Here is a 228,553-nt window from a genome sequence, read left to right on the forward strand (position 1 = left end):
TGAGAAATGAGAATTTCTCATGCAAAGAAGAATGAATTCATCATGATAATGAAATCAAGTATCCATCTAATGATATGTAATTCTTGGATCTGTTGAACGAAATTCGATTCGTTAGATGGCGCCAACTGTTTAACTTGCTCTTGATTCAATACAATGAGCTTACTCTATGAACATTTTGATTGTTATGAAACAGCATTGGATTTGCTTGGCATTTACTTAACCCATTGTTCACTATTTATACTCTACCAATCTGGTTGAGTTGATTTTCATTGTTACAATATTATCTTCAATACATATTTGAACGTTAATCTTAAGGCTTTACTTTCGATTTTACCATTGGTTTGAATCAACTAAATCTCGAACAATTGTTCGGATTGATTGCGTGCACTATTTTTTGCTTTCCAAAATGAGAAAAAATTTTTATTATAAGAAAAATTAATCTTGAACAGCTTCAGCTCAGAGGCATTATCTGATAGAAAACAATCTTTAAGTTAAAAGCAAAGACTTTAAGGGCTAGAAACGGCAGATGGGCAAAACTCTAATCTCCTGAATGCATGGATAATCAAGTGAAATATATTCTAGTGTCGATGATATCCTTGAATTAGAGCAACATATCGAAACTCACGGTACAGCCTTCATTGGGTCAAACGTGATCAAGTACTTTGAAGTGGCGAGAAAAGTGTTTCAAAAGAAAGTTTCATTGTTTGCACCAAGTTGTTGAGTTGTTCATAGATGACATGATAATGTGACTGACAAAGTGATTGTAAGAGTGAAAAAAGTTTACACTTGCAACAAATGAACACAAGTTGAGCTGAGCATGCGATTGAAAGGAGTAAAAGTTGAGACTGAATATCAATGAAACTCTCAGTTGCAAGTAAATGTAGCCAATGTTAACAGTGAGTTGAATAGTAGACTTGATTCAAGAGGTGTTCACATTGAACCATGTAAACATGTGAAATTGTTTAAAGACGGTAAAGACTGAGCATCAAGAATAGAGTAAACTTGCGTTAAAATGATTGTTAAATAGCGCATTAGATTAAACTAGAACAGAAAACACGAAAAAAAACCAAAAGAAAGGAAAATTTTGTAAATTTTGTTCCTTTCGACAATTATGAAATTGAACAATTTAACCCTTTTACTGGTCAATCTAACCTGTCAACTGTTAACCTCTCCATTGATCATCATCTTGTCCACTTGTGCAGTTCACATTAAACACTTTTCCTTTCCCTCAACCTTCGACCTAACCCGTGATTCAACCCTAACCCTGGACTGTGATTACGCTTACAATGAAAATGATTTACTTTTGGTTGTTCGCTGGTTCCATCAAAGTCTAACTGATCGACCCGATCCCATCTACCAATGGATACCCGAGCGTCAAGTTCGCCATGTGGCAGCCGACTATAAAAGTTCATTCGATTACGAGCACGTTTCCGATGCTTCGGATCCCTTTACAATGTATCGTTCGGTAGTTTTACATCAACCAGTGCCAACCATGTCTGGTAAATACAAATGTTTAATATCTTCTCTGGCCAATTCAGATTCTCGCGAGGGAAACGTCTTCATCTATGGTGAGTAATGTTCAACTTATGGAAAGTCAACAATAAACTTTGAGTGAAAAGTTTCAAATGTTTCAATGCTATTCAATTAGCAGAACTTTGTTTTTGATGGAAATGTTGATAACTGCAACTCTCGACCATTGGGTTTACCATTCATTTCATTTTGACGATAAACAGTCTTGACACCTCCCCAAGGTGTTTATAACCTATTGTATTCTTGTTAGCCCATTAACATTATCAACATTATCACAGCAAGTCCAGTTATTTGCTATGAAACTCGGAAACAAACAACACAACCCAAACAACAACAACTGAAAAGAAGAAAAAAAAGTCTGATTCTCTGTAACTGACATCGATATTCCTGTGAGATTCGTTGGTCTTATTGTCTTGATAATGGAGTATTGAGTAAAAGAGGAGAGCAAAAAAATATAAACCAGAGAAAAGAAGAAATAATAGAAGAGGAAAAAGGCTTGGAGTGAGGATGCAGGGAAGTAACAATATGAACAAGAAAAAAACGAAAAAAAAGAACGATGATGATGATGAGAACGATGAGAAACAGAAATTGTTTAGACAGTGAATCAATCAATTATATTGATGGGCCATTCTATTGGACTGTGAAAAAGCAAAGCAAAAAATGATCAATCCAATTATCTCAATCAAATGATAATTATTGTTGAAATTATTGTTAAATAGCGTGTACGAAATTTATATTAGACGAGAAGGATTCGAAAAAATAAGGTAAAGTTGAGGAATAATGGATGCAAAATGCTCATCCAAGGGATGATAATGATGATGATCAAGGAAAACAAAATTATCTTTGCTATTGATGATCACTTTTGTTTATCATGTAAATATGATGATAACTTGAGTAAATTATTATTATTAGTTTTAAAGCTGTTGAAGTAATTTCAACGAAAAGAGAATGTAAATTTGGTGAAATTTTCAAGGTTGATAAATGTTAACCATAAAGTTTTTCCTCGTTAAAGATAATCGTCTTTTTACATGAAAAACTTTACGCTTTGGTGAAGTTGAGTTCAACCGAGTTGCAAGAGACTCTTAGGTTTACTTTGATCAAGTCAGGAGCTTGGTTGCAAGAGATGAATGATATCGAGTTTAAAGTTGCTGGTCAATCTTATTGTGCTTTTAAGTTGATATAAGTTCAATGATTATAAAATTGTGTTCGTTTGTTCATCAAACAGTGTCACTCGACGTCTATTGAAGAATCAAATTAACATTTGATTCGAAGCACAATCAGCCAATTTTCAATGATAATTGATTCTTGTAAAAAAGTGTTCTAAGGTCGAATTTCATTTTTCTCACTTTTATTATGATTGTTCGTGAAAGATATATTGATACTCTATTTGCTGAGAAAAACTATAAATTGTAAGTTTTTCCTCCATTCGATACCTTCATTTTGGAGAAAAGAAACAAAATTGACCGAAAATCGAAGCTATCTGATTGCACAACTTAATCTTAATAAAACACTCAGCCTTCATATACTTCGATAATGACCAGAAGCAAGCAAACTGGTGAACGAAACTTCAACTCAACAAGTATTATTAATAGCAAAACATTAGTTGATGTCATTCGAAGGAAACGAATGCTTCCAAATCTATTCATTAGAATAAATATCTTTGGTCAAGTTACACTCAAACGAAATGCAATACACAGAATATCAGAAAATTTTACGATTAATTACTTTCGATGAAATCAGATATAATTACATATTTTCTGTTACATATTCCTTCAACTATCAAAACTGTTTGATGAGACTTCAACTTGTAACTCGAGTCAATTTCCTAACCCTTCAGAAGATCAAGAATAACTATTTACAATGTCAACAGCAAACTACCTTTCAACTGCAGATGAGCCAATAAAATATCATTTGTTGAATTTGAATAGCAATTCTGAAACAATAGCGAATAAAGAATCCAAACGAAATGTAAAGTTGAACCGATTGATACGCTTGACAGGCAACTTTTTTGCCTCGAGATTATTAATTATAATATTTATGGAAAATGAATGAAAACATTTCTCCATCGAGTCTATTTTTTGTCCATTTTTGTCATCATTTAATCATCATGATGACCACAATTCGTTATCATTCCATTTCGTTGCTTCTTTATCTTTTCTTCTACTCAACTTATTCTCTGCCAACCTATTAATATAAATGACAATATAAAGTATCCAACATCGTTTTTAACGTATTACTACAAATATCTCATTTCCTTGGTTTCATCATCATCATGACCATCTTGGATCGTCAGACTATCAAAACAATCATTTACCTTGTTCAACCTCAATATTTTTCATCTTCTCCTCATCAATCAGAATCATTTTCCCAACCTTTTTCTTCTTCTCCTTCATTTGATAACAATTTTCACTCCTCAATCGATTCCTTTAAATTTCACTCAATCATAAACACTTTACTCATAAACATTTTACTCTTGATCTTTGATCACCTTTCACTGGTCAAGTTTAAAGGACTAAACAAGTTACTTGGATCAAAGCATCATTTCTGGTCAATTAAACTGTTCGTCATTCATTATTTATCAAGAGAAAGAAAAAGAACGGGAAAAACTTCATTTCCTGATACTTTTCTTTTCGCCAACCCTTATCCCATGAAATGGATGAGAATGTGGTTAAAGATTGTCTCATCAGAATCACAACCTTTACCTAAAATCGTAAATTGGAATCATTCGATTATTGCTTTTCTTGTTGATCTTTACCATATAAAAACAAACAAACAGAAGAGAGGAAAACCTGAAAACCCAAATGGATCATACAAATGTGTAAACATTGAGATATGTTCAAATGTAGATGTCACGAAGCTTCTTAATGATCATTTAATCGGTTACTTCAACCATAATTGCAAGACAAATGGTAACCCAAATTAAATGGATTGGCCTTTCTCAATAGCCTTTTGACCATGAAAAACATGATAATAATGGACAATGTTACAAGAATATAATAGTCGAGTTAATGGAATGAAGCAAAAATTGCACAGAAAACGGAACTCGACAAACCCAAAGCAAAATAATCAAATAAAGATTATCTTTTTTTCATCATTACTTTCATCATATGAACACGAAAGTTTTTCAAAATGTAATCAAAGTTTGCATCAAAATCAACTTAATTTGCTGCCATTTGTTGACAATCAAATGGACCAAAGAAAAGTTCTGTTGATAAACTTTTTATCCTTTCACTTTCATCATAAAAGCGTTTCACTTTTTTCTCTTCCAGTTTCACAGTTTAAGCTTTACTTTCTTCAACAACTGTAAACCCAAATGTTAAAGTATTAGATGGGATTAACTTGAGCTAAAACTTGAAAATTGTGTTTAAAAGCTTCGATTGTTTTTGACCAATTTCAGAATCTAATGTAAACATTATCCTTGGAACTTTTTTCTTGTTCTCTTCATTCCAATAATCATAATCTAACATTTTCTCGTTTACTTTCGTTTCACCAAAAGTGATAAAGATGACAACCATTGATGATGATGACGATGATTACCAATGGATTTTAGTTCTTAGTTTTCCTCTTTTCGCTCATCGTTCTCTTCGCATAAAACAGAGAACAGAATAAGAGGAAAAGAAGACGAAACAAGTAAAAAGGATTAACTTGATGGGCTTACCATTTCTCATCATCTTTTCATCTTCTTTCCATTTCTCATCATTTTTTAGCTTTACCAATATTTACCAACTTTTGGTTGAAAAAGCTTTTGTTTACTTTGTCTTTATTTGTACAATTATTGCAAGTTCAAACAAACCATTTTAATTGCTTACTTGAACCATCATTTGGTGGACAAATTCATTCAACATCTAATTTTATCGATTTGGGAGAAAATTTTACGGGCCAAAAAAATGGAAACTTTTACCTTCGATTATGGAATTGAGAGGGAAAATGAAAAAGTGCATTTTCTGTGCTAATAATGCAGTCATTTATCATAAAAAAACTCGACTCTTGAAAGGCTTTTGTAGTCGAGTAAATTCATCTTGACAAATGAATCAATCATGAGCAATACCTTTTACAGATTTACTTTGATGACTTGTTAATATTGTCAACAACAATAAAAGTGGTGAAAACAAACAAATTGAAGACAATTTGTTTCATTGGTAAAAAAGAGTTGAGGCAATTGAGAGTAAAATTTATTCACTATTTTTACTTTTGTTTTATTTTTCGTTAAAAAATTATCAGATGGAAAATGGTTGAAAGCTGGGAGTTTAAATTATTCACTCCCAGGGTTAGTTGACTGGATAACAAGTGATATTGTTTCAGAATTGGTTGTTATTGTTCAACATAATGAATAGCTTGTCAAGTGAAAGGAAAAATAACTGTAATAATGGGCTGTAATGATCGAGAATTTGGAATGGATGGAAAATTCCAAATCTCAGGTATTCTCTTTGCGTGCGGCGCTTTTGTTCATATCATTGGACAATTGATTAATTGTTGCATTTTGCATTATACAGTTGAGAGTAAATTGAAATCAATCAGTTTGGAAAAGTAATAAGAAAATGTTTGATCGAACAGGGAAAAAGGTTAAAAAAATAATGCATTACAATTGAGTTTCCAAATCACGATTAAATGTTCACTTTTTTTGTTCGCTATCAGTTTCGTTTTTTTGCCTTCTGTTCGACCTCAAGAGACTTTCGATAAACTTATTGATCGCAAGGCGAAATGTTGAATCAGATTGAATTTCTTCTTCTTCTTCTTTCCTCTTTTCTACATTTTCTTACCTTCGTCCATTCAAATGTTTCATGAGTTGAACATTTTATTTCCTTGTTTTTTCTGCTTATTCAAACATTTTACTTACCATGTTACATGGTTAAACAGAATGTTGAATGTTTTTTCAAAGGGAACCAACTTTTCCATTCTTGTTCGCTGTTCACCTTTTTATCATTTTTGTCAATTCGATTCGCCGGAAGACTATTCATTTGTGAATCGGAAGTTGCAATAGACTTTAGTTTCAATGTTGAAGTTTCTGCCATTTTCAGTGTAAATGTTGGGTGAAAGAATGGATAAGCATGAGGAAAGAGTTGCAAGAGGAGGAGGAGGAGGAGGAGGTGGAGAGGAAACAATGGATGAAGAGACTCGATGAAAGAGGAAAAAGGAAATCACTTGGTATTAGTTGATGAAAATGTTGAACAAATGAGATTATTGGCTATCTTAAATTTCAATTGGCTTAATCTTTCAATGCAGTTCAACTTTTTTTGTCTTTCCTTTCATTTTGTTTAATGTTACATGGACAACCTTTTACCGTTCATGTTTAACTCATACTTTAGCCTCTTTTTACGGTTACCTTTTATCCTTAATATTTTCATTTTGTTTCCAGATAATGCAATTGAAAGAAGAGCAAACTTTGTTAGACAATAATATACGGAAACTTAAAACTTTAAATTAACTTTTTTTTCTTCTCTTCCTTTTGCTTTTTGCTTCTCCTTTCAGCTTTTGTGGCTTGGTAAACGGTAAAGTTTTTTGTTTCACCTTTTCCTGTGTTTATGTCAACAAATGTTGAAAGCAAAATGCAATTAAAGTTGAGTCAGCTTAGAATGAGAAAATTACAAAAAACAATTGAAAAAAATGTTTACAAATGAAATTCTATCCAGGAACAAGCATCTTGAGTTTGATTAAATTCAAATGCCAGAATGTGATGAGCACAGAAAAGAGAAAACGAAATCTGTCCAGTTTCGAACAGTGAGATGCTTCGAATTCAAGAAATCATCGAAATTAGTCACTTTTTTGGTAAAATTTTTCACAGATTTCATCAAAATTGAAATTTCGATTTTTGGAAAGTTTTTGGATAAGCAAAGAAGAGAAGAACGAAAAAATTTGCTCGGTTTCGAACTATTAAAATAGATCTGAATCCTTGATAAGTCGAAATCAGTCGAGTTCTTGAGCAGTAAAAATTGTTCACTTTAATCAAAATTAAATATTCGATTTTTTGGAAAGTTTTGTTTCGTTCGACTTACTATAATATTTCCAACAAAAATGCTATTTTCTTTTCGCTATTCAGAACTTTTTCAAAAGAAATTGTGAAATTCTTATGGTGTTAAGTTAATTTGAATACTGGAAATGTTACATTTGATGCAAGAATCGATTTCTTCGTTACATGAAAATGCAATCTTTGGATTAATATGATCTATAAGTGTCACTAAACAGTGCATTTACTTCATCCTTTTGCCACTCGAGTTGAAGGTTTACTATCAATTTGGAAGCATCGAGTAAATATTGAACTAGTCACTGATAGAGTTAAATGTTGAGACAAAAGGTAAAGACAATCAACATTGGATGAATTTCTGTCCACTTGAACATTACCAAATTGGTAAGGTCAACAAGAGATGAAGAGAGGCTAAAAATGGTCACAATTGTCGAGTTTACTTGAGCAAAAAAAGAGAAAATCCAATTATTCTTAATTTCATTTTTAACTTTTCATTGGGAAACTGCTTACAGCGTTTAAACTTTTCATGAGAAATCCAATTATTGAATGTTCAATTTGTTGCTCGATTGAAGAGACGAGAAAAAAAGGAAATTTTCTCAGGTAAATAAAGCAAATTGACAGTAAAAGGAAAAAAAGCAATTGAATAGTCGACTTTTGTCTCGATCAGTTCAATCATTGAATAATGAAAACTCTCATCATTTTCAATAACTTGCTTCTTTAGCTGCCAACAAAAGTTGCCGATTTAATTTTCAAAAGTAAACTCGAAAAAAGGAGAAAAAAACTTCAAAATTGAATCGAGTAACTCAATCATCATCAACGTTTATCCATTGAAATTGTAACAACCTAAAGATGTGAGAAAAGTGCACTTTTCAAGTTATTAATGCTCAAGTTGTTGAAGTTCAACTGTTGAGAACATTTGGTGAAACTGTTCTTTCAATAAATTCAGTTGTCATGAAAAAATTTTGCCCAATATCATTGAAGCCCTAAGGGTAAACAGCGTATGCCTTGAATTTGAAAGGTTGAGTGAGAAGCAAAGTTGAAACTTTCAAGACCATTAGTTGGCAACTTTCAAAGTTGAACAAAAAGATTAAACATGAAGATGATTAGAGTGATGAATTTGAAGAAAGTTTTTTTCAACAAAAAACTGAGCAATTGGCTCGTTTCACCATGACAAAGTGAACATTGTTAACCTTTATCATGTTCAAGAGTTCATCTCATAAGGTGCAAAAAATGAAGCGAAACATTTTTCATTTCAAAGCATTTTCCAAGGTGGACAAGCTCAAGATGAGTAAAGAGAAAGTCAAGCATTTTCATGGAGCAAATTCAATGGTTGAATCAACCTGAGCCAATCTACATTCACTTTGAGCTACTCTTGAACATAAATTACTTTTGCTTTACTTTTGTTCATCTTGTTATAATCCAATTTCAAATGAGCAACTTTTTTCTTCTCGTCCATTTCGCTTGCTTTTTTTCATCCATCTTGTTTCAGATTTTAGTCTTTCTTGCTTTCTTTCTTTCTTCATCTCTGACTTTTCAGATTCTATCCATTTGGAATTTTGGGCAATTTCCAAACAGAGTAAACCATTGATTGTATTAACAAGCAAAGAAACAAAAACAAGCGAATCACAAAAAAGGTTAAACTCAGGGAAGCATAAAATTGAGAATGATATCCAATAGGTTGGACTGAATCTTTCAATTCCCAGTCTGTATTTGACTTAAATGCGAACTCACAAAATTGACTTTGAAACATTCAATCTCGATGTTTTTTTTGCTCATTTCTTTTTTTACTTTCGACTTTTTCGTTCCAATCTTTCATTTGATTATTCTTCTGCAAACATTTGAACAATCCTTGATTTGTCCGTGAAATTGGTTTATAAAAGAATGACTTTCAAAAGAACGAGAAAGTCTTTCAAAGTTTTAGTCGAAAAGCACAAATTTCCGCTTCATTCTTGACTTTGATCGAAAATTTCGAAGAAACGTTTATATTCGGAGCTTACAATTTTTCCGCTTTTGGGATTAGAATATGAAAATATGTTGTTCAGAACAGCTCTTATCCAAGAAATCTGGATTTCTAGTTTCACGAAATCTCGATCAGTTTGAGAACTCTATTAATTTCATCCTTCGTATGAACTGAACTTCTAGCGCAAGAGTGTTCTTCAAAATTTGCAAAACTGAAAATTCTAAAGCGAATGACCTTTCATTATTCCGACTCACGGAATTCACTCTTCTTGATAACTGAATCGATACGATTGATTCGAACTGGCAAACCTGTAATCTTCCAAAAATGCTCTTTTCTCAAGTCGACCTATTATCTTCTCAAAAGTCGAGACAAAGTTACGAAAAGTTTGTACAGTAATTTGGTAGAGTTTCAAGTTGTCGTCGAATTTCAAGTTGAATGAAAAAATAGAATTTTTTTCGGTAAATGATGAAATCGTTGACATTCTCTCTTGGTGTTACAAGACTTTTCAATTAACTCTTTTTTAACTAACCTTTGAAAATCTATCATGACGAGCCAATAAAAAAGTATTTGTCTTTTCTATTATTTTTGTCCTTCTCAACTTGCCAAGTCAAACATGACCTGAAATCCAAAGTGTTTCCCATTGCTTACAACACTTAACTTGCACATGAATCAAGATTGGCAAAAATACTCTTCATGAATAACTTGACAGAAACGGCGAGAAAAAGCATGTCGATAATGATAAAAGGGAAAAAGAGGAAAATGATAAAGATGTAAATGAATAGTTAATGATAACAGAAATGACCAGATAAGACTAAACTGTTTGCATCATTTAACTTTACATTATTGGTCAACATCAATCAATGCAACATTTTTCCCTTTTCCTTCATTATTACCAACGTCACAACTTTATCAGTTAACAACCTTGCCTGTCAACCTTTCAACAACTTCAGGTATACAATGAAAGGTGTCCACCCAAATAATACCTTTGAATCACAATTTTCGCTTCTCATCATTATCAACATTTACTCTAACGAAAACATCTTCATCTTTCATTTCAAGCAAAAGCAACTTTTTCTCTTCTCCTTTTTCCGGATTTATTGTTGGCTGACCCATAAAAACATTTATTGATGATATTAATGAATACACATTAATTTACCTTTTCTCTTTTCTTATCTTTTCCTTTTCATAACCATCAATTGGTTCAATTGTTTCCAACCGACAACCTTGATCGTTCCCAGCATCACCCAAATCATTTATATTCACTTCTCGAGTTGATCCTGACACCGGTAATCTATTACTTAAATGTATTACTCGTCAAGTTTATCCTTTACCTCAAGTTAATTTATACAAATATGTGACTTCAAGTGCCGTTAATACTTTTATATCTAAAAAAGCAACATCAACCAATTCAACAATCAAGCAAACCAGTGAATCAAGTTACTCTTCAACAATACCTTTGATAAATGTAAATAAAAGCATCAGTTTACCTTCACCTTATTACGACGTTTCCATCGAGTATACACTAAATGAACAAGAACTTTTGGCAACAGTCTTTAATCGAATTCCAACAATTTTCGAGTGTCGAGTAACAATCAACAATACAGACTATTCGTCAACCAAACGAATCACCTTGTATTCAAGTAAGTGACAAAATCTTTTCGACTTTACCTTTGCCTTTACCTTCAAACCCTCAACTCTTGTAAGTCAATGAGTGCTGGAAAAGCAATTAATGAAGAAAAATGATAAAAGAAAATCTCATTTCGAACAGGTTCAATAATGTGACTTTAATCATGTGCATGTGAATATTATACAGAGCCACACCCTGTAATTTATATCAATAAAAAATGATGGGCTAAGTTTTGCACTCTTTTCGTGGCTTCATCTTGATTTGATTCTTGCCATTAAACTGCAACTCAATACAATGGCGAAAACTTTATCACTACAAATTTATCAAATTATCTCATCTTTTCACCTTTTCTTGTCGACAAATTAATTTCAATTGCAACTGTCAAAAGACAGTTTACAGTTTAAAAACCTTTTTTTGCTTCTTTTTTATATTCGACTATCGATAATTGCTTCAGGTTAACAATCATTAAATTGTATTAATTTTCATTTAATGTCGTCTTTGGCTTTGTTTTCTTTGCATTTATATTCAAGTCTACAATCTTATTGTAAATCAACAGCCATTTATCTTTATTCACTTTATCGGGAAATGTTATTTTTCTTCATTTTTCTCCTTCTCACTTAATTATCTCATGAACAAATATTTTCTTTGAAAATTCCTAACTTTCCAAACAACTTTTATTGTCATCTTGTCCAACGAAAACTCGAGGCAAACTTGGAACCGACAAGAGGAGAATTTTCAAAAAGATGAAATAATTCCAAGTCAAACTTTTCACATTACAAAAGTTTTTAAAGTTTTTTTTCCATGAATTCAATGAACAAGTTGAAAATTCGAAATTTCACAAATTCGAAGCTCCGGAATTCCATATTTCACAGAAACTAATTTGACAAATTCCATTATCAAGTCAGTTGCAAGATTTGCAACAATTCATTTCAAATTAGACTTTTCTCTCAATTGCATTTTCTTATCAGTTTTTTATTCTTTATTCATGCAAATATTCATTTCATTTTCACTGAATAACCATAATTATTCAATAATATTCAAATTTTGTGTGAGAAAAGCTCATAAAGTGAAAACTATCATCAAATCATGGACCAAGTAAACACTGAATAAATGTAAAAGTTTCACAAACTCGGAGTAATTGAATCTTTTTTGTAATGAAATAACATTCATTGAAATGTTAATTTCCAACATTTTTTAAAAGAATCCATTTTTTCTCATTGCAAATTGTTCTAATTCCGTTATTCACATGAATTTGCAATCTTTTATCGATTAATTTGGAAATTGCATTTCCCCTGAAATTTCGTTCATCACTTGATTTTATTATCATTACTTTGGCCACAAATGCATAACAATATTGATTGATTAGTTGCAATTCCGTCATGTGAATGCAAAATAGATTAAAGTCTGTATCAGTTTTCCATGAATAACAATCTTTTTTTTGTTCTTCTCTTTGAGAAAATATTCATCTGTTTTCATCAACAATTTTCCCAATCTAAATGCTTTTCAATTCTTTTCAACTTTTCCTGCTTTCATGATAGAATCTTGTTTTACTCCATTTCTTTTTATCATTATTCATACAATTGCAATCATGTTCATTTCAATAACAATAATCAACTTTTCTCACAATTGCAATCATGCTATAATTACATTTTGCCATTTCGTTTTTTTCGCCAAAACTCCAAATTCCAACCTCTTTTTTGTTTCAACTTTCTGCTTTTCATGATTTCCATTCTCAGATGTTCATTTAATTATGTATTCAAAGTCAAGACTTGCAATGATATGACAAAAGTCAGGTTCAATTTAATTGCAAGTTTAGACATTTTTATTAAAGTGAAAAGTTTTAATGTCAATTGGTTGGCAATTGAATTTCAGGTGAACTCAATATCTCATTATAAACTCAACAATTCTGCACATTTAATCATTCTCGTGAGATTTTACCGTTTTCTCAACATTTTTTGACTTTTAATGACATTCGATTCATGGGAATAGCGATTGGAAAATTTTTATATCCAAACTTAATTTGACATTCGAGTTTAAGAGCTGCTGGGAAGGAAAGGCTGGATAAAGAAAAATTCATTGAAATGAGGAAAATGAAACATTAACAAAGAAGTGGAGTTTGAACATGTTAAACTTGAAAAGATTGGTAACAAAATTTCATTAGAAAAGGAGTAAATTCTGTTAGGATTATCAGGAAAAGGGAAGAATCAAAAGGAACAAAAAACTGCATCATTTGGTGTAAATAAGCTGATTAACTGTGAACGGATTATTCTTCATTTAATTGTTTTCTCTGTTGTTACAAATTTCAAAGTAACTTACACCAGATGATTGAGAAGCAAAAGTTATTCAAAAACATTTATCAAAACAAACTATTGGAGAGCAAATACTATGTACAGGGCATTTCAGCTAATTTTACCGTTGTAAATTGGCTATATCTTTGCTCCTGAGTGAACTTGAGGTGTGATATTTTGTTCATGGAAATTTGGCCGATACTCAATTGTCATATTTCAAGGTCAAGGTGATTCAAGGTCATTGCGTTATTTGACCTCTAATTGATATTTGGAGGTCATTTTCTAAGAGTGCAAAAATTTTCAGATTGGTTGATGCTAGTGACATGTTAATAACACATTCTGGTCAAAAGATATGGTTGTTTACACATTGCTGTGTCGATCAATTGGTTTTAAGAAAAATGCATTTATCTTTTCAACGGTTTAAGATACCAACTCGTAGTAAGCATCAACCAATCTGAAAATTTTTGCACTCTTAGAAAATGACCTCCAAATATCAATTAGAGGTCAAATAACGCAATGACCTTGAATCACCTTGACCTTGAAATATGACAATTGAGTATCGGCCAAATTTCCATGAACAAAATATCACACCTCAAGTTCACTCAGGAGCAAAGATATAGCCAATTTACAACGGTAAAATTAGCTGAAATGCCCTGTATAACATTAGCCAAAAAGGACAGAAAACTTCGACCAACTAAACCAAATTCAAGTCTGAATCCTGAGAAAACAATAGTTCGACTCTTCATGAACACAAAATTCGAAGTTTAATGTATCGTTAGAAGTTGTTTTTATAAGCAAAATGACCCAAAACAAAACAAAGTGAAAATCGAAGTAAAATGAAGTTGAATGGAAAATGAATAAAAATAAATTGTCCGACATTCAGTTGAACTCATTTCTTCGCCCTCGCAAAGTCGCCATCGAATTTGCATTTTTGTCTTTTTAAATTGTTATCGAAAGGATAATGCTGAGTGAAGGAGAAAAGGTGAAAACGAAATTATCTTTCAATTGAAAATGTCTTGTTAAATGTTGCAAGAAAATGGATAATGAGAAGTCTCTTGATAACTGTGCTAGTTTATAATATACATTGATAGATATAGAGATATTTTCCTTGCTTGGTAAACCAATTACAACTCTTTTACTGGTCTTACATTTTATTGATTTTTACTTTTGCCTTTTTACACAACCAAAGCCCAAACACACAAAAATGATTCACCTGAGATTCATTATCCTTTCTCTCTTCATGACACTTTATTTTCACCATCACTTTTGCCTGAGATAATTTCTGTTCATTTGACAGGACAGACCAGAAACAGGCGAGAAAAAGGAATTCTCTTGATTCCTTTCGATTCTCCTGTCACTGATCAATTCAAACATTCATTATTAAACCCAAATCATTCCAATTCACTAATGACAATCATGTACTTGTTGCCCAGTTTTAAATCTCCTTTTATTGCTTTTCCAACTTGATTAACAGACTTGCTGATAACAGAGTTTTGGAAAAGTTCAATATTCTCATTTCCAATTGAAATCATTTTACAACTTTTTTTTCCACCAAACTTGAATGCTTTGTTTGTCCATAAAATTGAGTTTTTTTTATTGAACAATATTCCGGGATTATTATAAATTAATTGAAACTGTCATTATCATCACTTATTTCATCCATTAAATATCGCTGGTAATTATTTTATCATTTACTTTGATAGTAAATTTCATTATAAATAATCATTTTATTGATATCAATTGTCATTATTTTTTGTCTAATTAATAAAGTTGCAATAAAAAAGAAGGAAAACTGTTGGTTAATATGAAAAGGAAAGAATCTGATAATTACATGACAATAGTGAAAGTTGTAAGAAAATGATTTTCTTTTCCAGGCTCATGACAATTGGAAATGAATTTTTTGTATTCCTCGTTTCGTTCAACTTGACAATTTAATAGCTAATTGATAAATGTTTCTTTAACATTTCAGAAAATCATTTGTTAATATTTCACTTTCAACTTTCAACATGTCATTAATAATTTTTCTTCCTTAATTGTAAATCGATGCAGTTTTGCCGAGTTCTGCAATCATTATCATTTTCTATCAGATATAATCATGGAATTGTTAGTTCATGATGAAGAAATGATCAAGATTCACAAAATGAAAAAGCGTTTTGATTTCGAAGCAATAATCTGGCTGAAACGATGCCATTGACGATTAGTGAAAAACATCAATGCATCAGTTTTGTCTTTAGGCTATAAGAAGCAATTTAAAGTCGCAATGACTTTGACTCGGAAATGTGTATAAATCTAGATTTTCGGGAAAATTTTATTTCGAAGTTTCAATTACAATCAAAAAAGTAAAAGTTTATTTTTGTGGCTGATTTTTCTGTTGAATGATCGCAAAAATTTTATAGATCAAGTATTTGTTTCTTTCATTACTTTTCTTGTGAAAGTTAAGCAACTTTGCTAACGAAGAGACAAATTTTTGATTAATTTTCCCCTAACAAGATTACCTTTCATGTTTCATTGTAACCTTTAACCTTGCATAAAGTAAATTTAAAACAAAGTTGATTAAGTAAAAGATTAAATGGCTCATTATTTGGTGCGCAAAAGACCTTATTAAATTATCTTTTACCAAGTGTAACAATCAACTGTTGATTAGATAATTAACAAAAGCTTTCCTTTTCTTCTTCTTTTCTCATTCAATTCTATTTTTGCTGTTTCCGTTTTCAGTAAAGTTTTACAAGATTAATCGAGTAATAATTTACTTTTCATTGTTGATCTCACTTGCCGAGTGTCGCTTTTGTTCACTGATTACCATCCAGAATATCATGAGAAGGAAAAAAGAGCAACGAAATTTCTCTTTTCTCTAAATTCAATTACAATTAGTAGAAAATTTTCTCTCCTTTTTGGCACAAACTTATTAGAGATTCATTTGAAAGGTGTTTGCCTACTTGTATTATTTATCATTCCCTATGAGATATAAATGAATAAAGGTAAACCTCATTAACTTGAACAACAAAGAAAGTGTTTTGAAATACTTTAAATTGACTTTTGCCTTCACTTGCAAAGTAATTCATTTGCACCATTTTTGTGTATTGTTCATGTTATTATCAGTGTGATTAAAGTCGCAAGTGCAAGTTGATTAACTTCAACTGCAAGTTAATCAGTAGCATTGAATATAAACAATCCAACTTTCACTTCCATACAAAACTTGATCATCATTTGAAGAGCCTCAAGTTCGAACTCTCAAGATCATATTTGAAACTCTTTTTATAATTGTTCGTTAGTTGACCTTTTTCACCAATTTAAGTGAATTTTCACATTTTCCATCAATTCAACTCGAATACACTCTTAAATTACTCAAAGGTTTATATATCTCAATTGATTTATTCAATATTAATCATTCTTTTTATTAAGATTTGCAAATACTGCTCTTATAAATCATTTGATGAAGTCGCTCTTTTTTGCACCAATGCAAAGATTATGATGAAGTCAGAATTTCGATCGTTGCAAATCTAGTCAGATCGATGCAATCAATTTTGATGAAACAATAAAACACGAATGTTTGCAGGACTTAGTAATAGATTTTGTAAGTATTGGCCTTGTAAAGTTGTCTACTTTTTTAGAAGATCAAGATTTTTTCAGATACATTTAAATTTAAATACAAGGTTATGTGCCGTCAATATGTTTCATCAAGATAAACTAATTGATTTCATATTCACAGTTTATGAATAACGAAATCACCTGGAGTGTTGTAGTAAGATTGTTAATGAAATATCCCAATCTCAAACATCTTGCGTTGTGGAAATTGAGAATGAAAGAAAACAATGCTCAGACCCAGCCTTTGGTTTAATTCACCCAATTTAGTGGTACTTGATGTGCGTGGTTACGATGGAGTCACTCAAAGTCATGCTGATTATGTTGATGATTGTTGTAAAAGATATGGCCGATCCATCAAATCTTACTTCGATGCGAATTGCCATGGAATGGAATCAGATTGGCCTCAGTTGTCCGCTAAAAATAAGATTCGGTCGAAGCTTTAGTTTTATAAAACATTGTTTTCGAAAATATTTCAATTTTTCTTGATTCCTGTTGATCATTAAAACCACATACTTAATATATTTTTAGTTAATATTATCTATTTTTCAATTTAAAGATATTTCTCTGTAATAAAAGAAACTACTGATCATCTTAAGAAGCATTTGATAATTTTTTCGCGTATAGAGGTACTGAACTGTGTATAACTTTAAAACCAGAACCTTTTTCTTTCGAAGAATTTTAACTCATAGCCATTGTCATCTTTGATCATCATTTTTTAGTAATTTGCAATTTCAAGGTCAAGTTCATTCGTGGTCATTTCGTTACTTGACCTCTAACTGATATTTAGAGGTCATCTCCCGAGATCGCGAAATTTTTAAGCTTGATTTATGTTTGCTACAAGATAGTATTCTGAATTGTTGGAAAGATAAAAGAATTTGTTTTAAAACCAATTGATCAACATACCAATGTGTAACCACATACTTTGGGTCAGTATAATTTATGAGGATGTCACTAGCATAAAAAAATATTAAAATTTTCGTGTTCTCGGTGCATGACTTCCAAATATTAGTTAGAGGTCAAAGAACGAAATGAACTTGACCTTGAAATATGACAATTGAGTGTCGTTGAATTTCCATGGACAAAATAAGGTCACTCCAGTGCAGAAAATAGCCGTTTTACAACGAGAAAATTAGCTCAAAGGCCCTGTAAGTATTGAAATATATGCAATTTTTTGTAATCTAATCTTAAACTTGTCTTGTAAAAGATAAGTAAAACTCATTTTCATCACTAATCAAATTCGATGCTCAAATTCTGTTCCAAGTTATTCCAAGTTTTATTGATAATTGACAAAAAATTTTCAGACGAGAAATAAAAATTTTCCATTGATAGTGAAATTCAATTTCATGATGAAAATAATTGAAACTTTTACTTCCAAAGTGAATAAAGATTATCTCTCGTAATTGAGTTAATTTCTTGTCGAGGTTTAGATTAAAGCTGATTCATCAAATTCTGTAGAATCTTCTGTTCTCTACTCAGTTTATCGTCAATTTTATGGATTAATAGTTGAGTTCATAGAAATTTTGCATGATGAATTCTGGCATTTTTTGTTGCAACAAAATTAATTATCAGAATCGACAGAATCTTTTCATTGGAACATTTTCAAATTTGTTCAACTGAGTTAATATTTAAATATTTGCAATTCGTTAAACAATAGTTCAACTTTAATTAGAATAAATTTGAAAGCTTCAAAAGAGTTTATTTGTTCACAGGTTAACTTTATGTTTTCATGAGCAGCACATGATGCTATTCATGTTTCACTCTGTTCCTCAACTTGAAACGCTTTTTTTGTCAATTTTTGTGATGAACCTTTAGTCGATTCCCAATTAACTGGTAAAGTAAATTAACTCGTTTTTTCTACGTTAGTCAACAGTTGATGAGCAGCTGAACAAACAATGGGAATCGAGTGAATGAGGAAAAAAATTGGATAAACAAAAGGTTAGGAGAAGAGCTGAATAATTATTCAAAACCATTGATAATCAGAATTGATGAAATTCTGTGTAAACCTGAATGTTAATGCAACAAAATCTCCTTTTTTTGTCAACTTTTGTTCGCTTTCCTTTCGAGTCAATATATTATAATAATGGACTTGATGATGACATAAGCACTTTAATATAATTAGTTGATCTGTTTTGTGCTTTATCTGGTTGCTCATTTGTAATGCTGTTAGATCATATTATTCAGTCAAATGTGAGTCTTTAATTATTGATCTGATGCCATTGTTGCCATTGGAAAGGCTAAAAGGATTTATTCATTTGATTGAATAAACAAGAAAACATTTCACTTCTCAAGTCAACCATTGGAAATTGGCTCAAACAATGTTTACGAAAGAAGTGAAAATCGGAGAAGAAAAGTTTCGAGACTTTTCAATGTTCTTTTATCGGTCAGTCGATGAGTAAAAAAGCGTCTTCTTATTGAACGAAATTTTCATTTAAATCGTTTCTTTTTCATTGCGATTTCACCAAAATTGTTGTTTGACTTTGAGCTTTTAATATCGATATTGAAAAAGATCGACTTTTTGGGCAAACTTTAATTTCGAGTTTGTTCAGAGTAAATAGTGAATCTCTTACGGGCATGATTCAGTTGAAATTATCCATTCAAATTGTTCATCTATTTGATGGATTCTATTGATGATTACCATGAATTAGTGTATCATTACTCGTTGGCTTTTGTGTCACTTTGATTCACCGTCTAACTTGAGGCGAAACTTGAAAGAGAAAAGTTTATTGTTTTCAATTTTCTCGATTCTTTGAATTGTATTGAGAGAAGAAAATTGATCTTACCTGATCAAATTCCTTGAGGATGTTTATTTTCCCCTTCATTTTTTTCGCCCAAACATCATCCATTCATCTTATAAAATTTAATCATTTTTATTCATCAATCGATTTGGAACTTGTGAAAGCTAATTAAATGAATAGCAAGTTTTGATTGATAACAAAATGAAGACAAATGTTGAGAGTGAAACCCGAAAAGATAAAAATTTGCAACTCAGAGATTCGCTTTCATTGAAATGGTCAAAATCCCAGCAGAAATTTGAAAAGATTAAGAAATGAAAAATGAAAAGTTGAATTGAAAAGTTATGCACAAGTTTACCTGTGAAAAATGTGATACAAAAAGTGAATGCGTAATATCCAAATAAGAAAAACATTTTGCATGGAAAAGGGCGAAGAGAAGAAAAGTTTTTTTTCAACATTTCTCATCACTGATAACATCGTTTATCATCATGTTGTCAAGAGTTTCTCATTTTTATCCTGCAAATGATTTCTTTTTACTTTTCCTTCTTCTAAATGAAACATTCAACCATCATTTCAATGTGTTGCTGTAAATGTGTTCAATGTGTAAATGTTGTAACAAGGTAAAGAGTAAAGTGAACAAAAAGGTAATAACTAATAATGTTTGCATGATGATGATGATGATGATCATGAAAAGTGTAAATCAGTAAACTTGAGAGCAACTTTGAGTTCTAAAATGATTTTGAAACAAATGAACTATCAAATTGACTCGATATTGAAATTTCTTATCATGAATATTGAATATCTTATGAATATCGAGCAAGTTGAAGCTTTTGCCATTTCCTGTTATTGAATTCATCAGATGGAATAAAATTTTTTCTCGAAAAATTCTTTTCTTTCAAAATCGCTTTGGAAAATGATTTTTGTTGCGATCAACTTTTCTTTTCGGTTTCAAGGTTTGACATTGTGATAACCTTTACCATGTTTAGGTGAAATAAAAGTGTTTATCGAGAGTTTTGTAAATGAACAAAAAAGACTAATTCTGATCTCTTTTCTTTCTTTCTTGAGGTTGACATTTCCATCCATCATCATCATTATACTCTTGTCTGAGGGAAGAAGAGAAGAAATTGGTGAAAGAGAAAATTGTTTTACTCTTTTTTTTCGCTGCTATAAGATTCTTCTTCTTCTTGCTCTTCATACTAATCTAATTACTTGAATTCATTGACATTACGGGTTACATCAACTATCCTTTTCATTCTCATCATTTCCACTCATCTTGGTTCGCATATTCAGGGCAACATCTTTCCATGCAAAGTGCAAACTTTCATGTTCATCAAAAGAAAGTCTCAATCTACAGTTTATTAGATGCAATTCAACTCCTTTCTATCTGTTACAGGCTACTGTTCAGTTACACTTAGTCTTCATTCACAGACAATCTCTTGATGTGTCTCAATTATTTTGTGCTTGAAAGGAAAAATGGAGGGAAAACGAAAACTCAAGTTAACTTGGACGGATAAGATGATTGAGTTAAATTATTTGACTCCATTAAATGAAAATGTAAATAGAAAAATTGAATTCTAAATTAGAACAACTTTTGTTCTGAACATCAAAGACAACAGCCATGAAATCTTTATTGTTTTATAATAAACATTCAACTTTGACCGATGAGAAAAATTAAGCTCAAATGAACTTCAAGTTCAAGGTTGGTAGTAAAGCAACTGTTGAAAAGCAGAACAATTCATTCAGAACAATTTTTCGTTCATTCAGGGAATTCATCTTATTCTATCAATTTATGATGAAATATTTGGAAATTTGAGATTGAAATTGTCAATAGAAAATATGAATTTTCGAAATTTTAGAATTGATAAAATCTTTTTTATGAATTTAGGTTCGAAAGATTGAGGTTTGATTTTTGTGCTCGAGCTTGAATTTGAAGAGGAAAAGTTGCAGAACATTTATGCTTCAATATTTACTTTAGTTTGGGAAGCGATTGAGACTTGATGATGCTCGATTGCTCTTGATGCAACTAAACTTGTCTACCAACTGATTGCTTTGAATGTTTCAGGTTGAGGAAACTCAAAGTGAAACAAAGTGAAATCTCACCTTAAACTTGACAATAATAGATTGCAAATGGACAAAAAAGTGACTTGATTTGGGTACATTTACATGATTTGTGCATTACTTCAATGTTAATTAACTTTACCCTTAAACATAATCAATTGACAGTTTACACTGTTGCAATTTGTTTTGACCATTCAGCATTAAAACAGAGTAAAACAGTCGAGAGGGAAAAACGAAGTAAAGCAAAGCTAGTAAAGTTATAAAATTAATTTATCCACATTCATGAATTAATCAAATGTAGAGGCAAAGAGTGAGTTAAAGCACGAAAACAAATCAACTGTTAATTTGATCAAACTCAATGAGCAATTTTTACTCATTTAGTAGCACATGTAACCCAAGTCAATTCAATCACAAAAGTGACCAAAACTTTACCTCATAAGGCAACAATCGAACAAGAAACGAAAGTTTTTGATCTCAGAATTTTCAATCGATTACAGGAAAATTGTTTTCAAGTCGAACCTTTGAATCTTGAAATCCAAAATATGAGCAAAATTCAAGCCGGAAGAAAATCGAAAAAATGAAATTTTTCTTTGAGTAACAGTTTCAACTGATCAATACCTAAACCAGGCAATCTTGAACACGTACAAAAAGGTGGTAAAAGCCGAGTCTTGAATCAACATGGAAATGATATTTTGAATGGAATGAAGTTGCAAATGTTTCTAGTTTGTTTCAACTTTGGATGGAAACCATTATTCTGATTTATTTATTCAACCTTGTCTAATGATGGTTCAACTGTTTAGCCTCATTTTATTGATCATCAAAGGTAAAGGTGGAACTTGGAAGGTCGACAAATTTGAGTTTTCATTTTTGTCTCATTTTAAGGTTAACCCAAGCGTTAAATGAGTTTACATTTTACTTGCAATATCGCAATGGAAACAAACAGAAAGAGAGAGAGACAAAAAAGTAAAGGTAAAAATGGTAAAAGGTAAAGAGTTGATAAAGTGAATGAAAGGTTTTCAATAAAAAATGAAGGAAGGAAAAGATAAATGTAGATATTGAAGTGAATTAATAGCAAAATTAAAGCGAAAGGAAACTCAGAGAAAGATATTCATCAGACTGGGAATGTGAAAATGAAATGATAAAAAATATGATAATGATGTTAGTGAATGATGGTTTAATCTGGCTTGGTGGTATCATGGTTGAACCCAGTAAATTGAAGGTAATGAGGCGATGGTCCATGAAGAGAGAAAATTCATCATGAAATTGAGTGATGATGGAACTCTCATTTTGGGTCAAACTGTTGACTAATCCCAATAATTGTTTCCAAACTCATTCAATTTTCGATTCTCAATGAAATCGAAATTCGAATACTTTTTATCCAATTTTCAATTTTCTTTTCTTTTTAGAACTTTTATTCAGTTCTTTTAGTCGCGAACAAATGATTATGTTCTGAGCATTTACCTGATGAATTGTAATTAATGATGAAAAGAAAATCTTTGATGAAAAGTTTTTTATCCTTCAACTTGAATGAAATCTTTTTTGATGGGAAACTTGCATTAAATGTAAATGAATATGAAGTTTTGAGTATTAACTGTTTCTATTTTGGTTGAGTTTTGTAGAGAGAAGTAAAAGTAGATTGATTGAAATTGAATCATGAACATGAAACATTTTCTTTGAATGTTGATGCTTTTTTTCTCCTTCTTTTCTTGTTATCAACTGAAATGTAAAAAAGTAAGCTTCAGATGAAAGGGAAACTTTGAGGTTGAACATTATTAAAGACCAAAGGTATTACTATTTCTGGCCAATTTTGAGTAACCAAACATGATTGAGTAATGAAGGAAAATGAGAGATTCTTGGAATGGATTGAAACAAGGAAATGTTTACCTTCCGTACTTTCATTTGCCAAATCAAAAATTCAAAGTTGCAATTGCAATCTACAGCAACTGAGATATGAAAATATTTTTATTATGCAAAGTTTCAAGGTTATCTAAATCCATTCATGAGGATTGAGTTCATTTTTTCGAGTAACTTTTTCTCTTCCGAAGATTGTTAACCAAAATTTGCAATTTCCAAGGTTCCAACTTATACTGAAAATTCATGAAATTTGCAAAATTCAAGTTCGAATTGAAACATCAAAAATCGATGAAACCAATATCGAGGAAATGGAATTTTTCTAGATGAGAATTCGCTCATTTTTCATTGGAATTTCCATTGAATTCATTTTGAACTTTTTAAGTCTTGTAAATATCTTCAGTAGGATTTTATCTGCAAGTAGGAATCGTACAATTTCTGTTCATATTTTGCATGGAAAAATCAAAGATCGAAGCTTTTTTGTCTTTTTAGCATTCTTTAGCAAATTCAGCCTTTTTCATGTGGAAGTTCAGTTGAAGGACAGAAGTTGATTCGAGTTGCATAATGATTGGTAATTAATCAAATTTTCTGAGCAACTTCAAACAAATTTTTTTCCAATCAACTTGATTGTCATAACGCTATCATTATCATCATTATCCAACAATGGGTTAAAAGACTCTTCATTTCCTAGTCAATAACGAAATGAGAATTTGCTTTATCTTGATAACATTGGCATGGACTGTTGGCTTTTGAGTCACTTTTTGTTTCCATATTTTGTCCTGTAATTCATTCACATTTCAACAGTTCATCGATCCGTGTCAATATGTTTAACACTGATTCTGTTGCTCATTTAACCAGCCCACATCAATGACTTCCCAACTATTTAATAATAATGGCGATATTATTTTAATATTAATTACAGTAATTACATTTATTGACCAAGACATTCAAGTGTGATTATGAACAATGCTGCGAGAATAATGTCAATTTTATTGCAATAAAATGTGAAAAGTTGAAAGGTGAAGAAAAGCAATAAGAAAATCAATTGTTAGCAAACGATGTCAACATTTTTTGGTGAGCAAATAAATGCTAAACAAGGTTTATTATTCAAAATGAAAATTGTTAATGATTATTACTGAAAGAAAAGCAGATTGCAAAAAGAAAAGTGTCAAAATATTTAATATTTATGTAATAGCAACACAGCAAAGTAGTTATGAGATGAAAAATTTAATATCAAAAGAAAAGGCGAAAAAATGAAAAATTGAAAAGTAATTTTTATTCTCTTCATTGAATCATGTTATCACTTTTTTTGTTATCATTATTAATATCATCATTATTGTTATTATCACCGAGAGCAATAGCAACTCCAAGCTGTTACACAAACTTAATATTACATGTTTATATATTGATTCTGGGAGTTAGTCTGGAATGAGCTCGGAGTGAGAAAAAATACTTTAAATAATAACAATAAATATAATGTAACAGTCTTGAATTGAGAGTAATTTAAGCATCAATATTTAGTCGAATAACATGGAAAAAATATTGTCATTCTTTATCAATTTGTTTACCTGGAGTAAAATAATATTCACTTATCATGAGAACAGGCAGTGATAACAGGGAGTGAGAACTGGGAGTAAGAGCTGGGAGTAAGAGCTGGGAGTGAGAACAGGGAATGAGAACAGGAATGATGACATGGAGTGAGAACTAAGAACTGGGAGTGATGACTGGGAGTAAGAACAGGGAATGATATTAGGGAGTGAGAACTGGGAGTGAGAACTGGGAGTGAGAATTGATATAAGAACTGAAGGTAAGAACAGGAGTGAGAACAGGGAATGATAGCAGGGAATGATGACTGGGAATGATAATGATATAATGGGATTGGCGATTCAGTTTATCTTGGATTTTGTTTGTTACTGTGTTTATTAAATCTCTCAGTCAGCTTATTGTTATCAGTTTCAATAACTGATGAGAAACTCATGTTAGTAGGTGTCAACAAGAACTTGAGGCAATACAAGAATAAAGAGAAAATAGGAGAAAAAAATGCTCATGATAATGCTCATGGATTCTATTGTCATGGTAATTTTGTTTAATATCATAAAGGCTTCTGAAGATAATAATCAACATGATGATGATGATGGAGATGAAAAGGTTCGAGAATTATTTTTATATCAAGCAGAAGGTTTGGAGGAGGAAAAAAAAGAGAAAAATGAGAGCGAATAAAAGAGATAAAACTATCAATTGAAGAAATGATGATGACGATGATAAGAAGGAAAAAACTATTTTTATCATGTAAATATCATGAAATGAGTTTCGTCTAAAGATGTTTAAATTTCTTCATTTGTGAATACAGTTACGCCCAGAGTTTTGCCATCAACGATTGATAAGTGAATTTCACGTTTTTTTTGCAAAACTTTATTTTCTCTCATTTTACCAATATTTATTTTGTTTTCACTTTTGATTTTCAACATTTTAACAAATTCCATTTTCCATTAAACGATTGAATTGGGCATAAATTTGGTTGATTAAACTTTGGTGTAAACATTGGAAGCATCTTTTGAAAATTCATTATTTTCATCATTAACTTAATCCATTTTACGCTCAAACTCATTTGCAATTATTGTTAACCTTTGGTTCAACTTTTGCCAAGAAAATTGTTCAAGAAACTAATGAAAAATAACTTCTTTGTATCTTCAATTGAATGGGAAATCAATGGGAAACAAATTGTACATCAACTTGAATGAAAAGTTCATCTTGATTTGTTAACTTTTTCATGTTCATCTTTTAAAGCTGCAAAGGATTCATGAAAGTTTTACTTGAATATAAAGTTTAAAAAACTTAATGAGTTTTACTTTATCACAATCGCATTGAAACTCGAGATTGTATTACAACTTTGTTCAACTTCATTTTTTAGCAGCAACTTTGAATACTCTTAGGTATTGTTGCAACATCGAGTTAAATCTTGAAAAAAATGTTACTTTGTTTTTGTTTTGTGAATAAAAATTTGGAAATTTTGTTCAGCAAAACAATTTGTTTGGGCTGAATCATTTCGAGTTTCATTTTTCTTTTGCTTTTCAAGTCAATTTAGACACTTGATTATCTGAACACTTTTTTCTTCGCCTCTTTTCAATCAAATCCAATTATCCAAGTTTACTTGAGGTTCAACGAAAAGTTTAGTTTCATTCAAACTTGTTTTCACCTCAAGGCTAAATTTGATAGTAAAATTTCCAACTCTTAATGGTTTATCATTTTTTCATAAGTTATTGAATTTGCAATGAAATAACTAAACATTTCACCTTTTTACTGCTCGAGACTTGTGATAAATGGTTACTGGTTGTGGTTATTGATGGAGGTTGAATTATTTTATTGATTGCTGGTCCGTAAGTTGCTCAGGTAGTTAAGCTAAACAAGTTTATTGGTCACAGGATTTAATTTAAGAGTGACAATTTAGAATCAATAAAGCTCAATAAAGAAAGAAATTTGATGGTTAATGGCCATCATTGGATGAAGCCTTTATTTAGTAGTTGATTGAGAGATTTATACGAAATTGAAAATTCTCTAGATTCCCATTTCACTATAACACGTATTTATGCAAGCTCCTTGTGTTGAGATTTAAAAGAGTTGAAGATTTGTCAGGTGCCAACAATTTGAGTCAAACAATGGATTCGAGTCAGCAACTTTTTTGGATAAGCTCGTGTTGACCTTTATCATTTAGAGGAATTGATAAAGTCGTAACAAGTTATCCGTTAACTTGTGGAAGGATCATTAACGTATCAAAATCTTTTTATGAGAAACTGTAACCTTCGAAACATATACTGATATTACTCTAGTAAGGAAAACGATTATGATGTATTGAATCGAATCAAAATTAAGAATGAAAGCTAATGAATATTGTATTAAATAATAATATATTAAACATTAAGCATTTGCATTCATTCATTCTTCATAATCCAATGCATCAAAGAGTGAATATCCAACGATATTTCACGTTTCAATTGAACATACAATATTTATGTTCATTTGTCCGAAACTGTGGTTCCTATCGTACTGAACGGGATTTCTTTTGCAACGACAGGTCATGAGTAAGGTAAAACTAACCTTTCTTATAAGTCTCTTCAAGTCTATTTTGAAGGCTTAGCACTTTTGTTGCTATGGATACTGTGTTGATGGCGCGAGGCTCGAACGATTTTCAATGCAGAAGTAACAAAATGTGAAAGATTGATGACTTAATGAAAGTTGTTTTTGTTTATAAAAATTCAAATTGGTTGCTAATTCACTTGAAGCTGTCTGTCAAAATTGTTTGATTGATGAGGCAACAATTAGTCAACGAAAATTGAGTCTTTTCAATTGATTTTGTTGGTTCAATAAAAAAGCAACTCTTTTTATTTAACATTTTTTCTCGTATCACTCCCTGTCTATTCAACTCTTTGTATCCTTGGCTTTGCCATAACCTAGTCTATTGATTTAAAGGTGGCAAAGTTGTCAATTTGGTTAACAAGATTGTCAATCATTTTGGCGACTTGATATAATGAACGCTCTAAACAATTTGAGAGGAGCAAAAAAAGCAGGTTATCCAAGTTGATTAATGGTTTGGTACATTTTCAATGGAAATAACTCTTTTTGAAACAGTCTATCATTGTAAGGAAAAAGTAAAGAGTCGACAAAAAAGCAAAATGTCCAAAATTATTTGTCTTCTGATTTTTAGAGACTAAAGTTTTTCTTGCGTAAATAAATGCGCTTATGATGAATACCAAATTTTTGCCTGTACCAACCTTTACTTGCCAAGATAACCATGAAAACTCTATTTGATCCGATAAAATGGAAGATAGAATTAGAGATTTTTTTTTCTTTATAACTTAGTCACCTGGAAATGAGGCATTATCAACATTAGTATGCTCATTCCGTTTCTGGTCTCAAATGCTTGAAATCTCAGATCGATTCCATGATGAGTCAACCTCAAGTTCAAGATCCAAATGCAAAAATAAAATGCTGAAAATGATAGCCTTTTCCGGAAATTGTTGCTCTTAATCGATTCGAAAAATGAGAAAATTCAAAAGCCATGAAAAATGAAAGATAAAGTAAAATGTGTAATTTGAGAAAATGAAATGTTTTCATGTTCATTTCCTCATTTTACGCCATGTTGGTCAATCATTATTCAATAGCATTTTGAAACCTTTTCTTGCTTTTGCTTCTTGAACAGTAAAGGAATTGTCAGGTAACAAAAGTATTTTTCATGTGAATAATAAAATTGTCACTTTTTTGGCCAATAAATCTTTCCAATGAAATTGTCTTCTCAAGTGTGCAAAGACAATCGAAACAAAATTGTCTTCTGATTGATGATATCAAAGGTAACTTTTCATTCCCAGTTTATCCAGAAAATTACATCTTTTTTTACCTTTTTTTCTGCGACTGGAAAGTTTTCCCTTTTAATGGTTGCTTAAAGTTGATTCATTTGTATTCAATTGAAAGTCAATTGTTAATTCAACTGTTTTGTTTTGTTTTAAAATTTAACGCAAATGTTTTCAATCCCAATTCAATGTTTTGTTTTTACTGTTTCAGTCAATTGTAATCAGAATGCAGAGTTGCTTCTCATTATCAGTCTGGTTGTTCATTATTGATTAAACTTGACTGCTTTTGTTCTTGAATTTATTTTCACTCTTTCTTAATCACAATAACCCAAAGGCTTGAAACTAAAATAATTGAATTAAGTGTAATGCAATTTCATGGAAATACAGATGAAGGAAAAAATATCACTTTCTATTCGTATAATGATTGAAATTTCATGCAAAACACAATTTTCTTTGTCTTCAACCAAACAAAATGTGAATTTTTTCTTCATCTTCAGTTCATTCACACTGTGCTTAAGGCTATTTTCATTGCCAAGAAAACATTTTGTTTACTTTTGTATCTTTTCCAGCAATAAATGCTTAAGAATGTTGAAATTGAAAATTCTGTGCTAAACACTAGCAATTCAAATGATGCTATTTATTGCAATGAATAATGTTTATATTGAGATGAATATCTTAACGGCTTAAACTGAACTGGAAATTTGGGCAAAATAATCTGCTCAATTTTCGTTCGATGCAAAAACGCCAAAAGGTTTCAGTGAGTTCAGTGGATAAATGAAACTTTTATTAGTTATTTTGGAGTGAATCGAAATTCAGAGATAACGATTTCCCGCTCGAATTTTTTCGAAAAAATCTAGTTTAAATGCTGAAAAAATGTGTCACTAATATCTTGATATTTTGATTTTTACTTCACATAATATTTACTGAAAGAATGTTGAAAAGTTTATTCTGAATGTCTCTGACTTTCGATAACAAATGACTTTTGACGGTAACAAAAAAACTTCTGCAAATTTGCGTTCCATTAAAAGTTGAGTAAAGGAAAAAATCATTTCCATGTTGTCATAAATAAAAGGACTGTTAAACTCATGAATCCCATGATAAACTGACTTCTCATTGAACTAGAGTTTTCAACATGCATTTATGAGCATAAATCTAGTCTAAGGTTTTTGCTGCTGATTCAATCAGAGACTAAAATTGTTTGTTCTTGCAATTTTATAAGCTTCATGATAGTTTTTCTCCCTGTAAGAATGATTATTATTTATTTTCATGAAAAATAAGTGAGTAAAAAAATGAACTTCTTGAGTAAACAATTGAACTAATCACTTGAGAAAATGTAACGAAAATTGTAAATCAAATAATGGTTCAAATGTGAATGGAATAAAAATGCGCTATTAATTTACCTTTTCCCATTTACTTGTCAATTTGTTTTCCTCATTCAGAATGATTCAAGTTTAATCTCAAAAGTTCATTAACTCGACAGAAAAGCAAATGATTATTAATGAAACTAAACAAAAACTGAAGACTTTTCTCATCCAATGTAAACCATGAAAGCAAAAGATCGTAAATTGTGTTTCTATTTTTCGATTTTTTCGATTTCGAACTTTTCGTCTTCAATTGTTTCAAGTTGCAATTTTTTTAAATGCAAATTTCAAGTTCGTTTCTATTCGTTATTTCAAATTTGAAACTCAGACTTGAAACTTTAAATTGCTCGACTTTGCGTGATCAAGAGTCTCGAGAATCTCAATTGTGAATGTTTTTAAATTTGAAAAATAATTGTTGGTTAAAAGAAATGCTTTTCCATGTTGAGCTAATTTCATTAATATCGAGCTCATTAATCACCTTTCCATCTGGAGCTAATTAAGAAATCAAAATGTTCTCAAGGTTTCCATTTTTTTCTCTCAACTTTATTCTTATCTCATTTTTTATTTCAACCCTTTGAACAACTAGCAACAGCTCATGATAACCTTCAATTAAACATGATGCAAAACTGTGTTTTTGCCTCTTCCTTGTACCTTCAACATTTTCCTCTCTACTTCATCATTTTTTCTTGCTCATTAAGTTCAATTACTTTATGCAAATGGCAAAAATGGTAAGCCCTTTGATTCTCAGCCTTTTTTCACCATGCAAGAACCCGAACAAAAAGGCAAAAAATTTCAATATAATTGACATTTGTTTTGCTTTTTTCCCTTTTTTACACTCATTTTCATCTAGCAAGCAATTGAATGAAAAATTTTGGCTCGTTTCAAGTTAATTATGAAACATTAATTAAAGCTCAAAGTATCAAATTTAATTTACTTGTAAAGGTAGAAACCAACGAAAATGTTTCATTTTTTCGTTGCCAAATTGAAGGCACTTTTGAAGGATAAGTTCAACAATAATCTTAAATGATTGAACATGATTATCAGAATGCATTTGGTGAAACTATCAGTTAACCATTTTTTGTCTTTCATTCAAACATTGCATTTAAATGTGAATATTGATATTTATTTAGTTTCATCAAATGCAACATTTTATCATTATTATCCGACTGCTATTATAATCTGAATAACTAGTTATTTTTGTCCTTTGAGAAGAAGAAGGTTCAAAGGAATACAATTTTAATGGGAGAACTGGAAAAAAGAGAAAAATTGAAATTCTAAAAGTTATTTTATTCCATTGAATTGAACAATAACATTCAACTTTATCTTCTTTTGCAGTTGGTAACAAAAAAAGGATAAATGCTGATGAAATGGATTACTGAATTTATCATGATAACATCATGACAACAATCTTTAAACCTTGAAAGCCTTTTTTCAACATTTCGCTTTTACTTTAGTAAAATTATCCATTTCTGTTGTCTATTTTGTGCTCATTATTGATAATCTCAATCATTATCATGGCAATTCAAGATGAAACATGAGCATCTTTTCAGCTGACAAGTTTGCTTCATTATGATGAGAAAATGTTTTTGAATCGCTTTTACGGTTCTACAAGTTTGCTCTAGTGATTCGAGTTGTTCTGTTATTGAACAATTTCAATTAGAAAAACGTTAATTTCATCTAATTAGGTGTAATTGGGTGATTAAATTTAAAGTTTAAAACGTTTTGTTTTGAAAGGGCAAAAATGAAAGTCTATTGTTTTTAATGAGAGAATCAAATGATTTGATTATCAACACTTTAGTAACATTTGTTACTCTACATAAAATATTAATGATCTCATTAAACTTATTACCTTCATCATGGTTTCCAACTCTAATGAAAGGTGCTTCACGTGTCACAATTGTTCAACAGTTGAGTTCACAAATTTGCCACGTTTAATGAGTCGAAATCTTTCATCGAAAAAAATGTTGCAATAATCGTTTATACTTTTCTGTGCGATTTCAGACCAAAACAGCTAGAAAACTTTAGGTTTTGGCTTTCAATTTGTCTAACAAGTCTCTCATTAGGCAAACGGTCTAGTTCGTTTCGAGCAAACATGGAAAATGCAGGGAAAAGTCGACGAACTTTGAGTTTTTATCTGAATCGAAATCAATGAAAATGATTTGACGAAAACTGAAAAAATGTTTTAACGAAACCCAAAGTTTATTTTTAGAAGCATTTCGCTCTTCGATTCACTTTTATTTTCCATCATTAAGTCTATTCGAATTTCGAACTTTTAGAACTTTTCCATTTTTTCCGTTTTCCAAAACCTTTAGATTTCAACTCGAACATAAATCACAATCGTTGAAAAAAGTATAAACATTTGACAAAATCCAGAATTCGATTTGTCACAGAATTTCAATGTTTATTCATCGAAGTTAAAAATAGTTTCGCTTTTAAAACAACAGCATTTTCCATCATGAAGTCTACTTGACTCGAATTTCGACTTTAACCGTTCTCTTTTTATGCCATTTTCCGCAATCCTTGAGTTTGCAACTTGTTATTCCAAGTTTTCATTTCTCATTCATTCACTTTTACTTCTTGACATTTACATTGATTCACAATGAATTTACAGTTTAATGGAGGAAAAAGTTATTCACAGAAATTTCAATTTCTTCAGTTGATTCAAACTTGTTATCAGTTGAAAACATTCTTGGTTTATTCAATGGAGTCAATGTTTGGTAAATGCACAGACAGTCGAAAAGGGAAAAAAGGTAAAATTAATTTAATTCCTAAAATTATTATTCGTAAAGATGAACAGGGAGGCAAAAAAGTGAACCAAAAGAAGAAAAAAAATATTCCAATATTATTGATTTTCTATTAATATCATCATCAGAAAAACCCTTTTTTATCTATTCCTTGCTCTCACCAAATATCATTACTTAATGCCAAACATTTCAAATTATTTTATTCAACTTGTTCAGATGTTCATCAAACTCGAATCACCAAATGAACCCATCTGGATTCATTAATAAAAAAATATCATCGATAATTTTACCTCCCAAGTAACCAACATTTCATCTTTAACCATGTAATTATCTGTTCAGTTTGTTAACTAACAATAGCCGATGGAATAAATTCAGCATTTAATATTTTCTTTCATAACTTTATCATGTTAAATTGAAAATTGCACGCAAGTTTCAATGAAACAAACCATGAAAAACACCTTTTTCAGATGGAATGGAAAAAAGAGATTTGCAAATTCGTTTTTTTCGAATTTCAGTTATCACCAAAGATAATGCTTCTATAAATTTTGATTGTTTCAAAATCTCATGAGAAGGATCAAAATCTTTACCTTTTTATCATGAGCAACGAAAAGTTTTAACCTTTTTTTTACCAAGCAAATTGGATGAAACATTTTAATTTTCATCATGAAAGTTGTCAACCATTTTCGATATTCATTGAGACAACTTCTTTGCTTTTTTCATCAATTTGTTCAACATGAATAATAGTGAAAGACTAAATGTTCAACAAAATGTAAAATGTTCGAAGAAAAAAAATTATCAAGTAAAGTCTATTGTAAAAGCATATTGACTGGGAGTTAAAATGAACATTTCTATTGATTAAATTCGCATTTAATGCTGAAATCTTTTCCAATTTAAATGAACTTTTTCATTATCATGATTCTTTTGGAAATATTGAAGTTACATTTCATTTGCTTCTGTCGCTCTACCAAACATGAAAAGAAAATAACATTTCGAATCACTAACAAGAATCATTATTTGATGGATAAAGACCAAATTGTGATTGCAGATTAGTTTGGATAAATCTCGGAATTCTCCTAAAACTCGAAAAAAATTTGCATTTGGATTTTGAACAGTTGAAATCAATTTGACTTTCGTTTGCAACAGTTTCTGTGGTTTTTGATTTCTATAGTCGAAGTCAACTTCAGCTTCGAATCTGGAAAAGTAAATGATGAATTTATGAATACAATTGACCATTTGTAACACTTTTTGTGCTCGAAAAGTGAATGTTTAGATCATTTTGTGCACTTGTTTAGTCATTATTTTGAATTTAAACACAGAATGTTTCTATTCTTTGTTTTTATCCGTTTTATCAGACAATTTTCAACTTGACATGCTGTACTTGATTGCATACTTTTGCAACTTTAAACCCTTCCAATTGACGATAAATGCTCAATTACTCTACAATGTTTCCAAAGCTAAACTCTTTTGCATATTTCTTCTTCTTCTTCTTCTTCTTCTTCTTCCTCATCTTGCTCTTTTCTTTACCAGTTTTTCCCCTTTCCTCATCATCCAAACTTATCCATTTCTGACAATAGTCATTCCCAGAAGTAAACTTTATTCACAAATAAATCGTTATACATGATAACGAATAAGGTTTGAAACAAGTGAACCAGAAAAGGTTATAAGTATTAGAAGCGAGAATGAATCAGGAGAAGAAGAAGAACAAAAAAAATGGAAAAACAATAAGAAACCAAGCTGATCATATAAATTAGTGTAAGTGCAAATTATCATGGCAAAAGTGAGGCCAAGTTCTGAGATTGAATTGAAACTCAATTTAGTTTCACTTTACCAACCATTGAGAGACTATTTCCCATTGAGCATTAACATGAAACTTCAAGGCAAAAAAATGTGAAAACAATGAAACTCTGTTTCCAATCATTTTTATTAGACATTCACATGCACACTGTAACCATTTAGTTACTCATCAGAATCTGAAGTTTTGTGGAGAAAAAAATGAAACAAAGGTTTTTCTCTATTCATTTCGACAATTTTCGATGACAGCTCAATGAGTAAAATTTTTTTCTTCCTTTCACTTTTCGTTGAATCAATAATCAATTGATATGAAATCATTTTAAAATCAATTTCAACTCAACCAGAATATAATCAATATTATACCTGATATTTGTGCATGTTTCATGGTTCAGTTCAGTGCAAGAATACAAGGTTTCAATTTTTTCTCTTTCATGTTGTTCCATGAAAAATTTCAATGTTTTGCTTTACCTTTTTTCTTGCTCAGTTCCACTTTTCCTGCTCTTCTGTTTACTTGGAAAGTCCTTTTTTTGTCTCGTATCAAAATGTAATAAAAGGTAAAGCAAGAGGCAAAAGAGCTTAGTAAACACTAATATACACTTAAAATACAGTAATCATATGGTTCACTTGTTTGGATCACATAAACTCAGCCACAGAATCATGGATACAAAGACAATCAAAACTGGTTCAAGTTTAGAGTCTAAACAGAGATGATAACATGAAATGCACTTTAATATCATTTTAATGTCGTCAAAATTTTCACGACTAAAAATCAGCTTCAAATGTCTCTCAGGATAAATTGAACATTGAATTTGATTTACTTGTGATTTCCTTTTAAACTTTGTTTCTTTCACTTTTTGGTAAAATAATTTTTTTCTCCTCTCTTCTTAAGGTGAATTTCAATGAGTTGACAATCTCAATGAATATGTGAAAATGATATTGTTTTGATATCTTTTCACCAGTTTACTCATTTTTTGACTTTTCCTTCATCTTTTGAAAAGCTTTCAACAGTCACACACTAACATTGAATATTATTGAATAATGTTTTGGCAGATTGGGAAAAAACATGAGGTTACGATCAGAAAAAAATACTAGTCTGGTTTCAGTCCATTTAAAAGAAACTCGTTGTTCATTTTCGATGGAAATTTCGCATGTTCTAAAGCGTCACTTGCAGATCGAAAGTAATTTAATGTAAAGTTGAAACTGATTTCTTCCCTCAACCGTGAAAATTGTTTTTTCATTTTGACTACTAATTTTTATTCTAATCATTCAATTCAACTTGTGTCGTGTCATAATCTGACTTTTGAATAAAGAATTTCAAGAGAAAAGTTCGAACTCGAATTGAAACCTTTTAAGAAACTTTATTCAAGTGTAAATGAAAAGGTTCAATTCAACTATTAGGAAATCGCAAAAATCTTTGGTTTCTTTCATGTTAATGATTTCATTTCTGTTTTATGAGCGATTCAATGTTAATCATTTTTTGCTCTTTAGATTTAGATTTCTTACTTTTCTTATTTTTTCGATTTTCACTGATTAGTTAAAGAATCTTGAAATTACTTCTACTTCTGTCTTGAGCACAACCAAGTTAATCTGAGAAAAGATCGTTCGCTCAAAGAATGAGCAAAATTTTGACTCGAACCCAAGTACTTCACTCCATGGCAGCATTTTCATTTCACTGCAATCCTGATTAGTCGAACTAAACATTTTTACTTTTGAATTTTTCTCAAAATTTTCTTTTCGTTCCAAGCTTTCTTTAAATTCAACCGAAGTTGGTTTTGATAGGAAACGATTTTTCAACGATTAATTTGATTGTTTCAATCAACATTTAAACTCTTATTAGTTGCACTTTGATCTTACTGTGAGCTTCAGAGTTGATGGATTGAAATGATGAATGCCAAGCATTAAAGTTGCAACAGTTAAGCTTGCATTTTATTCTTGCCATAATTTTGTGGCCTCTTATTTCATATTTTACAACTGATAACCCAAGTTTACACCAAATTATCTTACCCATGAACTGAATATATCTAGTTAATCAATCATTTTTTTTCTTCTTTTTACTTCTTTTTTTTTGCTCCTTACTTCCTCTCAGATTTTCTTCTCCTGTTTCAACATGTTTATTTTTTCTCCCTTTAACCTTCAACACTTTTTTTTCTCTGTTCATGATTTACCAGATAAAATTCATGATAAAACTAGAAGTAGAAAGTAAACCTTTCTTATATTTCATTTTCATAAACATGTTCAAATCCTTTGATATATTGAAATATTTAAAGAAGCTCAATGAGGAAATTTGAGAAGATTAAATTGTTAGGTTAAACCCATCATTATCCTCATGCAATATAAGCAAATATCAATCTTTGTTTTAACCCAAAACTTATCAATTTCATCTTTTCTTGTCTTCCAACAGATAGATCAACATCTGAATATCCATCAGCCAAATATTCAAAGATAATTATATGGTGTTTAACCATCTTTGGAGCCATCATGCCAACCAGAATGGAGTTCAATTGTTACTACATTTGCTGTTGAATGTCCAATTGTTGAAACTCGTTTTTTACTGTTGACCAAATTGAGATGACAACCATTGGAATCGACTGAAGAAAGAAAAGTTTCCAATTTCGTTGCTTTACACTTTCGTTTGTCCTGTTTCATGTCAAATTTTTCACCCAAAATTGTATTCTAGTTTGAAGGGAATGAAGAAACTTGTTTTAAAACTCATTTCTATCAACTGTAAATGTCTATTGAAGAGCAATTCATTTTATAACAAATTGAAATATTGAATAAATGTTTAAATATATTGTTAATTGTTGGTTTCCTACTTTAGAAGTCAAATAAAGAGCAAGAAAAGGTGAAGAAAATTTTCCTCTTTTCTCCTTTTTCTTACCATTTCAAATGTCAAGTTGAATAAAATTAAAATGAACCAACTCAAGCCTGACAATTTAACTGTAATAAGATGTTTATTTGATAAGGTTTCGAGTGATTCAAGCGAATCATAAGTCAATGTTCAACTGAACGTGTAAAGGTGATTCTCATCACTTTCAACGATTTCTTTCCATAACTTTTTCTTTCCATTCATTTTCATTCCAACATTTTTTTCATTATTTGCTGCTTTCTGGCTCCATGTTAACCTTTACCAAAACAAACTGAAAAACTGTTTAAAGTTAGTCACTGAAACCTGGATGAAATGTAAAGAGCAAAATGATTGTCAAAGTCACGTAAATATTGCAGTTTCTTGTTGTTTTTAATGAAACATCAGTTGACTGGGAGTGAATGGTAAAGTTGTATAAACATAATCTTAGGTTTGGACTGGAAAGGGAAGACAATGTTGTCTGTAAATGAAAGCACAAATAAAATTACATTTTATCATTTCACTGATTTTGCTTTTTGCCTTCTAATCAATTTCAACAGATGAACACTGAAAAACAAAAGGCGCTCGAACAAAAAAGGTTAACGTGATTCCTTTCAATTTGTTCAACTTTTACTTTTATCATCAATTTTTTTCCCTCTCTTTTCTGGTCTTCTCAAGCTTTATCCGTTTACCTTTATTGTTTAGTTTCATTATCATTTTCATGCTGCAAACTGATTCTTTTTCAGCCTTTTTTTCATTTCCATGTAAAACCATTTGTTTGACTAACAATGAAATTAAATGAAATGAAAACGGTCGATGGAATCGCTTTTTCTTCCTCGTTTCTTCTCTTGTTTCATCTTTTTTTGATTGTTTCATTTTTATAATATTTTGAATCCATCAAATGTTCATTATTTGCAAGTTTAGCAAAACTATTCAACAAGTATTACAATGAAACTAAATTTTATTGTCTTTTTTCTTGTTTCTATTAATTGGCCGAAGAAGGAAAAAGGATTGCTCTTGTTTCTGGAGGAAAATCAGGTTCAATCTTTTTCCAGAACATTTTTATTCCTCTTATTTATTCTTGAAGAATCTGAATTTTAACATTCATCATTTCTCATTTCCAGATAGTGTGCGAACAAGTGAAAGCGGAAAATCTAGAAAAGCTCGATGAAGGATAAAAACCAAAGCCGACCAAAATCTGCCAAATCAAAAATGAAATACTTTTCTGTTAAATAATCGAACAGCAGAAACGCCCAAAGTGACCTCCTTGGAGCAAGTCACATTGGATTCTTTTTTTCTACTCGAAACCTGAAAAACTAAATGATGGATCGAAAAAGGGAATGAATTTTCGGAATCAATGCGAAGTTTTAAGCCTGGGAAGGAAAATGTCTGAAAGTATAATATTTCGAAAACAAATTTTACTTTTTTTGTTCACTTGATGCTGGACACAGTATAACATCATCTTAACGTTGATTGAACCAATAAACTTGGTTTAATGTTTATTGATTAGTAAACTGCTGTAAATCTCATGTAATATATTATACTTACTTGGTAAGACAATTTAAGACACATTTGCGACTTCAATTAAATCTTGTTTTTAAGATAATCCAATTTAATGTTAACAATTTTTCACTTGAATAAACAAGAAAATCCAAATTAATGGATGATAAATCTTCTGATAAATAAAATCAATTTGAATAAGCTTTACTAGTCGATCAACCTGGAGATGAATCGAGTTATACAACATGAAATATCATGAAATGAATCATGCATTTTCTCACAAATAAGAGACCAAAACAAATCAAACATTAAAATTCATTAAAGAACTATTTTACCTAAAATATCGCATAAAAATAGTCAAATGCTAACCAAAGACTAACACTAAAGGAGGATTCCCTGCAATCAAAGAATCAAAGGGACTTCTTCATAATAATCCATATAATAAGTAAAGAGCAATAAATATTGAAGCAAAAAATGATGAGAAACTAGTTTCGTTAAAGGTTATATAAAATCGAGTTCAATCCAAATTTAGATCTGATTTGCTTTGTTTTATAAGATTATCGATACAAATTGATGTCCACTGTGAATTCAAGCAAATCTGAACTAATCTTAGACTCCGAGTCAATCAGAAAAACATAACTTCTGGTCTTAAAATAGTCTCTTGTTTTTGAGTCTTTCCCTTGAAAAACATTATCATTGAACTATTCACTGAATATTGAGCTCGCTATTGAGATATTGAAGTAAAACTAAGGAAAAGTTAAGCAAATTATTTTGCAACAAGAATGTAAATTAAACTTGCAACTATTAAGTTTAATAAATTTAACAACATTAAGTGAAAATATTAATAAATTGTCTGCCAACATTGTAAAATTAAAGTTAACTTCATTGATGTGCCATTCAAAGGCAATATTGAGCCAATTATTTTTAATTATTATCGGATGAAAATTTTTACTGTAAGTCAATTAACCCAACTCATTAAGCAAACAATTTATAATCTTATATCATGTAAGGTGTTAATGTCATCAGATTTCTTGTGTAAAGGTGAAAACATGAGTAAAGAGTAAAGAAGAAGGAAAAAAGTGAAAATTTTCTTGAAGATAAACTGTTATTACAATAAAACTTGGAAAAGTGAATCGATTTTGTGAATATTGCAAGTTAAAGGGTGAAACATTTTCATCTTTTTCCAACATTTAATGGGCAATTTATTTGCTCGATAATTTACTGTTTATGAACCTTTTTGCGTTTGAATGCTCAAACAAACCCTATCAGATGATACATGATGTATGCATGATTCATTTGGTAAACCAAGTTGGTGGAAATTGAATCAAAATGAAAAGTCAGGTAAAGCACATTAGCCTGAAGCATTCACTGATATCCAATTATTCACTTGTCATGATGAGCAAGGAAAAGGTTCAAGTTGTCATTGGAATGATTGGTTTCTCTGCTCTTTCCTATTAGGCCTTGGATGCAACTTTAGACGGAAGAGTAGCTTGGGTCAGTGTATCAGAATTTTACTCATTTTTTTGCTCGATGATAAACACTGGTAATCTATCAACTGTGCTTTAACAGACCAAGAGTTACAATTGAAGATGAACAATCCTTAATCAACTTGAAATTACAAATGCTACCTCAAGCCTATCTTTTTGTACTTTATTTACCCTTTTCACTCTTATTTTTGCTCCTTTTTTCTTCTTCTTTTCACTTTTTCTTCATCCATTAATACGCTGGTTTCATCCATTCAACTTTTTCTTCTCCTCCTGTTAACTTACTGTTGAAATGTTCATCTTTATCCTCTTTTTTTTCTTCGTGGAAAGGGTGAGAAGAGGTGAAAAAAAGTTGTTGATTATAACTCTCAAGTGGCTTTACTTTGGATTTGAAGAGCTCTGAATTTGTAGAAAAACTAACTTCAACTAATCTTACCTCTTTTACTCATCTTCTTCTTACATGGTGATTCCATATAAACATTAAAAAAAGTTCAAGTGATAGGTGAATACACATAGATTGGGCATTCTTTTTCATACTCATCATCATCAGTCTCAAGCTAGAATTGATGAGTGAAATGGTGGGAATGTTGGTAAAAGAAAAAGATAAAAATTCTATTTGAAGGGTCGTAAATGGTCTGAGGAAAGGATTTTATTGGCACAAAATAGTGGTTAACAGAGTTAGTAAGGAACTTTGAGTGTCTAAGTTTCACTGCCCATAAGCAGTGAGCATTGATGAAATTACTTCCACGTCGGATTCAGTCCATCTTAGGTTTCCAGTGATGACGAGATCTGGTACTGCTAAGAATAAGTTTATCCGCTTTGGATAAGTTACTCTGGGTAAATCTTATGTGACGAATAGACTAACATTACCATAATAAACTCCGAGTCACACAGTCTGTCACTACTGAACAATAATGTAACAATCATAACTTGAAGCCGTAGAGATATTACTACACTTGGTTTCTGGCTGTTGCTAAAAAGACACAATTATCACAATTATAATGCTTTTTCACAAATTGACACAAATGGGCAAAAATTAATTTCTAGCACACATAGACTCTGTAAGTTTGTAGAGACATAAAAACTGAGTCTACCTGTGCAAATTACAGATTTCTCTGATCAATAGTTTTCGAAGAAATCGAGGTAAAAGTTTCCGATGTATCAACAGTTCTCTTTATTCTGGCCATTGGCCTGAAAAGTTTGACCCTTGATATTTCGAGAATGGCAGCATTTACAATCATCATTCTTCGACTAATTATTAGATTGAACTATGAGCTGTAACATAGCGTGAATAAACACCTATGAAAATCTGAGCGCATTCATTTAATAGACAATACTCTTCTAGCACACAAGATTTGTTTTTGAATAACTATAATACTCTAGGATAGCAAATTTGTTTTTTATAGAACTAAAGGAATTTGTTTCATTAAATTTTGTATCAGCGATTTTTCCGCAAGCCGCTGAGCAACTTCGTCCTCATTTACAGATAAAGAAATTTTGGTTAAACGCATTTCTCGAGCTTGCTTTATCCTTACAAGACCAAGAGACTCGAGAATCTGACATATACAGAGAAAGTCAGAATTGCTTATCAAAGTTGAAGTTATTTTACATTTATCACAGGTCTTTACGTATAATCTGTACGAAATACGAAACGAAGCACACGAGACCATTTGATCAAATTATTTTCCATCTTCACCTTTGTTGCTATTTTGTTTAGTTCTCTGTGCTTATCTATAGCCACTTTTAAAAGATTGGGAAGCTATCGTAATAAATTTTAATTCAAAAACCTCTAGCCACTTTAGGCACACTAGGCATAAGCATAACCCAAAAAATTTGTTAATTCAGGTTTTCAACATTTTATTAAACTTATTTCTCCAAAAAGCCAATTTATTCATTAAACCTTTCAAGTTCCGAGCATCGGCCAAAAATTTACTAAGATTATTTCTTTGCAATTTATGCAGTGGTTCAGAAATGTCGAAAACCTCGACGTTTGGGAACAAGCTAGCCAAATCAGTTTCTTTCAGTTCATTATTTTTGTAAAAATAGATTGTATCCAATGAAAGCTTAGGTTTAATACCAAAAAAGTTGTTGAAGTCTGAAGAAGGGAGAAAAAGAAAATTGTCACTACAGTTTGAAATATTTAAATAAAACTCACCAAAATAGTATAAATATTTGACATGGACCAGTCGATGATAGTACATGAGATGCTTCCATCTCAAATTAACTGAAACAAAACGACTGAAAAATTCATAGCTACCAGTTTGCTGCTGGGAAAAAAACAATATCTAGGTGTCGCCAGCTCTTAGCAGCTGGGTAGCTGTGGCTGCGAATGTTACAACATTATTCATTGTTTTTTGTCAAAATTTTCTTTGTTAACAGTTCAATTGTTGTTGGCAATTATGCAACCAACTAGTCAAAGTATTAGTCTGCTCCCAATTACCAAATTCAGCCACTTATGGACGATTGAAAATTTCAGTTATATTCCTAGTGATATAAAATTATTGTCATCTCATTTTTCGCCACCCAATTCCAGGGACAAGTGGGTGATGAAATTTGTTAACAAAAAATTGGAAAACTATGGAGGGGAATATATTGGTATTAATTTATTTTTAGAGTAAGTATTTTCTGATGTCTTTTTTGATTCTCTCTAATAACGGCTCTTCTTTTATTTATTTTACAGGTCATGTGGCGCTGAAACAAAAAAACAAGCCAGTTCTGAGATATCGGTGCTAGATGCCGAAGGTGATAGAAAATATATTCGCTTTCCACAAAGGGCAATGATATTTAAAGCTGGAAATGAAGGCTATAGGCATCATCTTCTGGCTCCTAGACAAGTACTCATGGATCCTGCTAACACATGCTCGGAGCAGAAGATTCACTTCGCATATTATGCCAAATTAGCGTGTTTGGAGAAGTGACTTCCTCCTTGGTTCCCAATGAGCATATTGAGCTCATATATCCTGAAGAAACTTTGGCTCGCCACGCGATCGCCAGTGATCTAACTAATTTTTTGACCAGCGGAGCTGAGAAAACAGACGTAATTTTGGAAGGAAAAGATAAAATCCAAGTCAAAGCCCATAAAATTATCTTGTCAATACGGATTCAATATTTATCTTTATAAATCTGACAACGTAAGTAATACAATGCTATAACTTATTTTGTAGGATCTCAAATAAATTCATTATTTCAGTATATTATAGTCCATAATAAAATCTGATATTTGGTGAAAGAGTGATGCTTGTAAGTGCTGCCATTCTCGCAATATCGAGGGTCAAACTTTTCAGGCCAATGGCCAAAATTAAGAGAACTGTTGATACATCGGAAAAATTATTTAATCTACGATGTGCACAATCAATTTTGATACACTAATAACAAGTTCCATTCCTCTAATTCTTACGGTCACAAAATGCGACAGGTTTAACTAAAAATCGAACTGATCTATTTTGAAAGAAATCGAAAATATTATTTTTCAAAATTTGTACATTTTCTGGTTGATTATCAAAAGGTACATAAGTAAAATGAATTTTAGCAAAGAATCTGATCACACAACTGTACAAATGGCGATCGGAGTTTCGACTTTGAGTTCGATTTTCTCAATAACTGTGGATTATAGGAATTATTTAATAGTACCAATAAACTTTTTTTTTATGTCCCTACAAACCTGCCGAGTCTCAACTCTTTACTCAAATGTTCGAGCCTTTGGCAGCAGTCTTTGCATTAAATTGGAAAGTTTAACCAGAAAATTGGTTTATTTACCAAGAAATGGGTTTATATGAGTTTTGCTTGTTGAATAAGTTGTTGCTCGCCCATTTACAACCCAAAAATCAAGACCCGAATGCAATAATGGCAATTTAATGAATCGAACTAAATTATTAATTACTAAAGAATCAAATTGGTGGATGAATGATGATTGTAAGTGAGTCCATTCTCGAAATATCGAGGTTAAAAGTTTTAAACAAAATGGCCAAAATTAAGAGAACTGTTTTCAAATTGGGAAAAATATTCGATCCATAATGTTAACCAACAATTTTTATGAACCAATAATAAGTTTCAGTTCTCTAACTCTTACAGTCACAGAATAAGGCCAGTTCAACCTAAAATCGAACTGATCTGTTTTAAAGGAAACAGAAAATTTTATTTCTAAAAATAAGTTCATTCTCTGGTTGACCATCAAAAGTGACATAAGGTAAATGAGTTTCATGAAAAAATCTGTTCAGACAACTGTAGAAAACGCGATCGAAGTTTCAACTTTGAACTCGATTTCCTCAAAAACTATTGATCAGAGAAGTTTATAAATCGCAGTAATGGACTCAATTCTTATGTTTATACAAAACAACAAAGTCTAAATCTGAACTAAACTAATTTTTACCCGTTTTCGCCCATTTCTTTTTCAGTACTTGTGTCAATTTGTGCATAAATGTTACAATTGTGTCTGTTTAACTGCATAACATGCATAATGGAAACAAAACTTATAATGAACGCATTTATTCGCCACTCTTAAGCTAAAGCAAGATTATATTCGGTATTTATCCTTACCATGCTATAGCCCATAATGCAGTCTAATGTTTGCTGAAAGAATGGTGATCGTAATTTGTGCCATTCTCGCAATATTCAGGCTTAAAGTTTTAAGTCCAATGGCCAAAATCAAGAAAACTGTTGAGAAATTAGAGAAAGTATTCAATCAAGGATGTGCACAATCAATTTTAATGGACTAATAATAAGTTTCAGTTCTCTAACACGAACGGTCACAAAAAACGATCGGTTTAACTAAAAATCGAACTGATCTGTTTTAAAGAAAACACGATATGTTATTTCTCAAAATGAATTTATTTTCTGGCTGCCTATTAAAAATTATATGAGCAAAATGGATTTTATTAAAAAATCTGGTCGCACAGTTGCACAAAATGGTATCGAAGTTTCATCTTTGACGGCAATTTCCTCGAAAACTAACAATGAGAGAAACTTTGTAATCACACGAATGGACACAATTCTCAAGTCCTTTCAAACCAACAAAGTCTAAATTTGAAAGAAATCATTTTTTACCCAATTTTTGCCCATTTGTGTCAATTCGTGAATAAATGCTATAATTGTGTCTTTTTTTAGTAACAACCTTAGTTTCTTTATTATTGGAATGCATTAGGTTGTGATTTTATCAGAATTGGCTTCTGAAGTTTGGAATCGAAATAAAAATAAATTTAAATTGTGATAAAAGATGGTCGCATAGCGATCACAGTAATAGCATTTAGTTATTTTACACTAATTTGAGCTTTTTATATTTCAATTTACAATAAAAAGTTGTTTCTTTCAAAACTTGGAGCTATCCACAAATCCTTGATTAACATAACCAGCGTCAGGTCGTTCAGCTGCAACGGTAAGATCAACAATTCCTTTGGACAGATTACGATCAAGTTTATTCTGTTTCTCTTTTGAACGACGTTGAGCAATATTGATCCACAGGAAAACTCCAAAAGGATACAAAAGTAATGCAGCCACTGCATGATAAGTTGTTCCTGGTAAACTTTCCATGGTCAAGTTAAAAATCGAAGTACAAAAAATGCTTGAAACCATTGGACTAGCTGCTTGTATGCATGATAGTATCGTAAATACTTGAGCAATCTCGTGGAAAGAAATGATCTGAGTAAGAGTTGATCGAGCTGAAGGAATGGACATGCCTCCAAGACCATAAACAATGTAACCCATAATATAAGATTCCTTGTTAACCATGCCTTTGAAAAGGTTGGACAAAAAGTGGGACAAAGTGGCAATGGCCGCTAAAGTCGAATCTTGATAATTAAGAAAGCTCTTGAAAAAAGCAGCTCCTAATATGGCTCCAAAGGCTTGAATCAAAAGCAGAGCTGCATTGATGTTTGAGTAATGACGATAATCCCAGTGAAAAACCTTTTCAGTAAACTGAAATCCAAAGTTGGATTCAGAGAGTAAACTGATAAACAGTATAAATATGGCAAAGCAAATGTTGAGAACCTTGGCTCGATCACCATTTTCCCGTTTCCGAAGGCACGTTTTGAAGGTATTGATAACATTTTGTAAATTGATAATGGACTTGAATGATTTAGCAATCGGTTTGATTGATGCAATGGAAACTCTTTGTCTGCCTTTTTCCTTGCTACCAATTTGCTGTTTAAGATGGTTGTTATTGTTGATGGCGTCTTCAGATATTATTGCTATTGATAATGAACTCTTGTTTTTATTGATTGTTGTATCGCTTGAACGGTTTGAAGTCGATTTATAAGAAACTTGGTTTGCTGGAATCAGATTGGAAACCAGTTTGCTTGATTGAGATTCAATTTTGTTATTTGCTGTTGATCCAGTGATCTCTTTGACGCTTTTAACTGTGACAACATTATGCTCGTCTTGATCGTCTTCGGCGCAATCGTTTAGCAACATGTAAACCCAAATTGTCGCTAAAATCATTATTATTGCATTTGTCAGGAAAACGCCAACATAATTCCGGTTACCAGCGATGAACCAACTATCCATGGCCAAAATTTTGGCTCCAAGAGCTGTTGCAGCAGGTTGAGCTATCATTGATAACATTGGATAGGAAAAAAAACAATCAATGTAAGCAATTAGTTGAAGAGTAAAATTGTGCAATTCAAGGTAAGATTTTCTTGAATAAGTTTCAGAATCTAATCTGAAAGTTGTTATTGTTTAAAATATTTAAGTGACAACAATTGAGTCGATTTGCTTTCATCATTTAATAATCTTCACAATTGTGCATCCGAGCATTTCTTTATTGATATAAATCACGTTTACTCTAGCAAGGTTTTTGTCTAAATGAGCTTCTATCAAAAATAACGACCATTATAAATAATGATTTCAACGTTTCCATCATTTTGATTGACAGTCAAGATTCATGATCTAATCATTGCAACAATGTAAACCCTCACCAAATCTAGTAATTAATTGTTTCAGCTGTTGTTATCTCATTTCTTGCCATTGTGGCTTCTCTTTGTCTGAGCTAAAGGTTTGGACTGAAGAAATCGTTTGTGAGACTTACCCGTGAGAAGAAATAATTCAACCACAGCAAATCGAATTGATCTGAAATTTTGAGGTGTTTTACGAGCGATATAAGTAAATGCACAAGTTAAAACCAAAGGTATACTGCCTCCAATACCCATTACCAGGAATGACCAATAAGTAAGACACAGCTCTGAAATGACACATTAGTTTATTAAGCTATATTAAGACATATTTGTTTATATATTTAGCTAACTTCTTACCTGAATCGAAGTGAATACATTGTATCATCAAAGTGATGGATTGAAGAGCGATTGAGACACAAGGAACCATCAGAAGGTATCTTATGTGTGCTGGATAAGAGTCGATCCAAAAACCAGAGAAGAGAGAGATTGCTATACCGGGAATCGTTGATAAAATGGTTTGCCAGTTTTTGATTTTAGTGGTTCTTTCCAGGACATCGTTTTTGGTAACTTCAGTTATCTCAGTAGTTTGGTCGAGATTTTGGCACAAATCGGGATCAATGTGTAACTCGTTGATACAAATTTTATCCTCAATCAGTTGAGTTGTAGGAACTTGACCAATGTAATAACCCAGCATAAACAGAAACAAGTAAATGTCAATACGGAGTACCTTTATTAGATGGCCATTTTTGCTGATAAAAGATGATTTAACCATGGCGTTTACTGTACAAGACTTTGGTCACAATTAAATTTTAACAAATTAATAAATATACAAAATAAAACGGAAAAACAAGGCGACATTAACTGGTTAAAAAAGTGTAAACAAAGAAAAAGAGGGATAAAGGGAACCCAAATTAACCCAGTGTTAACATTGATAAGGGTCAAACTGTAGCTACCAACATCGATCACTTAACCACCAAAAATGACTTTTTATTAAATTGTTGCCATGTTTTCGTTTAACTAACTTGTTATCATGATCAGGGTTAATTGTCTATCGTTTATCTCATCTTTTTCAATTGTTTTCCTTTCTTCAAGAGTTTGAGGGAGAACCTAATGTAAAGAGAGGGAAAAGGAAGAGCGTGAGAGAGACTCATAGGAATGGGAATCTGGTTAGAGGTAATGGATCGACTGGTGAAGATAAATTGAAGACAAAATGCCAAAACGAATTAACGAATTAATTCAGTTAATTAGTCAATTAATCGCTACTAATTGGCTCTTTTTTGTGATTTTTGTCCTCAGTCTTGTTTTTTGTGACCAAATGCACGGACAAGCTGTCAAGGTTTCAAATTGATAAGAAGTAATGCTTTTACCAAACAAGTGCTCTTGTGATCCTAGCTGTTAATGCGGTTTAGTACAAGTCTTGCCCATTAGCAATTATCAACTGTGGCTGCGTCAGTCTCAAATGGGCTTATTTAATGTTGCCCAACGATAATGTAAAAATATCGAGAAAATAATTTTGATCAAAAAGATTTTTTTAATGCATTCAAATTTCCATATGTCAATGTCCATGTTGAAGTATCATTTATTTTTATTGAAAAGGTATACAAGCTGATGTATCAGTTTTGTCAGGGAATCTCAACAGTCTGCACTCATTTAAGTACAATGTCAATGAGGATATAAATACATCTTGAATGTGAAAATTAATTTCTGAGTGACTTAGTGACTTGGTTAATGAATGTTGTCAAATTGCAATCGGAAATAATTTGCTTCAACTTATCAATAATGGGAAAGTTAAATTTCCATCACTCGTTGCCTTTCACTTGAAGCGCACTCTTCAACCATAGACTAACGTTTTGTTTATGTAACACTTTTAACCTTCTAGAGTTGGTAGAATCTATGAGTCTGTAGCTCATCGAGAAGAAAAAACGAACTGAGATTGATAACAGTTCGAGTATTTAATTAATTTGATGTAAATATAACGAAAACAGTAACTGAATAACAACAGTTCGTTAAAATAGCTTATTCCTACTATTTGTCGAGCAGTAGTTCTTGATTAATAGACAAAACCTGCTGTGAAATTAAACGAATGTAAAATTTAATGTTAATTATTTTAGTTTGCAATTAAAAACGTATAAAATATCATCAGTTAATCTTCACTTGAGTAGTCGGCTATTCAAAGGATCGATTATCACTCGAATTGAAAATGATCGGTTGTCTGAGCATTCGTGTTACAGCTTTAAAAACTCTTTAATGTGAACGACTGGTGCAACTTGCAATCTAATTTTTCTTATGGAAAGGTGCTAATGTTTATGTTTCACAATCACATCTAATATTAATTGTTGAGACAGTTGAGAATAATAGCTGAATTGGATCTGGTAATTTCTCCTTGGAAACATGTTATACTAGTTATCATCTGGGGATGACTATGGAGACGATTATGATGATTATCATGCTGATGATCCACTCTTAACAACGATAGCTAACCAAAGTAGTTGGCATTGGTTTAGTCTGTTTACTTATTCAATGGAATTTATTTAACTGGTTATCTTTAATTTTATTCAGTTTATTTCTCTCTTTTATTTTGAGTTTTCTTCAATCAAGTTTGCTACATTGGTAAACAATTTCAAGGTTGGTAATTTTGAATATTATGAAGTAATTTTCTCATCACCAAACTATTCAATAATCATTTCTTTTTCTTGTCTATCATTTATTTACAGAATCGGTTGGTTGTCAGTTGGTTAACAAAGATGGCCATTTCAAAAGAAACGAAATTGAAACGTTTTCAATTCAATATATTTACATCACTATTCCTTGGTTATGGAAGTTATGGCCTGAACCGAAAAAGTGTTTCACTGGCGATGCCATCAATGATGGGCCAGGGACTGGGAACAAATGAAGCTGGTTAGTTGTGGCAAAGTAATTTACTTATGGTTGATGTATCAAAGAATATGAAACCTTTTGGAGTTAGTCAAAAATGTTATTATTAGAAATACCCAACTACATCACATCAACATCATGTGAACAGCTGAGCCAACAAAAGAAATCAAAACATAAAAGTACAACTCTTTTGTTGATTTCTTCAACCTGTATCATCTTTATTCCTTATTCTTCCCTCTATCAAAAGGTTTAATTGCTAGCAGTCAAAATTTGGCTTATGCAATTAGTAAATTTGCCGGAGGAATTTTATCTGATCGTATCAGTGCTCGTCTTCTTTTCTCTTTCGGATTAATTGCCAGTGGATTGATTACGATAGCCTTCTCATTCAGTGATTCAGTTTCTGTTTTCACCGGTCTTTGGTTTTTGAATGGATTGGCCCAAGGAGCTGGTTGGCCTGCTTGTGCCAAGTTACTTCGTGAGGTAAGTTGTTTTCAATCTTTACCTAGTTACTATCATCGATTCAAATCTGTAATAAGTTTCTATTCTTTTGAGAGCTACCAACTGAACTTTTCCAAAATGATATAATTGATCATTAGCTCTTATCTCTCCTATTTGTCTCTTATCCCTTAAAATCTTTCTAATCTAATCATCCATTCTTTAATTCCAGTGGTATGATCCAGTTTCATTTGGAACGTGGTGGAGTTTACTATCAGCGAGCATTAACATCTCAGGAGGAATTTCACCATTCGTGGCAGCTTTCTTGACTACAACTTATGGTTGGAGAACAAGCATTTTCTTCTCAGGAGCAGTTTCTGTCTTCTTTGGTGTAGTCGCGCTACTTTTCTTGATAAATTCACCAACTGAGATCGGACTGAAGGGTTTTGGCCAATCTCAAAAGCAAGACAAAAAAGGTATATTAGCCTTATTATTTTGTCCAAGACTAGTTGAAGTAAGTTAGACTGCACCTGGAAACTAATCAATCTTTTAACAAATCTTGTCTCTATTTTCGTTGAGTATTTCTTTATACACCTAACAAATGTAAGATGCAAAGTCTATGCGCACGTGAAAGTCGAGAGAAACAACCAAGAATATATAATCACAATATTTAATCATTGCTTTTATAGCGCAATTATCCGAAGTCTTGTTGGAGTTCTTCTGACACACTCTGCCAACATGTTTTATTATTAATAGCCAACTTCAAGTTTTACAGCATTAGATACTGAAAATTGAAAAAGTTTTTCTGCAGATTCAACAAAAGTCTGAAAATCGAAATTACTTTATGTCTTTATCCCTTTACTAACTAACTTTTACTAATGTAAATATTTAATCACAGGCAAATCACAGGGCAAAGAAACTATTAATGACCTTATAAAATCACCGATGCTATGGATTGTAGCAATTGCTTATATGAGTGTGTCTTGTTCCAAGACAAGTTCAACTGATTGGGGACAAGTTTATTTAATGGAAGAGCGAAAACAGTCTCAATATGTTGGTGAGTTCATCATTTTATTGAAATCCGGCATAATATGAAATCCTTATGATCTTTAGACGAATATACTTTATATTAACTATAGCGAGTGGATTCACTAGTAGCATTGAAAGTGGAGGCTTTGTTGGCTCGATTTTTGCTGGCTGGTTAACTGACGTTTACCTCAAATTAAGAAAAGAAAAAAACACCGTTAAAGGGCGAATGCCTGTGGCCATTTTAATGATGATTGGTCTTGCTGTTTGTTTTCATCTTTTATACTTCCAAATAACTCCAGATACAACGAAATTTACAATTGCTTCCATCGGATTCGTTCTCGGAGCTTGTCTTTATGGGCCGATCGCTTTATTCGGCATATTAGCCACCGAATCCGCTCCATTACATCTTTCCGGAACTGCTCATGCTATTGTTGCTCTTTCAGCAAATGGTAAATTAATTTATCCTTTTCCGTTAAATTGAATTTATGATCTTAATTTTATGTTTCAACAATTTTCTACTTTACAGTTGGTGCCATAATCTCGGGATTACCATTCAGTTATGTTGCTGCCTTCTATTCATGGGGATCAATCTTCTTTTTACTTGAAATTGTCACCATTTTCACCGTGTTCATCATGTGTTTCTATGTCAAATTTATTCCAAGCGATAAACGGAAAGCAGAATGATCAAGAAATAACTATAATTTTACACGAATTAGTTTTCTTCATAAATATTATTACTCTATACTTTTATATGTAAATTTTACTATTGTTTAGAGATTTAATCTATTAATATTTGTAGTAAGAATAAATGTTTTGGCATTTATGGAAATATAGATGAATTTAATTATTTACAAATTCCATTAAATTTTGTTAATTTTCATAAGATTGTTTGATGGTCAGTGGATATTGTGAGAGGTCATTTTAGATATTGATGTTGAGTTATGATTCATCTCCACTACTTTGTTGGCTTTGTGGACTTTGTTGACTCTGCTGGCTCCGTTGGCTTTGCTGACTTTGTTGGCTTTGTTGACTCTGTTGACTGTCTTCGTCATCTTGACTATTGTCAGATCGAGCTGGACTTCTTTCAACCTCAGAATCAGAGGCTTCTTCTTTTTTGACAGGCATTGGTGACCCTTCAGACTCGGATGAATCGTCATCTTTTTGTTGCTCAGGTTCTTCTTCTTCAGCATCATTTTGATCATCTCTTTCCTCTTGATCTTGCTCTTGTTCACTATCTTTATCAGCTTCACGTTCAGCTTCACTTTTTTCACTATCACTTTGGTTATCACTTTGGGCATCACTCTGATTTTCGCTATGATTGTCGCTTCTTTCGTTATCACTTTTTTCGTTGTCGCTTCTTTCATTTTCACTTTCCTCTTTGTCTTCTTTTTCATTTTCTTCATCTTCTTCGTCATCCTTCTCTTCTTTTTCTTGTTGATCATTTTCTTCAGAGTCTGAAGCAACGAATTTTTTAAGAGCAAACTTTTTAGCTTTTCCCTTCTTTTCTTTCTTTGGACTTTCATCTGACTTAGCATCTGAATCCTCCTCTTCAGAATCAATAACTTTCGATTTGCGTTGTTTCTTTTTGCTTACTTTGACTTTTTTAGCTTTCTTTTTAGCAATTAATGAATCTGAGTCTGATCCTGACGCTGATCCTGATCCTGAACCTGATGGTGATTCTTCAGAAGAAATTTTAGGACTAGCTTCAGCGTCAGATTCTTGGGCGATAACTAAAGGTTGCTCTCGTTGTTCATCATCAGAGCTTGAGTCAGAATCTGAGACGAATTCTCGAGAAACAACTCGTCCTTTTGATTTTGCTGCGATTTCTACCGCTTTTGGTTGTTTTTTGGAAGATTCAGATGACTTTTTCTTTGAAGATCGTTTATCCTTATGTTTTCGACGTCGTTTCCTTTCTTCTTTTCGGTCAGCTGTTCCAGCATCAGATTCATCACCTGATCCTTTTTCAACCTTAGGTCGCCTCTTTTTCTTGATACGTTTCTTTTCTCCTTCATCACCAGAACCAACTTTAGCCTTCTTACGAGGGCGAACATTTTCATCTCCAGATCCGTCTCCATCTGTAACAAAATCGTCATCAGCACCAGCCTTTCTTGATTTACCTTTTTTAGAGGGTTTTTCGTCTGGTAGATCTTGGAATTGTAATTTGTTTTTGGTTTGCTCAACAAACTGTTGTCTCTTTTGAATCAGTTCCTTTTCTTGTTTTATCTTTTCTTCTTCTGCCCGTTTCTGTTCATCCTCCATCTTTTGACGAAGAGCTTCTCGTTCCAATTCTTGTTTTCTTCTGATTTCTTTTTCTTCTTCGTCCAATCTTCGAGCTCTTGCAACATGGTATTGTGCTTGACTCAATAAATCTTGACAGTGTTTAGCTTCCATCGAAGCAGCATTTAAGTCAAACTTCATCTTATCACCACTAACTGACAGGTATTGGAAATATTTATGAGCTAAACCAAGTTCATGGACAGCTTTAAGAACAACTTGAACATTGCTTTTACTATCTTCAAGAACATGAGTGGCCAGCTTTTGAAGCACTAGGGCAAGATTGTACAGAATTACAGTGTCTTGAGGTGCAACTCGACGGCATTTTAAGAGTACATTTTTACATTCTCGCAATTTACCACATTTAAAATAAGCTCGAGCCAAATACTGAAGAATTTCTGTGTTATCATGTCGATAGAATTTTTTCAAACAATTTTCGTACATTTGAATTGCAGCAACATATTGTTTCTGTTCAACATATATGTGAGCAATATTTACCCACACATCGGGAAATTCAGCTGTTGCTTCTCGCACTTGAGCGAAAACATCTCGAGATTCAGAAATGTATCCTTTGTGGGCAAGAACAGCACCGATTCCGTTAGCTGCATAAATATTGTTGTTGTCCATATGGAGGATTTGTTTATAATGTGATAATGCTCTTTGTTGATGTCTTTTAACTTTCTCTTTATCCTTGTTTGGTTGATGAAGAGTTTGAAGCCAAACATTGGCTAGAGCTAAATGTGAATAAGTGTCTTGAGCTGTTGACTCTTTCTTTAAAATACGCTCGAATTTTTTCTGTCCAGGACCCCACTCTTGTTTAGCAAAATGAAGAATACCGATATGTGACCAAGCTTCAGGGTTATCTTGGTCAACCTGAAGAGCTTCTTTGAACCAATCAGAAGCATCGTAAATCTGGCCACGATCTCTTGCCATACATCCTAAACGAAGGTAACAATCGATATAGTTTGGATGTTCACGCAAAATATCTTTGTAAATTTTTTCTGCTTTATCATAGAAATGCATTGCCTCATACAATCTGGCCAAGTTATAGTTAATCGTGACAGAGATGCAACCATAATAATGTTCATCGTTAGATTCTTCTTGTTTACATCGTTCTAATGCAGCTTCATAATTTTTCATTGCATCTTCCAAATGACCCAAACGAAAATGTAAAGCGGCAATATTATTGTAAATTTCTGATGGTATGTCAACTTGCACTTTTTCTTTGAGAATTTTAATTGCAGTTCCATAAGCTGATAAGGCTCCCTGTAGATCAGACTGTTCCAAAATTTGTGCCAATTCTATCCAGGCTTCAACATCATCGGGACATTGATCAGTGACCTTTTTTAAATAAGTTTTTGCCTGGTCTCGTTTATTTTGATTATTTGATTGGGCATATAGAGAACCTAGAATTTTCATAGTTTCATAGTTATCAGGATGAGCTTTTAAAACTTTTTCAAAACACTGAGAAGCGTTTTCAGTATCTTTACGATGAATGTACATTTGGCCTAAACCAAATTGAGGTAAAACAAACTGGGGAGAGGCGAATTGTGTTGCTTGATAGTAATATTGGAAAGCTTGATCATAATCTCCTTGGATATGGAATGCTCTTGCAAGTTGATAACAGCTTTCAGCTCTCATAGCCTCATTTTCAGTGTTGTGAAAAGCATGAAGGGCAAGATGCTGAACTTTGCTATAGTCTTTTTTGAAGAAAAAATGATTGGCAAGATGATTAAGAACCATGGGGTCAGTAGGATCAATTGTATAAGCTTTGGAAAGCATCTGTACTCCTTTCCTAATAGATTCTGGTGTTTTATCGTTCAATTCTAGCAAAGCAAGTCCTACTAGAGCACCAACACATTGTGGATCCAGTTGCAAGGCTCTTTCAAATGAAAGGCGAGCCTTTTCAGGTTTGCCAAGCTTGTAAAAACAGTGACCAAGTCCTAGCCGAACGTCAGCTGGGCAATTAGGATTACTACGTAAGGCTCTTTTGTACTGAGCTAAGGCTCCGGCATAATTTTTCTTGTTAAATGCAATGCATGCTTTACCTAGCAAAGCTGCCATATTGTTCTGAGCTTGTCCCATAACAAAGTTAAACTGTGCATCAGCTTGATCCATTTTGTCACCTTCGAGAAAACACAGGTATGTTTTACCAAGCAGATGGTTTTGATCATACATAATTATCTTGTCACCGATAGTGAAAAGATGATGAGCCTTGTTGAAAAAATCCTTCTTTTTATCTCGATTCTTTTCTCGGTTTCCAAGCTTGATGTAGTAAGCAGCTAAAGTATCTAAAGCACGCATCATATCCTTTTCATATTCGGGATAATCAAGACAATGCTCTCTTGGTAGATTGGTATTCTTTTGCTCCAAGAATACCAAGATTCTTTCAACACAGACATCCAAAATATGCACGAAATCTTCATGTTTACCTTGCTTGTAGTATTCAACCTGATTAGAAAAAGAGATGACATAAACATGATTAGCGTTTGAAAAAGTGTAAAAATTTTTTTATAACAGTATCAGAGATTATAGATTTAAGATTAGACCACGAAACTTACCGCCAAAGAGATCCAAACATTGAGAATAGGTTGTTCTTGTCGTAAAATTTCAAGCACTTCTGAGCCTTCAGGTAAATTTTCAATGTTTAACTCAATAACTTCATCAATACTATCCCGTAAAGGGATTTCAATTTTATCAGGCATTATGACTGAAATAAATCAATATAAATCTTAAAAGTTGTCATTAACAAAATTGATAACACAAGCTATCAAACAACATGGAAACGGCTTCTAGGAGAAACTAAAACCGAATAACAGCAAGATGCCGATAGGGCGCCAAATTCAAATCTCTTAATACTTAACAGTTAAATCTAATTATGAAGATGAATTAAGATGATTGCGATTAAATCAAATTGGAACAACAACATAATTTTAATAAATTCAAAAAACCAATGAGCTTTATTTTTCCATTGAACATGAGATTATTATAATTTACAATTTCGTAAACATTAAAATTTTTCCAATTGAAAAAATTATCCCAAATCATTATGAAAACAATAAACATTTAATCTGTTCAAGTTCATGATTTTAATTGATCTAGTTCAATGTGGTGAAATTAATTGAAACAGTAAACATATTAAACACGATTGACGTCATTACAACGTGATCATTTTTTAAATGAGCATAAAAATTTGCTGCAATTAAATATGAGTTATCAATACAACATATGTAACTTATATTTAGCTGTTGAATATGTTTACATTAAATAACAAGACCAAGCAATTTAATGGTTATATTTTAAAACATGGATTTACTGATTTCAATTCATAATATTTCGTTATTCGGGATGTAATAATGCAATAGGGTCAGCCAATCATTACTTGATGAATTAGCTTAATCTTAGTTGATCATTGACAATTAAGGTTCATTGTGACCATTGGAGATTGTTTGGTTACAGCTGGACGATCATTTGTTCAACGGAATCCATGTAACATGTTACTGGCTGGGAAGGCGGTTGATTTTAATGGGTTGGTTGGTTCAAGACTAATATTAGATGGTATTAGTTATCAATTAATGAATTTTGTTGTTTAAGTGATAAAATGATACAGTTTTCAATGTGGTTACTGCTTTAACCGTTAGATGGAAGTTGGTTGATTTAACATATGAGCTAAACTCATCGAGCTCCTTGTGTATTTTGCTCAAACATATTCTTGATTTAATAGTTGTTATTGTCTGTTTTGATAAATATTTTTGTCTTAATGTTAATACTGTATTTTTTTTCAACAACCTGTGAGTGTAAATCATCATAGTTGTGTCTCAGTTTTGCCTTCGTCTTCGATCTCTTCCTTCTTTTTCTTAAATTATTTTTTTTCTGGTGGTGCAATGGATGAAAAACAAAAACTGGAACAAGAAAATCGTCGGCTCCAGATTGAAAATGAATCACTCAAATTTAGGATTAAGCATTTAACCGAGGAGAACAAAAAACTGAAGGAAGCCTATGTAACCATCCAAGCTAAAGCTGAACAGGAGGAAGAATTTATTAGTAATACGTTGTTGAAACAAATTGAAGCTCTTAAAAAGGAGAAAGAGATCATTGCTCTCAAATATGAGCAAGAAGAAGAATGTCTAACCAATGATTTAAGCCGAAAGCTGAACCAACTGTTGGCTGAGAAGAAGGAATTTGAAAAGACACATCAACACGAAAATGGTGTTCTAATTGCAAAATTGATGGGAAAAATAGAGAAATTGGAAAGTGAAACTAACCAGAAACAACAAAGCTTAGAGCAATTAAGGAGAGAAAAGGTTGAACTTGAGAATACGTTGGAACAAGAGCAGGAAGCTTTAGTCAATAAATTGTGGAAAAGGATGGATAAATTAGAGGAGGAGAAGAAAAATTTACAAATGAAATTGGAAGTAAAATGAGAATCTCTTTTTTCACAATATCTATTTTGTAAAACTCTTTCTCTTTTTTTGATTTTTTTCCTCAACTACCCTTTTCCGAACCCTTTCACACTCTATCTTTCGCTATCTTTGCTCTTTCCTCTCTTTCTATCTTTCGTTCCTCTCACACCACAGACTTATGAATTCTTGTACTGATTCAACACATGGCTGATGAAAATTTCAATCTAACTTAATATCGTGTCGCGCAATCAGCAGCTATTTACTCTTCAACAACCATTACCAACAAATTTTCTCAGTGTTCATGTGAATGTACTGTTATTTGTCGATTGAGACAAACAAAAAACAAAAACGCTGTATTCATTATGGAAAAAAGTTTTCTTTTCTCTTTTTTTGCAAAAAGACTGAATCGTTAAAATTTACATTAATCTTCACTCTGTTCTTCATCACTATGTTTACTACTATTACTGCTATCTTTATTCTCATCTGTTGATTCATTCGTCGTAGTTGGAGCTTCAGTAATTTGTTTCTTCCATTTCTTGGCTAGCTCCAGTAGTCTCATATGAGGTTTAACACTATCATCGTCTGGGAAAATATAATCCACATATTCCTCCCAACCGCCATCTGATCCATCGTCATTTGTGATCTTTCGTCTCTTTTTAACCTTCTTTGGCATCAATGATTCGACTTGTTGTTTAGTTCTTTCATCACCGTGTTCTCCTTCGAATTCTTGCCATGCTTCGAGAAGCATAAGACGAGCTTCTTTTTCCTCGTTATCGGTTAACGCTTTATTGGCTCTTTCAAAGACGGTTCTTGCTTGAGCAATGTTACTGTCACTTATTGTCTCATCACTTGAAGCTAAAAGCTCGAATTTTGCAAAACTGATCCAAACTTTGACGTGTTTAGTTCTTTCCAATAATCTTTCATATAAATTTCGAGCATTTTCAAATTCTTCTTGGTCAACTTCGAAATCAATGTAAGACTTCCAAATTACTTCTGGCATATCCAATCTATCTTGAGAAATAGCAATCTCGTAGATTTTCCGAGCTCTTTCGTATTCACCGAGTGCAGTTTCCAGTTCAGCAAATCTTAACCATGAGGAACAGTTCTCTGGACAGAATTCGAGTAATTTTTGGTATAATGTTCGACAACGATCAAATTCTCTTAGTTGTAATTCTATTTCAATATATTCGCGGAAAAGTTTATCTTTTGGACATAGACCAATAGATGTCCCCAATATTTTACGAGCTGCTTGAAGATTTTTGCGCCTTATTTCAAACTTAGCAGCCATAACCCAAAATTTGGCAAAGGTAAAAGATTTATGAGGTATTAGACGTAAACAAAATTGATAAACTTCATGAGCTCGTTCCAAATCTTCAGCTGTTAACTCTTCAAAGATAGCATAATAAATCCACAGATAAATGTACCGTCGCCAGAAACGTTTCTCTCGTTTAAGTGGAATGTTGGCCACAGCTCTTTCATATATCCTTCTAATGGCTTCAATATCTCCTTCTCCTTCAACAAGTCGGATATAATCAAACCAAGTATCATAGTTGTGTGAATTTTCTTGCAAGTCTTGTTCATATTTAAATTTGCGTTTATTCATTATAACATCTTCTATTCCTTCTCGGTCACCATATTTTTTCTCGTAGATAGTATATTGTTTGAATAGTTCTTGAGATTCTTCTCGAGGAAGCTTTTCTAAGGCAAATCTGTAGATAGCTTTGACTCTTTCGTGTTCCTTTTGGCGTTCTTCAAACTTAGCAAAAGCTAGAAGCAAAGTTTCATCCATGTTTTCATCACCAAAATATTCCACTGCTTTTTCATAAATTTCACGAGCATTGCTGACAAAACCGTTACGCTCCTCGAACTTTGCAAACCTGATCCAGTTCTTTATCTCGGGATGAACTGTTATGAATCGTGTGTAAATAGTTCGAGCTAAATCTAATTCTTTGTACCTAACTTCAAAATTAATGTAAGTTAACCAGGCTTGTTCTTCCGGTTTCCAAGCCATCCATCTTTCAAAAACTAGTCGGCAACCTGGAACGTTGCCCAACATTTCTTCCATGTAAGTATATTTGTACCAAAATTGGTTACATCTAGGCAATAATCGTACAGCTCGGTCAAAAACATTTCTTGCATGGTTCACTTGGCGATTTTTCATTTCCATTTCAGCATAACGAAGCCACAAGGTAATGCATCGTGGATCCACATCCAAGGCTCTCTCGTAAACAGAGCGAGCTCGCTGGATCTCTTGTTGACTGTGTTCCCATTCAGCATACTTAATCCAATTAGCTATGGAAAGTCGATTCTTTCTTATATTATCTTCGAATGCTTTCCTTTTTCGCAATTGATACTCAGCTAATTCTTCAGGATCAGATATCTTTTGTTTTGGTGGCTAAAGATAGAAGATAAATGTAAAATTTTAATTCAATATAAACAGGACTCTTTCATGAAGCTTTAATTTAAGGTTCAAAGTAACCAATCAAAAGTCAAGCTGAAAATTAAATTATTACGATTCAATAGTTTAATAAACTTACCGGTGGTAATATCTCCAAGTCTCTTTCCTTGGCTTCTCTAATCAACTGTTCAGCAGTGATTTGTATTTCAGCGGGTGTCTTATCCTTCACTTTGGTCTTGGCAGCTTTGCCCTTCAATGTAGAAGCCATTTTGATATATTAACAGTAAAATAAATATATAATAAAATGAGTCTGATGAAAAATTTATCCAAAATAGTAACAACAAATGCTAGTAACAAATAAAAAAGACAGCAGTGATTCAAAATAACCACTAAAATAGAGAAATGTTGTTTTGTTGTTTATTCTAGTACCAATCATTAACGAAAGATGACGCTTTAATCAACGTATGAAAAAATGTATTTTTGGATGGAAATTTGAAATGAAACTTAATTTTTAATTGAAATCTGAAGAAAGGTTAAAGTAATTAAGCCCAACAAAATAAATTTACTTTTAATTACTCTTAATCATCCCATGTTGTTTCTCATTTTTCTGAGAGAAACATAATTTATCCTCATAAAACGATTTTCTGTACTAAAAAGTGAATTGACAAGAAGATGTTTTTTTTCATTTCAAACTTGAAACTTCAAAGTCAATAAGAAAATATGAAAATTAAATTTTCAATAAAATATTAACGCATTAACTGAATTTAATCATTATTCCAATAAACAGAGAAATAATAAAATCAAATAAAAAAGGTAGAAGCAAAAGAGCCCACAACTCAGTGCATTTGTTATGAATGTTGTAAAAGTGAAAACAGTGAATCAACATTTGAAACACAGCTCAAGGGTTAACCAATGATAATCGTCAAAAACATATAAAGACTTAATAATAATAATCAACCAAGTTAATCATACATAAATGGTTACATTGAATGGTAAAAAAACATAAAGACCAGGTTGATGATTTGAATTTGTACAATTACAAACAGTTTGCCGTTTAAGGCAGCAATTCACCCTCATGTCTTTTAAACAGCAAAGATATTAAACTGTCAACTATTTATATTTAACTGTGAGCCATATTAATCTGTATAAAGTGATTATTTACTTCGAAACCAATAGAGTTCAATATCCAAGGTGATTCCAAATGAGCGCGTTCCAAGGCATAAAAAAATGTAAAAAGAGGCCAGAATTGGATATTATAATGATGGTTTATTCTGATGGTGAAGATGATTAAAATCCTTGTAAATAGTATTGAGACCACAATTTGAAGTGCAATACGGCAAAGCGAGGAGAAGACAGATTTCCCCAAATTATCCTTAAGATATTTTTGGTTTCTCTAGCCAATGATTTATCATGTAATTTCATCAAATCCATAATCATTTCTATGCTTGATTCAACATCACCATTTGTCGATAATCAAAAGAAAACCTTGATAGAAGAAAAAGAAAAAAAGAAATAAGAAAATGAAGATAATTCAGAGTTGGGAGTTTTGCGTCTTCTTCACTTTGGTTTACTTGTATTTAGCAAGGTGATTATGGTTGAAGTAAATATTGTAAGCTGTTTTTTAACAGCTTTACCATCCAAAAACAGATTATGGAACAATTATCAACATTTATATGATGATTGAACAAGTTATCAATGATCCAAACGAAACTCCGGTTGCCAATGTTTTTTGATTGACTTTAGACTGAAATCTGATTAAAGTATAACAGCAAATATTTTTCCAGTAAGCTTTTCCCATCCAGTTGAGACCAAAAGTTATTTAAAAACTCAATTATTTTCATTGTCTCTTCCTCAGGGCATATAGCTTTCAATAATACTGCAATATAATATTTAATCAACACATTTATTACTGCATGTATTAATAATAAAGATATTAAAGTGTTCAAGACTGTTTTTTTGTCACATTTACCGATGATAACGTTTTTTATGCTTTACCAACCATTTATATTAAATGCATGCAACTAGAACATAATCAATCTTTGATTATGTTTACATTTCCCATTAACCATGAGAAATGGAAACTTAAATTCATTATTTAATATAAAATAGCCGATAATCAGATGACAATCAAACAGTCGAATGAAAAACAAAAACAAAAACAATGTAATCAATACATCGATGGTAATCACAATCCAATTTCTTGGCTTGTAACTTGTTTTTTCTCAACACTTGATCTTGGATCAAACCTTGATTATTGAATCAACTAACCTCATGTAATATAATAAATCGTTGACATTAAACTGTATCATGGAAAGCAAGTGAATAATGGAATGTCCGAAACTTGGAATAGCCACAGCAGTCAATAGTGATTGTAATGTCCTTAACCTGTTTAAATAAATTAAAATATTGAAAGGTTAGTAATACTTCAACAATTGTCTCATTTGATAATACAATACAAAATAGTGATTGACATTGCCTTGGTTTCGCGAAATCAATCAATCAATGCATATTCATGTAAATGATATTAATCTCAATTGGTTAATCTTTGTTGATTGATTCACAGCTTTTAAATTAATTCAACTTTAAATCTTGTGATAGCAAGAAATTTAATTAAATATTAAACTGCTTCATTTGCAACATCAAGTTTGATATAAATATTTCACTAGTTTAAGAGTAAAGACGGATTATCAAATACCAATCAAGCTAATTTACAAGTTTAATGGTACAATATTAGTTTTTTTTCAATTTTAACTCAGTAATCGTCTTGCGATAATCGGTGTAATGATTAACATAATTAGAATGATGATGTTAATCATGACTTTGATGGTGATGATTATCGTTTAAAGACAAAAAACAACAAAACAAGTCAATCTAGAGTTAAACGTTTACAAGGTTAATCTGTTTCATTTGATAGTTAAATCAAGTCAAAATTGGAATCAAGTTAACCAAGAAATATAATTAACCTGTCAATTCAATTATAAATCAATTGTTGGCTCAAGATCGTTTTCTTGTTTCACTAAACACTTACAATTTGAATATTTTCTCGCCTTGATTGGCCATTAAATTTTCTCTAAATAACTGAATCCTGGTCAATATTGACTTGTGTTTAATGCTATCCAATAAACACTATCTTTTAGGGACAAAACTGACCATTTATTGTTTTCTGAATAATGATATTCTCGATAACTATTTTTGAAATTGAGAATAAAAATGATTTGATTTGATATGGAAATGTTCAGACCTTTTGTGAATCCATCCATTTGTTAGGTTAAATGATAAATGTTTGAGATTGCTTGCTTTACAGTTTGTACCTGACATGATAATGAGTAGTTAATTTATATTAATATGGTGAAACTATTAATAGTAAATAAAAAGAAAAGGTAAATAAAAATAAAAAAAGGTTATAAATACCTGACTTTACCCTTAATGGGTTAGATTTATATTTATTCATACTTACATGAATGCAAGTATTGAACACGCCTTGCAAGGAAATTTATTAGAATTGAGAATGATGATGAGAATGATTAAATTGATTATTAGGATGCTGATGGTGATCATCGTGATAATCAACTTGATTAAGATGAACAATTTAAAAAGTAATAGCAGAGGTAAAGAAAAGGTTCATTCATTGACATTGAAATGCAACAGCAATAAGACATTAGATCAATGATCAGTAAACGATGTTTATCAATCTGATAATTGATGATCAGGTTTTGTGTTGATCATGTAAAAATTAAAGATATCTGAATGATTGAATCAAGCCATCCTTGGTCATTTCCATTCTGGTTAGTCTTTTTTCGTGTGAGATCAATTTAACGATTGTTTCAACTGGATAAAAATTTGACAATAAATTAACTGCAATAATTGGAAATAGCAATTTAAAATGCAATTTTGTGGTGAAAGTTTAAAATCATCGGATCGGGTAAACATGTTCATCAACCATTTCATTAATCAATCCAACGTTACTTTTGCTTTCTTATTTATTGTTTCCAAGACATCAAAATTATTACGCTATAATTCAGATTGTTAATTGTTATCATTTTGATGGAAAACAAATTGTAAGGCGAAGAGGTTAACCAACGTCACCAGGATTTTTGTAATTAGATTTTTGTCTTTGTTTATTTTCTTTCTGATTTTAAATCTGCTTCTTTTTGGGAAAACCATCATCATCGTCATCATCAGTTTACAATTTTGACAGGACAACACACAAAACTCTTCATCACATGATGATAAATCTTTGGATGCTTTCGTGTTTCCCTTTCTTCCCTTCAACTTGCAATGTGAACCGGAAACTTGATACTTTCATTTATCTTTCCATCTGAATGAATAAATCAAACTTAAAGTTCATCGAGACTATTTCACATTGAGCTAGAAAAAAAGAGAAAGAATTCATGTTAAATTTTTTCTTGGAATTGAAATTAATGTGAAATTTTAACTGCCAAAAAAGACAATCAAAATTTCATAATATAATATAATCGCAGCAAAAAAGTAACATTTACTTGCACTATTGTTGTGGCTACTTGTGTAGTTAGATTTATGGTGGCACTGGGAAAATCCTAGTTCCCAACTCAGCTCTTCTCATTCGCCTTTGTTTCAATTGAATTACTTGATTAACTTCAAATTGATAGCAAAAAGGTGGAAGTACTGAGGGAAAATCTGTGCATTTTAGACGTAAAACGTGGGCGGGAGTTGAACAGTTGCGGGAACCGATTGAATTCAGCCTTGAATTATCCAGAGTCCAACAATGGAACCAGAATCCTGGAGATTGTCCCTTTTCCAAACCTTCATTGTCAAGTTTGCCAATTGGTTTGAAAATTTGTAAGATGCTTTATACATTCAGGGCCTGAAATAGCAAGAAAAAAATTATCAAGCAATTATTAAATTCTTTGAGAAAGTTTTAAAATTGTAAGATTGATGCTTTACACACAAGTTTAGAATTTAAATTCTTGAATTCTGTATTTGCATGCAAAAAATGCATACTTATCCAACGTAAAATGCACATGAATTGGAAAGCCATGTGAAAAGCCAAAATATAAGCGTAAAAGCGGAAAAATTGTGAACGTTCTGATTAGATTTGGTTTACTCCACTTTGATCTGGTCTAGTTTAGAGATTCATCAAGAAATTTATCAAGTTTCCGCCTTATTTTGCCAAATTTAACAGGCATAAGTTGACTGACAAGTTGACTTAATGATGATGATAATTATGCAGCAGAAGAAGCAAATATTCAGTGACTATTTACTTGTAATGCTGGCATAATGCTTTATTGTGCTGGATGCCATCAATGTCCTTCCATCTTCATCGCCATTATGGTTTCTTGATTGTTGAACACTTGTTTGAACACCTGTTTCGCAAATAGTATGGTTAAACATAATTTGGAGTTTGAAATTATATTGTTGTAATATCAAAATTGGAGCCAAAAATGTAAGTCTGATGATGTTTACTGTTGGCGATGAACATAACGAGATGTGACCATCATGTGGTAAGTATCAAGAAAGATGTTTGACTGGATCTAATGGCGCCAACCAAGTTATTTACATTAAATATTGATGTGCAACTCTTTTTTTCTCTGCAATTTGAAAGCAATAGATGGAAAGATGGAGATGGGTTTTTCAAGGTGATGAGAATAATGAAGAAAAGGAAAGGTGACGTAAATAGATTAAAAGAAGATGAAGAAAAAAGTTAGTCTTAAACAATTTTTGTTACTTTACTCAAAATGAAAAAAGGTAGTACGATGATTGCTCGTGTAATTGGGAAAAGTGAAAAAAAAGTTTGTTAATGATACTTACTTGAGGTAAGAATTTTGATGATATTTATCAGGAGAAGAGAAAGATGAGAACAGGAACACATGATGCTGCTGATGATTGAAATTATAATTCGTTCAACTCTTCATCTATCCTTGATAAAGTCTCATTAGCTTTTATCCGATTAAAGGTTATAACCCAGGACATAATATTGACCATTATGATTAGGTTCAGACTGTTGATTATTGGAGAGGTAAACACCATTAGAGAGTGAAACATAGAGAGATATCAAGATTAATGAAAAACGGATGGTAATATAACAATTATAAAGAATTGAAAGCTTCACTGATTTACATAATTCAACAGGATTATACCATTAAGCTTTTAAGTTAGCAACTCCAAGGGGTCAATCATTGATTAAAAAAGGGAAAATTATCAGTATTTGTTTAATTATTCAATTTTTTCGTAAGATGGCGATGAGAACAATGGGTTTAAAACAAAGATAAGTTAGTCTTTGGTTTAAAATTTAATACTTTTTATCATGTTTTAGTTTTAATCAAATTCAATTCAGCCAAATTCAACAATTTTTTGATTTCATGTTTAAGTGACGTTTAAATTCCTCTGTGCCCGATAGGTCATTAAATAGTTGTATTTTTCATTTATTCATGTATAAAAACAATCGAGTAAATCTGCTTCTCTACCTCTAAGGAACGGAATGACAAGGGAAAACTTTACCAGAATCAAGCCAAACAATAAGGTAACAAATTGACACTTTGGACGGTTTCTTTTTCTAGAGAAAGTGGTCAATCAAACCGACCCACCGGTTTCAATCAATACTCTTACATTCGATTTTGATTGTTCTAAATTCGTTAAATTCAAAGGTATTTTTCAAAGACAGTAAACTTGAGTGTATCTATTGGATCTACTTCAGGATTCATTAGTTTGGATATTGGTATCTTTAATCTTGTTATCGATTGTAAAATAGTCAATTAGCTTTTGAAAGACCAACCATTATTAATGTTCACTATTTAACTACAAGTTGAATATTATTATTTTTATTTCCAGCTTAATGTATGATATTTAATTTCATTTAATTTCAGACAATTTCATGCCATTGAATTGTGATTTATTGTAATACATTAGTCCAACCTTTAAGTCAAATCATCTTTAATTTTACAAGGAGATATTATTTGTTGACCATCATCTTTGGCTCTTCTTCACCGTTACTGATATCATTGGCTATAAATTTGTTTACCCATATGCTAATGATAAATTCATCATTCTCACCAGGAAACTAATTATACCTTTCATCAAAATCACCGGCAACTGACCAGTTTCTGTTAAGTGAATAGATGGTAAACAAAATCATCAGCCATTATCAAAATGATTAATGGAATCGAGTGATTATACAGAATCATCTTCATTTTTTGCCGTTTACCACAGACTCAGAGAAAAAAAAATTGCAGTAATAACAGCAATTAGAACTCAATGTTTTTCTCTTTATCTGTTTATTTCTTTACCATTTTCAAGTTGGTTTTAATTATAGTGATATGACATTAATTTCAATGTTTGTAGATTTGAAATGTTCATCAAATTGTTTACCAATTGTGTGTGTATATAAAAACGAGGCGAATCTTCAGTTCATTTGTCTATTCTCTATTTCAATGGGATTTATCTAATTACTGAAATTATTCTGACAACATGAAAATGTAATTAGAAAAAATTTGTTAACCTTACAATGTGGCAATATTTACAGATTAATTACAGTAATAGAGTAATAAGGCAACATTGAAATGAAGAGGCCAACATTGCCTACAATTTTCAAACGTTGAAATTGAAGGTTAATAAACGTTAGAAGGTGAATGTTAATTATTGTAAAAATTAAACCTAAATGAGATGATAACAGGTTGAATACCTGCATATTTAGACACAAGCTTACAATCAAATCTGGTAACAAATTGTAATTGATTAACCTGACCAATCCACCAAACATAAGCGTCGGAAAGATGCGAAACAATTGACTAATACAGCAAAAAATTTACTGCACATTAAAGTTAAATGACGGGAAAACTGGCAAAATTTAACATGATAAGTGCACTTAAAAATCCATTATCATTTGAAATTTTAATTACATAACAACTGAGGGATTTTTTGACTGGGTTTTTCACCTAAGCATTAAATTTAATTCATTAGGAATGATTGAACACGTGAAAATTGAGTAAATCTTTTTGTTTTCATTAATTAATTGGCTAATAAACAGAGAGACATCAACAGGTATTGTTAACCAGAAATTTTCAAATCAATAAGACTGATGAAGATACCAGAAGATTCTGGTTAAAAGGAATCAAGAATCAACCTTTAAAGTTGTTTCTCCACCTACACTGTATTTTTGAATACAGATAGTCAATCAAATATAAAAAATGAAGGTTGATTAATGATTTAGTACACTTGAGTAATACAATTTTGATTATCATTACATTGGCGGTATTTATATTTGAAAACATTCAAAGAATGAGGATGAAAATGTTTACCAGAGATTCTTTGCTTCTTTAACCCAAAGTGAAACTAAATCATTTCAAGGATTTCTATTAATAAATATGTATATTATTGTTATTGCCTAGAAGGGATTCTTACTCAATAAGGATTGTTAATTGTCCTGCGATAATTTAATGTGACATGATGATATGACTATCAAATTAAGTATGAATACATGAATGATTAACTGATGCGTTAAGAGAAAGGCTGAACAATATTTTTGTTTCATATTATCGATCAAAATGATGATTAAACTGGATTTTCTTAGTTTTTTTTTCTTTGCTCATTCCTCTGGACTTATCTTTCACCATTATCATCATCATAATCAGTTAATCAATCAGATCTTTTTAAAGTCAGATGATCGAAAGTAAGCTCACAGATTATTTTCGATATTAATGGGGGAATCAGTGAAAAAGGCAAGAATCAAGAAATGAGGATAATTTAGTTAATCTAGTGACACTTTTGGGTTTCGCTTACCTTCTGTGGCTGGCTTCAATCAATCAACATCAATCATGGCGATCACTAAATTCAATTAACATGTAGCTTGATAGCTTAAAATAACCAGCAAATCAAAATGTTTAGACCATTTGGATTAGGTAAACAATGAGACAAAGTGTAACCTTTTGTTACCTTGTTTCAGTTAAAATCAATGATAGTTTAACCTATGACTGGCAAAGAAACGGAAAATTGTGAGAAAAGAAAAATTGAATTTCTTTGTTTTTAACTTTTCATTAATTAATGTTCAGTTATGTTTCAACCTCTGACTGGTAAAAACCAAAAAGTCTGTTGAAACCTTTTGTAATGTTAACCGTTTGAATTGATAATCTTTTGTTTTACTTAAGTAACCTTTATATCACAAACTTTAGTGATCATAATGGATAAGTCCATTGAAAATAAAGAAAAATTTTTTGCCTCTTTGGATTTGTATCCAAAAAATATAAAAAAATACAAAAAAACACTTCATGATGCCGATGAGAAAGACAATTGCTTGGTGATTTTGGAAAGGTTACCATTGATTATACCAATGTCTCGTGCAGATTCAATAGACGAGGATAAGTCTTATGAGGAACATGAGTTGAATGTTCAGATCGAGTTTGAAGAAAATGAGTTTGAAAATGGTGGCCAAAATGATGACCGAAATGACCAGGATAAGTCCAGAAATTATAAAGACAAAGTCATTTATTTCATCAAAGATTTAACCACTGGACTAAACGTCTCAAAAAATGAAGAAAAGGCCATTTATAAAAAATATATGACAGGATCTGGCCACAACTATAGTTGTGTTTTACACTCAAATTGTGTTTGCAAAAATAAACTGAAAATCGATTCTGTAGAAAATCATCTTTCCCCAAATTTTTTTAAAATCAATTGTCCCATTACTAATTGTAATTCATCCTTTGGTGTTGTTACCAATTTTAAAAATCATCTTAGAAAAGTTCATGACAATTGTTGAGACTTATCCATAAGAAAAAATGATAAAATCATTTACTTCATTATTGTTTGAATAAATAAAAAAATTCATAGTTTCTTCGACTGTTGACCACTTTATTTGGATACCTTCGGATTAGCCTCATTTGTGATTAAAACTGTGAACTTCAAAAGTAAGAATGTTTTCAACATTTACATCAATCTTAATGAATATCTCGAGATCCAACTTGTGATCAGTAGAAATTAAAGTTTATCAGTTTTTCATATCTCAAAAAGTCTAATCCCACTCTGATCTACCAGATCCTTTTCATCATTTGATTGAATTTCTTAAAATGTGCCAATCTTTGGAAAGTGGAGAATATATTTTTCCAGTTGTCTTTGTTTTATTGATAGATTCAGTCTTCCATTTGATTTCTGTTTTTAATTGTTACTATTTAAAGTTTATTTTACCTGTTTGACTGCAAACAGCTTTTGTCTTTTTACCTGAAATCTCCCGAATTTAACTGGTAACCCGTGAAAACCATAATGTCTACCGGATTTTTATATTGTTGATGGCTATTGTCTCTTTGTTTCATGTGAATCTTTTTCGCTTGATCAGACACAGGAATAGATCCAAATCTCACAGATCTTTGAGCTGTTGACTTTTTTCTGGTAAGTCTTTTATTCAACCTATGACCAGAAAAAATAGTCAAGTATTTAACCCGTTTCATGGTCTTATCATTAAGCCTTAATCCTTAGTCTTATAAAGTCATTATCCTTAAGCACTTCTTGTCGATGCAATTGTTTGGACTTCCATTACTCATTAATCCTTAACCATTAAAATCACTTAAAACACAATTTATAAGGTTAATCACATTGGTTCATTGTATCAATCACTGATTTATTGGGTTAAACTGTGTACTCGTGTATATTTAATCGCAAACTGTTGAACCTTTTACAGTATATATTATAACATTTGTTGATTATCTGATGATAGGTTTATTAATAACTCATTTCTCAGTATTTTTATTATTAGACAGAATTATCAATCAAAATTTGCTTTCCTCTCTTATTCAATTTTCAAGTTCAATGTTCATAGCAGATTGATTTAAATCAGCAATCAATCTTAATTTAGAAGACCAGAATCCAATCTAATAAAAATAATCGTCTAATTCATTGTAAATTCACCGTCAATTACCAATTAGAAAGATAATTGTTAACTAAAGCCAGTTAACTGTAATGTCAATTTCATTGATTATTGTTAACACAAGTTCAAAGGATTGAAACCATGAAAGATTTCAAATGAATTCAGTTGAAGTAAAATTAATCAAACACTAATAAAAAGCAAACCAATAAAATGAAGAGTTTTATCAAAGCATGAAACCAAAAATGAAATTGAAAAATGACTTTCATTTGCGATATTCATTATCATGTCATGATGATAACAGAGTTACAAAGTTGAGCTTTTAATTTTCATGGCAAAAAAAAGAGACAAATTAAAATTAATTTCCAGAAGTAATATAAGAAGCAATTAGGAAGTAAAAACAAATCTCAAAGGTAAAAGGATAAAATTTTGTTCCAATTTAAATGTTATGTTATGTTTTACCATTCAATTAATCAAGTGAAAAAAGAAAGTTATTAATTCTCTGATATAACGATTACCCGAATAAATTGTAATCAAAATTATCATCAACATGTTATGTAATAATACAAATGAAAACAGATTGGTAAACAATTTACCGGTTAATTTTGACCAATACCTGCAAGATTGACGTTTTAAAGTGTATTTGCAAATGTAAAAAACCCAAAAGTATTACAAGCCCAATTAGTGTAAATTATTACCATGTTGACTCGTTTTATACCTTTTTTTGTTGTTGCTGTTGATTCGTAATGCGAAAAAGTGTTTATAGTAAATATTATTTTGGTATAGAAAGAGTTAATATCACAATAATTAATCTAAAAAAGGGTTTACGTAGTTTTTTACTCACCAAGATTGAAGACAACAAGAAGCAAGGTAAAAGCATGAACATCATTATGACGCATAACCAGCCCATTGAAAAATAACATGGATTTTTGAGTTACAAAACATTGTGGGTGAAAAGCTGGTTCAGGGTTATGTTTACATCGGCAAACAGATTTAGGAATGATAAAGCTCAAAGTTATTCACAATTATTACCATCAAAAAGCGTCAATCAACAGAAAAAAACAGGAAAATCTAAACAATAATTCACTCAGAATTGGTCTTCTTGATCAATTTAATTTCTTGTCTCTTCAATGTCTATTCATCATGTTAAATATCTTTCTTTTTTCGTTTTATTTAATCGAGAAATCGAAAGCTCTGAGAAAAGCGAGAAATAAAAAAAAGGTTCATACAAAAACTTACATTTTAGCTCCTCCTTAATACCAGCACCAGAAAACGGTTTGGGTTTAAAAAGGGTAAAATCTTAACTGAAGGATTCAATAGACAATCAAACATGAGAAATATCATCATAGTTGAAAGTAAACAATAATCAGTAACAAAATCTTTTCTCTTTACGCCATCTTTGCCAAAGGAAACAGAAGTCTTATCTTTCTTTGGCGCTCTTTCCTTCTACAGTCAGAAGACACAAGAAATTAACCAATTTTTCTTGAAATCTTTATTTCTTTTCGTTAATTTGTCCCATTTTAATTGCTATTTTGGTCACCTTTTTCCTGGTAAACTCTCTGTTAAATTGTGAAATTTAAATTGTTTATTCCTATTGTGATTGTTACATTTTATGCTGTTCACATAGTTTTTGAGTGACTTGTTAAATTGGGTCTTTCCCTACAACATACATCTTCTCGTTTACACTGACAACACCAGATTAACATTGGAAACGTTTACATAGTGGTGTTGCTGTTTGAATTTGTGCTTCGTAAATTGAAATATACATGTCTTGGTGATAATTCAATTTCTCAACTCAAAGTCAAGTTTAATTCTACTTTTAGCTTGAAAAGCGAGTAAAAGAGAGAAAAAGAGAAACAGTGAGCAAGAGAGCGAATGATATTTGGGAACTTGTTTAACAGGAACCATCATCATTATCAGAAACAACTTGATTCAGTCTCATTTTATCTCCTCTTGATTTGGAAAAACTTTTCTTACTTGTTACTTCTAATCTAACCTCGTCGAAGTTGATCAACAGTAAACTTGATCCCGTTCATTTGAGAGTTCAAGTTCATCTCTTTCTTTGTCAGTCTGATCATCACCAGCTTCTTCTTTTTTTTCAAGTTATGTGAACTTTTCTTCCTTTTTCTTCTTCTTCTTCCTTATGATTTTAACTCTATCCAAGGGAATCCAAACCATAACAACAAATAATCAACAGTAACTTGAATTACTACTTCCGTCTTTTAATTTGACTTTTTGAGGTCCATCGATTAACCATCAGCTACAAATTTAGTTGATTACCATTTTCACTTCATTTAACCTTGGACTTTGCTTGGCATCAAGTCAATCATCAACTTGTTGATTCATCTTACACTTTAAAAATTGTATCTTCACCAAAAACATCATGAGATTCATTGGAGCCATTGTGATTTTATCGCTTTTAATTAACTTTTCCCTCTCATTAAGTATTCGTAAACATGTCAACAAATACAATTCAATTCCTTCAGATGAAATTGATCTCTGGTTATCAGATCACTTGTCGGAAACACCAAAAATTAACGAACCTCCTTCATCATTTGTAAAACAAGATGACGATGAAAAAACAATCAACAATAAAAGTGATGGTGATAGTGATGGTGAAAGTAAAGACTTTAGTAAATCATCATCATCAAATGCTCCTCGCCCAGTGATTACTTTGAAAAATTCAACTGAAGCAATTCCATTCACTCGAGTTGATAGCTCTGTAAAAATTGAAGGCTTCAACGAGGCAAATGGTTCCTCTGATAAAGTCGAAGAAGGTGTTGGTCCAGCAGTTGTCTTCGATTATGACTCTGAATATGCTGAAAGTGAAACAGGTTACTCACCATCATCCCAATCCTCATCCTCATCAGTTGGACCTGAAGATAACAGCTACGAAAATGGTGACCTTAAAATTGAAATAAGTGACCTTAAACCAGTTTATATTAAGCCACCAAGTGGCTTCAAGCCCGTTCTATATCCAAATCGTGAAATGGACGGAGTTCATCCAATTGCATCTGCATTTGACGATTATTCCGGAGCTTCATCATCTAATCAACCTAAAGTAACTTTACTACCACCTAAAGAACCTTACCCTTACCCTTATCCTTTCGGTCTTACCTCATGGTCTCTTGGAGGAATCCGTGGTATCCAGCGAGGAGGTTTCTGGGAGTCAATGGGATCAGATGCTGCCTTGGGTCTTCCAGTTCGTCCATTCAAAGGTAATCCTGTTTCGGTTTTAGAATGGATTAACCTTGATGGTTCATCCAAAGACAACAATAACTATAAACCACCTCTTCCTCCTCCATCAGTTTCCTCACCTGATTCAACATCCTCATTACAATCAGATTCAACACCGGATACCGATTTGTCAAATAGAGTTCCTCTTGCATCTTGGATGTTCGGTGGTGTTCGCCAACTTTCACCCTTCTGGCAAATGCGTCCAATGGTAATTGAAAAAGTTGAATATGTTCCATTCCAACCATCATCCTCACAATCGGCTCGTCCATCAAAATTATCCTCGGTTAATTCCTATTGGATTATATCTGATAATGAAGCAAACCCTGTTGAATGAACCACTCTAATCTATTCATCTTCTAAATACATATTCTATGTAATAATTGCTATAAACTATATAAGTCATTTCATTGGCTGAACACTCATACTTTGATCACCATGTTCATCATCATACCCATCGTCCTAATCATCTTCAAAAAGATATACTAGATGATAAACTTCGTTGCCATTATTTTGTTTGTTTTTCTCTTCAGAGGATTTCCCACCTCTCTTGAATTACATCCACCCCTATTTATTCGTTTACTTTCAAATTTAATCGTTAACCCTTTTCATTTTTCCTGAACCTTGCTCTTTAATATAAATTAACTTTGTGATGTTTTCTCATCGAATTTGTATCCTTCATTGACCATCATCACCTTCAAGGAAATTGAAATAAATTTATGATTCTTCGTTGTGAAAATATAAATAAATAAAAACACGAAACAAATAAAACAATATAATAAATTGTTGATATTTCTTTAACTGTCAATCTGCTTTCTATTAATATTAATATGTTTGTCAATCTACATCTTAACGAACCGTTGCAAATGAATAGGGAAAATAATGCATAGGAAGCAATTTGCGATTAAAAAAACTCTTAATAGAGTTGAAAATGAAAGATTAGGTTTTGTTTCAATTGAGTAACTAAATGCTTCTAAATTGAAGCTGATGAATAAGTTTTCTCAAGAATTTATTCTTAGATCTGAGTATCACATTCAAAGAGGATTCAATAGGAATATCTTCAGTCTTGGAAGTCAATATCTTCAGTTGATATAAATCAGCCTTGAAAAAATTTCATTCAACTCATAATTTGCCACTAATTTAAGCATTAATGATAAGAATAAGGATCTAAAAACTAAAAAAATGAGCTTGTAGAAAAGCTATTAATATTCGTGCGACGGTTAATTTAGATCTTTTTCATTCGTTTTGTAAATTTGGTGGATTTTGCAGCAAAATGCATAAGAAATGAGTCTTAATTATAAGTGTAAAAAGGGCTGAAAATTAATAAATATGGTAAAGTTATTAAATGAGAAATCTTCAATTGAACTAATGACGGGAAAGATGATTGATGAGAAATTGAGTTACAAAATAAAGACTGACCAGGTGCATAGTCATTCAACTTAATAGTGAGGGGAACAAATTGAGAGATTTTTTCTACCATTTTCATGATAAATGAAAAATTAAAGATGATGAGGATAAAGGGTAGAAAAAAGAACAAGGTGGAGACAGAATATACATCATGTATATCATCATTGAGTTGATTTCGATAAGAATTATAAGGGCTTTTCTTGTGTTGATAAAATTTAGTTCATGACGGCGTGTTGATGTTGAACTTGTTAGTTAAGAAAATGAACATGTTTTTGTTGATGATGATGATGATGATGGAAGAGGAAATTCAAGGTGGAAAAACGAGGTGATGGTGTATTGTTGTTAAATTTAGATGATGGTCAGAAGATTTTCAGGTGAAAGACATTAAAGTAAAATGGGATTGTAGATTTAATGTTGACCATTTTCAATGACGAAGAAAATCATTAACTAGTTACGGTTACTTAAATATTGTCTTTTCCGGGCTCAACTCAACTGATGATGGTGATTAGGTTAAGAGTGATGAGCTCTTTGTCTTGATTTTTTTTCTCTCAAATAAAAACTACTTTTCTTTCATGAAAACAGTTGAGCACATTTAATAAATAAACATTTATGTAACTGATAATTTTGCTTTACATAATCAAAGACACTTTTTTCTAATGTTTCCAATGTTTCCAGCTTTATTGCTTTAAAATTTTCACTTCTTATTCAGTTGATTCACCCGAAATGAATTGTAAAGATGAGTTTTGCGATCGAAAATTAATTTGAATCAATCCAAGTCTTCAGGCCTAACTGGATGTGGTAATGGTATTATTGATTTTTTCAATTTATCCCTTGATAAAGCCTTACGCATATCTGAAAGTATAAAAGATATAAAGAGTTATCACAAAAAATAATTCGAAACTTAGACGGAAAAATAGTTTCAAAAATTATCTAACCATATGCATCTTCATCAGGATCTCCAATGTAATAGTCGATCACTCTCCGGTAAACACTGTATCCAAGTCTCGTATACATATCTACGGCCACTTTATTTGAGACGCGAACAAACAAATCAACAAAATATGCTTCTTTTCTGAAGTCAAACAAATGAAAGAAATTAATTTGTATCAAAGTTTAAAAAAATTATAATTGAAAGCATACTTTTCTGATATCTCTTCAAGTCCTCGCATCAGTTTAGCAGCAATACCTAATCGACGATAGACATGATCAACAGATAGGGCAGTAACATGACCTCTCCATGATTCGCCGGTGCCTTCAATTTTACCCATAACTGAAATGACATTACAAAGAAAATGAGAATAAAATTCAAAGAATAGCTAAAAATTAACTTACTATAGCCAACAAGTTGACCATTAGGAGCTTCTACGACTTGAAAATATTCAGGCCAGTGGCCAATATATTGTAAATAAAATGATAGGCCATAAGTTTCCGTCCAAGGATCTAGATTACTAGGTGAATAAACAAAAGTATAGATATTAAAATACTGTCATCGCTAAAAATATAAATCACATGTGAAACAGAGAGGAAGAGAGAAAAAGAGAGAAAGAAAAACATTAACATAGACAAATTAGAGATTAACATAGAAACAGTCAAAAAGTCAACTTACATGTTGTTGTATTTGAAAAGATCTTCACATCTGAAAGGTCTAATATTGGTCATGATAAATGACAATTAAGTCCGGAACGGTGAAAAAGAAATAAAGAGAAAAAAGAGTTAAAAGAAAAGAAAACGAGACAAGAGAGATTCCTGTGAGATATCCAAAATTATCGAGAAAACACTGAATAAACAAATAAACAACAACAAATGCAAACATGTGACAAGAAAATAAATTCTCAATAGATGTCGCTATCAGTCGATAAATAAGGCGAAAATAAAATGGCGGAGAATAGCCTACTTTCCCCTTTACCTTCCCCCCCGTGCAGCAGTAAAAGAAGAAAGAATGTGAGTAAGAAAGAGAAAGTAGGAAGAGAAGTCCTTTCTTTTTCTCTTTGTCTGACATTTTGCGCCTTTCATTTGGTTTGAGCCTGAAAACCTTTTTATTTCTTGTTTCGCCCATTTTAACTAAATAATTTTTTTGTGATTTATCTTGGTTTTTTTTCTAATTTAATTTAATCTTGGTATCAATTTAAAAAATAATCGAGAAGGCTGTAAAGTTCAACCATGTCTAATAATATAGTTTGTGACGGTGGTGGCACTGAAGTTGAAAACATAACAGAAATACAAAATTATTTGCAATCTTTTAACAAGGAGATAGGTGAGACGACGGTTAGCGCCACTGAAGCTAATAACCAAACTACACAACCAACTTATTATACTATTGAAGCTTCTCAGGTAAATTAATTTCTTTATTAATCGCCAAAATTGAGTCCTTTGAATCATAGACAGTCACCATATTTTAGTCTATTACTACCTCTTTATCTCCTCCCCCCTTTTCTGTCTTTTCATCATTGACTGCCCTGTATATCTATCAATGACTGTTATTACACCTTTACTGTTTATTTTTATTGTTTTTAGGTATTAACGCAAAATGGAGGTTCATCAACGGGTACAAATGTTGTTGCTACAGCCCCCGGTACTTCGAGTGATGGTACCGGGGCATTTCCCACTTTGGCTCTTGTCCCTGATGCTGTTGGAGGATATGTTCTCATCGTTCAACAGCCAGCTGGACAAGAACAGGTTTCTAGCGCTTCTCTGGTCTCAAGTGCTGGTGGTACCTTAGCTCTAACTCGAACTAGTGAGAGCGGTAAGTGCACTGTTATTCAATAAAAAATTGCAATTTATGCTAATTTATTTTTCGTTTCAATCCCTTACTGCAGAAGTCAAATCGGACCAAATCACAACTGATGACAGTTTGACTTTACCTTTTCAAGTTAAACAAGAGAGACTGGAAATAGAGAAACCAAATGATATTTCTGTATATGACTTCGATGAAGGTGAGATTGTCACACTGTTTATCAACGAACTATTGAACTTGATCGACCAATTTATCATATTTTCCTTTTCATAGTCAATCCACCTCCTAGCTCGGGTGCCATTGAGGAAGAGGAACCCGAAGAAATGCTTGATAATGATCAAGAGGACATGTTACCGCTGGAATCGGGAGACAAACAAAACAATGTTTTAGGTATTTTCATTTTGCCCTTCACTCACTATTCCAAGTCTCAAATTTTAATATTATCTTTTTTTCTTACTTTCAGCTACTCCAAAAAATAAGAGGCCCAAGAAAAGTCCAGCCACCACTGGAAAGAAGCATAAAATATCAACTCCTCAAACTCCATTGAATCCTAATTCACATATGTGTAACTATTGTAACTATGCTAGTAACAAACGTTATCTTTTGTCACGGCATATGAAATCTCACAGTGAAGAAAGGCCTCATAAATGTGGTATATGTGAACGAGGTTTCAAAACAATCGCATCTCTTCAAAATCACGTCAATACGCATACTGGTGTAAGGCCACACGGCTGTAAATATTGTGATGCAGCATTCACTACATCAGGTAATTTAGAATTAAATGATTACTTTATCATGAAATTGACATATTCTATTATTATTATCTAGGTGAACTCGTCAGACATGTTCGTTATCGACATACTCACGAGAAGCCTCATAGATGTCCTGAATGCGATTACGCCAGTGTTGAATTATCCAAATTAAAAAGACATATGAGATGTCATACAGGAGAACGGCCTTACCAGTGTCCCCATTGTACCTACGCCAGTCCTGATACCTATAAACTCAAAAGACATCTTCGAATTCATACTGGCGAGAAACCTTATGAATGTGATGTTTGTCACGCAAGATTCACCCAAAGTAACTCGCTTAAAGCGCATAAACTAATTCATAGCGGTAACAAGCCAGTCTTCAAGTGTGACCAATGTCCGACAACGTGTGGGCGTAAAACTGATTTAAGAATTCATGTCCAAAAATTACACACGAGTGACAAGCCTTTGACGTGTAAAAGATGCGATCAATCTTTTTCCGATAGATATTCATTTAAGATTCACCTTAAAAGTCATGAAGGAGAAAAATGTTTTAAATGTGACCTGTGTAATTATGCCAGTGTATCTGCCCGGCACTTGGAATCACACATGTTGATTCATACTGATCAGAAACCTTTCGAGTGTGACGAATGTGAACAATCTTTCCGACAAAAGCAACTCTTAAAACGGCATAAAAATCTGTACCACAATCCAGAGTACATCCCGCCACAGCCTAAGGAAAAAACGCATGAATGTCCTCATTGCACCAAAGCTTTTAGACACAAAGGTAATCTTATGAGGCATCTAGTTGTGCATGATCCCGATGCTTATAAAGATGCCAATTTTGATTCAAGTGGTAGAATGAATGACAGTCATCAGCTGATTGACGAAGAAAGTGACGAAAACTCTCAAATGGTTTTGCCAAACACGGATGAAGAGTCGTTAGAGCCACAGACTTTACAATTCACATTAGACCCTCAAACTCAACAAATTATTTCTGGTGACCAAGTTGTTGTATTTGAAGTGGTCCAAATCAATAATGAAGAGGAATCTAACTCGACTAGTTCGCATTCCTATGCAGCTGTCGATCAAAGTGCTGCCTCAACTGCTGTTGTACCTCCACCATTGGTGATTACAGAAAATTTCAAACCATCAAGGGATCAAAAACAAAAGGATGTTGCTGAATGTTTTGGCTTCAAAAACGACGATGAAGAAGATGAAGCGATACTTTCAATGCCCGCTGCTCATGCACAATGAAGCTAACTAGACACTGGAAATCTGTTCAAACCTTGTCTTACAAGTCAATATAATGTATTAGATGAAATTTACAACAGTATGTTAATCAATAAACATAGTCTAATGTTTATTGATACAACCGAGTCAGCATTATATTAAACTTGACGTTAAAATGACCATATATTGAGTTCAACATGTCTTATTAGAAACTGAAAAAGGGAAGAATGTTTTCTCATTAATATTATCTGAAAAAAATGTGACTCAAAAACCTTGCGATGAATTTTCGATTCAACAATCAATTTCGCTTTTCTAGATTTTCCGTTCTGATTGGTTCGTACATTGGCAATCTGGGGCTGAGAAATAAATTAAAATTCAACCTTTAAGCTCTTTAAATTAATTCATTTCAAAACCTTGAATCAATTTGAATTAAATTGCGAAAAAAATAAACTGCAACTTTAAATTTTCCAACAAGATTTTGAAACCATTGAAATTATTTTAAACTAGCTTAAAATCGAAGCTTTAAAATTCAAATTTCAATTCTTTCTCATTTGTTCAGTTTAAAAGAGGTATTTCTCACTAGAAAACGATAAACCGAAACAGAGCATTTGGCGAAAATTAGTTTCCACTTAAATACAACTTTTTTGATTCTCATGATAAAGAAACGAATGATTTAACATTTTCTCATTCATCCAAATTCAGAATGTCTGCATAATCTTGGGTCATTGATTTGGTTTGAAATTTCTTTAGCATAATCTCGATCGATCCTGAAGACGATACTTTTATAGCACTATATTTATGATTCAGAAAAATCTGAATACTTCATACCTCTTAATTCATTTTGCTTAATAGTTTGATCCAAAAGTTTCAAACTGCCAATTGTCAGTGTTTACAGTTTTTCAACTGAATTTGTTATTATTAATGAGCGTCCTCTACTGTTGAATTTTGTTCCTATGTGTCAATTTTTATGCCACAGATGAATCACGTTGGCTTTGATAATCTTGATCAATCAACTGATTCCTTTTTGATTTTGTTTATATTTTGAATTTAATTGTAAAACAATAAAATGACTTCCATACTTATGTTTTATCATCTTGTGGTTGCTTCGAGTGTAACATGTCTCAAATTTCTTTTAATGCCATCATAGTAAGTAAATTTTTGCTTTCTTCCTTTCTTTTTTTCTTTTTTATTTCTTCTTTACATTTGTTTACAAAGTTACCGGTAAATGAAAATATGCTATCAAAATTTATCACCTTCTCTTTTAATAATCTGTTATTCATTCTTTTCTAGTTATTCAACTGACTTTGAAGTTCACCGAAATTGGCTTGCCATCACCAACAACAAACCAATATCACAATGGTATACCGAGTCAACTTCACAATGGACTCTTGATTATCCACCTTTATTTGCTTGGTTTGAAATGGGTCTCTCTTTGGTTGCACCTTTCTTTGATCCAAAAATGCTTAGAATCAGCGCTAAACCGTATTCAAGTTATTATACGATATTTTTTCAACGTCTTACGGTTATCGTCACTGATTTGATTTTTGTTTACGCGGTCTTCCAATGGATTAAGTTACTCAAGAACAACAAGCATTTGCAAAGATATAAGATTAGAGATGAACTTTACCATCCAGCAGTTGTCCTATCATTTCTATTTCTCTGGAACCCTGGTTTGCTTATTGTTGACCACATTCATTTCCAATACAATGGACTTTTGAGTGGCATTTTGTTGCTTTCCTTGGCTCGAATGGTTGAAGAAAAATTCATCGAATCTGCCTTTTGGTTTTCAATTCTTCTCAACATGAAGCATATCTATCTTTACGTTGCCCCAGCTTATTTTATTTACCTCCTGAGAGTATACTGTTTTGACAAGGATTTAAAATTCCTTCGAGTCAATTTTGCAAAATTATCAAGCATAGTCGGTGGAATTTTCATCTTTTCTCTTGGACCTTTTATTGTAATGGGACAAATGAAACAACTTTTTGCTCGCCTCTTTCCTTTCGGTCGTGGTCTGACTCATGCTTATTGGGCTCCAAATTTTTGGGCTTTATACAACGGAGTGGACAAAGTGCTTTCTATTTTGTTATCAAGAAAAGCAGAAAATGCAGCTATGACTGGTGGTCTTGTAAAACAATATCAACATGCAGTCTTACCAAGTGTACCACTTTTTAGTCCCACTATAATTTCATTTCTATCTATGGTTGTAAGTATTTCTAGTTTTGTTTAATGTCTTTATAACTTTCACTGTTTAACTGTCATTTTTGCAACTTTATTTTCATCTATTCTCTCTTGTAGCCTATTCTCGTTCAATTATGGAAAAAATGTGACCAACAAGGCCATTCTCCAACTCTCTTTATCCGATCAGTGATTTTATGTGCCTTCTCATCTTTTATTTTTGGCTATCACGTTCATGAGAAAGCCATTCTTATGATAATCTTACCGCTTACACCTTTGGCATTGATATCTCCAATGGATGCCAACATTTTCTTCATGCTCTCCTCTATTGGCACCTATTCTCTTTTCCCGCTCCTCTTCAAAACTGGTGAAACACCAATTAAGATCTGTCTTCTTCTTCTATATAGTATCTACAGCTACCAAGCTTTAACCAAAATTAATTTCTTCGATAAACCAGGAGCAGCAAGTCTACTCCTTCCAACTTTGGATCGCCTTTTCCTTCTTGGAATACCTATTCTTCAACTTTACCAAACATTGGGTCCATATGTTATTCCTTTCTATGCCAAATTACCCTTTTTACCTTTACTTCTTACTTCGACCTACTGTGCTTTGGGTGTCGTGTATCTTTATGTCAAAAGCTATTTGCTTACTTTCAAGTTGAGAAACGTTGAAGAGTTCTGATTGCAATAGTCAAGATAATGGAAAATTCATAATGGCATTGATAATTTATCCTTTTCATTGTACTCAACGGTAATCACTGCCTTGCAATACTTGTATAGCTAAAACAATACTTCTTGAAGCTCTCATAAGGAAAATCAATTAAATTGGACAATTAAAAGTCAACTTATTTAACAAAATAAATCTTCAATATTCCTGTCGATAATTGTCATTACTTCAACAATCAAATAAGTTTAAATTTCCACGCCGGTCAAGGTAATGAATATAATCAACTAAACCACAAAAAAATGTTTCATTAACATCTTCATAACGTTGTTGTGGTTGACTTCTTTTACTCAGTCAATCATTAAATCATAAATATTAATCAGTAAATAGCTGCATCCGTTCAACAGTTAATTATCGTGTTTAAAATTTTAAACATTTAATGATACTTAACGAACAATACAGCTTTAACTTATCGAGAAAAAACCCAATTTTGAATGAATTATTTCTTTCCTATACAAGCATAAAATTAAGTAATTTGATTTGTACTCTATGCAATTGAATTGGAATATTTTATTTCTAATAAAAGGCAAACTTTTCAGAGTGAAAGTAAATCAGGAAAGGATTAAATAGATTACTGAGTTGACATAAGTTGGATAAAAATTGTTTAATGTGATTTAGCCTGAAAATTTGTCTATCAAGATTGAACTTTACTTTTCAAATGTTTCTTCAACACTTTTTTTAACCTACAAGGAATTAAAGAAGGCAAAAGATTGTCATGATAATCTTAGCCATAATAACAACATTAATAATAATAACAACATTGAGCAAAAGGCTTGGTGATAGAACAACTGAATTTACTGATTTCATAGAATTGTCAAGCACACAGAAAAAAAGAAAAGAATCAGTAATATTAATAGACTAATACATAAAAGTGAGAGAAACGAGGAGTAACAGTGATTGGAACAATTTAAGATGCGCTATTTTGCTCATTGTTTTTGATTAATAAATTTCCAATATCTACCGAGTATTACATAGTCAATGGTAGCAACATTTAGACATAGAAAATCAAAAACAATTAATATTAATTGTTTACTGTAGCTTTGGTTTGCCGTCAACAATTAAATACAGTTTAGACAAAATGTTACATTTTTTAAGTTTATTATTTAAGCTTCATCGATTGGCCTCTGCATCTTCTTCTCGTCAGCTTAAGGTTTTACATTTCCATGATCAATAAAGTTAATAAGTGATATTAATTACACTCCGGTGAGATTTATATTTATATGATTTAACTATTTTCTGGACGATTCTTTAGATTAATCAATCTGTAAACAAGCATCCCTTGCCATTTCACATTTAAGGTTAATGAGACTTTAAATTAGAAGGATTATCCTCGAACTCCTAAAAACATGTTCTTATATGTTTCAGCACCTTCTCTTTTCCAGTTATTTAAACCTCGGTGACCCAATAGTGATACCAAATTGGCGCGTTGATTGTCAAACTGACTAATAAGTCCACCCATTGAATCCAAACGGTTAGGGGAATCAATCAAACGAGATCCACTTTTGGGTCGGATTTCCCACATTTCACCTTCAGCTGATGGAGCCAGCCTAAAATTAAAAAAACTGAGACGTTTTAATAAGCAATTTAACATTTAAAATAACAAAAATAACTAAAATTAGTGAAAAAATCAAGAAAATATCGACAAAATAAAGCATTTCTATGTTGAGCTTATCAAGACTTGAGTTAGTCTCGTCTAATATTCAATTCACAAGTAAATTTCCAGGTTTACAGATAAATCTGTCAATTTTATCATTAAAGGTTAATATAATATCTTGATTAATATAATTGATTGGTTAATTTGAATGAAAAATGAATGAAAATTTTGAAAAATCTAATAACTTTTTCTGGAGTCAATTTATTTGATCGTTTTTATTTGAAAAATAAAGTTGACCTTTTTTGAAAAAATATCAAAAATGATTGTAGCATAAAACACTTTGATAATTAATCTTATTGAATAATTAATACGATTAGTAGGTGGCAATAAAGGGAGGAAACAGATTGAAATATTGATTTAATGAATTTGAAAATATCATCATTGACTTTGATGATTACATTGTATTCAATAATTTATCCAATTTAATCGTTTCAATCATTATTGATGTTTATTTTTTTCAATGCATTAATAATGGCAGTAATTTGCGAATCTTTTCCTTCTTTAATAACTTAATTAACTCAATTTCAAGCAAAAAACCAATGCTATTCAGATTTGCTATTGACGATTGACTGTAACCGTTGGCACTATTGGATAACTTGAAAATGATGTTTACAAGTTTTCCACATTTCCATTAATCTGATTGAGAAATTCATCGAGATTCATTGAATTTGCTTTTGATTTTAATAAAAGTAACAAATTCAATCAAGATAATGGAACTACTTTAACTAGTTTGGATAATATTATATGTAATAACGATGGTACATTTGATAATAAAATCTCGAGTGAAATGAAAAGGATCAACAAAATATTATTGCTTCGGGCAAAGATTTCAAGTTAATGTGTTGATCTAGAATGTCTATTACATTAGTTTCATGTCAATTATGATCTTATTAACTTACTTATTGATGATCTAATCAAAACCATTGTATTAGATAATGTTACTTTAATAAATGATATAAATTGGTTAATCAAAGCTAAACTAATCAAATGACAAGTACAATCTTGGTAGAGCAAGAGTTTGGCCTTAAGAAAGTTTGCATCAGAAACAGCCTGTGATTCAAGATTAATCTGGTGATTAATTGTTAAAGATTGAGAGGCAAATAAGCGATTAAACTTTGTATCACAGTGTTATGATCAATTATGATCAACAGTTGTTCTGATCATCAAATTGGTTAAGCTGTTAATCTACTAGTGAGATACATTTCATCTTTTCATTTCATACTTTGGATTGATTTTTGATTCGGTTTCAATGATTTGTGACTTACCGGTGATAGAAGCGTGTGATTCTGTCCATGGGTGTATTAAGCTGATTGTTATGAACATCATTGATTCCTATGTAATGTAGTAAATTGTCCTCATTGCTACTGGTTTGGGCCGTTGCGATAAGAGTAACCATTGGCAAAATAAGGGTTAAAGTAATCATTATGTGATCAACCATTTTGATTTAACAGTGTTTTTAGCCAGAAAGATGGTCGGCAGAGACGCAGTGATTAACTTGATTGGTAAGAAAAAGCTAGATGAATGTAAATCGGGAAAACAGCGAGATAGATGAATCGACCCAGAAGCAGCAAAAAAATTAGTATCAGTGGTTGAAAACTAGGATTTTGTTGAGACGAGTATCAACTTTTGCTTGATCACCTTTAAAACATGCAACACTTTATACCAACAATCAACTAAGAATCAAAATAATCACAAAAACAATGTTTTTAAACCTTACAACTTGGCCTTTAGCTTATTTTTGATAAGACAACAAAGGTAAAGAATCAACAATAACAAAAGAAAAAGTATCTTCCAAGTTAATCTTTGTTTCTCTCTGTCTCTCTCTTTTCATTATCTTCCATTATCATCCATTTTTCTATCTCCCTCACTGGTATAGGATGAGTTATCGGAACAAGAATTACCTCCAATCTATCAGCATGATAAATTCAATACTCAGAGGAAATATGGTTCTGATTATGTTAGCAGCTCCTTTTCTTACTGCTATTATGGGCTGCTATTACGTACCAATGATTTTGTTCAATGTCATGCTCGAAAACGAAAGGTGTTCATATTGACAAATTATCAGCTTGATCCTCTTTATCATCATCAGTGTCATCATTATCTTCATCATCATCCATACCATCTCTAATATTCATCATCATTGTCAACGCTTTCATTTAAATGTTGAATCATTTAACATTTGAAAATGGTTTGTAATGAACTTTGGTGAGATTCAAGCATTCCCCTTGTTACTTTCAGTGTAAAAAATTGTAGATCGTCATTCCAAGTCTTTTGTTAACTCCTCTGAACTTTTTGTTTCCTGCTCATGGTCCAACCTGTTGAAAATAGAAATGAAAGCAATTTTAATTAATCATAAAAGTTAATGATGATGATGATAGAATTGAATTAGTAATTTCACAGATTTCATTTCAAGTCATTTTGAAAACAAAACAGCTTCTCTATCCATTTCAAGCTATAGATTGAATTGCAATAGGCATATTAATTTATTAATGGGACTGTTCATTAGTTAATCACTTTGAAACATAACTTGTTGATCTTTTTTTGAAAGGTCAATTAAAATCTTTGATGTGTGTTAAAAACTAATCTGTTGGAGTGATTTTGTTTTTTTATTTCATACAAGAAATATTGCTTCTGTTGTTTGTGATGGTTGAGAGAAAAGATTGAAGCATTACTTTGATTATCGTCGAAATTTAATTAATCTATTATATTTTTACCGGAACCATTACTGGATGATATAAATTGATCTGAATGGAGGCTCACATAGATAGACAATTGTGGTTTCTGGTTATTGTTAAGTTTACCTTTTATTTTCAGCTTTCAGGGTGAATTTTAAAAGCACAGCAATTGCTATTACCAATTGTTATACTTTTTTGTGTGTGTTAATAGTGAAGATTGATGATTCTAGCAACAGATAACTTCTTTAAATTGAATGAGTTTACCATGATAACACTCAGTTTATTGATATTTCGCTTTTCGCAACTAATCTAATTGCTGTTCATTTGAAGATAAGATCTGGACAATATCAGTCAAATAAAATGATTCATTGGATAAGTCATTCAATTGAAATGAACAATTGAAGGTCGGTTGTAAAGAAACTTACATCTTATTGATTATAGGCAAACTGGACTCTGACAAACAACTGGTTACGTGAATAGAGACAAGCATATTGACAATTTTAGCAACTAAAGTGGCACCACGATTACATCCATGATTGGTCAGCTAAACATTGATTGACTCCGAATGATAATTCATTTCCATATTTCTGGTCCAAACCCATCATGAAAGGAAAATGTCTGGCTGTGAAAATAAAAGATTGACGTGTAAATAGCTTGGCGTTTTTACATAGGCTAGATTGATTGAATGCTTCACTGGATATTGAACAATTTAAATTTAGTTTCAAATTATATCATACAGCATGTAGATATATCATGTAGATCAGCATGTAGATATATCATGTAGATCATGTAGATATATCATGTAGATCAGCATTTTGATGAAAAATATTAATTAAACACCTATTTATAATTACCTTTTCTAGAATTGAAAACACTTTCCTTGGTTACACAATTGGTGGATATAACATTACAGTAAATCGTTGCTTCAATAAGGCATTAAAATGGTGATGAGAAAAGCTATCCAGTCCGTGGGAATTAAACCTTGGCCTGAATAGGTTTAATTGAACAATAATCAAACTTTAAGGGCTAATTGTGGTCTAAACTTGGGCCAAATATTGGCCTACACACTTAATTAAAATTAGTTGGCATAAAACACAAAAGACGAAAAGACAAGATTGAAAGCTTTCAAATGGCTAAGCCTTAACACATGCAACTTGAGTGACATCTAAGTCGTTACATATTCATTTTGTTTTCTTATTATTCTATCGTATGTTTTTATCAGTTGAAACCCTTTGAGTGTTTCTTTGCTTTTAAGAAATGTGATCAAGCCCTATTGTATATGATTGAATCAATTGATGAAAAGTTCAATTGCTGTGTTAAAAAGAAATGCCTCTTTATTTAAAATTGTTAATTTATTTAATAACAGCTATCTCACTGTTTACACAGTATTGACACTTTTTCAATCATCTGCTGGTCAATATTTCAATGAGCCATTTACAAATTTTCCTGTTAACCAGGGTCCAGGATCGTTCGCTTATCCACCGATTGCTAATTTTCCAGTTACTCCATCACCATATTATGGTTCACCATTTACTTTAGCAAACTATTTTTCCCCTATGGTTCAACAGTCATCGCCTTTTGTACAACCACCAACTAGCCATTGGAATCATCCACAGTTGGCAAGCAACAGTGAGTCTAATGATGCCAGAGCTAACTTACCATTTAGTGGTAGTAATAGTGATTCCAATTCGGATAGAGGGAAAGATATTGTTGAAGGAGAGGAAAACACGAACCCAAAAATTACGGATAACCACGAAAAGCAAGCGGAAAAAAATACTGAAAATATGTGGCCGTCAGACTCAAAATTAACGACTGATAGACGTTTTGGTTTATTGTCTAAACTGTGGAATAAAAAGAAGGCTAAGAAACAATCGACTAAACATAAACATGATCACTTTTACCATCAAAATGTTCACCATCACCATCATCATCACCATTATCATCATCATATTCACCATTATCCAGGTGGAAAGCCAAATCCTTTCAAGAGTGCAATGAAAAAATTAAAATACAAATGGAAGTTCAAATCGCAAATCAAAGAAATAGGTGAAGCTCCACCAACTCAACATATTTACGATCAACCACCACCGGTGCAACCCTCTTATCCAGATCCTCAACCCTACACTGTTCATCATCATCATCCTGGACATAACGGTTACTGGTGAAGCATGAAAAACTTACTATGCCATCAAAATCATCAAAGTTTCTACACATCATCTATAATTCAAATCTAGACATGACTCCATGTATCTCATGATTTACATTCAAGATCACTCTTTTGTTCAATTCCAACAATGAAGTATCACAATTTTTCCAAATGCAATGATTTGGCCGCGATTTTTATCTTTCGACTTTCATTTCAAATTTCAACAAAATCTGTGAATAAAAAGAGTGCTTGGAGCTTGAAAAATTATATGATTTTGGATTCTATTCGGTCTAATCTTTAACTAGAACTAATCTTATTGATTTAGTTTTGTTCATCTTTTAGCCCAAATAGAGTTTGGAATCACTTAATTCACTAATTGAACCGAGCATAAGAAATCTTGTTTCGTATTTCTTTTCTTGATATTGATCATTAAAAATATCTTTTCTGAAATTAAATACCAAATCCATCCAATTATTGGTAATAATTGACTCACAAAGCAGAAAAATATATAATTGTTTAAATTATAGCTTTATTCAAAAATACAAAAGATACTTAAACATTTTACACATTTTTTCAATTATTCATTTTTGAATTGATTAATATTGAGTGATTGACTGATTAAACTTGATGAAATTTAAAAAAGTGACTTAATGATTAACTTTGATTCTTCGCAACCGCGAACAGCGCCTTCGATTGAATTGCGTTTGGAGATTTAAAAGGTATCTTTTTTTGATGAGGTCTTCGAGAAAAATTATCTGCAAAATGGCTTGGTTTACAATATCAACCTAGAAAAGTTCAATAATAGACAAGAGAAGACAAAAGTTAAATTAAACTAGAGAAATTACGAAGAAAAATTAAGGATTGAAGAAAACTTTTGAATGCTAAACTTGATTAGTTAATAGCATGATGGGAAATTGAAATGAAAAAAGGACTTGAGTTCATAAAAGACAAATAATAAGATCGCTTACCTTGTCCACAGATTCATCTGGAAGAGCAGCGGTGATTGGAAGTGAATCCCGAAGATTGTTGAATTCCTGAAGAAGCTCCATAATTGGTGATAATAACAATCAATAAGATTAGTGTTAATGAATTGAAACTGACACAAAGTCTAGAGTTTTAGCAACTTTGGTGTGTCAACTGTGATTTCATGAAATGTAGTAACAAATGAACCTATCCATTGGTGTACAGTTTGTTAAATATGGCCAAAGTGATGGGAAATAGAGAGAGAGTGAGAGAGAAAGAAGGAGAAATGAAAACAAAAATGTTGACACCAAAAGTTTCCCGGGTCTAAAGTACTTTCCTTTCCACTGTCTTTTTGTCTACATCTTTTGGTTTCAATAGTTGCTTTCCTTTTTTTCACATCATCTTGTTAACACGTGTTTCCATTGGGCACTTTTTTCCTAGAAAAAAAGACCTCATAGTCTAATTAACGGGAAAAAATCTCACAATATTTACCCCTCAATTAGAGGCATCCAAATTTGAGTAAACAGTTTTCATCTTCAATCAAATTGTTACGACAGCTTGCATTTCATTGATTTCATTGAACAATCGACTATTTTCTTGAAATATTGGTTAGTCACGTCATTGAACAGTCCTGGATATTGATTATGATTTAACTAAATAATTTAGTTAGTCTAGATGACTATTAAATGTCTAGTCATTGATAATGTTTCAGATTTTGTGCCATTTACGAATTTAATTGGTTATTCGTGATAATCTTTGATTGCAAATTAATGGGCTTGAAGATTGTCGATGGAGGACACAAAAAAATGATGATAGGCGCACATATGGTACCGACAAGTGATAGACGATCGTGGGCGAGGTTTAACAGTGTTCAAGTTATGTAGGGAAAGAGAAACTGCCAAAATTAAACAATTTTTCAAATCAACAAACTCGCAAAATCTCCAAGATCTTAAACATTCGGCCTTTTCTTTGAACTTTCCACATTGAACGTACATTTCCGTTATTCCTTTTTTTTCTCCTTTAGCTGTTGTTTTAGCTACTGATGCCTCCAGCACCAATTTGGTTAGTTGTTTGAACAATCCATTTGCAAATTATGAAACGTTGACAGATTTATGTAAACCAATGGATGAGATAACTTAATCAGTCATTGCTAAATTGCTTTGAAATTGTTTCCAATCGTCTCTGATTTAGTTTCTATTGTTGTCATCTTAAAGTTAAACAAATTAACTTGATTTATGGAATGCTGTGCCTTATATCATCATATCAGAGTCATTTGTACTCTTAAGAGATACTTGTATTACATGTAAACAAGAGTTATCCTCGAAAACAAATTTCCAGCAGTTTTTAAATCTTCGGATTAACAGTAAACAGATTAATTTGAACTTGAAATAAGTCAGTGATGGAGAAATAAGCTTGTCTGTACTATGAATCGAAATGAGAATGCCAAATAAATCACACAATATTGGGGCAAATAATGATTAGTTGAAAATAGTGTGATGATAACTGGTGACAAACTCGGGTTGAATAATTTCTTAGTGATCGTTGGCTAAATGGTGTGATTAACACATTGGAAATACCGATTAGCCGTATGGTAAAAATCAGACCATATTTACTAAATCGTTTTGTCAGAAATGTTTGGTTGGAATAACACTTCCATAGTAAGAAGTTAAAGATGAGAAAGATGATTATCAGCGGCGAGATAACATATTCAACTGGCAAAGATATCAGATTGACAGTTTGACTTGAAGTTGTCGAGATCAGTTAACTAATTGAACCCTTCATGTGACCAAATTGGTCAGGCCAATAGTTTACAATTTTCAAAGAAACATCCGTTGTTGACGAAATAACCAGTTGAGATTGACTCAATGATTTGCTCATTGCCTTTTTGTCTGTTGGCTTTCTTGACCTCCATCCTTGTTTATCCTTTGCTGCTTCCCCAAAAACCAATCAACAAAAAAACATCAGTTAAAACTCGAAAATTGTGTTCCTTATTTCATCTTGAATGTCAATTAACAGCAAATTGACACAAACACTAATTAGCAATCCATTAGAAATAGGTATAAAATGAAGGTTTGATATGTTGATAAGTGTCCACTTGTCTTCATCAGAATTAAAGAATAATTATGGATTGATAAATCATTGTGTCTGGTTACAGTTAATTGATTGCCAAGGTTGAAACACTTCCGAATTGATATAATTTTGCCAACAGGTGAGAGAGGGACTTTTGTTGAGGAAATGGATTCTCTTTATAAAACCTAAAGTTTGAACAGAATGAGAGAAATTTTTCAGTTAACAAGCAAAAAAAAAGTAAAAAATAGATAAATTTAATTGACCTTTAGTGTGATTAACAGGAGATCATTGAATTGTCAAGGTTATTAGAGAAAGGTATTATTATTATTAAACACACATCAACAAATACGCATTACTCACCAATAAGCAACAGCAACAAATAATATAACAATAACGACTCCTTAACACGCAAAATACGATACATAACAATTGTAGCACGATGGGTTGACCATGATCAACAAGTTATATAATTAACATTAAACTTCCGTTATAAATTGTACACTTGCTGTCCCGAGAATGGCCTCCGATTATGTAAAAATCACCTTCTCTTTTTTAAACCACATCCTACCAAAAACAGCTTTACCAACAGCAAAAAGGGTTTGGAGAAAGTAAAGGATAAGGGGGGAAGTTAAAAAAGGTTAACACCGTTTGATTTTTCTTTTAAAAGACACCATCGTTTTGTTCAGTTTCACCAGTTCTCCTTTTGAATTCTGTGAAGTACAATCCAATTCCAAACGCGACTTTTGGATTAACTGTTTAATAATTGCTGTGAATTAAAAAGATCAACATTTACAATGAACCCTAAATTGGTGAGTTAATTTCAATTTTATGTTACTGTGAAAACAAGCCATAAGAGTATCAGCTTACATCAAATCAGCTTTACCCTTTTCCCGCTAGTTTCTATCTTATGTTTACAAAGGCAAACCAAACGATGTTTTGCAGATTAAATAGTTGATTTTTTATTATTTGTTTACTATTATAAAGACGCAATTTCTTAATTTCAACTTTAAAGTCATTAGGATAAGCGTCGCGAATCTTAATGGATCGACAGTTTTGAGTTTTTTTCAAGTTTATTGCTACTTATGTCACTCAGTTACTGCTGACATTGAAAATGTCTCGCTTTGTATTGTTACATTTGCAAGATTTGTTTTTTTTGTAGCTACAGTTAATCTAATGAGAGATTTAGCTAATCCCTCTTTTAGCTAATTTAATCTTTTCCAACTCATGTTTCCATTTGTCATTTTTGTCCCATTGTACCGTTTGATCAAGTATGTGAAATTTTACTGATTTATCTCTTGCTTCCTCTTTCTACTTCACCAGGTTTTGCTTAATCTTTGTCTTTTGGCGATTCTAATCCCGTTGACCCAAGGATTTCCTTACAAACACAGCCATGAAGAGGAGGATGACGAAGAGGAGGAAGAGGAGGACGACAAATGGGGTAAATTCGGTAAATACGGTAAATACGGTAAAAGCTATGAGGACGAAGAAGAAGAGAAAGACGATTATGGAAGCAAGAAAATGTTCTTTCCATTCCACAAGAAGGAAGATGAATACACCAAGAAACCAAAATGGTCTTCCGGTGGATGGAGTCCAATAAGTCCTCCAGGCCTTGATTTGTATGGTCAGGGAAAGTACAATCCAAAGTATTACAAATCATATGGAAGTGAGGAAGAAGAGTATCCTAAAAAGAAAAAGTCTTACAAGAAGAAGTCAAAGAAGGAAGAAATCAGTAAAGATATTCTGAAAGAAGTTGATAAATATATTCCAGAAATTGATTTCGTTGATGAGGAAAAGAAGAAAGCTTAATTGATTCATTCATTCAGTGGAAATTCCAAGAAATATTCTAAACCTCTTGAACTACTCCTTCATCTTATTACAGATTGTGATTGAACCTATTCTCAGCAAATTTTAATGTTTTTATTCGTTTTCTGATTAAGTTAACCTCACAAAAAAACACAAAATACAAAAAAATAATGTGCCACATTTTACACACTTGTACTAATTTAATATGTATTCATCAATAAATAGTCTTATTTCTTTAATTGCTCAAACTGATGTTTTCTGTTAACCATTAATTCATTTTTGAAACAAATAGTTTCGATAATGCTATTTAAGAGTAATCATGGTAAACAAAAACTTCCGAATTGAATGAAAAGAAATGAATTTCAAGATTTTTCAACCGGAAAATGTTTCAAGAATCTCCTATTGCATAAGCAAGGCCAAAAATGTTTTCCTGATTTGAACCAATTTCGAGTATACACAAAAAGGCAAAAGTGGAATCTAAACCTATCAAGGACTCTCAATAAATCAGGTAACTTACAGGATAATCAGATGATAAGAAACTTTGCTAGTCCATCCAATGTATTTGCCAACTAACAAATTGTAAGTAAATCGCAGGCCAATGTATTACTATTATACATTATGTAAATCTGTAAGTAGCAAACTGATTCAATTTAATTTTCGTTCAATTTGTTTCTCAACCAATTCAGGTTTTTGAACATTTCTTAATTGACTTTTGATATTTATCATTCCAATAAAATAACGCATTAAGACAGTTTTCATATTGAAGGTTTAATGTTTTTACAAGGACTTTACAATGGTTAAAATTTAATCAATATGAATGTTTGATTGTTGGTTGAGTTAAATATTTAATGAACCAGACTCAACTAGAAAAGGCAAAACAATCAGAATATACAGAGTATAGTAGATGTCAAACATTGAACCTGATGTCAGATGATGCACTTTAAAGTTCTTCATAATTTAGCTTCAAATAAACATCTGAATAATGCCAACTATCAAATTGATTGAACAAAATTCTGGTTTCATTTGGATTTGTAAACGAAATGTCAATTGATTCAATCAATTCAATGCGACATTTAAAACATAATCAGAAAATTTAAAGGTTAATCGCTTTACACTTTTGCACGTTTCCATTCCTGTACCTGATTTAATTGATAATACACAATGTTTTCTCTGACTTTGATAGTTAATTAATTGAATTGTCGTTCATTCGAAATAAAGTAATTTTTCTAAAAATAAGGATTAAATAATGTAACTGTAACACTTAAAATTGCTTATAAAATGAGAAATAATCATTTAGACAAGATCTGTTACGATAGTCTGATTAGAAAATTGTAGATTTTTTAATAAAATGTTTATATATTTAAAATTAGATTCAATTTGACCCAAAATTAGCCGGGAAAGTAATTTAATATCAAATAATCGAGTTATTTGCTCAGATTTGAATGTCCCACTAAAAAAGATGGCTTCACTCGTAATGCTCACTCTTGCCTCTCTTTTTCTCCTTTCATGCGTCTGCATCATCAAAGCATCCATAACAACCTGGATTAGGATTGATTGTTATTTTTCATTTAAACGTTTTTCTATTTCAATTCTTGATCAACAATTTAATTAATTTTAGTCACAATGTCCGGCGATAGTGAAGCAAAGGCTAACCAGTATATCCAGGAAGCCCAGAAAAAGCTTAATGCCTCAAAAAGTTTCCTAGGAGGATTGTTCGGGTAAGAATATAAAATATTGTTTTCTTTCCTATCAATCAATCAAGAGACACCCAATTAACAGTTTATTACCCTACCAAACCATTTTCCTATCTTGTAAAAAAGGCTTTTCGATATTTCTGGCTTGCTGAATTACCTATTTTTCCTGATAGGTTACATTAAGATTTTAAATAAGATCTAGTAAATATTTGTTTACATATTTTGACAGCAAACCGTCCATTGAATTTCCATTTATTTATTTTGATCCATCTACGTTTTACTTGCTCTCGTATATACTTGCTCTCTCGCTAATATATTAAATTAACTATGCTCTTTCGTTGAATATGCAATTTCTACTTTATCGGTCTCATGGCCTAATTTTGAATTATATCGTTAACCAAATAATTGATGAGCTCTTTTTCTCATTATTCGGATTTTTAGGGGCTCTTCTAGAGTTGAAGAGGCTATCGAATTGTACATCAAAGGTGCTAACTTATTTAAAATGGCTAAAAAATGGATGGCTGCCGGAAATGCTTTCACAGAAGCCGCTTCACTTCATTTGAAATCTGGTAGTAAACATGATGCAGCAAGCTGCTATGTAGATGCTGGAAACTGTTACAAAAAAGTGGACCCTCAAGAAGCTGTCAATTCCATACTAAAGGCTATTGAAATTTATACAGACATGGGACGATTTTCAATTGCTGCTAAACACCATATGACAGTGGCTGAAATCTATGAGAATGAAGCTGTCGATATTGAAAAAGCTATTGCTCATTTCGAACAAGCCGCTGATTACTATAAAGGAGAAGAATCGTCAGCATCTGCGAATCGATGTCTTCTCAATGTTGCCCGATATGCAGCACAGTTGGAGCAATATTCAAAAGCCATTGGTATCTACGAATCAGTTGCTTCTTCATCTATTGACAATTCTTTGTTAAAATACAGTGCGAAAGAGCACTTTTTCAGAGCTGCCCTTTGCCATTTGTGTGTTGATTTATTGAATGCTCAGGTAAGATATAAAAGTATATTATGTTTATTTACAAAATTTTCAACCCTTCTTTTTCATATTTTTAGTTGGCTATCAAAAGATACGAAGAAATGTATCCTGCTTTCAGTGATTCCCGGGAATGTAAATTTGTCAAAGGACTTTTGGATAAATTGGAAGAATCAGACGTTGAAGGCTTCACTCAACTTGTCCAAGAATATGATTCAATCAGTCGACTAGATCAATGGTTCACTACCATTCTCTTAAAAATCAAGAAACAAATTCAACAAGAACCCGATCTGAAATAATTATATTGATGCTACAACTTAATATGAACGTATTGCTTATTGTTTTTGGGCAATCTTTCTCTCTCAGTCTCCTTTTCCTTTCATTTTTCTTTCTCTTTATTTCAAAATCTCTTTGAATAAACTCGCACTCGCAGACTACCTATGAGTGTATATCTTTCTCCTGCCCATCATAATCATGTATGATATATCTCAACTAATACTCCCATTTGAGTCACTACGTTGAGTGTTTGATTAATGACGGATAGGAGGAAAGGAGCTGAAAGAAGAGAGTAAGATTAATCCATAAACTGAAAGCAATTTAAGACATTGAATCATGAAATGATTTATCTTGGTCATCAGCAACATCGTCGCCAGCATCACCTTTATCTACATTTCAATGATTGAATCATTTGACTTAAAATACTTTTCGGATCATTCCTGGTCATTAAATCTATGCTGAATATTTATTTCGCTGTGAGTGGTAATTTCAGTCTTACAAGAAGGAAAATTTTCAATTTCTTCCCTGTTCGACTTTTTCGGAGCCTGGATTGCAAATGCTCAGTATGTGTGTTGAACCTTATGAAAGTTGGCTATTTAGAAACAATTTAAAATCATCATTCAAATCAAAGGGCAAAATTATATTAGTCTTATTAAAATAATTCGTTACTTTAACTTTACAGAGAACTATTAATTTTGACAAATATAATATATATAATAACATGAAAGTATAATTTTACGTTTATCTCTTGCTGTATACAATGCATATTCAACTGCACTCTCGAACTCGTTCCTCTCTCATCTTGTACATTTTTGAGTTTCATTTCTGCTGTTCATCTTCAGCTTACCATATCTTGATTGGAACAGCAAATTCCCTGAAAATTTTAAAAATTATGATCCAAAAATAGGATCTCATTCAAATGTAATGAAAACAAAACCAAAAGAAGATTATTGATGCAAATTAAAATATTCAAATCATATTTTTATCACTATTTTTCATTAATTCTTATTTACCATTTGATCACAAATAATTTTGAATGCAATTCATTTTGACTGACATTCAATACTGATTCAATAATCAGTAAATGAGTAGATTTGATCATCAGATTATAAGATTTGGTAAGAGAATGGGTTTCGAGGGAATCATGAAAAATCTAGTTTTCTAATAAAATAAACACAATGAAATACAAACACTAACAAACACTCGTTGTTTAATTTTACAATCAAGGGTCAGAAAAATTTAAAAAATTAATATAAATAATAAGTTGAATCTACAGTTAATTTAGTCGATTATTGGTTTTAATAAACATTATCTAAATGATCTTGCTCTGTGGTGCAGTCCAAGTAAAGCGGTCAAACGAAAGGCAACAATCAAAACAAATAACATTGCAAAGTCAAAATTAACATTCCCAACCGAGAAAGACAATTTGTTAATAACACCTTCACCAGTAACCGTACAATCAATAATTTGATGACCATAAGGAGTTGAAGTGATATATCGATTGTTAAGCCAGTAAGGACAAGAGATGTTTTTGACACCTTTCCATTGATTTACAACCAAAATTTCATTTCCATAGTAAGGCCAGGATAAATATTTACCCCAAGCAATGTATTTAGGGATCGATCTATTGGACAGTACAAATAAACCCAACATAAAATATCCGCTTTTAACAATGAATAACTACATAACCTCAAAAATCAGGGTTCAAATTTTACCACCTACAGTTCAAGATATTGATTGGGTTTACCAGAAAATGAGCCAATCTCATCAGAATGGATTGGATGGTTTGAATAGATTTTTGAGATTTTGTATGAAATTAAAGGATTGATACCTTTGATTTATTGGAAGACCAGCAAAGATAAGAAGCGATGAGATCGCTGTCGGAGCAATGGACAGAGCTGCGTTCAATGATTGGCATAAACATCCAACCAAATAACCAAATGATGTCGATACATTGGTGACTAAAATAATACAAGCCAAGCTCACCATAAATCGAGTCCCATTCGGATTAAGATTAATCATCCAATAGCATATTGTTAATGAGATAGAAGGTAAAATTAAAAAGAAAGGCAATTCAGCAATTGTTTTACAAATGAAATAGACATTGACTCGATATAATCCACTGTTGTGTTCACGGACGAAGACTGGCAATTCATGACAAAATGTCTTGAGGAATGAGGAAGAAAATATAAATCAAATGATTAGTTAGTTGATCATAGTTGAGCGTAAATTTTGATTTGATACATGGAGTGCATTTTAGGCTAGTAATTTGAAGGCTTGTTTTGGTAAAAATTGGCTAATAACTGAGTCTTATTGACCTTTGGTTGGTAAACAAGTTTACCAAAGGTTGAAGATTAATTGACTTACATTGACCACGGAAACTGCTGGTGTAATTGTATTATTTATCAATATCATAAACAATGCTCCGGTAATATTCATGATGGATTCTTGGTTATACTCCTGACGAAGGTAAATAAAGCCCATAATCAAGGATAGAGCCTATTGAATTAAGAGTGAAAAATAAGTTAAGTGAATCAACAATTGGTTGAACAAGAATGAAACAAGAGTTAATTTGATTCGAATTTGCTTACAATTGTTTCTAAGAAACGAGTTGATGTAACTGAATATTCACGCCAATTACAGAGAAAAGATCGACTTAAAATAACCCAAAATTGGGTTAAATAGGTTGATCGGTAAACTAATGAATGACCAAACATGGATTGATAGGCATCGCTGTTCGTAATGGATGTTGATTGAGTTAAACGTTTCTTCAATGATTGTCCATAACTAGATTCAATAAATTCATCACAAATCATCTGTAAAAATCAATTATACATTGTTAGTGAATAAATGAAAACTGAAAAGTGATCAAGTTAGGAAGTTAGTAAAAGGATTCTTACATTAACCATTTGTAGGTCATCTTGTTCATTACCAGGAGAGATTGATATTTTTTGAATGAAAAAATCAGCTGGATTATAATTTGATGGACATTCCATTCCGAGTGATGAATAAAATTTAAGAGCATCGGCTGATGTACCAATAAAGGCTAATCGACCCTCCGAGATTAAAAGAAGCTGGTCAAGAAGGGCAAAAATATCAGATGATGGCTGATGAATGGTAATGATGATGGTCCGTTTTGAATTGGCCATTGACTTCAACAAAGAAACAACATTGTAAGCCATGTAAGAGTCTAATCCCGAAGTTGGCTCATCACAGAATAATATTGATGGATTAGTTAGAATCTACTGAGAAGAATGAAGTTTTATGAGTTGTAAAATGCATAACATTGCAGGTTGTTACTAAAAAGACACAATTGTCTCATTTATGCACAAACTGACACAAATACTGAAAGAAAAATGGGCAAAAACGGGTAAACATTAGCTTAGTTCAATTATGGGGTCTGTTAGTTTGTTAAAAAATGAGAACTGAGTCCATTAGTGCGATTTATAAACTTCTCTGATCAATAGTTTTCGAGGAAATCGAGTTCAAAGTTGAAACTTCGATCGCGTTTTCTACAGTTGTTTGAACAGATTTTTTCATGAAACTTATTTGCGCAATGTGACTTTTGATGGTCAACCAGAAAACAAACTTATTTTTAGAAATAAGATTTTCTGTTTACTGCAAAACAGATAAGTTCGATTTTAGGTTGAACCGGCCTTATTCTGCGGCTATAAGAGTTAGAGAACTGAAACTTATTATTGGTCCATAAAAGTTAACATAGTAAACATTAGGGAACGAATTCTTTTTTCAATTTATCAAGAGTTCTCTTAATTTTGACCATTTTGTTTAAAACTTTTAACCTCGATATTTCGAGAATGGACTCACTTACAATCATCATTCATCCACCAATTTGATTCTTTAGCAATTAATAATTTAGTTCGATTCATTAAATTGCCATTAGTGCATTTGGGTCTTGATTTTTGGGTTGTAAATGTGCGAGAAACAACTTATTCAACAAGCAAAACTCATATAAACCCATTTCTTGGTAAATAAACCAATTTTCTGGTTAAACTGTTTAATGTAATGCAAAGACTGCTGCCAAAGGCTCGAACATTTGAGTAAAGAGTTGAGATTTGGCAGGTTTGTAGGGACATAAAAACTAAGTTTATTGATACAGTAAAGTACCAGATAATGACAGTACCAGATAGTGACAGTAAATTTGTCAATGGTCCCTAATTAAGGAGGGGTTTAAAAAATCTGTATTTTTTCAATACACTGCCCGGCGAATAGTAGGAATAAGCTATTTCAAGTTACTGTCATTATCTGGTACTTTACTGTACTATTAAAAAATTCCTCTGATCGACAGTTTATGAGAAAATCGGACTCAAAGTTGAAACTTCGATCGCCATTTGTACAGTTGTGTGACCAGATTTTTTGTTAAAATTCATTTTGCTTATGTACCTTTTGATAATCAACCAGAAAATGTACATATTTTGAAAAGTAATATTTTCGATTTCTTTCAAAACAGATCAGTTCGATTTTTAGTTAAACCTGTCGCATTCTGTGACCTGACAAGATAGAGAGCTTAAACTTGTTCTTAGAATGTTATTAATTGATTGTGCACATTGTGGATTGAATAATTTTTCCGATGTATCAACAGTTCTCTTAATTTTGGCCATTGGCCTGAAAAGTTTGACCCTCGATATTTCGAGAATGGCAGCACTTACAAGCATCTCTCTTTCACCAAATATCAGATTTTATTATGGACAGTAATATACTGAAATAAGGAATTATTTAAGATCCTACAAAATAAGTTACAGCATTGTATTAATTGCGTTGTCAGATTTATAAAGATAAATAGTTATTCAAAAATAAATCTTGTGTACTAGAAGAGTATTGTCTATAAAATGAATTAGCTCAAATTTTCGTAGGTATTTATTCATCGTATGTTACAGTTCATAGTACAATCTAATAATTAGTCGAAGAAAGATGATTGTAAGTGCTGCCATTCTCGAAATATCGAGGGCCAAACTTTTCAGGCCAATGGCCAAAATTAAGAGAACTGTTGATACATCGGAAAAATTATTCAATCCACAATGTGCACAATCAATTAATAACATGCTAAGAACAAGTTTAAGCTCTCTATCTTGTCAGGTCACAGAATGCGACAGGTTTAACTAAAAATCGAACTGATCTGTTTTACCGAAAACAGAAAATGATATTTCACGAAATTAGTCCATATTCTGGTTAACCACCAAAAGTCACATCTTCAAAATGAGTTTCTTGCAGAGATCTGGTTACACAACTGCACAAAAGGCGATCGAAGTTTCAATTTCAAACTCGATTTTCTCGAAAACTGTCCTTCGGATGAAATGGTTAATAGTACCAATCGACTCAGTTTTAGTGTCTCTACAAACTTACAGAGTTTAAATTTGCGAGAAATCTATTTTTATCCGCTTCAGCCCATTTCTCTTTCATTACTTGTGTGAATTTGTGCATAAATGTTACAATTGTGTTCTTTTAACCGCATAACATGCATTATGGAAACAAAACTTATAATACACGAACCTCTGAAGCAAAAGCAAGTCTCTTCATTTCTCCTCCAGAGATGGACTTCTTCGATCCTTTTAAACCAATTATTGTGTCTGCACACTTAGTTAGACTTAGCTATTAGTTATGAAATTAACAAGTTAGGTTAATTATTTTAAAATAGTTGCAATAAATCAACAAAATGATTTACCTCCAATATGACTTCTTCAACCCGTTTTATGATTGCATCTTGGCTAGTGTCGGGACTCATCCTAAGCTTGGCCTTGATAATTGAGTATTTTAATACTATTAGAAGATAATTACTAACAATTTGCAAATAAATCAACTAACCTGATACATTAAATGCTCTCGAGCGGTTAAATTGGCCAAGAAAATGTCATCTTGTTGGACGTAAGCTGAACAAGAAGTGATTCTTTCAACTGTTGACGGTTTACCATTCAATAAGATGGTTCCTTGGACATTCAAACCCTTAAGATTTCGTCCAGTCAAGACATTGAGTAAAGTCGTTTTACCCGATCCGCTTGAGCCCATAATTGCCAATATATTACCGTGTTTAGCTTCACCTGAGACTAATGGGTTACAAAAGTGAATAAAGGATGATTCATGCAAACAATTGAATCTAATTGAACTTACTGTCATTTATTATTTGGTGTGGTTGAATCCCTTTTGAAGGTAAATTGAACTTTGTTTGTAGATTCCCAATAAATTGGTTGAAGTAACTCTGATTGCTGTAAACACTAACATTGATCCAAGACAGGTCAATCGGTCCTTTTAGGCTATCTTGTGGTCTGCTATCAATAAATTGTTTATAGTTTTGGGAGTAATCGGGGAATCAGGGTTAATTTAAAGCAATAATAGGATAACTTACGTTGATTGAATCCAAAAGATTGACTGTTTTGATTTTTCGAATAACTTTGATCTGAAAGTAAATATAACAATGAAAACGACTTTAAATCTTACGAGAAATGTCTTACTTCTGAGCAATGATATTACGAACAGTTTCCATCGGTAGAATGTGATTAACTATAAATCAATGCGACATGATTTGTTGGTGAAGTGAAACATTGAAATGAAGTAAGGATGAAACAAAAACATTAACATGTCGCACAATCTTTTGAATCATGATCATGATTACAATGACCATCCATGATCAATGGTGACCATTTAAGAGGGGTCAAATAGAGAAGGTAATTGCTATTGATTGAATATTGTTGTTGAAATATGATTTTGTTTCCCAGCTATGAATTGATTCAAATCAATTCATTTGTCTCCTTTTTTCATTCAAACGAGTCACTCATTTATTATAACAACCAGTCTAACACTCAACCTAAAATTATGTTTACATGTTATTGTAAATAATAATAATAATACATTGATTGTATCATTGATTGTTTCCACTTTATTCAACACTTTGTTAGTAAAGTTATTACCGACTAATTGTTGATCAAATGTGCATTTAGTTTGCTATGGTTACTCAATTCCTTACATCTATAACTTATTAACATTCAATGTGCATTCATACATTCAATAAGCATTAAAAATGTTTCAATTTCAGTTTAAATCTTGTTTTATTTCATGTCAATGTACATGTTGAGAAAATTGTTTTGGTCAATCATCAGATAAAGCATAGAGATACATATACAAATAGCATATTTTGAATTTGTTACATGGGAGTCAGTCTAATACATATTATTGATTTGCTTTAATGAACAAAATAATGATTCAAAAAGAAAAATTTACAGGAAGAAGAATTGAGTTCATTATTTGAACATCTAAATTCATTCTATGCTTTATATAAATGAAAAAAACACAATTTATCGATTCAATATTTTCATTGAAGACGAAGATTTTCAAGAATTAATGTTTGAAACAATCTCAACAATGGAATCAATTTGTTATTGCAAGCCAATACTCGATTGTGATTAAAAATTGAATCGGTGTTTATGGCTTGTGAGCCAACTGTAATTATTAGATGATTCACACCCATCAGCAGTTGTCGTGACTCAACAATCAACCATTTATCAAATTTTTATGATTAAGTGTCTCTAAAATGCGTTTCATTTCAATGGCATCGACATATTTTTGGTGGAAATCAAATCATTGTAAGAAACTAACTCCTGCTGTTAAATAACTGAATACAACTGCACATAATTTGGGTATTAACTCGTTATTGACTAGAAAATTTCCCCACAATCTGAATCCGACATCCTTGCTGGCAACATAATTGAGATAGTGATTGATCTGTAAGACAAGAATAAAAAATATTAGAATAAGAGCAAGTTTAAATGTTCAGTAAACTAAGATTTAACAATTTAATTTCAATTATAGTAACCTCAATTTTAACCAAGCCACTGATATCCCCAAAAGATGTTAGATAAAGAGCCAAATAATATGATTGGGGAAGAGTATTGAGAAGAATCAATCCCTCGGCTAAAATAAGTACGAAATAAAAATTAACAGAATTCCAACCAATAGTGACTACATTGATCAAAATGGTTTGTGAAGATACAGCTAATTGGTAGAACCCGAAGACAAATTGAGGAACAAAAAAACATATAAAAGCTGAGAAGACGTGCTTAAATGTAGTTTGAAGAAGATCGACCAATTGAATAATTTGATTATGACTTTGCCGACATAACCGTACGTGTCCCAGATTGGCCAACGTGACTGAACAGGTCTCTAATCGACTCTCAATGGATTGAAAACCAGCTTTAATCAAGCCAACCGATAGTCTTAAAATATAAATATAACCAATGTTGAGGTAAAGTGTGTAAGCTAATGCAAGAAAAGTGATCGAAGCTTGCCAGAGTTCATCTTTACCAAAAATACCGAGCAATGCAAATCCTAGCAACATGGTTGTTCCCAATAACAGCATAACAATCAATTCTCGATTAATTCTTTTGGTTTCACTTAAAATGAATGTTTCACAAACGGTTCCTTGAGCAATTATAATCCTTCTCCAAATGGAGTCAAAATTTTCATAAAAATTGTCCAAGTTGATGTGAAAAGGTCCAGAGCTGATGAAAATGAAGCAAAGGCAGAAAATTGATTGTTCAAAAATGTCGAAAACTTGCTTGAATTTGATATCATTCAATGTAAACAGCATACTTGAGCGAAGATAGAGATTAAAAACATTTCCAGCAAAGGTGAAAACAATAACAATCCTTCTAATAATTATTGATCCAGGTAATGTCTTGAATGAAAGTGACTTTAAGAAGAAATTATCCGATGCTAATTTGGTTAAATTGTACCTCGATGGCGTTCTCCTGTTTAGGAAAGAAAAAAAATTAAAATTAATATCTGCGTTTAATTTACAAATAAATGTTAAAATTACCTTTGAGAAGTGAATAATTTAGCAGATCCATCAATAACGTTCAATTGCATCCTTAGCGTACTCGTCTGATGAACCAGGATTCAAATGTTTTCAAATAGTAGAGTTGTCATTGAAGATTACGATTGGTTTGACCAAGAAATGAATAACAATCAATTGGGTCGATGAAAACTCAGATGAATGGACAAGACATTATTGATGATTTGTAAATGTCATTTTAGGTTCATTGTGTATTGAAGGAACACTTTAACCCAAATGATGAATTGAAAAATTAATTGAAAATGTGATACGGTTTAAATTAGCTTTTACTAATTCACAATTATTGTATACAGGGAAAAGAGATATCTTTGTAAACTTGTTTACAATTAACATTGTGATTGGAAATGGCTTTAAATGTGATCGCAGGTATAATTGTATTTATAATGGTGTTTGCACTTGCGAAACCCAGCCAGCAATAATAGGCCAAAAGGTAGGTATAAATAAAATAATTTTTCAACATCTCTAATTATAATAATAATAATATCAATAATAAGGGTGGTCAAGAACTATATATATTTCTTGGAGAAGGAAAAAAGGGTTGTAAAGGGGAAACAGGGTTAATTTTATCACAGAGGTAAAGAAGAGTATTTAACAAAAAAAGGATTTAGACGCAAAAAATGATGATGGAGCCGATTGAGGGTACCAAGATGTGTTGATAGAGAGACCAATCAGCGCCTTGAAGATTCCTTCTTTTTCTGGCGAATGATCCGTTCAAATTCAACCCTAATTTATTGGTGTGTAAATATATTTGTTTAGTTAATTAGCAGAGAAGCAAGTGAACTTTATTGTAAATTATAAATTGTTACTAATCAGATTTTTTGTGATCGATAGGTTGATATTAATAGAAAATATCTATTGATATCAATAAATATTATTTCAAGTTTTTTTTATAAATAATTCGTTAATTGTTAGATGTATTTATAACTGTTCAAGTTAGCAGTAGCGGTAGCAGCAGAGGCAAGGAAATTAGTTATTGTTAATGATTTTATTGTATAATTTTATTCGATTAATTAGACATTAATTGTTGCTGGTCATTTTTCTTCTCTTCAGTATTTTTCTTCAGTTTAGTTAACCATCATGATAATAAGGAAGAGAAGTCAAAGTACCACAGTGTGTGTCTTCCAAAGGATATGATTAGATCGATAAGATTAATCATTTATCAAGGTTAGAGGCCACTTCATCATATCTGATGGTGTGTTGTTAGTTGAAAGGTTAGGTTAATGCAATGTTAAGCGGTGGGCATTAGAAGCGTCATCGTGTTAAGCGAGGATGAGATATTGGATTTGAAAAGACGATGAAATCGGAACGTGTTAAAGAAATTAATGAAAGGATGTTCATTAGCAATTTGTATTTACATATAAAACAATCAAGAGTCAAGAATATTTACTTACTGTTTAACTGGAGGAGGAATTACTGTACTTTCAATGGGCACAAGATCATTGAGCTCGGCAAGTGTGCTCACGAATTTAAGTTTTTTTGAAAATTTAGAGCTACAAAAGATTAGAATAAAAATAATCAATAAAATAATTTGTTACGATTTAAATTTGGAAAAATTAAACACCAAAAAATTTGACATACCTTATGAAAGGTTTTGTCATAATTACAAAAGTTTTCAACCAAAAAGTGGGATGAACCAGAAAAAGAGATTTCAAATTTTTCCTCAATCTTTTATCAATCATTGTATAACAACGCTTTAACCAGCTAAAGGTAGGCATATTATTGCTTGAAACTCCGGCACATCCAGCATTGTGAAAATAAATAAGGATGTAATCATCGGCTACCAATTCATGAAGTGTTGTTAGGACGTACCTAAAAGAAAATGTAAATAATCGAAAAACAAGATTAAATTTTGAGCGAAATTTCATCAGAAGAAAAAACAATTACATGAACAAATTATCCATAACATAGCCATAATCCTTCCTGGATCTGTCTGGAAGATAACAGGCTGAGAAAATGATAATTGCAGGACCAGGACCTAATCAGAGTTAAATGTAAAATTAATAACATGATCATTGAGAAATCAATTTTCTAGGTTGTTGATGAAAAATGTTATACCTGGAGTTGTATTATTTTTGTTTAGTTGAGCAGAATTGTAATGATGATAGTAACCTCCGTGAGATAGAACTTTCTTATAAGGTTCGATAACTTTAAGGTCAATCTTTTTTACTTCTCCCTTGTCTCCAATTGGACATGATTCCCGCCAACTTCTGGTTTCATTCATTTCTTCTTGAGCAGATAACTCAGGAACTCGATTTTCTTCTTGTTGTGTATGTGGAAAATCAACTAATTGCAAATGAGGGAATAAAATGAAATAGTTAATGGTTAAAGTTTGAATTTTTTTAGTTTCATTTCAAGAAGCTGATTAGGTGAAAGGTTTCCAATTGAAGCACATACTTATCATGTCATCATTCGATAAAAGTTCTTTGTTAACCAGTATCTTTTTCTTGGCTAATGATCCTTGCTTTTGTAATGTATCTAAAAAAAGATGAAAAAAGAATCAGAGAAAATTTCATTAGTCAAATAATTAACTATGTTTTTAACAAATAAGCAATTAAGTGTTTGTGGTTTTTTAGTGTGTTAGTTGATAGACGGAGGAATGTGGACAGTGAAGTGACAAGACATTTGAGGAAACCCATGAAAACGAAGCCCCGTGAAATTGAGACAGATGCACATTAAGGATATTGATGATTAAATGGTGATGTTGTTAAATTTAAACAGATTTGTGAAAGAGCGAGAAAGACAAAGATTGCAAATGGTTAGTAAAATGAGCAACAAAAAGCAAGGTGAAGCAGCTATTTAACGAAAATTGCTTGCTTTGGGGAATCATATGAAGTACCTTCCAATTCTTCTTTTGTGGATACAGGTGATTCTAGGTAATTATTATCATTAAAAAAGGTGTCTTCTTTGGTAATGTAATTAGATTGTGAAGAAGTACTGTTTTCGTCAAATTTTGAACCAACATCATTACTTTCTTTAGTATCGTTAAAATCATCACCATCTTCCTTTGAGGTTTCATTTTCAATTAAATCGTTTACTGTTTGGTCATCATCGTGAGCATTTGTTTCATCTGAGCTGTTGAAAATTTCTTGAATATCAATTTTAGGACGAATCTTTCGTCGTTGACTTTGAGTTAATGATGTGTTACGCTTTAAAAACTCAACAGGCTGAGGCGTTGTTGATGGCGGTGATATTTGATTTTTAATGAGAGATGTTCCCCCGGTTTCACTCTCGTTATGATCACTTGAATTAACTGTAAACTGATCAAAGGAAACATCAGTTCGTTCACTGGCAGTTGTAATTGACATCAAGTCATTATCACTGTCTTTAACTGAGCTTCCCAAAAGCGATTTACTGTTATCTTCACCTTCACGATTTTCCCCATTTCTAGGAAAAAGCATTGATTCAGGTCCGAAAGAGTCAAAACTGAATTCAAGAACACCGTCCACTAATTTAGATTGATTTTCCCAGTAAATTGGATCCTGAGGGGTTTCTTCAATCATTACATCTGGATTAGTCACTTCACCGGAAAAATCTCCGACATAAGAATCATCAATATAAGAACCATAAACATTCATAGAATCTAATTGAGGTTGAGATTGTTGTTGTTGGGTTGAGTTGTACATAGATCCAGATTGAGACTGTGTTGAGGTTTGTATTGAAGATTTGATGTTATTGCCGTCCTTTACCGAACCAGGATCACTTTGATCAGCCATTTCGGAACTGTTGACAGTACGTGATGATGGATTTGAATGATTCTTACCTTTACTTCTAGTATTATTGGTAAATATTTCAACAGGATTTTCTATCTGTTTTACCGGAAAAACAGGGGTGAAAAGTGAATCAAGAAAAATAGAGAATAAAAATTGGATTAGACAATGCTGAGTAGAAAAGAAAACAGTTAATGATAAAGGAAAATGAAAGTTTAAGAGTCATTGGGTGGGTTTAACTGTGTTGATTGTTGGGTTGGTGAACTGATTAGCCTGGATAAGACAAGAGTGGGGGATGATAGATGGAAATGAAATAATACATAAAATAGTTGTGAGATGGAAAAAGAGAGAAACGTGAAAAAGATAAACACCAAGACAAAAAAAAATATAAAGGTAAAAGTGATAAAAAAATCGACAGCAGGTTGAATATAAATCTTACCGCAGTGGCTGATTCATTAATATAATCTCGCGGAGATTCTGGAAAATCAATTGTCTCTGGCTTGTAATTAAGCACAAAGTCAGGGTCAACATCAGCTGTTGATACTTTTGATCTAAGTGGATCATTATCTTCAGAAGCTTTCTTATTTGAACCATAATGAGCTAATGATAATATCAAAAAAAAGAGATGGAGAGAAAAAGATTAAAAAGATAAAGAAATTAGTATTCTTTTTTCATTCAAATACATTGCTAAGAACAGTTAGTGAGAAAAAAAGAAACAATTTTATGTGAAATTGATAAAAATCAGCATGTACCTCGTTGACTCTCCAAGGCAGCTCGCTCATTTGACATTATTTGGGCAATCATGGGTAGAATGGCTTTTCTTGATGCTTTAACATTATTTTGCTTGTAAACTTTGAGATTCTCCTTTTCAAACAATAATTCCAAATCAAGGGCACAAGCGGAACTCTCTAGTTGATTACAAACCTGAAATAGTGGAAAAAGAAACAAAACTTATGGTGAGTTAAATTATAAAGGACATGATATAATGAAGGAAAAAAGGGAAAAAAGGATGAAACGGAAAAAATGAGTAAATATCTTAACAATGCGTAAATAAATTGGTTGTACGTATAAACTGGCGTAAAATAAAATATAGACCAACTTGATTTCATATTGGACTTTTCTGAGTCCGTGATAATGTAAGATAAGATTGGAAGTAAGAAAATCATAAAACACCGGCTTAAATAAGTTTAATATTAAAAGGTTAATGGACTTCAGCTCTCAAGTTAAATAATAGAACATATTTACGATGAAAAATAATGAAAAAGTTAAAGAATCAACATTGCTAATAATGTTCCTGCAACTCCATTTTTTGCATAAGTAAATGTACTCTAATTATTAAATTGATGTTAATGCACTTGTTACTGTCAAAATGATCGGTTGAAACAATGAATTTTGAGACTTCTAATATCTAGTTCAACATTTAAAAGTAATGTCAGTGATTAAGTAGTTTTAGTGAAACGTTGTTTGGTGAAATCATTTGAGTTATTTGGTGTTAATATGAAGATGGGAAGAGAAAGGAAGAGCTGCGACAAATTACACAAGCATATGCAATGAGGTAGTAAGTGGCCTAAGGAGTTGATAAATGAAAAAGTTGTTGAGTTAGTTTTGAAAAAATAAATATGTAAGGATTAAGAGAGAAAAGAAAAGAGAAAGATTTTTTCTTTTCTTTTTTTCAGCAAAACATGAACAGGGTGAATGAAGTCCCTAACTGCAAAGGCAGGTTGTGAAGATAATAATTGTGCAATTAATGTAGACTAAAAGGCTTAACAACGGTAATTATGGTGACTCTATGCAGATAAAAAAGACCTAATGAGGGGAGTTTGAATGAAAAAATGATGAGAAGAGAATGAAATTAACGAAATGAGAGCAAACCAATGAAGATGACCATATCATTGAAATCATTCTGGTCATAATTGAGTGAAAAAGATATGAAAAAAGATTGCCTTTTTCACATTTTTTTTGCTCCTCACAATTGCTGACTTATAAGTAGAAGAGAATTGAAGTTTTAAGGTTTCTCATCCTATTGACAATAGCAAAGATAATGTGAATGATACAGTTGACAAATGGAGAGAATTGAATGAAAGATTAAATGAATAACTGAGAGGCAAGGGGAGTTTATATTAGCAATTGTATCTGAAATGCTTTCCGTTGAATACTGGGCTCATGGTGATCATCAGTGTGATGATAAGTTTAGCAATATTAATGCAATAACATGCAAAAATATGAGCTTTGTTTTTTTTCTCGTTTCTCTCGGTAACTCCCCAATCTTTTTTGGTCTCTCTTTCTTTACTGTAATTTGCTTCTCTTTGCTCCTTTGATGTGTCACCCCTTTGCTTTATTTATGCTTTTCCAGGTCTACAGAAGGTAAAAGATGATGACTTAAATGACTGTAGTTGATGCTCATTACTGAAATGAAAAGCGGAACAAAAAGATGCATCTTCATGCTGCAACATAATTATGATTGTAAATTGAATAAATACCTAAATGAGAATGAGAAAAGGTGTGAACTCAATGATGATTGAATTATGAGATTTACAAAAATGGACAGACAATACTTAAGCATGATTTAAGATGATGTTGGATGGTAATGATAATCAAATTAAACTGGAACAAAATAGCAATTCTAATTTAAATTTTCGTTTTTTTTCTCTTCTTCTTTAACTTCTCTTTTTGGAAAGAAAATCGATCTCAAGTAGGCAAACTATTCGATTCTATGGTAACAGTGAATAGCTAACATGCTCATTTTAAAAGTTAAAATCAAGTCTAATGAAAGATGATAATACTCTTATTATTTAGTTAAATCATCATCGTGAAATCGTGACTCAGCAGTGTAATAGTGAACCATTAAAGAGTGAACTTGAGTTTAAAAAAAGTAATGGTTACAAAAAAGTGAAGTGAGACAAGGAGTGTAACAACCAGTTCCAGATTTGTTCTGAGGGCTTAGCTATTGCATCGAATGATAATAATAGAGAAAAGTTAACAATCAACAGAGTTGCAAGAAACGGAGAACGATGGCGATGATGAGAGGAGGACTGAAAACATCACAAATGATTACAAAAATAATTCATGAAAAATAATATTACACTTTGAACACAATTAGATTTGGAGGAAGAGGAGAATGAGAAAAGAAGCAGAGATTTTGTATTATAAAACGAACACAGAAACGACTGGCAATTTCAGTAGCCCATCAAAAATAAGATTACTGTCAAGGAATAAAAAAAAATATTGATGAAGAAGCAATGAAGTATCAATCATAGGAGAGGAGTTTGAAATAAGAAAAAGGTGTCCCTTAAAAATAAGGTTCATGATTTTATAATCTAAAAGGAAAATACTGGCAACCTTGTAAATCGATCAATATAAAAAAAATGGAAGTAAGTGTATAGATGGAATGAGTTCAGAACAAAGGTAAAATTAAAGGTAAGATGGTGACTATAACGCATACCTTTCGCAATAAATCTTCTAAAGAAAAATAAATGGCAAGATCTCTTTCAACGTTATTTGGATTTTCGTTCCTGATGGCTAACAAAATACTCCCAAGACAGTTGTTTGCTCGACAATATTGACCCAGTTGAGCTGAAATATCTGGCTTGCTGAGAGTTTCTTTCAGATGAATATTGCAAAGTGAAGAAAGGGCTACTTTTTTCCCACCAATTCCATCGATGATTTTCAAATCTTTGGTTAAGAGATCCGTAAGGCCAAGCATGGACGAGGCTTTGCCTATTGCGGTTATTAATTGTGAATAAATTTCTTGATCAGTCAACATTTCAGAGCCAATAACATTTTTTAAACGTTTGGCAATATTGATATCTAGCTGACTGAAACGATGAGCGGATTCGGAGAAACAAACAGTATCTGAAAAAAATATATGAAGATATTTTTAGATTAATAGGGTAATAATCAACAAAGGTATTTACCTAAAATAATAGTCCCATATAACATTAAAGCAATTTGGACGTCAGGATTAACTTTTTGAGTTTCACAATAATCTAGATATCGACGAGCAATCAGAGTGCAGCATGAACCAACATCTAAATCTATTTCACACTGAGTTCCAATCTGATGACTTGGATTCAAAACTTTGTGATGATCGATTATTTCAACAATTTCACCAAAATTTTCCATTTCTCGATCTTCATTGTGATCAACAATTGTAAAAGATATCTGTTCGACATCTGTAAATGGAGGAATAGAAACAAGGAAATTTTATTAAACGGGAAAACTCTTTTAGAAGCCGACAAACTGATTTCCTCCCTTAACTTTCATAGTAAACATAAATCTAAATCTAAAACGAAACAATCTCGGATGTTTATTCAGCATATAACCGGATTTTCTGCTTCTTGTTTAGTTAACTGGTTGGTAATAATTGTTTGTTTAAACTTAGTGAGTGATCATTAGCAACCAATCTTTGATTAGAGATAGGCAGAAAATCAATTTTTGAGTTCGGTCGTAACGAAAAGATCGTTATTTACGAATAGGGAAAATCATAGAAATCTCTATAAATAAATTGGATAAACGATAAACAGTATCATTGAGTTTAAATCCCAGCAATGATTGAAAGATAAATAGATTTAACTCACTTTCTCGAATTCGTAATAGGTTAACTTCATCTTTACACAAAACCGATTCAAATTTAATTTGCAGTGTCTCTTCCAGCCAGAATGCGACTTCGCTTTTCAAAAATAAACGATCTCTGTTGATATTTAATACTGGTAATGTAACCTGATCTTTGCTTGACGAGTATTTAGATATCTGTTTAACAAGAGGAGTAAAAAGTTAAATAAGAGCAGATTTAAATGAGTCATTAATGTTTTGAATATAAAATCTATAAAGGTTGTCAAAATATAAATGTGCACTTACATATAAAAGATAAGAATAGACCAAAGAAGATACACATGAATCAAGATCGCATGATTCATTACCAATTACCAAGTGAACATGTTTAAATTGTTTATTTTCCAACTGAAATGAAACATAACAAGTAGTCGTTATTTTAATTGACAATGAAATTGATGGAATAGAGGTAGAGAGAGAGAAAAAAATAAAATGAATAGAATCAATTTTAATAAAGATACTTACCAATCTCTTTAAATTGAAGCGACATTTGATGAGAAAATCCTCCATAGCTTACTTGATTGTGTGAACCACGGTTAACAAAAGAGGTAAGGGAAATATCACAATTAAGAGTGAATCATTTGCAAATGTATATAAATTAGTTGAGATCTGATGATTTGATGATGTGATATTGTCAGTTATCCAGTTTAATAGGTGACGATTAGAGTTGAGCAAATCCGAGTCTCAGACTTGGACTTGGATTCGTTTCTAGGCTTTCTGTTGTCAGTTGCTAACGCTTGTGACTCTAGTCACGTGATCAAAGAGAGCATGTACATCATCAATGGCTCTATCTATCGGTTATGAAAGATAATGGGAAAAATAATTTAATCAAGTTTTTCCTTGTAACTTAAATTAATAAATGAAGTAATTATTGATTGATTAACACATGCGAACCAGATTTGTTAAAACTGAATCAGCTATAGAAATGTTTAGCTATTTTGTATGAATTTATGAATATAATCATTGTTGTTACTGAAGTTGGTTTAATTTAAAAATGAAAAAATGACAATAAAGTACATTTGATTGTGTGAATAAACTTGCATAATTTGGATAAATTTATATTTAATAGAGCATATTTATTATAAATAAATAAAAAAATGTTAAAAATAAGCTAATTACGCTTTAGATGGACTAAAATTAATTTGAACTTGGTTCTAAATGAAATGGATTCCTTTCAACATTGGCTTACAGGGGTTAATTGTGATCGAGATTTTTCCCATTTTGAGATGAGTCCAAGAGGAAAACACATAATTCCGGAGATCGTAATAACTGACCCAGCCAAGTAAAATGATGCATTGTATGAATTTGTAATGTCAAAAAACCAGCCTAAAAATTAACAAGAAAAATCAAGATGCATTAAAAATTATGATTATACAATATTTTGCAAACAAACTAATGAATTATTATTTATTAATTTTATTGACTTGGGTCGATTGAGATAGATCAAGAATACGAACCAGCAATTGGGCCACCAATGATAGTTGCGATTCCTTGAGGAAGTAACAATAAGCCGAATGCACTTGTCAATCTTTCCAGTCCTAATAATTCAACAGTAATTACAGATCGAAGAGCAACAAAACAAGCTAATTGAGAAATTAAAAAAAAATAAATTAGTTAAAGATGACAACAATGTAAATAGTGAAATATTAATACACTATGAATGAAAAACAGTTAAGAGCAAGATTGAATTTAGGTATTTTTAGCAAAATTTTTCAATCGAGATGCATTCGAGGATATACAAATCAATTAATCTCCTCATTAATCAATAATTGTTTTACATCTTCAACATATGAATTCACAATTGATCAGTCAACCCTTAAATATTACTATTAAAACGTGAGAAAACTGATAATGTAATAAAAGCTCCTAATGGCTTTCACATTTTGATGAATTATTTTCATAATGATGACCCTGATTTGATTTAAAACTTGAATGCAACTCCATTTTTAGCTATGTAAATTGTACTTGATTAATTACCAATTGAAAAGCCAAATAATGAACAGTATACAATGAGACTAGTGAATGTATTGCAAATTAAAGGAGAAAGTGCTGTGACCAATCCTCCGATGACCAAGGCAATATTATTGATGATCAGAGGTCGAACCTTAGGACTATCGGAAATCCAGCCACAGAAGACTCGACCAACAGTGTTTGTGATTCCAATTATTGATAAAAGAAGTGCTCCTTTCTCTGGAGTAGTTCCTGGCGGAAGAATGAAAAAAAAATCAGTTGAAATTGTAATGCAAAAACAATCAAGAATTGGGTTGATAGAGTAAATTTATGCAAAATTAGCTCAACAGACATGTTAAGAAATGTTGAGAAATTGTTGAAACAATTGATACTTGTTAACATTTTTCGGGTGAAAATCTCAACACTTGTGTTAAATTGTTGCTTCAAGTTTGTACTTTGATCATGAGGAAAATACAAGGTAAAATTACTCCATAAAAAATACATGAGACAAAATGTATATTTAATCGAGTGGTTGTTGACTAGTTTTTTGTGGGATATGATTAAGTTGATAATTTTCATCTAGTTTGGCAAAAAAGAAACAAACCCATTATTATGATGATGGTGATTAAAAGCGAATCAAACAGCTTATGCATTAACAAATCAAGAATGATTGAACAATTTAAAGCTTACTCATCAATTTCGCTAAACCCCAAGTAAATAATAAGAGTTTCTTAGCAGATATATCAGGGTTCTCCTCTTATGATTAAATCAGGCGAGAAGACAACTGATTTGGGATAAAGATATGAAATATCTTGAAACCTGATGAAGTGTCAATTTGGAAACAATAATTTGAGAAAATTAATTAGACGATCAAGGAGTAAAGCAATAATCTAAATGTACTTGAGGTGAGTTGTTAATTAAATATTTCCAATCATCACATATTTTTTTGATTGTGTAAGTAAAGACCTTTATAACTTTCCTCTTAACCTCATAATTACACATGTAATGATAATTTTTGTTGGATATAATTTGGAGGTGAACAAGAAACAGAGTAATAATCAATTTTTCGTTGCAGGTGATATAATTAGATTAGCTTAATAAGGATAAGACAAAATGGGATTCAAGTCAATGATTTCCGCTAAAAATCAAATCTTAAATTATCAAGAAATTGCAAATGCTGAATCAAGGTAAATTGCAAAGAGCAATGAGAAAAAAATGATGATCAGGTCGATGTTAGATGCAATAAATGCGATTCATCAAAATAACAGTACGTAAGAATAAGCTAACGATTGAGATTCAGAAGAATTGAGAATCTCAACAGTCTAGAGACTCAAAACTGTAATTTTGTTTTATTTTAAATATAAAAGGGTTTTCCTCATTATAATTTTGATTAACATAAATTAGCAAGTTGAATTATCAGTGATGAGAGTGAAGAATGAAAGGAAAAGTAATCTAACAGAACAGAATCTAAGAATATCAATTCCTTAGTTGCCCAATTGATAATGGAATTGCAAAGTGGTTTTTCAATTGGCATTTTTTTGTCATATGAAACACTTGAAAATGCTTAATGATTTAGTTTAATAACACGTGATTTGGTTGATTAACCATGATCCTGAAGCGTCGGTTAGTTGGTTTGTTACGATATTTTTTGTATTCTATGTTATAACTTATAACTTATAAGTTATAACCCAAAGCATATGATCATTATAATCTGAATCTGTTTTTTTATCATATTACTTTAGGTAATGGTGAAGGATGGGATTATGATTACTTAATTTTAACATACCTATTTGAATTGAACGATCAACAATGTACATGAAAGGAATGAAGAAACCAGACAATGTTAAGAAACCGCTGATACCGAGAAGAAGAAAAGAAGGACTCAGAAGTAATGATAAGTCTAATAACTTAACACATGAAGTTGCCTCTTCAATAACTGATTGCCGCCGATGTTGAGATGAAGATGGTAATGTTTGTTGTTCTCGGGTAAAAGATGCAGCCAGTGGACGTTTTACGCTAGCCTTGAATTCCTGTAAGCTTAAAGTTGAATATAGGATCTCATTTTGAAAGACATAATTGATGCCAAATGAATGAGCTCTTGGCCGATGGTGCTGGTGATGGGAAGGGAGATGTTGATAATTGTGGCGATGAGGAATAGGAGTTCGAACATAGCGATTACGATGAGGATGATTAGTTTTATCGTCAATAGATTTATGAACAACTGAACTTCCTTCGCTAAATGTATAACGGCGATTCTTTTTGTATCGGTGCGATTGTGGATCCTTTTGCTGTTGGTCTTGAGATGAATAATCGGTGGCTTGGCGACTACTTTCCATTAAATCCACACCTTCTTCATCACTATCGTCAAGAAGCCAACTTTTTTTTGAATGCCCTAAAAGTGGTTTACCAGAACCATCTGATTCTTGATCGCCAGACGATGAGGAAGTTTCATCACTTGGCAATGGGCGGAATAAAAAACCAAAAACTGCACAGTTGAGAACAATTCCAGCTAAAATTAAAACACAGCCTCTCCAATGGTAAGTATCATTTAAATATTGAATTATTGGTGCCATAAGAAAAGCTCCAACACCTGATCCACAAACAGCTATTCCAGTTGCAAATGCTCTTCGGCGCTCAAAATAGTGTCCAACCATTACAATTGCTGGAAGATAGATGAATCCAAGACCGATTCCTGTATAGAAAATGAGCGAAAATTGATGTTACATTTTTGCTTTTCCCAATTCTGACTCAGACAATTGAGATTATGTCCACGTGAAATTAAAATAATTACCAGCAAGAGCACCATAGGATAAACATAGCCATAGAACACTTGTTGCAAAGTAGGAAATTATAAATCCGAGTGAAGCAATTAAACTACCAATTATGGTTACAACTCGACAGCCATAATGGTTTGCCAACGTCGATACCAAGGGACCTGGAAAAGGTGAAAACAATATACATATCGAATTGCTTGATTACTTTAGAAAAAAATATCAGATTTACATTAAACATCTTGTTGATAAAATAAACAAATTTTAAGGAAGAACAATATTAACATGAAAAATTCTTAAAGATTGAAATCGTTATGTAAATTGGAGTAAACAGTAATTTCATTAAAAACAAAAGGATAATTTTGCGCTCAAAACAATAGGGGAAAGTATGCTAATTGAGATTCAACAAGTGACCACATTGCTATCAAATTATAAAATGATAAATTGAAAATTAAAATAAATTACTTACCAACAAATAGGTAAAATCCAGCTTGTAATGACCCAATCCAAGCAGTGGTTCCTTTAGGTTGCTTAAAATCTTTGGATATTTCAAGCATAATTACACCAAAACAAAAGATGATTCCATCAACAATTACATTGCACATAAAAGAGGCAAAGACTATGACCCAGCCCCAGTAAGAGTCTCGTGCACTATTTAAATTAACTGAATTATCGTTATTGCTGATACTTTCTTCCAATGAAGTATCACCAAAATCTGAATCTTTTTTGAAGTTTATATCCTTCATATCTGAAGTTACCGACGTTGATGAACAAGTCAACTGTTCATTGACTAGCGAAGGTGATCGATCTTGTGGACAATTTGCCATGTTGAGATTTTTGTTTAAAATAAATATCTGAAGCTTCCAATCAGATAATTCAACAAATTTTGTAATAAGATGAACAATTATAAAAAAGTAGATCACTGGACAGGATAAAAAAGTCCAATGGATGAACTGAACATTGACTAATTAACCAAAGAAAAGGTTAAACAGATCAAAATAAGGTTAATTAAATAAGGAATTAAAAAAGATGTGACTTAAAGTAGGGAAAAATCCGTCAACAATTAGACTAAATAAAGTGGCTTCCATAAAGTAACATTGAATTGACTAAAATTGGAGGTTGAATTTGGTAAATCTGTTCAACAATCAATGTTACTGTTTGTTAATCAATTCCGCTTTTGCCATCATGAACGAGTCGATTTAATGGATCAGCTTTGGTGAAGGAGGAGAAAAATTAAATTTAATCAATTAAGAAGGTGTGATCACTGATCATTTGAGTGTAAATGGGTTGGTTTGCCTGGTCTATTATTAATAACATTGCAAAACAAAGTGAATGGTAAATATGCAAGTCAAATCATCGTCTTAATCAAGGTTGTCAGGATTTTTAGATTACTGATCAACTTATCTAGACAATTAGATTATTCAAATTGCTGCATATTCATCATCAAAATAGACTACCAATTGAACAATCTTGATCAATGAGGAGCGAGACAGTGCATTGGTCGATATGATGATCATGTCTAGGCAATTGTTTGGCTGAAACAATCACCATTCATACATTTTTTTACACTTTTAACAATTGATATTTACCAATCTTAAGATAATCATTGATCAAAATCTTAATCAAAATTATATAATGAAGATATACGATTTTGATGAAAAACAATGTTATAGCAGCTCGTTGAGAGTGCTTCAGTGAAAACAGTTGCACTTGTTGATTGGCTTTTTGTGATTACATGTTGATGCTAATTGTTCAATTAAAGGTGAAATTGGTGATTAAATCACACGTTTAGACCTGATCTCAACCAAATCAATGAAACATTGTAATCGTAACAATAAAGATTGATCCAAAAGCCTTTGTTGTTAAGTGTAAACCTAATAATCTACAAAATGATTAGTCGGGCTAATCAGCTGCCTAAAAGTATCGACAGATAACTTTAGTCCAGTTGATTACTAAATTGTAGATATAATTGTTTTTAATTTACCTTTACTTTCACTTCAGTCATAATTAGTCAAATAAATTTGTCTTTAATAGTGGAATCTATGTTTAATTTTGAATATTTGTCTTATTTTTCAACTTGGATTCAATATTGAGTTTATGAATATGATTATCTTTGATTGTGAACTCAGTTGTTTTCATTCAGCTAATTGTTGACGGCAATTTTGTTAAGAGACATTATTCAAGTGTTTTGGTCTTTGCTTACAATTTAAAATAATTTTATAATTAAGTTTAATCTTCAAGGATTGATTTATTTGTTCATTTCAATGGCTATTGCGACTCATGTCTACGATACTTTTGATATTTGTTATTATTAGTAAGAAGTTTTATTTTTAATCAAATGATTACTTGACTAACGACCATTAAGGTTTTTGATAATTTCAAGTGGAAATTTGAAAGCATCAAATTCAAATCCAATATAATACAACTTAAATTATTAATAGGTTTGATATTGAAATTAAGATGCTATCCTTTTGATGTGTTGAAGGCAGACATCTAATTGTGATTATTGATTGAAGAGTAATTCATGTGATTAATTTGATTCTCTTCAATTGAGTAACTTAATTGATGCAGTAATAATTATCCTGGTCATTGTCCTCAATGTAATCTAATCAATTTACCAACATAGAAGACAATTGTAGAGCTAAATATTTACAGAACTCAATCAATTATTTAAGAATGTCAATTTTATACCTTTGCTATTGGCAAAGCTAAATAAATTGGTGTAAAGAAAAGCGAATATTTAATTTTGTCTCATTTTTACAATTTACTGACTTGAGATGATTTAATTTACAATCAAAAAGGTCTCAAATACTGTTACACATGTTGGTTAAACAAATAGTTAACAGCTAGTTGTGTTAAAAATTAAAACATGTAACCTGGTAACATCATCATTTAACCCTCAGCATAATTTGAAGAGAGAAAGTAACTTTTATCTTTTCCTTTCTTTTAACCAGATTTACCAGTAACAAACCGAGTGTAACAACAACTTTCAAACCGGCTTGAATCATATGTCAGTTCACTTTTGACTCCTTTACCATTCAAAATGAAACTCTAGTATTTCATTATTTTCAATTGTTATTTAAAATTTCATGTGACAAATATAGATATTTTGATTAGTTAGTGTTGTAAATAGCTTTAGGCTTATTTAAAGTCATCTAATACAATTGTTAAAATGGCCAAGAGCTTGACGGTCACTTATTTGTTATGGTTAATTGGTGGAGTATTTGGTAAGTTGCTTAATCCTTGTGTTATCCTATTTGAAACATCTTTTGCTTTGCTTTTTTTGGTATTTTTCAGGTTTACACCACTTTTACCTTCACCGAGACCGACATGGTTTTATCTATTGGTTAACTTTTGGCGGCTACTTTGGTATGTCTTGGATCAGAGATTTATGGAGGATACCTGAATATGTGGCTGATTATAATGAAGACAGAGATTACATGAAAAAGTTAACTCGCTCTATGAAAATTCAAGATAAACCTGGAAGCGGTATCATTCGTCACTGTGGTAAAATTATTGTTGCTGATATTTTAGGCTATCTGGCCATTAGTGCAGTTCCCTATGAATTTTTCGCTGACAATGAAACTCTATTGTTATATGTTTATGCTGCAATAGCTCCATTAGCTTGTTCGCTAGGTAAGTGTAATTGTATAATTTTATTCATTGGTTTCAATGTACACATCATCATTACGATATTGAATGTGTATCAACTAGTGTAATCAAGACTTTCATTTATTTGATAATGTTAATGACTTCCCGTTGAACTCATCAAACAATATAAACACCATACAGTTGAATATATATGATTCACTGGTTAAAGTTTTAACAACACTATCAAGATTACCTTGATAAACTACAGATCACCCTTATGTGAAAACCAGCTTCAATCAGCTTTAAAATACGCATGATATTTCACCCAATATTTACAATTTGATTTATTTTTGTTGATCTAGGTATTCACTTGGTTGGTAATGTTGGAAGACATCGGGGCAGTATTTTGCCACCCTTGATTGGCGCCTATCTCACCTCTCCATTGTACATATTTTTTGGTTCCCATTCAGTTTTCTGGACATCATTAAGTGCTTCAATATGTTTCTCTAAATTTTCAAAACGTTGGCGTCGCACTTATCCAAGAAGACAGCCATTAGGAAAAAGAATAATAATCTTGACAGTAGCTGGTTTATTGTATCTGTCTCTATATGCATCATGGTTTTACTTCAATTGTTCAATTGTGGAGAAACATGGAGAAGAAATGAAAGAAGAAACCATCAAGTGTAGAGATGCTGCTGTTAACTTCTGGCGGTCCCCTGCTTTTGTTGATTTCCGTCGAACTTTAGCTGACCTTTGGAGTTTCTATAAGGTACATGGCTGGAAAGGTTTGAAAGAAGAGATTATAAAAGCTTTTGACCCGCAAGGAGAGGCCAATGCTTTGAATGTACTCAATGTTACACAAAAGGCATCCCAAGATGAGATTACTGCTGCCTACCGAAAATTGGCTCGTGAGTGGCATCCTGATCGTCATAAAGATCCAATTGCTAAGTCTGAAGCTCAGGAGAAATTTATTGAAGTCCAACAAGCCTACGAAGTATTGTCTCGAATTAAGTTACAAAGATTGAAACAAAATAAGAAAGATCGTGAAACCATTGATCCAACTTCATCACCATCATCGGAAACAACACCAACAACGAATGATCACTCAAATGATAAACAAGATTTATAAGATATTGTCACCTTTTTACTTGTTGTCTGACATTTCAATTTTATCATTTCATCAGTTGGTTTAGCTCTTCGAGACCTAAATTGCATTAAACTGTATCACTGTCAATGATTCATTGAATTATAAATATCTATTTATGATTTAAATCTAAAATCTCAAGGTTTATCAATTTTTGTCACATAAAAATTATCTTTTATTTTCATTTACCATTTTATTTCCTCTTCACATTTTCGATCTCAACGATTGTAAATTAAAATACATGTTCATTGTAATCCAATTAGGAAAATATGATAAAGCAAAATACACGTTCTCATTTAAATTAAATTTTAAATGAATAAAACTGATAAAATATAATTTCTCGTTCCAGAAACTTAGCAAAGGATAACATTAATTTATCGTACACTTTCATTACGACTTATTTTGCTTGGTTATGTGTTTCAATATCCCCAATTATTATCCTGATAAGGGAAAGTAATTTGATAATGAAGGGATGATGTTACAAGATTTACAACATAGAAACGGATCGAGCTAATTTTGATCTACATTCATCGGCAAGCAATGAAAATGCTTTCATTTTATCTTCCATACGGACTGATATTCTTGGATCCTTTGATTTGTTGCCATCCTCATTCATAGTCAAATCACTCACAGGCCAACTTGGAATCAAAACTACTCAATGCGATACAGAAAGCTTGTAAAATGGATAAAGGCCATGTAACATCACAAGTAAATTCTTTGTCACTTATACGTCCGAATTGCATGGCAATGTCATCATCAAGTTGCCCAACAGATCCAGAATTGGGAGCCGGATTAGTTGGAAAAAAGGTCGGCGGTGTTGATGATTTTGATGACGGTGACATTGCATCTCCTCCACTCCTATTATTTCCAGCGTAAATTATGTCATCAATATCAGCATTGCTATCACTCTTTTTTGCAACCACAAGTTGAAAGTTTTTGACACTTGGTTGAGTTACTCGGCCATGAAAATTAAGAACATATGATTGAGTATCTTAAATGTGGAAAGACAAGAAGACAATAATGGAGAGGAAAGATAAATACAAAATTAAATGATTTTTTTCTATAAAAAAGGTATCATAGAAGACTCACCTTCATTCCAGACTGGAGTTTTATTCTTTAACGATATGAGTGACTTATTTACTGGATCAGCCTTCCATAGTTCCATCAACGAAGAGCTTGGAAACGGACACACCTTTTTGATTGTCACAAAAATATAAGGAGAAAATTCAATTTAAAGATGTTCACCGATGTTTGTCAATGGATTTTATAAAAATTAGCTTTTTTGATATTGCCCTTACCTCGTCATTTTTAGGAATAAGCACTGTCATTTTGCGCGGTCCTTTGAATCCTAAGACATTAGTTTCCTGGTTTAGATGGATGACATCAAAGATTAATTAATTACAATTAAAATTGAAATATAACATCATCACAAAGAAGAGCGTGAAAAAACCTCATTATGACTGTTGTTACTGTTTTATTACTGGACTTTACTAAACTCACCAACCAGATTAAGCATTAATTTTAAGCGGGACTTTCCAATTTACAAATGTCATTGATTGTGTTCTAATTAAAGACAAAGTCACTAATTCATAACTGATATGCAAGATTACTTTTGATATTTAGTTGTTAAATTCATGCATCATGGCAATAATAAAATGTAGTTTGTCAAAAGACACTAGCTTTTGTATTATTAATAGAAATGAATGTTAACTTTCGTTGAGTGTTTCCATTGAATATCTAACATTTTAACTTGTTTCTGAACAAAATTTGAACAGATCTCCATGACAAGGTAAGTAAATACAGATTCTCACTCAATTTTCATTTGAATTGTTGTCTAATTAAACTGCCAGCGAAGTAAAGATACATTGTATTAAGTTAACCCAAATGAAGCAAAATCTTACATAAACAACTGTTGAGATTTCAAATCTTTGTCCTTCGCCTGAAATCCTGTAAGATGAAAAATTTGAACATTACATTTGGTTAATTTAGTAAATTAAATGTTGACAAACCTGACTGCATTGAAAAGAGTACCAAGTACATTTGATTTAAGTTTAGCAATGCAATTGTCTCGAGTAATATCAAATGGATCATTGCTAATTAAATAGGTTTTACTCTTTTTCCTGCGTCTTCCACCTAAAAGAAATACTTGACGTCGTTCAGCTCCAGGTTTAATTGTTGAGTTTTTAATTGATAGAGACTTGGAATTAGTGGGAGATAACTCTTTATCACTGCTACCAGGAGATGAAATGGACCCATTACCATCATCATGATCATTTTCATGATCATTTTGCCTTTCAATTATAGCTAAACAATGAGAGATGAATCAATAAAGGAAGAGAAGGTGAAAATGTAAATACAATATTCATGAAGGTTGATTGGAATACGGAAATTATACCCAAAAATAATGACAAACATGAGGTTATCTTGAAACAAATATTTGTTTACAATAGTCTAATAATTTACTGTAATCGTTATGGTTACTGTTGTTGTGATTTTAGGTTTACATTGAAAGTACCTAAAGTAATAAACCTAATTAGGCCAAACCATTAAGATTAAACAGTAAATTGCTTGTAAGGATAACCTTAACATTTGCAAGAGAAAGGTTTGATTCAAGATAATCCTAATTGTTTGTATAATTTGGGTATCAAATGTCTTACATTGTAAGTAAATATAATATGTTGGATAAAAAGATCTGTCGATTCCTCTTTTATCTCTCATAATTATACACTGATATGTTTTACATGGTGAAACGGGTTGAGTTGCAAACAGAAGAAGCTCGTTACTGTTCAAGATTGCCTTTAATGGATTCAATTCCGTTCCAATATCATTGATATCCATAGATTTTATCGTTTCCACATCATCTTTCAAATCATCATAAGATGAGCTTAAACTTTTACCTCTACCAGCTGATGTATTTGCTAGTTGTCGCTTTGAATTTTGACTGACTGACGAAGATGAATTTGTAGTCGATGAAGATGAGTTTCGTCCTTTGACTGTCACCTCATTCGGGGACATTGAAGGAGAAGGGACATTGTTCCGTTTATTATTTGATCTGGATCGGGTTCCAGGTCGAGCAGAGTGATTCTTGACAATTTCATCTTCCTCATGGTCTTCATAGTCGTCTTCATTGTTCACTGATTGATTAGATGTTGTATTGACAATCCTTCCAGTAACCTAGGAAAAGCAAAATTCATTTTCAGTAAATTTTGTAAATTGTTTAGTCTAACCTAATTTAAACCAATAAATATTGATCTGAATTGAATACTTACATCTCTATTGTCTAATTTATCACTTGATCTACTCAAACTACTGGCTGGTCTCAGGCTTCTGAAACAAAAAGGTTGAATTATGATTAAGGTTACAAGATTGAAATGTTAAATTTAAATTACCGAGCAGATTTTGGGCGAGTTGATGTTATTGTAACTTGCTGTTGGCGAGTCCTTTTGGTTTCCAGCAACTGTCTTTGTTTTTCAATCAGCCTTGATCTATTTGATTCGTTGATGACCTCTTCACTGATTAACCAAAAAAGTTAAATGTGAATAAAAATTAAGAAAGAAATCATTTAAATGCGTTTTCAGGTGTTTTCAGTGTTAGGTTTTCTGGTTGAGTCAGTAAAGAAAAGGGAAAAAGCAAATATTGTATTCTTACTTTAAATTTCTTGACCATTTACCAGCTTCCATTTGCATTGTCATCACTAATTGTGTTTTTGATTTTTGTCACAAATTTCAAAATTACAATTAAATTGATACTAATTGTAGACTTATTTTTCGTGGCTTCTTTGTATATCAACTTGAACCTTCTCGATGGTAACTACGGTGATCATTTGTTTTGCTTTACCATTGACAATATCATTTTTGTTCAATAACTGAATTTGGTCACATCGATAATTCCAATTCAATATCTTACTGTTTCTTTTGAAAGCTCTGGTAAGTTATTTTTCTGTGGATTTCCTTTCGCTTCAGGCTTAAGGTGAAAAAATGGATAACCTTTGAACATAATTACTTTAAGACTTTTGGCCAATCAATCATGCTCGATCATTCCTTTATAAATTTTCTTGATATTATTGCATATAGTTTGATTGTTTTTATTAATTTGTCATTCTTGGGTTACTGGAAAGAGAAACTGTAATAATCAGAAGAAAATGATTAATATGATTGAACTTATATTTCTTTAGATGTCAATCGCGTTAGTAATTGGTTTCACTGATTCATCAATGTCAGCTTTATCCAAATCTGGTTATGCACTTTTCAAAAGCTACAAAAACCCACCAATTTTTTGGAAACTATCGGAATTGCGTCAACACTCCAACTATCTGGGAATCCAATCCAGACCAGTATTGGTAAGGAATCTAAAGAGACGAATAGATTTCCATAATTCAAGGTACTTTTGTTCGCAGTCGAGTAGAGTTTTCATGCCTTCAGAGGAATTTGAGGTAAAAAATAGAAATAATGCTTCTCTATCCAAAGATGAACATCAAGAGATCATTAGGTAAGTCTAAATATTAGTCAAATAGATCATGAGATGTAATGATGAATAGAAACTTAAAAAGTTGAATTTAGTTTTCTGTTTAAAAAGTAGAGAAACCTAGGTTGTTACTGACAAGACACAATCAACCCAATTGTTACATTATGCACAAATTGACTCAAAAACTGAAATAGAAATGGGCAAAAACGGGTAAAAATTAGTTTAGTTCGAATTTAAACTCTGTTGGTTTGTATAAAAATAAGAACTGAGTCCGTTTGTGCGATTTATCAACTTCTCTGATCAATAGTTTTGGAGAAAATCGGGTTCAAAGTTGAAACTTCGATCGCGCTTTCTACAGTTGTTTGAACAGATTTTTTCATGAAACTCATTTACCTAATGTGACTTCTGATGGTCAACCAGAGAATGAACTTATTTTTAGAAATAATATTTTGAGTTTGCTTTAAAACAGATCAGTTCGATTTTAGGTTGAACTGACCTTATTCTGTGACTATAAGAGTTAGAGAACTGAAACTTATTATTGGTCCATAAAAATTGTTGGCAAACATTAGGAACTGAATACTTTTTTCAATTTATCAAGAGTTCTCTTAATTTTGGCCATTTTGTTTAAAACTTCTAACCTCGATATTTCGATAATGGCATCACTTACAATCATCATTCATGCACCAATTTGATCCTTTAGTAATTAATAACTTAACTCAATTCATTAAGTTGCCATTAACGCATTTGGGTCTTGATTTTTGGGTTGTAAATGTGCGAGAAACAACTTATTCAACAAACAAAACTCATATCAACCTAAATCTTGGTAAATAAACCAATTTTCTGGTTAAACTTTTTAATGTAATGCAAAGACTGCTGCCAAAGGCTCGAACATTTGAGTAAAGAGTTGAGACTTGGTAGACTTGTAGGGACATAAAAACTAAGTTTATTGGTGCTATCAAATAATTCCTCTGATCGACAGTTTATTAGAAAATCGGACTCAAAGTTGAAACTTCGATCGCCATTTGTACAGTTGTGTGACCAGATTTTTTGCTAAAATTCATTTTGCTTATGTACCTTTTGATAATGAACCAGAAAATGTACATATTTTGAAAAATAACATTTTCGATTTCTTTCAAAACAGATCAGTTCGATTTTTAGTTAAACCTGTCGCATTCTGTGACCGTAAGAATTAGAGCAATGAAACTTGTTATTAACGTATCAAAATTGATTGTGCACATCGTAGATTAAATAATTTTTCCGATGTATCAACAGTTCTCTTTATTTTGGCCATTGGTCTGAAAAGTTTGACCCTCGATATTTCGAGAATGGCAGCTCTTACAATCATCTTTCTTCGACTAATTATTAGATTGTACTATGAACTATGACATAGGATGAATAAATACCCACGAAAATCTGAGCTAATTCATTTAATAGACAATACTCTTCTAGTTCACAAGATTTATCTTTGAATAACTATTTATCTTTATAAATCTGACAACGCAATTAATACAATGCTGTAACTTATTTTGTAGGATCTTAAATAATTCCTTATTTCAGTATATTATTGTCCATAATAAAATCTGATATTTGGTGAAAGAGTGATGCTTGTAAGTGCAGCCATTCTCGAAATTTCAAGGGTCAAACTTTTCAGGCCAATGGCCAAAATAAAGAGAACTGTTGATACATCGGAAGAATTATTCAATCCACGATGTGCACAATCAATTTTGATACACTGATGACAAGTTTCGTTCCTCTAATTATAACGGTCACAAAATGCGACAGGTTTAACTAAAAATCGAACTGATCTGTTTTACCGAAAACAGAAAATGATATTTCACGAAATTAGTCCATATTCTGGTTAACCACCAAAAGTCACATCTTCAAAATGAGTTTCTTGAGAAAATCTAATCACACAACTGCACAAAAGGCGATCGAAGTTTCAACTTTGAACTCGATTTTCTGGACAACTGTCGATCGGAGAGTTGCGTAAATCAAATAAAAGGACTCAGTTCTCATTTCTGAACAAATTAACAAAGTCTAAATTTGCAAGGAATTCATTTTTACCCGTTTTTGTTCGTTTTCGCTTGTTTCTCTTTCAGCATTTGTGTCCATTTGTGCACAAATGATACAATTGTGTCTTTTTAACTGCATAACATGCATTATGGAAACAAAACTTATAATGAACGCATTTATACGCTCCTCTTAAGCAAAAGCAAGATTATATTCGGTATTTATCCTCGCTATGCTATAGCCCACACTTCAATCTAATGTTTGACCAAAGAATGATGACTTTAGGTGCGACCATTCTCGAAATATCGAGGCTCAAAATTTTCAAATCAATGGCCAAAATCAAGAGAAAGGTTTCTAAATTTGCAAAATTAATGACACCATGATGTATAATAATCATCTTTATAAACTAATAATAAGTTTCAGCACTCTAACTCTTATGGCCACAGAATGCGACAGGTTTAACTAAAAATCGAACTGATCTGTTTTAAAGGAAACATAAAATGCAATCACTCAAAATATGTTCATTTTCTGGTTGACCATCAAAAGTCACATCAGAGTAAATGAGTTTCATGAAAAAATTTGGTCTAATAACTGCGTAAAAAGCGATTGAAGTTTAAACTTTGACTTTGATTTCCTCAATAAATATCCACCAGAGAAATTTTCAAATCAAACGAACGGACTCAGTTTTTATTCCTCTACAAATTAAAAGAGTCTAAATTTGTGAGAAATTTATTTTTACCCGTTTTAGTCCATTTCTCTTTCAGTGTTTGTGTCAATTTGTGCATAAATGTAACAATTGTGTTGTTTTGTCTTTTTAGTAACAACCAGAATCTCCTGTCTCTTAACTTTCGATTCTTTTCATTCTTAACTCTTTCGTAGCTCAACCGGAAAGACCAAGAAAACAACCGACGTGTTGTTTGATATGTTTGCAGACTCTTCTGGAAAGGTTCGTGTCAACAAATTTTTCTCGGCCTTATCAGCCACTGGTTTACATGTAAATGACCCTAGATTGAAAGAAATAACAAGTAAATTGAACAGCATTTGGAAGGAAAAGCAAGAATCTGGTTCATTTGAAGCTTTAACTTTGGACAGAGAAACGTTCGGATCAGTTATTAAGGAAAACATTGTACTGATCAGTAAAGCTCTTCGATATCAATTTGTGATACCAGAATTTCAACAGTTTTGCCATCAAATTGAATCCTTTTATTGGAAATGTAAATCATCAACTGGCGGTAAAGTTGCCCAGTATATTCCTCAATTGGCCAAGTACAATCCTGATTTATGGGGTGTTGCTTTGTGTACAACGGATGGTCAACGATATTCAATTGGAGACACACAAATACCATTTACTATTCAATCCTGTGGTAAACCAATTAACTATGCAATTGCTTTAAGTGAATTAGGAGCTGACACTGTGCATCGTCATGTTGGTCAAGAACCTTCTGGGCGAATGTTTAATGAATTAGTTCTCGATCATAATAATAAACCCCACAATCCGATGGTTAACGCTGGAGCAATCGTCATTAGCTCTCTTCTTCTTTACCTGATTGAGGTGAGTGAAACTGAGTGAAACTTTTATCTTTAAAACTTAATTTCCATTTGATTTTTTAAACTTTTCCCTTTTACAGCCTGGAATGAGAGCTTCTGAAAAGTTTGACTGGATCAGTGACTATTTCAAATCAATGGCTGGTGGTGAATACATTGGCTTCAGCAACGCAACTTTCCTGTCCGAAAGAGAAGCCAATGATCGTAATTACGCCATTGGATATTATATGAAAGAAAACAAATGTTTTCCTGATAATGTTCATCTTAAAGATGCCATGGACTTTTATTTCCAGGTTAGTTGTTGACTTGTTATTTAGTGCCAAGCTTTTCTTATGATAATTATTCACAACAGATGTGCTCATTAGAAGTCAATTGCTCAACGGTAGCTGTGATTGCGTCCACCTTAGCTAATGGTGGAATCTGTCCAACCACAGGTCAACGAATCATATCGCCACAAGCAGTCAGAGATGTGCTTTCACTCATGCATTCTTGTGGAATGTATGATTACTCTGGACAATTTGCCTTCAATGTCGGTTTACCAGCTAAATCAGGTTAGTTTTAGTTTTAGAATCTTGATTTTCGTTTTTTAAGCAAGCTTTACCAATGTCATGTTATTAAACATATATTTACTCCATGCCATGTAATATCTTGTACCACCTTTCATGATCTTTGACAATTTAACAGCAATTTAAAGCTGCTTTCTCTTTGGCAAAGAAAAACAAATTTACCAGAATCTCTGAACCAGAACTCAATTTTTCCATGTTGTATTGCCATCTATTGTATCCTGATTTAAACTCCCGAAAGGTTTATTTTACATGACAAATTAATTTATCTTTTTCTCTTTCTTTCATTGATTCATCTATCAAAATGATGGCAATTACCTTTTAATCAATGGTCTCTTAGGAGTCTCTGGCTGCACTATGGTTGTGGTACCTAATGTAATGGGACTGGCTTTATGGTCACCTCCTTTGGATAATTATGGAAACTCTGTTCGTGGGTTACAATTTTGCGAAGAGCTTGTATCAGTATTCAATTTTCACCACTTTGACAATCTTCGTCATGTTCCCCATAAAAAAGATCCTCGAAGACATCGATTTGAAGATAAAGGCCTAAATATTGTTAGCTTATTGTTTTCAGCCTGTTCGGGTGATGTTTCAGCGCTCAGACGGTTTGTATCAACTTTAACCCAAACTCACAAACAATCTCAACCATTTCATTTCTTTTATATAGCCATTATTTATCAGGGATGGACATGAAATTAACTGATTATGACGGAAGAACAGCATTACATTTAGCAGCATCAGAAGGACATTTATCGTGTGTTGAATTCCTGTTGAAAGTCTGTAAAGTACAATCCAACCCAAAAGACAGGTAAACCAATCTGTTAACTTTTATTCAATTAATCTAAATATTGATTTTCCAATTCTTGTTGTTTTTTTTCCTCCCTTTTTTTCATTGATTTAGATGGAATCACACTCCATTGGATGAAGCTAAATACTTTAATCATCTTCATGTTGTTGAATTATTACAAAGGTGGGAGGAAGATGCAAAGTGAACCTGAAAAATTCACTTCACCTGGACTATTTACAATTATCCAACTTGGGATGATTGGATGATCATCTGTAAATAACCTTTTCTCATTCCATCGTTTCAACTACAATTTTTGCCTGAATTTGGAGGACATTTTCCAGCTATAAATGAAATTTCAACCCGACTTTTGTGGTTGTAAAAATGTTCATGTGAACAGATGAAAGTATCACCTTTTTTCAATAAACTGTACGTTTTATTGATTACAATCGATCGAGTGATTGATTGATTGTGAAATGTTATGCATAAAATAAAGATTTATTCTGGTAAATAAAGTTGAACTAAATTGGTTCTGTTCATTATTCCAATTATTGAATACAAAATCGTTTTCTTACTAATCAATAAGATGACAGAATGGTAAAACATGGGACAGTCAGGTTGAATAATATATCAAAATATTTAACGTTACAATTAATGTAACTTTTATGATAATTTGAAATGAAATAACTAATCAGACGGAAACAGATTGACATTAATTTGAAGAGAGTTTCGTCTGAACGTGATTAACATTGATTTTGTTGGAACGCCAAAGGAAGAGAAAAAATTAAACAAAAGAAAGTGACTCAAAAAGGTGAGCTTGAAACATGTGTTGAAGCCTATTCAATAAATCAAAGTTAATATAAATTTTGTAAAGATTTTGTTTCCACTGATTACTAATTAATAACTGTCCATTGTGAATAATCAAATTATTATTGAATGGAATGGTAAGCAATAACAAAAAAATCAACTACAATCCAAGAGAATGAGGAAAACAATGAAAGTTCATCGATTCAAGGTAAGTTTCATTATATTTTTACCCTTATAATGTAATGTACATGCATTGTTGTTGTTTTTTTATATGCTTTTTATATTATTATGTCTCTAGTTTTTTTCAATACATTTCATGGAAAGTTGTTTATTGTTATGGCAACCTATTATTATATTCATTTCTGTTACTCCTTACAGCCTTTTATTATCGTCTAAAACAAATGTTAATCTAATAACTGGAAGAGGATTCAAGTGAAAATGTAAAATTGGATTCATCGGATTGTTTAGTGTAACCAATGGCGCCATCTTATTGGTAACATGCTTGAGGAAATGCATTAACCTGTGAATAATGGAAAGTCGACAGAGAAGATAAAGAAAGGTGAAGAAGAAGAAGAAGATAAAGACAGAAGAGTATATATCGTGAAATTATAAGGTGAAAAAGGACCCAGAGCTGACAGTTGAGAATCAAGAAAACAAACCAAACATAGGGAACAAGGAGGAGCAGTTTGTTGTTGAAAGGTTCACTCATCTTCATCTTTACCCTTACCTCACTCCGTCTCTTTCTCTTTCTCAATGTTTGATCATCCTCAACATGAAAATTTAGTGACAACTACAGTAACAATAACTACGCTAATCATCATCAAAATATAATAATAATATTATTATTACCATTCATCATTGGAAAGAGAAACATTTTTTTCCGAAAAAAAATACAGAAGCGTGGAAATAGCAAAGCAAATCAACATTGAATTGCCATTCGGATAAAAGTACAACAAAAAAGTTAACATCGATCTTTATTTCATTTTTTTTTACTTTTTATTTCCTTTTTTTTACTTTTTTTTCAATTCCTTTCTATTTACTATTAAGGTTTTGGGTTTTTTGTCTCTTCTTTTGTTCACCTTGGTTTATGGTCGAGTCTCATTGAGTTACTCTAGTTGAAACATTTGTTGTCTTTCTGGTGTCTTCTCGTTTGGTATTATTTCTGGTGACGGTGAAAATGGCTTTCTGATTGCTGTTTATTTTCTGGTTTCTCAATGTTAAGATCATCATTGAATGCCCAAAGTCGATCATTTGATATGGCCACAGCAAGTTCATCAACTAGTATCAATAAAATTGGATACACTCAACTGCCCACAACCGAGGATCTAAATGTTAATGTTGCCAGTGGAGGTGATGGTGGTGGTGAAGGTGATGATGAAGATAATATCAACCATTGTGAAGGTAGGATCAATAGGATTACTTATGTTCAACACCAACAACATGACAATCCTCACCGTAATCGTTTTCGCCCTCGTAAAAGCATTCGTAACATTAACCGTGATCTTCATGATGCTGCCTTGGGAGGAGGAAGTCTTGACCAAGATGCCCAAATGTTGAACCAAGGGATTAGCTCAAGTGTCAACTCTACCAATAATAATTCAATAAATTTACGTCCAAATGAGTTGAATGCTAGCAACAACAGCAATAGCACCAGTTGTAATGACCCAAAGCGAGCTGCGTCTCTACTCAATTTCACTTTACATTGTAAACAATCATCGCGAGATTCACTCAAGCGGAATACTCCTGGAGCTACTAAAGTTATTTTAAAAGAAATATCTAAATCAACTCACAATATTGGAGGAAAAGTTGTTCAGGTAAGCTGAAATGCACCAAAGCCATTTAATTATCTAAATAACTATATGTTAATTAATATTGACAATTCCCTTTGGAGTTATTGCGTTTTTGTTATATGAGCATGTGACACTCCATAGTCTCATAGCTTAACTTTAAACTTCAGATGAATTTTACGGTTTTTTTTCTCATTAATATTTACCTTTTATCATAACTATTAAATGCTACAGTTAAACACTAGTAGACAATCAAAAGAAATTGTCATTGATTATTTTCTATTGCTTCAACATATTGTCATATGGTTTGTCATACGATAATTGATGGGTGACTTCAGGTAAAGGCCTATTGTGATATACAAAAATCTATAATAATTGCTCTTTTGTTGCTTTCAAACATCTTTAATGTTCAACTCATTTCAATATAATCAGATGAAAGTGAATAGAGTAAAAAGATTAACGGATTTAACTCTCATAAGATGATTAATAATAAATCGAAAGCAATCTCTTAATTCGCTTCCTTTTACCTTCACTTTAATATTGTTGATGGAAATCATGTGTGGTTCAACAATCCCCACAAGTACTTATCAATTATTCATCATTTGTTATTCTTATGATTGTTGCTATTCAAGCCTTGTTTTGGTTTTAGCCTGCAACCATTGATTTGATATCTTAAACATTCAACTCTGATTTAGTATTCAAGAAGCATTCAAATGGAGATTAAAAACTGAAGGAAAATGAACGCATTTTTCATCGCGTTAACATGGGTTTGATAATTATAATATTACAATGAAAATCCAGTGATAAGTAACAGAAGTGTAAATAATATGGATTGAAATTAAATGGATACAAAATGATAATTATGGTTTGGTGGAGGGAAGGTTGAAACTCATGAAGATAAAAGGTGAGCATTGAATGAATGGAATCAAGAGTATGAATGAGTGTGTGAATGAATAAATGAATACCATGTATGAAGTTGCTAGAGATTTAGAGGAAAAAATTGATTGACCCAAGTATGTAATGACCATTGGTTTGTGAGTTAACTCAAGTTGCTTTTTGTGTATCTGTTCAACAAAATGATATGTTTACATTATATTTCATTCCTTTTCAAGCCTCAGTGTTATTATTGCTTCCATTCACCAACTTATTAACTGGCAGTTAAATTGTATTAACTTCAACTCGTAAATGTTTGGCTTTTTCCTTGGTCAAATGACTCTTAAAAATCAACTCAACTGAAACAAATGATTAAATCTGAATGAATAGTTGCAAAAAAAAGGAATACTCAACATTCACTTGAATAAAGCTTTTATCCTTTTTTTTCATTATTTACCACTTTTATCCAGACTGAATATCAAATGATACCACAAAAATATTCGGAGTTGAATAATAACATGTACATTTGAAATCATTGAGGCAAATAAATGATGACTTTGAAATACATTTGCTTGGCATTGTCAACACATAACAGATGATATAATGAGTGGCCAAAAATGATCCAATCCAAGTTGACTTTTGATTAAAACTTACATACATAAGACTATCAATCGAAATATAAATTTGAATATTCTCATTGTTTCATTCATCCAATTGTTGATTTTGACTGATAGATTATGGAATTAGATTGATTCGGTGATATTTTTTAAATTATCGTCGATCAACGGTAAACTCTTTTAATCTTTGTGTTTCGCTTGAACTTGTCATCTTTTGTGATCCTTCACACAATTTTTAAACGCTTCTTATCTATTCATTATGGGTCCCAAAGGTCCAACAAAACTGAATAATATCCATGCTCATACCAGCCATACCTTGAAATTGCCACAATTACCAGTCTTTTGTTGAAAAATCCCTTAACTGTTCTCATAAATTGACTGTGTCTACATGGTAAGCAGACTTGAATATTACACTTTATCCAAGCATTTTTCTCCGATCGCCGTCTCTGCATAAAAGATTTGTAGATTAAAATTAAGATATTAGTTTTTACCATGTAAACCAAAAGTACCAAACATTAATAATTTAAAATTAAAGTTCTTAAATATTTTATCAGTAAAGGAATACTTACAACATAAATCCAAAAAATTAAGATTAACTAGTAGACATCTATTTTCACTTACATTTTAAGGACGATGGTATTGGAAAGTTGGCCAGAGAAAGTCAGGAACCATATCATCACAGTTTAGATATAGATTAAGAGTTAACAGTATACTCGATAAATCTGTCAGTGATCAGATCAGTGATGTTTATTGTATTAATTGAAAAAAGTGATAATTATAAAAACAGAGAGATTCACAATCAACTAAATAAAAATACGAGACAAAACATTCCAATATTATTTAATAAAATCGCAATTCATTTATTAAAACCTGTGCAGCATCACTTTTTTAATATAATACTAGATGGCGACACTATACTTAATTGCAACTATTAATATCAACCAAATTAATATCTTATATTGTTTCCTTGTCGCAATTAAATTGAATCTTAAACAAACCTTTGCCAAGAAAATAAAACAATCAAAAAGATATCAATTTTATATGCAAGTTTTACCAGAAAAAGGACAAAAGTATGAATAACTTTAAAACAGAGATGAAACTTGTCGACTAAATTTGATAACCTTTTTATTATGTTATATATTTAGTTGAAATGTTTGCAATTTTTCATAATAATTACATGAGAAATTCAAGGAAATGTATTATCCTGTTGAAAAGTCCATCCTAAATTTAGTAATCATTCCAAGTCCATTTACAGTTATTAGTTTTGTTTTCATTGTTGAACCTTTATTTACATGCTTTACTTTAACCCAAAAATACATAATTTAATGCAACTACTTGATATGTTTTGATAATAAAAGTTGAAGAAAAATGTAAAATGAATTGACAAAGAAAAAAAATCAAGTAAACAATTTATTATTATATCATAATGTAGTCCTGAATGAATTGTTATTACCTTTATAACCAAAGCGAGACCAAATTTCGTGCTGAATGTCATCTCGTCATTTCAAGAATAGTAAAAAAATATTATTAAATTTATTCTAATTTATCAAAATGTTTCCTGAACATTATGGTCAGCTTTGACCATTATACAATCCATCATCTTATTCATCTTGTTCATCATCTAACCTATTTGCTCTAACAGCATTACCATTTTAATGGTTTAATTTTGATTCAATTATCTAACCATATCCAACTGAGTTTGGTTATAAGCAAAGCAATTTGATCAAGTAAAACCATTGGGTTAAACTTGAAACTTAAATCATTTGTTTAACCATTTGGAGGTAAAAGGGAATCAAGATTGATTAGTAAATTTGTTTCAAATCACAATAACAAGGTTATAATTTAATATGGAAACAAAAGTCTAATTTAAGGTTATGTCCAATACTGTTCAATGTTATTTTACATTTTCAATATCAACATTGAAAATGATCAATCATTCTGTCAATGGTAAAGCACAATTGTTCACCATTTTAATCAAAATTACAAAGGTTTTACATTACATTTGGTTATTAATAATTTAAAGGTTCAGATTGTTGTCAAATTGAGGTCCATGTAAACATAATTACAGATAATCAGGTAAAAATAGTCATTGTAATTGTTTAAGTTACCCTTCAACTTTGGATCAACCCAAAGATTGAAAATGTTACCAGCTTTTTTCATCCACCATTACATATTTATGTATAATTGTAATGATTTAATGGAAATGATCAATTCATTGTTCAATGAATGAATGAAGAAGAAGAAGAGGAAAAATGAAGCAAAAAATAAAGGTAAAAAAGGGCCAAAAAAAGGTGTAACCCAAAGAAAGTTAAAGAAAAGGTTAATTTCAAATCATAAATTGTACTGCATTAACATTGGAGTTTATTTAGCTCAAGTGTTGCCATTAAGACGAGTTAATCAATGTCAATGATTAACTTGAATATAAACTAATCTTGAAGTAAATTGTTTCTTGGGAAATACATTTTCTGGTGCAAAAATAATGAATTGAAAGGTGAAAGTTGAATCTTAAATTTTCATTTTAATTTTGATAAAGATTTCAGGGAATCACTTGGAGTTAGAGATTCAGGACATTTCAATGGAAAGAGTGAAATAAATGTTAATATCTGGTTAACACTGGGACAAGGTGAAAAACTGGTTAAAAGGAAGAGAGAAAAAAATGATAACAATTAACTCAGGTAAAAATGAGGAAAATGTGAGAGTTGAAAATGAATGGGAAATGAATAGAAACATGCTCATGAACTTTAATTTCAAGTACAATTCATCACTTGCATACAGAATTTACAATCGATATTTTGTGACGTTACTCTATTATAATCATCATCAGGGAAAATATTGTTCAGGAACCAGCCCGGTCAGGTTTGAGATTGCTTTGTAATGAGCTTCTCTTTACCTTTCCATTTTATTACCTTCATTGAGTGTAAAAAACCGAGACTCACAACTGGACATGACAAGAAATAAAAAAGGGTCAGAATATTGGTTCACTGCTATCACTTTTTTTACTCAACATTTTGAGCGAAAAAAAAACAAATTCTTCTTCTCCTCATGAATATCATTTGTAATATAATGATCATGATACCAGATAGACTAATCAGTTGATTTTTAGAGTCAAACTGTAAACCAGAAATTTTTACTCTTCTACATTTTTTTGGGTTTTCTGGTTTCGGTCATTTCAATTTGTATTTACTTGCATTGCTTTTTTTATTTCTAATCCTGTCTTTTTTATATCCATTTTTGCTCTTATTTTTGTTGATTATCTTTGACTTGAGTGTTAATTTAATTGATTGTTATTACAATAATAATCAGGAACGAGCAACCATTAAATTGTAAACACTAAAGACATTAAACGAGAAAACCTTTGATTAGCTTTGGGTTGAAAGTTGAATTACAATTTAGCCAGTTTCTTTAGTACCTTTTTCATCTCATTAACTTTCATCTTTAACAGCTTTTTGATCATTTTTGATAATATTTGATTATTATTAACTTTGATTAGACCATTATTTGGTGTTAATTTAGGGTCAATCAAAGGTTTACCAATGGTTAAGCCTTGATTGTTACTGTCTTTTTACCCAAAAAATAAAAAAAGCTAAATGTTCACTTTTCATCTTAAAGTAAGTTTTCATCTGGAGTAAAGAGACATGAAACAAAAAGTAACTACTCTAATGTTATTTATCATCCTCTCATCTTCATCTTTATCATCTTTACTCACTTTTACCTCCCTTTGTGGATACTCTTTTTTTTAGCATTACACTCTTATTATTACATTATCAAACTCAGTTGACGAGTCTTTCAAGCCATAAAAAAATATACGCACATGAAACTTGTTACATTGTATTTTGTTTTTACCTTTAATTTTCATCCATTTCTTTATCATTTTTAATGCCTTCTTCATCAGTTTATCAATTTTCAATTCAAGTTTACCTTTTGCTTCTTCCTCTTCTTCTGTCTTGTATCTGTTTCTGTGTAACCAATTTTCACCCTAAAACATGATCACTTTTGTTATCACTTTAATCATTGTGTCAGCGAAACTTTGCTGTGTAAATATTGATCATAATCATCATCATGATCAATGATCATCCATTATTATATCAAGTGTGATATTATTGGTAATCTTGTTGATAATCAATCCATTGGTACAAAGCAAAAGTTGATGTTAGTTTCGGCTAAAGTGTTGTTTTATTTACCCTTGGAGTATAACCTTTACCCTTGTCAGACCATAATCATCTTTAGTACTATTGTTCACCTCAATGAGAACCCGATTTACAAAAATGGTTCCTCTCCTGGAACGATCACCTCGAGAATTGTCTGCTACTAAACTTGAAGATGATGTGGCTCAAGTTTCAAGTCAACTGAATCGGGTTAAAGGTGATACAGTTGACTCGGATAAAGCCGATTATGGGACAGCTAATCAAAGTAAGGATAGTGTTGGTACATCCATATCTCAAGCTGCCTCGTCCCTTGACACCTCCAGTGCACCCATTGGAATGATTGATGTCTCAAGTGCAACCGTATCATGTTCATCACCTGCCTCGGGTCACTCGCCAGTTCATCCTTCAGCTCATTCCTCAGCTCAACCCTGTGATCAACCGGTCCAACAGTCAGTTGCAAGTAAACCTGGTTGTTGTTCAACTTCCCTTCAAGCCTCAACCCTCCGTCGAGGTGGTTTACTTAACCGTCAGTATGCTATTGATGTACCCGTGACTGGACTTCAATCCAGTTCCAGTAACAGTAATAAAAATAATAGCAACAGCAATAGTCTTAGTAGGCATGATAATCAATCCCAAGTTGCTATTAATAGCAGTAATCAGAATGCTAATAATAATCTTACAAGTAATGTAAACAGTAACAGTGGTCATACTGGTTGTGCCCAAGGAAACAATCAACACAAAACAACACCAACAATCATTTTTTCACCCGACAATTCACTAGACTCCAATTGTTACCCAGCCGTTTCCAATGCCTGTTCAGGTTTACAGAAGTCTCGGCAAGAACAATGGTTAACCAAACAGCACCAGTCAAGCTACAATAGTTCACTTCGATCCAATGGTGATTTACCCAATCCATCGACAAAATCAAGATCAAGACGAAGCTCACTTCATGAAATTAAAGAATCAGCAAGAAGAAAGTTTAGTATTTTACCTCATGTAAGTCAACAATTAGTCAAACAATCAGTTATTAACAAATGATTGAAAATGTCTCATTATCATCCCTTGAAAACAACCAAACATGTGTTAGTGACTCTTCAAGTTGAAAAACAGTTCAGTGTTTTTTAGGTAAAATTATTAATAGATTTCATTATTTATAGCTGTTATCATGGTTTTTGACGGAAATATTTCATCGGGTTGAAATAAGATGAAGCTAACTGTTTCGGTAAATAAGGGTAAAAAGTTAATCAACTAATGTAATTTGATCTTTACATCACTCATTTAATATTGATATCTAACCAGTTTTCTTGGTTTCTTGACTAACAACTTGACATGTTATGAATACTTGAACCAGATTTGAACCAGAAAATATAATCAATAATTTATTTGTTTGCAATTTTAGATTCTTGTAATCATCAACATTTTCCTCCCAGCTATTAAATAGTCAAATGTTGAGTCTGAGAAAAAGAGGATTGAATTCGTTCTGTTTTGTTTTCCTTTGAATGAGTTATGATTGTGAATATTTGATTTATCGCCATTTTATTGCTTATTAAATGTTTCAATGAAATTATTAACTTATCAAATTGTGATTGACTGAAAATAATAAAACAGCAAAAAGTAAATTACTTTTCAAATGACTCTAATCATCAGTTGAAACATCAACAAAGTGCAACTACTTTCATGTCCAAAACTCAGCAATTTAACTTAGCAATTAATTTTTTTTTCCTCATTTCTACTTTTTCCTTCAACTTTTGCTTGGATTGTTGGTTAAATTGTTTTTCATTATGTCTTGAAAAGACAATGAAAATTGTATTAATCAATGAATTCAATAATTAGATTGTTGAATTTCTAGAAATGCTGAAAACTTTCAAGTTTTGTCTACTTTTGCTCATCCAATTTCTTGAGCTTTTAATTTTAATACAAAAAACTGTTGATTAAAGAGTTACTTCAAGTTGGATGAGCAAGGGAAGACAAATGATGATGATGATGATGATGATATGATAATACAAGGAAAAGGCTGACAACAAAAAAGACAACATTTTTTTGTAAAAAATGGCGAAAAGGTGAAACATCGTTTAATGTTGTTATCGAGCTGACAAGTTTCATGTTTTAGGCCTAAGCATTGATATTATGGGTTAAATCATGAATCAATGGATGGTTAAATGATAACCATTGACTGACTATTTGATTGATCTGGAAACTGTAACTGCAAAAATAATGTCTTACTAAGGCAGTTTATAGCTTTAAGAAGCAAATCAATTTGAAGCCTTACACAGTAAATGATGATATTGATGATATGATGATTAAATATTGTTGAATCAATCAATTGTTCAATTGTTTTGTCAGATGAGAGGAAGAGATGATCATTGAGATCGTTATTTCCTTGGATTGCTGTTTACTTGTTGTGATTGTGTTAATCAATACAAGAAGCTGGGTAAAAGCTGAACGGAATCAATGTTCAGTACAATAACATGGAAATGATTACAATATTTTGTGTCATCATGAGATTAATCAATTCTTAATATATTAATATCAGGATTAGGAAAATTTAATGTCACCTTTTTGGTACCAAAGTTGGGTTTTAAAATATTCTTTATGTTTTTGCTTTCGATCTTGCTGTTGGTATTTCATTAGAAGTTGATTAATTTGGAAGTTTATTTTCACAGGTTTTTTGCTGGTAATGACAATAATTGTTCACTCAGTTGTTGGTTATTGATTGGTTATCAATTGTCAATGATCAAGTGTAATATGAAACAAGACAAGCGAAATGAATTGCAATCAATTGTAATCAATTTTTGCTTTTACTCAACCCAATTTTATTCAGTTGCTCTTAACATGGAATTATGGTTAAAATGAATCAATTGAAAGGTTAATTGTTCAATGGACGTTGATTAAAAGCAATGTTTAATGTAATGGAATCAATTTACGTGTCAATCTTTAATTTTCTGGTTTCCAATGTTTTTCAAATTGTCTTTTGCCTTTAGACAATTTTTATAAATTGTAAAAACACCGGTAATAATGGTTATTGTGAGGATGATGAGAGTGGAAAGATGAGTAGGAAATGCGTTTTAGTGAACACAATTAATGACAGCCATGATTGAGGTTAAACAACATTGAAATGTTGATCACGAGTTTAGATGAATTTGATTGTAACAGAGAGCTTCAAATAATTAACCTTTTATTCATCATTACCATTATTATTAGGCCTTACAGTTAATATTTTTTGCTTGTTGTCCCATTTTATTGCGCTTCAATGATTATTTAAACCAAATTTTGCGGTTCCAACTCAAATCAGTTAACCTTTTCCAGTTGTTTCACTTGCTTGACCATAATCATGATCATTACCATTCTAATTGTGCGCATGTTAACAGCTATTTAAACTAATCAATGTAATCAATCTTCTCACTATCTAACAATTAGCTCGGGTAAAGCTCAACATTTGGATTAACTTTAATTGTCTTCTTTCTCTGTTAGACTAATAAGCATTGGATTGCCAGCTAATTTACCTTTCTGGTTGACAATTAACGATCTCATCTAATGTTGATAAATGTGTTGAACCATTCAAATGATTAAATATAACTTTTCAGAAGCAAGTTAATCCAATGGTTTTACAGGATTAACATTGAACTAAACCAGAAAAAAACAATTAATAGGAATAAATTAATGAGAGATTGAATTTGACCATTTTTGATGGATATTGTTTCAATCTTTATTAATAGCAAATGTAATGATCATTGAAATAATGATTTATTCAATGATTGAAAGTCACTGAAGCTTTTTTTACCGGGGATTTCAATGTGATTTGAATTTGAATGGACAAATTGTAAAACTGAAAACATACAAAACGTTGTGATTTATTCATCATTTTTTTGTACCATTATCATTGTCTATCTGCATTCATTATACACACATTCACATTCAATACAATGATAATTATATGATGATATATTCACTATATTATGGTATTTACATTTGATTATTGCAGGGGAAAAATGTTGATCTGGTTTTGTTTGCTTCTTTGGTTTGGTGTGAGAAGCGAGGAATCCTATTGAACTTGACATTAAATAATGTGAATGAAAAAAGTTGACTCAATCAAAATGTAAACATATATCACCATGTATATTGTTGACTTTAATCATTTTGCTTGTTTACTTTTTGACGCTAACAATGTTAATATTGTATCACAACTGAATCCTTGGAATTACTTTCAATTTTATCAATTTTACATTTTTCCAGTTTTCATCTTGATTAGTCTAGGAGTTGATGGTTGAGAAATGATAATCATTGAGTTTGGTTGAAGCTCCTACTTTTCATCTCATCTGGTTTTATCATGGGTTCCATATCTTTTGCGGTACATCAACTGTTCCTTAAAAGGATTGATATTTTTCAATCTTTCATCCTCATATTTTACCATCATTAAAGACATTCATTTTAGACAATAAAGGTACGCCTATTAACATCATCAGCATTATTATCATTATGATGATGGTTAATGAGAAAGGTTGGTAAACATTTTGATTTAAGAAGGCCTGTCAAAGTAACAATCTTTAAATTGGTTCATTATCAATTCATGTGAAGAACCAAAAGATGACTTTTCTTTACAGATGATTAAATGGATTGATGGTCACCAATTGAACTTGACTGATGTTATCACAATCAACAATTTTGGATGATAGTTGTAGGGCTTGCTGATTGTAAACTATTTAGCATTCATGTCTATTCTTAACTGCTCTTGAACCGCTCATGAATTCACCAAATCTCTGTTTTGTTTCCTTGGTTATCCGTAGGTTTGATTTTTGCTGATTTGCTAATGATGACTTTTGAATCTGCGTTTTATTCACCAATATTTCATTTCTTTGTAGTACTTTGTTGTCTTTTGTCGAGGAAACCAGTTTGCAATGGATGATGATATAAATGAAGATTGGGTGGAGATCATTGATTATCTTTGTTTTACCATGAACTTTTATAACAATAATTATGATGATAAAAACCAAATTTGGGTTAATCATTCAAATAAACTCAACCCTTCTTTCAATAAAGCTGACAGGCTGAGAGAAGCTTTCTAAATGTTTCCACATCCATCATTACAATTTATCAGGTTTTAAAGTTTGATTGATTTAATCAAATTTTCGACTTCAATTTAGTTTTAATCAGAGTGAATCTTGGTTAAATTGATCATTGGTAATTGGTCCAGTTGTTGATATAGTCATTGATACTGTTGTTGTCGGCTGCAAATAATAATCGCCTTGAAATTTTGGTTCTTCATCATTTATAGATCCAAACGCCATTGAAGTGTGAATTGGTACAAAAAGCTTTCAGCAAAGTGCTGTGGTGAAAAATTTCATTTCCCAGCTGACAGAAAAAAATTCATGGCTTTCCTAATTTACTAATCACAAAGCAAACAGCAACGATTATTCATTGTTCATTGTTCATTAGTGTGGATAAATGATGAGTTAATAACATTAATAAATCAATTTTGTTAGTACAAACGATGACACAAAAAAGGTTGAACTAATTTTTCAGTTATTCTTTGATATTTCATGTAAATTGAAGTTTTTTGTAACACTACTGGGTTTGATTTTATTGTGTTGAGCAAAACAATTCACAGAAGTGCAATTTATTAAGTAAATAAGTATTGAGCAATGAATTAAATGTGTACATAAATTATAAGATTTGAATTTAATGCAAAAAAAGAAACAATTGATCCTCAGCTGCTATCTGAGTACCATTGTTAGTATCTGGATCAATTAGCTTTAAGTAGATAATCAAGTCCCGCGCTTTTAATCATTTCTAAAATTTTATTAACACATTGTTCACATTGTTTAATTACAATTGTATGTTTAATATTTTGTCGTATTTTAATATTCTGAGTTATTTTATATCATTTCAAGTGTTAATTGTTAGTTTGCTTGTCGTTGACATAAGCAATTTTATTTCGACTACATGATCGTCATAATTCATCATTATATTTACATTTGCAGTGTCAGTGGTTCCAGGATATTAAGTATACCGTTTATAAGATAAATCAATTGTTACCAGCAACTATTGCTGAAATTAAATGAAATTACGTTTATTTACTGGTTTGTGTTCATAGATTAATGAAATAATTGTGACAATTAACTCAAAAAGCAATATTCCCACCAAAGTGTGTGTAATATTATCTAGACATGTTTATAACAAGCAGAAGGACAAAAAGATCAACAAGGAAAAAAGTGACAATTAAATATTGATCTATGTAAATAACATACACACATTAATCAATATATTATGGTTTAATCGGTGGTGAAACCTGTCCTGGTGGTCCTACCATCTATATATTTATGTATATCAAGAAAGGGAAAGGAAAATAATCAATGAATAATTAAAAGAGTTAACCTCTCATGTGTGCATACATAGTAAATGATACTGGTAAATGATTATCATGATGAAAGTGGTTTTCAAGAGTGTAACCCTTATTTTTTGTCACTTGACAATGGAAACTACAGCAGAATTGTTTCCACTTGAAACTATTCAAACTTTTTAACTGATTATTTCTTTTTTTCTCTCTCGTTTCCAGGTGTTATCATTAAATTCTGATGTTGTGCCTGAATATAAATATGATGAAACTGATTTCCAAGGAGATGATATGATTAAATCATTTTATGCATCGAGAAAAGGAGGCAATCGAGCAGCCCTTAGATGGACTATTTTACACTATTCACCTTTCAAAGCAATTTGGGACTGGATTATTTTGATACTTGTAATTTATACGGCAATATTTACTCCATACTATGCAGCTTTTTTATTACAATCAAATACAAGGATAGTTACCAATATAAACGATCCCAATGTACCTCGCCAAGAACGTACGTAAAAAAATGAACAGCCAATTGTTTTGTTTCATTATTTACCAGATTAGCTAATTATATTTCTTTCTCCTTGTCTTATGCAGAAGAATTTACTCTTGTGGAAGCCAAAAATCTTTCAAGTTCCCGATATGATGTGCTCTTCATCATTGATATTGTTGTTGATGTTATGTTTATTATTGATATTGTGATAAATTTTCGAACAACCTATGTCAATCACAGTGACGAGGTAATTAAATTGTCAACTCTTTTTTTAGGATAAACAATGGATAACTCTTGAGCCAATTTTATCTTTATCTCAACAATCAGATTAACCTTTCAATCCTTTGTAGACCTTACAATTTTATATTTATCAAATTTTTACCTTTACTTTTTTTTACATTTGACTCCAATTGTGATATTCCCCTTGATTCCCAGGTTGTTACAAATCCAGGGAAAATTGCAACCCATTATTTAAGAGGTTGGTTTATAATTGATTTGGTGGCTGCTCTTCCTTTTGATCTTATTTTTATTGAGGCTGATATTGATGATGTAAGTAAACTCTTTTTTTTGCCTTACTTTAATTCAATTTATCGTTAATTCAAGCTGATTTTATTTCCTCCAACAATTCTTCAGAGTCTATTTACAACCTGTCAGGGGCTGTAATTTAATCAACCTTTTTTTAATGTGTGACAACTAATTGTCTTACCGTTAGTTGTCTTACATGCTAGTCAACCTTAAAGGTCTAACTTTGCAGTTCAATTTTATAAGTTTTTGTCTCAAATTGATTAGGACTTAATTGAGAGTTGCAGAAGCTTAATTATTGATATCGAGTTTGCAAGAAATGGCTCTCATACTATTCTTGCTGTTTGTTTTATAAGCTCATATCATTCAATCATAAACGATCGATTGGTTATTAAAGCTTTCAAATATTACCATGCGTTGGGATAAATGTCTATTATTCATAATATATCATTTACTATTACTTATATATTATTATCTTAATTATGAAGAGGTTCATTAATTTTATGAAAATACTTTTCAATCTTATAACAAAAAATAACGCTTCTCAATTTGTCAATGAGTCCTCAACATTTGCTTACATTGAACAATGTTTAATAAACAATGAACAGTCAAGAATAGTTAATAGTTTCAGTAGTTTCTCAAGTTGTTTCAGAATTAACAGCAAATTCAATTCTGCAAATATAACCTGAATATAAATCAATAACACTGCTATCTTGAACAAAACAATTGTAAGAGTTATGATTGATCAAATGTCCACAGCTGGGATTAATTTTGAAAACTGATTTTGATTTCATTTTATTAAATTCGTGCTTATTTTTTATTCTAATTTTGATCTCTTCTTTTAATTAGGCAACAACATTAATTGGTCTTCTCAAAACCGCTCGTTTACTTCGATTGGTTCGTGTTGCTCGTAAAATAGACCGGTATTCTGAATATGGAGCTGCTGTTTTACTTCTTCTAGTTGCTGCCTTTGCTCTTGTGGCTCATTGGTTAGCATGTATCTGGTAATTAATTTTACTCACTTTGATCAACCCTGGTTTACAATCCTAATGACCACCTTGTCTGACTTATTAACTTTAATCCATTAGAACCTATTTAGCTAAATCATAATTACTATTCTCTTTCATTAAATTCGCTTTCGTTTGTAATATGCTCTCAATTTTCCCTCCTTTTTAATCTCTTGCTATTTAACTCTTCTCATTGCCAGTTATAATCTTTAATTATTGATTTGATCGCTCTTTCTCTATCAAACTTTAAGCTTTACAAATCTTATGGATAGTTTAACTAATTACTTATTAATTACTCTTACAGGTATGCCATTGGGAATGCAGAAAGGCTTAAAGCGGATAATTATCGTTATAAGATTGGCTGGTTATACGTACTTGCCAATGATACATACCATTTTTATGGTAAGTTTAAACGTTTATCTTGTATCTTTTTACTAATTACTTTCATTTATCATGTAATCTACCCAATTTACTCATTAGTAAAATTGTAATGTCACTCTGAAGATTTATTATTCAGAGTGAACCGTTAAACGATATATTTCAATGCTGTGACATTTTTAGTTGTTTCAAGTAGGATTATCAATCATTTAATTGATCATCTTTTCATCTAAATTCTTTCCTTGACAGAAAGTGATGGAACTGGAGGACCTTCAATACGAACCAAATATATAACTGCCCTTTATTTTACCTTCTCTTCGTTAACATCAGTCGGTTTTGGAAATGTTGCTCCAACCACTGACATGGAGAAGGTTTTCTCTGTAATTACTATGTTAGTTGGTTGTAAGTAGCATTGATTTCCATCTTTCCCTCTTTTCGATTGATTTCCGATTGATTTTTTTTACATTATATTTCCAATACGAAAAAAAAACAACTCAACTGTTTTATTATTTTATAATTTTTGTTATTTTTTTATTTTTTGTTCATTATTCTGCACTTTTTTCACCTCGTCTTCATAACATTATACCATGCACTCCTTATCCTACAACCCGAAGGTTAATCAAATGACGTGATTCTGGTCTCTTGTTTTAGCACTCATGTATGCATCCATTTTTGGTAATGTTTCGGCAATTATTCAACGTCTCTATTCCGGTACTGCCCGATATCACACCCAACTTTTACGAGTACGGGAATTTATTCGTTTTCATCAAGTGCCCAATCCACTTCGACAACGATTAGAAGAATACTTTCAGCATGCTTGGAGTTACACAAATGGGATTGATATGAATATGGTTTGTTTACTAAACATAACTGGTTATGGTTAAAATTTTTACTAACTAAATTTAAAAATTTTTTAGGTGCTCAAAGGATTCCCTGAATGTCTTCAAGCTGATATATGTTTGCATTTAAATCGTAATTTACTCAATAATTCAGCAGCCTTTAAAGGTAAATATCTCATAGACTGGGAAGCTGCTTCTGAAAAGCAATCAAATATTAAATTATTTCAAATAACTTACTCTTTTCCTTGCGACTTAGAAGCATCACCTGGTTGCCTCCGTGCTCTTTCAATGAAGTTCAAAACAACTCATGCTCCTCCAGGAGATACTCTAGTTCACAAAGGAGATGTTTTAGTGGCCTTATATTTTATCGCTCGTGGTACAATTGAGATACTCAAAGAAGATACAGTCGTTGCTATACTAAGTAAATTTTTCTGATCCAATTTTGCGAGAAAAATTAGATATTCATCAATTTTTTCTATTTTTCAGGTAAAGATGATGTTTTTGGAGAGAATCCGTTGCGATATCCAACAATTGGAAAATCATCTTGTAACGTTCGTGCATTAACCTACTGTGATCTGCATAAAATATCTCGTGAAGATCTGCTTCAAGTCCTTGAAATGTACCCAGAGTTTATTGAAAATTTCAACAGTAACCTTAAAGTAACCTTTAATCTGAGAGACGAGAGTCAAAAAGGTGTACCTGCTCGGCGTATTCAAAAAAGGGCCCATAAATGTTTAACAAGTCGAAGTTTGGCATCACCTCCATCCGAAGAAGATGAGGGTAAGTAAAGTTTACTGTAATGTACAAACTTGTACGTAAATACAGTAGTATTAATAGTTCAATTATTTACTGGATTCAGACGTTTCCTGATGTTAGCTAATAAGCAAATAAACTATTGTCTTTGTTTCCTTTTGATTTCCCGATTTTCCTGTTAAACAAAATTATCTAGAGGAAATTGGTAACAACAATTTGGAAGCCAAAGGACCTCGAAACTATTATGGACCATTTGTTGCGAGTTCCCTTGAAAATGAAGATGACGAACCTGACCCGTTGATGGTTTACTATAATAATATTCGTAGACGCAATTCGGGTGCAGGAATTCTTGAATTTTCGCCTGCTAAAGCAGGTCGTGATGTTACTCCAGCTAATTATGATTTCAGAGAAGCTTGTAAAAAGCGTAAAAAAAGTGCAACTAATCATTCTTTAGCAGGTAATAACTAGACACCTTTTCATAATCTGAACATCGACCTTTCAAATTTTCTTGATTATTCTTTGTTCTATTTTTAGCTTTGCTTTTAAAATAGATTTTAATATTATGCAGTAAAGAAAAGGTTGAATAGTATTGTTCTGAATGAGAATAGAATTGATTGTAATAATAATGTTTGAGGGTAAATAAAGAAAAGTTATGAATAATTTGATGAATTAAGGTCAGCAAAGTTGCCAATTGATTACATATTGAATTTCATGTTTTATGTTGATTGTATTTTTTCCTTTTTTTATTCTCAGGTGCCTTGTCCAGTGTGAATAATCTTGCTTTCACAACAGCTCATCATAATCAATCTTCATCACCATATTCAGATGAATCAAAAAGCCCATCGAGCAAGGAGCCACAAGGCCGACTTGTTTGTCCACCAACAACTGAAAATAGTTTGGATAATGACTATCTACGGATAAATCAAAGTCAACAAGAAAGGCTTGTTCAAAAAGTTAATCAACTCTCAATGTAAGATTTGGTATTAGGCAGAAAATTTCTGTAATTTTCGTTATTATTCTTCAATCAATTCTTCTATTATTACAACTATTATTTCTGTATTTGCTTTTTATTTCTTCTTCTTCTTTATGAGTTATTGTAATATCTAATCAAACCTACCTTTTATACCTTAGAGAATCATCTAACACAATTTCATCACTTTTTGATGCTTTTTACTCATCTTTTTTATTGACTCAACATCTTAACCAAAATAGCTTTTATTCATTAATAATCTTTCCAAATGTCACACTCTATGAATTTACTTGATTATTGAATTATTTCAGTTAATCTCTGGCATATTGTAACTTTTTTGTTACCTTTTTATCCTCATTTTGACTTTAATTTTGCCTGATAAATTAGCATAACCATTTGTTGCCTGTTATCTTGCCCAAATTATGTATATAATTTGTGTCATTTATTTTGTGCAATGATTTTCTTTTTCAACATCCTTCCAGCAATATGCAGATGATTATTGCTGTCATTATGTTGATTTTAATTTTATTACATTTCTTCTGGTGATTATTGTTCTAATCTTTTATTTCTATTCTTCTCATTTTATATTTTGTTTTGTTTTCACAGTAAGCTTGATGAAATGGAGAAAAATGTATCCGAAAAGCTTGAAAATGTACATCTATTGGTACGCAATTTAGTCTCATGTGAAACTGGCGGTTTGGGTGAAAAATGTGAAATTGCATCAATCCAAATGGGATCCAGTCAATGTTTACCTTTAAGTCGAACCTGTTCATATTCGAGTAGCCTTCAAACTCGAAGTCATCCCACTATTCGACCAACACTTCGGCCTACTCGAAGTCTCATTGAAACCTTGGAATCAACGGATAAATCTATTGAAATGTCTGATAATTCACCATATGATTATGAAGAATTGAGAACCTCCCTGCAAGTGGACGAGGAGGAGATGTCATTTCTAAATGAGGGTCACCGAGCCTTGGATCAAAATCCAAGAGATGAAAGTATCTGCTGATTTATCAATAATTTCATTAAATTTCTAGACACACCCAAGCAAAAGGAAAGGGAGTAAGAAATAAAATGGATGGAGCAAAGATGAAATTGGTTAGGGAAGGCGAAAGAAGGGAGAGAATAAAATTTAAAGCAATGGAAATGAAATGAATGTTCAAGAGACTAAATCTACTTCCAATGTGATTGAAATTTGTCCATTTTGCTTCTTTGGGTGGACATATCCGAATAATTAAGCTTCTATTTCTCTTGGTCAACAGCATTGCAACACTCGATGCAAATTTCTAATGAATTGTTGATAAATCTGGCGAAATAGGAAATTCAGCTTTGCACATCTCTTCTGTTTCTCGTATACAAACTTCATTTCATTTTCCAAATGATCCATTAAGCGTCTGTTATTCCCTGAAAAAAAAGATTATAATTCTACATATTACAATATGTTTAAAGGTTATTCAGATGTTTCCAGGGAGAGAACTGTTTTTGTGGCAAAAATAATATTTTCATCATTTTCATCACCATGAAGTCCTCCATAAACCAGATTAAAGAAACAAATCCGCTAGATTTGATTGCCAAATGATTCCAGGATCAGATTTGTTTCTCTAAATAAATCAAATCTACTTAAGGGAACAATTATTTACAAAAATGACAAGTTTGTTCATCAAGAGCATGTTTACAATTTGTTGCTCAATTATGCAAAATCTTGTTTTTCAACCAGAAACAATTACAATAGTTGATACAGAATCAATTTTTACGTTTTTTTCACCATTTGTGGTTATGGAGTACTTCATTAACAATTGTGCTCAAAGTCATCATCATTTTTGTAAATTTATTGAGAAAATGTCGATACTTACGCTTTTGTTAAGTTGGCCTAGAATGATAAAATGACGTTCAAGTTGAATCATTGGGATAATATTAAATTGTTAGATTAATCATAATTTCTATAATTACGCTCTAATCTTGATTGAAGGGAAGTGCCTATTTCTCTGATGCTAACTAAGTTGGTAATATTAACAGAATCAGAATATTACATGAAAACTGTTCAGATGATCCTTTGACTTCTATTGTTGGCATCTCTAATCAAAAACACGTACAGATACGCATAAAAACAAATAATCAATAATGTAAACTTGTTTTTGTATTTTACTTTTTACAATTTATTCATTTTTCTTATACAATAATAACATTAAAATTGTATGCTATTAGCCTTAAGTAACTCTTTTAACAATCAAACTTATTTCGCTCTTTTTTGCGAAATCATTTCATTCCGATTCAACATTATTCTGAGACAAGCCTGATCGCGAAAGTTATCGAAACATTAAGATTCTATCAATTTTTTCTTAAAGAGCATTCTGTTTTTCTGATTAATTGTCGAATCTTTTGTTTTAGGATTTCTATCATATCTTTTTATTCATTCATGTTTTACGTTGATCAACAAAATCGATTTGACCCTGATTTTTGGTCAGTAGAAATAAATTTTCAGAAAATAATAAGGAAGAAAGATAATTTATTTTCAATTTTGGAAGGCATTGGTGTCCCGTTGTCTAGGAGTTGTCACTCTATGCAAAACTTTAGAAGATTTGAAGATTGAGAAGAGAATAGGTGGTGAAGAAGGAAGGGTGGCGTAAGGAGGGAAGGAAAGAAAGAATAAGGAATGAAGAAGAGGAAGAAATGATGAGTGGGAAGAGGGATTTTGAGATTTGGAGGAAAATAGAGGATTCGAGACAGAGTAAAGGAGAAAGAGAAGATCAAAAGAAGTGGTAATTTGTTTTTTTTAATTTGTAAATCAATATTGTTGCTTTTTTACTTTAGTTTGTCTTGAATTTGGTTAGCCTCTTATATTTAGAGACAAGATCTGGAAGTTGATATGAAATGGCAACGTCTAATTTATCCAATGGGCAACCTTTGAAAAATGAACATGTTGCTGATAATTGTTTGAAATCAAGGAGATTATTGGATCGGAAGAAATCACGATACAATTCAGGATCTGGAAGATCATATCTAGATATATTCTGTGCTTGAGCAGCCAGTGCTCCACTAAAGACTCGGTATTGGTTAGGATTTTCTGTAATCTCGGAGGCGAACTTCTTGGCGGACGTTCCAAACATGAATAATCCTTTATTTCGGTAATAGGTAGACAGGTAACAGTCAATTATTTTGGCATGATTACGTACACGCACTGCATGACGGCGAACCTCAGCTATGTGAGATTCAACACGAGCTAATCCGGAAACTTGGTTTGATAAATCTTTTAGCCATTCTTGTTCTTGAAGATCAAGGAAAGGTTCATAAGTTTCCATTTGAGCTGAAAATGCGAGGAAGAAAGAAAAGTACAATTAGTTTTCATATTTATAGATGAAGAAATATTCTTAAGACTAAAGCAATTGGATCAAGATAAATCGGTCAAAAATTGAAAAATGTGAATAAGTAAAAAGTCAGAAAATGCAAATCAGACTGGTATAAATTCATTAAATTCATTGAAGTAACAATTTAAGCTTGCTGATGAAAAGAGGCTTCTATCCAAAGTCATCTTGTGAAATTTTGAGAAATGGCCAAGAAATTCCATAAGATAATATCAAGATTTAATTTATATATATGGTTGCAAAAGAAAGTCTAGAAAGCATTTCTCGATCAACAATAAATACTTGTCAACACCTTACTGTAGGGAACAATGGCGTTGAACAAGTTAATCTACAGTAAGTGTATTTTACACTTGTTCAGCGTTAGTAAGAGGCCAATAACAATAATAAACTAGCTTGTAGGCTGATTACTAATATTTTACTTCAACATCTGTAGCTTGAAATGTACCCTTGAGCTGTTCATAGTTCAGTGGTTCAATAATGCTTGCAATAGTTCATTTTGTTTATAAGATGTGCAATTGTTTATAAATCTTACTTGTTAATGCAAAGACTTGAGGAGGCTGGTTGTTGGTCATAAGAGGAGATAAGGCCCATAATAATTGTCCAATCAAAGTAACAATTTGTGAATGCGTTACTGAATCAGATTTGGAAATAATGAACCTAACATCACGACCTCTTAATTGTTCCAGGAGGGAGTGTAAATTATTGGTTAAATGTAGTTGGTTAACGTCAATCATTATGTAAATGACATCACTTCTATCAATAAACCATTGGTAAACTTCACCATCAATGCCTTTTCCCGGCTCCTTAGGCATTAAACTGTCATCAATGAAACCCGGACAGTCCACAATTGTCATCTAGATTAAGTCAAAAATAGAAATAGACGTAAAAAAAGAAAAAATGAATCATCCTAGTTAATTAAAAATAGAATTGGCAAGTTAATCATTCTGTTGAAAGTCGAGGGAAAGGAAAAATGGCATCTTTACCTTTTGTAAGACATCAAGAGGCATTTTAAAAGCTTGAAGATGATGTTCAACAAAGTGTTGACCGAATTGTTGGAGACCAGAAAAGGTAAAGTCAGCTGAAAGCTCAGTGGGACTTAGCTTTGTGAAAGTATCACCCTGGACCAATAAAGTGAAATGAGGATAACTCGTTGAAATTCCTAAAGAATAATTGAAAAAAAGAAATTAAGCAATTTACATAGAAATAAAAACAACGAGATTTCAAATGAGAAATGACGTTGAAGCAAGTCGGGTCAGGATTTTTGCAATGGAAAAATGATTTTGTGATTAATTGAATGGGTTTTAACTGTTACCTCGATCAGGTTAACATGGTAATGCATTCAGGTTTTAAGGGTACCCAAAATTTGGTTAAATTTGATGAATTCAATGAACCATTTGATATTAAAATAGGTTTATCCATTTTATTTTTAACTTATAATCTCGGTTGGCTGGCTTTAGCGGAAAATGCTATTTTTTATTCTTAGGTATAAGTTACTCTATTCAATAAACTGTTTATCTGACCATGATGATGGAGAAACGATTCGATGATATTCATGAGACTCATGTTAACTAAATTAAATAAATAACTATTATAGATAATTTGTTTCAATAAAAATAAACAATAAATTTAAAGAAAGAGTTATGCGAAAATGAATATCTCTAAGTTTAACAGAGTGCTATTTTACGATCAAACTCTTATTGAAAATAGCTTCAAACCAAGCAATTCTTGCATCATAATAATCGCGCTCTTTGTCTTGTAATTTTTTTCCTTGATTTAACTGTTTTAGTTTTACTTTAGTTTTAATTTTGTTTTAATTTTGTTTTAATTTTGTTTTAACCATTAATTTTAAAATTAAATTATAACCAAGTTAAAGTGTTCTCAAAATCTGACATCTCAGCGATTGACAAGAGAAGTGGACGCCAAATATTAATGACTATTTCTACAATTTGAATTGGACTCCGTTCCTACCTGTATTTAATTGCCAAGGAGTTGCCTGAAGACCAAGTAAATAGTTAACCAGTGAGGTTTTTCCGCTTCCTTTGGGACCTAAAATAAGAACCATTGGCCGAGCGAAAATCTCTGCGTCACTGGACAAATCAATAAAGAAAAGATCAAGAGAATAATTGACGTTATCATCAGGTTTCCTGGAGTGAATTTTGTCGAATCAAGATTGACGATTAAAGTGTAACTAGTTGCTAGTCTCAATATACACTCACGAATCAGTCAACTAGCGATAATCTGACCGTAAATTGTCCTTTCAACACTCTCACCTCAACACTGCTTGACTAGTTAGTATCCATATTTGGGAACTCAACACTATTACAATAGTAATTTTGAACGCTATTTTCAAGTTAGTATGAACTCAGCTCAACATACCTGATGATTCGAGTAGATATTTCACGATATTTATACATTGTCTCCAAAGGTTTAATCGATGTTGTATAAATTTTTTTCAGATCACGGAAAATTGATAAAATCAAGTTTTGTTCAGCAATTTCCTATTGAAAGTGGATCAGAAGTGACGGAGGAAAATTTAATAGCAACAAAGTTATATGAAAACAAGGTTGGATTTACTTACTTCTTTTGAGCCAATTTCACCGAGTCTGAGTATTTCGTCAACATGCGATTTTCCCGATGTTATGTCAGTCGAGTCTGATTCAGGTTCAGGCTCAGACTCCACCACAGGTTCAACAACAGGAGTTGGTTGGGCAGTTTGTGCTGGTGTCTCTTTTGGCTCACTTGTTGATTTGGCCTCGTTTTTGACTTGTTCTTCTTCTTTTTCCTTTTCTTTTTCTTCTACTATTTCATCATCTTTCTCTTCTTTACCTCGATGTCGTCTCCTCGATCGTCTATCATCTCCGTCTTCATCCTCGTAGTTTTCCCTTTCTCCGTCTTCGTCTTCCTCATCTTCATCAGCATAATGCTTTCGGGATTTTCCTTTTCTTTTTATCTTTTTCACATTTTCTTCTTCTTCGTCCTCATCATAAGCAACTCTTTGTTTTCGCTTCTTTTTTCGTCTTGATATGCTATCATCTTCTTCATCTTCATCCTCGTCATGTTTGGAACGTTTTCGATCCTTCTTCTTTTTCTTTAATACTTTTCTGGCTTCTCTTTCTTCTTCTTCTTCTTCGTCTTCTGCATCATCATCATTAACCGCATTTTCATTATCTTCCTTATTTTTGTCCTTTTCATCTGACTGCTTTGCTGGGGATTCAGTTTCCTCTACCTCATCTTCATTGCATATTCCGTCTCCATCATCATCTGGACAGATAGATTTTGTATCATCACTAGTGGCAGTTGCTTGTGAAGGAGTCTCTGGAATTTGAGCCGCTGGCTCTTGAACCTCTTCGACTTCGTCTTCATTGCAGATACCATCATTATCATCGTCTTCACAAGGCTTTTCATTCGTATTCACTATGATTTCAATATTTGATTATTATGTTACCATATATTTTGCTTTAAGAAATGTCTTCATTTTACCTTCATTTTGTTCGGCAGTTGTCGTTTTATGGTCCGTTTCTATTTTTTCTTCTGTGTTTACCTTAGATCCATCCACAGTTTGGTAGGTTCCAGTTTCTATGAGATAATCAGTAATAAACTCCAATCATTTTGCGTTTATTTTTGATTGCCTTCTTTTAAATCTATTTCTTTTGAATATACATTTTTGAACTTTTTTTATATTCAGGGGTTCAATGCTTTTCTCCATGATCATGATGCTGAAAATGAAATGATTGAAATCAGGTCATCTTAGGATAAGCATGCAATGGATTCAATTACTAAGAGTTGTCCAAATGATGTTGATAAGTTGAATTGTCTACTCATTCAATTTTCAGTCCAGTGTTAGTATGATGGTCATCACAATAGTTAGCTGTTACAATACAATGCTAAGTACATTGTTCATATATTTCTACTCCTATTCTGTGGATAGATGAAATAAAATTTAAGATGACATTGACCAAGGTTATGTTAGTAAGATAATCAAAGTAATTATTAACTAGAGCATAAATTACACAAACAGTTTCATGTTAAATATGTGACTTTTGAACCTTATTCTTATCATGAATAAACAAAATTTGCTACTTGAGCTAGAGATGAAAAAAATGAAGGATCACTAAGCGAACAGATGCCTAGGATTGATAATGCACTTGAAATCGCTTTCAATTTTTAAATATTTTATATTCATAAGTTTCTCTCCTTCTCTCTCCCTCTCTCTATCTTTAGAAAAATGAGAAAAATTATGAGAAAAAGAATAGACTTTACCGTGATCCCAGTATTTATTGAGAGCCTCTTCAATGTGCTTTCGACATTCAGTTTTCGTAGCATCGTCTTTTACCTCGACTTCGGAGCTGTTAACTTGGCCTAATGATGAAAATCAGGAGGAAAGTTGACTCAAAGTTGTTTTAAATATTGGCTTACACTTGAGTAAAACCACAAGCTTACCTGGTGTCGTCAATGAGGCTGCTACAATGAAAAGTAGACACAACACCGAAGGCCAAGTTCTCGGTGTAACCATAATCTCGTTTCACTATTGAATTCGAATGTAAATTGTTATCGTTAATTGTTGAACCGTTAGCCGTTGTTTACACAACACACTGTGTTAAAACTGATGAGACAGAAAGAAAGAAAAAAGATGAAAAAAATAAGGTAATGTCAAATTTAAAGTATAACAATGATTTGGTGATATTTTTTATTTGATAATACCGATGACGATTGTTGTGGGAATTATTAAAATTAACAATAACAATATATCAATAGTAAAAAAGGGTTAACTAAATTAACGAAGTTCGAGGTTCATTTGCAGGTTCCATCGGAAGCACACTTTCCTGGTTTCATTAAAGAGAGAGAGAGAAGAAGAAGAAGAACTAAGAGTGAGAAAAGGCAATTCAATAAGAATTGTCTTAAGGTTAACTTATCCTCAAGTTACCCTTGAGCCTTAAGCACAAACTCAGCTTAAGAAAGTACAGTCGCTAGTTAATAATGATAAAAAAAATTAGTAAACTGTTTCATCTTTTTTCAGTCTTGTTCAGTCATCTTCTCTCTACTCTTCTCTGTTCCCAAAATTTATTTTAAGCGTGCGCTCAGATTTACTCGAATTGTGCCTGAGAATGTAGATGAAGAAGGTTGAATATTTACGAAATGTAGGTCTTGGAGCAAAGTAATTGGTAAGGTTTGCCAGCAATTAGGTGTTGTTGTTGAATATAATATGTACGTTGATCAAGCAACCAACAGATTTAATTCCCCATTCAAAGGTTTTCTCCAATCTTCAGAGCCAAATTTATTTCCAAATCCTCTTTTAGTTTTTCCCTTTTCTTTTATTCTTCTTCCTTTTCATTATCATATTAATTAGTATAATCCTAATATCACCTATTCTCAGAGTCTATTGTTACTTTTCAACAAGTTATTCAAACCTTTGACATCAATCAACACGATATTCAAAAGTATTGTCTATTTTCAAGCTTTAGAGCCTAGGAAAAATGAGTAAATGACTGAGAATTGCTTTAAACTTTGAATATCAGATCCACCATAGTAAACATAATTACTTTCAAAACTTGTCGATGGTAATAAAGATTTGTTATTTAGTAGATTCAGTGACTCAAAAGTCACACTGATAGCCATGGATAATGCTATTATCGTGGAAAAATACCATGAAATTACCTAAATAACGTTTAATGACCATCACAACATGGGTTGGTTTGGTTTAGTTTGGTTCCACTATTTAATTAGTGCTTGCTAATTATCAAAATGACAATGAGAAAGATGATAAAACTTAATCAAAGCAATCGAAAACAAAAAATTCATCTTTCTTTACGTATCTTTCAATATTTCAAGTTATTGATAAGTTTACCTCTAGGTTAGCTTATAATGAATTTCAAGTGGTTTCAATTAGGTTTTGTTTTTTGGCTAATTACACTTTCTATTATCTTAATTTTTCAAGTGCGAAAACACTACGACAGTTCAAAAGATTGTTCATCTTTTAGCCATCTAATCAGGGTAACCGCCCACAGAATGGACAAACATATATTTAAATTACTTGACCATTTCGGTTCATTCTTTACTTATTCATTGGTTGGATTGTTTCACACCTGCAGTTGAGATTATTTCATTGGATAATAATTTCTACAGTTTGTACTCTGACTAAAGTTAACTCTATTGCAAATCAGTTTAACTCCGTTTCATTTCATTCAAGTTTAATTTCATTATATCTCAATATTAAATCTCTATTCATTTCAGTTTATATCGTTTAAATTGAATAACATCACCAAAATATGGAAGGTCGAGGACGTGGTAGAGCTGGACAAGCTGAGGCAGCAGGTGGTGATGCGCGTGGTCGTGGAGGAGCTTTCCGAGTTGCTGAGACTCTTCGTACGATTCCTCCCGAAGTTACAGATTCCACTGGAGGAAATGTAGGATTGTTAAAAATTGTGACCAACTATTTCAGGATAATTACACCCAAGGATCAATTGGTTCACTCATACCGTGTTGATTTTGATCCACAAGTTGAAAGTGTGAGAGTTCGAAGGGGCTTGATTTATGAGAATCGTGAAGTTTTCGACCGAGCTTATGTTTTTGATGGTGGCAATGAAATCAAATCGTTATGTAAGTTAAATAATGATCCTGTTACAGTGAGTGGTACACGAAAGACTGATGGCGCAAGTGTCACCATAACTATAAAGTATACATCAACTGTTTCTTGGGGACATCCAGAAATGTTGAGATTATACAATACTCAGATGAGACGTAATCTTGAGCATTTAGGCTTTGTCCAAGTTGGCCGAGACTATTACAATCCTAAATTGAAGAAGACCATGCAAGATCATCGCCTTGATATATGGCCTGGTATGTTAACTGCCATTGCTGAACATGATGGAGGCATTATGATGGTTTGTGATAATATCAATAAAATTATTCGCCACGATACTGCTCTCGATGTACTTGCTCAAGTATTCAGAGGTCCAGGAGACAAGAAAGAAAGGGCCCGTAAAGAGCTATCAGGCTCGATTGTAATGACAAGATATAATAACAAAACCTACCGAGTAGATGACATCATTTTTGATAAAAACCCTGAGACTTATACATTTGAAGGAAGAGAAGGTACGATTTCTTTGGCTACTTATTATGAAACGCAGCATAAAAAAACTATTAAAGACAAAAGACAACCTTTACTTTTGGTACAACCAACTGAAAGACAAATGCGAGGAGGAGAACAGAAAGAGATATTGTTGATCCCTGAGCTTTGCACCATGACTGGATTATCTAAAACGATGATTGACGATTTTCAATTCAAAAGAGCACTCGGAGATTTGACCAGACTTGATCCATTACAGAGAGCTCAAAATTTGACTGGTTTCATTCGACAAGTAAACGCTAATGAAACTGTTCAAACTGAGATGCGTGGTTGGGGCTTACAATTCGGTGAATCATTAGTGGAAGTCAATGGTCTTTTATTGCCAGGGGAAAAAATTCATACTTTTGGTGAAAGTGGTGAAAATAGTGGCACTCCTTATCAACAAAAAACTGGTAATTTTGAACGAGAAATACGTTCGAAAAAAATGTTGAGACCTGTCGCTATTAAGTTTCCTTGGGCTCTAATTGCTCAGAAAATCCATAAATCCCTTGTAGATGACTTTAGTGATTCCATGAGAAGAGTCTGTGGTCCTCTTGGCATAGAAATTACAGCACCCAAAATATTTCCGCTTGATGGAGATCGGGCATCAGATTATTCTGCAGCTTGCAATGCTGTTCCCGCTGATGCTAATTTAGTAATTATTATCGTTCCTAATAATAACGGAGATAGATATTCAGCCATCAAAAAGCACTTTTGCTGTGAAAAACCAATTCCTTCCCAAGTTATAACAACTCGTGTTTTATCAAACAAAAAAAATCTTATGTCAGTTGCCACTAAAATACTTATCCAAATGTCTACTAAACTTGGAGCTGAGCCTTGGGGAATTCATATTCCGGTAAGTTTCAACATGCCTTTTCTTTATGACACCTTGATTGCTGTGTCAATTAACTGAATTTTTATTTTTTATTCTCCATTTCATATATTTCAGCCTAAAGGATGTATGATTGTCGGTTATGATACTTATCATGACTCTGATCGAAGAGGCTATTCTGTCGGTGGATTTGTTAGTACTTCTAATGCCACAGCAACAAGTTGGTTCTCTCGTACTTCCTACCATCAAAACCGGGAAGAATTGTGTGCAAATTTCGCTGCCAATCTGAAAGGTGAGTTTTCATTGAAACAATTTTCAACTATTAGGAAATAATTCATTATGTATTCTGTTTTTTCTATGATAATTGATAGCTGGCATCAAGAATTGGATTGCCAAAAATAAAGGCTCATGGCCTGAAAAAATTATAATATATAGAGATGGCGTTTCAGAGGGACAAATTCCCTATGTTTATAATGTTGAGATGAAGCAAATGCAGAAAGTTCTGAGCGAAAGACCGGAATTGGCAAAAACTCATTTTTGCTTCATTATTGTTACAAAACGAGTAAATGCTCGATTCTTCCATAATTATGGTGAACGACAACTACAAAATCCACCTCCAGGAACTAAGATTGATTCGCTTATTACGAGAAAAGAACGATATGATTTTTACTTGATCAGCCAGTCGGTTCGCCAAGGAACTGTTAATCCAACAATGTACAATATCATTGCTGATAATTCTGGTTGGCGTGCAATCCATCATCAACAATTGGCCTACAAACTTTGTCACCTTTACTACAACTGGGCGGTAATTGAATTTTCACTACATTTTTCATCCAAATTTTATTATTCCAATGATCTAATGCATTTATTTTTATTCATTTTACATTTCATTTTTACAGGGAACCATCACTGTCCCAGCCCCATGTCAATATGCTCATAAATTGGCTCTTCTAACTGGAACTGCTCTACACAGGGAACATAGTACAGAACTATCAAACACCTTATTCTTCTTATAAACTTTCAACATTTTAAATTCAATCTTAAATTTACAACAACCCATCTTATTTTCATCTTACATGCACTATTAAAATTGATTTCAATCTAATTCTGGCTTTTTCATTCATTCAGCATATAAATTATAAATGTCTAATATTTGTAATAGTATTCAACTTTCAAGCCTATTAGTTTTTTATAATTACAATTACGCGTTATATTTCTTTGGCTGATTTTGATAAAATTAAATCTAGAATAAATATCGAAGACGGAAAATAGCCTTTATTTTGGTGCAATCAACTGAAAAACAATACGAGTAGGTTACCTAACTGAGAGCGATCTAGCTTTGCATTTAGAACGTGATTATTGTCTTTCTCGCAGTTGATTTTTCTTATAAACATATCTGAATTCAAGCTTAAATTTTCATTAATTTATTACCATTTCAGTATCATGATATAGACATCTTATAACCGTATTGAATTCACTTTTTAGATACCTTTCTGATAGTATTAAGGATCTGATATCTTACATCTGTAATAATAACGTTAATAATGTTTATTCAACTTTTTCCCAAATAATGTTTACTATTTTTAATTAAGCAGTACAATGTCCATGTCAATGTTGATATTCAATTTGATCAAATGATCAGATAGACTGGTTGGAGGTGATGATAATGACAAGTTAATGAATCTCGTTCTTGATAAGTTCCCAAAAATAGAGGCAAATTAACAAATGTAATTGAACCTCAAGATTTTATCAGCAATAGAAGGCAAAAATTTATTCTTTTTCTTGTTATTTTATGCAATTTTCAAGTAATCGGCAAGTTTGCCTTTAGGTTGAACATGTAACCAATTTCAAGTGTCTTTAATTAACTTTCTATTGTGCTCAATTACATTCGCAATTATCTCAATTGTTTGATTTGGTGAAAAACAATTCCATGGATATTTCATCGCTCTCTCATCTAATCATCATGTCCCATGTCCATGAAATCAATATAAATTTCGGTCATTTCAGTATTTCTGTTCATTAGACACATACACAACAGCTGAATGATTTACAACCTGTTCTTGTTTTATAATAGTCATTGATATTTTCATTTAATTTGTATTAAACCTTTTTAGTGAATAATATTTTCTTATAAATTGTTAACAATAAAGTGAAAATGGAAGGTCGTGGTCGAGGCAGAGCTGCACCAGGTGAAGAAGCAGCAACGCGTTCTCGTGCAGGTCTTTTTCGAGTTGCTGCGACTCTTCATACAATTCCTCCCGAAGTTCACACAACCACTGGAGATGGCCAAGGAAGCATGAGAATCGTGACCAACTATTTCAGGCTGATAGTACCCAAGGATCAAGTAGTTCATTCATACCGAGTTGATTTCGAGCCACAAGTGGAATATGTCAAGGTAAGAAGAGGTTTGATTTACGAGAATCGCGCTGTTTTCGACAGAGCCTATGTTTACGATGGTGGAAATGAAATTAAATCGTTATGCAAACTTAATACAACGCCTGTTACCGTGTCTGGAACACGACGAGATGGTTCCACTGTTAGTATAACCATAAAGTATACATCAACTGTTTCTTGGGGACATCCAGAAATGCTGAGATTATACAATACTCAGATGAGACGAAATCTGGAGCACATAGGCTTTTCTCAGGTTGGCCGAAACTATTACAATCCTAGAGCGAAGAAGATCATGCAAGATCATCGACTTGATATATGGCCTGGTATTTTAACTGCCATTGCTGAACATGATGGAGGAATCATGATGATGTGTGATAATATCAATAAAATTATTCGCCACGATACTGCTCGAGATATCCTCAATAGGATACGCACACATGAAAGAGAGCGATGGCAGGAAAAGGCTCGTGATGAATTAGCTACTAGTGTTGTAATGACAGTTTATAACAACAAGACTTATAAAATAGATGACATTGCGTTCGAACGCACCGCTGGTGACTTTACATTTGAGCGAGGAAACACCACGACCTCCTTAGCTGACTATTATAGAGGTCAATATAATTTAAGTATAAGAGACGGAACTCAGCCTTTACTTTTGGTACAACCAACTGAAAGACAAATGCGGGGAGGCGACAAGAAAGAAATTTTGTTGGTTCCAGAATTTTGTTTAATGACAGGATTAACAGATTTGATGGCAAGGGACAATCAATTTAAAAGAGCTCTCGGAGATTTGACTAGACTCGATCCAATACAGCGAGCTCAAAATTTAACTAGATTCATTCGACAAATAAATTCTAATGAAAGAGTCCAAGCTGAGATGGGTGGTTGGGGCTTACAATTTCGCGAGGATTTGGAAGAGATCAGAGCAAGGACTTTACCTCCTGAGACGATCCTTACTCATGAAGCTCAAGTACCGTATCAACAAACTACTGGAAGCTTCGAAAGGGAGATTCGAAGCAAACGAATGATACGTCCAGTTGCTCTTCAGCAATGGGTAACGATGGCACTTAAACGAGATAAAGAAATAGTTGAAGAATTTTTCAGATGTTTAAGGCAAGTTTCTGGACCATTGGGTGTTGATATTGGTCCGCCAACTGTTGTCGTCGTTCATGAAGACTCGATACCGCAATATGCTTCTGCTTGTGAACGAGTTGATCCAAAACATAACTTAGTTATCGCAATCGTCCCTAATAATAACCCACAAAGATACTCTACAATAAAAAGACACTTTTGCTGTGAAAAACCAATTCCTTCGCAAGTGATAACAACTCGTGTTATATCAAACAAAAAAAATCTTATGTCAGTTGCCACTAAAATACTCATCCAAATGTCTACTAAACTTGGAGCTGAGCCTTGGGGAATCGGAATTCCGGTAAGTTTAATTGTTTCTTCATTTATTAGAATATATTGTTTCTCTCATTTTTGAATTTAAAAGATATCAGGAGACAATTTATTGGCATTTAATTCATACAAATTATATTCGATAGTTTAATTTAACGATTTTGATTGACGTAAATGGTTTAGTTTTTTATTTTATAACAATTTTACTAAATTCTTACATTACAGCGCCCGGGATGGATGATAGTTGGCTATGATACTTATCATGACTCTCAACGAAAAGGTCATTCTGTCGGAGCATTTGTTTGCACTTCCAATTCTGCAGCAACAAGTTGGTTCTGCCGCACTTCCTATCATCAAAATCGTGATGAGTTGTCAGGAAATTTTGCTAACAATCTAAAAGGTAAGTTTACCTAAGACTTTTTTAAGCAACAATTATGAATGATCTGCGACATGAAAATTTAAAAACTCTGTTCACTTTGATAGCTGGCATCAAAAATTGGGTTATCAAAAATAATGGTACTTGGCCTGAACGAATTATAATATACAGAGATGGCGTTTCAGAAGGACAAATTCCCCATGTTTATAATGTTGAGATGAGAGAGATACAGAAACTTCTAGGAGAAAGGGCTGAGCTGGCCAAAACTTCATTCTCTTTTGTCATTGTTACAAAACGAGTAAATGCTCGTTTTTTCCACAAAGTTGGTGAACACCAACTACAAAATCCACCTCCAGGAACAAAAATAGATTCCGTTGTGACTAGAAAGGAAAGATACGATTTTTACTTGATCAGCCAGTCGGTTCGCCAAGGAACTGTTAATCCTACAATGTATAACATCATTGCTGATAACACTGGTTGGTCTCCAATAAATCATCAACAATTGGCCTACAAACTGTGTCACATTTATTACAACTGGGCGGTGAGTAAATTTTCACATTTTACATTCAAACTAGAATCTAATTTATTTTCATTCATTTTACAATTCATTTTTACAGGGAACTATCACTGTCCCAGCCCCATGTCAATATGCTCATAAATTGGCTTTCCTAACTGGAACTGCTCTGCACAGAGAGCATCGTCAGGAACTATCAAACACCTTATTTTTCTTATAATCACAAACTGTCTTTATTTGATTTTGATTATTAATACGCAATCTTATATTCCTCTTATCTGTATTCACTATGAAAATTGAATTTTTTCTTGTTCTTATTTTCTTTCCTCTAAAACTTATTATACTATTATATATTAAAAACTGATGTCCAAATATTCAGCCTGGGTTTATGTTTCTCAATTATACAGCTCGATATCCATGTTTATGTTTACATGTAATTGGAACTCGTTCTCAGTGAGAAAAGTTTTCAAATTGATTTCAAATCAAGTTTGCTAGTTGACATGCTCTTAATACAAAGATGCATGTAAGTATGTGAGTATGAAAAAATTTCAGGAAACCTAAACGTAAACAACACTTGACGTAGACTTGGTAATACAAGTTTAAATAACTCTCAATTACTTGCTGGGCAAGTCGGTTAACCATGATCATAAGGAAGTTATTATCTACTCTTATAAATAGTTTTACCTGTCTTAACAATCTCCATATTCCACTGTTTAGTCTTGTATCTTTTATTGCTGTGTTTACAACTATACTCAGTATATGCTAACAATAGTATTTTTAAAATTGATAATTTTCTTGAAATAAATTGGTCCAATTAGATAATGGTTGTTACTGTTACTGCTCCTGGTAAGGTGATCCTCTTTGGTGAACATGCAGTTTGCTTTGGAAAGGTAAGTTCTCTTATCATTTTTGCTTATTGTTTATCATTTTTTGCTGAAGTATGCGTTGATTTTGTTAACCAGGAAGCAATTGCCACAGCCATTGACCGGAAAACAACCGTAGAGATAAATTTTCAAACAGGGTCTGATTTTGTTAGTTTAAACTTGGTGGATCTAGTTTATTATATTAAATGGCCTTTACAGCAATTATCGCAAATTAAATTGGGTTTGTAATTCCTTAGTTTTACTATTTAAACAAAAACTCTGAAATTCAAATATATTTTATCAATGTTTAAAGTAAAATCAATACTCAACTTAATTAGATAGCTTGGTTGAAGATGATCATGGAGATAAAATTGGTGTTTATAATGACGAGATTGGTAAAATATTGGAAGAAATAGTTCTTACTGGCATAAATTGTGCCAATAATGGCGGTTTAAAGAGCGATACAACATCAAAGAATGATGTAATATTATCAGCAATCGAGAGCTCGAAATCTTTCTTATTCTTGTATCTTTCAATGACTTCCAGTTATCGGTAAGTTTACTTTGGGGTTCAAATGTCATATTGTTTTGGATTAATTGCATATTAATTGTGCTTATCAAATTTTTTATCTTGAAAAGACCAGAAAAACTTCCTGAAATTGATGTAACTCTGTCATCAAACATTCCGGTTGGAGCGGGACTTGGTTCATCATCTGCTTTCAGTGTTTCATTAGCTGGAGCACTCTTGAAATGTTTTCTTGGTACTAAACCAGACAACCAATTAATAAACAAGTGGGCTTTTCAAAGCGAGAAACAGTTTCACGGAAAACCATCAGGAATTGATAACAACATTGCAACTGCTGGTGGAACTCTGATTTTCAAAGATAACTCTATCCGTCAAGCTCACAACATGCGATTGAAAAAAATAATACTTGTTGATACCAAGGTGAAGAGAAATACGAAAACTTTGGTCAGCGGAACAATTGCCAGGCGAAAAATGGTAAGATTAAGAGTTAAATGGGCTTTGGTCAATAACCAATTCTAATTCTTTATATTTAAAATTCCTTTCTTGACCATGTTTACTATGAATAAAACTCTCTTTTCCTTTTAGTTGCCAGAAGTAATGAATAATGTTATGGATGCCATTGGAAATATTTCCACAAAAGCCTGGGAATACTTAAACGGAAATAACTCTTATGATTTAAAGGTGAGAATTCCAGCCAAAGGTTTGAATGGATGACAACAATTGACCATTATGACATCTTATGACATCTTTCATTATTAACTTAGCATGTTTGAAAAGATGAATTTACAACAATTACTTATGCATCCTGCGTATTCTCTTCGTTCAATATGATTATTTCATTTTAGACGATGGTGGAAATGAACCAATATTTATTGAACTGTATTGGTGCAGGCCACACAGCCATCGATGATGCTCTTGCTACTGCAAGGAAATATGGTTTCCAAGGGAAATTAACTGGGGCCGGAGGTGGTGGCTGTGTACTTATTTTCATTGAAGGTAACCGCAAATTATAATTAGACTTTGGATTTACAAATAGAACTTTTTAATTTCAATTTATTAGACGCTCCTGAGGAATTGGTGGAAAATGTTCTCATTGATCTCAATCATGGAGGTTTCCAAGCCCAGGAAGTACAAATTAACTGTCCAGGGATATCATTCCAATGAATCTTCGCCTTCAGTTACTTCTTTCAATGATAAAACATGAAGTTGAGAGTTAGCAGTAGATTTAATCAGGTGATCGATCTCTCTGAAGTGTCCTGGATCAACATGGATAACCTAAAAATAATAAACAAGATGAAAATGTGTTTAGAATGACCAACTAATTTGATTAATTATTTATATACAATGGCTTTTCAATTCGGTTTGAAAACCCCGTTTGTCTAAATGTTTTGAGAGCTTGACTAAACAATATGAGAACTGGTCAAACATTTTGAGAAGCCGACAAAACATTTTGGGAAGTCCCCGAGAAATGCTGTATCTTTTTGATAACTCTTGGTTACTTTTCAACTGGAAAAGACCATTTATTCAAAAGCAATGAATCTTAAAGTATCTATTTACCATTTCCAATTGGCCGTCTTCATGCACTATGTCATGTTCAATTTCTTTAGATAATGTCCTCAGTCTTTGCTGATGCTTTTTGGAACATAGAACTCTCAACTTCATTTGAGCTCTCTCAATCGGTAATACTTTTTGCAATTCTTTCATTGCCACCAAAGCTTGCGATTTGTTACTCTTATTTGGTTTGACAGAGAAATGAATCTGCTTTAGGCTTTTTTCAATCATGGTAACAGGATAAGGTCGTTTGCTATCCGGGTTAACACATTTATCCGAGATAATTGTGGCAATATCTTTGAATGCCGCATCGAGTTGAGCCGACCGTTCTTTTTCGCTAATCTGTAGTTCCCCTTTATCCAAAATCTGTAATAAAAAATGATTAATACATAAGACAATTGATAAGCAAGTGAGCAACCGGTTAACAGTTACATTCAAATTACATTAATTCACATTACTCGATGGTCAAACTGTAATTTGACCAACGAGTAATGGATGACTCTAGTGATTTGTAAAGTCATTGTTAGAGGGTTTACAAATTGTTTAATGATGATAAAAAAGATCAAATACCTGTATGCAAACCTTATCATGATCATCAGTTCCAAATGCTTTTATCAGATCCTCTTTCTTGGCAACTTGACCCTTGGAGACGTTGGTGAAAACAGTGCGACTTTGCAGAACTTCATCCAAATCTTTCTCTCTGAAAAGTAGAAAAAATTAGGTAAAAGCTATCACATTTTTTGCACTATTTACTCACACTTTACTTCGATAGGAAACAACTTTATTCTTGTAGCAAGCGATTTCAAACCGGATTCCACATTTTTTCATGCGAACAATTGCCACATTAGTTAAACGAATTTGATTGGTTGGTGTAAATATGTTGGACATTATTAATTCTGACAGAAAAGTAAGGCAATTTAAACAATGCAATGAACATAAGAGAAATGATGCAAGTGTAAACAAAATGTAAACACATAGACTTTTATAGGGAATGTTTCTTATTTTTCCTTTCCTTTTCCTCTTTGCCCGCTAAACATGATTTTTAAATCTTATTCCAATCTTATTCCAATTCTATTTCAAAATTTAGATATTTATCGCAGTTTTACCTTTAGTCATGTTTTATTCGCATTTTCTAGCCTTAATTAGCATATTATCGCCTTGTTGACTGGGCGCACAAACGCCCAAAGTTATTTTCATTCTCTCTCGTGCTCTCCCGATTTACTGTTATCTCCATCCCACTTGAGGATTGCATATATTTCGCGATGTTTGGGCTACTTGCGGTATTTGTTCTCACGATTTTGTCCAATCAACATTGTTTTGCGAAATTGTATCAACTTCATATCTCTTTATTTCTTTTATTTTCTTGCTTTGTTTATTTACAGTTTGTACTTTTTTGATCTTTCTATTTACTTTTTTTCGTCTTTTGTTTTTCATGGATATAGGACGAGCTCGTGGACGGGCTGCCGGCCGAGGAAGAGGAGCCCTGACTGAAACTGAAGCCGGATTCTTTGCGAGGGATCCCAGTGCAGCTATTGCTGAAAATGAGCCGGCCCAGCGAGGTCGTGGAGGATTTGTACGAGGCGAAGTACTTTGTACGATCCCACCGGGTGTTACGGTGACAACAGGTGACAACCAAGGAAACTTGAAGATCATTACGAATTACTTCAAATTAGTGGTACCCAAGGAACAAGTGGTTCACTCATACCGTGTCGATTTTGATCCACAAGTTGAAAGTGTGAGAGTTCGAAGAGGCTTGATTTATGAGAATCGTGCTGTTTTCGACCGAGCGTATGTTTTTGATGGTGGAAATGAAATAAAGTCGATGTGTAAGCTGGATTCAACGCCTGTCACTATAACTGGAACCCGACGTGATGGTGCAAGTGTCACGATGACAATAAAGTATACATCAACTGTTTCTTGGGGACATCCAGAAATGTTGAGATTATACAACACTCAGATGAGACGCAATCTTGAATATTTGGGATTTGTGCAAGTTGGCCGTGATTATTATACTCCTGAATTTAAAAAGATCATGAAAGAACACAGAATTGAAATTTGGCCTGGTGTTTTGACTGCGATTGCCGAGCATGATGGTGGCATTTTGATGGTGAACGACATGATAAACAAAATCGTTCGTCAGGAAAAGGCTCTCGATGTTCTCAAAAGAATCAAAGAAAGGAATCGATTGCAAGAGATCGCAAACATTGAATTGTCCGGGTCCATCGTAATGACGCAGTATAACAACAAAACATACAGGGTCGAGGAAGTCATGTTTGATAAGAATCCTATAAATTATACTTTTGACCGCCGTGGAACATCGGTTAGTCTGCGTGATTATTACATCGAGCATTATGACCTGGCTTGTACTGACGAGCGACAACCACTGCTTTTGGCTCAACCAACAGAAAAACAAGTTAGAGGTGGAGAAAAAAAAGATATTCTCCTGATTCCGGAATTCTGCGTCATGACGGGCTTGACCAAGCAAATGGCTGAGGACTTCAATTTCAAAAGAGCTCTCGGAGATTTGACCAGACTTGACCCACTTGCTCGTGCACAGGCTTTGACACAATTCATCAGAAAACTCAACTCAAATGACCGAGTAAAGGAGGAAATGCGTGCTTGGGGATTACATTTTAGTGAAAGCTTGGTTGAATTAAATGCTCGATCATTGCCTCCTGAGAAAATAATCATTTCGGGTGATTCTGGTGAATCCGTTCAATATCAGCAAAGAACTGGAAGTTTTGAAAGAGAAATGCGAAGTAAACGGATGAAAACACCTGTTCGTCTGGAACAGTGGGCTGTACTTTGCTTGCGAAACCATAAAGCAATGGTTGATGAATTTGTTGAGACTCTTAAGAGGATTTGTGGACCCTTAGGTGTGGACATGGGTCAGCCTAAACTGATGCCTGTTGAAAATGATAGACCTGCTGGCTACATGGAGGTTTGTAGGAAAATTCCAGCAGGTGCTAAAATGGTCGTCATCCTTGTACCTAATACCAACGCCGACCGATATTCTGCCATAAAACGCTACTTTTGCGTTGATGCACCATGCCCCTCCCAAGTACTTACCACCCGAGTGCTGGGAAATAAAAAAAATCTAATGTCGGTTGCCACAAAAGTTCTCATCCAAATGTCAACAAAGATGGGAGCCGAACCTTGGGGTATCTCAATTCCGGTAAGAATGCCTTGTTGCTTTTTTGATAATGTTTTTTGAGTTATATTTAATAACTAACCAATTTATTTATTTCAGCCGCGTAATTGTATGATTGTTGGGTACGATACGTACCACGATACACAAAAGAAAGGCTTTTCTGTTGGTGGTTTTGTTTGCACCTCAAATCCAGGAGCAACTAGTTGGTTTTCTCGCACTTCTTATCATCAAACTCGTGAAGAGCTTTGTGGAAATTTTGCCAATAATTTCAGGGGTAAGTTTTTCATCCTCATCCTAATCCTCATCAACCTCAATTAATATGAAATTTCTTTGTAGCCGGCCTCAAGAACTGGTCAGAAAAAAACAATTCATGGCCTGAGCGGATAGTTATTTATCGTGATGGTGTCTCTGAAGGACAAATCCCGTTCGTCTACAATGTCGAGATGAAACAAATGCAAGATGTGCTCAAGGAAAAAGAAGGACTGGATAAAATTGCATTTGTTTATATCATCGTTACCAAGCGAGTAAATGCACGATTTTTCTTGCGAGTTGGTGAGAGGGAACTACAAAATCCACCCCCAGGAACATCCATTGATTCAGTTGTTACTCGCAAACAGCGTTATGATTTTTATTTGATCAGCCAATCTGTTCGCCAGGGAACTGTTAATCCAACCATGTACAACATCATTGCTGACAATACCAATTGGCGTCCCATTCATCATCAACAATTGGCCTACAAACTTTGCCACATGTACTACAATTGGGCGGTAATTATATTTTACTTTGATTTAATTTTCCTACAATCTTTGCTATTCTAGAAGATCTAATGCATTTATCTTTACTTCATTTATTTATTTCTTTTTACAGGGAACCATCACTGTCCCAGCCCCATGCCAATACGCTCATAAATTGGCTTTTCTAACTGGAACTGCCCTGCACAGAGAACATGATACTAAACTTTCTCACACTTTGTTTTTCTTATAATCAATGCAACCTTTCATTTTTCATTCAATTCTTATGTTTTAATTCATTACTCTTTTTTTTGCATTGTTAAAGCTATAAAAAGCTCCAAAAAACTTGAAAATTACTATCAAATCTTTATATCAAAATCAATTACTAATTTCTTGATATTTCTTGAACAATAAATATTTTTCTTACATTTGTTAATCACCTTTTCAGATTTTATTTCAAGAAATTTGCTGTTTGCAAAAGTTCAAATCGAGCGCGTTTGCATGAAGGACTGCCTTCAAATGCTTGCTTTAACTGCTTTAAACACGTGGTTTATTTCACATGTTTTGTTTACTTTTTCATTTTATTTATTTCAAGCAATTATCATTTTATTTAATTTAAACCTGGATTTATTATTGATAAAAGTAAGTATTATTTGTCCTGTTAATGTTCGATTGCTTCGTTTTTTATGTTAGAATCAATTAATTAAACGTTTTCACATTATTTATTTTGTTCCTAGTGGAAGAATCATTTATTGAAAAACGTACCAAAAAAACTGGTAGTTTTCAGAGTTTTGCTCTGAGTCGACCCTTATTAAGTGCGATTGTACGAAAAGGTTATAAAAATCCGACACCTATTCAACGTAAAACAATACCTCTTATTCTTGATGGAAAAGATGTGATTGGTATGTCCAGAACTGGAAGTGGTAAAACTCTTGCCTTTTTAGCTCCTCTAATTGAAAAGCTGTCTCGCGATAGTGGTAAGTATTTAATGTTTAGTTCATTTCTTTCGTTCATTGGAAATTAATCTAATAAAAATTATTTACAGGTAGAAGTTGTATTAAAGGTGTTATTCTTTCTCCAACCAGAGAGCTTGCCATGCAAACTTTCAAAGTGTTCAAAGAACTCAACCGAGGAACAAAGTTGAAAGCCGAATGTATTCTCGGAGGAGATTCTCTGGAAAAACATTTCACTGCTATGCACACAATTCCAGATTTGTTGATTGCCACCCCAGGTCGTCTTTTGCATGTTTTAGTAGAGATGGACATGAAATTACCTGATGTGTCAATGCTTGTTTTGGATGAATGTGATAGACTTTTTGAGATGGGTTTCAATGAGCAAATGACTGAAATAATTCGCCGACTTCCCGAGCATCGACAAACCTTATTATTCTCTGCAACACTTCCTCACTCTGTTGTAGACTTTGTTAAAGTTGGTTTACATGATCCAGTCCTCGTTAGATTGGATGTGGAATCAAAATTGTCTGAAAATTTAACTTCTTGTTTCGTTTATTGCCGTGACTCAGAGAAAATTCCTTTACTCTTGTATTTGTTGCGATTTGTTGTGAAACCCGATGCAATGACCGTTGTATTTACATCAACCCGTCATCATGTGGAATATCTTGCCGCTTTATTAGAGAAAGCATCAATACAATGTACTCAAGTCTATAATGCCATGGACCAAGAGGCCCGGAAAGCCAACACTGAATTATTTCGCAGTGGAAAAATTAAAATTATGGTCGTGACTGATCTGGCATCTCGTGGTATCGATATTCCTTTTTTGGATAATGTTATTAACTTTAATTTTCCAGCTAAACCTAAACTTTACGTTCATCGAGTTGGAAGAGTTGCTCGTGCTGGTAGATCTGGTACAGCCTATTCTCTGGTTTCAACTGAAGAACTTCCTTACCTTCAGGAATTGTACTTTTTCTTGGGTCGTCCAATCAAGATAGCTACTGCACAGTCAGAAATCGAAGATTCCATGATAGGTAAAGCTCCCCAAATTATCATCGATGACGAATGTGACACTGTCAATAAGTGGCATGAATCATATACTGATCTTCAAGGTATGAGAAAGGTTTGTGAAAATGCAACTCAACAGTACATAAAGACAAGAGCCGTTCCCACTACTGAAGCAGTGAAGAAAGCCAAAGAATTATCTAAAAAACAGATTTCAATTCACCCCATATTTAAAGTTAACTCAACAACTCCGCAAGAAGAAGAAAAAAAGGCCGATTTTCTTTCATCATTAAAAAGTTACAAACCTAAGGCAACTATTTTTGAAATTGGAACAAACAAAAAAGATTATGCTTATATAATGAAAACAAAGCGTGACAAACATGATAAAATTGTGGCCAAAGCTCAACGGAATAATGAAATACAAGAATCTGAAGAGAAAGACTTTCATGATGAAAGCTTTTACCTGCCTTATCGAGCTAATGACCATTATTCTGAAAAGGGACTTGGTATTGAGAACAGTTTTACTAAGGACTTGAATAATGCTGTTTTTGATATTAGTGGTGATGACCAAAAATCCTTAAACAAAACTAATGCAACACAAAAATGGTGAGTACAGTAAACCCTCTCAAATTGTCACGTCGTGGGATTAGCATCTTGGCTATTTTCCTATAATAATTAGGCAAAATAGCCCTTTTACGAATTTGATTAAATTTTAAAATTTAATTATTAATTCAATTTAGGTGTTTTTGATTTCTAATTTGATAATTCCTGTATTGAACAGTATTAAATAGTAATTAAGAGTCCTCTCAAAATTTTCCTAATTAAAAAAACTGAATTAAAAGCAATTGTTTACTCGGTTACCATGACTCTGGGACAATTAGAGAGGGTGACAATTTGAGAGGGTTTACTGTAATTACGCCAAAACAACTCATCAAATTTTTTTTCACACAAATGCAATTTATTGTTTTTTGATTGACTGCTTTTGAATTTACTGACTTTAACATGAACTAGATTGTTGATTGCTGATTTATTTAATTCATACAAACTTTTTCATTTTTCTTTGTTTTTGCAGGGACCGTAAGAAGAAAAAATTTGTTGGAGTTAATACAAACGATCCTAAAAAGAAGAAGATCAAAACTGAGAGTGGTGTTTGGATATCAGCTTCGTATAAATCTAATCTTTACAAGAAATGGCAAGAAAAGAGTAAAAAGAGCCAAGATGATGACGATGATTATGAAGAAGATGGAGAAATGGAAGATAAATCAGTTCAAGATGCTGTTCGTCAACGGGATCAAGCAATTAGCAAGCAAATGATGAAAAATAAAAGGAAAGGGTCTGGCAGTAAATCAGTTAAGAGTGAACTCAAAAGCAAAGCTGACCTTCTTAAAGAGAGAATGGCCAAAGAGAAGAAGAAGAAATTCATGCAATGGCGTAGAAAAGAGAAACTTAAAAAGAAAGGTCAATCTAAATAAAGAGGTAATAATAATGATGGTGATAAATGAAGAAAAGTATAGTTTATTAATAATAAATTTGGAATTGCAAGTGATGAAATTTTTCATGTGAATCTTAGTCCTTTTTTATCCATCCCATCCATTATTGCCTATTGCATGTTTCGCTCCTTTCTACTATCGTTTTTTGTTTTAATCAAAAAGGATTGAAGTGCAGAGTCACAGGATTGATTGAGATTTTTTAATTTTTGCTGTTGATAACCTCAACAAACATCAGATGATTAGTTTCTTGACCCTTTTTTATTTATCAAAAACACAACAGCAACCAATCAACCAACCACCTTTTAATCCGACGTTAACATTTAACATCAGAATTTTTTTGCTTCTCTCATTATTTGCTCGTTTAATTTCTGTCGATCTGTCGATGCAATTTTTCATCCTTTGCATCTTTACAAATGATTAATTAACTAATTTAAAACCATGAGCCATTTTTTCATGACTGAAAAAGCATGAAAAAAGAGCCAAGAAACCAATGAAAAAAAGTAATGAAAATTTTCAAATTAAGATTTTTTTCAATTGAAACATCTAGCAATCCTATTAAGTATGTAATTTTTTTTCTTTCTTTTCTCTCTCTCTCTCCTTCCATGAGGCTCCAAGGGTTTTAGAGGGTAATTTTATCATCACCATCACCATCACCATCATCTTCATCCTTACATCAACTCCTGAACATGAACATCATTATTTTTTTGCCACTTTCCCTACGAGAAGAAACGATTGATGGGGTTGATGGAGCAAGTAGAGAAAAGAAGGAGAAAAGAATCAAGAAAAGGAGATAACTTTATGACTTGAAAATAAGTACTATTGAGCATATTGAAATTACCATGATAATGATGGTGATGATGATGATCCGTAACAAGTCAACGGGAATGATGAAAATGACGTATCATTTTAAATATTAACAAGAATGCCCGGATAACCCTGTTGATTCATGAATGTTGCAAGATCTAGTTTCCAGTTTCTAAATGGACACTTTATACACTCACTTGATGATCCTTTTTTTTAGTTACCCGTTTTTCTGACCTTTAAATATCAAGGGATTTGACATGTAAAGAATCTATCCCTATCATGATTATGATCATGATTCTCATCTCCATCATTGAAAGTTGGATCAAGTCTCAAGCACACTAAAAATTGCACACTAAACAACAGCAGCCAAATGAATGCTCATAATCATTGCAGCAAGTTCAATGTGCCATTTGAACTAACTGATGAACCTCTAATACCACTAAAAAGCAACGGAGAAGTAAGAAAGAATAAAGATAAAGAAAAAGAGAAGATGAAGATGAAGATAAAATATGAGCAAGATGATTATTTGTTTAGGGTCATCAGCGTCTGTTTCTCATGTTCATATACACAATTATTTACTTGTTACACCGGAATCCGCTCAAATCCTGCGCTCACTTGGAACGGTTTTTTGTTGTTGCTCTGACTCTCTCTTTCTCTTCTGTTTCTCTTGATCGAGCAAAATCATCATAATCTACATTACATCATATCTATCTTCTGATTCTCCTTTTATCATGCTATCATTCATTAGCCCATTCTCATATCTCTTTCAATCATGTTTTTTTCCTCTCTCTCTCACTCTTCTTCAATTGATCCTAGGTCAGGGTGACTCTTATTGGGAATCACCCATCATCTAACTTGAAAGACTTGAAGTCTCAGCTCTCATGTTTTAAATTAGGAATCAGGGGAACAACCTATGATCTCGCTCAGATTTCAATCTTCTCGATTCTTATCGAAAAATCTTTTCATTTTTCTTTTCTCTTCCATTCATGTAACTATTGCTCACAAATTATCATCATGCTTAACTTTATTTCTTTTTTTATCCTCTTATCTTATTCCTTCAACACTCACCAAGATAACACTGGAAATATTTATAACGATGTTGACGATGGTGATACCAATAGTTCGTGGTCCCAATCATGTTTAGCGGTTTTCAAGGCAAAGATTAAAGGAGTATCACAAAGCTTACTAATTGCGAATACCAAAGTCAAATTATCCAGTCAATTAACCTTTGCGTAATGATCGCCCTCGCCATTTGGTTAACATTTTTTACTCTCATTTCCCATTGTTGTATCACACCTAGCTTATATCATCAGGTGAAGCTTAATGTACCGATGAGAGGAAATGTTGAACTGGCATTATCGACGTTAGTCATTGGCCGTGTTTGCCATCAAGTACTTTTGTTACACACCAATAAATATGGTGAAAGAGCCGTTACTGATCTACAAATATTTACTTATCTTTGAAATTATTTTTTAACGGATGAAATACGTACTGGTAATCAGAATGAGGCTGACTTTTGGGGATAAAAATCAATAAACTTCTAACCAGTTTTGGCGTAATAGTTTCTCAGATACTCTAATCATATTTTCATGATAATGTTAGAATTTTCTAAATTGATTCATTATTCTGTTACTATGTTTTAATTGTTGCAAGAGAGGAGAAAAAAAGAGATCTTAAACAAATCAATTTCTAGTAAATTAGTTTTCAAATATTCCAACATTTATTCACACTAGTGCAAAGTAATTACTTTTTTCTTGATGCAAGTATAATTTTTAAGGAAAGTCCTCAAACTAAACTGGTTAGATCAATCAAATGATAATATTAATGATAAATTAACAGCAACAAAATAGTAGAAGAGTGCGTGTACGAGAGAAAGTGATAGAGGAATAGAGTGAGTGAGTGAAAATCCATCAGTTAGACCAATTAACTAATTCACATTTAGTAATTCATTTAGCTTTTTTACGCATTACGCTCCTACTTATGCTGCAGCTCATCTTCATCATTATCATGAGCATCACTTTAAAGACAGAAAGGTTGAAATCTAGTTTAGTTTAGTTCGTGTAGAAGCAAAAGTGGCCTCACTTTCCGCCTTTTTTCACCAAAAAATTGGTTGGCCTTGACAGTGAAAAAGAAAGAAGAACTGAAAAGAAGAGGCAAAGAATAATATTCAAAAAGTATTAACAAAATCTGATGATAATGATCAAAGTTGGCTTTCTTTTGCGCTTTCATTTAATTTTGGGTAACATGCAATAGGATATTTATGAATGCATATATATCACAAGGTGAAGTGATTAGAGTGAGAAGAAGATCATGAAGAAAAAGAAGAAAATCTCTGTGATTTTTCTCTTATTGACCTTAATCTAGCAAGTTTAGTCACTACTTGAAAGTACAAGTGTATGTTCAATAGATCACCCTCAACTCTGCCCACTATTATGAGTAATCAATGTCATTTTGAATGTCATCATTATTAACAGACGAGATGAGCTGAAAAAAAGAAGCTAAAGTGCTATTAAAAAGTGTAAAGATTTACCTTTGGTCATGTGAATTTCACTTTTCTCACTTTTCCTTTTCTTTGCCCTTTTGTCAGATTCTTGTGTGATTAACATGAGTTATATATATTAACATGAAGATGAGAAAGGATGAAAGCTTAAACTTTTTTTCATTAACAAAGTTCAGGTTCATCAAGAAACCTGCCGCTGAATTTTGCCATGAACTTGTCTTTTACTTTCTTTATCATCATTATTCTGAGATATTGGATTATTATCTCTTTCTTTTTTTGCTGCAAAAACTCCACCTGATCATGGTTTTGTGAACATTTACTTGTATGATTAGCGGAACCTGATATACTGGTCCTAATCATTTAGCTGCTAACTTCAGCTTTAACTTTCCATGGCGTGAATTAATCAGGTACAATTTATCAAACCAATGTAGATAATTGTAATCATTTACATCAGAAGGCTTTAAGGTAAACCTTTCAGAGCAACTTTTCCTCTGCCATTCATCAAATAAATAACAGTAGCTGGATAAGCTTCGATTCAGTGTTAGTAAAAAGCAAAAAATTTAAAGTTAAACTTGATATAAACTTACATTGTTTTAATAACATGGTTGCTATTGAAGCTAAAAATGGTGATAAATCCAGTTAAATTAATTTAATAAATGAAGAACGCTATTCTGAAGATTATTTAAACTCAAACTGTAAAAACTAAAAACCAAACGATGTGAAAATACGTTCGATATACTATCGATATATTGAATTGAATTTGCATGATTTGTCAATTTTGTTTTCATTTTTCATTTGTCAATAGTTACTGAACTTGTTAAACTTGTCTACTCTAGTTTTATCATCTAGTTTTAATTGACCAGTGAGATGACCATTTAGGAAAAAAATGATGATGACCACCATTGGCTAATCAATCAAAAAAGATCAAGTTAAGTTTGTTAAGGAAAAATATAATCACCTGTAATAAATTCTGATCATCATCTTTTCTTATTTCTTTTTTTCTAGATGCATTCAACATTTACCAATTTTTTTACATGAAAAGTTGATCTTATCTTACAATCGGATCTAAGTCAATATTACCATTTTCGGTGATTAATATATTTCATTGGTTACTGTACTGGAAGAGAGAAACACTGTAGAGAAACAAAAACAAGAACAAAATCTATAGCTGATCGGATCATCTTTAATTTTGGACCAGACCAACGTCTATTTAGATTATTTAGTCTACTTATTTTTTGGCTTTTAAAATGTCTCCTTGTATTAAGGTCTTCTCTAAAGTCCATGGATAATGGTCAAAACCACAAGATGTTTCATCGACAGCAATTTATCTGCTACCTGTTGATACCTTTTATTGTTGTATCCAGTTGACACTCCTTGTACTTTTGGATCTCCTCCAGTTATGGACTGGAATACATGATAACAAAGAATACATATCTTTAAATTATCCAACAATTACAAGTGACAAGAGTGAGTGTATGTGTGCAAATGAAAATCAGATAGAAGGGGAAAGAGAGTGTGTGAGAGAGAGAGGATTGAAGAGGAGGAGAAAAAAGATGCGATTAATTCAATAAAACTGACGTTACTTTTTTCATCAACGCAACATGATACATAAATTTTCAATTCATAGCAATTAGCTAGCTCGCTATTTGAAAGAAAAATTAACTCACTCTCTTATAAGCTTCCACTTTACTCTCTTCCTCCTAACCTGACTCACTTACCTTTCTGAATCTCTTCCATACTCACCCAAAATCATCTCTCTTCCATACTCTCTCTCTCACTCTCATTCATTTACCCACCTAGACTCTCACCTTGTATCATCTCTCACTCATTCTCTCTCTCTCTCTCATAATCTCCATCCCCTCTTTTCTCTTTCATTCCTCCCTCTCTTCTTATCATTCTCACTGTAGCTTCTCTTTCGTTTTCATCATCTTCATCCTCATTTTCATCTTCATCTTTATTTTCATCCTCATCTTCATTCTCATTCTCATCTTTGTCTTCGTCTTCATTTTCATCCTCATCCCCATCTTCATCTTCATCATCTTCTTCTTCTTTCTCTCTTTCTTTCCTGATCTCTCTTTTTATATCGTGAGTCCGTAAATAAACGAAAGTATAATAAATCGGTTGTCCAGCCGAACTAGTTGTTTGTTTTTGTTATCATCACCTTTCAAGAAAGAGAAAGAAGAAAAAAGAAGACAGAAAATACAGTTTTATTTTCAATATCAGTAAACTTCATTTTTATTTGTAAATTGGATGTTATTGGTTACATGAACAGATAACTTTTTTTTCCCTTCAACTTTACCAAATTTTCAATGTTTAACAGTAACTCCAAAACCATTGCAACCTCAAATCTTGACCATTAATTGACCAACAACAACAACAACAAAATAGATAAACTTATCTTGCCTTTTGTTAACTTCATTCCTTACCATTGGAAAATAAATCTCTTTCCTTGTTTTGTTTGCAGTGTGTTTACATCTTCATTGTGCCACTTGAATTTACCCAAAGTCTCCCATTGTTATCATTGTTATTCAATAGCTTATTTTACCCTTCCTATTGAAGTTAAACATTAATTAATAAATTAATAATTGTAATCGTCAACTGCAAAAATTACTATTAACTAAACAAAAAATTAACAAAATATTTATAAAACCTTCATTTTTATCCATCAACTTACGTGATTACTTCAAGCTTATTTTCAACTCTTACTGTCTCTCTGTTTTCTCTGTTTTCTTTGTTTCCACTTTTTCTTTTTCTTCTCACTTCATTTCTTGATAATTTTTTTTACGGTGATTATACGTTTTGTTTTATGGTATGGCTCTCAAGGCAACCCAGAGCCTTCTATGTGCAGGTTATTATCCTTCGTCCTCATTGGCATCACCAACATTTCGAAAGCAGTTAACCCAAACTTGGTGTAAATTGGCCCAAACCCACCGAACCAGTAAATCCTGTGATCAAAAATTGTCAACGACACTTCTATCACCATCCAAAGCTTTAGTTTCCTTGAAATTGTCTTCCACTTCAAGAGCTATTCCATCGACAATCCAAACGAAACCATCTTCACCTGTATTTCCCACTGAACTAGTGACAGACTCGTGTCCAGTTAATCGTATTAATGATCCATCAGAATGGCAGCTTGAAACGACGGACGATTTTACAACAACCAGATATGTTGGAGATGAAATGCAATCCCAATGTCCGTTTTCAGGTTCCAAACAGTTTGCTCAGTCATCAGTCAATAATAGTGGAATGGATGGAAGATTAGTTTACAAAGATATTCACCAATTAAGATGTCCCAATTATTCGAGTGCACAACCCTTTGAAGAGATGCCAACACCTAAAAGTTATCCAGTAGTCGGTACAACATTAACTCTAATGGCTTTTGGTGGAGCCGCACATCTACATGAATATTGTGATTCACGTCATAAAGAGTTAGGACCCATTTATAGAGAAAAATTAGGACCCACTGAGTGTGTTTTCATTGCTGATAGTTCAATGGTACAAAAGGTTTATTCCAATGAGGGAAGATTTCCTAATCATATGGTTCCTGAGGCATGGACCATTTATAACGAGATTACCGGTGTCAAGCGAGGCCTCTTTTTTATGTAAGTTAATTGCATTTAAATTCAATTTGCTCTAATTCACTACAAATCTGTTTTATCACCAGTATCATCTTTTTTACCTGTTTCTTACTCTTCATCTGTTCCCAACACATCTCAACACCTTTCATTTGAATTTTGATACTTTACTTTCTTTTTCTTTCTATTTTCACCGACCCCGAAAAAAAATTAGATCATGACGATGATGAAGAGAAAGAGAGAGAAAGAAAAAAAAACAACATGATAATCTTCATCATCTTCATCATAATCAACAGGGTTACCATTTAGATTTGTTTACGTTTTTGCAATGCAGTTAATCTTGTGCCTTAAGCATATTTTTTACGGTTTTTATTTAATTTTTCTTCTTTTTTCTATTTTCTTTTCTTTTCTTTTTTACATCATTTTATCTTTTATTCACGCCATTTTCACTTTGAATGTAAACAAATAATTTACCTCTTACCTGTTTATCTCTTTTAACTGTCCCGAACCGTTATTTTGTTGTAATATTGCCTTAGAGGTAACTTCCGTTGGAAAGGCCGAACCAAGCAAGTTAATCAAGTTAAACAGTTTTATTTCATTTCTTCCTTTTTCGTACATCACTTGTTTACTAAATACTCATCACTTAAAAGCAACCAAAAAACAACCTAAAACTATCGTCCGTATAAGCTTCACATTCACTTGCTTTTCACTAGTTTTGTTTAATATCGATATATTTACAATATATCGATGAATATCATATTCAATGCTTTTCAAGTGATGAATCTTACAATTTATCTCTGTCAAAATTATTGATTAAAAAGAGAGAAAATGCAAAAAAAAGAAGAAAAATTTATTAAATTATCGTAACTACTGACGACATGTTTAATAAGCTCACCCACCGAGGTTAACCTTGGAAGGAAGAAATATTTGCGTCTGAATATTACCTTTTTTTGCTTTTCACTTTCACTTTTTCTTACTTTCTCTTCTTCTCGTCTCACAGTGGGTCACTGGTTTACAGAGAAATGAATGAAATTTGAACAACGTTTTAATGAAATATCTTTATAATCCGGAAATGTTTCCAAAAGTGACCTTGATTGATAAGTAAAAATGATTGAAATACAAGTAAAATGCATGTAAAAGGGTGTTCAGTTCGTTGAGAAACAAGGAAATGAGTTTTCGCCCGTACTCAATGAATCATTTTCAGATTTTAGGGACTTTTTTGTTGATGATAATTGACGCCAATTACATAGGTAAACTTAACCAGAACACCTTTATTGCAAAATCACGGAAGAAGATGATTTGCCCTTGGAAAAGAGTAAAAAGTGAAAAGATAATGAAGAGATGATTTTTTTTCTTCTTTTTTCTTCTCTTGTCAGATTCAGTTTCTATTCAAAGTTAACTGTTTTTTATGTGATGTTCACAGTCAATCTGTCAAGTTTCTCCATAGATTTCAATGGGAAGAAGAGGATAATTAATAATCATTAATTTCTCCTCGCTCCTCTTTTTTCCTCTTTAATTTTTCTCGAAATATGATTTATTCCTGATCAGGTGAGATAATTTATCTTTGCAAATCTTTTTTTAAGATGATTGACACCTCAAAACATACAATTAAATGTTATGCAATTTATTGATTAGAAAATATATTCAAGAGAAACCTTGAAAATACTGAAGATTGAAGAGAAAAAGAAGTTTTTTTGGATTCTTTTTTTGTGTTAATATAGCCTCATAATCATGTATATAATAAAATATTGTAATCTGCCTGTTAATTGTTTTAGTGGGCCGAGGTTATTAATGATAGTGTTGCTCAATTGTGTAATTTTGATTCCAATAACAACTGGATTTTGATTTGAAATTTTTCGTTGAAAGCCATCGGTATCCTGTATCCTATGTATAGCATAAACAAACATAATAAGTCAATTAGTTTCTGTATTTAAACATGATTTTTATCGATAAAAAGTTGATAACAAGGTCTACAAAACCGTTAATGATAAATAAACAAATAAATAGTCCTTAATTGTCATCAAGTGATGTAGTTGCAGCTCTTTACATTTGATTATCTTTCAAGTTTTCATCGCAACAGTCAATTGAAATCGATGTAGTGAAACAGGAACAATTTACAATGAAATTGTAACAGTAAAAACAAAAAGGTTTAACTGTAGAGATGACGATTCATTTAGTGAAGAACGATGAATTTGATTGTTGACTGAATTTTACATTGATTATGACTATGAGTATAGCGACGATGGGTATTGATGTCTGTCTGATAATGCCAATCAAGGTCAAGAGCAATCCGATCGAATTATGATTACTGTTCAAGTTTGATCAAATGCTTCCAGGTGATCAGATTATGCAAAAAACGGTTGAAATGCACAAGCGGAGATTTAGTGGGATGTTTATAATAAAAAAAACGTATCGTTGATGATGATGAGCATTACGGCTATTTGCGTCCAGAAAGTGCAATATTTGACTGTTATTTGTTGACGTGACGTTGAGGTTGATGTTTACGGACGTAATGTTGACAAATATCTCGACCTAATACCCATAACTGGATATAATGAGGAAGACAATTTAATCTTCATCATTAATTTTGTTGCGCGTTTAGATTCTCCAGCATTCCTTATTCCATTTCACTTTATGATCATTACATTATAATTTCCTTCTCGTCATCTAAAACATTCTGTTTTTTTTTCTTTTCGCAAATTGTAACTTTGATCTACAGGGATGGACCAGAGTGGGAAAGGCGAAGAAAAGGAATGAACAAGGTATTCTTAGCGCAACCCATAATTTCGGAATATACTGAGTCATTCAACGAAGTCGTAACTGATGTATTAAATAAATGGAGCAGTTTGGTTGAGTCCAACAAAGACGAAAATGGTCGCTCAGGTCTTTTAACTCAACTGGAAAGAGAGCTTTATAACTGGTCTATTGAATGTAAGTTTATTTTTCTTGCATAGTCAATTTGAATCCTTTGTCTTGGAATGTGCTTACAGAATTCTGAATATGAAATGTATTTCTTAAGCAAGATTTTCCATGATAACACTCAAGGTTGATTTTAAAGTTGCAAACCACTGCAAGAATTTCACTGCAGTTACTTTTGACTTCAAGGTGTGTCAATTGAATGCTATTGGTCATCATAGAGTTTGTAGTTTAACTGGTTTTCAGTCTAGAAAGGGGTCCAAGTTGAAAGCAAATTAAGGTTATTGAATAAAGTGAAAAGCAATATTCTATACTTGACACGGTAACAGTTTCGTTTTACGGACAAAGGCGTGAACATTAAAACATATGATTTTTTGGTTAGGTAAGTTAGATCAAGGGGCTGTTGGTTGGTCGGTCAGGTTAGGTTAGGTTAGGTTAGGTTAGGTTTGGTAAGGTTAGGGTGGGCTTAGGTCGGCCTGGGGCCTTAATTAGCTTCATTTAATTCAATTGTTCATAAAGAGCGCTCTTAAAAGACGTCTACCATTGGATGATTTTTAATGTTCACGCCTTTGTCCGTAAAACGAAACTGTTACCCTTGACACTACCAATTCAAAGTGTAATTGCCATTCTTTCTGTAGATTCTGAAAATAGAAACAAGAAATGAAAAGATGAGAAGAAGGCAAAGAAATGATAAAAAATGACACTTTACTTGAAATCAATGATTAGCTATCTTCTAGTTGAAATAAGAGTTCATCTCATTGCATTGTTTCAAGAAATGGTTATCATTGCTGTATGCTTAAACCAAAAACTTAGAGAGGCATTAAAAAGCGATAAATTCATTCTGATGTTGTCCCTTCGGGCTTTGGATAATTCAGCTGAATGATGCATAAATATGACTAACCTTGAAAGCTTCATGTCAAAGTTTAGGTAAATAAAATTTTTGTGACCTGGTTCGATGTCCAGAAAACAGAAACTGAATTGTGAAAGGAAAATAAAATTCGAGAGGCGAGCAAAAGAAAAATTATTAAGAGGTTCAAATAATGATAAACGGTATTATGTGCAGATGATACTCATATAAAATTGAACTGAATTGAAGTCAATTAAATGGAGCTTTTTTGTTCATTTACCTTTTTTGGTTCCTTTTTTTTTGCTGCGCAGTTTATGAGTATTTGATTGAGTGCAAAGGATGAAAGCTAATCCAAGGTAATCATCTCTTTATAAGTAATGAGCTGAAAAAAAAGAAGTGTGAGGTAAGAAAATATTCATTTAGCTATGGACATATGAATCTAAGGTTGAATTTTTTAGAAGTGCCTAGAAACAGTGAATATTAAAAAAAAGTGCAACCCAACTGTTTAGTGAAGACTGGGTTTACCTTACCTTGACTTGTAAGATGATAATGATGATGATAATTGTGATGATGGCATAAGAAAAGCCAAACTCGTTGATTCTCAGATTTTTGTAAATTCGATGTGCTCAAATTGCATGTTATTACTATTCAAAGATAATTTTCTTGAAGAGAAGAAGAGAGAAAACTTTCACCCAGTGATAAGATTCAAGGTCAACCCTGGATGATATCCACTTACGAAATGATCATAATTACTATCATCATCATTATCAATTGACCTTTGTCTTATAAATTCTAGGAACAATTAGGCCAACCATGCGTTTACTTATTCTTGTATTCAACCTCTGTTGCGGCCTTATTTATTTCACATCGACCTGCTTGCAATACCTGTTATTAAAATGCCAACCAAAATCTTAACCCAGTGACAATCTTCCCAGATAAACTTTGCATATTTGTACTTTTCGTCTTGACTTAATTTTAATTTTCTATTTTCTGACCAATCCTCGCCTTGGCTGAAAATCTGCGTAAATTAAATGCAAAGCTGCAACAAAAAAAAAGAGAGAAATATATTACTTAAATTAGTCTAAGAATATGCAGTAACCTTCATTGAAAAACATAAACTTACGTTTTAAAATAAAACTGGTATTTTACATAAAATGGACATTTAGTGCGTGATGAGTGAATTTCACAGGTTCCGACCACTCTCTAGAAAAACTTAAATCTTTGGTTTGCACAGGAGAACGGAAATTCACATGGACACACAGAGAATGTCCTTTAAGATTTAACCTGAGAAAGAGAAAAATAAGAATAGATTTAGTCTAAGCAAAGGTAGATAAAATATTGACATATTGACATATTGTTTGTTGATTTAGCCTCATTTTGCAAACAATGAAACCGTAAACTTGACCTTGAAATCGATTACATGATATATCGATTTACTGTCCATAATCAAAAACATTGGATAATTTGCTTACTTTTCCTCTAAATGGTTCTCAATCTTCCATAACTTTTCTTCTTGGGCTCTACTTTTGTAAGTGTGAGAGTTATAAAGAAAACCTTTTTTTCTCAAGGCTAAGAAGCTCTTCTCTAGGTAATTTTGAAGAAGAAGAAGAAGAAGATAAATTGGGGAAACCGTCTAGCAGAGGAAATCTATTACTTTACCAGACTCTAGGTCATGGTCATGGTCGTGGTTTCCATTACTTTCTCTTTCTTTTTCTCTTCACTTTTCTTTCCTTCTTTCCTTGCTTTTTCTTGCTGCTTTCCTTTTTCGGGACACTTGCTTTCTCTGGTTCTCTTTTTCTGCTTGACTTCTCTTTCTTTTGCCTTCCAAAAGTCTTATTCACTTTCTTTTCTGGCTTTCTTTGACCATGGATTCAAATTTTCAATAATTATTGAGTAGAAAAGCCATTAGAATATACTTGCTTCCAGTCGATTACCGAGCATACATTTAAGATTATCCGAGCCTTTTCCATAATATTTCAATTTGTAAAATCCCAGGCTTGTAATGTTTTACCAAAAGCATATTTGATTAGATGGTTAAATGATTGATAGACTTTCCAATTACTGATTCCTGTGAAAGGATAAAATAAAAAAAGATTATTAGCAATTAATGTGAGAAAGATGGTTCATATGAACAGTCTTTTATGATTTATTTTTAAACTTTAAATTTTATTACCTTATGTTAAGCAATAATCAATATTTCCATCTTTTATTAATGTAACAGCGTTATCTACAATGATTTTTGGTCGTCGTTTGGGTTGCGTTGAAACTTCTCATGATTTACGATATAAAACTCATAAAATGGATCAAGTACACCTCTTTGTCCAGTGTGTTCAACAATTATTTGTAGAGTCTGCTAAGATGACTCTTCTTCCTGCACGCTTGGCTCAACGTTTTAATCTCCCAGTTTGGCAACGATTTATGGAAGCTGCAGATCAAGCCCTTAGATTAGGTAATTTTCCAATAGTTAAATCGATCAACTCTACCATTACTAATATTTAAATGTTTTCCAATAATGAAATTTCAATACAGCTCGAAGTTATGTCGAAGAGAATGTTAAAGCAGCTCAAGATGATCCAGAGAATGGGTCCAGAGGAGTTTTAGAAATGCTTTTGGCTCAACCACAGATTGACCAAGAAGAATTGATTAGAATTATTGTAGATTTGTTTCTGGCTGCTGCTGATACGGTAAGAAAATAAGAATTAATATTTCAACATTACAACGAATGATTGTCAATTTAGAAACTTATCGTTTTTTTGTCTCGAAAATTTGAATTTGAAGACTTCACATGCAACTCAATGGGCTCTTTATTTGCTTTCAAAAAATCCTGAATACCAAGAGAAGATATTGAAACAAGTTGAATCAGTTGTTGGAAAAAATGGAACTGTTCGTGAAGAACATCTCAAACATTTCACCTTGGTTAAAGGAGTCATCAAGGAAACTCTCAGGTAATTTTTTCAGACATTCTTTCATCAGGCATTATTTGAGCCAATTGTACTTTCAATCATCAATTTGAATGAGATTTAGCTGCTTTTTTCAGCGCCTGTAAAAGCTTCTTTCCCTCAATGTCGCCAATCTGGTTCCGCTTTAAGTTGCTGTTGCTACATTGAAAGCAAAAGGGTTTTAAGTATTGACTGTTGATAAATTGCTGAATATGATTGACAAATTTACTATACGTGTTCATGTCAATCAAAACTAATGCTAACACGATACCCTAAATAACACTGATTCTGGCAATTTAGTTGTACAAAAAAGTAAAACATGAAGAGTTTACCTTTTTTCCCTTTTCAATGATATATTCTAGGCCGAGATCTGAATTAAGCGTGTGAGCGTATAAATTAACTTCAATCACTAAAAATAGAATCCAACCAAGAAGAAAATTCAGTAGATATTATACTCGTTTACGTCAATGGTTTCCCCATAGTCAGCGCAGTTTGAAATTATTCTGAAATTGAAATGAAGCAAAAAATATTCAAACAATTAATCATTCAATTTAATAAAGAGGTGGAAGATTTATTGTCCAAAGTAAGGGATTCTCCCTTATATTACTTTGATTGAAAGTCTCATTTGTCAAATGCATTTTGGAATCAAAATGTTTCGGTTTCAAAGGTGTATACAAGTAAAAGCTATCTTACTTGAAAGACATATAGAATCAGCACATTAACCAGCATTAAAGCATGATCCTCTTTGATAGTTTAAAGTTGAAATAGATTACTAATGAAAAGGCAGAGACAATAATTAGAAAGCTTGTTCTTCAATAAATTTTGATGATGATTAATGAAAAGAGGAGTTAACAATGCATTTTATCACTTACGAATTTAAAAGGTTTACAAAAATTTGGATGTTAATATGGGTCAAAAGGTAACTATCATGCATCTCAATAGCAAGCTAACTTTGAGATGACCAATTTGATAAATGAATCAGTACTTAGAATGCCTTTGGAGTTAATAGATTCCCAGGGAGGGAATTCCAGTGTTAATACTTTTTTGAGGAGGAGGAAGAGAAGATGAAACTAATGAGTCAAGTGATGGTTTGAGATGAGCTCTTTGATTAGCTGGCCCATAAATAGAATTTAATACCTGGACAGAAAAAAAAGAGAAAAGAAAATTAAGTGATGATGATATCTAAATTAATGATTAACGTGATCTGGGGTGAGTTTAGTAATCAAAAGTGTTCAAGTGCAAAAAAAGTATAATGATTCTGAAGAAGAAATCAAGTATTTAGAACTTGATTCAGCCAGAAAACTTGGATGAAGCTCAGTATTTAATCAGCCAATTTCAAGTAAACCACGCAGTCAGTGAATGCTTCAAGAGGAAAATGATCTCATTTTTTTCAACTTTTTCTTTTATCTAAAATAAGGGAAGATTAAGTGACTCGAATAGATCTTATGAATTATCTGCATTAATTTATTTAATTGATAGCAGACTGTTCATTACTTTTGAACTGACATCGACTGTTTCATGTTCTCAGTGCACCATAAATTAGTTTATAAAACACTTACATTTCATGGTGTTAACAAAGAAGACAGTTTAGCCCCTTGGAAACAACACTAGTTGAAGCAGTTAAACCTTCACTTCATGGTCAAATTCAAATGAATCGAGTCGCATCCGTATCCGGGCATACATTTCATTCTGGTTTTCCTTTGCTTTCTGAATACTGAATTTTTCTACCATGATCAGCCCCTTAGCAGCTAATATCTAGAAAAAGTAACTCATCAATTTAGCATCATCGTCATGGGCGTATCACAAAATCATCTTTTCATCGTAGACTTCTGATCCTATCATGAAAAAAAGAGAAAGGTGATTTTTAAGACATGAAGAGATAAGAAAGAAAGCTAAAGGAAATCCAAGCCCAGCCGGAGGCTCCCTGAGGCCGATTAAAAAAGCGATTTACGGACCTGCTAGACAGAAGGTCTGGCTAGTCTTGTTAATAATCATCTCCAAGGTTTCTTTCTTTATGGGACGATGATAAAAACGATATTATGATGATTATGGAGAAGATCTTGTTAAGAGTACGTTTAACGCGTCACGTGAAACTTGGACCATTTGATAGTTAATCATTGAAATCACTCCACCTTCTTAGTTTCCACGCCTGATTGTCAGCTAAAATTCACATACTCATTGAATATTGGCGAGCCCACGCTGTTGAGTTAACACGGAAAACCAGTCCGGTTGACGTTTCTTAGTAATCTATGTCAATAAGTTTGAACCTTTCCTTAGCTTTTGCCAGCTCTCAACGGTCCTTTTCAAGGTTCTAATGATAATTCAATTTTAGATTATTTATCAGCTTCTTTACTCTTTGATCCAACAAGGAATTTTTCTTTGGTCGTCCTCCTTAAGGCCAATCAGGATAGGGTTGACTAATAATGACTCATCAATGTGATCATTAACCGCCTATTCTATTCATTTTGTGCAGCAGTTAGCTAATGGAAATCTATGGAAACAAATCAAAGAGTTATGTTAGCAATCAAAATCTTATAGGAATATCAATAAGAATTACTGTTCAATTTGCTTGCCATTAAAGTCGTCAAATTCTTTCTATCTAAATACATCAAATAACTGGTGTAACATTCAATAAATTCAATTGATGCTCATATAGATAAATGTAAATAGTGGATAAGATTACTAATTTTTGCCTTACCTCTTAACTCTTTCAGATTGTATCCTGTTGCTCCCTTTATAAGTCGAAAACTTGATCGTGATATTGTATTAGGTGGATACCAAATTCCAGCAAATGTAAGTTGAATATTATTGTAGGATTTTTTGATTTTCTATGAATCTTTTTTTTGCTCATTTCACTAATCTCTTAAATGAATTTTAACTTTTAGACACTACTTGCCATATCCTTATACACAACTGGTCGAGATGAAAAGTATTGGACCGATGCAAAATCCTTTAAACCTGAAAGATGGGTCAGAGAAGAGTCAAATAAGAAAATAATTAACAGTCACGCTAGCTTACCTTTTGGGTTAGGCATTCGATCTTGTGTTGGTCGTCGAGTTGCCGAGGTCCAAATGCAATTTCTTCTTTCAAGAGTAAGTATAAAGAAAATAAAAACTGACAAATTGTGAGAAAAGAAACAGTTAAAAAGACAATAGAAAATATAACCAATAAGCATTGAGTGAGCCTGTGAACTAGTGAGTGTTATCAGGAGTAACAAAGGCTTTGTGAATAAGAGTTCAATTTTAATGTTAACCGTTAAATGTTTTGCCTTTTCTCAGATTTAGCTGATAGTTAATTAGTAATTTTTTTAAAATATTTTTAATCTTTAGCTTAATGGAAAGGAAAAATTCAAAATTTTATCGAGAAAAATCTAAACGAATCTGGAAATCAACCTTTTATGTTACTGTTACTGTTTTTGCGTCTTAGTATCTCTTTCTTTTACTTATCAGTTCATCTAAATAACTGACTAATATTTTGTTTTTTTTCTTGTTTCTGCTTCAGATAATTCAAAAATTTTACTTCGAACCCGGAAATAAAGAGGACATCGGTATTAAACTACGAATGATTACCACTCCAGAGTCTCCGATACATCTACGATTAGTTGAACGTTCAGCTGTTTAACAAAACCTAACCTGAAAACCAAACCAAACCAAAAACAGCTGTTTAACTAAACTTCTATTTCAACAAATTTTATCATATTTCACTCATCATTTCCACAACCATCTTGAACATCATGAACCATCAAGAACAGAATTTACAAATGCTGTTCTTAGTCGATTATCTCATTGGCGATTAACGAGATACATTTTTAACCCACCGTTTTGTAATCTTGAAAGGACCATCAAGTCATCGATAGATTTGAAAGGAAAAGCAGAAGTGCAAAGACAATGGAAAAGAAAAACATCTCTCAAGAATCTCATCTCATCACATCAATTCGTTAATCAAATCTTCATACCTTGTTTTAAATCTTTGCATATATTTTAATCAATTTATCTAGAGTCTAAATTCCCACGCTAGTACTAAAAAAATTTCGTATTAAGAGACTTATCAGCTGAGGCAAAGTGATAAATTTTTATATAAATATATATATTTAATCATAAGCATTCAAATTTATTTAAAAATCATAAAAATTAGTAAATGAAAATGAAAAAATTGATGAAGCTTGTTAACGTTTTAAATACCATGAAAGTTGATTTCTCTAAGTTATTGTGATATAATCTAATGTCATCTTGAATGATCAAAGATCAACTCTTCAATTTTATATCTCTTTGTTTATTTTAATAACTGCACAAAGATTTAATAACCGTCGGATTACACCTTCGTAACTTTTTTTAATCGATTTTTATACAAGCCGTTAATAATATGCATAATTGTGATACCTTTTGTCATAAATTTAATCTCCCTATTGATTGAATTTAAAAAAAAGCAACAATAAAAAACTCAATCAAACAAAAAACAAGGAGAAAAAATAAAATTCAAATGATTCTCGTTCATTAATGCCAATCAGTTGAAATATGATTCTTTGCCAGAACAATCAAAAGGTTACTCATTCTGGGAAACACAATTCATTTGATGGGGAAGTTGATGGCCAATAACAATAACAACCTGATAGTTATCGAATCAAAGACAATGAAGTTTATTTACGGTGTTTTGCTCGTCTTTTCGTGCAGCTTTGCTCTTACCTTTAGTTCCGATGATGGTCGATTACCCTCGAAGGTACCTGTTTATCATCCACCTTATGATCCCATTGATATGGAACAGTTTAGACCCAGAGTAAAGGGATCTGAGGTTGCGAGACGGATCCAATTAACCTTCCAAGAAGCACTGAAAATGGTTAGACGACAAAAGCTGCAAAGTTGCGTTGCTCTCATTATTTGTACACTTGCCTGTGATCCTCATGCTTATGGGCCAGACGGAGATGAAACTTACTCCAAGTTGATTCATTTTAATCATTTAAGCAATTCAACTCAAATTCCTGAAACCAATTCCAAGGATATTGCCATGTTTAAAGACGCCGAACTCAAAGGAATAGCTCATGCTAAACATTGTGACCTGTGTAAATCAGATTATCCTCGATGCCGTCGAGAAGTTGTAGATCTGCTTCAGATGTTCTTGAATTTTGAAATTCAAGACTAAAAGATTGACTCTCGTTAACCGTCATTCCCAATAAGCAGACAATTACACCTTCAATTTACATTGAAACATTTCACAGTTCTCAGCCATTCGCTTAATCCAATGTTAAATAGTTTTAACTATTCAAGTTCATTCAAATGGACAATTGACTGGTAATCAATCCATATTGCCTGATATTTTAACTTATCAATCGATTTAGATTCATTTTTCACTCGATTCTTGGACTACTTTAAAACCAAGGATAACGCATTGAATGGTGAATTATTTTGGGTTAACTTGGAATAATATATCGATGCAACCTTTTTTGATTATTGTGTTTATTAAACATGTATTAATTATGGTATAATCATTTTACAATAATAAAACTGTTTGTCAAAAGCCAGACAGTTAATGTCTTGATTGATTGATTTATTGATGTTACGTGAGTTTGATTTACAATGTACATCTATTAACTTGATCATAATATCATTTGGATGATTCAAATTTGATTGCAAAATTAAGGAAAAGGTTGATAAATTCATTCGGTTGATTCAGTTTTTTAGTTTCAAGTATAAGTTAGGTACAAGTACATGAAGTAAAACTACATAAGTGTGCTTGATGAATCAGATTAATCAAGATTAGTTATTTATAGAGACCTGGAAAGTGATCAAGTCATTTGTAAATCAGTGATTCTCTATTGATTGATCACAATTCTTATAATTTATTACTAGAAAATGTTCATCTTCTCAGTAAATGTAAGATATAATTTTGTGATTAAATGAACGGGTAAATAGCACAATAAGCATATCTTTTTTACAAAAATAAATTGAGATTCCATGTATTTCAAGATCGCGATTAACTGATAATGAACATTAATTGGCCTTTATCTCAAGTATTTTGGACTTTGAATAAACCTTTAATTGCACACGAAACTAAATTTTTCTCACAGAAATTTGTCAACTTATGGCCATTATAAAAACTGTCCGAACGATTCACGATTGCATATATTGATTCTTGTTGTGACCTTTTAGTTGATCAAAGAATACGATTTACTGTTCAATCCTGTTTAACAATCATGCCTTACTGCCTTCAACTGGTTGATGTTAAAGTATGAGCTTAACAAATCAAGTCTAACTTCTTTCCATTAATTTATATTTTTCATTTCGCTCAACTACAACAGAAATCAAACGATGGCCAAGAATCGACTGATTGCTGCCCTGCTTCTGCAAGCAAATGCTTGATAATCAAACCCTGTGGACCGACCACGTAAGTTTTGACATTATTGAACATGTACATTTTACATTTGTTTAATGATTCACATTTTCATTGTTATCGTGTTCTACATGGTAATTGATAAGATAGATGTAATCGTGAGTAAATTCAGTTAGAGAGACTCTTTGATTGTTAATGATCAATTTATTCTCATTTTGTTGTGATCAACAGTAAGAAACAAGTTTTAGTTAACAGATGCTTCTTGTTGCTCTAATCTTGAAGAGATGAGTTTATTGGAATATTTAGCTCGAGTAGTTTAGACGATCTGAAATAGTTTTGTTAGCTACATTTTTCTATGGAGGGAATTGAATTGAATCAATTGAATATTAGTTGTTTAGAGCAAGTCATTTGAATTTATTATCATCTGGATTTCTTGATTTATATCATTCATAACTTGAATCATTACCAATAGCCAATAATATCCTTGTACTACCTTTTATTATAAGATTGTATTGCAAAAATAGCTTCGATAAATTTTTCAGTGTTCAAATATTTTTGCTGAATAATGAAAAGACCAAGGAAAGCTATAATTAATTAGCTAATATCTATTTTGATTGTCTATCACAATGGCCATCTTTTAGTAAGGTTGATAAATCCGAAAAGTCTGGAGTTGGTAGCTGTTGTGAACCAGGCAATTGCGATTCTGGTGACTGTGTTTGCATCAAGCTGAGCGCTTTGACTGAGTAAGTAAATACAAGTGTTTTAGTTGAATTGTTTAGAGACAATCCGTTGAAATAATCTCTCTATTTGTGTATTACGTTTTTTAAACAGATCAACTTGTGTTATGCTAAAACCAGGAGACGCAGATCAAAAGATCTGCGTATGCGTCTACTAGACTAAACTGGACTGAATTTGGTATTTTGGAAATTGGACCTTCAGATATTTAGCTTTTAGAATAAAAAATCAAATTGAATAAAAATGATAAAATTTGATTTTATTGCATATTGAATTAAATTGTCTCTTCTATTTTCTTTCTATTCACATTTGAAATGACAAGTTCTTAGGGTGAACTAGTTTGACTGAAACTTGCCATCGTGAATACATAAAACAGCTTTTCTTGAGCATATTTTTTTCCAAAACATAAACAAGAAATTAAAATAAACTTGTCTCAAAGCTTAGAATAGACAGGTGCCATTGATGGATTGGAAATGGGACTAAGATGACCACAAGTAAGTTTACAATTGCATAAACAAGTACAAACTGGACCTCTCAACTCAATTCTATTTAAATTCACAACTTGAGATCTCATTTGGGCCAATGTTTGTGGATAATCTGGAACAGGTTTAAGACCAATAATGTCTGGCTTTGTAGGATAAGCATCATCTCCTGGTAGAAGTGATATTGCGCCATCGGAATAGGTTGAAATGACAGGCATCCATCGTTCAATTCCAAGAATTTCTCTTTGTTTAGCAAATCTTTCAACTTCATCAAATTTATTCAAATTTTTCAACCGGGACAGCTCATAAAATTGCGGTGGAGCAAGAAAAACACCTTCATTCGTGTGTTCATCAATTATATCAGAAGGTGTACACCACTGGAAAAGAAAGAAAAAACTGATTAGAATGTTTGAAAATTTCTTTTTCAATTTACCAACAATAATTTAACAAAAAAAAACTGTCAACTTATTGAAGCAATTAAACTCCTACATTAAAAAATAGCCAGATTTAATGTAATTTTTAAATTGCAAAGATTTAGCATAAATCACCTTCAAATTGGTAACTTCGGTATTATCAAGGACAACTTTGGGCTGTTTGTCCAAGCAACAAAGGTAAAACATGGTGTCAAATCTCTTATGTCCAACTGAAATAGGAGTAAGCCAATCCCACCATTCATAGAGAGACCAAATATTGGGCACTTGATTGAGTTGATTACACAGATCGAGAAAGGCCGAACCATTTTCTCTCACTTTTTGTCGCCATTTAACCAAATCTTCATTGTTCAGAGTGTTGCCAATCTCATTTTCCTGTTTATTACCGCCATTTGGACTGATCAATAATGCTACACCTGCAAATACAAGAATCAAAATATTAATTTGTGAGAAATAATGAAAAAATTGAAAGGAAATGCTATAACTATACACTGATTGCTAGACAAATAAAGGGAAATATCAAGTTAAAACAATTTTTGTAAAACATTTTTGAATGAAATCATGTAGCATGGTTACTTACTTGTAACACTTAGCTGAATTCATTTTGTTATGAGTTAATGATGAAGGGGAATTATTAGCTACTATTTCAAGATGGTAGTGAGTAGTACAGGAGTGAGTGAATAAAGTGAGGGGATAGAAATACAGGTTGATAAATGAAGGTGTTAGTTAATATTAGGCAAAAATACTTTAGCAAGGATGATTGAGCTAAAAGCTCCCTCAATTAAGTGGAAGATGGTAGTGCAAGTTAAATTTAGACTGATCAACAATGAAGTTAAGTGTCGACATTTTTCCTTATTTTGGACTTTAAAATACTTGGAAAAGGAAAATATTGAGGAACAATGGACAAAAATCTTGTGTTACATGTTTTATATGGTTATATACCTGTTTCTTCAAACGTTTCACGAATAGCGGCAATTCTTAAAGCAATATCTGGAATGAGAAGATTTCCAATTTGAGTTTCATTATCAACATCTAGTAAAATGTTAGGCTTCTGAATCATAGACGGGCGAGGTCCGGAAACTCGAGATTCAATTTCACGTGTAAGATTTTCTCGCTTGAATCCTAATCTTTCGAAAAGATTCCACCATTTTGATGAATAATCTGATAGCTCAACATGACCACCAGGAAAAACATAGGCTGAGGCCATAAAAGAGGAAAGATTGCTTCGTTTAACCATGAGTATCCTGTAATCGGTAGATATTTGTTTCTTTCGGGACTTTAATTTCTCATCATTGGGCAAGACACGACTGGATACAACCAAATTTTGACCCAAATCATGGCCAATCTTTTGAGTTAATGAAGCTCTGGCAACTATGATAAGAGTTGATGCTTCTTTCCATGGAGTAGTTGACATTTGAAGCTGTTTAAGAAAATCACAGATGCTTGTTAATCAAATAGAGATGAATGAATTTTTGAGCCAAAATTAGGTAAATAGGACAAAAGAAATGATGATGACGAATAAAACTGATTCAAAAAGGTAAAAGAAAAGATGAATCAAAATGAAAGATTGATAGAAGTGGTAACAATGAATTTATAGTCCATTTATGACTGAGTTAATTAAAATTGAAAAAATAATGAATAAGAATTATAATAAAAACGATGATCTGAAAATCACAAGGTAATGATAATTTGATGTACAAGTTATTAACATATTCAGACGTACTACCAAAATAAAATGAACTTAACCAGATTACAGGTTGAAAGTTGGAAGCAGTTGAGAGTAGGTCAACCAAACGAATCAACAAAACTTGTCAAACAGTTATTTATTATTGTTGTTAACAGTACCGATACTTTAGTTTAAATTGAACAAGGTAATTTAATAAGGAATTCGCATGAATTTGAAATTTACTAGACGTTTGAATTTTTTCATAAAATGTTGATGTTATGTAACAATCAAAGATTAAATAAATGTAAACAATTGTAGTCAGCAATTTGCTGACTTTAAACTCTGCGCTTTATTCATTGTTATTTTTCAGAGCCATCTTTGAGTGAAGTTGCAAACTAATTTTGTTGGCATGTGGTAAATCTCGTTTTTTAAATTCAACATCTACTCATTTGTTTTGTTATTTTTTGTTAAGTTATTAATTGTAAATGATAAATTAATTATCGAACAAAAATGGGACGGCGAACTAACAATCAATTACCAACAAATTTACCACAATTACAGAATTTGATTAAAAGAGATCCAGCTTCTTATAAAGAAGAGGTTTGTTTACCCTTTTACACTACTTTTTACTTTTTGTTTATACCCATTTTTTAATTTTATGTATTATTTTTTTCAGTTTTTTCAACAATTTAATCATTTTAAGGCCCTTCTTCAAGTTTTCCAGTTCAATCCAGCCTTATACGAGAAAAATTTTGTTGATTTGGTTTTGTTTATAGCTCAAGTTAGCCATTGCTATCTTGATAGCTTGAAAGATTTTCCAAATGATTTGATAAATATTTTGAAAAATTATGGTGGATTGTTACATCCAGATGTCCGAGTCGTATGTTTTTCATTGAAAAATCTTGGTTCTATCACTGCTAATTCATTTCTCTTTTACAGACTATTTGCAAGGCTTTAATTTTATTGAGAAACAAATCTTTACTTTCCCCAGCGGATCTGTTACCTCACTTTATCGACCTTTTCAGACATCAAAATAAGCAACTCCGAGATTTCATAAAAACTTATATTGTTACAGATATAAAAAATATGAATAGTAAACATCATGACATGAAACAAAATTCGGTAAGTGAGAGCATAAAAATTTGTTGCATGGCAAAACTGATTTCTAAACCTTTATTTTACTTTACAGGCTTTGCAAAATGTTTTATTTACCTCTATCAAAGATAACAACTTGACCGTAGCTAAAGCATCGTTGGACACATTGATCGAACTGTATCATAAAAATATCTGGAAGGATGCTAAGTGTGTTAATGTTATTGCAAACTGTTGTTTCTCAAAGCACGCTAAAGTAAGCATAATTCATATTTTTCTTTTCAACATACTAACCTTGTTTTCTTTTAATTTAGATGCTTGTTGCTGCTCAAAAATTTTTCCTCGGTACCGAAGAAGAAAATAAAGACGATGATTCAGATAATAGTGATTCAGATTCGGATGGCGAAACCAACGGCAATGTAATAAAAGAACTGTCTTTAGCAAATAGAGTCAACAAAAGCACACGTAAAAGGAAAAAAATGCTCGACAAAACTAAAAGAGTGGTGAAAAAGTCAAAAAAAAGTAATAAGCCTGTGTCTTTCAATTTTTCTGCTATCCATCTAATTTATGATCCTCAGGGAATGGCTGAAAAATTATTCCAATTGCTGGAGAAAGTGAATCATCGATTTGAAATCAAATTAATGACGATGAATTTAATTTCTCGACTAGTAGGCCTTCATCAACTTTTTGTGTTCAATTTTTATCCTTACCTTCAAAGGTACTTACAACCACATCAGAGAGAAGTTACTAAAATTTTACTCTACACTGCACAATCGGCCCACGAATTAGTTCCACCTGAGATAATATTTCCAGTTGTGAAAGGAATTGCCAATAATTTCATCACTGAACGTAACTCTTCTGAATGTATGTGTGTTGGATTAAATTCCATCAGAGAAATTTGCTCGCGTTGTCCTTTAGCAATGGATGAAGATCTTCTTCAAGATTTAACCGACTATAAATCTTACAAAAATAAAAACGTGTCCATGGCTGCTAAATCGCTTATCCAGTTATATCGCACTGTTAATCCGGAACTTTTGAAAAAGAAAGATCGAGGTAAACCTACGGAGGCAAGTCAAGAGTTCAGAGCTAAACTATATGGAGAGTTGGATGCTAAAGATTTTGTTCCAGGTGCAGAATGTTTAAATTCATCTGGAGAGGAAGATGATTCAGATGAAATTGATAATAAAGATGATGACTCCGATGGATGGATCGATGTGAGTGATGACGAAGGTGATATTGAAATTGAAACCAGCGAGGATGAGGAAGATAATGAAGGAGGCAAAAAGAAAAATTTGACAGCTCAAGAAGCTAAAGAAAAAGCGAGTCATATCTCAACGACTAGAATTTTAAGCGGCAAGGAAATTGAAAAGATTAAAGCTGCTCAATTAGCAAAGCAAATTAAAGCAAGTAAGCCCAAACGTTTCCAGAAAAATGATGATCGTATGCTAGCTGAAGCAGCTTTGAAAAAGAAAGAAACTGTTTCTATTAATGATATCGAAAGATTGTATAAAAAACCAAGAAACAACAAAGAGAGTCGATTGTCTACCATTATGGAGGGCCGAGAAGATCGAGAAAAGTTTGGCGGTCGAAAGCCCAAGATGAATCCTTTTGCAAGTAAAAATGAGAAAGAGAAAAGGAAGAATAAAGCCTTCGCTATGATTAAACCGAAAATTATCCAAAAGCATAAAAGATCGTTTAGAGACAAGGCAGCAGCACTCAAAAGATCCCTTGTAAAGAAGCTGAAAAACTCTAAATAAATTTACATTGAATTGAATGTATCATAAATGATATCGTATAATTTATTATCAATTTTTCAATAACAATTATGGAAAGATTCAAGAGATTGAATAACAACTTGATTAAACAAAATTGTTTCAAAAGAGGAAATATTGGAAGATGAGTTGATTGTTTGAATGATTGAGGGCATAAATTGTAAGTAGGTTCAAGATGAATCAACATGAATGAAAGGATGTGATAGTTGATCAGGAATATCAAAAGAAAAGTGATACAAAGTTTAATTTACTTATCGGTTGACAATCCTTTCAAGATAAAAGATCAACTTTCGGCTGTGGAATTTTATTCGTATGAGAATTTTGTTCCTGTTTCTCTTTCATCGAATTAAAATAGCTTCTAAATTGTAAACCATAATATTGATGGATTTCGATAAACGGTCTTCTTGAAAAGAGTTGCGTTTTACCCTGATTAGATGAATTTGTTTCCTCTAAATCGATGAGATCTTCGCGAGACGAATTGAAAGGATTAGCTCTTTGTGGACGATCATGATTGCCATCTTCATTCTCGTTGATTCTTCTCCTTTCTGCCAAGTTGATCTCATCAAGCTGTCTCTGTAATTCAGCCACGACCATTTTAAGGTATGAATAGGATGCCTGAGAAAGAGCTTTCATCCATTTCTCCTGACTTTCAGAGTTATCGGTAGCAAAAATATAGTCTCGACAATCATGACCCGAGAAAACCAATTTGAAGGCAAATAAATCTACTTCACTATCATCAATATCGATTCGAGATCCTTCCAATAAGATACAACCAAGAGGCTCTTTGTCATTCTTTTTTTCGAAGTAAAATAAACAATTACCTTTCAATATACACCATCTTTTTTGAAAATTACGATTAACCTCGCCCCTTTTATACAGATAACCCTCTATATCAGCAGGTACCATATTACTGGTGCTATATCTGATCAATGTTTTCTCGTTTATCTTCATCTTTGTTCCAATAGCTGTTGCTTAAAAATATTTTCAATGAAGGTTTAGAAATGGATTGATCAAATGGCTCACGCTAGAGATCTAAACATGTAAAATAGAGAAAATCATAGAGAATCAGTACAGAAAATTGCAATAGGTGACTATATGTATCAAATAAGGTATACTTACATTTATGCAAAACACCAAGGATTTTGATAATCACAATGTATAGATGAGGAAGATAAGCTGGCAAGTTTCAGTTAATTATCGGACTAAATAAATAATTAGATGAAGATAGTGATGGAAAGAGCAAATATGACCAGATGATTGTTACAAATGATTAAAAAAACTTAACAGCAGATACTTAATCGGCCAACTTTGGAAGTCAATTTTAAGATATTTCAAAAAAGATGAAAGCTGAGAGGTAATCAAATCACCTCTCAGCTGTAGGCAAGCTTGACATTTCTTTCAGTACAAGGCATTCATAAAGTTGATAAATTAAATGCCTGATGATGAAAATCAGATAAATTAACACAATTTAAAAATACAAAATACAAAATAAAATTTAAAAATGAACAGTATGTAAAAATGATGTGAAGATGTCAAGTTTACAAACTAGTCTTCTAGCTAGCAAGTGCAATCTATTTAGCCAGCCAGCTGTACCTGTGAATGGCTTAAGTCAAAAGACTGAATGAATAATTACTTCAAAGCTTGAAGTTCAAGCTTCAAACTCAGAACTTAAATTATCCTAACAGCTTATCTGCTTTCGATTGGATTTTTAACATTCGAATTTCAGAATTTAATCGAAACCTTTGATATAAAGCAAATGCTAAAGCTAGCCGAAAGATAATCGAATGAATGGCTGAGAGATAAAATAACAGCTTGCTTTAATCTAATTCATTTTATTTGCTTATTCGTTTTGCTGCCGTTAATTGTGTTCAATTTGAAAAGTGAAACAAATTAATAAGGATATTTAAAGACTTAAATGCTTCAGTTTTATATTCTGATAATCAAAGAAGCATAACTGTTTCAAGATTTGTATGTTAAAGCGGATCGACTTAGTTGACTAATCCTATTGATTTGTTTTAATTATCTAAAATTACCGCTCCTTTGATGTTGAACTTTATTTTTCTTCATCAGTTTGGATGATAATGAGGGAAAGATTTGAACAGACGAATACCGAATGAATGTATTAACGTTCAACCATAAATCTTTAACTGGGCCACTTGGCCATTGGAATATAATTATTGAAATTTATTTCCATGGAATAGGAACAATGAAATCATTGTATCGGTATTATAAAATTGGAAATTGTAAAATTCGTTACATTTTATATTTTTAAATTACATTAACATTATTAAAAATATATTAATAATTGCAGTTGACTAGCATCAACTTTTCGTTAATATACAATGTATACCAAATTAATCAAACAAAAATGAACAAATTTGTACCAAATATCACAATATTATGTGATAAAAATCGGCTTCAAGTGTCCGTAAGTTTTATAATTAGAGATATAAGTGAAAGAGTTTTCATGACTTCTAATGCGATTAATTGTTACCCCTGAATTCATTAATTCACTTTCATTTTGATCATTTATCAATTCTAGATCAGTTTCAGGGTCATCAGGGTAGAGGATATCACCAGGCAAGTAAACCTCTCGACCTTTAGGGTGCTTTATTAATACTGGAAGCCACTTTTCAACACTTTGTTTCTCACGATCTGCGGAAAATTTTTGCAAATCAGTTAAATTGTCAAAATTAGCGATTCGACCTAGTTCGAAGACCTGAGGTGGAGCAAGAATGATCTTTTTCTCAGCAAATTCTTGCAAAATTTCTCTAGGAGTAGCCCACTGCAAAGAAATATTATGTTGATATTAGATTGTTGCATTGAAAATTTTGTTATTTCTCAGTTTGTCACTTACTTTGAAATTGGTTACCTCGGTGTTATCAAGGATAACTTTAGATTGATAATCTGCAAAATGAATGTAAAACATAGTATCGAATCGTTTCGGACCTTCTAGTTTAGGAGTTGCCCAGTTCCACCACTCGTAAAGAGACCAAATGTTGGGTATCTTTTTAAAACGGTGACACATTTCAATGAAAGCTTCACCATTCTGCCTTATTCTGGACCTCCAGTCCAGCAATTCCTCATTAAAATTATCATCAAGTAATGTTTTGGGACTCTCTTCAGGTTTGGATTGAGGGTCAACCAGGATAAGTAAACCTAAAATTGCGAAAAGAATGGAACCACTAGTAAAACAATTTAATCGTCAAAGATTAATACTAAGAGTTAATTAACTAGATTAGCTGACCAGTTTCTTCGAAAGCTTCTCTGATAGCAGTGATTCTTAAAGCAATATCTGGAATAAGTCCATCATTATGATTACTAGAAATAGGATGGGTAATCATCGGCGGACGTGGTGCACATACTCTTGAACTCATGGTCTTGATTAGGTTATCCTTTTGGTATCCTAATTTATCAAACAATGACCACCATTTAGAAGAGTAATCCGAAGGATCAACTACACCTCCTGGAAACACATAAGTTGAAGCCATAAATGATGATCGGTTACTTCTTTTTGCCATGAGAACGCCATAATCAGCATGAATCTTGGTTGAACGGTCATCACCATAGGCTTTTTTATCAACTGCTGAAGACGTATTCTTTAACACAGGTCCAATCGAAGACTTAAGGCTTGTATTAGCCGATCTAGCAGCTACTATCAGCGTTGCAGCTTCTCTCCAGGCCATTTGAAATCCTGATTGTTAAAACTGCTGTTGAAAACAAGTACAAAAAACAGCGTAAAAAGTAAAAATCACGTGATAAACATATGAGCGATTGTTTGCAGTTGAGGCTCTCAGCTCTTTGCTTTGAAGTAACTACTGTTTTAATTAAGAGTTTTTTTGTTTCGCTGATAAAAAAATAGCAAATAAAAATGTGATCGTACAATAATAACATTTCAAGTTGATATTTTCAACTCAACATCATGATCAATAAAAACTTTTTTATCAAGCAATGCAATATTAGCTAAATTCAACTTAAAACTTGAACCTTTATTGAAATGAAAGTGAAATTGGACGAAAAACTATTCCAACTAACAATTTATTAAAGTGATTACTTTTAGCAATCTGAATAAGTATTAGAGATTAGCTCGGAATCTCAAAAGTGACTCGACTTATCACGACACATGGCCATCCATAACATTTAAAGTTCACTTTCATATCGACCATAATTAAGAAACCAATAACTTAATAAGTCAATTGACAAATAAAAGATATAAAACCGTTATAAAAGATAGTACACAATATTGGGCAAAAAATGGGCCACCCTTGCGGGTGAAACCCACCAACTTGCGTTGGTTTTCAACTTGAGTTGAAGGTTTTACTTGGTTTAATAACGAGTGTTTTTAAATTCAAGAATTGTTTTTGTTTTTGTTTTGTGGTTTGTTTTGTTTTAGTTCAGTTTGATTTGCACCCTGACCGGGTTCGATCCGCAGACTTAGAGGTCGTCACCCCTAGCCTTTGCTTATCTTACCACTGGTCAGGGTAAAAGTATTGCTTGTTATTTTCATTATGTTCAAAACATATGTGCAAATGAAAGGATTTGATTATTAATTAATAAACCGATAACTTAGTCAATTTACAAATCTCATTAAAAAAGAAAGTACAATATTGAACCCAAATTGGACAAAAAATGGGTCACCCTTGCGGGAGAAACCCACCAACTTGCGTTGGTTTTCAACCTGAGTTGAAGAGTTTACTTGGTTTAATAACTAATTTTTTAGCTAACTAACTAACTAGTTTTTAAATTCAAGATTTGATTTTTGTTTTGTGATTCGATTTTTTCACCCTGACCGGGCTCGATCTGCAGACTTTGGAATCGTCACCCCGAAGCCTTTGCTTATCTTACCACTGGTCAGGGCATAAACATTGCTTGTTATTTTCATTATCTTCAAAACATATGTTTAAATGAAATAGGTTTCTTAATCATAGACGGGTGAGGTCATCCTATTGCTCGACAATCTAACTTGACTGGTAATTAGTCCATATTGTCTGATATTTTAACTTATCACTCGATTTAGATTCATTTTGCACTTGATTCTTGGCATACTTTAAAATCAAGGATAACGCATTGAATGGTGAATTATTTTGGGTTAACTTGGAATAATACATCGATAAATTAGAATTATAGATAAATATCCTTTTTCGAGACGTTTTAATCGATTGGTAAATTAGAAAGATTACGGCCAATTATGAAAAGAATTAGAATGAGCCCAAAATTACGTATCGAAGAGCGATTCACTTTTATTAAGAAACTACAACTTGCAAATTAATCCTTAATATCACCTAATTAGCAGCTACATAGATAGATAATTTAATGCATCATTTCCAATTAAGATTCTCTCGCAGGCTTTATCCTCATCTGTAAAAAAAGATGAACAAAATCAGTAAAATATTGAATGATAATAACAAAAAATGACAAACCAGAGATCCTTCAAGAAAATGGTCATTTGGATAATTGGCAGCAGAAACAAAAGATTGTTTATCACTGAAAGTGATAAAACCATATTTTTCAGATAATCCAGTTTCCTTATTCTGAGCACATTTAAAAATCAAAAGGAAATAAATGAATAAATTGAAATCTAGTGTATAAACAATAAAATGTAATAACTTACAAATTTAATTGATACTTCATGTAAAGGACCAAAGCGAGAGAAATATTCACGAAGCTGGGCTACAAGAGAAGCATTAGATTATTATAAATCTTATTACAAATATCTATCAATTTTTACCTCTGCCAACGCTCCATGAAATATTTGTCACCATACATCTGATGGGTGGCATAATGAATATTTAATCAGCGGTTAATACAGTTATTAGAGTAGATGTTAATTCAATTTTAATAGGTTCTAACAGTTTAAACGATGTTTGAAAACCGTAGTAACATGTGATTCAAAAAAAACATTCTGTTAGTTGATTCAGTAATAGATGGAGCTGATGCCGCTTAAATTCTGTGATCATGAGAGTGTAATGATTCAAAATAATTAAATGGTTACATTTTTATTTACAATATCTATTTTAATGATTTTAAATTACAATCTTTCAAAATTTCAGGTTATACCGATGTCAACATTCAGCAATATAAGATGGCAACTTATTTAAAAATGTTAATAATCGCCCAAGACAAAAAAATATGAAGCTTTGCAGTCAGATCATTGACATTTCGATGAATTAGATAGTGATTCAAGAAATTAATTATTATATTATTAATATATGCATAGATAAAGCAATTTGACTAGAAAAAGTTTGTTGACATTCAAGTAAAAGATGGTAACATGATTTATTTAGTAAAAAAGTTATTAAAAAAATGAAAATGCAGTTGGTCTGATTTGATTAATCTCGTATTTAAACTCATAAGTTGCCAATATGGTGAAATTTTTTCAATTTCTCGGGAAGATTGTCTTTAAATAGAACTGGATCTGCTCTAAATTCAATAGTTTCACATGGCATTCGACCGTATATTGCTGTGAACTCATTGATACATTTTGAACGAGCGTTTAAATGATGGAGTACATCTTTAGATAACATTCCTCCATTAACACATTCAGGGCAACGAAATTTTTTCCTTGGCGCGACTTTAATTGGTGCTTTCCCAGTCACATTAGAAACAAGAAAATTCATGGCGATGTCCTCACAATTCATTTGATTATCTACTTGTTCTTTGATCTTTTTTGGCATCTCAAATGTATACAAATAATTGTAATACTATAGAAAAATTAAATAGAAGAAAATAAGAACAACATTAAAATACAAATACAAAGGAAGTTAACTTTGAAATTAACTCACCTTATGATAAAAGGCTGCTCCGGTAAGAACCATAGAAATATCATTGGTCCATTCAGATTCATACCGATATTGCTTGGTGAAATTATTCCATCGATGAACTCGAGAAGGGAAACCTACAATTCGATCAGCAAATTCTCTCCAAACCTGAAACCCAAATTCAAGTTCATCTGGTGTTAACATTATGATGTCGTCGTCAATAGCGAGAATAGCTTCAGTCTCTATATCTTTGTAGGGATAGAAACGATTGCTGAGTTTATTCTGTTTGGTTTTGATGATCTTGAGCGGAACACTAATTTTAGGCCATTCACTAGGTTGAGGAGGTTCTTTTTCTTGATTATTCCATATAACTAAAACCTTAACACAGCTTTGAGCTTGAACCACTCGATGCATAACTTGAAATAAACTTTCAACTCTGTCATATGTTAGAATGACAGCTGTGAAACCTTGATAGGGTCTGGATGACAATTTAGGATTAATTAAGGACAATGGTTTCAGATGAGAGGCAATTTTTGGTCGATTCCATTCAAATCTTGAAATGACTGATTGAGGAAATAGTCTCTCATTGATCACGGATAATGTTGAAGATACAATAGACTTTATGCTACTGAAATATCTCCTCCAAATGTACAGTCCTTGTTCTCTCATTTCGAGAATACGATTAATAGATATGTTTCCTAAAATATCGATTACACGATCCATAGCATTCTCAGAAATCTGCACTGATATACTTCGCCAGTCAATTTTATCTTGAAAAGGTAGCACATAGTTGTCCATCAGGATTACTGGAATACATCCCATCATCAAAGCATCACTGAGTAAAGGCGACCCTAAAAATGCAGTTTTCATGATCAAACAAAAATCAGATTGAGTTAAAACTTCAGGATAATGAAGTTTTAAGTTTCTTTGACTATTACATCTCCATGTAGAAAAATTGACCAGAGAGTCACACCGAGATTCCAATACAATCACTTTATCAGAAATATCACTATCCATTTGAGAAAACATTTTCTTGGCAATAGGGTTTATGAGATCGTTTTGAGGTGACATGACAAGCCAATGTCTTTGTTCCACCACTAACTTGTCTTCGTCTTCTTTTGAGCGAATAATATATTGGTTAGATAAAGGACTGAACACAGGAACTGATACATCGAATTGAGGACGGAATGACCAACTATCGAAACCACCCGAGGTAAGCATAGCTCTTCCAATTGCAACATCTAACCGTCTGTTATAATCAGGAAATGACCCTGGAAGGAAATTAAAGATGAGATGATTTTTACCATCACCATTCCAATGTGATAACGATGCAAAAACCTTTGAAGTCTCTTCTAATCGCAAATTATGCTGCTTCAAAGTGTCGATAGTAGGAATAAAAATGCAAGCTAAGTTTGGATCATTAACAAAATATGGACTATCAAAAACAGCTTCAGTCAGCTGATAGAACTCTTCAGTAAAATTGCCAGATATGTAGACTCCTTCACTATCTTGGTATTTTTTAACTGGGTAAAGGTATGCCTTTAAAATACCATCATCAGGATTGCAAAGATAGACGTCGAAGCAATTATAATGGTTACAATCTTTTATCGTCTCGATGCTTTTGGATTGAGTATTGCTAATGACAATTGTTTCTGCGTCTTCCGGATCAATCAATTTGAATGGTTCATAAACAGGTCCAGCGGTCAAGTTTATGTTAACATCACGACCAGTGAAAAGATTCACGAACAGGAAATAAATTACTTCCAATATGGCAATAGCAACCAAAAGGTAAAGTGAAAACTTGACAATTAATCGAGCTCGCTTTCTTAGACAAGAAGGCAGAAACAAAATGTGTCTCATTTTTTTGGATTAACCATACACCTTTCGTTTGGCATCATCGGCAGATCACAGATGATTTACAACCCACAAAATGAAACAATTCACATCAAAATAATTCCAATTAACCATGAAGACAATCCATTAACTTTAAGAAAATTCAACCAGTTTTCAAATCAGCAACAAAAAATATAAATGTCAATAAAAGTGTAAACATTCAGTAAAAGCGCCAACTTTGACTGAAACCAAATTCAAATGCAAAGTCAGTAAAATCATAAATTGTGCTGTGACTTAATTATTGGCAATATATTTAATGATTTACCCAAATACAATTAAAAAGATATTTTCCCATAGATTGGTGCTGTTAATTATGTTTTAATTGTTTTCCATGTTTGCATTTTCAATATAGGCGAAATGCATTGATAACTCATCTCTTAAAATGATCTATAAGAGTAACCTAATGAATTTTTAACAACTCTTCTTACAAACCCTTTTAATATTTTTCATCAATTTCAATCACGAAAAACATCTGTTTTAATTGGTGCCTTTGATTTATTCTACTTTATTGTGCAGATTTGAGTCTCTATATCTTTTATTACAATAAAGTCTTCTCCTACAATTTCACCTTCTATTCTTGTTTTTGGGCCATTAGTTACACTGAAGTTCAAATGTTTGAGACCAGTATACTTTTTGATGCTGTGATAAAATTACTGTGTAAATCGACTGTTTTTTGGTGATTGATGTCAGTGCTTTTTGTTAAGAAAAAACTCTTGAACCTGATACGCTTTCGGTTATGTGTAATTTCAATACCAAACTCCGAAAACAGAGACTAATCAGCTCAAAAGTTTGGAACCAATGATTTTTGAAGAGAACCTGTTTGCATATCATCATTGAATTTTCAACATAAGATGGTGATTTGATAAAAAAGTGTCTGCTAAAAAATTATTACAAAACAATAATCGGAACTCAAGTTATTGAACTTTTATTTCAACATTTGTTTTCTATGGAGGAACAGTTTTTGATTGTCACAGAATTCGAAATAAATACCGTAAAATCGTGAAATTCATCAACAAGTAAGTTTACAAGTTTACATATCATAGCTGAAAGTTTAATTTTAGTGTGCTAATTTTTTAATAGTTTCAATCGCTTTTTCCTAAATTTCTTTGATTTCTTTATTTAAACAATGGAGAGAATGGGTAAATTTTGGGTAAAATAGATCCAATGAGATTTTCAATAAGAAAAAAAGGCTCCAGAACTATCAATTCTACAAGAATGTAGAAAAATAATAGAAGCGTTTATATTTTTAATCGTTTGCAGTTATGATTACAATTGAGCTTTTAAAATGATTCTACGGAATATTATTCTTCATTGTTTCTAGAATAACTCCAACTTTCTTTCCATGTTAATTCAATAGGTCTTCCAGTCCGAGCTGATTCCTTACACGCTTGAGCTATTTTAGTTGCCGCCATGACTTCCATTGGTTTTACTTCAACTTCTTTCAAGCCTGTTGAAATTATAAAAATCGGTTATTCAACGAAAAAGCATTTCATTTAAATTAACTTTGTAATTTACCTTTTATACAATCAACAAAATGTTCCAGCTCATTGGTATAAGATTCCGCAAATCGTGAAATGTGGTTATAATGGTATGGAACAGTAGTTGATCCAGACTCAGAGTCCAAAGTAACGTAAGTAGGCCTAACTGAAGGTCCAGTCAACATTCCTAAAGAGCCAAAAACCTCTAATCTCTCATCATAACCATATGCTGAGGATCTAGTTACATCAATGGTGCCCATTGCTCCAGAAGGAAACTTCAGAACAATAACAACAGTATCGTAATCACCCATCGCTCCAATCTCTTCATCAAAAGCTGATCCAGAAGCAATAACGGTAACAGGATATTCACCAATAACCCAGCACACCAAGTCAATATCGTGAATGGCTGAGTCCAAGAATATTCCAGCCGAGCCTTTCAGATAAGAAGCAGGATGACCGGGGTGATCACGATGAGTAGTCTTTATAATGTGTACTTTTCCAATTTCACCCTTTTTCACACGTTTCCTAATCGACCTGAAAGAAGGGTCAAATCGACGGTTCATAGCAGTCAGAAAGGGTAAATTTCTTTGGATGGCTAGTTTAAAAATTTTATCCACTGATTCTAGTTTGTCAGCCAATGGTTTCTCACACATAACTGCTTTGCCAGAGTTGATTGATTTGAGTACAAGATATTCATGAGATGAAGTCGGAGTACCAATAATAACAGCATCTACATCAGGGTCACTGAAGACTTCATCTTGACTATTTGGATGAATCATTTTAACATCTTTCAAATTATACATGTATTCAAAGTAATTGGCACGTTCTACACAAGGTTCAACACAGTAAACCAATTGAAGTCTTGGATTCCTAAGGATTCTTTCAATCCAAACAGTTCCAATACGTCCTAAGCCAAATAGAGTGACACGGATTTTACTTTGATCATATCTTAACAGTCCATCTTTGCCAACTAATTTAACGGCCTTTTCTATTTTATCCGATTCATGAACGAAACCATTCCTTAAAACCTTCCATCCAGTCGCATCTCTTTCATACCTAAACATTGTCAAAGCAAAAGAGACAAAAGTTATAAGTAAATAGAATGATATTTTCGTAAGGAAAATAGATGTTCACTGGAAAGTTTGGGTGAAAATTAATGGAAGTATACAATAACGTAATGCATAGTTTAACAGTACATGTTAATGAAAATAGTCTTTGGATATTGAAATACTGAATATTTAACGAAATCAAAACAAACAAACCAAAACAACCAAAAGATTACAATTTCCAATGTTGAATCAACGCTTGAGTAACTATCAGACTGGAGTAGAAAACTTTTAGCTACAACAAAAAAAACAAAAGCATAACAAGTTGAATTGAAAATATTTATGTAACACGATCAAAATCAACGTTATGGTCGACTATTGTGATGGTCATTAAGCAAAATTATCTAGTCAAATTACTGATAATTTGATAAAACCATCTGGAGCGTAAAGTTGCCTACACAGTATCGGAACCAGGATTTTTCATTGTCAACAATCAGAAATACATATCAGCAAGAATTTTCATAAGACTAATCTACTAGATTAGTTCAAAGAACAAGAAATGCAAACACAAAATAAACCAAAATAAAGACGAAAAGGTAATACGAGTAAAAATTGATACAAACACAATTTTCAATGTCCATTAACTTACTTTTGGTAAAGATTGTCGTGTTCTAATCCGGTTTTTGGCATTTTTCCGATGCACTTAAATTATTTCCAGTATCCAAGTTGATCCACAAATAATAATAATAATTTCCAAATGAATATCAATCAACTAATATACAGTAAATAAAGCATAATTGAAGGATCAAACTGTTCTTTTATAGCAAAATCTTTCAATCAAAACGACTCGTCTTTTTGCTCTTGCTCGTTGCTCCCTCTTTTTTCAGCTTATTCAGCCATTATCGCACAATAAAAAATTAATGTTTTAATACTTTGTATTTGTAATATATCAAAGCCTATTATTACAATTACAATCATCAGTTCAACCTAACCATAATTGTTACATTGATTATCAGTGATCCATGGAACAACATAAGCTACTCTCAACCCTGACCTCGAGATTGAATATTTTTTTGACAGATAACATTGACTACCATTACTGAACTGAGTCGCTGGTTTGAGTTGTCAATTACCAATAAATTGTTCCTCGTTAAGCTAATTGTGTCAAATTTTATCAAAAAGGTTGTTTAATTGTCTTCATTTCATTGGGATTGATCGATTTCTCGACTTGTTAGCTGATGACTAAAACACATTACAGTTTTTGTATAATCACTTTTAGCTGACTGTTCTTTGTCTGATTTGTACAGATTTAAAAATTATCAAAGATCATTCAGGATTTTCAAGGTTTTAAATAATTTCTCGACTGCGGCTATTGAATGGACTTTATTTAATGAGGCTAAGCAGTTAATTAGGCATAACAGTAACGATTTAAATCACAGTCTCAAGCAAAGATTTTGAAAGTTCCCAGATGATCAATGAACGAGATCCATTATTACCATTTGATAATTGAAACTCTTGTGCGCTTTGAAAGACTCGGACTGTTTCAACTCGTATCAAATGCATTTGATTAAGTTATCATAACTTCAATGGTTACCAAGCTTGCTAATGATTAATCTCACGCAATCCCAAATCATTTGATAAGCTTTGGTCAAAATGTCCCAAATCTAGGAATCTAAGAGACTTGATAATCCCAATTGTTGTGTAAGATATAATATAAAATTAAAAATCATCGACTGCATTCATTCAAGTCATGTAACATTGGAAATGCATTTCATTAATTACAAATTGACCATTCAGTAGACCAGTATAATTTACATATTTAAATTAAAGATCAATCTTATTTACATTTTGATTGAAAAGCCAGTCTCTATACCTTTCAACAAAATACTAGGCATAAGTGAAATTAGGCAAATAAAAACAAAAAAGTGTTAATAGAGCTGTGAAAAGAAGCTGCTATTCAATTTTAATTACCATAAATTTAATCAAAAATAATTAACATTGTTGGTGAAACAAAGACTATGTATTAAAGTCGGGACTTGATGATAACAATCATGTCTTTTATCAGCCATGGAGTGATGGTACAACAGTGATTATTTTGAGCAGTATCAATAACTCTTGTCTCAATCCTACCATTACTAGAATCATGAATGGAGCATAAACTCTGTACCATTATCATCATGTAATTATCTTTGGATAATTATTGATGGATTTGAATATTAATTATTTACAAGGTCACTGTCAAGGTTTAGTGTTACCTTTGCAATAACAATCAACCCATTATACTGACCCAATAATGGTTGGTTGAATTTAGTAGACGATTGGTTTGCCTATTAATAATTGGATTTGGGATGATCAGTTAAGGCAGTTAAAGGACATAGAATCAAATGGCATTCATTATTATTTAATCATTTCCATATCTTTGAGATATCTTGTAAACATGGTAATGGTCACTGAAAGGATACAGGGTTAAATAATGGCTATTGCTAGGTAATAATCTTCAATAATTATCCTTTATAAGATGGTAATGGTCGAGCATCTAATACAGCTTCTTCTGTTGATAGGCACTTGATTGTTTTTGATTGTAACTTTCAATTACATTCTTCAATACATCCGAATCAGTTAAGTGTTTACTGATTAAGACTCATCTTTAGATGCTCGGTACGATGTTATCACTTCAATAATCGATTGGAATCTTATTTTTTTTGAAAATATGATAATTTTACTATTACCGGTTAAAACACAAATGGTGATGGTCAATAGTATAAAATGTATTTAAAAGGAGAGATAAATTTAACGATATAATTTACAAAAATTGGTAACATAAATAATTTCACACATTCAGGTTGTATGAATCAATTTCTGGTTACGTCTACATTTCAATAAAACTGCTGCATCTGACATGTAGCTTCCAACCAGAAGATCGGGGCAGTTATCGTTGTCCACATCTATTCCGGAATAAATGCTAGAACCAAAACCAAGCAAGTCAAAAGATTTGGAGGAATCAATTTTCTGCAAAAAAAAGATAAGATTTCAATTCATTAATAAGAGGATCACTAAAAATGGATATTTTAAGATTAAGTGACAGACTTTTCATGAAAATATACAAGAATTTTCCAGAACATAGTTTTTGATGCAAGTTGAGAGTTTGAGACGACTTTTACTTTTGAACTAGGCTAGATGAGAGATTGATGCCATCTTGAGATTTATTTGATTATGATATTACCTGTAAATATTTTTTACTTGTTTTGATTAATCTTGCAGAATAGATGTAGACAGATCCAGATCCTTCATTTTCTTGAGGTGCCCCAACCGCAAAATCTGAAGAAAAATCGGATTTGTAATGAGTTACACATAGAAGAAAGCTCGATACGAAAACAAATAGATTGTTTGACAATATTACTGTGATATTTACCATTGAATGAATCTCCATCAAGATCTCCGATGTAAGCCAAAGAGGAGCCAAATCTAGATCCAAAGATGGAATCTCCTTCGATTATTGCTGATTGGACAAGATGAACACCGTTGCTTGAGTATATGTACACTCGGCCACAATCACCTTTCGGGTTGTGCTCAGGCATGTAAAGTGGTGCACCAACCAATAAATCATCATAACCATTATTATTCAAGTCAATAGAGAGAATTGAGCAACCAAAATATTCGCCAAACTGATGTCCTTCGATGATCTGAATCACATTCCCATTGAGATCGTTTTGATTTATTTCAACAATGTAAACCTAAATGGACAAATAATTCGATAAAATAAAAATTAATCACATTAATACAAAATTAAAGAGAAACAAAAATTAGATTGAAGAAAAATAGGAAAAGTCATTTTCTGAAGGTACTTTTTAAGGGTTAGCTAAAGTTGAACTTTTAGTAAGCATCAGCCAAGTTAACGGCTGATAATTTTTTAGGCTTTGCAATGTATAAACTGTTTTAAAAGCTTCTTTTCTTTCACTCATTGAATTTACTTTTATTTATATTGTTAATTTGATTTCTAGATTATATTAGTGTAATATTTACTTGTCCTATCAATTCATGACTTCGAGGTGCTCCTACAACTGCCAATTCTGATTGTGATTTGAAGAAGATTCCAGTCGTCACAGAGTAACCAAAATAAGAGTCTTGATCAATCTCGTTTATTGTATTTATCGAAATATTTGCAGTTGGTGACATTTTATTGATATTAGATGCGGTGTATATGGCTCCTCTAAAAATATCATAACCTGGAGCACCAAAAATCAACTGATTCGACGTTCGAGTAAATGCTGATGAGAAACCAAACATTTCGTGAACTGCTTTGCCCATTAATTTCTGCTGATTAGACCCTGATACTGAAAAATTGGAGAAGAAATATTAAGGTAAGTCGTGAATACAAACTAAAACCCAATTTAACTATTATTTGTTACATTTTTTAGACTTGGGCAGTAAAACTTTGATTATATCCATATTCAAAGGCGAAACAAGGAAGCAAATACCAGATGGTTGGTTAGCAAGATTATGAAGATGACCACAAATGGTTAGCAAATTGTTTGGTCCACCAACAGCTATATTTAAACCAAGATTCATTCCAGATGTAAATAAATGTTTGGTCTTGAATGATTTGCCAAGATCTATGAAATCAATAACAATGGTGATTTAGAAGTAAATAAACTGAAATGGTTCGGTTATTGTCAACTGACATCGTGTACTCAATCTGATCTCTTTACAACTTGTTGTGATCCCATCTTGGTTGATTTTGCACGAATAAGCTAACCCAGTCTGGTGTGTTTTGATTAAGCGCGATTTACCCTTTGGAGCTCCAACGATGATCCTTTAGATAAGTTAATTTGATTGTAATGAATAGACTAAATTTAAAATTTCAATACTTTACCTGGTCGTTTTGTTCAATTTAACCATTGCTACGGATGATCCAAAGGCTTGATAATCTGTGTCATGATGAACGTCATTGTGACTGACATGAGGTTTGAAGATGATTGCATGTTCAGTGTCATAGTTAAAAGTTAGCGCAAGAGAGCAATTAATTAAAATTAAATACAGTAAAATTTCGTATTGACTCGTTGAATACATGTCGGTGATAAGCTATGGTTTGAAATTAATGCACTAATACAAATAAACGTCTACTCAGTCGATGCTTGACCATACAACAAAATATTAAACTACACATTAAACAATTGATTGACATTATGTGCCTTCTTCTGTTATCATTTTATCACCATTTAGATATTTTTATATCTTTTATTGTCCAATGTGTTATCAAATTCAAATCAAGTGAAAGTAAACCACAGGTGATTAGATTATGCCAATTTTTAGGTTTCCAATGAGTTAGCTTTTGTTGTGTTTGATGTGAAAATGTAGGTTGATATTTTAACAATAAAATAGATTGCACGAAATGATTGTAATCAGTTTATCTCGTATTCAAAGTTTTTGCCTTATTTTTGTAAAGACCTTATAGAGTTGGATTCTCGATTGAATAATCGATATTTGAAAGAAAAAATGGACAGATCATGTTTAGACGAAAGAATGGTTTTGTATAATTTCAAAGATATCAGTTTTAATTACACCTTAGGAATAATTGAAAGAAAATATCAAATATTTTGAAAAGTTTACTTTTATCTCACAAAAAAACATCTGATATTAAATTGCATTGTATTTGTACTTAAAATATTAATAGTAATAAACAAACCAGGAATCAGCATAGTAAAGAAAAGGATGCAAATTTTATCAGTTTTTATGGTACTGACCATGTTACTATCAAACTATAACCAATAATTGTATTCATTTGTTCAATTCAGAAAGTAAATGAAAACTTAACAAAGGAAAGGAGTTTTCCTTTCTAGAGAGCCAATAATCCTAAATGAAAATAACTTGGTCCTTCATCTTAGATTTATCAAATGCAGACTTAATTTGATTAAAAACTTCATCAGGTTTAAGAGTTGCATCAACCGCCGAGTGAATTTCTTTTTTCTGATAGTAAGAAACCAAAGGTTTAGTTAAGCTGTCATATGTTTGCAATCGTTTCCTTAAGGCCTCAGGATTGTCATCTGAACGTCGAACCAAAGGCTCGCCAGTTACCTGTATCAAAATGAATTGAAAAATAAAAATATTAAAACTCTGAATCAGTATCAAAAATGCTTCGAAAACCATACATCATCAGTCATTTCTTTTTTTGGTGGATAAAATTCCTCGTGGTAGGTTCTTCCACTAGAAGGGTGAATTAAACGACCACAGATACGACGAACCAATAAATCCTCGTTAACTTTGAATTCAATCACGGAATCAAGTTGAGTATTTCGTTTATCTAAAAGCGTATCCAACTAAAGAAAAAAAGAAAAATTATAAGGTGAGTTGAATGATTCACTGAGATAGTATACTTGAAAGGTATAAAAAATTGTGAGCTATAGATATCTCATGACTTTTCATCTCATTTAGTCAAAAGGTTGAAATAATTGTCGCTAAGGTTGTTATTCTATGACCATGACAAGTAGCCGCTTGGAAGTAGATGAACAGGTGCGACTACCGAACGACTCGGTATGAATACCTTCGCCAATTAGTTTTATAAATCCCTCAAAAACAGTTGTGTAAATATTATTAACATTTGTATATCCTTGTTTTGCTTAACGTGTACAAGTAGGTTTGTTGTATGTCAAATCAATGTCATTGTTTTTACCTTTTCGGCTTGAACAACTGTACGTGGAAAACCATCTAAAAGGAATCCATTACGGCATTCAGCTTTGTCCAGATTGGCATCAATCAGTTTAACGACCAGTTCATCATCAACTAATTTACCAGAATCCATTATATTTTTAACATATTTACCAAGATCAGACCCTGAGGCAACTTCAGCTCGAAGCATATCACCAGTGGCTAATTGACAAACACCATAAGTTGATTTAACACGTTGAGCCTGAGTACCTTTACCAGAACCAGGAGGACCTAGGAAAACTGCATTAATTCCACTTCGGTTGGAATAAAGTTTCTGATAAGCAAAGGTTGCACGAGCTCGATTACTAAAGTCAGGAGGTGATGCATTTTCTGACGATGACGGTGGCATATTGATTAGATACAAAATAGATAATGATTTAACAAAAAATGACCTAGATTGACTAATCAAGCTAAGAAAAGGGTAAGAGCAAAAAACAGATGTAGCTTGAAACTGAAGTGTATCTTAAAAAATAGTTAATCGGCTTGATAATAGGGGCGCTCTTTGCTTCACAACACAACACAACACAGGTCACGTTTAAATTACCTCCTGAAAAAAGTTAATTAAAACCCCATTTTAATTAATTAGTGTTAAATTATTTATGTGCTAAACATTTCCCCCACCCTACCAGCACCCATCAACACCAAAATTCCCATCAAAAAACTCCAATTCTCAAAAAAAGCCAACAATGTGCGAAGGCAACAACCACGTGGGTAACTCACCTGACAACACTCAATGTGATCCAGTTTCCCTCCTAAACAAAATCAAAAACTCAATATCCTCATTGGTCCCAAAAACTAAGAAAAAGGATTTAGACAAAGTTCTAAGTGATATCGACGTAGTGATTAATACAATCTCATCTGATAAGATAACTCTCGCTGAGAGTAATCTACTGGCTCGAATCAATAATGCCCTCAACGAGTCTACCACCAAAACTCGACCGTCTTACGCAGACAAGGCATCCAAACCAGCAACATTAAAAGCATATGTGGTTAAGCCTCTGACTCCAGGAGATAACATTGATGAAATAAGTAAAAAATTAAAGACTCACCTGAGACAAAATAAGGAAACAAACATTGACTCAATGGTTGTCAACCAAAATAATATACGTATTTTATCAAACGACTCACAATTGAAAACGAAGATTAATCAAGCCATCATCTCAGCTGAACTGGATAAAAATGTTGAAATTGCTGAACTGAGCAAATTAAAACCTCAGATCTCACTCATGATACCCACCGACCAGCTCGAAGACGCGGAAACAATAAAGATGAGGAACAACATCCCTCAAAGCGAAGACTTTGATATCATAGTAAATAATGAAATCAAAACAAAATCACGCTACAAAAAGAATTATGTTATCATCAGAATGAGCAAAAACGCTCGACAAATAATCCAACAAAGATCAAGGCTCTACATTGGATGCGAAAGCATTGAGTTTAGAGACAATTTTAATGTACGAAATTGCTTCAACTGTAACCGGATTGGCCACACAGCCAAATATTGTGATGCTACTCCTTCCTGCCGTCGCTGTGAAAAAGACCACAATACCAACAAATGCGAAATCGAAGAACAAGATAAAAGCTCAACTAAATGTCATTTCTGCAAAAACGCTGGCTTTAAAAACCTAGACCACAAATACAGATCACCACAATGCTCATCATACAATCAAGCCATCAATAGGCTAAAAAACATTATTGACTTTGAGTATGAAAATTAAGTTTACCTGCCACAATTGTCAAAACCAAGCACATCGAACCATCAACACAACCAACCTTGCAGAACCCAACAACATAATACTCCTCCAAGAACCAAACATCAAATCACTACTCACACTTAATCAACGTTTCTACACCACCATTAACAATGGAAGATCCTCCATCACTATACTCAAAACGAAATTAAAGAAACACCATAAAATTGGTACAGAATCCATTGCAGCTATCGCTCATAGTAATGGTAAAAAAATATTAATCGTCAATACTTATTTATCACCCAACATTGAAATGAAACAAGTCAAAACTGAGTTAGAAGAAATAAACCAAATCCTTAGACGATATAAAGAAATGGCAACAATATTTCAAGGCGACTTAAACTCACAGCACTACCTTTGGTCTCCACTTGCTGAACCTAGAAAAACACAAAGAGCTGATCTCACTGCCGAATTATTAACTGCCAACAACATCAATACACCTTATAACCCAAAGCTAATTAACCACACCTTCACAAGCATCTCTGGCAATAAAAGTTGGATCGACATCTTTGGAACCAACAAAAAGATCCGAGCTGATGTTAACATCCATCCTCAGCCCAAAGATCACTCAATTATCATAGCAACATGCGAAATCATCAGCTCTGACACAGCCAACGTAGAAACCAAAACAACCAAAAAAATAATAAACAAATCCGAATACTTACCACTAGTCCTAAATGAACTACGCTCAGCCAACATCAATCAATGTCAGCTGACAACAGAACTAGATGATGTCCTCCTCCAAACAACCAAAAACATCATAAAACACCAAATCAACTCAATCAAAGTTATCCAGCCAAAAAATCCAGCCAAACCAACAGACAAGAACCTAGTAAAACTAGCCAAGAAGATGAAAACCCAATTAAAGAAAAATCCCACCCAACAAAACATCAATGAATATTATAACCTAAAAAAGAAAATACATCTGAATATCAAAGAAAAGATTGAACAGGAATTTTCCAGCCAGAATCCTAAACTATGGCAAAAAATCAATAACACTATCATCACCAAAAGCGTCCAAATAACACAAGAATATGAAGCCAATCTGCAAACCCTCCTAGCCAACTTCAACCAAACCATAAGTGACATTCAAAGCAACAACAAAATAAACTCAACCATCAACAAATCCTCCATATTAGACAAAGATGAAATTACCAAAGAAGTCAAGAGCTTACGAAACTGTTCAACTGGAATCGATATGCTTAGTAAAGACGACATCTTATACTTACTAAATGAAATCCCTGATACAATAACAAACATCATCAACTATTGTATCAACTCTAGCTTCTTCCCAACAGCTTTTAAAATAACAAGAACAGTCATTATACCCAAAGCTGATGAGAAACGGTGCAGACAGCTCCAGATACAATCAATAATGGCCAAAATAACTGAAAATTACCTCCACAAGCAACTAAAACAATTTATCCCTGACAACTACTTCAAAATTCAACATGCCTTCATCAATAATAAAAGCATCGTTGATACAATAAACAAGATAATAACACCTTTAACCAACAAAAACATATCCTGCTATACAATTATGGCTGACATTGAAAAAGCTTTTGATAATGTTTCGCACAAGGAAATACTAATGAACTGTGCGAAACTAAATGTTCCAATCAACCTAATCAGATCAATAATGAGCTTCCTGGAAAACAGATGGACAATTACACCAGCTAATGATTACAAAACCCTAAAACTTCCACCATTATATGGAGTCCCGCAAGGTTCAATTCTCGGACCTTTCCTCTTCATAATTGGAATCAATGAAGCTCTATCCAAGATAGCAGACACTCAAATTCAATACACTGACAAAAGACTAACTCACCTACCAAAACCAAAAATTGAACTCAACTGCTATGCAGATGATTTATTCATCAACATCAAATATGACAACGGCCAATACAAGTTTAACCAACGAGGAAGCCTAATTGGCATCATAGTTGAAGACACCTTCAAACAAATAATCAAAATCATCAATTCCAACCTCAAACCCATTAACCTCTCAATCCTTCCTCAAAAAACCAAAATACTTCTAATTAAAAATACAACAATGACTGACCCAGAACTTACCCCACTAATAACCACCAAAACAACCATTTTAGGTCTACCAATAAATACTAACAAACCCTCAATTAACTTAGTTGACAAAGAAGAAATCCTAAAAACACTTCAAGAAAAGATATCAGATAAACAACTACCTGAAAATCTAATCAAATACCTACCCAAACACTCTGTCAAACTCATTACTACATCCTTTTACACATCTTATTTAACAACCTTCTCGCCATTTATTATGCCAATAATCTTAACTAACAAGTCCTTTACCAATAAAATAGACAAAATCACCTCGGTGATAATCAGAAAACATATAAAAATCAAACCTTTCGATAGGAAATATACCTGCTACCACCTAACTAACTTTCAACCAGCCCTAAAAACAATAACCAAATCAACCATAAAATACATTCACAAAAACAAAAATGAAGATCTCTGCATTCAAAGATGGTTCATCAATCAACATCCAAGCTGGTTTCCATCTATATCCTCCACCAAAGAAAGATTTGGATTAACTCACCAAATAGATAACATCGTTGACACCTTATCCAAGGAGAGATGGACAGTTAAACCAACATACAAAACAATGTTTAAAACCAACGAAACATGCAACTGGCCCCAAATTAATATATGCACAAGAACATTAAATGGAACCTACGACTTCCTGGTCGAGAACAAATTCTGTATATGCGGA

The 228,553-nt window shown here is 32.2% G+C and overlaps 40 protein-coding genes and 9 long non-coding RNA genes across 78 annotated transcripts; 23 read left to right on the forward strand and 26 right to left on the reverse strand.

Annotated features, from left to right (window-relative positions):
- Positions 1-855: 855 nt before the first annotated feature.
- LOC107360965 (uncharacterized) lies at positions 856-37,632 on the forward strand. Of its 2 annotated transcripts, none has more exons than XM_025160604.2 (3): positions 856-1,568; positions 10,691-11,092; positions 11,221-11,316. In XM_025160604.2, exons 1-3 carry the CDS (start codon positions 1,112-1,114, stop codon positions 11,232-11,234), a joined length of 873 nt encoding a protein of 290 aa, XP_025016372.2. In that variant the 5' UTR covers positions 856-1,111; the 3' UTR covers positions 11,235-11,316. The 2 variants fall into 2 exon arrangements, with proteins under 2 accessions (XP_025016372.2, XP_015783168.2); XM_015927682.3 differs by lacking the exon at positions 11,221-11,316 and adding an exon at positions 37,236-37,632 and having other exon boundaries at positions 861-1,568.
- An 8,122-nt stretch (positions 37,633-45,754) lies between these two features.
- LOC107361447 (uncharacterized) lies at positions 45,755-48,648 on the reverse strand. Its single transcript, XM_015928277.3, has 3 exons — positions 47,902-48,648; positions 47,679-47,831; positions 45,755-47,199 (listed from the first exon to the last, which is right to left on the reverse strand). Exons 1-3 carry the CDS (start codon positions 48,314-48,316, stop codon positions 45,965-45,967), a joined length of 1,803 nt encoding a protein of 600 aa, XP_015783763.2. The 5' UTR covers positions 48,317-48,648; the 3' UTR covers positions 45,755-45,964.
- A 1,364-nt stretch (positions 48,649-50,012) lies between these two features.
- Positions 50,013-52,711, forward strand: LOC107361114 (glucose-6-phosphate exchanger SLC37A4). Its single transcript, XM_015927862.3, has 7 exons — positions 50,013-50,169; positions 50,259-50,442; positions 50,666-50,898; positions 51,086-51,329; positions 51,752-51,910; positions 51,993-52,331; positions 52,409-52,711. Exons 2-7 carry the CDS (start codon positions 50,289-50,291, stop codon positions 52,564-52,566), a joined length of 1,287 nt encoding a protein of 428 aa, XP_015783348.2. The 5' UTR covers positions 50,013-50,169; positions 50,259-50,288; the 3' UTR covers positions 52,567-52,711.
- Positions 52,702-56,956, reverse strand: Ctr9 (RNA polymerase-associated protein Ctr9). Its single transcript, XM_089266240.1, has 2 exons — positions 56,718-56,956; positions 52,702-56,607 (listed from the first exon to the last, which is right to left on the reverse strand). Exons 1-2 carry the CDS (start codon positions 56,859-56,861, stop codon positions 52,822-52,824), a joined length of 3,930 nt encoding a protein of 1,309 aa, XP_089122366.1. The 5' UTR covers positions 56,862-56,956; the 3' UTR covers positions 52,702-52,821.
- Positions 56,957-57,856: 900 nt separating this feature from the next.
- On the forward strand, positions 57,857-58,990 carry LOC107361115 (uncharacterized). Its single transcript, XM_015927863.3, has one exon. It carries the CDS (start codon positions 58,041-58,043, stop codon positions 58,578-58,580), a length of 540 nt encoding a protein of 179 aa, XP_015783349.1. The 5' UTR covers positions 57,857-58,040; the 3' UTR covers positions 58,581-58,990.
- crn (pre-mRNA splicing factor crn) lies at positions 58,916-61,331 on the reverse strand. The gene is made up of 2 exons (XM_025160619.2): positions 61,097-61,331; positions 58,916-60,954 (listed from the first exon to the last, which is right to left on the reverse strand). Exons 1-2 carry the CDS (start codon positions 61,223-61,225, stop codon positions 58,981-58,983), a joined length of 2,103 nt encoding a protein of 700 aa, XP_025016387.2. The 5' UTR covers positions 61,226-61,331; the 3' UTR covers positions 58,916-58,980.
- A 372-nt stretch (positions 61,332-61,703) lies between these two features.
- On the reverse strand, positions 61,704-67,203 carry LOC107361044 (uncharacterized). Of its 11 annotated transcripts, none has more exons than XR_016197921.1 (8): positions 66,745-67,203; positions 65,885-66,524; positions 65,457-65,800; positions 64,369-65,325; positions 64,199-64,268; positions 63,226-63,342; positions 62,529-62,833; positions 61,704-62,442 (listed from the first exon to the last, which is right to left on the reverse strand). It is a non-coding gene; the product is annotated as an uncharacterized LOC107361044 (long non-coding RNA). The 11 variants fall into 11 exon arrangements; XR_016197924.1 differs by having other exon boundaries at positions 62,519-62,833; XR_016197929.1 differs by having other exon boundaries at positions 64,199-64,311; positions 64,415-65,325; positions 65,881-66,524.
- A 114-nt stretch (positions 67,204-67,317) lies between these two features.
- Positions 67,318-68,562, forward strand: LOC149094611 (uncharacterized). Its single transcript, XR_016197932.1, has 2 exons — positions 67,318-67,456; positions 67,800-68,562. It is a non-coding gene; the product is annotated as an uncharacterized LOC149094611 (long non-coding RNA).
- Positions 68,563-73,110: 4,548 nt separating this feature from the next.
- On the forward strand, positions 73,111-75,820 carry LOC107361039 (uncharacterized). Its single transcript, XM_015927754.3, has one exon. The coding sequence runs from the start codon at positions 74,169-74,171 to the stop codon at positions 75,354-75,356; it is 1,188 nt and encodes a 395-aa protein (XP_015783240.1). The 5' UTR covers positions 73,111-74,168; the 3' UTR covers positions 75,357-75,820.
- A 1,169-nt stretch (positions 75,821-76,989) lies between these two features.
- On the reverse strand, positions 76,990-78,207 carry Naa20A (N-alpha-acetyltransferase 20 A). Its single transcript, XM_015927755.3, has 5 exons — positions 78,033-78,207; positions 77,759-77,874; positions 77,567-77,696; positions 77,362-77,498; positions 76,990-77,278 (listed from the first exon to the last, which is right to left on the reverse strand). Exons 1-5 carry the CDS (start codon positions 78,083-78,085, stop codon positions 77,193-77,195), a joined length of 522 nt encoding a protein of 173 aa, XP_015783241.1. The 5' UTR covers positions 78,086-78,207; the 3' UTR covers positions 76,990-77,192.
- A 207-nt stretch (positions 78,208-78,414) lies between these two features.
- Positions 78,415-81,324, forward strand: LOC107361037 (uncharacterized). The gene is made up of 6 exons (XM_015927752.3): positions 78,415-78,757; positions 78,941-79,169; positions 79,243-79,359; positions 79,434-79,550; positions 79,624-79,926; positions 79,989-81,324. The coding sequence occupies exons 1-6, from the start codon at positions 78,587-78,589 to the stop codon at positions 81,164-81,166; spliced, it is 2,115 nt and encodes a 704-aa protein (XP_015783238.1). The 5' UTR covers positions 78,415-78,586; the 3' UTR covers positions 81,167-81,324.
- Positions 81,325-82,109: 785 nt separating this feature from the next.
- xit (ALG6/ALG8 family glucosyltransferase xit) lies at positions 82,110-84,178 on the forward strand. The gene is made up of 3 exons (XM_015927753.3): positions 82,110-82,288; positions 82,433-83,345; positions 83,438-84,178. The coding sequence occupies exons 1-3, from the start codon at positions 82,209-82,211 to the stop codon at positions 83,996-83,998; spliced, it is 1,554 nt and encodes a 517-aa protein (XP_015783239.1). The 5' UTR covers positions 82,110-82,208; the 3' UTR covers positions 83,999-84,178.
- A 635-nt stretch (positions 84,179-84,813) lies between these two features.
- On the reverse strand, positions 84,814-89,516 carry LOC149094612 (uncharacterized). Of its 6 annotated transcripts, none has more exons than XM_089266246.1 (5): positions 89,224-89,516; positions 88,795-88,987; positions 87,699-88,009; positions 86,960-87,207; positions 84,814-85,587 (listed from the first exon to the last, which is right to left on the reverse strand). In XM_089266246.1, the coding sequence occupies exons 4-5, from the start codon at positions 87,130-87,132 to the stop codon at positions 85,365-85,367; spliced, it is 396 nt and encodes a 131-aa protein (XP_089122372.1). In that variant the 5' UTR covers positions 87,133-87,207; positions 87,699-88,009; positions 88,795-88,987; positions 89,224-89,516; the 3' UTR covers positions 84,814-85,364. The 6 variants fall into 6 exon arrangements, with proteins under 6 accessions (XP_089122372.1, XP_089122370.1, XP_089122367.1 ...); XM_089266242.1 differs by having other exon boundaries at positions 85,122-85,602; positions 89,224-89,514; XM_089266245.1 differs by having other exon boundaries at positions 85,122-85,587; positions 87,596-88,009; positions 89,224-89,499.
- Positions 89,517-91,024: 1,508 nt separating this feature from the next.
- On the reverse strand, positions 91,025-91,672 carry LOC112538747 (uncharacterized). The gene is made up of 2 exons (XR_003082092.2): positions 91,484-91,672; positions 91,025-91,300 (listed from the first exon to the last, which is right to left on the reverse strand). It is a non-coding gene; the product is annotated as an uncharacterized LOC112538747 (long non-coding RNA).
- Positions 91,673-94,249: 2,577 nt separating this feature from the next.
- LOC107361041 (uncharacterized) lies at positions 94,250-95,590 on the forward strand. The gene is made up of 2 exons (XM_015927756.3): positions 94,250-94,357; positions 94,869-95,590. The coding sequence occupies exons 1-2, from the start codon at positions 94,343-94,345 to the stop codon at positions 95,352-95,354; spliced, it is 501 nt and encodes a 166-aa protein (XP_015783242.1). The 5' UTR covers positions 94,250-94,342; the 3' UTR covers positions 95,355-95,590.
- Positions 95,591-96,892: 1,302 nt separating this feature from the next.
- alphaSnap (Alpha-soluble NSF attachment protein) lies at positions 96,893-99,300 on the forward strand. Its single transcript, XM_015928218.3, has 3 exons — positions 96,893-97,069; positions 97,487-98,054; positions 98,120-99,300. Exons 1-3 carry the CDS (start codon positions 96,975-96,977, stop codon positions 98,336-98,338), a joined length of 882 nt encoding a protein of 293 aa, XP_015783704.1. The 5' UTR covers positions 96,893-96,974; the 3' UTR covers positions 98,339-99,300.
- A 199-nt stretch (positions 99,301-99,499) lies between these two features.
- Positions 99,500-104,952, reverse strand: LOC107361004 (protein white-like). Of its 2 annotated transcripts, none has more exons than XM_089266445.1 (11): positions 104,780-104,952; positions 104,674-104,724; positions 104,439-104,593; positions 104,136-104,374; positions 103,996-104,067; positions 103,824-103,922; positions 101,216-101,557; positions 100,907-101,131; positions 100,683-100,814; positions 100,147-100,481; positions 99,500-99,939 (listed from the first exon to the last, which is right to left on the reverse strand). In XM_089266445.1, the coding sequence occupies exons 1-11, from the start codon at positions 104,809-104,811 to the stop codon at positions 99,624-99,626; spliced, it is 1,998 nt and encodes a 665-aa protein (XP_089122571.1). In that variant the 5' UTR covers positions 104,812-104,952; the 3' UTR covers positions 99,500-99,623. The 2 variants fall into 2 exon arrangements, with proteins under 2 accessions (XP_089122571.1, XP_089122570.1); XM_089266444.1 differs by having other exon boundaries at positions 104,439-104,596.
- Positions 104,953-105,354: 402 nt separating this feature from the next.
- Positions 105,355-107,427, reverse strand: LOC107361273 (uncharacterized). The gene is made up of 3 exons (XM_015928057.3): positions 107,140-107,427; positions 106,138-107,071; positions 105,355-106,046 (listed from the first exon to the last, which is right to left on the reverse strand). The coding sequence occupies exons 1-3, from the start codon at positions 107,187-107,189 to the stop codon at positions 105,903-105,905; spliced, it is 1,128 nt and encodes a 375-aa protein (XP_015783543.2). The 5' UTR covers positions 107,190-107,427; the 3' UTR covers positions 105,355-105,902.
- On the reverse strand, positions 107,424-116,133 carry LOC107361272 (uncharacterized). 2 transcript variants are annotated; one of them, XM_015928055.3, is made up of 14 exons: positions 115,959-116,133; positions 115,740-115,841; positions 115,460-115,631; positions 114,797-115,054; positions 114,325-114,734; positions 111,635-111,806; positions 111,322-111,482; positions 110,012-110,981; positions 109,570-109,650; positions 109,231-109,458; positions 109,060-109,150; positions 108,754-108,984; positions 108,567-108,665; positions 107,424-107,898 (listed from the first exon to the last, which is right to left on the reverse strand). In XM_015928055.3, exons 1-14 carry the CDS (start codon positions 116,001-116,003, stop codon positions 107,844-107,846), a joined length of 3,075 nt encoding a protein of 1,024 aa, XP_015783541.1. In that variant the 5' UTR covers positions 116,004-116,133; the 3' UTR covers positions 107,424-107,843. The 2 variants fall into 2 exon arrangements, with proteins under 2 accessions (XP_015783541.1, XP_015783542.1); XM_015928056.3 differs by having other exon boundaries at positions 107,424-108,361.
- A 402-nt stretch (positions 116,134-116,535) lies between these two features.
- On the reverse strand, positions 116,536-121,382 carry LOC112538492 (putative monocarboxylate transporter 5). The gene is made up of 6 exons (XM_025160572.2): positions 120,684-121,382; positions 120,235-120,378; positions 119,230-120,135; positions 117,471-117,695; positions 116,951-117,076; positions 116,536-116,819 (listed from the first exon to the last, which is right to left on the reverse strand). The coding sequence occupies exons 1-6, from the start codon at positions 121,039-121,041 to the stop codon at positions 116,668-116,670; spliced, it is 1,911 nt and encodes a 636-aa protein (XP_025016340.1). The 5' UTR covers positions 121,042-121,382; the 3' UTR covers positions 116,536-116,667.
- A 1,855-nt stretch (positions 121,383-123,237) lies between these two features.
- Positions 123,238-125,133, forward strand: wus (TM2 and DnaJ domain-containing protein wurst). Its single transcript, XM_015928006.3, has 3 exons — positions 123,238-123,441; positions 123,512-123,850; positions 124,168-125,133. The coding sequence occupies exons 1-3, from the start codon at positions 123,387-123,389 to the stop codon at positions 124,932-124,934; spliced, it is 1,161 nt and encodes a 386-aa protein (XP_015783492.1). The 5' UTR covers positions 123,238-123,386; the 3' UTR covers positions 124,935-125,133.
- Positions 125,134-125,244: 111 nt separating this feature from the next.
- ktub (Tub domain-containing protein ktub) lies at positions 125,245-129,745 on the reverse strand. Its single transcript, XM_025160573.2, has 9 exons — positions 128,598-129,745; positions 128,339-128,461; positions 128,219-128,276; positions 127,607-128,123; positions 126,959-127,253; positions 126,851-126,896; positions 126,248-126,313; positions 126,039-126,141; positions 125,245-125,940 (listed from the first exon to the last, which is right to left on the reverse strand). The coding sequence occupies exons 1-9, from the start codon at positions 128,639-128,641 to the stop codon at positions 125,573-125,575; spliced, it is 1,620 nt and encodes a 539-aa protein (XP_025016341.1). The 5' UTR covers positions 128,642-129,745; the 3' UTR covers positions 125,245-125,572.
- Positions 126,597-134,836, forward strand: LOC107361230 (glutaminase liver isoform, mitochondrial-like). Of its 2 annotated transcripts, XM_089266252.1 has the most exons (9): positions 126,597-126,738; positions 129,124-129,288; positions 129,346-129,437; positions 132,303-132,975; positions 133,052-133,261; positions 133,321-133,519; positions 133,872-134,136; positions 134,199-134,339; positions 134,433-134,836. In XM_089266252.1, the coding sequence occupies exons 2-9, from the start codon at positions 129,124-129,126 to the stop codon at positions 134,521-134,523; spliced, it is 1,836 nt and encodes a 611-aa protein (XP_089122378.1). In that variant the 5' UTR covers positions 126,597-126,738; the 3' UTR covers positions 134,524-134,836. The 2 variants fall into 2 exon arrangements, with proteins under 2 accessions (XP_089122378.1, XP_015783490.1); XM_015928004.3 differs by having other exon boundaries at positions 129,124-129,437.
- A 305-nt stretch (positions 134,837-135,141) lies between these two features.
- Positions 135,142-137,171, forward strand: LOC149094613 (uncharacterized). The gene is made up of 2 exons (XM_089266262.1): positions 135,142-135,330; positions 135,501-137,171. Exon 2 carries the CDS (start codon positions 136,337-136,339, stop codon positions 136,943-136,945), a length of 609 nt encoding a protein of 202 aa, XP_089122388.1. The 5' UTR covers positions 135,142-135,330; positions 135,501-136,336; the 3' UTR covers positions 136,946-137,171.
- Positions 137,172-142,467: 5,296 nt separating this feature from the next.
- Positions 142,468-156,048, forward strand: sei (potassium voltage-gated channel seizure). 3 transcript variants are annotated; one of them, XM_015927809.3, is made up of 14 exons: positions 142,468-143,540; positions 149,098-149,386; positions 149,473-149,615; positions 149,804-149,917; positions 150,740-150,894; positions 151,202-151,299; positions 151,525-151,677; positions 151,927-152,126; positions 152,193-152,280; positions 152,371-152,535; positions 152,601-152,894; positions 153,064-153,324; positions 153,621-153,837; positions 154,444-156,048. In XM_015927809.3, the coding sequence occupies exons 1-14, from the start codon at positions 142,644-142,646 to the stop codon at positions 154,844-154,846; spliced, it is 3,477 nt and encodes a 1,158-aa protein (XP_015783295.2). In that variant the 5' UTR covers positions 142,468-142,643; the 3' UTR covers positions 154,847-156,048. The 3 variants fall into 3 exon arrangements, with proteins under 3 accessions (XP_015783295.2, XP_015783297.2, XP_015783300.2); XM_015927811.3 differs by having other exon boundaries at positions 142,500-143,540; positions 152,374-152,535; XM_015927814.3 differs by lacking the exon at positions 142,468-143,540 and adding an exon at positions 148,812-148,949.
- A 275-nt stretch (positions 156,049-156,323) lies between these two features.
- On the reverse strand, positions 156,324-161,780 carry LOC107361080 (sarcalumenin). Its single transcript, XM_015927818.3, has 9 exons — positions 161,640-161,780; positions 161,460-161,558; positions 160,680-160,775; positions 159,778-160,613; positions 159,576-159,697; positions 159,168-159,286; positions 158,183-158,358; positions 157,732-158,053; positions 156,324-157,141 (listed from the first exon to the last, which is right to left on the reverse strand). Exons 1-9 carry the CDS (start codon positions 161,710-161,712, stop codon positions 156,645-156,647), a joined length of 2,340 nt encoding a protein of 779 aa, XP_015783304.2. The 5' UTR covers positions 161,713-161,780; the 3' UTR covers positions 156,324-156,644.
- On the forward strand, positions 159,286-166,241 carry LOC107361079 (piwi-like protein 1). 4 transcript variants are annotated; one of them, XM_025160650.2, is made up of 6 exons: positions 159,286-159,549; positions 159,656-159,762; positions 163,431-165,160; positions 165,254-165,428; positions 165,508-165,941; positions 166,036-166,241. In XM_025160650.2, the coding sequence occupies exons 3-6, from the start codon at positions 163,466-163,468 to the stop codon at positions 166,150-166,152; spliced, it is 2,421 nt and encodes an 806-aa protein (XP_025016418.1). In that variant the 5' UTR covers positions 159,286-159,549; positions 159,656-159,762; positions 163,431-163,465; the 3' UTR covers positions 166,153-166,241. The 4 variants fall into 4 exon arrangements, with proteins under 4 accessions (XP_025016418.1, XP_089122376.1, XP_089122375.1 ...); XM_089266250.1 differs by having other exon boundaries at positions 159,286-159,487; XM_089266249.1 differs by lacking the exons at positions 159,286-159,549; positions 159,656-159,762 and adding an exon at positions 161,704-161,843.
- A 421-nt stretch (positions 166,242-166,662) lies between these two features.
- LOC107361156 (piwi-like protein 1) lies at positions 166,663-170,199 on the forward strand. The gene is made up of 4 exons (XM_015927901.3): positions 166,663-168,962; positions 169,157-169,331; positions 169,415-169,848; positions 169,925-170,199. Exons 1-4 carry the CDS (start codon positions 167,292-167,294, stop codon positions 170,039-170,041), a joined length of 2,397 nt encoding a protein of 798 aa, XP_015783387.2. The 5' UTR covers positions 166,663-167,291; the 3' UTR covers positions 170,042-170,199.
- A 332-nt stretch (positions 170,200-170,531) lies between these two features.
- Mvk (Mevalonate kinase) lies at positions 170,532-172,527 on the forward strand. The gene is made up of 7 exons (XM_015927902.3): positions 170,532-170,711; positions 170,784-170,925; positions 171,023-171,236; positions 171,323-171,683; positions 171,795-171,890; positions 172,055-172,205; positions 172,270-172,527. Exons 1-7 carry the CDS (start codon positions 170,643-170,645, stop codon positions 172,371-172,373), a joined length of 1,137 nt encoding a protein of 378 aa, XP_015783388.2. The 5' UTR covers positions 170,532-170,642; the 3' UTR covers positions 172,374-172,527.
- Sbds (SBDS ribosome maturation factor) lies at positions 172,235-173,705 on the reverse strand. The gene is made up of 4 exons (XM_015927904.3): positions 173,518-173,705; positions 173,331-173,460; positions 172,767-173,126; positions 172,235-172,484 (listed from the first exon to the last, which is right to left on the reverse strand). Exons 1-4 carry the CDS (start codon positions 173,646-173,648, stop codon positions 172,362-172,364), a joined length of 744 nt encoding a protein of 247 aa, XP_015783390.1. The 5' UTR covers positions 173,649-173,705; the 3' UTR covers positions 172,235-172,361.
- Positions 173,706-174,050: 345 nt separating this feature from the next.
- Positions 174,051-177,078, forward strand: LOC107361155 (piwi-like protein 1). The gene is made up of 4 exons (XM_015927900.3): positions 174,051-175,935; positions 176,011-176,185; positions 176,248-176,678; positions 176,779-177,078. The coding sequence occupies exons 1-4, from the start codon at positions 174,193-174,195 to the stop codon at positions 176,893-176,895; spliced, it is 2,466 nt and encodes an 821-aa protein (XP_015783386.1). The 5' UTR covers positions 174,051-174,192; the 3' UTR covers positions 176,896-177,078.
- Positions 177,079-177,215: 137 nt separating this feature from the next.
- LOC107361345 (ATP-dependent RNA helicase DDX54) lies at positions 177,216-182,450 on the forward strand. Of its 3 annotated transcripts, none has more exons than XR_001568501.3 (6): positions 177,216-177,284; positions 177,380-177,619; positions 177,688-179,203; positions 179,670-180,073; positions 180,695-181,348; positions 181,964-182,450. XR_001568501.3 is itself a non-coding variant. In XM_015928164.3 (5 exons), coding segments are annotated over exons 1-4 (2,157 nt in total). In that variant the 5' UTR covers positions 177,216-177,283; the 3' UTR covers positions 180,070-180,073; positions 181,964-182,450. The 3 variants fall into 3 exon arrangements, 1 of the variants encoding a protein (XP_015783650.2); XR_001568502.3 differs by having other exon boundaries at positions 180,703-181,348; XM_015928164.3 differs by lacking the exon at positions 180,695-181,348.
- A 1,701-nt stretch (positions 182,451-184,151) lies between these two features.
- Positions 184,152-199,200, forward strand: sad (Cytochrome P450 family protein sad). The gene is made up of 9 exons (XM_015928008.3): positions 184,152-184,319; positions 184,397-186,993; positions 189,686-189,897; positions 192,951-193,178; positions 193,259-193,413; positions 193,508-193,674; positions 196,383-196,461; positions 196,554-196,760; positions 197,170-199,200. Exons 2-9 carry the CDS (start codon positions 186,203-186,205, stop codon positions 197,287-197,289), a joined length of 1,959 nt encoding a protein of 652 aa, XP_015783494.2. The 5' UTR covers positions 184,152-184,319; positions 184,397-186,202; the 3' UTR covers positions 197,290-199,200.
- Positions 188,570-189,692, reverse strand: LOC149094614 (uncharacterized). The gene is made up of 2 exons (XR_016197937.1): positions 189,014-189,692; positions 188,570-188,850 (listed from the first exon to the last, which is right to left on the reverse strand). It is a non-coding gene; the product is annotated as an uncharacterized LOC149094614 (long non-coding RNA).
- On the reverse strand, positions 190,477-191,400 carry LOC107361233 (uncharacterized). Of its 2 annotated transcripts, XR_001568475.3 has the most exons (5): positions 191,260-191,400; positions 191,010-191,111; positions 190,784-190,855; positions 190,592-190,690; positions 190,477-190,523 (listed from the first exon to the last, which is right to left on the reverse strand). It is a non-coding gene; the product is annotated as an uncharacterized LOC107361233 (long non-coding RNA). The 2 variants fall into 2 exon arrangements; XR_003082093.2 differs by lacking the exon at positions 190,592-190,690.
- On the reverse strand, positions 191,872-192,528 carry LOC149094615 (uncharacterized). 2 transcript variants are annotated; one of them, XR_016197936.1, is made up of 3 exons: positions 192,389-192,528; positions 192,202-192,313; positions 191,872-192,013 (listed from the first exon to the last, which is right to left on the reverse strand). It is a non-coding gene; the product is annotated as an uncharacterized LOC149094615 (long non-coding RNA). The 2 variants fall into 2 exon arrangements; XR_016197935.1 differs by having other exon boundaries at positions 192,384-192,525.
- LOC107361234 (uncharacterized) lies at positions 194,001-196,560 on the reverse strand. Its single transcript, XR_016197934.1, has 6 exons — positions 196,367-196,560; positions 195,624-196,159; positions 195,228-195,503; positions 194,541-194,805; positions 194,362-194,440; positions 194,001-194,171 (listed from the first exon to the last, which is right to left on the reverse strand). It is a non-coding gene; the product is annotated as an uncharacterized LOC107361234 (long non-coding RNA).
- Positions 198,245-199,200, forward strand: LOC149094616 (uncharacterized). The gene has a single exon (XM_089266263.1). It carries the CDS (start codon positions 198,253-198,255, stop codon positions 198,802-198,804), a length of 552 nt encoding a protein of 183 aa, XP_089122389.1. The 5' UTR covers positions 198,245-198,252; the 3' UTR covers positions 198,805-199,200.
- A 592-nt stretch (positions 199,201-199,792) lies between these two features.
- LOC149094617 (uncharacterized) lies at positions 199,793-201,001 on the forward strand. Its single transcript, XR_016197933.1, has 4 exons — positions 199,793-199,888; positions 199,961-200,046; positions 200,634-200,735; positions 200,824-201,001. It is a non-coding gene; the product is annotated as an uncharacterized LOC149094617 (long non-coding RNA).
- LOC107361388 (acyl-coenzyme A diphosphatase NUDT19) lies at positions 200,966-203,683 on the reverse strand. The gene is made up of 3 exons (XM_025160656.2): positions 202,583-203,683; positions 201,758-202,056; positions 200,966-201,586 (listed from the first exon to the last, which is right to left on the reverse strand). The coding sequence occupies exons 1-3, from the start codon at positions 203,052-203,054 to the stop codon at positions 201,161-201,163; spliced, it is 1,197 nt and encodes a 398-aa protein (XP_025016424.2). The 5' UTR covers positions 203,055-203,683; the 3' UTR covers positions 200,966-201,160.
- A 48-nt stretch (positions 203,684-203,731) lies between these two features.
- Mys45A (SDA1 domain containing protein Mys45A) lies at positions 203,732-206,183 on the forward strand. Its single transcript, XM_015928161.3, has 5 exons — positions 203,732-203,906; positions 203,983-204,186; positions 204,246-204,428; positions 204,496-204,654; positions 204,713-206,183. The coding sequence occupies exons 1-5, from the start codon at positions 203,817-203,819 to the stop codon at positions 206,153-206,155; spliced, it is 2,079 nt and encodes a 692-aa protein (XP_015783647.1). The 5' UTR covers positions 203,732-203,816; the 3' UTR covers positions 206,156-206,183.
- Positions 206,157-207,432, reverse strand: LOC107360944 (sesquipedalian-1). The gene is made up of 2 exons (XM_015927666.3): positions 207,290-207,432; positions 206,157-207,202 (listed from the first exon to the last, which is right to left on the reverse strand). The coding sequence occupies exon 2, from the start codon at positions 207,119-207,121 to the stop codon at positions 206,441-206,443; it is 681 nt and encodes a 226-aa protein (XP_015783152.3). The 5' UTR covers positions 207,122-207,202; positions 207,290-207,432; the 3' UTR covers positions 206,157-206,440.
- An 880-nt stretch (positions 207,433-208,312) lies between these two features.
- LOC107360959 (acyl-coenzyme A diphosphatase NUDT19) lies at positions 208,313-209,920 on the reverse strand. The gene is made up of 3 exons (XM_015927678.3): positions 209,418-209,920; positions 209,028-209,329; positions 208,313-208,955 (listed from the first exon to the last, which is right to left on the reverse strand). Exons 1-3 carry the CDS (start codon positions 209,854-209,856, stop codon positions 208,569-208,571), a joined length of 1,128 nt encoding a protein of 375 aa, XP_015783164.2. The 5' UTR covers positions 209,857-209,920; the 3' UTR covers positions 208,313-208,568.
- A 1,465-nt stretch (positions 209,921-211,385) lies between these two features.
- Positions 211,386-212,036, reverse strand: LOC107360990 (uncharacterized). The gene is made up of 4 exons (XM_015927709.3): positions 211,899-212,036; positions 211,782-211,840; positions 211,591-211,701; positions 211,386-211,528 (listed from the first exon to the last, which is right to left on the reverse strand). Exons 1-4 carry the CDS (start codon positions 211,948-211,950, stop codon positions 211,499-211,501), a joined length of 252 nt encoding a protein of 83 aa, XP_015783195.1. The 5' UTR covers positions 211,951-212,036; the 3' UTR covers positions 211,386-211,498.
- A 312-nt stretch (positions 212,037-212,348) lies between these two features.
- On the reverse strand, positions 212,349-214,953 carry sotv (exostosin glycosyltransferase sotv). The gene is made up of 2 exons (XM_015928227.3): positions 212,953-214,953; positions 212,349-212,871 (listed from the first exon to the last, which is right to left on the reverse strand). Exons 1-2 carry the CDS (start codon positions 214,786-214,788, stop codon positions 212,518-212,520), a joined length of 2,190 nt encoding a protein of 729 aa, XP_015783713.2. The 5' UTR covers positions 214,789-214,953; the 3' UTR covers positions 212,349-212,517.
- Positions 214,954-215,991: 1,038 nt separating this feature from the next.
- LOC107361463 (uncharacterized) lies at positions 215,992-218,395 on the reverse strand. Of its 2 annotated transcripts, none has more exons than XM_015928299.3 (3): positions 217,995-218,395; positions 216,337-217,355; positions 215,992-216,268 (listed from the first exon to the last, which is right to left on the reverse strand). In XM_015928299.3, exons 1-3 carry the CDS (start codon positions 218,033-218,035, stop codon positions 216,123-216,125), a joined length of 1,206 nt encoding a protein of 401 aa, XP_015783785.2. In that variant the 5' UTR covers positions 218,036-218,395; the 3' UTR covers positions 215,992-216,122. The 2 variants fall into 2 exon arrangements, with proteins under 2 accessions (XP_015783785.2, XP_089122385.1); XM_089266259.1 differs by lacking the exon at positions 217,995-218,395 and adding an exon at positions 217,496-217,629.
- A 1,643-nt stretch (positions 218,396-220,038) lies between these two features.
- On the reverse strand, positions 220,039-222,497 carry LOC107361452 (integrin alpha-4). Its single transcript, XM_015928283.3, has 7 exons — positions 222,219-222,497; positions 222,028-222,158; positions 221,755-221,958; positions 221,369-221,679; positions 220,758-221,079; positions 220,569-220,663; positions 220,039-220,354 (listed from the first exon to the last, which is right to left on the reverse strand). The coding sequence occupies exons 1-7, from the start codon at positions 222,413-222,415 to the stop codon at positions 220,184-220,186; spliced, it is 1,431 nt and encodes a 476-aa protein (XP_015783769.2). The 5' UTR covers positions 222,416-222,497; the 3' UTR covers positions 220,039-220,183.
- Positions 221,564-222,022, forward strand: LOC107361453 (uncharacterized). The gene is made up of 2 exons (XR_001568519.2): positions 221,564-221,706; positions 221,764-222,022. It is a non-coding gene; the product is annotated as an uncharacterized LOC107361453 (long non-coding RNA).
- Positions 222,498-222,855: 358 nt separating the features above from the next.
- Ak2 (Adenylate kinase 2) lies at positions 222,856-224,493 on the reverse strand. The gene is made up of 3 exons (XM_015927951.3): positions 224,016-224,493; positions 223,495-223,662; positions 222,856-223,420 (listed from the first exon to the last, which is right to left on the reverse strand). The coding sequence occupies exons 1-3, from the start codon at positions 224,397-224,399 to the stop codon at positions 223,199-223,201; spliced, it is 774 nt and encodes a 257-aa protein (XP_015783437.1). The 5' UTR covers positions 224,400-224,493; the 3' UTR covers positions 222,856-223,198.
- Between the last annotated feature and the right edge of the window lie 4,060 nt (positions 224,494-228,553).

The sequence above is a fragment of the Tetranychus urticae genome, chromosome 1 (assembly GCF_039701765.1).
Source record: "Tetranychus urticae isolate SD_2017Ah chromosome 1, NJAU_TeUrti_SD_1.0, whole genome shotgun sequence".
Taxonomy (NCBI): domain Eukaryota; kingdom Metazoa; phylum Arthropoda; class Arachnida; order Trombidiformes; family Tetranychidae; genus Tetranychus; species Tetranychus urticae.

Coding starts and splice junctions, on each gene's coding strand:
- xit (XM_015927753.3), top strand. CDS start 82,209: ATGACTTCCATACTTATGTTTTATCATCTTGTGGTTGCTTCGAGTGTA. Junction 82,289..82,432: donor TTTCTTTTAATGCCATCATA/GTAAGTAAATTT, acceptor ATTCTTTTCTAG/TTATTCAACTGACTTTGAAG. Junction 83,346..83,437: donor TTTCATTTCTATCTATGGTT/GTAAGTATTTCT, acceptor TCTCTCTTGTAG/CCTATTCTCGTTCAATTATG.
- crn (XM_025160619.2), bottom strand. CDS start 61,225: ATGGCTTCTACATTGAAGGGCAAAGCTGCCAAGACCAAAGTGAAGGAT. Junction 60,955..61,096: donor ACTTGGAGATATTACCACCG/GTAAGTTTATTA, acceptor TTCTATCTTTAG/CCACCAAAACAAAAGATATC.
- Sbds (XM_015927904.3), bottom strand. CDS start 173,648: ATGTCCAACATATTTACACCAACCAATCAAATTCGTTTAACTAATGTG. Junction 173,461..173,517: donor GTTTCCTATCGAAGTAAAGT/GTGAGTAAATAG, acceptor TCTACTTTTCAG/AGAGAAAGATTTGGATGAAG. Junction 172,485..172,766: donor AAGACGGCCAATTGGAAATG/GTAAATAGATAC, acceptor TATTATTTTTAG/GTTATCCATGTTGATCCAGG.
- Naa20A (XM_015927755.3), bottom strand. CDS start 78,085: ATGACCAATATTAGACCTTTCAGATGTGAAGATCTTTTCAAATACAAC. Junction 77,875..78,032: donor CTTTTCAAATACAACAACAT/GTAAGTTGACTT, acceptor TTATTCACCTAG/TAATCTAGATCCTTGGACGG. Junction 77,697..77,758: donor TGGTCAACTTGTTGGCTATA/GTAAGTTAATTT, acceptor ATGTCATTTCAG/TTATGGGTAAAATTGAAGGC.
- Ctr9 (XM_089266240.1), bottom strand. CDS start 56,861: ATGCCTGATAAAATTGAAATCCCTTTACGGGATAGTATTGATGAAGTT. Junction 56,608..56,717: donor ATGTTTGGATCTCTTTGGCG/GTAAGTTTCGTG, acceptor TTTTCTAATCAG/GTTGAATACTACAAGCAAGG.
- LOC107361272 (XM_015928055.3), bottom strand. CDS start 116,003: ATGGAGGATTTTCTCATCAAATGTCGCTTCAATTTAAAGAGATTG. Junction 114,735..114,796: donor ATATGGGACTATTATTTTAG/GTAAATACCTTT, acceptor TATTTTTTTCAG/ATACTGTTTGTTTCTCCGAA. Junction 109,151..109,230: donor CAAAAATAATACAACTCCAG/GTATAACATTTT, acceptor AACTCTGATTAG/GTCCTGGTCCTGCAATTATC.
- LOC107360959 (XM_015927678.3), bottom strand. CDS start 209,856: ATGGCCTGGAGAGAAGCTGCAACGCTGATAGTAGCTGCTAGATCGGCT. Junction 209,330..209,417: donor AGAAGCTTTCGAAGAAACTG/GTCAGCTAATCT, acceptor TCGCAATTTTAG/GTTTACTTATCCTGGTTGAC. Junction 208,956..209,027: donor CCGAGGTAACCAATTTCAAA/GTAAGTGACAAA, acceptor ATTTCTTTGCAG/TGGGCTACTCCTAGAGAAAT.
- LOC107361463 (XM_015928299.3), bottom strand. CDS start 218,035: ATGCCAAAAACCGGATTAGAACACGACAATCTTTACCAAAA. Junction 217,356..217,994: donor CACGACAATCTTTACCAAAA/GTAAGTTAATGG, acceptor GACAATGTTTAG/GTATGAAAGAGATGCGACTG. Junction 216,269..216,336: donor TTTTGTTGATTGTATAAAAG/GTAAATTACAAA, acceptor TAATTTCAACAG/GCTTGAAAGAAGTTGAAGTA.
- LOC107360944 (XM_015927666.3), bottom strand. CDS start 207,121: ATGAAGATAAACGAGAAAACATTGATCAGATATAGCACCAGTAATATG.
- LOC107360990 (XM_015927709.3), bottom strand. CDS start 211,950: ATGCCACCCATCAGATGTATGGTGACAAATATTTCATGGAGCGTTGGC. Junction 211,702..211,781: donor ATGAAGTATCAATTAAATTT/GTAAGTTATTAC, acceptor AAATGTGCTCAG/AATAAGGAAACTGGATTATC. Junction 211,529..211,590: donor ATTTTCTTGAAGGATCTCTG/GTTTGTCATTTT, acceptor CTTTTTTTACAG/ATGAGGATAAAGCCTGCGAG.
- LOC107361447 (XM_015928277.3), bottom strand. CDS start 48,316: ATGGTTAAATCATCTTTTATCAGCAAAAATGGCCATCTAATAAAGGTA. Junction 47,832..47,901: donor ATGTATTCACTTCGATTCAG/GTAAGAAGTTAG, acceptor GTGTCATTTCAG/AGCTGTGTCTTACTTATTGG. Junction 47,200..47,678: donor TGAATTATTTCTTCTCACGG/GTAAGTCTCACA, acceptor TATCAATGATAG/CTCAACCTGCTGCAACAGCT.
- LOC107360965 (XM_015927682.3), top strand. CDS start 1,112: ATGAAATTGAACAATTTAACCCTTTTACTGGTCAATCTAACCTGTCAA. Junction 1,569..10,690: donor GGGAAACGTCTTCATCTATG/GTGAGTAATGTT, acceptor GATCGTTCCCAG/CATCACCCAAATCATTTATA. Junction 11,093..37,235: donor ACGAATCACCTTGTATTCAA/GTAAGTGACAAA, acceptor GTCTTCCAACAG/ATAGATCAACATCTGAATAT.
- sotv (XM_015928227.3), bottom strand. CDS start 214,788: ATGAGACACATTTTGTTTCTGCCTTCTTGTCTAAGAAAGCGAGCTCGA. Junction 212,872..212,952: donor GAGCAGCCTTTTATCATAAG/GTGAGTTAATTT, acceptor ATTTTTCTATAG/TATTACAATTATTTGTATAC.
- LOC107361114 (XM_015927862.3), top strand. CDS start 50,289: ATGGCCATTTCAAAAGAAACGAAATTGAAACGTTTTCAATTCAATATA. Junction 50,443..50,665: donor ACTGGGAACAAATGAAGCTG/GTTAGTTGTGGC, acceptor CTCTATCAAAAG/GTTTAATTGCTAGCAGTCAA. Junction 51,911..51,992: donor AAAACAGTCTCAATATGTTG/GTGAGTTCATCA, acceptor TATTAACTATAG/CGAGTGGATTCACTAGTAGC.
- alphaSnap (XM_015928218.3), top strand. CDS start 96,975: ATGTCCGGCGATAGTGAAGCAAAGGCTAACCAGTATATCCAGGAAGCC. Junction 97,070..97,486: donor TTCCTAGGAGGATTGTTCGG/GTAAGAATATAA, acceptor TCGGATTTTTAG/GGGCTCTTCTAGAGTTGAAG. Junction 98,055..98,119: donor TTGATTTATTGAATGCTCAG/GTAAGATATAAA, acceptor TCATATTTTTAG/TTGGCTATCAAAAGATACGA.
- LOC112538492 (XM_025160572.2), bottom strand. CDS start 121,041: ATGGCAAATTGTCCACAAGATCGATCACCTTCGCTAGTCAATGAACAG. Junction 117,077..117,470: donor ATTATTTGGCTTTTCAATTG/GTAATTAATCAA, acceptor TTTCTCAATTAG/CTTGTTTTGTTGCTCTTCGA. Junction 116,820..116,950: donor CATTGGTGGCCCAATTGCTG/GTTCGTATTCTT, acceptor GTTAATTTTTAG/GCTGGTTTTTTGACATTACA.
- sei (XM_015927809.3), top strand. CDS start 142,644: ATGAGAACCCGATTTACAAAAATGGTTCCTCTCCTGGAACGATCACCT. Junction 151,678..151,926: donor AATTACTATGTTAGTTGGTT/GTAAGTAGCATT, acceptor CTCTTGTTTTAG/CACTCATGTATGCATCCATT. Junction 153,325..153,620: donor AACTAATCATTCTTTAGCAG/GTAATAACTAGA, acceptor TTTTATTCTCAG/GTGCCTTGTCCAGTGTGAAT.
- LOC107361039 (XM_015927754.3), top strand. CDS start 74,169: ATGAGATTCATTGGAGCCATTGTGATTTTATCGCTTTTAATTAACTTT.
- LOC149094616 (XM_089266263.1), top strand. CDS start 198,253: ATGGCCAATAACAATAACAACCTGATAGTTATCGAATCAAAGACAATG.
- LOC107361273 (XM_015928057.3), bottom strand. CDS start 107,189: ATGCAATTGAACGTTATTGATGGATCTGCTAAATTATTCACTTCTCAA. Junction 107,072..107,139: donor AAATTATTCACTTCTCAAAG/GTAATTTTAACA, acceptor TTTCCTAAACAG/GAGAACGCCATCGAGGTACA. Junction 106,047..106,137: donor GTGGCTTGGTTAAAATTGAG/GTTACTATAATT, acceptor CTTGTCTTACAG/ATCAATCACTATCTCAATTA.
- Mvk (XM_015927902.3), top strand. CDS start 170,643: ATGGTTGTTACTGTTACTGCTCCTGGTAAGGTGATCCTCTTTGGTGAA. Junction 170,926..171,022: donor ATTATCGCAAATTAAATTGG/GTTTGTAATTCC, acceptor CAACTTAATTAG/ATAGCTTGGTTGAAGATGAT. Junction 171,891..172,054: donor ATAACTCTTATGATTTAAAG/GTGAGAATTCCA, acceptor ATTTCATTTTAG/ACGATGGTGGAAATGAACCA.
- LOC107361079 (XM_025160650.2), top strand. CDS start 163,466: ATGGAAGGTCGAGGACGTGGTAGAGCTGGACAAGCTGAGGCAGCAGGT. Junction 165,429..165,507: donor TTTCGCTGCCAATCTGAAAG/GTGAGTTTTCAT, acceptor GATAATTGATAG/CTGGCATCAAGAATTGGATT. Junction 165,942..166,035: donor ACCTTTACTACAACTGGGCG/GTAATTGAATTT, acceptor TCATTTTTACAG/GGAACCATCACTGTCCCAGC.
- LOC107361156 (XM_015927901.3), top strand. CDS start 167,292: ATGGAAGGTCGTGGTCGAGGCAGAGCTGCACCAGGTGAAGAAGCAGCA. Junction 168,963..169,156: donor CTTGGGGAATCGGAATTCCG/GTAAGTTTAATT, acceptor CTTACATTACAG/CGCCCGGGATGGATGATAGT. Junction 169,332..169,414: donor TTTTGCTAACAATCTAAAAG/GTAAGTTTACCT, acceptor TCACTTTGATAG/CTGGCATCAAAAATTGGGTT.
- LOC107361037 (XM_015927752.3), top strand. CDS start 78,587: ATGTCTAATAATATAGTTTGTGACGGTGGTGGCACTGAAGTTGAAAAC. Junction 79,170..79,242: donor AACTCGAACTAGTGAGAGCG/GTAAGTGCACTG, acceptor CCCTTACTGCAG/AAGTCAAATCGGACCAAATC. Junction 79,551..79,623: donor CAAACAAAACAATGTTTTAG/GTATTTTCATTT, acceptor TCTTACTTTCAG/CTACTCCAAAAAATAAGAGG.
- LOC149094613 (XM_089266262.1), top strand. CDS start 136,337: ATGTTAAGATCATCATTGAATGCCCAAAGTCGATCATTTGATATGGCC.
- wus (XM_015928006.3), top strand. CDS start 123,387: ATGGCCAAGAGCTTGACGGTCACTTATTTGTTATGGTTAATTGGTGGA. Junction 123,442..123,511: donor GTTAATTGGTGGAGTATTTG/GTAAGTTGCTTA, acceptor GGTATTTTTCAG/GTTTACACCACTTTTACCTT. Junction 123,851..124,167: donor TCCATTAGCTTGTTCGCTAG/GTAAGTGTAATT, acceptor TTGTTGATCTAG/GTATTCACTTGGTTGGTAAT.
- LOC107361155 (XM_015927900.3), top strand. CDS start 174,193: ATGGATATAGGACGAGCTCGTGGACGGGCTGCCGGCCGAGGAAGAGGA. Junction 176,186..176,247: donor TTTTGCCAATAATTTCAGGG/GTAAGTTTTTCA, acceptor ATTTCTTTGTAG/CCGGCCTCAAGAACTGGTCA. Junction 176,679..176,778: donor ACATGTACTACAATTGGGCG/GTAATTATATTT, acceptor TTCTTTTTACAG/GGAACCATCACTGTCCCAGC.
- LOC107361345 (XM_015928164.3), top strand. Junction 177,620..177,687: donor AAAGCTGTCTCGCGATAGTG/GTAAGTATTTAA, acceptor AATTATTTACAG/GTAGAAGTTGTATTAAAGGT. Junction 179,204..179,669: donor ACTAATGCAACACAAAAATG/GTGAGTACAGTA, acceptor TTGTTTTTGCAG/GGACCGTAAGAAGAAAAAAT.
- Ak2 (XM_015927951.3), bottom strand. CDS start 224,399: ATGCCACCGTCATCGTCAGAAAATGCATCACCTCCTGACTTTAGTAAT. Junction 223,663..224,015: donor CAGTTGTTCAAGCCGAAAAG/GTAAAAACAATG, acceptor TTTTTTCTTTAG/TTGGATACGCTTTTAGATAA. Junction 223,421..223,494: donor AAAAAGAAATGACTGATGAT/GTATGGTTTTCG, acceptor ATTTTGATACAG/GTAACTGGCGAGCCTTTGGT.
- sad (XM_015928008.3), top strand. CDS start 186,203: ATGGCTCTCAAGGCAACCCAGAGCCTTCTATGTGCAGGTTATTATCCT. Junction 186,994..189,685: donor AAGCGAGGCCTCTTTTTTAT/GTAAGTTAATTG, acceptor TTTGATCTACAG/GGATGGACCAGAGTGGGAAA. Junction 196,761..197,169: donor TGCAATTTCTTCTTTCAAGA/GTAAGTATAAAG, acceptor TTTCTGCTTCAG/ATAATTCAAAAATTTTACTT.
- ktub (XM_025160573.2), bottom strand. CDS start 128,641: ATGACAATGCAAATGGAAGCTGGTAAATGGTCAAGAAATTTAAA. Junction 128,462..128,597: donor AAATGGTCAAGAAATTTAAA/GTAAGAATACAA, acceptor TTGGTTAATCAG/TGAAGAGGTCATCAACGAAT. Junction 126,142..126,247: donor TTATTCCTAAAAATGACGAG/GTAAGGGCAATA, acceptor ACAATCAAAAAG/GTGTGTCCGTTTCCAAGCTC.
- Mys45A (XM_015928161.3), top strand. CDS start 203,817: ATGGGACGGCGAACTAACAATCAATTACCAACAAATTTACCACAATTA. Junction 203,907..203,982: donor CAGCTTCTTATAAAGAAGAG/GTTTGTTTACCC, acceptor TATTTTTTTCAG/TTTTTTCAACAATTTAATCA. Junction 204,187..204,245: donor TACATCCAGATGTCCGAGTC/GTATGTTTTTCA, acceptor TCTCTTTTACAG/ACTATTTGCAAGGCTTTAAT.
- LOC107361230 (XM_015928004.3), top strand. CDS start 129,124: ATGTCAATCGCGTTAGTAATTGGTTTCACTGATTCATCAATGTCAGCT. Junction 132,976..133,051: donor TTCTTCTTTACCTGATTGAG/GTGAGTGAAACT, acceptor TCCCTTTTACAG/CCTGGAATGAGAGCTTCTGA. Junction 133,520..133,871: donor CGGTTTACCAGCTAAATCAG/GTTAGTTTTAGT, acceptor ATGGTCTCTTAG/GAGTCTCTGGCTGCACTATG.
- LOC107361452 (XM_015928283.3), bottom strand. CDS start 222,415: ATGTATTCAACGAGTCAATACGAAATTTTACTGTATTTAATTTTAATT. Junction 221,959..222,027: donor GATCAGATTGAGTACACGAT/GTCAGTTGACAA, acceptor TTGATTTCATAG/ATCTTGGCAAATCATTCAAG. Junction 221,080..221,368: donor GTCATGAATTGATAGGACAA/GTAAATATTACA, acceptor TTGTCCATTTAG/GTTTACATTGTTGAAATAAA.
- LOC149094612 (XM_089266241.1), bottom strand. CDS start 87,132: ATGGTTGATCACATAATGATTACTTTAACCCTTATTTTGCCAATGGTT. Junction 85,603..86,959: donor ATCACACGCTTCTATCACCG/GTAAGTCACAAA, acceptor AAAACGTCTCAG/TTTTTTTAATTTTAGGCTGG.
- LOC107361115 (XM_015927863.3), top strand. CDS start 58,041: ATGGATGAAAAACAAAAACTGGAACAAGAAAATCGTCGGCTCCAGATT.
- LOC107361004 (XM_089266444.1), bottom strand. CDS start 104,811: ATGGAAACTGTTCGTAATATCATTGCTCAGAA. Junction 104,725..104,779: donor CGTAATATCATTGCTCAGAA/GTAAGACATTTC, acceptor ATTTACTTTCAG/ATCAAAGTTATTCGAAAAAT. Junction 104,375..104,438: donor ACACCAAATAATAAATGACA/GTAAGTTCAATT, acceptor GTAACCCATTAG/TCTCAGGTGAAGCTAAACAC.
- LOC107361080 (XM_015927818.3), bottom strand. CDS start 161,712: ATGGTTACACCGAGAACTTGGCCTTCGGTGTTGTGTCTACTTTTCATT. Junction 161,559..161,639: donor AGCCTCATTGACGACACCAG/GTAAGCTTGTGG, acceptor TTTCATCATTAG/GCCAAGTTAACAGCTCCGAA. Junction 158,054..158,182: donor CTCTTGATGTCTTACAAAAG/GTAAAGATGCCA, acceptor GACTTAATCTAG/ATGACAATTGTGGACTGTCC.
- LOC107361388 (XM_025160656.2), bottom strand. CDS start 203,054: ATGTCAACTACTCCATGGAAAGAAGCATCAACTCTTATCATAGTTGCC. Junction 202,057..202,582: donor TGAAACGTTTGAAGAAACAG/GTATATAACCAT, acceptor TTGTATTTGCAG/GTGTAGCATTATTGATCAGT. Junction 201,587..201,757: donor CCGAAGTTACCAATTTGAAG/GTGATTTATGCT, acceptor TTTCTTTTCCAG/TGGTGTACACCTTCTGATAT.